Raw genomic sequence first — 288,358 nt, 5'->3', positions numbered from 1 at the left:
GAGCTCGTCAGCTCAATGACTCATGGGAGTACTATTAAACAGGAACAGGGGTGGTAGCACAACGCTTCAAATACCAGCAAGGTTCGTCCCTGGCATTGTGGTAAATGCAGTTTTAGTTACTTGCTTGCTTCAAGAGTGTTCGAGTGTTTCCCCACAGTTGGCGCAGATAGTGCTGATCTCTAGACACGTGTTTCTGGTTCTTTAACCGTCATCAGTAGAGATTACAGTCTTTCAAATCTGGGGTTTGCTGAGAAGACTGCCAACATCTTTCTCAGGTCAGGTACCTCTCACAGCCACACGGGTGCTTCATCCACGTGCTTGTCAGCTCAATGACTCACTGAGTACTATTAAACAGGAACAGGGGTGGGAGCACTCCTCTTCACCTCCCAGCAAGGTTCGCCCCTGGCATTGTGGTAAATGCAGTTTCAGTTACTTGCTTGCTTTAAGAGTGTTCTAGTGTTTTGTCACATTTGGCGCAGATAGTGCTGATCTCTAGACACGTGGTTCTGGTTCTTTAACCGTCATCAGTAGAGATTACAGTCTTTCAAATGTGGGGTTTGCTGAGTATGCTACCAACATCTTTCTCAGGTCAGGTATCTCTCACAGGCATGCGGGTGCTTCATCCACGAGCTCGTCAGCTCAATGACTCACGAGAGTACTATTAAACGGGAACAGGGGTGGGAGCACACCGCTTCACCTCCCAGCAAGGTTCGCCCCTGGCTGTGTGGTAAATGCATTTTCGGTTACTTAATTGCTTCAAGAGTGTTCGAGTGTTTCGCCACAGTTGGCGCAGATAGTGCTGATCTCTAGACACGTGTTTCTGGTTCTTTAACCGTCATCAGTAGAGATTACAGTCTTTCAAATGTGGGGTTTGCTGAGTAGGCTGACAACATCTTTCTCAGGTCAGGTACGTCATACAGGCATGCGGGTGCTTCATCCACGAGCTCGTCAGCTCAATGACTCACTGGAGTACTATTAAACAGGAACAGGGGTGGGAGCACTCCTCTTCACCTCCCAGCAAGGTTCGCCCCTGGCATTGTGGTAAATGCAGTTTCAGTTACTTGCTTGCTTTAAGAGTGTTCTAGTGTTTTGTCACATTTGGCGCAGATAGTGCTGATCTCTAGACACTTGGTTCTGGTTCTTTAACCGTCATCAGTAGAGATTACAGTCTTTCAAATGTGGGGTTTGCTGAGTATGCTGCCAACATCATTCTCAGGTCAGGTATCACTCACAGGCATGCGGGTGCTTCATCCACGACCTCGTCAGCTCAATGACTCACAAGAGTACTATTAAACAGGAACAGGTGTGGGAGCACAACGCTTCAACCTCCTAGCAAGATTCACCCCTGGCATTATGGTAAATGCAGTTTCAGTTACTTGCTTGCTTCAAGAGTGTTCGAGTGTTTCGCCACAGTTGGCGCAGATAGTGCTGATCTCTAGACACATGTTTCTGGTTCTTTAACCGTCATCAGTAGAGATTACAGTCTTTCAAATCTGGGGTTTGCTTAGTAGGCTGCCAACATCTTTCTCAGGTCAGGTACCTCTCACAGGCATGCAGGTGCTTCATGCATGAGCTCGTCAGCTCAATGACTCATGGGAGTACTATTAAACAGGAACAGGGGGGGTAGCACAACGCTTCACATACCAGCAAGGGTCGTCCCTGGCATTGTGGTAAATGCAGTTTTAGTTACTTGCTTGCTTCAAGAGTGTTCGAGTGTTTCCCCACAGTTGGCGCAGATAGTGCTGATCTCTAGACACGTGTTTCTGGTTCTTTAACCATCATCAGTAGAGATTACAGTCTTTCAAATCTGGGGTTTGCTGAGAAGACTGCCAACATCTTTCTCAGGTCTGGTACCTCTCACAGGGAAGTGGGTGCTTCATCCAAGAGCTCGTCAGCTCAATAGCTCACAGGAGTACTATTAAACAGGAACAGGGGTGGGAGCACACCGCTTCAGCTCCCAGCAAGGTTCGCCCCTGGCATTGTGGTTAATGCAGTTTCAGTTACTTGCTTGCTTCAAGAGTGTTCAAGTGTTTTGCCACAGTTGGCGCAGATAGTGCTGATCTCTAGACACGTGTTTCTGGTTCTTTAACCGTCATCAGTAGAGATTACAGTCTTTCAAATGTGGAGTTTGCTGAGTAGGCTGCGTACATCTTTCTCAGGTCAGGTACCTCTCACAGCCACGCGGGTGCTTCATCCACGTGCTTGTCAGCTCAATGACTCACTGGAGTACTATTAAACAGGAACAGGGTTGGGAGCACACCGCTTCACCTTCCAGCAAGGTTCGCCCCTGGAATTGTGGTAAATGCAGTTTCAGTTACTTGCTTGCTTCAAGAGTGTCTGAGTGTTTCGCCACAGTTGGCGCAGATAGTGCTGATCTCTATACACGTGTTTCTGGTTCTTTAACCGTCATCAGTAGAGATAACAGTTTTTCAAATGTGGGGTCTGCTGAGTAGGCTGTCAACATCTTTCTCAGGTCATGTACCTTTCACAGGCATGCGGGTGCTTCATCCACTAGTTTGTCAGCTCATTGACTCACGGGAGTACTTTTAAACAGGAACAGGGGTGGGAGCACACCACTTCACCTCCCAGCAAGGTTCACCCCTGGAATTGTGGTAAATGCAGTTTCAGTTATTTGCTTGCGTCAAGAGTGTCTGAGTGTTTCGCCACAGTTGGCGCAGATAGTGCTGATCTCTATACACGTGTTTCTGGTTCTTTAACTGTCATCAGTAGAGATTACAGTCTTTGAAATTTGGGGTTTGCTGAGTAGGCTGCCAACATCTTTCTCAGGTCAGGTACCTCTCACAGGCATGCAGGTGCTTCATCCATGAGCTCGTCAGCTCAATGACTCATGGGAGTACTATTAAACAGGAACAGGGGTGGTAGCACACCGCTTCACCTACCAGCAAGGATAGCCCTGGCATTGTGGTAAATACAGTTTAAGTTACTTGCTTGCTTCACGAGTGTTCGAGTGTTTCGCCACAGTTGGCGCAGATAGTGCTGATCTCTAGACACGTGTTTCTGGTTCTTTAACCGTCATCAGTAGAGATTACAGTCTTTGAAATCTGGGGTTTGCTGAGTAGGCTGCCAACATCTTTCTCAGGTCAGGTACCTCTCACAGGCATGCAGGTGCTTCATCCACCAGCTCGTCAGGTCAATGACTCACCGGAAAACAATTAAACAGGAACAGGGGTGGGAGCACACCGTTTCACCTCCCAGCAAGGTTCGCCCCTGGCATTGTGGTAAATGCAGTTTCGGTTACTTGCTTCCTTCAAGAGTGTTCGAGTGTTTCGCCACAGTTGGCGCAGATAGTGATGATCTCTAGACAAGTGTTTCAGGTTCTTTAACCGTCATCAGTAGAGCTTACAGTCTTTGAAATCTGGGGTTTGCTGAATAGGCTGCCAACATCTATCTCAGGTCAGGTACCTCTCAAAGGCATGCGGGTGCCTCAACCACCAGCTCGTCAGCTCAATGACTCATGGGAGTACTATTAAATAGGAACAGGGGTGGGAGCACAACGCTTCACCTCCCAGCAAGGTTCGCACCCTGGCATTCTGGTAAATGCAGTTTCAGTTACCTGCTTGCTTCAAGAGTGTTCGAGTGTTTCACCACATTTGGCGCAGATACTGCGGATCTCTAGACACGTGGTTCTGGTTCTTTAACCGTCATCAGTAGAGATTACAGACTTTCAAATGTGGGGTTTGCTGAGTATGCTGCCAACATCTTTCTCAGGTCAGGTATCTCTCACAGGCATGCGGGTGCTTCATCCATGACCTCGTCAGCTCAATGACTCACAAGAGTACTATTAAACAGGAACAGGGGTGGGAGCACAACGCTTCAACCTCCCAGCAAGATTCACCCCTGGCATTATGGTAAATGCAGTTTCAGTTACTTGCTTGCTTCAAGAGTGTTTGAGTGTTTCGCCACAGTTTGCGCAGATAGTGCTGATCTCTAGACACATGTTTCTGGTTCTTTAACCGTCATCAGTAGAGATTACAGTCTTTCAAATCTGGGGTTTGCTGAGTAGGCTGCCAACATCTTTCTCAGGTCAGGTACCTCTCACAGGCATGCAGGTGCTTCATGCATGAGCTCGTCAGCTCAATGACTCATGGGAGTACTATTAAACAGGAACAGGGGTGGTAGCACAATGCTTCACATACCAGCAAGGTTCGTCCCTGGCATTGTGGTAAATGCAGTTTTAGTTACTTGCTTGCTTCAAGAGTGTTCGAGTGTTTCCCCACAGTTGGCGCAGATAGTGCTGATCTCTAGACACGTGTTTCTGGTTCTTTAACCGTCATCAGTAGAGATTACAGTCTTTCAAATCTGGGGTTTGCTGAGAAGACTGCCAACATCTTTCTCAGGTCTGGTACCTCTCACAGGGAAGTGGGTGCTTCATCCAAGAGCTCGTCAGCTCATTGGCTCACATGAGTACTATTAAACAGGAAAAGGGGTGGGAGCACACCGCTTCACCTCCCAGCAAGGTTCGCCCCTGGCATTGTGGTAAATGCAGTTTCAGTTACTTGCTTGCTTCAAGAGTGTTCGAGTGTTTTGCCACAGTTGGCGCAGATAGTGCTGATCTCTAGACACGTGTTTCTGGTTCTTTAACCGTCATCAGTAGAGATTACAGTCTTTCAAATGTGGAGTTTGCTGAGTAGGCTGCGTACATCTTTCTCAGGTCAGGTACCTCTCACAGCCACGCGGGTGCTTCATCCACGTGCTTGTCAGCTCAATGACTCACTGGAGTACTATTAAACAGGAACAGGGTTGGGAGCACACCGCTTCACCTTCCAGCAAGGTTCGCCCCTTGAATTGTGGTAAATGCAGTTTCAGTTACTTGCTTGCTTCAAGAGTGTCTGAGTGTTTCGCCACAGTTGGCGGAGATAGTGCTGATCTCTATACACGTGTTTCTGGTTCTTTAACCGTCATCAGTAGAGATAACAGTTTTTCAAATGTGGGGTCTGCTGAGTAGGCTGTCAACATCTTTCTCAGGTCATGTACCTCTCACAGGCATGCGGGTGCTTCATCCACTAGTTCGTCAGCTCATTGACTCACGGGAGTACTTTTAAACAGGAACAGGGGTGGGAGCACGCCACTTCACCTCCCAGCAAGGTTCACCCCTGGAATTGTGGTAAATGCAGTTTCAGTTACTTGCTTGCGTCAAGAGTGTCGGAGTGTTTCGCCACAGTTGGCGCAGATAGTGCTGATCTCTATACACGTGTTTCTGGTTCTTTAACCGTCATCAGTAGAGATTACAGTCTTTGAAATTTGGGGTTTGCTGAGTAGGCTGCCAACATCTTTCTCAGGTCAGGCACCTCTCACAGGCATGCAGGTGCTTCATCCATGAGCTCGTAAGCTCAATGACTCATGGGAGTACTATTAAACAGGAACAGGGGTGGTAGCACACCGCTTCACCTACCAGCAAGGATAGCCCTGGCATTGTGGTAAATACAGTTTAAGTTACTTGCTTGCTTCACGAGTGTTCGAGTGTTTCGCCACAGTTGGCGCAGATAGTGCTGATCTCTAGACACGTGTTTCTGGTTCTTTAACCGTCATCAGTAGAGATTACAGTCTTTGAAATCTGGGGTTTGCTGAGTAGGCTGCCAACATCTTTCTCAGGTCAGGTACCTCTCACAGGCATGCAGGTGCTTCATCCACCAGCTCGTCAGGTCAATGACTCACCGGAAAACAATTAAACAGGAACAGGGGTGGGAGCACACCGTTTCACCTCCCAGCAAGGTTCACCCCTGGCATTGTGGTAAATGCAGTTTCGGTTACTTGCTTCCTTCAAGAGTGTTCGAGTGTTTCACCACAGTTGGCGCAGATAGTGCTGATCTCTAGACACGTGTTTCTGGTTCTTTAACCGTCATCAGTAGAGATTACAGTCTTTCAAATCTGGGGTTTGCTGAGAAGACTGCCAACATCTTTCTCAGGTCTGGTACCTCTCACAGGGAAGTGGGTGCTTCATCCAAGAGCTCGTCAGCTCATTGGCTCACATGAGTACTATTAAACAGGAAAAGGGGTGGGAGCACACCGCTTCACCTCCCAGCAAGGTTCGCCCCTGGCATTGTGGTAAATGCAGTTTCAGTTACTTGCTTGCTTCAAGAGTGTTCAAGTGTTTTGCCACAGTTGGCGCAGATAGTGCTGATCTCTAGACACGTGTTTCTGGTTCTTTAACCGTCATCAGTAGAGATTACAGTCTTTCAAATATGGAGTTTGCTGAGTAGGCTGCGTACATCTTTCTCAGGTCAGGTACCTCTCACAGCCACGCGGGTGCTTCATCCACATGCTTGTCAGCTCAATGACTCACTGGAGTACTATTAAACAGGAACAGGGTTGGGAGCACACCGCTTCACCTTCCAGCAAGGTTCGCCCCTTGAATTGTGGTAAATGCAGTTTCAGTTACTTGCTTGCTTCAAGAGTGTCTGAGTGTTTCGCCACAGTTGGCGCAGATAGTGCTGATCTCTATACACGTGTTTCTGGTTCTTTAACCGTCATCAGTAGAGATAACAGTTTTTCAAATGTGGGGTCTGCTGAGTAGGCTGTCAACATCTTTCTCAGGTCATGTTCTACTCACAGGCATGCGGGTGCTTCATCCACTAGTTCGTCAGCTCATTGACTCACGGGAGTACTTTTAAACAGGAACAGGGGTGGGAGCACGCCACTTCACCTCCCAGCAAGGTTCACCCCTGGAATTGTGGTAAATGCAGTTTCAGTTACTTGCTTGCGTCAAGAGTGTCGGAGTGTTTCGCCACAGTTGGCGCAGATAGTGCTGATCTCCATACACGTGTTTCTGGTTCTTTAACCGTCATCAGTAGAGATTACAGTCTTTGAAATCTGGGGTTTGCTGAGTAGGCTGCCAACAACTTTCTCAGGTCAGGTACCTCTCACAGGCATGCAGGTGCTTCATCCACCAGCTCGTCAGGTCAATGACTCACCGGAAAACAATTAAACAGGAACAGGGGTGGGAGCACACCGTTTCACCTCCCAGCAAGGTTCGCCCCTGGCATTGTGGTAAATGCAGTTTCGGTTACTTGCTTTCTTCAAGAGTGTTCGAGTGTTTCGCCACAGTTGGCGCCGATAGTGATGATCTCTAGACAAGTGTTTCAGGTTCTTTAACCGTCATCAGTAGAGCTTACAGTCTTTGAAATCTGGGGTTTGCTGAATAGGGTGCCAACATCTTTCTCAGGTCAGGTACCTCTCACAGGCATGCGGGTGCTTCATCCACCAGCTCGTCAGCTCAATGACTCATGGGAGTACTATTAAATAGGAACAGGGGTGGGAGCACAACGCTTCACCTCCCAGCAAGGGGCGCACCCTGGCATTCTGGTAAATGCAGTTTCAGTTACCTGCTTGCTTCAAGAGTGTTCGAGTGTTTCGCCACAATTGGCGCCGATAGTGCTGATCTCTAGACACGTGGTTCTGGTTCTTTAACCGTCATCAGTAGAGATTACAGTCTTTCAAATTTGGGGTCTGCTGAGTAGGCTGCCAACATCTTTCTCAGGTCTGGTACCTCTCTCAGGAATGCGGGTGCTTCATCTACCAGCTCGTCAGGTCAATGACTCACGGGAGAACAATTAAACAGGAACAGGGGTGAGCGCACACCGCTCCACCCCCCAGCAAGGTTTGCCCCTGGTATTGTGGTAAATGCAGTTTCGGTTACTTACTTGCTTCAAGAGTGTTTGAAAGTTTCGCAACAGTTGGCGCCGATAGTGCTGATCTCTAGACACGTGGTTCTGGTTCTTTAACCGTCATCAGTAGAGATTACAGTCATTCAAATTTGAGGTCTGCTGAGTAGGCTGCCAACATCTTTCTCAGGTCTGGTACCTTTCATAGGCATGCACTTGCTTCATCCACGAGGTCGTCAGCTCAATTACTCACTGGAGAACTATTAAACAGGAACAGGGGTGGGAGGACGCCGCTTCAACTCCCAGCAAGGTTCGCCCCTAGCATTGTGGTAAATGCAGTTTCAGTTACTTGCTTGCGTCAAGAGTGTTCGAGTGTTTCGCCACAGTTGGCGCCGATGGTGCTGATCTCTAGACACGTGGTTCTGGTTCTTTAACCGTCATCAGTAGAGATTACTGTCTTTCAAATGTGGAGTTTGCTAAGTAGGCTAGCAACATCTTTCTCAGGTCAGGTATCTCTTAGAGACATGCGGGTGCTTCATCCACCAGCTCGTAATCTCAATTACTCACTGGAGAACTATTAACCAGGAACAGGAGTGGGAGGACGCCGCTTCACCTCCCAGCAAGGTTCGCCCCTGGCATTGTGGTAAATGCAGTTTCGGTTACTTACTTGCTTCAAGAGTGTTTGAATGTTTTGCCACAGTTGGCGCCGATAGTGCTGATCTCTAGACACGTGGTTCTGGTTCTTTAACCGTCATCAGTAGAGATTACAGTCTTTGAAATCTGGGGTTTGCTGAGTAGGCTGCCAACACCTTTCTCAGGTCAGGTACCTCTTACAGGCATGCGGGTGCTTAATCCACCAGCTCGTCAGGTCAATGACTCACGGGAGAACAATTAAACTGGAACAGGGGTGGGAGCACACCGCTTCACCTCCCAGCAAGGTTCGCCCCTGGCATTGTGGTAAATGCAGTTTGGGTTACTTGCTTGCTTCAAGAGTGTTCTAGTGTTTCGCCACAGTTGGCGCAGATAGTGCTGATCTCTAGACACGTGGTTCTGGTTCTTTAACCATCATCAGTAGTGATTATAGTCTTTCAAATGTGGAGTTTTCTGAGAAGGCTGCCAACATCTTTCTCAGGTCAGGTACCTCTCACAGGCATGCGGGTTCTTCATCCACCAGCTCGTCAGGTCAATGACTCACGGGAGAACAATTAAACAGGAACAGGGGTGAGCGCACACCGCTTCACCCCCCAGCAAGGTTTGCCCCTGGTATTGTGGTAAATGCAGTTTCGGTTACTTACTTGCTTCAAGAGTGTTTGAATGTTTCGCCACAGTTGGCGCCGATAGTGCTGATCTCTAGACACGTTGTTCTGGTTTTTTAACCGTCATCAGTAGAGATTACAGTCTTTCAAATTTGGGGTTTGCTGAGTAGGCTGCCAACATCTTTCTCAGGTCTGGTACCTTTCATAGGCATGCACTTGCTTCATCCACGAGCTCGTCAGCTCAATTACTCACTGGAGAACTATTAAACAGGAACAGGGGTGGGAGGACGCCGCTTCACCTTCCAGCAAGGTTCGCCCCTGGCATTGTGGTAAATGCAGTTTCAGTTACTTGCTTGCTTCAAGAGTGTTCGAGTGTTTCGCCACAGTTGGCGCCGATGGTGCTGATCTCTAGACACGTGGTTCTGGTTCTTTAACCGTAATCAGTAGAGATTACAGTCTTTCAAATGTGGAGTTTGCTAAGTAGGCTGGCAACATCTTTCTCAGGTCAGGTACCTCTCACAGACATGCGGGTGCTTCATCCACGAGCTCGTAAGCTCAATATCTCAAGGGAGAACTATTAAACAGGAACAGGGGTGGGAGCACACCGCTTCACCTCCCAGCAAGGTTCGCCTCTGGCATTGTGGTAAATGCAGTTTTGGTTACTTACTTGCTTCAAGAGTGTTCAAGTGTTTCGCCACAGTTGGCGCAGACAGTGCTGATCTCTAGACACGTGGTTCTGGTTCTTTAACCGTTATCAGTAGAGATCACAGTCCTTCAAATTTGGGGTTTGCTGAGGAGGCTGCCAACATCTTTCTCAGGTCAGGTACGTCTCACAGGCATGCGGGTGCTTCATCTACGAGCTCGTCAGCTCAATGACTCACTTCAGAACTATTAAACAGGAACAGGGGTGGGAGGACTCCTCTTCACCTCCCAGCAAGGTTCGCCCCTGGCATTGTGGTAAATGCAGTTTCAGTTAATTGCTTGCTTCAAGAGTGTTCGAGTGTTTCGCCACAGTTGGCGCAGATAGTGATGATCTCTAGACAAGTGTTTCAGGTTCTTTAACCGTCATCAGTAGAGCTTACAGTCTTTGAAATCTGGGGTTTGCTGAATAGGCTGCCAACATCTTTCTCAGGTCAGGTACCTCTCACAGGCATGCGGGTGCTTCATCCACCAGCTCGTCAGCTCAATGACTCATGGGAGTACTATTAAACAGGAACAGGGGTGGGAGGACGCCGCTTCACCTTCCAGCAAGGTTCACCCCTGGCATTGTGGTAAATGCAGTTTCAGTTACTTGCTTGCTTCAAGAGTGTTCGAGTGTTTCGCCACAGTTGGCGCCGATGGTGCTGATCTCTAGACACGTGGTTCTGGTTCTTTAACCGTAATCAGTAGAGATTACAGTCTTTCAAATGTGGAGTTTGCTAAGTAGGCTGGCAACATCTTTCTCAGGTCAGGTACCTCTCACAGACATGCGGGTGCTTCATCCACGAGCTCGTAAGCTCAATAACTCAAGGGAGAACTATTAAACAGGAACAGGGGTGGGAGCACACCGCTTCACCCCCCAGCAATGTTTGCCCCTGGTATTGTGGTAAATGCAGTTTCGGTTACTTACTTGCTTCAAGAGTGTTTGAATGTTTCGCCACAGTTGGCGCCGATAGTGCTGATCTCTAGACACGTTGTTCTGGTTCTTTAACCGTCATCAGTAGAGATTACAGTCTTTCAAATTTGGGGTTTGCTGAGTAGGCTGCCAACATCTTTCTCAGGTCTGGTACCTTTCATAGGCATGCACTTGCTTCATCCACGAGCTCGTCAGCTCAATTACTCACTGGAGAACTATTAAACAGGAACAGGGGTGGGAGGACGCCGCTTCACCTTCCAGCAAGGTTCACCCCTGGCATTGTGGTAAATGCAGTTTCAGTTACTTGCTTGCTTCAAGAGTGTTCGAGTGTTTCGCCACAGTTGGCGCCGATGGTGCTGATCTCTAGACACGTGGTTCTGGTTCTTTAACCGTAATCAGTAGAGATTACAGTCTTTCAAATGTGGAGTTTGCTAAGTAGGCTGCCAACATCTTTCTCAGGTCAGGTACCTCTCACAGGCATGCGGGTGCTTCATCCACCAGCTCGTCAGCTCAATGACTCATGGGAGTACTATTAAATAGGAACAGGGGTGGGAGCACAACGCTTCACCTCCCAGCAAGGTTCGCACCCTGGCATTCTGGTAAATGCAGTTTCAGTTACCTGCTTGCTTTAAGAGTGTTCGAGTGTTTCGCCACAGTTGGCGCCGATAGTGCTGATCTCTAGACACGTGGTTCTGGTTCTTTAACCGTCATCAGTAGAGATTACAGTCTTTCAAATTTGGGGTTTGCTGAGTAGGCTGCCAACATCTTTCTCAGGTCTGGTACCTCTCACAGGAATGCGGGTGCTTCATCCACCAGCTCGTCAGGTCAATGACTCACGGGAGAACAATTAAACTGGAACAGGGGTGGGAGCACTCCGCTTCACCTCCCAGCAAGGTTCGCCCCTGGCATTGTGGTAAAATCAGTTTGGGTTACTTGCTTGCTTCAAGAGTGTTCTAGTGTTTCGCCACAGTTGGCGCAGATAGTGCTGATCTCTAGACAAGTGTTTCAGGTTCTTTAACCGTCATCAGTAGAGCTTACAGTCTTTGAAATCTGTGGTTTGCTGAATAGGCTGCCAACATCTTTCTCAGGTCAGGTACCTCTCACAGGCATGCGGGTGCTTCATCCACCAGCTCGTCAGCTCAATGACTCATGGGAGTACTATTAAATAGGAACAGGGGTGGGAGCACAAAGTTTCACCTCCCAGCAAGGTTCGCACCCTGGCATTCTGGTAAATGCAGTTTCAGGTACTTGCTTGCTTCATGAGTGTTCGAGTGTTTCACCACAATTGGTGACGATAGTGCTGATCTCTAGACACGTGGTTCTGGTTCTTTAACCATCATCAGTAGCGATTATAGCCTTTCAAATGTGGAGATTTCTGAGTAGGCTGCCAACATCTTTCTCAGGTCAGGTACACTCACAGGCATGCTGGTTCTTCATCCACCAGCTCGTCAGGTCAATGACTCACGGGAGAATAATTAAACAGGAACAGGGGTGAGCGCACACCGCTTCACCCCCCAGCAAGGTTTGCCCCTGGTATTGTGGTAAATGCAGTTTCGGTTACTTACTTGCTTCAAGAGTGTTTGAATGTTTCGCCACAGTTGGCGCCGATAGTGCTGATCTCTAGACACGTGGTTCTGGTTCTTTAACCGTCATCAGTAGAGATTACAGTCTTTCAAATTTGGGGTTTGCTGAGTAGGCTGCCAACATCTTTCTCAGGTCTGGTACCTTTCATAGGCATGCACTTGCTTCATCCACGAGGTCGTCAGCTCAATTACTCACTGGAGAACTATTAAACAGGAACAGGGGTGGGAGGACGCCGCTTCACCTCCCAGCAAGGTTCGCCCCTGGCATTGTGGTAAATGCAGTTTCAGTTACTTGCTTGCTTCAAGAGTGTTCGAGTGTTTCGCCACAGTTGGCGCCGATGGTGCTGATCTCTAGACACGTGGTTCTGGTTCTTTAACCGTCATCAGTAGAGATTACAGTCTTTCAAATCTGGAGTTTGCTAAGTAGGCTAGCAACATCTTTCTCAGGTCAGGTACCTCTCAGAGACATGCGGGTGCTTCATCCACCAGCTCGTAATCTCAATTACTCAATGGAGAACTATTAACCAGGAACAGGGGTGGGAGGACGCCGCTTCACCTCCCAGCAAGGTTCGCCTCTGGCATTGTGGTAAATGCAGTTTCGGTTACTTACTTGCTTCAAGAGTGTTTGAATGTTTCGCCACAGTTGGCGCCGATAGTGCTGATCTCTAGACACGTGGTTCTGGTTCTTTAACCGTCATCAGTAGAGATTACAGTCTTTGAAATCTGGGGTTTGCTGAGTAGGCTGCCAACATCTTTCTCAGGTCAGGTACCTCTTACAGGCATGCGGGTGCTTCATCCACCAGCTCGTCAGGTCAGTGACTCACGGGAGAACAATTAAACTGGAACAGGGGTGGGAGCACACCACTTCACCTCAAAGCAAGGTTCGCCCCTGGCATTGTGGTAAATGCAGTTTGGGTTACTTGCTTGCTTCAAGAGTGTTCTAGTGTTTCGCCACAGTTGGCGCAGATAGTGCTGATCTCTAGACAAGTGTTTCAGGTTCTTTAACCGTCATCAGTAGAGCTTACAGTCTTTGAAATCTGGGGTTTGCTGAATAGGCTGCCAACATCTTTCTCAGGTCAGGTACCTCTCACAGGCATGCGGGTGCTTCATCCACCAGCTCGTCAGCTCAATGACTCATGGGAGTACTATTAAATAGGAACAGGGGTGGGAGCACAAAGTTTCACCTCCCAGCAAGGTTCGCACCCTGGCATTCTGGTAAATGCAGTTTCAGGTACTAGCTTGCTTCATGAGTGTTTGAGTGTTTCACCACAATTGGTGACGATAGTGCTGATCTCTAGACACGTGGTTCTGGTTCTTTAACCATCATCAGTAGCGATTATAGTCTTTCAAATGTGGAGTTTTCTGAGTAGGCTGCCAACATCTTTCTCAGGTCAGGTACCTCTCACAGGCATGCGGGTACTTCATCCACCAGCTCGTCAGGTCAATGACTCACGGGAGAACAATTAAACAGGAACAGGGGTGAGCGCACACCGCTCCACCCCCCAGCAAGGTTTGCCCCTGTTTTTGTGGTAAATGCAGTTTCGGTTACTTACTTGCTTCACGAGTGTTTGAAAGTTTCGCCACAGTTGGCGCCGATAGTGCTGATCTCTAGACTTGTGGTTCTGGTTCTTTAACCGTCATCAGTAGAGATTACAGTCTTTCAAATTTGGGGTCTGCTGAGTAGGCTGCCAACATCTTTCTCAGGTCTGGTACCTTTCATAGGCATGCACTTGCTTCATCCACGAGGTCGTCAGCTCAATTACTCACTGGAGAACTATTAAACAGGAACAGGGGTGGGAGGACGCCGCTTCAACTCCCAGCAAGGTTCGCCCCTAGCATTGTGGTAAATGCAGTTTGGGTTACTTGCTTGCTTCAAGAGTGTTCTAGTGTTTCGCCACAGTTGGCGCCGATAGTGCTGATCTCTAGACACGTGGTTCTGGTTCTTTAACCATCATCAGTAGAGATTACAGTCTTTCAAATTTGGGGTTTGCTGAGTAGGCTGCCAACATCTTTCTCAGGTCTGGTACCTTTCATAGGCATGCACTTGCTTCATTCACGAGCTCGTCAGCTCAATTTCTCACTGGAGAACTATTAAACAGGAGCAGGGGTGGGAGGACGCCGCTTCACCTCCCAGCAAGGTTCGCCCATGGCATTGTGGTAAATGCAGTTTCAGTTACTTGCTTGCTTCAAGAGTGTTCGAGTGTTTCGCCACAGTTGGCGCCGATGGTGCTGATCTCTAGACACGTTTTTCTGGTTCTTTAACCGTCATCAGTAGAGATTACAGTCTTTGAAATGTGGAGTTTGCTGAATAGGGTGCCAACATCTTTCTCAGGTCAGGTACCTCTCACAGGCATGCGGGTGCTTCATCCACCAGCTCGTCAGCTCAATGACTCATGGGAGTACTATAAAATAGGAACAGGGGTGGGAGCACAACGCTTCACCTCCCAGCAAGGTTCGCACCCTGGCATTCTGGTAAATGCAGTTTCAGTTACCTGCTTGCTTCAAGAGTGTTCGAGTGTTTCGCCACAGTTGGCGCCGATAGTGCTGATCTCTAGACACGTGGTTATGAATCTTTAACCGTCATCAGTAGAGATTACAGTCTTTCAAATTTGGGGTCTGCTGAGTAGGCTGCCAACATCTTTCTGAGGTCTGGTACCTCTCACAGGAATGCGGGTGCTTCATCCACCAGCTCGTCAGGTCAATGACTCACGGGAGAACAATTAAACAGGAACAGGGGTGAGCGCACACCGCTTCACCCCCCAGCAAGGTTTGCCCCTGGTATTGTGGTAAATGCAGTTTCGGTTACTTACTTGCTTCAAGAGTGTTTGAATGTTTCGCCACAGTTGGCGCCGATAGTGCTGATCTCTAGACACGTGGTTCTGGTTCTTTAACCGTCATCAGTAGAGATTACAGTCTTTCAAATTTGGGGTCTGCTGAGTAGGCTGCCAACATCTTTCTCAGGTCTGGTACCTTTCATAGTCATGCACTTGCTTCATCAACGAGGTCGTCAGCTCAATTACTCACTGGAGAACTATTAAACAGGAACAGGGGTGGGAGGACTCCGCTTCACCTCCCAGCAAGGTTCGCCCCTGGCATTGTGGTAAATGCAGTTTCAGTTACTTGCTTGCTTCAAGAGTGTTCGAGTGTTTCGCCACAGTTGGCGCCGATGGTGCTGATCTCTAGACACGTGGTTCTGGTTCTTTAACCGTCATCAGTAGAGATTACAGTCTTTCAAATGTGGAGTTTGCTAAGTAGGCTAGCAACATCTTTCTCAGGTCAGGTATCTCTCAGAGACATGCGGGTGCTTCATCCATGAGCTCGTAAGCTCTATAACTAAAGGGAGAACTATTAAACAGGAACAGGGGTGGGAGCACACCACTTCACCTCCCAGCAAGGTTCGCCTCTAGCATTGTGGTAAATGCAGTTTTGGTTACTTACTTGCTTCAAGAGTGTTCGAGTGTTTCGCCACAGTTGGCGCAGACAGTGCTGATCTCTAGACACGTGGTTCTGGTTCTTTAACCTTTATCAGTAGAGATCACAGTCCTTCAAATTTGGGGTTTGCTGAGGAGGCTCCCAACATCTTTCTCAGGTCAGGTACGTCTCACAGGCATGCGGGTGCTTCATCTACGAGCTTGTCAGCTCAATGACTCACTGGAGAACTATTAAACAGGAACAGGGGTGGGAGGACTCCTCTTCACCTCCCAGCAAGGTTCGCACCGTGGCATTCTGGTAAATGCAGTTTCAGTTACCTGCTTGCTTCAAGAGTGTTCGAGTGTTTCGCCACAGTTGGCGCCAATAGTGCTGATCTCTAGACACGTGGTTCTGGTTCTTTAACCGTCATCAGTAGAGATTACAGTCTTTCAAATTTGGGGTCTGCTGAGTAGGCTGCCAACATCTTTCTCAGGTCTGGTACCTTTCATAGTCATGCACTTGCTTCATCCACGAGGTCGTCAGCTCAATTATTCACTGGAGAACTATTAAACAGAAACAGGGGTGGGAGGACTCCGCTTCACCTCCCAGCAAGGTTCGCCCCTGGCATTGTGGTAAATGCAGTTTCAGTTACTTGCTTGCTTCAAGAGTGTTTGAGTGTTTCGCCACAGTTGGTGCCGATGGTGCTGATCTCTAGACACGTGGTTCTGGTTCTTTAACCGTCATCAGTAGAGATTACAGTCTTTCAAATGTGGAGTTTTCTAAGTAGGCTAGCAACATCTTTCTCAGGTCAGGTATCTCTCAGAGACATGCGGGTGCTTCATCCACCAGCTCGTAAGCTCAATTACTCACTGGAGAACTATTAACCAGGAACAGGGGTGGGAGGACGCCGCTTCACCTCCCATCAAGGTTCACCCCTGGCATTGTGGTAAATGCAGTTTCGGTTACTTACTTGCTTCAAGAGTGTTTGAATGTTTCGCCACAGTTGGCGCCGATAGTGCTGATCTCTAGACACGTGGTTCTGGTTCTTTAACCGTCATCAGTAGAGATTACAGTCTTTGAAATCTGGGGTTTGCTGGGTAGGCTGCCAACATCTTTCTCAGGTCAGGTACTTCTTACAGGCATGCGGGTGCTTCATCCACCAGCTCGTCAGGTCAATGACTCACGGGAGAACAATTAAACTGGAACAGGGGTGGGAGCACACCGCTTCACCTCCCAGCAAGGTTCGCCCCTGGCATTGTGGTAAATGCAGTTTGGGTTACTTGCTTGCTTCAAGAGTGTTCTAGCGTTTCGCCACAGTTGGCGCAGATAGTGCTGATCTCTAGACAAGTGTTTCGGGTTCTTTAACCGTCATCAGTAGAGCTTACAGTCTTTGAAATCTGTGGTTTGCTGAATAGGCTGCCAACATCTTTCTCAGGTCAGGTACCTCTCACAGGCATGCGGGTGCTTCATCCACCAGCTCGTCAGCTCAATGACTCATGGGAGTACTATTAAATAGGAACAGGGGTGGGAGCACAAAGTTTCACCTCCCAGCAAGGTTCGCACCCTGGCATTCTGGTAAATGCAGTTTCAGGTACTTGCTTGCTTCATGAGTGTTCAAGTGTTTCACCACAATTGGTGACGATAGTGCTGATCTCTAGACACGTGGTTCTGGTTCTTTAACCATCATCAGTAGCGATTATAGTCTTTCAAATGTGGAGTTTTCTGAGTAGGCTGCCAACATCTTTCTCAGGTCAGGTACCTCTCACAGGCATGCGGGTTCTTCATCCACCAGCTCGTCAGGTCAATGACTCACGGGAGAACAATTAAACAGGAACAGGGGTGAGCGCACACCGCTTCACCCCCCAGCAAGGTTTGATCCTGGTATTGTGGTAAATGCAGTTTCGGTTACTTACTTGCTTCAAGAGTGTTTGAATGTTTCGCCAAAGTTGGCGCCGATAGTGCTGATCTCTAGACATGTGGTTCTGGTTCTTTAACCGTCATCAGTAGAGATTACAGTCTTTCAAATTTGGGGTTTGCTGAGTAGGCTGCCAACAACTTTCTCAGGTCTGGTACCTTTCATAGGCATGCACTTGCTTCATCCACGTGCTCGTCAGCTCAATTACTCACTGGAGAACTATTAAACAGGAACAGGGGTGGGAGGACGGCGCTTCACCTCCCAGCAAGGTTCGCCCCTGGCATTGTGGTAAATGCAGTTTCAGTTACTTGCTTGCTTCAAGAGTGTTCGAGTGTTTCGCCACAGTTGGCGCCGATAGTGCTGATCTCTAGACACGTGGTTCTGGTTCTTTAACCGTCATCAGTAGAGATTACAGTCTTTCAAATTTGGGGTCTGCTGAGTAGGCTGCCAACATCTTTCTCAGGTCAGGTACCTCTCACAGACATGCGGGTGCTTCATCCACGAGCTCGTAAGCTCAATAACTCAAGGGAGAACTATTAAACAGGAACAGGGGTGGGAGCACACTGCTTCACCTCCCAGCAAGGTTCGCCTCTGGCATTGTGGTAAATGCAGTTTTGGTTACTTACTTGCTTCAAGAGTGTTCGAGTGTTTCGCCACAGTTGGCGCAGACAGTGCTGATCTCTAGACACGTGGTTCTGGTTCTTTAACCGTTATCAGTAGAGATCACAGTCCTTCAAATTTGGGGTTTGCTGAGGAGGCTGCCAACATCTTTCTCAGGTCAGGTACGTCTCACAGGCATGCGGGTGCTTCATCTACGAGCTCGTCAGCTCAATGACTCACTGGAGAACTATTAAACAGGAACAGGGGTGGGAGGACTCCTCTTCACCTCCCAGCAAGGTTCGCCCCTGGCATTGTGGTAAATGCAGTTTCAGTTAATTGCTTGCTTCAAGAGTGTTTGAGTGTTTCGCCACAGTTGGCGCAGATAGTGATGATCTCTAGACAAGTGTTTCAGGTTCTTTAACCGTCATCAGTAGAGCTTACAGTCTTTGAAATCTGGTGTTTGCTGAATAGGCTGCCAACATCTTTCTCAGGTCAGGTACCTCTTACAGGCATGCGGGTGCTTCATCCACCAGCTCGTCAGCTCAATGACTCATGGGAGTACTATTAAATAGGAACAGGGGTGGGAGCACAACGCTTCACCTCCCAGCAAGGTTCGCACCCTGGCATTCAGGTAAATGCAGTTTCAGTTACCTGCTTGCTTCAAGAGTGTTCGAGTGTTTCGCCACAGTTGGCGCCGATAGTGCTGATCTCTAGACACGTGGTTCTGGTTCTTTAACCATCATCAGTAGAGATTACAGTCTTTCAAATTTGGGGTCTGCTGAGTAGGCTGCCAACATCTTTCTCAGGTCTGGTACCTCTCACAGGAATGCGGGTGCTTCATCCACCAGCTCGTCAGGTCAATGACTCACGGGAGAACAATTAAACAGGAACAGGGGTGAGCGCACACCGCTTCACCCCCCAGCAAGGTTTGATCCTGGTATTGTGGTAAATGCAGTTTCGGTTACTTACTTGCTTCAAGAGTGTTTGAATGTTTCGCCAAAGTTGGCGCCGATAGTGCTTATCTCTAGACAGGTGGTTCTGGTTCTTTAACCGTCATCAGTAGAGATTACAGTCTTTCAAATTTGGGGTTTGCTGAGTAGGCTGCCAACATCTTTCTCAGGTCTGGTACCTTTCATAGGCATGCACTTGCTTCATCCTCGAGCTCGTCAGCTCAATTACTCACTGGAGAACTATTAAACAGGAACAGGGGTGGGAGGACGCCGCTTCACCTCCCAGCAAGGTTCGCCCCTGGCATTGTGGTAAATGCAGTTTCAGTTACTTGCTTGCTTCAAGAGTGTTCGAGTGTTTCGCCACAGTTGGCGCCGATGGTGCTGATCTCTAGACACGTGGTTCTGGTTCTTTAACCGTCATCAGTAGAGATTACAGTCTTTCAAATGTGGAGTTTGCTAAGTAGGCTGGCAACATCTTTCTCAGGTCAGGTACCTCTCACAGACATGCGGGTGCTTCATCCACGAGCTCGTAAGCTCAATAACTCAAGGGAGAACTATTAAACAGGAACAGGGGTGGGAGCACACCGCTTCACTTCCCAGCAAGGTTCGCCTCTGGCATTGTGGTAAATGCAGTTTTGGTTACTTACTTGCTTCAAGAGTGTTCGAGTGTTTCGCCACAGTTGGCGCAGACAGTGCTGATCTCTAGATACGTGGTTCTGGTTCTTTAACCGTTATCAGTAGAGATCACAGTCCTTCAAATTTGGGGTTTGCTGAGGAGGCTGCCAACATCTTTCTCAGGTCAGGTACGTCTCACAGGCATGCGGGTGCTTCATCTACGAGCTCGTCAGCTCAATGACTCACTGGAGAACTATTAAACAGGAACAGGGGTGGGAGGACTGCTCTTCACCTCCCAGCAAGGTTCGCCCCTGGCATTGTGGTAAATGCAGTTTCAGTTAATTGCTTGCTTCAAGAGTGTTCGAGTGTTTCGCCACAGTTGGCGCAGATAGTGATGATCTCTAGACAAGTGTTTCAGGTTCTTTAACCGTCATCAGTAGAGCTTACAGTCTTTGAAATCTGGGGTTTGCTGAATAGGCTGCCAACATCTTTCTCAGGTCAGGTACCTCTTACAGGCATGCGGGTGCTTCATCCACCAGCTCGTCAGCTCAATGACTCATGGGAGTACTATTAAATAGGAACAGGTGTGGGAGCACAACGCTTCACCTCCCAGCAAGGTTCTCACCCTGGCATTCTGGTAAATGCAGTTTCAGTTACCTGCTTGCTTCAAGAGTGTTCGAGTGTTTCGCCACAGTTGGCGCCGATAGTGCTGATCTCTAGACACGTGGTTCTGGTTCTTTAACCGTCATCAGTAGAGATTACAGTCTTTCAAATTTGGGGTCTGCTGAGTAGGCTGCCAACATCTTTCTGAGGTCTGGTACCTCTCACAGGAATGCGGGTGCTTCATCCACCAGCTCGTCAGGTCAATGACTCACGGGAGAACAATTAAACAGGAACAGGGGTGAGCGCACACCGCTTCACCCCCCAGCAAGGTTTGCCCCTGGTATTGTGGTAAATGCAGTTTCGGTTACTTACTTGCTTCAAGAGTGTTTGAATGTTTCGCCACAGTTGGCGCCGATAGTGCTGATCTCTAGACACGTGGTTCTGGTTCTTTAACCGTCATCAGTAGAGATTACAGTCTTTCAAATTTGGGGTCTGCTGAGTAGGCTGCCAACATCTTTCTCAGGTCTGGTACCTTTCATAGTCATGCACTTGCTTCATCAACGAGGTCGTCAGCTCAATTACTCACTGGAGAACTATTAAACAGGAACAGGGGTGGGAGGACTCCGCTTCACCTCCCAGCAAGGTTCGCCCCTGGCATTGTGGTAAATGCAGTTTCAGTTACTTGCTTGCTTCAAGAGTGTTCGAGTGTTTCGCCACAGTTGGCGCCGATGGTGCTGATCTCTAGACACGTGGTTCTGGTTCTTTAACCGTCATCAGTAGAGATTACAGTCTTTCAAATGTGGAGTTTGCTAAGTAGGCTAGCAACATCTTTCTCAGGTCAGGTATCTCTCAGAGACATGCGGGTGCTTCATCCATGAGCTCGTAAGCTCTATAACTAAAGGGAGAACTATTAAACAGGAACAGGGGTGGGAGCACACCACTTCACCTCCCAGCAAGGTTCGCCTCTGGCATTGTGGTAAATGCAGTTTTGGTTACTTACTTGCTTCAAGAGTGTTCGAGTGTTTCGCCACAGTTGGCGCAGACAGTGCTGATCTCTAGACACGTGGTTCTGGTTCTTTAACCTTTATCAGTAGAGATCACAGTCCTTCAAATTTGGGGTTTGCTGAGGAGGCTCCCAACATCTTTCTCAGGTCAGGTACGTCTCACAGGCATGCGGGTGCTTCATCCACCAGCTCGTCAGCTCAATGACTCATGGGAGTACTATTAAATAGGAACAGGGGTGGGAGCACAACGCTTCACCTCCCAGCAAGGTTCGCACCCTGGCATTCTGGTAAATGCAGTTTCAGTTACCTGCTTGCTTCAAGAGTGTTCTAGTGTTTCGCCACAGTTGGCGCCGATAGTGCTGATCTCTAGACACGTGGTTCTGGTTCTTTAACCATCATCAGTAGAGATTACAGTCTTTCAAATTTGGGGTTTGCTGAGTAGGCTGCCAACATCTTTCTCAGGTCTGGTACCTTTCATAGGCATGCACTTGCTTCATTCACGAGCTCGTCAGCTCAATTTCTCACTGGAGAACTATTAAACAGGAGCAGGGGTGGGAGGACGCCGCTTCACCTCCCAGCAAGGTTCGCCCATGGCATTGTGGTAAATGCAGTTTCAGTTACTTGCTTGCTTCAAGAGTGTTCGAGTGTTTCGCCACAGTTGGCGCCGATGGTGCTGATCTCTAGACACGTTTTTCTGGTTCTTTAACCGTCATCAGTAGAGATTACAGTCTTTCAAATGTGGAGTTTGCTAAGTAGGCTGGCAACATCTTTCTCAGGTCAGGTACCTCTCACAGACATGCGGGTGCTTCATCCACGAGCTCGTAAGCTCAATAACTCAAGGGAGAACTATTAAACAGGAACAGGGGTGGGAGCACACCGCTTCACCTCCCAGCAAGGTTCACCTCTGGCATTGTGGTAAATGCAGTTTTGGTTACTTACTTGCTTCAAGAGTGTTCAAGTGTTTCGCCACAGTTGGCGCAGACAGTGCTGATCTCTAGACACGTGGTTCTGGTTCTTTAACCATCATCAGTAGAGATTACAGTCTTTGAAATCTGGGGTATGCTGAGTAGGCTGCCAACATCTTTCTCAGGTCAGGTACCTCTCACAGGCATGCAGGTGCTTCATCCACTAGCTCGTCAGGTCAATGACTCACCGGAAAACAATTAAACAGGAACAGGGGTGGGAGCACACCGTTTCACCTCCCAGCAAGGTTCGCCCCTGGCATTGTGGTAAATGCAGTTTCGGTTACTTGCTTTCTTCAAGAGTGTTCGAGTGTTTCGCCACAGTTGGCGCAGATAGTGATGATCTCTAGACAAGTGTTTCAGGTTCTTTAACCGGCATCAGTAGAGCTTACAGTCTTTGAAATCTGGGGTTTGCTGAATAGGGTGCCAACATCTTTCTCAGGTCAGGTACCTCTCACAGGCATGCGGGTGCTTCATCCACCAGCTCGTCAGCTCAATGACTCATGGGAGTACTATAAAATAGGAACAGGGGTGGGAGCACAACGCTTCACCTCCCAGCAAGGTTCGCACCCTGGCATTCTGGTAAATGCAGTTTCAGTTACCTGCTTGCTTCAAGAGTGTTCGAGTGTTTCGCCACAGTTGGCGCCGATAGTGCTGATCTCTAGACACGTGGTTATGAATCTTTAACCGTCATCAGTAGAGATTACAGTCTTTCAAATTTGGGGTCTGCTGAGTAGGCTGCCAACATCTTTCTGAGGTCTGGTACCTCTCACAGGAATGCGGGTGCTTCATCCACCAGCTCGTCAGGTCAATGACTCACGGGAGAACAATTAAACAGGAACAGGGGTGAGCGCACACCGCTTCACCCCCCAGCAAGGTTTTCCCCTGGTATTGTGGTAAATGCAGTTTCGGTTACTTACTTGCTTCAAGAGTGTTTGAATGTTTCGCCACAGTTGGCGCCGATAGTGCTGATCTCTAGACACGTGGTTCTGGTTCTTTAACCGTCATCAGTAGAGATTACAGTCTTTCAAATTTGGGGTCTGCTGAGTAGGCTGTCAACATCTTTCTCAGGTCTGGTACCTTTCATAGTCATGCACTTGCTTCATCAACGAGGTCGTCAGCTCAATTACTCACTGGAGAACTATTAAACAGGAACAGGGGTGGGAGGACTCCGCTTCACCTCCCAGCAAGGTTCGCCCCTGGCATTGTGGTAAATGCAGTTTCAGTTACTTGCTTGCTTCAAGAGTGTTCGAGTGTTTCGCCACAGTTGGCGCCGATGGTGCTGATCTCTAGACACGTGGTTCTGGTTCTTTAACCGTCATCAGTAGAGATTACAGTCTTTCAAATGTGGAGTTTGCTAAGTAGGCTAGCAACATCTTTCTCAGGTCAGGTATCTCTCAGAGACATGCGGGTGCTTCATCCATGAGCTCGTAAGCTCTATAACTAAAGGGAGAACTATTAAACAGGAACAGGGGTGGGAGCACACCACTTCACCTCCCAGCAAGGTTCGCCTCTAGCATTGTGGTAAATGCAGTTTTGGTTACTTACTTGCTTCAAGAGTGTTCGAGTGTTTCGCCACAGTTGGCGCAGACAGTGCTGATCTCTAGACACGTGGTTCTGGTTCTTTAACCTTTATCAGTAGAGATCACAGTCCTTCAAATTTGGGGTTTGCTGAGGAGGCTCCCAACATCTTTCTCAGGTCAGGTACGTCTCACAGGCATGCGGGTGCTTCATCTACGAGCTTGTCAGCTCAATGACTCACTGGAGAACTATTAAACAGGAACAGGGGTGGGAGGACTCCTCTTCACCTCCCAGCAAGGTTCGCACCGTGGCATTCTGGTAAATGCAGTTTCAGTTACCTGCTTGCTTCAAGAGTGTTCGAGTGTTTCGCCACAGTTGGCGCCAATAGTGCTGATCTCTAGACACGTGGTTCTGGTTCTTTAACCGTCATCAGTAGAGATTACAGTCTTTCAAATTTGGGGTCTGCTGAGTAGGCTGCCAACATCTTTCTCAGGTCTGGTACCTTTCATAGTCATGCACTTGCTTCATCCACGAGGTCGTCAGCTCAATTATTCACTGGAGAACTATTAAACAGAAACAGGGGTGGGAGGACTCCGCTTCACCTCCCAGCAAGGTTCGCCCCTGGCATTGTGGTAAATGCAGTTTCAGTTACTTGCTTGCTTCAAGAGTGTTTGAGTGTTTCGCCACAGTTGGTGCCGATGGTGCTGATCTCTAGACACGTGGTTCTGGTTCTTTAACCGTCATCAGTAGAGATTACAGTCTTTCAAATGTGGAGTTTTCTAAGTAGGCTAGCAACATCTTTCTCAGGTCAGGTATCTCTCAGAGACATGCGGGTGCTTCATCCACCAGCTCGTAAGCTCAATTACTCACTGGAGAACTATTAACCAGGAACAGGGGTGGGAGGACGCCGCTTCACCTCCCATCAAGGTTCACCCCTGGCATTGTGGTAAATGCAGTTTCGGTTACTTACTTGCTTCAAGAGTGTTTGAATGTTTCGCCACAGTTGGCGCCGATAGTGCTGATCTCTAGACACGTGGTTCTGGTTCTTTAACCGTCATCAGTAGAGATTACAGTCTTTGAAATCTGGGGTTTGCTGGGTAGGCTGCCAACATCTTTCTCAGGTCAGGTACTTCTTACAGGCATGCGGGTGCTTCATCCACCAGCTCGTCAGGTCAATGACTCACGGGAGAACAATTAAACTGGAACAGGGGTGGGAGCACACCGCTTCACCTCCCAGCAAGGTTCGCCCCTGGCATTGTGGTAAATGCAGTTTGGGTTACTTGCTTGCTTCAAGAGTGTTCTAGCGTTTCGCCACAGTTGGCGCAGATAGTGCTGATCTCTAGACAAGTGTTTCGGGTTCTTTAACCGTCATCAGTAGAGCTTACAGTCTTTGAAATCTGTGGTTTGCTGAATAGGCTGCCAACATCTTTCTCAGGTCAGGTACCTCTCACAGGCATGCGGGTGCTTCATCCACCAGCTCGTCAGCTCAATGACTCATGGGAGTACTATTAAATAGGAACAGGGGTGGGAGCACAAAGTTTCACCTCCCAGCAAGGTTCGCACCCTGGCATTCTGGTAAATGCAGTTTCAGGTACTTGCTTGCTTCATGAGTGTTCAAGTGTTTCACCACAATTGGTGACGATAGTGCTGATTTCTAGACACGTGGTTCTGGTTCTTTAACCATCATCAGTAGCGATTATAGTCTTTCAAATGTGGAGTTTTCTGAGTAGGCTGCCAACATCTTTCTCAGGTCAGGTACCTCTCACAGGCATGCGGGTTCTTCATCCACCAGCTCGTCAGGTCAATGACTCACGGGAGAACAATTAAACAGGAACAGGGGTGAGCGCACACCGCTTCACCCCCCAGCAAGGTTTGATCCTGGTATTGTGGTAAATGCAGTTTCGGTTACTTACTTGCTTCAAGAGTGTTTGAATGTTTCGCCAAAGTTGGCGCCGATAGTGCTGATCTCTAGACATGTGGTTCTGGTTCTTTAACCGTCATCAGTAGAGATTACAGTCTTTCAAATTTGGGGTTTGCTGAGTAGGCTGCCAACAACTTTCTCAGGTCTGGTACCTTTCATAGGCATGCACTTGCTTCATCCACGTGCTCGTCAGCTCAATTACTCACTGGAGAACTATTAAACAGGAACAGGGGTGGGAGGACGGCGCTTCACCTCCCAGCAAGGTTCGCCCCTGGCATTGTGGTAAATGCAGTTTCAGTTACTTGCTTGCTTCAAGAGTGTTCGAGTGTTTCGCCACAGTTGGCGCCGATAGTGCTGATCTCTAGACACGTGGTTCTGGTTCTTTAACCGTCATCAGTAGAGATTACAGTCTTTCAAATTTGGGGTCTGCTGAGTAGGCTGCCAACATCTTTCTCAGGTCAGGTACCTCTCACAGACATGCGGGTGCTTCATCCACGAGCTCGTAAGCTCAATAACTCAAGGGAGAACTATTAAACAGGAACAGGGGTGGGAGCACACTGCTTCACCTCCCAGCAAGGTTCGCCTCTGGCATTGTGGTAAATGCAGTTTTGGTTACTTACTTGCTTCAAGAGTGTTCGAGTGTTTCGCCACAGTTGGCGCAGACAGTGCTGATCTCTAGACACGTGGTTCTGGTTCTTTAACCGTTATCAGTAGAGATCACAGTCCTTCAAATTTGGGGTTTGCTGAGGAGGCTGCCAACATCTTTCTCAGGTCAGGTACGTCTCACAGGCATGCGGGTGCTTCATCTACGAGCTCGTCAGCTCAATGACTCACTGGAGAACTATTAAACAGGAACAGGGGTGGGAGGACTCCTCTTCACCTCCCAGCAAGGTTCGCCCCTGGCATTGTGGTAAATGCAGTTTCAGTTAATTGCTTGCTTCAAGAGTGTTTGAGTGTTTCGCCACAGTTGGCGCAGATAGTGATGATCTCTAGACAAGTGTTTCAGGTTCTTTAACCGTCATCAGTAGAGCTTACAGTCTTTGAAATCTGGTGTTTGCTGAATAGGCTGCCAACATCTTTCTCAGGTCAGGTACCTCTTACAGGCATGCGGGTGCTTCATCCACCAGCTCGTCAGCTCAATGACTCATGGGAGTACTATTAAATAGGAACAGGGGTGGGAGCACAACGCTTCACCTCCCAGCAAGGTTCGCACCCTGGCATTCAGGTAAATGCAGTTTCAGTTACCTGCTTGCTTCAAGAGTGTTCGAGTGTTTCGCCACAGTTGGCGCCGATAGTGCTGATCTCTAGACACGTGGTTCTGGTTCTTTAACCGTCATCAGTAGAGATTACAGTCTTTCAAATTTGGGGTCTGCTGAGTAGGCTGCCAACATCTTTCTCAGGTCTGGTACCTCTCACAGGAATGCGGGTGCTTCATCCACCAGCTCGTCAGGTCAATGACTCACGGGAGAACAATTAAACAGGAACAGGGGTGAGCGCACACCGCTTCACCCCCCAGCAAGGTTTGATCCTGGTATTGTGGTAAATGCAGTTTCGGTTACTTACTTGCTTCAAGAGTGTTTGAATGTTTCGCCAAAGTTGGCGCCGATAGTGCTTATCTCTAGACAGGTGGTTCTGGTTCTTTAACCGTCATCAGTAGAGATTACAGTCTTTCAAATTTGGGGTTTGCTGAGTAGGCTGCCAACATCTTTCTCAGGTCTGGTACCTTTCATAGGCATGCACTTGCTTCATCCTCGAGCTCGTCAGCTCAATTACTCACTGGAGAACTATTAAACAGGAACAGGGGTGGGAGGACGCCGCTTCACCTCCCAGCAAGGTTCGCCCCTGGCATTGTGGTAAATGCAGTTTCAGTTACTTGCTTGCTTCAAGAGTGTTCGAGTGTTTCGCCACAGTTGGCGCCGATGGTGCTGATCTCTAGACACGTGGTTCTGGTTCTTTAACCGTCATCAGTAGAGATTACAGTCTTTCAAATGTGGAGTTTGCTAAGTAGGCTGGCAACATCTTTCTCAGGTCAGGTACCTCTCACAGACATGCGGGTGCTTCATCCACGAGCTCGTAAGCTCAATAACTCAAGGGAGAACTATTAAACAGGAACAGGGGTGGGAGCACACCGCTTCACTTCCCAGCAAGGTTCGCCTCTGGCATTGTGGTAAATGCAGTTTTGGTTACTTACTTGCTTCAAGAGTGTTCGAGTGTTTCGCCACAGTTGGCGCAGACAGTGCTGATCTCTAGACACGTGGTTCTGGTTCTTTAACCGTTATCAGTAGAGATCACAGTCCTTCAAATTTGGGGTTTGCTGAGGAGGCTGCCAACATCTTTCTCAGGTCAGGTACGTCTCACAGGCATGCGGGTGCTTCATCTACGAGCTCGTCAGCTCAATGACTCACTGGAGAACTATTAAACAGGAACAGGGGTGGGAGGACTGCTCTTCACCTCCCAGCAAGGTTCGCCCCTGGCATTGTGGTAAATGCAGTTTCAGTTAATTGCTTGCTTCAAGAGTGTTCGAGTGTTTCGCCACAGTTGGCGCAGATAGTGATGATCTCTAGACAAGTGTTTCAGGTTCTTTAACCGTCATCAGTAGAGCTTACAGTCTTTGAAATCTGGGGTTTGCTGAATAGGCTGCCAACATCTTTCTCAGGTCAGGTACCTCTTACAGGCATGCGGGTGCTTCATCCACCAGCTCGTCAGCTCAATGACTCATGGGAGTACTATTAAATAGGAACAGGTGTGGGAGCACAACGCTTCACCTCCCAGCAAGGTTCTCACCCTGGCATTCTGGTAAATGCAGTTTCAGTTACCTGCTTGCTTCAAGAGTGTTCGAGTGTTTCGCCACAGTTGGCGCCGATAGTGCTGATCTCTAGACACGTGGTTCTGGTTCTTTAACCGTCATCAGTAGAGATTACAGTCTTTCAAATTTGGGGTCTGCTGAGTAGGCTGGCAACATCTTTCTCAGGTCAGGTACCTCTCACAGACATGCGGGTGCTTCATCCACGAGCTCGTAAGCTCAATAACTCAAGAGAGAACTATTAAACAGGAACAGGGGTGGGAGCACACCGCTTCACCTCCCAGCAAGGTTCGCCTCTGGCATTGTGGTAAATGCAGTTTTGGTTACTTACTTGCTTCAAGAGTGTTCGAGTGTTTCGCCACAGTTGGCGCAGACAGTGCTGATCTCTAGACACGTGGTTCTGGTTCTTTAACCGTTATCAGTAGAGATCACAGTCCTTCAAATTTGGGGTTTGCTGAGGAGGCTGCCAACATCTTTCTCAGGTCAGGTACGTCTCACAGGCATGCGGGTGCTTCATCTACGAGCTCGTCAGCTCAATGACTCACTGGAGAACTATTAAACAGGAACAGGGGTGCGAGGACTCCTCTTCACCTCCCAGCAAGGTTCGCCCCTGGCATTGTGGTAAATGCAGTTTCAGTTAATTGCTTGCTTCAAGAGTGTTCCAGTGTTTCGCCACAGTTGGCGCAGATAGTGATGATCTCTAGACAAGTGTTTCAGGTTCTTTAACCGTCATCAGTAGAGCTTACAGTCTTTGAAATCTGGGGTTTGCTGAATAGGCTGCCAACATCTTTCTCAGGTCAGGTACCTCTTACAGGCATGCGGGTGCTTCATCCACTAGCTCGTCAGGTCAATGACTCACCGGAAAACAATTAAACAGGAACAGGGGTGGGAGCACACCGTTTCACCTCCCAGCAAGGTTCGCCCCTGGCATTGTGGTAAAATCAGTTTGGGTTACTTGCTTGCTTCAAGAGTGTTCTAGTGTTTCGCCACAGTTGGCGCAGATAGTGCTGATCTCTAGACAAGTGTTTCAGGTTCTTTAACCGTCATCAGTAGAGCTTACAGTCTTTGAAATCTGTGGTTTGCTGAATAGGCTGCCAACATCTTTCTCAGGTCAGGTACCTCTCACAGGCATGCGGGTGCTTCATCCACCAGCTCGTCAGCTCAATGACTCATGGGAGTACTATTAAATAGGAACAGGGGTGGGAGCACAAAGTTTCACCTCCCAGCAAGGTTCGCACCCTGGCATTCTGGTAAATGCAGTTTCAGGTACTTGCTTGCTTCATGAGTGTTCGAGTGTTTCACCACAATTGGTGACGATAGTGCTGATCTCTAGACACGTGGTTCTGGTTCTTTAACCATCATCAGTAGCGATTATAGCCTTTCAAATGTGGAGATTTCTGAGTAGGCTGCCAACATCTTTCTCAGGTCAGGTACACTCACAGGCATGCTGGTTCTTCATCCACCAGCTCGTCAGGTCAATGACTCACGGGAGAATAATTAAACAGGAACAGGGGTGAGCGCACACCGCTTCACCCCCCAGCAAGGTTTGCCCCTGGTATTGTGGTAAATGCAGTTTCGGTTACTTACTTGCTTCAAGAGTGTTTGAATGTTTCGCCACAGTTGGCGCCGATAGTGCTGATCTCTAGACACGTGGTTCTGGTTCTTTAACCGTCATCAGTAGAGATTACAGTCTTTCAAATTTGGGGTTTGCTGAGTAGGCTGCCAACATCTTTCTCAGGTCTGGTACCTTTCATAGGCATGCACTTGCTTCATCCACGAGCTTGTCAGCTCAATTACTCACTGGAGAACTATTAAACAGGAACAGGGGTGGGAGGACGCCGCTTCACCTCCCAGCAAGGTTCGCCCCTGGCATTGTGGTAAATGCAGTTTCAGTTACTTGCTTGCTTCAAGAGTGTTCGAGTGTTTCGCCACAGTTGGCGCCGATGGTGCTGATCTCTAGACACGTGGTTCTTGTTCTTTAACCGTCATCAGTAGAGATTACAGTCTTTCAAATGTGGAGTTTGCTAAGTAGGCTGGCAACATCTTTCTCAGGTCAGGTACCTCTCACAGACATGCGGGTGCTTCATCCACGAGCTTGTAAGCTCAATAACTCAAGGGAGAACTATTAAACAGGAACAGGGGTGGGAGCACACCGCTTCACCTCCCAGCAAGGTTCGCCTCTGGCATTGTGGTAAATGCAGTTTTGGTTACTTACTTGCTTCAAGAGTGTTCGAGTGTTTCGCCACAGTTGGCGCAGACAGTGCTGATCTCTAGACACGTGGTTCTGGTTCTTTAACCATTATCAGTAGAGATCAAAGTCCTTCAAATGTGGGGTTTGCTGAGGAGGCTGCCAACATCTTTCTCAGGTCAGGTACGTCTCACAGGCATGCGGGTGCTTCATCTACGAGCTCGTCAGCTCAATGACTCACTGGAGAACTATTAAACAGGAACAGGGGTGGGAGGACTCCTCTTCACCTCCCAGCAAGGTTCGCCCCTGGCATTGTGGTAAGTGCAGTTTCAGTTAATTGCTTGCTTCAAGAGTGTTCGAGTGCTTCGTCACATTTGGCGCAGATAGTGCTGATCTCTAGACACGTGGTTCTGGTTCTTTAACCGTCATCAGTAGAGATTACAGTCTTTCAAATGTGGGGTTTGCTGAGTATGCTGCCAACATCTTTCTCAGGTCAGGTATCTCTCACAGGCATGCGGGTGCTTCATCCACGAGCTCGTCAGCTCAACAACTCACAAGAATCAATCAATCAATCAATCAAAGACATTTCTAGAGCGCGCTACATACCCGTAGGGTCTCAAGGCGCTGGGGGGGGGGGGGGGGTGCCGCTACTGCTCGAACAGCCAGGTCTTCAGCTTCTTCCTGAAGGAGAGGTGGTCTTGGGTCAGGCGCAGGCCGGTCGGGAGGGAGTTCCAGGTCTTGGCGGCCAGGTAGGAGAAGGACCTTCCTCCTGTGGTCGCTCTTCGGATGCGGGGGACGGCGGCGAGGGCGTGGCTGGCAGATCGGAGGTGGCGTTTGGGAGCGTAGAAGTTGACTCGGCTGTTGAGGTAGCTCGGGCCTTGGTCGTGTAGGGCTTTGTGTGCGTGGGTGAGGAGGCGGAAGGAGACTCTCTTGCTGACGGGGAGCCAGTGGAGGTCTCTCAGATGTCCGGAGATGTGGCTGGTTCGTGGGATGTCGAGGATGAGTCTGGCTGAGGCGTTTTGGATCCGCTGGAGTCTCTTCTGGAGCTTGGCGGTGGTGCCGGCGTAGAGGGCGTTGCCGTAGTCCAGTCGGCTGGTGACGAGGGCCTGGGTGACGGTCTTCCTGGTCTCTGTGGGGATCCACCAGAAGATCTTCCGTAGCATGCGTAGGATGTTGAAGCATGACGAGGAGACGGCGTTGACTTGCCTGGTCATGGAGAGGGAGGAGTCCAGGATGAAGCCCAGGTTGCGTGCATGGTCTGTCGGTTTGGGTGCGGTGCCCAGGGCGGGAGGCCACCAGGAGTCGTCCCAGGCGGAGGGTGAGGAGCCCAGGATGAGGACCTCCGTCTTGTCTGAGTTCAGCTTCAGGCGGCTGGTCGTCATCCACTCGGCTACCTCTTTCATCCCTTCTTGTAGGTTGGCTTTGGCGGCGGCGGGGTCGTTGGTCAGGGAGAGGATCAGCTGGGTGTCGTCGGCGTAGGAGATTATGCTGAGGTTGTGTTTGCGTACGATGGCCGCGAGGGGGCTCATGTAGACGTTGAAGAGGGTGGGGCTCAGAGAAGATCCTTGGGGGACGCCGCAGATGACTTCGGAGGCCTCTGACTTGTATGGTGGTAGGCGGACTCTCTGTGTTCTACCGCCGAGGAAGGAGATTATCCATTCTAGCGCCTTGTCCTGGATTCCGACGTTGCTGAGGCGCCGTACTAGGGTGCGGTGGCAGACCGTGTCGAAAGCCGCGGAGAGGTCTAGGAGGATGAGGGCCGCTGTTTCTCCATTGTCCATCAGGGCTCGGATGTCATCGGTGGCGGCGATGAGGGCGGTCTCGGTGCTGTGATTGGCTCGGAAGCCGGACTGAGAGGGGTCGAGGGATCCGTTTGTCTCGAGGAAGGCGGCCATCTGCTTGTTGACGGTCTTCTCGATGACTTTGGCTGGAAACGGGAGAAGCGAGATGGGGCGGTAATTCTTGAGGTCGGTGGGGTCCGCTGTTGGTTTCTTGAGTAGGGCGCTGAGTTCGGCGTGCTTCCAGCTCTCCGGGAAGGTGGCGGTGTTGAAGGATGTGTTGATGATGTCTCGCAGGTGGGGTGCGATGACAGCGTCGGCCTTGTTGAAGACGTGGTGAGGGCAGGGGTCAGTCGGTGATCCGGAGTGGATACTATTAAACAGGAAGAGGGGTGGTAGCACAACGCTTCACCTCCCAGCAAGATTCACCCCTGTCATTGTGGTAAATGCAGTTTAAGTTACTTGCTTGCTTCAAGAGTGTTCGAGTGTTTCGCCACAGTTGTCGCCGATAGTTCTGATCTCTAGACATGTGGTTCTGGTTCTTTAACCATCATCAGTAGAGATTACAGTCTTTCAAATGTGGAGTTTGCTAAGTAGGCTGCCAACATCTTTCTCAGGTCAGGTACCTCTCAGAGGCATGCGGGTGCTTCATCCACGAGCTCGTAAGCTCAATAACTCACGGGAGAACTATTAAACAGGAACAGGGGTGGGAGTACACCGCTTCATCTCCCAGCAAGGTTCGCCCCTGGCATTGTGGTAAATGCAGTTTCAGTTAATTGCTTGGTTCAAGAGTGTTCGAGTGTTTTGCCACAGTTGGCGCAGATAGTGCTGATCTCTAGACACGTGTTTCTGGTTCTTTAACCATCATCAGTAGAGATGACAGTTTTTCAAATGTGGAGTTTGCTGAGTAGGCTGCGTTCATCTTTCTCAGGTCAGGTACCTCTCACAGCCAGGCGGGTGCTTCATCCACGTGCTTGTCAGCTCATTGACTCACGGGAGAACTATTAAACAGGAACAGGGTAGGGAGCCCACCGCTTCACCTCCCAGCAAGGTTTGCACCCTGGCATTCTGGTAAATGCAGTTTCAGTTACTTGCTTGCTTCAAGAGTGTCTGAGTGTTTCGCCACATGTGGCGCAGATAGTGCTGATCTCTAGACACGTGTTTCTGCTTCTTTAACAGTCATCAATAGAGATTACAGTCTTTGAAATTTGGGGTTTGCTGAGTAGGCTGCCAACATCTTTCTCAGGTCAGGTACCTCTCACAGGCATGCAGGTGGTTCATCCATGAGCTCGTCAGCTCAATGACTCATGGGAGTACTATTAAACAGGAACAGGGATGGGAGCACGCCGCTTCACCTACCAGCAAGGTTCGCCCCTGGCATTGTAGTAAATGCAGTTTCAGTTACTTGCTTGCTTCAAGAGTGTTCGAGTGTTTCGCCACAGTTGGCACAGATAGTGCTGATGTCTAGACACATGGTTCTGGTTCTTGAACTGTCATAGGTAGAGATTACAGTCTTTCAAATGTGGGGTTTGCTGAGTAGGCCGCCAACATCTTTCTCTGGTCAGGTACCTCTCACAGGCATGCGGGTGCTTTATCCACGAGCTCGTCAGCTCAATGACTCATGGGAGTACTACTAAACAGGACCAGAGGTGGGAGCACACCGCTTCACCTCCCAGCAAGGTTCGCACTCTGGCATTCTGGTAAATGCAGTTTCAGTTACTTGCTTGCTTTAAGAGTGTTCGAGTGTTTCGCCACAGTTGGCGCAGATAGTGCTGATCTCTAGACGCGTGTTTCTGGTTCTTTAACCGTCATCAGTAGAGATTACAGTTTTTCAAATGTGGGGTCTGCTGAGTAGACTGTCAACTTCTTTCGCAGGTCATGTACCTCTCTCAGGCATGCGGGTGCTTCATCCACGAGATCATCAGCTCAATGACTCACGGAGTACTTTTAAACAGGAACAGGGGTGGGAGAACTCCGCTTCACCTCCCAGCAAGGTTCGCCCCTGGAATTGTGGTAAATGCAGTTTCAGTTACTTGCTTGCGTCAAGAGTGTCTGAGTGTTTCGCCACAGTTGGCGCAGATAGTGCTGATCTCTAGACACGTGTTTCTGGTTCTTTAACCGTCATCAGTAGAGATTACAGTCTTTGAAATTTGTGGTTTGCTGAGTAGGCTGCCAACATCTTTCTCAGGTCAGGTACCTCTCACAGGCATGCAAGTGCTTCATCCATGAGCTCGTCAGCTCAATGACTCATGGGAGTACTATTAAACAGGAACAGGGGTGGGAGCACACCGATTCACCTACCAGCAAGGTTCGCCCCTGGCATTGTGGTAAATGCAGTTTCAGATACTTGCTTGCTTCAAGAGTGTTCGAGTGTTTCGCTAGAGTTGGCGCAGATAGTGCTGATCTCTAGACACGTGGTTCTGGTTCTTTAACTGTCATAGGTAGAGATTACAGTCTTTCAAATGTGGGGTTTGCTGAGTAGGCTGCCAACATCTTTCTCTGGTCAGGTACCTCTCACAGGCATGCGGGTGCTTCATCCACCAGCTCGTCAGCTCAATGACTCATGGGAGTACTATTAAACAGGAACAGGGGTGGGAGCACAACGCTTCACCTCCCAGCAAGGTTCTCCCCTGGCATTGTGATAAATGCAGTTTCAGTTACTTGCTTGCTTCAAGAGTTTTCGAGTGTTTCGCCACAGTTGGCGCAGATAGTGCTGATCTCTAGACACGTGTTTCCGGTTCTTTAACCGTCATCAGTAGAGATTACAGTCTTTCAAATCTGGGGTTTGCTTAGTAGGCTATCAACATCTTTCTCAGGTCTGGTACCTCTCACAGGGAAGTGGGTGCTTCATCCAAGAGCTCGTCAGCTCAATGGCTCACAGCAGTACTATTAAACAGGAAAAGCGGTGGGTGCACACCGCTTCACTTCCCAGCATGGTTCGCCCCTGGCATTGTGGTAAATGCAGTTTCAGTTACTTGCTTGCTTCAAGAGTGTTCGAGTGTTTTGCCACAGTTGGCGCAGATAGTGCTGATCTCTAGACATGTGTTTCTGGCTCTTTAACCGTCATCAGTAGAGATGACAGTTTTTCAAATGTGGAGTTTGCTGAGTAGGCTGCCAACATCTTTCTCAGGTCTGGTACCTCTCACAGGCAATAAGGTGCTTCATTCACAAGCTCATCAGCTCAATGACTCACAGGACTACTATTAAACAGGAACAGGGGTGGGAGCACACCGCTTCACCTCCCAGCAAGGTTCGCCCTGGCATTGTGGTAAATGCAGTTTCGGTAACTTACTTGCTTCAAGAGTATTTCGCCACAGTTGGCGCAGATAGTGCTGATCTCTAGACACGTAGTTCTGGTTCTTTAACCGTCATCAGTAAAGATTACAGTCTTTCAAATGTGGGGTTTGCTGAGTATGCTGCCAACATCTTTCTCAGGTCAGGTATCTCTCACAGGCATGCGGGTGCTTCATCCAAGAGCTCGTCAGCTCAATGACTCACGAGAGTGCTATTAAATAGGAACAGGGGTGGGAGCACACCGCTTCATCTCCCAGCAAGGTTCACACACTGGCATTGTGGTAAATGCAGTTTCAGTTACTTGCTTTCTTCAAGAGTGTTCAACTGTTTCGCCACAGTTGGTGCAGATAGTGCTGATCTCTAGACACGTGTTTCTGGTTCTTTAACCGTCATCAGTAGAGATTACAGTCTTTGAAATTTGGGGTTTGCTGAGTAGGCTGCCAACATCTTTCTCTGGTCAGGTACCTCTCACAGGCATGCGGGTGCTTCATCCACCAGCTCGTCAGCTCAATGACTCATGGGAGTACTATTAAACAGGAACAGGGGTGGGAGCACAACGCTTCACCTCCCAGCAAGGTGCGGCCCTGGCATTGTGATAAATGCAGTTTCAGTTACTTGCTTGCTTCAAGAGTGTTCGAGTGTTTCGCCACAGTTGGCGCAGATAGTGCTGATCTCTAGACACGTGGTTCTGTTTCTTTAACGGTCATCAGTAGAGATTACAGTCTTTCAAATGTGGAGTTTGCTAAGTAGGCTGCCAACATCTTTCTCAGGTCAGGTACCTCTCACAGGCATGCAGGTGCTTCATCCACGGGCTCGTCAGCTCAATGACTGACGGGAGAACTATTAAACAGGAACAGGGGTGGGAGCACACCGCTTCACCTCCCAGCAATGTGCGCCCCTGGCATTGTGGTAAATGCAGTTTCGGTTACTTGCTTGCTTCAAGAGTGTTCGAGTGTTTCGCCACAGTTGGCGCAGATTTTGCTGATCTCTAGACACGTGTTTCTGGTTCTTTAACCGTCATCAGTAGAGATGACAGTCTTTGAAATCTGGGGTTTGCTGAGTAGGCTGCCAACATCTTTCTCAGGTCAGGTACCTCTCACAGGCATGCGGGTGCTTCATCCACCAGCTCGTCAGCTCAATGACTCATCGGAGTACTATTAAACAGGAACAGGGGTGGGAGCACACCGCTTCACGTCCCAGCAAGGTTCACCTCTGGCATTGTGGTAAATGCAGTTTTGGTTACTTGCTTGCTTCAAGAGTGTTGGAGTGTTTCGCCACAGTTGGCGCAGATAGTGCTGATCTCTAGACACGTGGTTCTGGTTCTTTAACCATCATCAGTAGAGATTACAGTCTTTCAAATGTGGAGTTTGCTAAGTAGGCTGCCAACATCTTTCTCAGGTCAGGTACCTCTCACAGGCATGCGGGTGCTTCATCCACGAGCTCGTAAGCTCAATAACTCACGGGAGAACTATTAAACAGAAACAGGGGTGGGAGTACACCGCTTCAATTCCCAGCAAGGTTCGCCCCTGGCATTGTGGTAAATGCAGTTTCGGTTACTTGCTTGGTTCAAGAGTTTTTGAGTGTTTCGCCACAGTTGGCGCAGATAGTGCTGATCTCTAGACACGTGTTTCCGGTTCTTTAACCGTCATCAGTAGAGATTACAGTCTTTCAAATCTGGGGTTTGCTGAGTAGGCTATCAACATCTTTCTCAGGTCTGGTACCTCTCACAGGGAAGTGGGTGCTTCATCCAAGAGCTCGTCAGCTCAATGGCTCACAGCAGTACTATTAAACAGGAAAAGCGGTGGGAGCACAACGCTTCACTTCCCAGCATGGTTCGCCCCTGGCATTGTGGTAAATGCAGTTTCAGTTACTTGCTTGCTTCAAGAGTGTTCAAGTGTTTTGCCACAGTTGGCACAGATAGTGCTGATCTCTAGACATGTGTTTCTGGTTCTTTAACCGTCATCAGTAGAGATGACAGTTTTTCAAATGTGGAGTTTGCTGAGTAGGCTGCCAACATCTTTCTCAGGTCTGGTACCTCTCACAGGCATGCGGGTGCTTCATCCACCAGCTCGTCAGCTCAATGACTCATGGGAGTACTATTAAACAGGAACAGGGGTGGGAGCACACCGCTTCACGTCCCAGCAAGGTTCACCTCTGGCATTGTGGTAAATGCAGTTTTGGTTACTTGCTTGCTTCAAGAGTGTTGGAGTGTTTCGCCACAGTTGGCGCAGATAGTGCTGATCTCTAGACACGTGGTTCTAGTTCTTTAACCATCATCAGTAGAGATTACAGTCTTTCAAATGTGGAGTTTGCTAAGTAGGCTGCCAACATCTTTCTCAGGTCAGGTACCTCTCACAGGCATGCAGGTGCTTCATCCACGGGCTCGTCAGCTCAATGACTCACGGGAGAACTATTAAACAGGAACAGGGGTGGGAGCACACCGCTTCACCTCCCAGCAAGGTTCACCTCTGGCATTGTGGTAAATGCAGTTTTGGTTACTTGCTTGCTTCAAGAGTGTTCGAGTGTTTCGCCACAGTTGGCGCAGATAGTGCTGATCTCTAGACACGTGGTTCTAGTTCTTTAACCATCATCAGTAGAGATTACAGTCTTTCAAATGTGGAGTTTGCTAAGTAGGCTGCCAACATCTTTCTCAGGTCTGGTACCTCTAACAGGCTTGCGGGTGCTTCATCCACGAGCTCGTTAGCTCAATGACTCACAAGAGTACTATTAAACAGGAACAGGGGTGGGAGCAAACCGCTTCACCTCCCAGAGTGTTCGAGTGTTTCGCCACACTTGCCGCAGATTGTGCTGATCTCTAGACATGTGTTTCTGGCTCTTTAACCGTCATCAGTAGAGATTACAGACTTTGAAATTTGGGGTTTGCTGAGTAGGTTGCCAACATCTTTCTCAGGTCTGGTACCTCTCACAGGCATGCGGGTGCTTCATACACGAGCTCGTCAGCTCAGTGACTCACAAGAGTACTATTAAACAGGAACAGGGGTGGGAGCAAACCGCTTCACCTCCCAGCAAGGTCGCCCCTGGCTTTGTGGTAAATGCAGATTCAGTTACTTGCTTGCTTCAAGAGTGTTCGATTGTTTCGCCATAGTTGGCGCAGATAGTGCTGATCTCTAGACACGTGTTTCTGGTTCTTTAACCGTCATCAGTAGAGATGACAGTCTTTGAAATCTGGGGTTTGCTGAGTAGGCTGCCAACATCTTTCTCAGGTCAGGTACCTCTCACAGGCATGCGGGTGCTTCATCCACCAGCTCGTCAGCTCAATGACTCATCGGAGTACTATTAAACAGGAACAGGGGTGGGAGCACACCGCTTCACGTCCCAGCAAGGTTCACCTCTGGCATTGTGGTAAATGCAGTTTTGGTTACTTGCTTGCTTCAAGAGTGTTGGAGTGTTTCGCCACAGTTGGCGCAGATAGTGCTGATCTCTGGACACGTGGTTCTGGTTCTTTAACCATCATCAGTAGAGATTACAGTCTTTCAAATGTGGAGTTTGCTAAGTAGGCTGCCAACATCTTTCTCAGGTCAGGTACCTCTCACAGGCATGCGGGTGCTTCATCCACGAGCTCGTAAGCTCAATAACTCACGGGAGAACTATTAAACAGAAACAGGGGTGGGAGTACACCGCTTCAATTCCCAGCAAGGTTCGCCCCTGGCATTGTGGTAAATGCAGTTTCGGTTACTTGCTTGGTTCAAGAGTTTTCGAGTGTTTCGCCACAGTTGGCGCAGATAGTGCTGATCTCTAGACACGTGTTTCCGGTTCTTTAACCGTCATCAGTAGAGATTACAGTCTTTCAAATCTGGGGTTTGCTGAGTAGGCTATCAACATCTTTCTCAGGTCTGGTACCTCTCACAGGGAAGTGGGTGCTTCATCCAAGAGCTCGTCAGCTCAATGGCTCACAGCAGTACTATTAAACAGGAAAAGCGGTGGGAGCACAACGCTTCACTTCCCAGCATGGTTCGCCCCTGGCATTGTGGTAAATGCAGTTTCAGTTACTTGCTTGCTTCAAGAGTGTTCAAGTGTTTTGCCACAGTTGGCACAGATAGTGCTGATCTCTAGACATGTGTTTCTGGTTCTTTAACCGTCATCAGTAGAGATGACAGTTTTTCAAATGTGGAGTTTGCTGAGTAGGCTGCCAACATCTTTCTCAGGTCTGGTACCTCTCACAGGCATTAAGGTGCTTCATTCACAAGCTCATCAGCTCAATGACTCACAGGACTACTATTAAACAGGAACAGGGGTGGGAGCACACCGCTTCACCTCCCAGCAAGGTTCGGCCTGGCATTGTGGTAAATGCAGTTTCGGTTACTTACTTGCTTCAAGAGTATTTCGCCACAGTTGGCGCACATAGTGCTGATCTCTAGACACGTGTTTCTGGTTCTTTAACCGTCATCAGTAGAGATTACAGTCTTTCAAATTAGGGGTTTGCTGAGTAGGCTGCCAACATCTTTCTCAGGTCTGGTACCTCTCACAGGCATTAGGGTGCTTCATTCACAAGCTCATCAGCTCAATGACTCACAGGACTACTATTAAACAGGAACAGGGGTGGGAGCACACCGCTTCACCTCCCAGCAAGGTTCGCCCTGGCATTGTGGTAAATGCAGTTTCGGCTACTTACTTGCTTTAAGAGTATTTCGCCACAGTTGGCGCAGATAGTGCTGATCTCTAGACAAGTAGTTCTGGTTCTTGAACCGTCATCAGTAGAGATTACAGTCTTTCAAATGTGGGGTTTGCTGAGTATGCTGCCAACATCTTTCTCAGGTCAGGTATCTCTCACAGGCATGCGGGTGCTTCATCCATGAGCTCGTCAGCTCAATGACTCACGAGAGTGCTATTAAACAGGAACAGGGGTGGGAGCACACCGCTTCATCTCCCAGCAAGGTTCACACACTGGCATTGTGGTAAATGCAGTTTCAGTTACTTGCTTTCTTCAAGAGTGTTCAAGTGTTTCGCCACAGTTGGCGCAGATAGTGCTGATCTCTAGACACGTGTTTCTGGTTCTTTAACCGTCATCAGTAGAGATTACAGTCTTTCAAATGAGGGGTTTGCTGAGTAGGCTGCCAACATCTTTCTCAGGTCAGGAACCTCTCACAGGCATGCGAGTGCTTCATCCACGAGTTCTTCAGCTCAATGACTCATGGGAGTACTATTAAACAGGAAAAGGGGTGGAAGCACAACGCTTCACCTCTCAGCAAGATTCGCCCCTGGCATTGTGGTAAATGCAGTTTCAGTTACTTGTTTGCTTCAAGAGTGTTTGAGAGTTTCGCCACAGTTGGCGCCGATAGTGCTGATCTCTAGACACGTGGTTCTGGTTCTTTAACCATCATCAGTAGAGATTACAGTCTTTCAAATGTGGAGTTTGCTGAGTAGGCTGCCAACATCTTTCTCAGGTCAGGTACCTCTCACAGGCATGCGGGTGCTTCATCCACGAGCTCGTGAGCTCAATAACTCACGGGAGAACTATTAAACAGGAACAGGGGTGGGAGTACAAAGCTTCACTTCCCAGCAAGTTTCGCCCCTGGCATTGTGGTAAATGCAGTTTCGGTTACTTGCTTGGTTCAAGAGTGTTCGAGTGTTTCGCCAGAGTTGGCGCAGATAGTGCTGATCTCTAGACACGTGGTTCTGGTTCTTTAACTGTCATAGGTAGAGATTACAGTCTTTCAAATGTGGGGTTTGCTGAGTAGGCTGCCAACATCTTTCTCTGGTCAGGTACCTCTCACAGGCATGCGCGTGCTTCATCCACCAGCTCGTCAGCTCAATGACTCATGGGAGTACTATTAAACAGGAACAGGGGTGGGAGCACAACGCTTCACCTCCCAGCAAGGTGCGGCCCTGGCATTGTGATAAATGCAGTTTCAGTTACTTGCTTGCTTCAAGAGTGTTCGAGTGTTTCGCCACAGTTAGCGCAGATAGTGCTGATCTCTAGACAGGTGGTTCTGGTTCTTTAACCGTCATCAGTAGAGATTACAGTCTTTGAAATTTGGGGTTTGCTGAGTAGGTTGCCAACATCTTTCTCAGGTCTGGTACCTCTCACAGGCATGCAGGTGCTTCATCCACGGGCTCGTCAGCTCAATGACTCACGGGAGAACTATTAAACAGGAACAGGGGTGGGAGCACACCGCTTCACCTCCCAGCAATGTGCGCCCCTGGCATTGTGGTAAATGCAGTTTCAGTTAATTGCTTGGTTCAAGAGTGTTCGAGTGTTTTGCCACAGTTGGCGCAGATAGTGCTGATCTCTAGACACGTGTTTCTGGTTCTTTAACCGTCATCAGTAGAGATGACAGTTTTTCAAATGTGGAGTTTGCTGAGTAGGCTGCGTTCATCTTTCTCAGGTCAGGTACCTCTCACAGCCAGGCGGGTGCTTCATCCACGTGCTTGTCAGCTCATTGACTCACGGGAGAACTATTAAACAGGAACAGGGTAGGGAGCCCACCGCTTCACCTCCCAGCAAGGTTTGCACCCTGGCATTCTGGTAAATGCAGTTTCAGTTACTTGCTTGCTTCAAGAGTGTCTGAGTGTTTCGCCACATGTGGCGCAGATAGTGCTGATCTCTAGACACGTGTTTCTGCTTCTTTAACAGTCATCAATAGAGATTACAGTCTTTGAAATTTGGGGTTTGCTGAGTAGGCTGCCAACATCTTTCTCAGGTCAGGTACCTCTCACAGGCATGCAGGTGGTTCATCCATGAGCTCGTCAGCTCAATGACTCATGGGAGTACTATTAAACAGGAACAGGGATGGGAGCACGCCGCTTCACCTACCAGCAAGGTTCGCCCCTGGCATTGTAGTAAATGCAGTTTCAGTTACTTGCTTGCTTCAAGAGTGTTCGAGTGTTTCGCCACAGTTGGCACAGATAGTGCTGATGTCTAGACACGTGGTTCTGGTTCTTTAACTGTCATAGGTAGAGATTACAGTCTTTCAAATGTGGGGTTTGCTGAGTAGGCCGCCAACATCTTTCTCTGGTCAGGTACCTCTCACAGGCATGCGGGTGCTTTATCCACGAGCTCGTCAGCTCAATGACTCATGGGAGTACTACTAAACAGGACCAGAGGTGGGAGCACACCGCTTCACCTCCCAGCAAGGTTCGCACTCTGGCATTCTGGTAAATGCAGTTTCAGTTACTTGCTTGCTTTAAGAGTGTTCGAGTGTTTCGCCACAGTTGGCGCAGATAGTGCTGATCTCTAGACGCGTGTTTCTGGTTCTTTAACCGTCATCAGTAGAGATTACAGTTTTTCAAATGTGGGGTCTGCTGAGTAGACTGTCAACTTCTTTCGCAGGTCATGTACCTCTCTCAGGCATGCGGGTGCTTCATCCACGAGATCATCAGCTCAATGACTCACGGAGTACTTTTAAACAGGAACAGGGGTGGGAGAACTCCGCTTCACCTCCCAGCAAGGTTCGCCCCTGGAATTGTGGTAAATGCAGTTTCAGTTACTTGCTTGCGTCAAGAGTGTCTGAGTGTTTCGCCACAGTTGGCGCAGATAGTGCTGATCTCTAGACACGTGTTTCTGGTTCTTTAACCGTCATCAGTAGAGATTACAGTCTTTGAAATTTGTGGTTTGCTGAGTAGGCTGCCAACATCTTTCTCAGGTCAGGTACCTCTCACAGGCATGCAAGTCCTTCATCCATGAGCTCGTCAGCTCAATGACTCATGGGAGTACTATTAAACAGGAACAGGGGTGGGAGCACACCGATTCACCTACCAGCAAGGTTCGCCCCTGGCATTGTGGTAAATGCAGTTTCAGATACTTGCTTGCTTCAAGAGTGTTCGAGTGTTTCGCTAGAGTTGGCGCAGATAGTGCTGATCTCTAGACACGTGGTTCTGGTTCTTTAACTGTCATAGGTAGAGATTACAGTCTTTCAAATGTGGGGTTTGCTGAGTAGGCTGCCAACATCTTTCTCTGGTCAGGTACCTCTCACAGGCATGCGGGTGCTTCATCCACCAGCTCGTCAGCTCAATGACTCATGGGAGTACTATTAAACAGGAACAGGGGTGGGAGCACAACGCTTCACCTCCCAGCAAGGTTCTCCCCTGGCATTGTGATAAATGCAGTTTCAGTTACTTGCTTGCTTCAAGAGTTTTCGAGTGTTTCGCCACAATTGGCGCAGATAGTGCTGATCTCTAGACACGTGTTTCCGGTTCTTTAACCGTCATCAGTAGAGATTACAGTCTTTCAAATCTGGGGTTTGCTGAGTAGGCTATCAACATCTTTCTCAGGTCTGGTACCTCTCACAGGGAAGTGGGTGCTTCATCCAAGAGCTCGTCAGCTCAATGGCTCACAGCAGTACTATTAAACAGGAAAAGCGGTGGGAGCACACCGCTTCACTTCCCAGCATGGTTCGCCCCTGGCATTGTGGTAAATGCAGTTTCAGTTACTTGCTTGCTTCAAGAGTGTTCGAGTGTTTTGCCACAGTTGGCGCAGATAGTGCTGATCTCTAGACATGTGTTTCTGGCTCTTTAACCGTCATCAGTAGAGATGACAGTTTTTCAAATGTGGAGTTTGCTGAGTAGGCTGCCAACATCTTTCTCAGGTCTGGTACCTCTCACAGGCAATAAGGTGCTTCATTCACAAGCTCATCAGCTCAATGACTCACAGGACTACTATTAAACAGGAACAGGGGTGGGAGCACACCGCTTCACCTCCCAGCAAGGTTCGCCCTGGCATTGTGGTAAATGCAGTTTCGGTAACTTACTTGCTTCAAGAGTATTTCGCCACAGTTGGCGCAGATAGTGCTGATCTCTAGACACGTAGTTCTGGTTCTTTAACCGTCATCAGTAAAGATTACAGTCTTTCAAATGTGGGGTTTGCTGAGTATGCTGCCAACATCTTTCTCAGGTCAGGTATCTCTCACAGGCATGCGGGTGCTTCATCCAAGAGCTCGTCAGCTCAATGACTCACGAGAGTGCTATTAAATAGGAACAGGGGTGGGAGCACACCGCTTCATCTCCCAGCAAGGTTCACACACTGGCATTGTGGTAAATGCAGTTTCAGTTACTTGCTTTCTTCAAGAGTGTTCAACTGTTTCGCCACAGTTGGTGCAGATAGTGCTGATCTCTAGACACGTGTTTCTGGTTCTTTAACCGTCATCAGTAGAGATTACAGTCTTTGAAATTTGGGGTTTGCTGAGTAGGCTGCCAACATCTTTCTCTGGTCAGGTACCTCTCACAGGCATGCGGGTGCTTCATCCACCAGCTCGTCAGCTCAATGACTCATGGGAGTACTATTAAACAGGAACAGGGGTGGGAGCACAACGCTTCACCTCCCAGCAAGGTGCGGCCCTGGCATTGTGATAAATGCAGTTTCAGTTACTTGCTTGCTTCAAGAGTGTTCGAGTGTTTCGCCACAGTTGGCGCAGATAGTGCTGATCTCTAGACACGTGGTTCTGTTTCTTTAACGGTCATCAGTAGAGATTACAGTCTTTCAAATGTGGAGTTTGCTAAGTAGGCTGCCAACATCTTTCTCAGGTCAGGTACCTCTCACAGGCATGCAGGTGCTTCATCCACGGGCTCGTCAGCTCAATGACTGACGGGAGAACTATTAAACAGGAACAGGGGTGGGAGCACACCGCTTCACCTCCCAGCAATGTGCGCCCCTGGCATTGTGGTAAATGCAGTTTCGGTTACTTGCTTGCTTCAAGAGTGTTCGAGTGTTTCGCCACAGTTGGCGCAGATTTTGCTGATCTCTAGACACGTGTTTCTGGTTCTTTAACCGTCATCAGTAGAGATGACAGTCTTTGAAATCTGGGGTTTGCTGAGTAGGCTGCCAACATCTTTCTCAGGTCAGGTACCTCTCACAGGCATGCGGGTGCTTCATCCACCAGCTCGTCAGCTCAATGACTCATCGGAGTACTATTAAACAGGAACAGGGGTGGGAGCACACCGCTTCACGTCCCAGCAAGGTTCACCTCTGGCATTGTGGTAAATGCAGTTTTGGTTACTTGCTTGCTTCAAGAGTGTTGGAGTGTTTCGCCACAGTTGGCGCAGATAGTGCTGATCTCTAGACACGTGGTTCTGGTTCTTTAACCATCATCAGTAGAGATTACAGTCTTTCAAATGTGGAGTTTGCTAAGTAGGCTGCCAACATCTTTCTCAGGTCAGGTACCTCTCACAGGCATGCGGGTGCTTCATCCACGAGCTCGTAAGCTCAATAACTCACGGGAGAACTATTAAACAGAAACAGGGGTGGGAGTACACCGCTTCAATTCCCAGCAAGGTTCGCCCCTGGCATTGTGGTAAATGCAGTTTCGGTTACTTGCTTGGTTCAAGAGTTTTTGAGTGTTTCGCCACAGTTGGCGCAGATAGTGCTGATCTCTAGACACGTGTTTCCGGTTCTTTAACCGTCATCAGTAGAGATTACAGTCTTTCAAATCTGGGGTTTGCTGAGTAGGCTATCAACATCTTTCTCAGGTCTGGTACCTCTCACAGGGAAGTGGGTGCTTCATCCAAGAGCTCGTCAGCTCAATGGCTCACAGCAGTACTATTAAACAGGAAAAGCGGTGGGAGCACAACGCTTCACTTCCCAGCATGGTTCGCCCCTGGCATTGTGGTAAATGCAGTTTCAGTTACTTGCTTGCTTCAAGAGTGTTCAAGTGTTTTGCCACAGTTGGCACAGATAGTGCTGATCTCTAGACATGTGTTTCTGGTTCTTTAACCGTCATCAGTAGAGATGACAGTTTTTCAAATGTGGAGTTTGCTGAGTAGGCTGCCAACATCTTTCTCAGGTCTGGTACCTCTCACAGGCATGCGGGTGCTTCATCCACCAGCTCGTCAGCTCAATGACTCATGGGAGTACTATTAAACAGGAACAGGGGTGGGAGCACAACGCTTCACCTCCCAGCAAGGTGCGCCCCTGGCATTGTGATAAATGCAGTTTCAGTTACTTGCTTGCTTCAAGAGTGTTCGAGTGTTTCGCCACAGTTAGCGCAGATAGTGCTGATCTCTAGACACGTGGTTCTGTTTCTTTAACGGTCATCAGTAGAGATTACAGTCTTTCAAATGTGGAGTTTGATAAGTAGGCTGCCAACATCTTTCTCAGGTCAGGTACCTCTCACAGGCATGCAGGTGCTTCATCCACGGGCTCGTCAGCTCAATGACTCACGGGAGAACTATTAAACAGGAACAGGGGTGGGAGCACACCGCTTCACCTCCCAGCAATGTGCGCCCCTGGCATTGTGGTAAATGCAGTTTCGGTTACTTGCTTGCTTCAAGAGTGTTCGAGTGTTTCGCCACAGTTGGCGCAGATTTTGCTGATCTCTAGACACGTGTTTCTGGTTCTTTAACCGTCATCAGTAGAGATTACAGTCTTTGAAATTTGGGGTTTGCTGAGTAGGTTGCCAACATCTTTCTCAGGTCTGGTACCTCTCACAGGCATGCGGGTGCTTCATCCACGAGCTCGTCAGCTCAGTGACTCACAAGAGTACTATTAAACAGGAACAGGGGTGGGAGCAAACCACTTCACCTCCCAGCAAGGTCGCCCCTGGCTTTGTGGTAAATGCAGATTCAGTTACTTGCTTGCTTCAAGAGTGTTCGATTGTTTCGCCATAGTTGGCGCAGATAGTGCTGATCTCTAGACACGTGTTTCTGGTTCTTTAACCGTCATCAGTAGAGATGACAGTCTTTGAAATCTGGGGTTTGCTGAGTAGGCTGCCAACATCTTTCTCAGGTCAGGTACCTCTCACAGGCATGCGGGTGCTTCATCCACCAGCTCGTCAGCTCAATGACTCATCGGAGTACTATTAAACAGGAACAGGGGTGGGAGCACACCGCTTCACGTCCCAGCAAGGTTCACCTCTGGCATTGTGGTAAATGCAGTTTTGGTTACTTGCTTGCTTCAAGAGTGTTGGAGTGTTTCGCCACAGTTGGCGCAGATAGTGCTGATCTCTAGACACGTGGTTCTAGTTCTTTAACCATCATCAGTAGAGATTACAGTCTTTCAAATGTGGAGTTTGCTAAGTAGGCTGCCAACATCTTTCTCAGGTCAGGTACCCCTCACAGGCATGCAGGTGCTTCATCCACGGGCTCGTCAGCTCAATGACTCACGGGAGAACTATTAAACAGGAACAGGGGTGGGAGCACACCGCTTCACCTCCCAGCAAGGTTCACCTCTGGCATTGTGGTAAATGCAGTTTTGGTTACTTGCTTGCTTCAAGAGTGTTCGAGTGTTTCGCCACAGTTGGCGCAGATAGTGCTGATCTCTAGACACGTGGTTCTAGTTCTTTAACCATCATCAGTAGAGATTACAGTCTTTCAAATGTGGAGTTTGCTAAGTAGGCTGCCAACATCTTTCTCAGGTCTGGTACCTCTAACAGGCTTGCGGGTGCTTCATCCACGAGCTCGTTAGCTCAATGACTCACAAGAGTACTATTAAACAGGAACAGGGGTGGGAGCAAACCGCTTCACCTCCCAGAGTGTTCGAGTGTTTCGCCACACTTGCCGCAGATTGTGCTGATCTCTAGACATGTGTTTCTGGCTCTTTAACCGTCATCAGTAGAGATTACAGACTTTGAAATTTGGGGTTTGCTGAGTAGGTTGCCAACATCTTTCTCAGGTCTGGTACCTCTCACAGGCATGCGGGTGCTTCATACACGAGCTCGTCAGCTCAGTGACTCACAAGAGTACTATTAAACAGGAACAGGGGTGGGAGCAAACCGCTTCACCTCCCAGCAAGGTCGCCCCTGGCTTTGTGGTAAATGCAGATTCAGTTACTTGCTTGCTTCAAGAGTGTTCGATTGTTTCGCCATAGTTGGCGCAGATAGTGCTGATCTCTAGACACGTGTTTCTGGTTCTTTAACCGTCATCAGTAGAGATGACAGTCTTTGAAATCTGGGGTTTGCTGAGTAGGCTGCCAACATCTTTCTCAGGTCAGGTACCTCTCACAGGCATGCGGGTGCTTCATCCACCAGCTCGTCAGCTCAATGACTCATCAGAGTACTATTAAACAGGAACAGGGGTGGGAGCACACCGCTTCACGTCCCAGCAAGGTTCACCTCTGGCATTGTGGTAAATGCAGTTTTGGTTACTTGCTTGCTTCAAGAGTGTTGGAGTGTTTCGCCACAGTTGGCGCAGATAGTGCTGATCTCTGGACACGTGGTTCTGGTTCTTTAACCATCATCAGTAGAGATTACAGTCTTTCAAATGTGGAGTTTGCTAAGTAGGCTGCCAACATCTTTCTCAGGTCAGTTACCTCTCACAGGCATGCGGGTGCTTCATCCACGAGCTCGTAAGCTCAATAACTCACGGGAGAACTATTAAACAGAAACAGGGGTGGGAGTACACCGCTTCAATTCCCAGCAAGGTTCGCCCCTGGCATTGTGGTAAATGCAGTTTCGGTTACTTGCTTGGTTCAAGAGTTTTCGAGTGTTTCGCCACAGTTGGCGCAGATAGTGCTGATCTCTAGACACGTGTTTCCGGTTCTTTAACCGTCATCAGTAGAGATTACAGTCTTTCAAATCTGGGGTTTGCTGAGTAGGCTATCAACATCTTTCTCAGGTCTGGTACCTCTCACAGGGAAGTGGGTGCTTCATCCAAGAGCTCGTCAGCTCAATGGCTCACAGCAGTACTATTAAACAGGAAAAGCGGTGGGAGCACAACGCTTCACTTCCCAGCATGGTTCGCCCCTGGCATTGTGGTAAATGCAGTTTCAGTTACTTGCTTGCTTCAAGAGTGTTCAAGTGTTTTGCCACAGTTGGCACAGATAGTGCTGATCTCTAGACATGTGTTTCTGGTTCTTTAACCGTCATCAGTAGAGATGACAGTTTTTCAAATGTGGAGTTTGCTGAGTAGGCTGCCAACATCTTTCTCAGGTCTGGTACCTCTCACAGGCATTAAGGTGCTTCATTCACAAGCTCATCAGCTCAATGACTCACAGGACTACTATTAAACAGGAACAGGGGTGGGAGCACACCGCTTCACCTCCCAGCAAGGTTCGGCCTGGCATTGTGGTAAATGCAGTTTCGGTTACTTACTTGCTTCAAGAGTATTTCGCCACAGTTGGCGCACATAGTGCTGATCTCTAGACACGTGTTTCTGGTTCTTTAACCGTCATCAGTAGAGATTACAGTCTTTCAAATTAGGGGTTTGCTGAGTAGGCTGCCAACATCTTTCTCAGGTCTGGTACCTCTCACAGGCATTAGGGTGCTTCATTCACAAGCTCATCAGCTCAATGACTCACAGGACTACTATTAAACAGGAACAGGGGTGGGAGCACACCGCTTCACCTCCCAGCAAGGTTCGCCCTGGCATTGTGGTAAATGCAGTTTCGGCTACTTACTTGCTTTAAGAGTATTTCGCCACAGTTGGCGCAGATAGTGCTGATCTCTAGACAAGTAGTTCTGGTTCTTGAACCGTCATCAGTAGAGATTACAGTCTTTCAAATGTGGGGTTTGCTGAGTATGCTGCCAACATCTTTCTCAGGTCAGGTATCTCTCACAGGCATGCGGGTGCTTCATCCATGAGCTCGTCAGCTCAATGACTCACGAGAGTGCTATTAAACAGGAACAGGGGTGGGAGCACACCGCTTCATCTCCCAGCAAGGTTCACACACTGGCATTGTGGTAAATGCAGTTTCAGTTACTTGCTTTCTTCAAGAGTGTTCAAGTGTTTCGCCACAGTTGGCGCAGATAGTGCTGATCTCTAGACACGTGTTTCTGGTTCTTTAACCGTCATCAGTAGAGATTACAGTCTTTCAAATGAGGGGTTTGCTGAGTAGGCTGCCAACATCTTTCTCAGGTCAGGAACCTCTCACAGGCATGCGAGTGCTTCATCCACGAGTTCTTCAGCTCAATGACTCATGGGAGTACTATTAAACAGGAAAAGGGGTGGAAGCACAACGCTTCACCTCTCAGCAAGATTCGCCCCTGGCATTGTGGTAAATGCAGTTTCAGTTACTTGTTTGCTTCAAGAGTGTTTGAGAGTTTCGCCACAGTTGGCGCCGATAGTGCTGATCTCTAGACACGTGGTTCTGGTTCTTTAACCATCATCAGTAGAGATTACAGTCTTTCAAATGTGGAGTTTGCTGAGTAGGCTGCCAACATCTTTCTCAGGTCAGGTACCTCTCACAGGCATGCGGGTGCTTCATCCACGAGCTCGTGAGCTCAATAACTCACGGGAGAACTATTAAACAGGAACAGGGGTGGGAGTACAAAGCTTCACTTCCCAGCAAGTTTCGCCCCTGGCATTGTGGTAAATGCAGTTTCGGTTACTTGCTTGGTTCAAGAGTGTTCGAGTGTTTCGCCAGAGTTGGCGCAGATAGTGCTGATCTCTAGACACGTGGTTCTGGTTCTTTAACTGTCATAGGTAGAGATTACAGTCTTTCAAATGTGGGGTTTGCTGAGTAGGCTGCCAACATCTTTCTCTGGTCAGGTACCTCTCACAGGCATGCGCGTGCTTCATCCACCAGCTCGTCAGCTCAATGACTCATGGGAGTACTATTAAACAGGAACAGGGGTGGGAGCACAACGCTTCACCTCCCAGCAAGGTGCGGCCCTGGCATTGTGATAAATGCAGTTTCAGTTACTTGCTTGCTTCAAGAGTGTTCGAGTGTTTCGCCACAGTTAGCGCAGATAGTGCTGATCTCTAGACACGTGGTTCTGGTTCTTTAACCGTCATCAGTAGAGATTACAGTCTTTGAAATTTGGGGTTTGCTGAGTAGGTTGCCAACATCTTTCTCAGGTCTGGTACCTCTCACAGGCATGCAGGTGCTTCATCCACGGGCTCGTCAGCTCAATGACTCACGGGAGAACTATTAAACAGGAACAGGGGTGGGAGCACACCGCTTCACCTCCCAGCAATGTGCGCCCCTGGCATTGTGGTAAATGCAGTTTCAGTTAATTGCTTGGTTCAAGAGTGTTCGAGTGTTTTGCCACAGTTGTTGCAGATAGTGCTGATCTCTAGACACGTGTTTCTGGTTCTTTAACCGTCATCAGTAGAGATGACAGTTTTTCAAATGTGGAGTTTGCTGAGTAGGCTGCGTTCATCTTTCTCAGGTCAGGTACCTCTCACAGCCAGGCGGGTGCTTCATCCACGTGCTTGTCAGCTCATTGACTCACGGGAGAACTATTAAACAGGAACAGGGTAGGGAGCCCACCGCTTCACCTCCCAGCAAGGTTTGCACCCTGGCATTCTGGTAAATGCAGTTTCAGTTACTTGCTTGCTTCAAGAGTGTCTGAGTGTTTCGCCACATGTGGCGCAGATAGTGCTGATCTCTAGACACGTGTTTCTGCTTCTTTAACAGTCATCAATAGAGATTACAGTCTTTGAAATTTGGGGTTTGCTGAGTAGGCTGCCAACATCTTTCTCAGGTCAGGTACCTCTCACAGGCATGCAGGTGGTTCATCCATGAGCTCGTCAGCTCAATGACTCATGGGAGTACTATTAAACAGGAACAGGGATGGGAGCACGCCGCTTCACCTACCAGCAAGGTTCGCCCCTGGCATTGTAGTAAATGCAGTTTCAGTAACTTGCTTGCATCAAGAGTGTTCGAGTGTTTCGCCACAGTTGGCACAGATAGTGCTGATGTCTAGACACGTGGTTCTGGTTCTTTAACTGTCATAGGTAGAGATTACAGTCTTTCAAATGTGGGGTTTGCTGAGTAGGCCGCCAACATCTTTCTCTGGTCAGGTACCTCTCACAGGCATGCGGGTGCTTTATCCACGAGCTCGTCAGCTCAATGACTCATGGGAGTACTACTAAACAGGACCAGAGGTGGGAGCACACCGCTTCACCTCCCAGCAAGGTTCGCACTCTGGCATTCTGGTAAATGCAGTTTCAGTTACTTGCTTGCTTTAAGAGTGTTCGAGTGTTTCGCCACAGTTGGCGCAGATAGTGCTGATCTCTAGACGCGTGTTTCTGGTTCTTTAACCGTCATCAGTAGAGATTACAGTTTTTCAAATGTGGGGTCTGCTGAGTAGACTGTCAACTTCTTTCTCAGGTCATGTACCTCTCTCAGGCATGCGGGTGCTTCATCCACGAGATCATCAGCTCAATGACTCACGGAGTACTTTTAAACAGGAACAGGGGTGGGAGAACACCGCTTCACCTCCCAGCAAGGTTCGCCCCTGGAATTGTGGTAAATGCAGTTTCAGTTACTTGCTTGCGTCAAGAGTGTCTGAGTGTTTCGCCACAGTTGGCGCAGATAGTGCTGATCTCTAGACACGTGTTTCTGGTTCTTTAACCGTCATCAGTAGAGATTACAGTCTTTGAAATTTGTGGTTTGCTGAGTAGGCTGCCAACATCTTTCTCAGGTCAGGTACCTCTCACAGGCATGCAAGTGCTTCATCCATGAGCTCGTCAGCTCAATGACTCATGGGAGTACTATTAAACAGGAACAGGGGTGGGAGCACACCGATTCACCTACCAGCAAGGTTCGCCCCTGGCATTGTGGTAAATGCAGTTTCAGATACTTGCTTGCTTCAAGAGTGTTCGAGTGTTTCGCTAGAGTTGGCGCAGATAGTGCTGATCTCTAGACACGTGGTTCTGGTTCTTTAACTGTCATAGGTAGAGATTACAGTCTTTCAAATGTGGGGTTTGCTGAGTAGGCTGCCAACATCTTTCTCTGGTCAGGTACCTCTCACAGGCATGCGGGTGCTTCATCCACCAGCTCGTCAGCTCAATGACTCATGGGAGTACTATTAAACAGGAACAGGGGTGGGAGCACAACGCTTCACCTCCCAGCAAGGTTCTCCCCTGGCATTGTGATAAATGCAGTTTCAGTTACTTGCTTGCTTCAAGAGTTTTCGAGTGTTTCGCCACAGTTGGCGCAGATAGTGCTGATCTCTAGACACGTGTTTCCGGTTCTTTAACCGTCATCAGTAGAGATTACAGTCTTTCAAATCTGGGGTTTGCTGAGTAGGCTGCCAACATCTTTCTCAGGTCTGGTACCTCTCACAGGCATTAAGGTGCTTCATTCACAAGCTCATCAGCTCAATGACTCACAGGACTACTATTAAACAGGAACAGGGGTGGGAGCACACCGCTTCACCTCCCAGCAAGGTTCGCCCTGGCATTGTGGTAAATGCAGTTTCGGTTACTTACTTGCTTCAAGAGTATTTCGCCACAGTTGGCGCAGATAGGGCTGATCTCTAGACACGTAGTTCTGGTTCTTTAACCGTCATCAGTAAAGATTACAGTCTTTCAAATGTGGGGTTTGCTGAGTATGCTGCCAACATCTTTCTCAGGTCAGGTATCTCTCACAGGCATGCGGGTGCTTCATCCAAGAGCTCGTCAGCTCAATGACTCACGAGAGTGCTATTAAATAGGAACAGGGGTGGGAGCACACCGCTTCATCTCCCAGCAAGGTTCACACACTGGCATTGTGGTAAATGCAGTTTCAGTTACTTGCTTTCTTCAAGAGTGTTCAACTGTTTCGCCACAGTTGGTGCAGATAGTGCTGATCTCTAGACACGTGTTTCTGGTTCTTTAACCGTCATCAGTAGAGATTACAGTCTTTGAAATTTGGGGTTTGCTGAGTAGGCTGCCAACATCTTTCTCTGGTCAGGTACCTCTCACAGGCATGCGGGTGCTTCATCCACCAGCTCGTCAGCTCAATGACTCATGGGAGTACTATTAAACAGGAACAGGGGTGGGAGCACAACGCTTCACCTCCCAGCAAGGTGCGGCCCTGGCATTGTGATAAATGCAGTTTCAGTTACTTGCTTGCTTCAAGAGTGTTCGAGTGTTTCGCCACAGTTGGCGCAGATAGTGCTGATCTCTAGACACGTGGTTCTGTTTCTTTAACGGTCATCAGTAGAGATTACAGTCTTTCAAATGTGGAGTTTGCTAAGTAGGCTGCCAACATCTTTCTCAGGTCAGGTACCTCTCACAGGCATGCAGGTGCTTCATCCACGGGCTCGTCAGCTCAATGACTGACGGGAGAACTATTAAACAGGAACAGGAGTGGGAGCACACCGCTTCACCTCCCAGCAATGTGCGCCCCTGGCATTGTGGTAAATGCAGTTTCGGTTACTTGCTTGCTTCAAGAGTGTTCGAGTGTTTCGCCACAGTTGGCGCAGATTTTGCTGATCTCTAGACACGTGTTTCTGGTTCTTTAACCGTCATCAGTAGAGATTACAGTCTTTGAAATTTGGGGTTTGCTGAGTAGGTTGCCAACATCTTTCTCAGGTCTGGTACCTCTCACAGGCATGCGGGTGCTTCATCCACGAGCTCGTCAGCTCAGTGACTCACAAGAGTACTATTAAACAGGAACAGGGGTGGGAGCAAACCGCTTCAACTCCCAGCAAGGTCGCCCCTGGCTTTGTGGTAAATGCAGATTCAGTTACTTGCTTGCTTCAAGAGTGTTCGATTGTTTCGCCATAGTTGGCGCAGATAGTGCTGATCTCTAGACACGTGTTTCTGGTTCTTTAACCGTCATCAGTAGAGATGACAGTCTTTGAAATCTGGGGTTTACTGAGTAGGCTGCCAACATCTTTCTCAGGTCAGGTACCTCTCACAGGCATGCAGGTGCTTCATCCACCAGCTCGTCAGCTCAATGACTCATCGGAGTACTATTAAACAGGAACAGGGGTGGGAGCACACCGCTTCACATCCCAGCAAGGTTCATCTCTGGCATTGTGGTAAATGCAGTTTTGGTTACTTGCTTGCTTCAAGAGTGTTGGAGTGTTTCGCCACAGTTGGCGCAGATAGTGCTGATCTCTAGACACGTGGTTCTGGTTCTTTAACCATCATCAGTAGAGATTACAGTCTTTCAAATGTGGAGTTTGCTAAGTAGGCTGCCAACATCTTTCTCAGGTCAGGTACCTCTCACAGGCATGCGGGTGCTTCATCCACGAGCTCGTAAGCTCAATAACTCATGGGAGAACTATTAAACAGAAACAGGGGTGGGAGTACACCGCTTCAACTCCCAGAAAGGTTCGCCCCTGGCATAGTGGTAAATGCAGTTTCGGTTACTTGCTTGGTTCAAGAGTTTTCGAGTGTTTCGCCACAGTTGGCGCAGATAGTGCTGATCTCTAGACACGTGTTTCCGGTTCTTTAACCGTCATCAGTAGAGATTACAGTCTTTCAAATCTGGGGTTTGCTGAGTAGGCTATCAACATCTTTCTCAGGTCTGGTACCTCTCACAGGGAAGTGGGTGCTTCATCCAAGAGCTCGTCAGCTCAATGGCTCACAGCAGTACTATTAAACAGGAAAAACGGTGGGAGCACACCGCTTCACTTCCCAGCATGGTTCGCCCCTGGCATTGTGATAAATGCAGTTTCAGTTACTTGCTTGCTTCAAGAGTGTTCGAGTGTTTTGCCACAGTTGGCGCAGATAGTGCTGATCTCTAGACATGTGTTTCTGGTTCTTTAACCGTCATCAGTAGAGATGACAGTTTTTCAAATGTGGAGTTTGCTGAGTAGGCTGCCAACATCTTTCTCAGGTCTGGTACCTCTCACAGGCATTAAGGTGCTTCATTCACAAGCTCATCAGCTCAATGACTCACAGGACTACTATTAAACAGGAACAGGGGTGGGAGCACACCGCTTCACCTCCCAGCAAGGTTCGCCCTGGCATTGTGGTAAATGCAGTTTCGGTTACTTACTTGCTTCAAGAGTATTTCGCCACAGTTGGCGCACATAGTGCTGATCTCTAGACACGTGTTTCTGGTTCTTTAACCGTCATCAGTAGAGATTACAGTCTTTCAAATTAGGGGTTTGCTGAGTAGGCTGCCAACATCTTTCTCAGGTCCGGTACCTCTCACAGGCATTAGGGTGCTTCATTCACAAGCTCATCAGCTCAATGACTCACAGGACTACTATTAAACAGGAACAGGGGTGGGAGCACACCGCTTCACCTCCCAGCAAGGTTCGCCCTGGCATTGTGGTAAATGCAGTTTCGGTTACTTACTTGCTTCAAGAGTATTTTGCCACAGTTGGCGCAGATAGTGCTGATCTCTAGACACGTAGTTCTGGTTCTTTAACCGTCATCAGTAAAGATTACAGTCTTTGAAATGTGGGGTTTGCTGAGTATGCTGCCAACATCTTTCTCAGGTCAGGTATCTCTCACAGGCATGCGGGTGCTTCATCCAAGAGCTCGTCAGCTCAATGACTCACGAGAGTGCTATTAAATAGGAACAGGGGTGGGAGCACACCGCTGCATCTCCCAGCAAGGTTCACACACTGGCATTGTGGTAAATGCAGTTTCAGTTACTTGCTTTCTTCAAGAGTGTTCAACTGTTTCGCCACAGTTGGTGCAGATAGTGCTGATCTCTAGACACGTGTTTCTGGTTCTTTAACCGTCATCAGTAGAGATTACAGTCTTTGAAATTTGGGGTTTGCTGAGTAGGCTGCCAACATCTTTCTCCGGTCAGGTACCTCTCACAGGCATGCGGGTGCTTCATCCACCAGCTCGTCAGCTCAATGACTCATGGGAGTACTATTAAACAGGAACAGGGGTGGGAGCACAACGCTTCACCTCCCAGCAAGGTGCGGCCCTGGCATTGTGATAAATGCAGTTTCAGTTACTTGCTTGCTTCAAGAGTGTTCGAGTGTTTCGCCACAGTTGGCGCAGATAGTGCTGATCTCTAGACACGTGGTTCTGTTTCTTTAACGGTCATCAGTAGAGATTACAGTCTTTCAAATGTGGAGTTTGCTAAGTAGGCTGCCAACATCTTTCTCAGGTCAGGTACCTCTCACAGGCATGCAGGTGCTTCATCCACGGGCTCGTCAGCTCAATGACTGACGGGAGAACTATTAAACAGGAACAGGGGTGGGAGCACACCGCTTCACCTCCCAGCAATGTGCGCCCCTGGCATTGTGGTAAATGCAGTTTCGGTTACTTGCTTGCTTCAAGAGTGTTCGAGTGTTTCGCCACAGTTGGCGCAGATAGTGCTGATCTCTAGACACGTGTTTCTGGTTCTTTAACCGTCATCAGTAGAGATGACAGTCTTTGAAATCTGGAGTTTGCTGAGTAGGCTGCCAACATCTTTCTCAGGTCAGGTACCTCTCACAGGCATGCGGGTGCTTCATCCACCAGCTCGTCAGCTCAATGACTCATCGGAGTACTATTAAACAGGAACAGGGGTGGGAGCACACCGCTTCACGTCCCAGCAAGGTTCACCTCTGGCATTGTGGTAAATGCAGTTTTGGTTACTTGCTTGCTTCAAGAGTGTTGGAGTGTTTCGCCACAGTTGGCGCAGATAGTGCTGATCTCTAGACACGTGGTTCTGGTTCTTTAACCATCATCAGTAGAGATTACAGTCTTTCAAATGTGGAGTTTGCTATGTAGGCTGCCAACATCTTTCTCAGGTCAGGTACCTCTCACAGGCATGCAGGTGTTTCATCCACGGGCTCGTCAGCTCAATGACTCACGGGAGAACTATTAAACAGGAACAGGGGTGGGAGCACACCGCTTCACCTCCCAGCAATGTGCGCCCCTGGCATTGTGGTAACTGCAGTTTCGGTTACTTGCTTGCTTCAAGAGTGTTCGAGTGTATCGCCACAGTTGGCGCAGATTTTGCTGTTCTCTAGACACGTGTTTCTGGTTCTTTAACCGTCATCAGTAGAGATTACAGTCTTTGAAATTTGGGGTTTGCTGAGTAGGCTGCCAACATCTTTCTCAGGTCTGGTACCTCTAATAGGCTTGCTGGTGCTTCATCCACGAGCTCGTCAGCTCAGTGACTCACAAGAGTACTATTAAACAGGAACAGGGGTGGGAGCAAACCGCTTCACCTCCCAGCAAGGTCGCCCCTGGCTTTGTGGTAAATGCAGATTCAGTTACTTGCTTGCTTCAAGAGTGTTCGATTGTTTCGCCATAGTTGGCGCAGATAGTGCTGATCTCTAGACACGTGTTTCTGGTTCTTTAACCGTCATCAGTAGAGATGACAGTCTTTGAAATCTGGGGTTTGCTGAGTAGGCTGCCAACATCTTTCTCAGGTCAGGTACCTCTCACAGGCATGCAGGTGCTTCATCCACCAGCTCGTCAGCTCAATGACTCATCGGAGTACTATTAAACAGGAACAGGGGTGGGAGCACACCGCTTCACGTCCCAGCAAGGTTCATCTCTGGCATTGTGGTAAATGCAGTTTTGGTTACTTGCTTGCTTCAAGAGTGTTGGAGTGTTTCGCCACAGTTGGCGCAGATAGTGCTGATCTCTAGACACGTGGTTCTGGTTCTTTAACCAACATCAGTAGAGATTACAGTCTTTCAAATGTGGAGTTTGCTAAGTAGGCTGCCAACATCTTTCTCAGGTCAGGTACCTCTCACAGGCATGCGGTTGCTTCATCCACGAGCTCGTAAGCTCAATAACTCATGGGAGAACTATTAAACAGAAACAGGGGTGGGAGTACACCGCTTCAACTCCCAGAAAGGTTCGCCCCTGGCATAGTGGTAAATGCAGTTTCGGTTACTTGCTTGGTTCAAGAGTTTTCGAGTGTTTCGCCACAGTTGGCGCAGATAGTGCTGATCTCTAGACACGTGTTTCCGGTTCTTTAACCGTCATCAGTAGAGATTACAGTCTTTCAAATCTGGGGTTTGCTGAGTAGGCTATCAACATCTTTCTCAGGTCTGGTACCTCTCACAGGGAAGTGGGTGCTTCATCCAAGAGCTCTTCAGCTCAATGGCTCACAGCAGTACTATTAAACAGGAAAAGCGGTGGGAGCACACCGCTTCACTTCCCAGCATGGTTCGCCCCTGGCATTGTGGTAAATGCAGTTTCAGTTATTTGCTTGCTTCAAGAGTGTTCGAGTGTTTTGCCACAGTTGGCGCAGATAGTGCTGATCTCTAGACATGTGTTTCTGGTTCTTTAACCGTCATCAGTAGAGATGACAGTTTTTCAAATGTGGAGTTTGCTGAGTAGGCTGCCAACATCTTTCTCATGTCTGGTACCTCTCACAGGCATTAAGGTGCTTCATTCACAAGCTCATCAGCTCAATGACTCACAGGACTACTATTAAACAGGAGCAGGGGTGGGAGCACACCGCTTCACCTCCCCGCAAGGTTCGCCCTGGCATTGTGGTAAATGCAGTTTCGGTTACTTACTTGCTTCAAGAGTATTTCGCCACAGTTGGCGCACATAGTGCTGATCTCTAGACACGTGTTTCTGGTTCTTTAACCGTCATCAGTAGAGATTACAGTCTTTCTAATTAGGGGTTTGCTGAGTAGGCTGCCAACATCTTTCTCAGGTCCGGTACCTCTCACAGGCATTAGGGTGCTTCATTCACAAGCTCATCAGCTCAATGACTCACAGGACTACTATTAAACAGGAACAGGGGTGGGAGCACACCGCTTCACCTCCCAGCAAGGTTCGCCCTGGCATTGTGGTAAATGCAGTTTCGGTTACTTACTTGCTTCAAGAGTATTTTGCCACAGTTGGCGCAGATAGTGCTGATCTCTAGACACGTAGTTCTGGTTCTTTAACCGTCATCAGTAAAGATTACAGTCTTTCAAATGTGGGGTTTGCTGAGTATGCTGCCAACATCTTTCTCAGGTCAGGTATCTCTCACAGGCATGCGGGTGCTTCATCCAAGAGCTCGTCAGCTCAATGACTCACGAGAGTGCTATTAAATAGGAACAGGGGTGGGAGCACACCGCTTCATCTCCCAGCAAGGTTCACACACTGGCATTGTGGTAAATGCAGTTTCAGTTACTTGCTTTCTTCAAGAGTGTTCAACTGTTTCGCCACAGTTGGCGCAGATAGTGCTGATCTCTAGACACGTGTTTCTGGTTCTTTAACCGTCATCAGTAGAGATTACAGTCTTTGAAATTTGGGGTTTGCTGAGTAGGCTGCCAACATCTTTCTCAGGTCAGGTACCTCTCACAGGCATACAGGTGCTTCATCCACGAGTTCGTCAGCTCAATGACTCATGGGAGTACTTTTAAACAGGAACAGGGGTGGGAGAACACCGCTTCACCTCCCAGCAACGTTCGCCCCTGGAATTGTGGTAAATGCAGTTTCAGTTACTTGCTTGCTTCAAGATTGTCTGAGTGTTTCGCCACAGTTGGCGCAGATAGTGCTGATCTCTAGACACGTGTTTCTGGTTCTTTAACCGTCATCAGTAGAGATAACAGTCTTTGAAATTTGGGGTTTGCTGAGTAGGCTGCCAACATCTTTCTAAGGTCAGGTACCTCTCACAGCCACGCGGGTGCTTCATCCACGTGCTTGTCAGCTCAATGACTCACTGGAGTACTATTAAACAGGAACAGGGTTGGGAGCACACCGCTTCACCTCCCAGCAAGGTTCGCACCCTGGCATTCTGGTAAATGCAGTTTCAGTTACTTGCTTGCTTTAAGAGTGTTCGAGTGTTTCGCCACAGTTGGCGCAGATAGTGCTGATCTCTAGACGTGTGTTTCTGGTTCTTTAACCGTCATCAGTAGAGATTACAGTTTTTCAAATTTTGGGTTTGCTGAGTAGGCTGCCAACATCTTTCTCAGGTCAGGTATCTCTCACAGGCATGCAGGTGCTTCATCCATGAGCTCGTCAGCTCAATGACTCATGGGAGTACTATTAAACAGGAACAGGGATGGGAGCACACCAATTCACCTACCAGTAAGGTTTGCCCCTGGCATTGTGGTAAATGCAGTTTCAGATACTTGCTTGCTTCAAGAGTGTTCGAGTGTTTCGCCAGAGTTGGCGCAGATAGTGCTGACCTCTAGACACGTGGTTCTGGTTCTTTAACTGTCATAGGTAGAGATTACAGTCTTTCAAATGTGGGGTTTGCTGAGTAGGCTGCCAACATCTTTCTCTGGTCAGGTACCTCTCACAGGCATGCGGGTGCTTCATCCACCAGCTCGTCAGCTCAATGACTCATGGGAGTACTATTAAACAGGAACAGGGGTGGGAGCACACCGCTTCACCTCCCAGCAAGGTTCGCCCCTGGCATTGGGATAAATGCAGTTTCAGTTACTTGCTTGCTTCAAGAGTGTTTGAGTGTTTCGCCACAGTTGACGCAGATAGTGCTGATCTCTAGTCACGTGTTTCTGGTTCTTTAATTGTCATCAGTAGAGATTACAGTCTTTGAAATCTGGGGTTTGCTGAGTAGGCTGCCAACATCTTTCTCAGGTCAGGTTCCTCTCACAGGCATGCAGGTGCTTCATCCACCAGCTCGTCAGCTCAATGACTCATGTGAGTACTATTAAACAGGAACAGGGGTGGGAGCACAATGCTTCACCTGCCAGCAAGGTTGGCCCCTGGCATTGTGGTAAATGCAGTTTCAGTTACTTGCTTGCTTCAAGAGTGTTCGAGTGTTTCGCCACAGTTGGCGCCGATAGTGCTGATCTCCAGACACGTGGTTCTGGTTCTTTAACCGTCATCAGTAGAGATTACAGTCTTTCAAATGTGGAGTTTGCTAAGTAGGCTGCCAACATCTTTCTCAGGTTAGGTACCTCTCACAGGCATGCGGGTGCTTCATCCATGAGCTCGTCAGCTCAATGACACTCATGGGAGAACTATTTAACAGGAACAGGGGTGGGAGCACAACGCTTCACCTCCCAGCAAGGTTCGCCCCTGGCATTGTGGTAATTACAGTTTCGGTTACTTGCTTGCTTCAAGTGTGTTCGATTGTTTCGCGACAGTTGGCGCAGATAGTGCTGATCTCTAGATACGTGTATCTGGTTCTTTAACCGTCATCAGTAGAGATTACAGTCTTTGAAATTTGGGGTTTGCTGAGTAGGCTGCCAACATCTTTCTCAGGTCAGGTACCTCTCACAGGCATGCAGGTGCTTCATCCACCAGCTCGTCAGCTCAATCACTCACAGGAGGCCAATTAAACAGGAACACGGGTGGGAGTACACCGCTTCACCTCCCAACAAGGTTCGCCCCTGGCATCGTGGTAAATGCAGTTTCGGTTACTTGCTTGCTTCAAGAGTGTTCGAGTGTTTCGCCACAGTTGGTGCAGATAGTGCTGATCTCTAGACACGTGTTTCTGGTTCTTTAACCATCATCAGTAGAGATTAAAGTCTTTCAAATTTGGGGTTTGCTGAGTAGGCTACCAACATCTTTCTCAGGTCTGGTACCTTTCACAGGCATGCACGTGCTTCATCCACGAGCTCGTCAGCTCAATTACTCACTGGAGAACTATTAAACAGGAACAGGGGTGGGAGGACGCCGCTTCACCTCCCAGCAAGGTTCGCCCCTGGCATTGTGGTAAATGCAGTTTCAGTTACTTGCTTGCTTCAAGAGTTTTCGAGTGTTTCGCCACAGTTGGCGCACATAGTGCTGATCTCTAGACATGTGTTTCTGGTTCTTTAACCGTCATCATTTGAGATTGCAGTCTTTGAAATTTGGGGTTTGCTGAGATGCAGCACTGGGTTCTCTCCTGATAACAGGTGAGTAAGTCGTAATTCGTAGTTCGGCTGATTTTAGAGGAATATTTGTAAGTTCTAAAACTCCACACTTTGAAACTTTTCTGCTGAAAACCACACAATGGATTCCTATGGAAGGAAATACAAGTTACTGGTAAGTACGCTTAGAATTACTTTTCAGGGTCAGTGCTGGGCTAAAAGATGCAGCACTGGGTTCTCTCTTGATAACAGGTGAGTAAATCGAAATTTGTAGTTCGGCTGACTTTAGAGGAATATTTGTAAGTTCCAAAACTCCACACTTTGAAACTTTTCTGCTGAAAACCACACAATGGATTCCTATGGATGGAAATACAAGTTACTGGTAAGTACGCTTAGAATTACTTTTCAGGGTCAGTGCTGGGCTAAAAGATGCAGCACTGGGTTCTCTCCTGATAACAGGTGAGTAAATCGGAATTCGTAGTTCGGCTGATTTTAGAGGAATATTTGTAAGTTCCAAAACTCCACACTTCGAAACTTTTCTGCTGAAAACCACACAATGGATTCCTATGGAATGAAATACAAGTTACTGGTAAGTACACCTAGAATTACTTTTCAGGGTCAGTGCTGGGCTGAAAGATGCAGCACTGAGTTCTCTCCTGATAACATGTGAGTAAATCGGAATTCGTAGTTCGGCTGATTTTAGAGGAATATTTGTAAGTTCCAAAACTCCACACTTAGAAGAATTTCCAAGTGAAACCAGTCAATGTTAGCCTATGGATGGAAATTCAAGTTACTGGTAAGTACGGTTAGTATTACTTTTCAGGATCAGTACTGGCCTTAAAGATTCAGCACTGAGGTCTCTCCTGATAACAGGTGAGTAAATTGGAATTTGTAGTTTGGCTGATTTTAGAGGAATATTTGTAAGTTTCAAAAACGACACTTTGAAACTTTTTCAGCAAAAAGCAGACAATGATATCCTATGGAAGGAAATTGAAGTTACTGGTAAGTACGGTTAGAATTACTTTTCAGGATCAGTACTGGGCTCAAACATGCAGCACTGAGGTCTCTCCTGATAACAGGTGAGTAAATCGGAATTCGTAGTTCAGCTGATTTTACTTCGGTCCAGTATATATAGAGCCACTTTCCTACACCATCCCCTCCCTTCACCACTGTGCGAACACGCCCTGTGGCGCATTTTAAGTTGGGGAAATGATTCCCCTTCAATCTTGAGGGTCCGTAGAGCCCAACTAGCTCATTAGGTACACCCAGTAAGTACCTCAGAGCTTCGTAACAGAGAGATGTAAAAAGGCGCACGGACTGCACCACCTCTGTGCAACGCAGCGCAGTGGCACTTCCAGGAAGCACCTGGTGGGCTACTTGGCCCCCAGGGTCCCTCAGGATTGAAGAGGAATTTTTTCCCCAACTTAAAACGCACCACTAATAGCCCTGGGGACCCCATCCCCTGGGGCCTGGCCACCTCGTTGGGGAAAGTGGGGGGGTCCCAATCCCCCCACGGTCCCAGCCGGCTCCCGCTTCCTGCGGGAGCCGGCATTGCTTTTCCCCATGGGGAGCAGCTAACATGCTGCTCCCCATGGGGAAAAGCAATCTGCTTTGCTTCATTGAAGCGAGAGCAGGTTTCCTTGCTCTCGCTTCAATGAAGCAAAGCAGTTTGCAATGGCAGAGTGGGAGCCACGAGGCTTCCCGCTCTGTCATTGCAAACTACAGTGTCCCGGGGGTGGGCACCCCAGGACACTGCAGGAGCCGGCCCTGGGGGGTGGCAGTCCCCAGGGCCATCATTGGCTCCAGGGGGGGACCGCGCGGCCCCCCTCCCTCTTAATTTAAAGCCCCGGGGGGTGGTGGTCCCCGGGGCTCGGGGGTCTGTAACGGACCCCCTATTTTAAATATTTAGTGCCCCGGGGTGGTGGCGGTCCACAGGGTGTGTGGGGGGCTCGAGCTCCCCCACACAGGTACTTTATTTATAAAGCAAGCCCCGGGGGGTGGTGGTCCACGGGGCTGCGGGGGGGCCATGAGCCCCCCGCAAGTATGTAAATAAAGCCCCGGGGGTGGCGGTCCCCGGGGCTTGGGGGGTCTTTGAGCCCCCTCACCCACTTTTTGCAATGCCCCGGGGGTGGCGGTCCCCGGGGCTGGGGGGGCTAAGAGCCCCCCCACATGTTTCACAAAAACCCTGGGGGGTGGCGGTCCCGGGGCTGGGGCCCCTCTTTACTATAAAATATTGCCCTCGGGACTTGGCCGGGGGCTAATTGTAAACGAAGCGCGGGAGCACACGCTTCGTTTTTTTTTTTCCAGGAGCGGGATGCACGGATCCTTAGCGCATCCCGTGATTTTAAAAAAACAAAATTATATGTTTTTTTTGGCCTTGGGGGTCCTTGTGGGACCCCCTGAGCAGGCCTAGGGGTCAGGGTGTTTCCACCCTGCCCCTTTTTGCGTTTTTTGCGTTTTTTTTGTGCTTGTGAGGCACAAGATGGCTGCCAACACTTCCTGATTCAGACTGTTGGCAGCCAATTAGCATAAAGCTCGTGCTCGGGAGGATCCGCGGCCCTAGATATATCTATCTTTTTACTTTTGAATATCTCAGGAACTACTGAATGGATTTACACCATTTAACCAAAAGGCACAAGTGTGAACCAAGGGCTACCTCTTTGCCAAATTTGGTGTAATGCCATTCAGCAGTTCGGGCTGTAGCTGCGTTAACAGGTCCTACGGGAAATTGCATGGGCAAAAACGCGTTTTGGGACCACCCTTTTTTCTCGGCCCCCACTTGACGAATCACCACAAAACTTTCAGGAGTGGACTGGAGCTGCCCAAAAGTTTGGAAAATTTCGCGAAGATTCGTCAACCGGCGCCAAAGTTATTCCCAATAGAATGTTGCGGATTTCCTATGGAAAATAGGTCCTAACTATAACTATCTACTGGCGACCGCCAGTAGATAATATATATATGTAAATATATATATGAAGTAAACTCCTTTTTGCAGTTGCTTTCCCTCTGCGCTCAAGAACTGAGTACGGACCATGAATGTGTGTAACTTCAAGATTTTATTCTGCTTGTACACACAACTCCATCAGCATGACGCATTTTGATCCCAAGGGTTCTTGATCACATGACGCGCTACACAGTGCGAGGTTCGTTTAAATAATTTTTTTTGTTTTTTAAAGTGACAGCAACATTAATTTTCACAATCGTCGATCGAATAGACATAGAAAAAATGCTTTCATTTTAAAAGGAGTCTAAAATCATGGCTCATACAAAATATTTGTTTAAATACATAGACAATGGGCCAGTTTCTGTCTATGATCTTTTTAATGTTTTTACCCTGCTTACTGTAACCAAATATAAACCTAAATGTCCCCTCTTTTTCATTGGTGGCTAAATCTGGCTTGATTTGATTATTGAGGAGGGTGTCCTTGCTTGTATCACTGCTTTTCCGAATGGCATTGTCAATGCATCTAGGGGAAAAACCCCGAGCTAGAAATCTATTTCTGCTAGATATTTGTGCCTGTCTAAGATCCTCTTCACTACTACATATGCGCCTCAACCACAACATCTCCTCAAAAGGTAAACTTTGTATTAAGTGTTCAGGGTGGGCACTGCTCGCATGTAGTACCGAGTTACCCGCGGTGGGTTTTCTGTGTAGTGTGGTACGTAGCTGACCATTTTTAATGTAAATCTGAACATCTACGAAGTTTACGGCTTTGGAAATGATTGACTCAGTGAACTGTAAATTCAGCTTGTTCATTCAGATTTTGAACAAATGTGTCTGCATCACTCATTGTACCATCCCAAACCCCAAATAAATCGTCAATGTATCTCAACCATTTTTTGACATTATTACTCATTCATGTCACGTATTCTTTATGGAGGACCAGCTCCTCCCACCATCCCATGTGCAGACAGGCATAGCTGGGGGAGAAGCTGGCCCCCATTGCCACTCCTCGTTGTTGATGATATCATAAATTTTCAAACATGAACACATTGTTGTTGAGACTAAACTCTACCATGTTAACCAACATTGCACTGTGTTGTTCAAAATCTGGCCCCCTAGGTGCAAGATAGTGTCTTAATGCCCTTAGTCCATCCTGGTGCTTAATGGATGTATATAAGGACATCACATCCAATGTGATAAGCAGGTAGTCGTCTTGCCATTTTATGTTTTGGAATTTAGAGAGAAAGTGCCCAGTGTCCTTAACATATAAGGGTAGCTCTTTCACATGGCTCTGGAGAAAATAGTCCACATATTGTGAAGTTTTTTCTAAAATGCCGTTGTGGGCTGATATGATTGGCCTATCGGGGTCTGAGGGGATTTTTGTGCACCTTCGGTATAAAATACATTATGGGCGTCATGGGCTTCTCATTTTTCATGAATTTATATTCAACAGTTGTCGAAAGTCCAGAATTTTTCCATGATACTAGTTTCATGCAATAACAATTGTACATGCTTTTTAGATTCTGATGGTCATAGCGATGGTCGCATTCTTTGTCCCTTAGTTGTGTCATAGCTTCTTCTATATAATCCTTTTTATTCAAAAGCACCAAATTACCCCCTTTGTCCGAATTTCAAATGATTATATCTTTATTCTCTCTTAGTTTGTTCATCAGTTGGTGGTATTGTAGCTCTTGTTTGTTGGATTTATTTTTTATTTTGGCATTCACTGCATAGTTGAGTTTTTTAATGCTGTTCGTGACCTGTTCATTAAAAATATCGATCGAGTCCCTGAGAGAAATAGGGGTAAATGTCGACCGCGGTTTGAAAGGTGTCCTGCACTTCTGGTGTTCAGATTCGCTGATCCTGCGCTCTCTTTCTTGTATTAAAACATCACTTTCTTTGGCCAACTCATGTATTGCTTGCAGAGATGGCATGTCTGTTGCTGTCAAATTAAATGGTGGGGACTGGGTCAGTTGGCTGTCCATTAAGTGTTTTTTTGGTTTGATCTTGCAAGAGAAAGTGTTTTTCGAGTTTTAATGTTCTTATGCTTCTGTACAAATCAATCCTGGTTGCCACATAGTTTAGGAAACTCTCTGGGCAGTATGATAAGCCCAGTGCCAACAGTTGCTTCTCCGCCACATTGGGTGTAACGTTGGTCAAATTGATAATAGTTTGACTATTGGTAGTTTGAATTTGATCTACCGGTTCCAATTGCGTTGCGGTTGCCCCTTCTGTTTCTGTTTTGGTTTTGGCTGCTGTGCGTTTTCGTTTGGCTTGCCGTCTTTACCTGCGCTTGACGGTTGAGTTCCTGCTTTTCTGTTTTGATTTCGTGGGCGCAGGGTGTCCCTGCGTTCGATGCATAAAAAATCCACTTTGTCCGCCAAGGAAATGTTGGCTGGAACGTGTGCCATTGCTTGGTGTCTGATCTCCATTTCCGTTTCGCTTTCTTGGGACAAATATGATATTGTGTTAAACAGCAACTTTCTGCAAAAGGGGACATTAAATATATCCATCCCCACGATATCCATGTCATGTATTGTATTTATAGTATATATTGGGGCATAATTATAACAGTCATGCACTGAAGTGCAGCAAACACAATGAACAAGAGGGAGATGAACAGCACCATATTTGCAAAGACATTAAGCATTTCTGCTCTCTTCTTGTGCTGGAGCATGTACGGCTGTCATGTGCCTCTGCTGGCACCCTTGCACCATAATGCAAGTGTCTCAGGGAGGCGCAGAATTGGTGCAAGTCACTGTCTACAATTCTTAATAGACAGGGATTTGCATCAAAACCCATGGGTGTATGGAAACCTTCATGCACCATCCAGGTAAAGCGCCTTGATGCAACGTGTGGCAAGGCAGCATTGACACACTCACCCTGCCCCGCACTCTCCATTGGCAGAAAGCGGAAAGAGAAAATGGTAATAAAATCTTTTTATTACCATTTTATTTTTACATCATTCTACAGCTGTCTAGAGGGGGGGCGCTCCTCTGCTCCCATGAAGGAACCACCGCTGTGAGGCCTTAGCACATCCAGAATCTTCGGCAAGATGCCACACAGGCGCTTTCCCACATCTTGGTAGCATGTCCAGATTCTGTCAGAAGCCCCGTTAACTATGGGCTGCCACACCACCACCGAGCTGCGAGGATGGGTAACATCGTCACTATCAACATCCTGTCTGTCAGAGCAGCGTCTGCAGACCTTCAGTACTAACAGCAGGTGGGGTTGCTTTTAAGAGATTTCCACAGAAACATCGTCGACATTGCTGTGTTCTTTGCCACTTTCTTGGGTCAGGCTCAAAGAGTGTGTCCTCCTGGAAACTACAGTGCCCAGCACGCCACTCAGGGGCTGCTCATTCTGACTGAATTCATATAACCTACACTAGCACTATTTAGTGATGGTGCCCAGACCAACCTCATCTGCTATAATAACCACACGGAGTCGCTACTAGTCTTGAATTGGGAAACTTTCCGTATCACCTTTTCCAGACCTCTCGTTGTGGTTACTTTTGTGCCCTTGACTTCCTCAACTACGCAGGGATTGTACTAGTACTTGGTCACCCACAAGGGAAAGGAGATCTCTAGTAGGTCTTGTCCTGGAAGTGTCTTCATTGGTGCATGTTCTCCGAGCATCTGACTGGTTTGGTGGACTGGGTGCTTCTTCTAACTCTGGGCAATGAACTCCGCTCTGCAGTTTGCGGAGATTTGTTACCGTTCCTCAACGTAGCGGAGTCAGCTATTAAACTGCACCCACAATGCTTTGATTAAGCAACGTACATGCTAAATGCTAAAAAGCATATAACAAATTCACAAAAGTGAACTTTAAAGATAAAAAATATCAGGCAATGAGAGAGGTGAGGATTTTGGGGTCCCTAGGGGGAGGACCATGCAGATGCCTTGAACACAAAGAGCATATCATGCTGAACGATTCAGTGGTGGTCCCATCCTCTTAGGACCACCCCAAGCACAGTTATGGGCAAAAATACAATCCCAACCAAGTATCATAGTATCCAATATCAAAATAATTCTACAAAGAGCTGCAGTTCAACTAATCATTACTAGGTGTCCCTCATGAGTCTTTTTTTCGTCCAGGTGGGTGTGACTGATTGATGCAGTGTCCCTGGGAGGCGGGCTCTGTGGCCTGAAGAAGTCTTCTGCTCCCTACCTAGGGGCACGGCACTCACGTTGATGCCCAGGGTGCGCTCGCAGGAGGCAGAGGCTGCAGTGGCTCTGGAGCGGTTGGGCACTGTGTTGCGAGCGGCCGCATTGATGTGGCTCCAGCTGAGCGCATTGTGGCCACAAGAGAGTTGCGCCACTCCTATAAGCACCAGAGCGAGTCGGAGCCAGCAGCTGGCAATGTCTGTGGCCGCAAAGACTCCCGGCCAGCAGGTTTGTGGCCGTTGCTGTTTCGGGGGTGGGCTGGCTGAGGGCCACACACACTCACGCAGCCGCAGGGGAGCAGAGGCACGGCAGCAGAGTTGCAGCAGCAGTGGCCATGGTGAGCGGGCCACACTGGAGCTGTGTGAGACGAGGGTGGAGGGGCACGCGATGGGGGTCATGACCACCTTGTTGCCAATGTGGTGTTAGTGACCCAGGCCTACCTCTTCTGCTGAAATATCCATGAGAGGTCGCTATTAGTGTTGTAGCGAGGTAAACTAAAACCACACCCGGAGCCCCAGGCTTTTTATTAACTAGCTCTGTGGTCCCATGGCATACGCCAGCCCCTACCACTTTTGTGACACACATGGGGGTCGCGGCCACTTCCCCCCTGTGTCGTCAGACGTAGTGGGCTCACCCAAACATTTGGCAACACTACACACTAAGTGTGATCTATAGGCCAATGTGCCAAAACACGCTTCTGTTCTTCCACGTTGAAATCTTTTCTGCTTTTGTAATACATCACCATGGGCCTCACTCCCCTTCTGACAGAAAAAGAGACAGATGTTATATTTTATTTTGGTGAACAGCAGCAGCCATGTCTGGCCTTCATCCTTGCTTACCACTCTTGTCAGAACATGCAACAAAAATATAATTTATGCTTGGTGGTCTAGGCACCTCTAAAACCGTGTCCACGCACAACATCTTGGCTTTTTTATCACAGAAGTATTTACCTCGGCTGTGTGAGTGTAGTTTGTGACAAAGGGGTTAGGATTCTTACTTATATGTTGTCAGTAAGAATCCTAATACCCTTTGTCACAAACAGCATTGGCCCAGCCGAAGTAGATACTACCATTATCAAAGTATAGATGATGTTACAATTGGGTACGGTTTTGGAGGGCCTTAGACCGCCAAGCTTAAAGTAAATCAGTCACAGTATAGTGTATGTGCGGCAAATGGTAACTGTAAGCGCACAATGATTAAAAGAAAACCTTGAAAAACCAGCAATGACATTGTGTTGTTTTTCATTTAGCAGTGACACACATCACAATCTGCAGTCGAGGTCAAATAATTCATGTGACTTTTTTTTCTTTATCTGCTATATTTCTTTTTCTGATGCCATGGTGGCTCAGCGTTAAATGTCAAACGTATACTGATTTATAATTATTTGTCATATTTGGGGCCATATTATGTATTGGGGTGCACTTTCCCTGTTTGCACCTGCAGCACCTTAAAATAGGTGTGCCAGGCGCAAACAGAGAAAGTGCGCCATATTACATAGAATGTGATGCCCCCAGGGCAGTCGCAAACTCGTGCGCCCCTGGTTGCAATGCCTTCAAGTGAAATACAAAGCGGCTTTAAATCAGCTGCTCCGTGTTTCATTCTGCAGGGTGCTACCCGCCTGCACTTAGAGATCCCCTTGCAAGCAGGTGCAGTTACTGACTGCATCTGGCTGAAACAGCATGTCTGAGGAGTCCATAGGACCCCCCCTTTAACTCTTGCAGAGGGCTGCTCTCAGGGAGCGTCCTGACAGTGCGCACTGTTAGTGTGCCTCCTGACAGCTCCTTTGCCACTGCACATGTGTCTGCAATACAGCAGGGGCACAGAGGCAAAGGCATACCCTCATTTGCATGGGGCACGCCCCCATTCAAATGAGGGAATGCCCCCTGCAGATAGCGCTGACGCATTATGTGCGCCAGTGCTATCGGCATCACAGGAGGGGTTGCACAAGCATCTGCAACCCCTTCTGTCAAACTAGAGTGCACCAGGGGCCGCAAAGCGACGCAAACACTCTATAATACGGCCCCTGGTGTGAAGTTTAACTGACAAACATGGAGTCTACAGGTACTGTTACCAAGTTCTCAAAAACTTCTAGGCAACCAGATCTGAAATGAAGTAAATGGAAGAAGGGGTTTGAGGCACACACGAGGGCCATTGAAGGAGACATTTGTAGAAAAACGTGAATGAGTCTTGCTAAAGCACTGCCTGGGAGCCCAAAGGGGAAGAAATATTAAAGCATTTGCATCCTCAATCGTTATATGAGGAGGAGGAGAATAATTTTAATGAATATTGCATTTATACTTTATACACAGGATTTGAGGTCAGGAGAGGCCCAAGACTGCCGAACATAAGTAAATCAGGGGTTCTCAATCACCTAGCACAATCACTTGTTTTGTTCCTCCATTGAAGTAGCTGTTTTTTGTATATTGAAAGTTGTTGTCAGCTCACTGAGCAACACTTGATTTCTTCTCTGCACCTTTCTCTGAGCTTTTGCGAGTTTGATGCAAGAAGGCTCAGTAAGTTAATGCTTGTTGCAGACATCTGCAATGATTTGCAGGTCATATTTTGGAGTCCCAGCAAAGGCAGCTGACTCTTACCTCCTTGGAGGCCAGGAAATGGAGTAGCATTATATTTGGTAACACCCCAAGTTACCAATAATGAAAGAAATCTGTGCGGTATTCAGTATTGTTATCTCAGTCTGCTATAAAGTTCTTTGGTTATACTGAATAAGCAACTACCTACGTCATTATCAAATTAAACCTCTTGATGTCATAACTACACTTTCACAATTGCTTTATTAACCATCTTGCTTTCTTAAATTTTCTTGGAAACCACTATTTTACCACTCGATTTTCAAACATTTCTCAGGGGAGAACCCCAGGAGTCGCGTTATTCGCCACACTTGCTCAACACCGGGTACTCATCCAGAACAGTAAGACCAGCTCTTTCAAATGACACCAGCCGCCACTGTGTACTCTACTTCTGGCAAATAAACATTTAATTAAAGTGTCTGTGAATCTCACTATCTGGTAAGAGCCAAACAAATATCTGGATGAAGAAATAGTGACGCACATCTAGGCCTTATTTGGCAGTAGTACCTGGTGTGGTGATGTGAATTATGTATTCTGGGAATCTTTATTTCATGTTCTTCAAACATTGGATACAAAACAAAGACTTAAGGACTAGCCCTACCCCTGGTTTGAATTTTAAAAAAATCCTTTGCTTGTGCTGCTCCATTGGCCATAGTACTCAGGGCTTTCACTTTAAGACAGTTGAAGGGTGCTAGAGAGACACACAGAGAATTCCTTCTGTTGGAACACTGCAGAGGCCACAATGAAGTGCTTCATCCTACTCCTTGCTTATGTGACTGTCACACATGGAGGTTAGAAAACAGGCATTAATCTGTGCTTTATTTATTTATAAAACATTTTCATGTAACTCTCCTGCATTAAAATTGATCAAGCTGCTTTATGAGAAACATAAGAATCAAATGCAATAGAATTCAGTAGATAAGCGGAAGAGGTAAGTATGTATATGTTTTTTCAAGGTGAGTAAAGATGTAGGCTGAGTCCTTAAGTTCAGAGAGTCTCCAAGGGTTTGTGAAAATTTGTTTTTTGCCATTCAATATTTCAACCTGCATTTATCCGTTTTTTGGGTTTTATTGCTCATTAAATTGTTATTTATTCAAAATTATTCTTGATTAAGTAGAAATAAATGAAGTTGTAACTCATCTGTTCCACATGTATTCATAGTTTAGACTATTGCCTGCGTTGCTGCATTGGCTGCGTGCTCCCAGTTGTTTCTTTTGTTTTACAAATGAACACAGAATGGAACTCAACTGATTTCTAGCTTTATGTGAATTTAATCACTAAAATCTAAAACTTGGAGAGTCACTGCATCTGTGATTAGCATCCAAACCTTATGTGCATGAAATCCATATCATGTAGAAAGAAGAATGCGTAAAATACACTTGAAAATATTTATATCGTGTTTTCAGTAAAAGGTGGTATTATGTCGATTTCTCGTTATTTTAACGATTTTTTAAAACATTTGTTTTCACTTAGTGTTTGAAGTTTCCTTTGAGCTTCTTTTTTATGTTTTCTGGGGTTTTTTTGTACCAGTGCATGCTCAAAATACTGACTCATAATAAATAACTCTACTAAAGCACTCTCAAAATATTTCTTTTTAAACTAACAATTCAAGCTATGTACAGTTTTACACATGGCTCTTTTCATCTACTGATTGCTATATTTCCAGTTTGTACGTTTAAGCACGGCAAATCAACTTGGCCCTTCAGTCGCTCAGTATATCTTGCTTAGCGTTTTACGTCATAAACACAGGACTTACAACACTGGCTACTGAAATATTGGTATCGCTAAGAACAAAGTTCACATGCCTGAAATGGAATCACCGCAAAACACAAAGAGGTGGTATTAAGTGCATGGTCCGTGTCAGAAAATATTCCTTTTTGACATGGTCACCCCCACTTTTTGGCTGGTAAGATTTGTGATTTTGCCTGAAAGTGCACAGGGTTCCTCCTATCCAGGTCCCCAGTTCCAGAGCTCTTTCCTAAAATTGTACAATTGCTTCCCCAATTGGGCAAACTTTAGCTACCACTGTAAAAAACGGTGGAGTTCAGAAGGTGAATTAGCAATAAAATGCATTCTTTTATCTTGATACATTGACTGCTCCTTCAAAGACAGAGGTTAAATGTCATGCTATGTCCTCTGACACATTGGGGCTTACTCTTAATGAGGAAATATTTTCTTTTCTTTCTCTGATTGCAAAGTGAGACGATTTTGCAATGTGAACTTTGTGACAATCTCACTAGGGTACAGGCAGGGCAACTGGTATTATGTGGCTGGAGAGGCCCAAATCATAATTATTTGGCATGGTTGAATAAATGATGTCGAAATCAAAAACACAAATTATGCGGCTTAATGCAGCACACCTGTGTGGTAGTAGTAATTCATTATTTTGCCATTTTTACACGTTAGCGCTATCTGGGCAACAGTTGCACCTCATAAGGACCAGTATTACATCCAAATACAGCTATCAGCAACTGAAAGGGGAGCATTCAACCTTTGGTAAAGACCTTCCACTGTGTAACATCACATGATGTAGTGTTTTGGTAACTTTTGATCTGATTGAGCTTGAAACTTTTTTTTTTTAATCTGCAAATTATGCCACAGATGGTGGATTATGTGGCAAGTGCAGCTAATTCATAATCATGTGGAAAACTACATGGCTTCAGAATGCCATAATTCCAGTGGCCCTGCATGCAAAAAGTGTGAAAAGAAAGACTGCAGCATGTCAATTTGTTTCTAATACACACAAAATGTAAATACCTGTAAATAAGCAATTATGAAAGCAAAAATGAAGGATATTTTGTTTTTTATTCCCAAGTGCAATGGAAACAAGGATTTCAACAAGATTAAAACAAATCTTGGTGATGCATACGTGATAAATATTGTATTATATTTTATTGCAGCATTTACATAGCACTTACAACCCCTATGTGTGGCAATGAAGTGCATAGTTACATGAGCAGCAGCCTACGGCATGTAGATTGGTGTGTGGCTGGAACGTTGTTGTCTATGTTTTAAGATTCTATGTAGGAAGTGCTTCCACTTCATGCATGATCACAACAAAGTGCGCTTATCGGGATATGCAACGTAGCCTGTAGCAATGTGGTAGATGATGAGGTGGGAGAGACACAAACACAGTTTATGGTTTTTAAGTATGTTAGCAGTTTTGAACAGCTGTGCATGTTCCTTTATGGTATTACCTATGATTATAGTCTGCTTAGATAGTTACATAATTTGGTTGTCCAATCAGACATTTTGTGTGTGGGCAGGATTGGCATGGTTGGAGGGAGAGAGAAGTGGAGAGATCTGCTGAGATGTGCATTGTTACTATCATCCTATATCTGCTTGGCATTGTGAAATATAAAGAAGCAGCCATAGTGTATTTATATCTGGAACCTGCATTGCTGAGCTAGAATAAATCCCTCTGATTGCTCCACAGTGTGTGACGGATCTTTTCAATCATGACATGCTAGTGATAGCTTGTTTATTGGCTGCACAGTACTGGTAATGGACAATCCTCATAGTAGATAGGTCTTATGTGAATATAAGATGTGTAAGTTATAGTTGGCGACTGACCAACCTCTGAGTCTGATGGTATACTAAGTGTGAGCTAGAAATGTTATATATAAAGTTTAATAACTATATATTACCTCATAGAACAATAGGTCAGCCCTCCTTACCTTACCTGCCTATAGAAAGTAGATTGATGGTTGTGTTGCTTCCAATCTGTGGATAGTAAGCTGAAGATTGGATTTTAGGTTGTGACTGTCTTTACTGGTTCAAATTGCTGGAATGTGTGGATGTAGTTTTCTTGTAAATAAGTTTGCTATCAACAGTCTTCTGAAGTATATCTGCTCCTGAATGCTTCGAATGATGGCTGATTGTGATTTCCAGACCTTGGCAGTTTTCTCTGAAAAAGCAGTGCATCCTACAGATTTCTTATACTAAGGTAGTATGGTGATGAGCGGTGCAAACCTGGAGTCTTTGAAATTAGTGTATAGGTGTAGCCGTCCTTTTCCTTGCAGACTCTGTAAAAACTGCCTCGAACATTGCAATTCTTGCTATAGAGAGCTAGTGAAGTGATTGGAAGCATGGAGCCTTGTGCTCTCTTAGGTGAAGGCAGAGAATTCTTGCAGTAGCAATTTGAATGAGTTGTATTTTGCATATGATGAATGCAGGTACGCCAAGGTATTGACTGTTGGAATAGTCAAGCTTGGAGATTACGAGTGTGAGATTAGCTTGCAGTTTCTGTAGGTATCCATGTTATGGAAGGATGCAACATAGTAGAAGGCACTCTGTTTTATATTATGAACACGTGGTATCAAATATGGATCTGAATCCATAGTTGCCCCAGGGTTTCTGACTCATTTTGATATTGTTGGTGGTGCCTCATGCTCCTTAGGCCATATGAGGGTAGGCTGGAATTTTAACCATTGTCTGCAGCTCATATTCTCGGTCGGCTGTATTTAGCTTTAGGTGGTTATTCGTCTCCATGTTTTTATGACCTGGAGGCAGTCATCAAGTTTTAAATTGTAGAGGTCTTCCAGATAATCAATTTTTTAAATGATTTGGAACAGGTGAGGTTGAATGATTTAATCAGGTTTGGTAAGCGGGTTAGGTAGAAGTTGAATAATAGATGGGAGATGATGAACCCCTATGAAACATCACAGCGATGTGTGTGAGTGGCTGATGTGAAAGCTGGTATCAACACTAGCTCACAGTCATACCTGAGAGAGCAATAATTTAATGGGCATTAGCTGAACTCGCTTCTTACCTTTCACACATGATATGTCAAACAATGATTTCCTGAGTGAAAAGATTTCACAACTGTATGGGACATTGATGTTATCATGTTGTTCTTGAGGCAACAGATTTCATGTTGTTTCCTATTCCTGATTCTTAAGGGTGTCACTTTCTAAACCTACTAGCTATTTAGATGAAATGTACAATCAGGAAATTCCAAATTCCAATATGCCATATTGCTTTGATTAGCCTGTTATGCTGGGACAGAGTCATCAAAAGTCATCAAAAGTCAGGTGTGATTTACATTTGACTGTACTTTCCCCAGCCTACACCGGCTTATTGTGAAATACAGCCTGGTGAAATAAGGTATCTGCTCTAGAAATCATTATTTTGTGTGCAGGAGCCAGCTTTTGTAGGGTAATCGACCTATTGCAGAAGGCTGAAAATACACTAATTCGCTAGTGTGAATCTGCAATTGCCTAATATAGCCTGTCATGTTTTAAAGGGCTTGTATAACAGACCATCTTTCAAAAGTAATTTAATATCTAGATAACTGGTTCAACACACTGAGGATTCATTTCTTGAACCACATATTGTGGAAGCCATGATCATGACATCTGAGGCTGAAAACATTTGTATTACAATTGACCTGTCTAGACATCTCAGAAGAACATCAACTAATATTTTCAGATGTTTATATATTGTACTTTGAAATCTGTGTAGTATGAATCTCCTTTTTGAAATTTATTGAGAACCTTCAACATTCTGCTTTATCTTTATCTAATTTATGGCCATAGCAAATACATTGCTCTTATGAGGTCCTATGTAATAATATACTGAATGCATAATACTTGGTGAACACTTGGGATAGCGTTTTTATTGGGAGAAGGGTAGGAGCCCTTCCTTCCTAGCCAGAGCCTGCAGCTTGTTTTTACAGTGATCGATCCCCACTGAAATGTATTGTGCTCCCAATACTGATTTGCACCCTGTACCCGGCTACCCTTGTGCTGCTGGTGGGTACTGTTTGTGCTGCCTTGGAACTTACCCATTGCTCACTTTAACTCCTGGAGGTTGGTCCTGTAAATCAATGTAGTGCACTTGTTTGCCGAACTTGTTCTTCCTTCCATAGGTCAACGTTGCACAGTGTCCACTTTTTAAAGTAAAAAGAAAGAATCTTTATAAAAGTACTTATCTGAATGATTTTTATCTGATGTTAAATCATATATAAAGGTACTTGCCATTTGTTTAAATTGGTGTGGATCTCCTTCTCGTGTTGTCATATATTAATCATTGTGTGTATTTACAAATGTCCTGAACTTCTCTGCATTAAGCCTAGGGTTGCTCGACCACACTATACCCTAAAAGAGCACTTTGGGATTGCATAGCAAGCTCCTGTTCACACATAAGGGAACCCCTGGACTCTTTACATGGTATATCAACCTTATGATATATCACATAAAGAGACAGTTTCCTATACTCCACCACAACACAAAGAGGTGGTAATCACTACATGATCCCCCACAACACAAAGCGTAGTCATCAGTGCATACTCCACCACAACACAAAGAGGTGGTAATCAGTGCATGCTCAATCACATCAAAAATAGGTGGTAATCAGTGCATTCTCAATCACAACAAAAACAGGTGGTAGTCCGTGCATGCTACATCTGCCTATGAATCACTGGAAAGTGTATTGAAAGCACTCAAAGACACACACCCACATCCAATGCAGGTACTACATTATGATAAAAGAAGGATTTCTGGTAAATAGGTCCACTCAGCAATGTACTTGCCTGCAGATTCCCACCAAGAGCTCCAAGGGTGGAGAGTGCCAGGTTGTCACAACAGAACAGGAAATGGGGATATAGCAAGCAGTTACTTTCTGGGGTCACAACACTCATTGTACTGGCCCTGCTGATGAGTACACAGATTTTTCTAATGCAATGTTTTATTTTTATTTTCAGGAAAACTAGTACATGGTGGAGGTAAGGAGTCCTTGCATGGATTACGTGAGGGCACACCGTGAGAACAAGTAAAGTTTACTCTAGATCATTAGTCTGTTTCTAAAACTTTGACATGTGAAACCTATTGTAATACTGACTGTAAAGACTGTAGAAAATGCCTTATGCCTTAGCTTTCCTTATAGGTGTGGTAACACTTATAACTCTCCAGGGCAGATCTACTACCTTTTGGAATATGGCGCATTACGTGCCATTACAACGCGGTTGTTAAAAATGAACTTGTTGTTAGTACGCAATGTATTATGTCACAAGTCTTTACAACGACTTCCACTGGGGGGGTGGCGCTGGACTTAGAAATAGTATTATTTACTATTTCTATTAAAGTTTGCATAACAGTAGGGAAGGTTTTGGAAATGTATTTCCAATACCTCAGCACCATCTAGTGGAATTAGTTGTAAAGTATTGTGATGTCCTTACTTCACGTTGTAAAGGTATCGCGGTGTAATGACCGCATTGTAAAGGTTGCTTCCCACCTTTTATCTCAAAACAGTGCTGCAACAAAAGTTGCTGTGTTGCGTCACAGAAAGCGATCATAACAACATAATATCTACAAATATATAGTGCTGTTTTCTCTATTCCAAAGTGGCACACATTAGGTTTCCGTGCGTCAATGCGTACACTCTTGGGCCATTGTGTAATGCTGTGTGTGTGATGTCATGTATAGGCTTTTCTACAGGAAGAATAACCTTTCCGTACTAATTACTATGCTTAGATATAGTTTAACCATTATCCTACTCCGTATGTATGCTGAACGGTTCAGCACACATATACATTTGGAAAGGTTTTCAATTCAATTCAAATGATCTTTATTCGGATATAAACAAAACATCCATAAAAGTACATACAAAATACACCAGACATTCTTATACACAGTCAAATAAGTGCAGATTCAATACGCAGATACTGCAAAAATAGTTCTAGATCAAACATGTCAGAAATTTCCAGAGAATACATCTATTAAAAAGCATAAAAAGTCATCCCAATGAGTAATAAAACATATTTTAAAAGAGCAACATGTCTAAGGTACATCAAATGTGCAAATATGCAGTGTGCAAACAGTAAAACAACCTAAGTCATTGATAAAAACTAATCTTAGAAACAGCGTATCTAATGGTACATCCAATGTACAAAAGTGCAATGAGCAAAATAATAAACAGGCTTTCAAACCAAGTTCATTAAGGTGAGTGGACAGCCAATGAACAAAACACAATAAGTTAACTTGGCAAAATGATCAACACACTTCAGGTCGTGTTCATTGAGGCACGAGAACGGACAGCAGTTTGAAGAAAGTGGTTGACTCTGTAAATTACATCGTCAGTACTTAACATCCGTAAAGCTCTGAAAGCCTCATTAAAATCCGTCAGGGCATTAGCTCTCAAATAAGGGATTAGAAAGTGTTTGGTATATTTTACATAAAAGCCACAAAACAATGTAAAGTGCAACAAACTTTGCTTTCCACCCTGGTTACATGGGCAGAATAGACTCCCCAAGTTATGAGGGTAACCTAAGGGGAAGCAGAGTAAGTTTACCACACTCCCATCCCTAAATCTAAACAGCAAACTCCGATTCCATCTGCCCAATTTCTTGCGTAGGTAGCCTTGGGGCATGTTAGATGGCTTAGTACATGATATTTGTAGTGGTATGTACCCAATGATTACTGGCTTTGTAAATTCGATTTTTTCTCTGTTCACTCGATACAAATCAAATAAGGCCCTTTTCACTATGGTCTTATGTGATGGATCGATTGTTTCGGGTGCTGAAAAGAGATGCCCCATATCTACGCTTAGAAGGCTCATCTGTACCGCGTTGAGCCAGGGAATATATTTTGCCCGCTCACTTTTTAGGCAGTCTAAGATTATGTCACGAGTCAGTGAGGCTGCTGGATTACGCCAAATTTTTAACCAAAACAGAGCAGGTCTAGATTTTATAAAGTCCTCTATATATGGGAGGTTCAATTCTCTATGGCACACGTATGATGGTGCCGAGATAACACCCCCCAGTACCCTCCTACAGAATTTATTTTCTTCTATCTGGATGTTCGTGCAGCTCGAGTATCCCCACACCTCGGCACCATAAGTTCCTGTAGGGACGCACTGGGTTTTATAAATTTGTAAAAGTGATAGAATGACTTCAGTATGCTTTGGTTGGCGTAAAGTAATTATGGAGTTGATGGCTTTACCCAGTTTATTCCTCCCTCTGGCAACATGAGGTTGCCAGGATCCGAAATCGGAAAACAACAAAACTAAATAAGGGAAAGTGCTAGTGCTGTTTAGAACATTATTCCCTGACGTAATATGGCTGATTTTATGTTTCTTTGGCCCACAAGACATTATATAAGATTTTTTAAAATTTGTGCATAAGTCAAGATCGGCCATATAGGAGACGAAGCCTGATATTAAAGTGCGAAGTGCATTAGGTGTACGGCCTAAAAGTACCGCATCGTCGGCATGAAGCAATACAGGGAGGGGTTTGCCGTTAACGAGCGGAACATCAAAAGTCAATTTATCCAAGGATGTACTTAGTTCATTTATATATAAAATAAAAAGCAGGGGAGCCAGGACACAGCCTTGTCTAACACCCCTGCTAATTAAAATCTCGCCCGAAACTTCACCATCATTGTTAATACGAACACAAGCTTTTAAATCACTGTGTAAGCGGGCCAAAAAGTGGACCAGAGATTCATCCAAACCATACCTCAGCAAGGCTGTCCATAGGCGTGATCGGTTGACAAAATCAAAGGCGGAGCTTAGATCCATAAAACCTAGGTAAAGTGGGGATTTTTTAGCTATAGTGTATTTATCTAAAACTAAGTTTAGGTTCAAGCACTGCTCAACCGTCCCTACGTTGCTTCTAAAGCCTAACTGACATGGATGTAAAATTTTGTTTTCTTCGGACCAGATGTTAATCTTATTAAAAATGACCCTGCCCAAAATCTTCAATGTATTGTCAATTAATGATATCGGGCGGTAACTCCCAGGATCAAATCTGTCCCCTTTTTTAAAAATTGGTACGATGGTGCTATTGGACCAGGAATCAGGCAGTGAAGTGTTTGATAAATTGTTAAAAACATTACACAAAAGTGGGGACCATAGATCAGGCTCTGATTTTATTAAATCAATAGATACTCCATCAGGCCCTGGCGCTTTGTTTCCAGCGCTTTGAAGAATTGCATCCTCTACTTCCGTTATTGAAATATGCGGAAACTTAAATGATTGACAATTTTCAATAGGAGGAGTCGATGCCATGTAAATATTTGTAAAATGCTTCACCCATACGTCCCCTGGTATGCTACAAGTTATGGGAGTGATATTAGAGCCAAATGATTTCAGGTTCTTGACCTCTCTCCAAAACCCGGCAATATCCTTTGTTGCTGCAGGTCTTACGAGTGATTCCCAATGGGTTTTTAAAAGCTCGTCGGATCGTGTTCTTAAAGCACGTTTGTAGCTAGACCTCAAGGTCCTCACCAAAAGCTGATCTGGTGGATCGGTCTTTAAGGCAGCTCTCAAATCTCTATTTGCTCTAGAGCAAGAGTTGTCAAACCATCTGGGGGTGATATTAGTATTGATTAAGACTGGCTTGGATATCTCCTTCTTTATAGTCTTGCACAGTTCAGTGAATGCTTCCACAATCGCATAATCAGGGTGGTCGGATGACAGGCAGGTGAAGACTAGTCCAGGATAAGATTTTATAACCTGGGCTAGTACCCCCTTATTGTTAATCCCCTTCCAAACCACCCTTAGCCTATCTGTCGACGCGACTAGGTTTTTTGCCCCTACTTCCTTCCGCTTCAACCTTTTGTGGGGAAGTTTAAGAGTGGATAGAATGGGGTAATGGTCGCTATAAATACACCTGACTACTGAGGCCTCTAATAAAAGGTCCACCAACATAGGGCTCATGAGTACATAGTCAATTGTGGAAGCACTCCCATGTCCAATATAAGTGGCCACAGGGCGGAGTTTTACCATGGTGTTTACTTTTTCCATAACATTAATTAAGTCCCTCGTGGCCAAAAGGTTGGATAATTCTTTACCTCTTTTACAGGGAGGAGTTTGACGGTGGATGTGTGCATTAAAGTCGCCTCCAACACATATCCCGTCAAGTTTACCACACATTTGTCTTTCAGTAATGTCGTCAATAAAATTAAACAGCTCTATAAAATTCATATTGGGATGTGTTTTAAAATCGTTGTTATAAAAATTTACAAAACATATTCTAACACTGCTAATATAAAGCAATGCCTGGAAATTTCTATTGTTTGTTTCCAGTGGTTCAGTTTTGACATCGGCACCCATTTTGACCCATGTTGATAATCCCCCGCTGGGTCTACCTAAAGCAGGTGTAGAAGCAGTTTGATTAAAACAACAGAAACCATCAAAAAGTAAAGGAGTGGTACACCAGGTTTCTTGAAACATTAAAATATCGAATTTAGAAACCCAGTCCACCCAGTCGCTATTTGTAACTTTAGCATTTAAACCTGCTATATTCCAATTTAGGATTGCCAGATTGTTGGTAGAAGATACCGGAGTAGAAACATAGCTATTATTCTTAGGCACCTTATCATCGTTGGCAATCACTGTATTTGAATTAATAGGAGAATCCCCTGCTGGCCTGAGTATTTTAGAATAGTTCCTAATTGCTGAGTCATACGAGATAGTTGGTGGTCAGTCCAGAGTGCCCAGGTCAGACAGGGCACTGTACCTATTATATAAGGGAAAAGGCGGGAAAGTGGGACTAAGAGGTCTATAATGGGGTCTGTAAAAGTAACCCAATGGCAAGGAGGTTATATCAGTAGGTGGAGAAAAGCATGTATTAGTACTACCAAGGATAAATTTAACTGTAGAGGGATTTCTGAAATTGATGACAATACAATCCCCTTCTATGTTCTTTGGTAGAGGCCCAACCCAGCTCACCCGTCGTGTAGTCAAAATTTCTCTCATGATATTGGGTCCTACCCCTTTGTGTTTAGATAGCCAGTCTATGCATTTGTTGTTAAGCTGCGTCCATGTCTCGCTCTGTCCCTCCCTTAACTGAGGGACGCCTGCCAGAATTATCACATACGGGCAGGCGTCGGGGGGCAAATTAAGGACAGGCCCTGAGTGCATTGTTGGCCTTGTAATAGTTATTTGGCCCTTATCAGATGCAGTGTTAGTAGGTACCTTCCTTCCTGTGGCATGGAGGGTAGGAGCATCCTTAGGCATATTAGTGGCTATAGTGTTGGGGCATATTGGTTCTATGGCTGTGGTCTGGGTGTGCTGGGGGGTTTTTGAAGTGTGATTTCTCCCGTCACTGACGCTGTTCGATACAATGTTTGCAGTAGTAACATTTCTGGGGGATTTTTGCACATCACTTAATATACCTTTGTTAACGTTTTCTAAATCTTTCAAAAAGCGCTCACCCCTTATTAGATCAAGGCTGATAGCCCCCTTCCTCTTAACATCCTCATTTTTAATCATTGTTTCAATACGGTCCAATCTTTTAAAAATAATATTAAACTGTTTGATCATTTGACATTCTAACTGTTTAAAAACGGTATCTACAATGGTTTCCAAAAAGTTAGCATTTGATTTCATTACTGGAATATTTTCGCTAACTGGCTCAGTCTGTGTGTAAGTACAGTTTATACCGTTACTGGGGGGAGTAATATCCAGAGGTCCTTCAACCAATTGCACTTCATCAGTCGTAACACCACTGCCCCCTATTGTTTTTTGCTTCCCTCTGGTCCACATACTCTGCAGTGTGGGTTGGCCCTTATTATACGGAGCTGGTTTCCTTTTGTTATTTAGGGATTTTGGGGGGCCTCTTTTCCTTTTTCCTCCAGCAGGTTTGGCTTTCGGGGATATATGAGGGATAGGGACGTATTCAGTGGTGTCAAGCTGGGATTCAAGAATAATAGTATCGCTTTCCTCCTCAAGTGTGATAGATGGTGGGTTGGGCACATTGGATTTAGACACTGTAACGGTTGGGGATAACGGTACAGTGTAAACTATGCTTGAGTCCCTGGACTCAGGGTGTACACACAAGAGTTCCAGTGACATCCGTCTCTCCGTACTCGCAATTTCATTGGCAACCATGTTAAAAGCATTGTCCAGCATACTTTCCAAAGATAATGGTATACTCGTATGTGCCGCATCTGGGCCACCGCTTTGAATAGCAGAGCGCTTCCCCCTTGTGGCCATATCGCTTCTCTCACCTTACTACAGCTTAGAAGGGTGGCCCGCCCGACCACTGTTGACCTCTGAGGGCCTTAGAGGGCCCGCCCTTTGCCCGGGCTTAGCCCGGCGTCGCCCGCGCGCGTCCCGCGTCGCGGGGGGAGTGCCTGATTTTTAAGCGCCTCCTGGCGCGGGAAACGCTGTCGGCGGGTTCCGGCCGCACAGGCAGCTGGGAATTGCAGTCCCCACCCAGCGGCCGCGTTGGTATGAGCGGCGGCGGAGGACAGCTGAGCTGCGGCAGCGGCAGCGGACCAAAGCACACGGGACACACCAGGTAGGGCGAACAGCCGTGATCAGCAACGCGCCCCCACGTCTCCAAAACGAGCAGCCCGCTCTGCCGGGGGAGTGCCTGATTTTTAAGCGCCTCCTGGTGCGGGAAACGCTGTCGGCGGCTTCCGGCCGCACAGGCAGCTGGGAATTGCAGTCCCCACCCAGCGGCCGCGTTGGTATGAGCGGCGGCGGAGGACAGCTGAGCTGCGGCAGCGGCAGTGGACCAAAGCACACGGGACACACCAGGTAGGGCGAACAGCCGTGATCAGCAACGCGCCCCCACGTCTCCAAAACGAGCAGCCCGCTCTGCCGGGGGAGTGCCTGATTTTTAAGCGCCTCCTGGCGCGGGAAACGCTGTCGGCGGGTTCCGGCCGCACAGGCAGCTGGGAATTGCAGTCCCCACCCAGCGGCCACGTTGGTATGAGCGGCGGCGGAGGACAGCTGAGCTGCGGCAGCGGCAGCGGACCAAAGCACACGGGACACACCAGGTAGGGCGAACAGCCGTGATCAGCAACGCGCCCCCACATCTCCAAAACGAGCAGGAAAGGTTTTGAGAAATGAAAACCTTTCACAGACCTTATGCCTGTCTCTAAGAGGCATTCCCTTTTGGGGTAGAGCGCTGTCTATTCTTTTGAGTATATAGGGCCTGGCGGTAAAATGCATGGGTGGTTCCATGGGATGACCCATGTACCACCCATGGAATGCCCCTTGACAAAGTAGTGCAACGGAGCACAAAAACGTAATTTGTCATGCTGTATGACTACGTTTCAACACAAATCAATTGTATCTCAATGATGTTTGAATGACACTGAATAAGAAAAAAATACCTTGTAGGTGTGCGGTCTGGGGACCATGAATGAGATAACTGAGGAAGTGGTACTTTTTTCCAGTCTGTGCTGAGCCTACAAATGTCTACACTCTTAGGAAAGAATGAGTATATAGCTGCATGTTATCCAGGTGTCTGTAGGCAGAGAACTGAAAGCTGATACTCCCTGAGCCCCACCCTCTTCAACATCTACATTGCTCTGCTTACAGCCATCGTCAGAGCCACCCACTCAACATTGTCTCCTACGCCGATGACACCCAGCTGATTTTCTCCCTCACCGACGAACCCACAGCTGCCAAGTGCAACTTCCGTGACGGGATGCAGGCAGTCGCCAGCTGAAGGAAAGACAGCTGCCTCAAGCTTAACTCAGACAAAACTGAAGTCCTCATCCAGTGCTCCACTCCCTCTGCCAGGGGCGACTCCTGGTGGCCCACAGTGATCAGAATCCTTCCCACAGCCACGGACCACACACGAAACCTCAGCATTATCCTGGACTCCTCACTCTCAATGAACTTCCAAATCAACGCTGGCACGTCCTCCTGTCTCCACACGCGCCGCTTCTTTTGTAAGAGCTTCAGTCAGCCATGCACACGTCAGCAGCAGACTAGACTACTGAAATGCACTCTGCACCGGAACCACCCAGAAACTACAAAAGGAACTGCAGACCATCCAGAACACCTCTGCCAGACTCATCCTGAACATCCCATGCCAGAACCACAACACCAGCCACCTGAGAGACCTTTACTGACTACCTGTCAACAAAGGTATCATACTCAAGTTTCTCACACACGCCTACAAAGCACCCCACATCACTGGACCTGCAAACCGCAAACACCACCTCTTCTTCCATACCCCGACAGACATCTTCGTTCCGCTAAATTGGCCTTGACCACCATCCCACAGATCCACAAAACCACGGCTGGAGGAAAATCCTTCTACCTCGCTGTGAAGACCTGGGACTCCCTGCCTCTGCACCTCAGGCAATCGCCATCCCTGCTGCAATTCAGGAAGGACCTCAAGACCTGGCTTTTCGATTGAACCACAGACACAGCCCCTACCCCCAGCACCTTGGGACCCTCAAGGGTGAGTAGTTGCACTTTATAAGTCACTGATTGATTGATTGATTGAGAATGAACCTATGCTGGTGTTGCAGAATGGTGTATTTTTGTGCCATTCTTACAGTGTATTTTTATGGAACCATGGGGAGTAAGTGTTGTAGGGTCTGTACCTTTAAGATAAAATATCACTTGTTCCCTTGTAGCATCTTCCTCTCCTCCCCACTGTGATTGGGGCTATTTAATACAGTGAAAATAGTTTATGGGACCACTGGCGTAAGGAAAATTGAGGGGGCCACCCTGCAAGGAAAGTGAAGGGGCCCCCTCCGAGCTCAATCAAGAGCTCTCTGGCAAGACTGTTGTGCTGAGGGGGCCCCCTGGAGCTTGGGGGCTGGGGCTGCGGGGGCCTCTGTTACGCCCCTGTATGGGACCCATAAAGGAGACACACTATTACATTAGTCTTGTCGCCCTCACAGGAACTAAAATAGAGACACTATTTTACTGCTATACTCAGAGTCACCATAAGTAGTCCAGTCTGCCCTCTGCTGTGTTTTATGCCAAACTAAAATGCAGTCCAGGTATAAAACACATGCAAAGGACTGTTATACTGCTTTTCTTGTTTATCTGTTTTTCTTGTCTATCTATCTACCTATCTATCTATCTATCTATCTATCTATCTATCTATCTATCTATCTATCTATCTATCTATCTATCTATCTATCTATCTATCTATCTATCTATCGATCTATCGATCTATCTATCTATCTATCTTGCAAATTGCTTACAGTTTTTCCATAACTTTGATCAATGCTTGTTGGGTCTGGGCCAGGCTCATGACGTGGCTAACAAACTCACGCTGCTACAGTGTTTGGTGCCAGGGCTGGGCTCTGCTGCTAGGCAGGCTTCATGGAGGGGAAACGACCTTAATAATGAATTTCTAACAATGATGGGGCTTAACAAGGAATTCTGAACAACGTCCTCTTTAACCACTACTTCATTTACAACGAATTTTCAGAGGTCTGTCTATTTATAAGTACACAAATATGGTAAACTGTTTCAACAGATCATATTAGTATAATTGGTTTAACTAAAGAATTAAACAATATCAAGTCAAGGCAAGTCAAGTCAAGAAGTCTTTATTGCGAATATTTCATCATAAAAGACATGCTAAAAAATCATCAATACAAGTTAAAAAACATACAGATATATATTGAACCAGTATACATAAAAAACCTATAAAAAAATTCACTATTAAAAACACCAATAATAAAAAGATATTAAATGTGCAAAGTTACAATGACTTGATATGTTTAAAACTTATTTCATAACAGACTATACGATATTAGGAGCAAAATGGTTAGGGACTAAAACTCCGATTACGTAAGAGCCATGCCCAACTTAAGTACTTGGCCACACCAATAATCACAAAACTTGAAGTATCGGATTTCAATATTCTGCTGGCAATTGATGCTGTTCTAACTCCAAGTTTGCGACAAACAGGGCGTAACCACAACCTTCTTGGGCGAATATACTCCGGGCAAACATAGAGGAAATGATCTACAGTTTCTGTCATATCCTCGCAATGGGGACAGTTATCATTACCCGGGGTAGACCAACTTTTAGTAAAGGAGCGTAATGGTAAGGTGCCTAGTCTAAATTGATGGTAGAGCTTTCTGTCCTGCAGTTTTGTGATTATATCCCAATATACCTCAAGATATGGGTCATCCTTGTTGGTCAAGTATGTTATGGTCAGAGGACCTCCAGTCATAGAGGCAAAACGCTTATCTTTGACCCACTGCCAATATGTGTCCCTAAAGATCTTTTTCTGAGGAAAAACAGCCGTCTCGGGATTAGACCACAACTCACCCATTCCCATATCAGTTAGGATAGTTTTAGTTTCAAACAACCAACTGATTCTGTGGGAACTCCCATGATTTTTAACTTCTATCAAAGCATTGGCGTAAGAGGACAACTCAGGTGTGGTCCACAGACGTCGCCAAAACGCCAGTGGCCTAAACCGCACCATGTCCTCAATAGGGTGGCAACCCAAATCAAAAAGGAGGGGTATACGTGGGGAGGATTGTGGTAACCCTACTGCAGACCTAAGGAATTTGTTTTGAGCCACTCTCAGGGAATTCAAATTACCAAACCCCCATATTTCAGCACCATACATGACCGCTGGAAGGATTTTGGACCCATAGATTTTAATCAGGGGAGCCATAGGTTTGGTTAACGAAAGCCTGTGTTCCCTAAGCAGTGCTCCACCGAATTGAATATGTTTAAGGGTATAGTGGTCAATCTGGGACTTCCAGCTAAGGTTGTCAGAAAAAGTGACCCCCAGATAGGTGAAAGTAGAAGTCTGTTCTAATGTTACTCCTCCCATTTCGACCCTGGCCCTAACCTGTAGTGGAGTTAAAATGTCAGTCTCAGAAATCCAACTCTGGATGCGGCCCAATAGGAGGCAAGCAATAATTTTTTGGGCTGCATCTATGAGGCTGATTGGGCGGTAATTGGCCGGGGCTGAGCGATCACCTTTCTTATAGATCGGCAATATCTCTGCCCCAAACCAGGTATCCGGAATCAACGCACCACCAACCAGGCCATTAGCAAGAATGGTCAGATAGGGAGTCCAGAGGTCCAGGTCCTGCTTAAAAAGATCAGCAGGAATACAATTGGGACCCGGGGCTTTACCACTTGGTAGAGATTTCAAGATTGCCTTCACCTCACTGGGGGCAAACCGTAACTCTTCCATGTCAGCATCAGACCACAAAACTCTATCTGGACTCTCACTAGACTTAAACTGATTTTCAAAAAAGGAGACCCACTGAGCAGGTTCAACATGATTTACCGGGATCATATCCTGTGGGTTCTTGCCCCATTTGAAGAGGCGCCAAAATTGACACATGTTCCTACCCTCAAAGCCTCATATAACTCCCTCCACCGATTTTCGTCCCAGTTTTTCTTAGCTTTTATTTGGGCAGATTTGTACGCGGATCTACAGCTCCTAATGCTTTCTGGTATCCTGGATTTAATAGCTAGTGAATGAGCTTTACGAGATTCTTTACTGCTTATATCAAACCAAGAGTTATCCCCCAAGGATTTATATTTACCATTGACAGGGATGCTCTTGACAAAAAGAGATTTAAGACTTGCAAATAAGTCTCTGTGAATATCCGGGATACTACACTTAACACCATCGTCGGACTCATCATGTTAACTAAAATATGACCATCTTTTTAAAAGCAAGCACTACAATTAGTGATCCATCTGTATTTATTTAAAGTATGTGACAAGGGTAGGAGGCTAAAAAGCATGTACAGTTTCATGTCCTTGAGTTTAAATCCTCTACCTACTGCAAAAACTAAAACTGGACTCATTACAGGCAGACGTTTTTTAGCAGCAAATGAACAGCACTAGCACAGTAATTTTGGCAATACTGACATCTAGTGGCTAGATGTAACTTGACACGGTACGTTTAAAATGCACACTCGCTTATTTGGACAGCACGCAATTAACAAATATCAATTAGTGACCAGCGGAAGGGATGACCCAATTTCCAAGATAAGGATTTTCGGAAAGAGGTAACACAATTAGTAATAGTCGCGGCAAAAGCATTACTGAGTTTTCTCAGAAAAGGGCTGATTTTTAGCAATACATTGCTTCAGCGTGAGTACCTGGACCAGTGGAGACACAAGATTCTTTATTTAAAATATTTTTTGTTAGAAGTGTTGTTTAATTTAATTACTTTTTTAAGGATCGTGTTTCAAACATGCGTTGTTTTGAATGTAGTGGTTGATTCGGAGTATATATCAACAGATTATTCGAGGTTCACTAAGTCGTGTTTCGGTACATAGTTGTTTGGCTTTGGTCGTTGTTTAGCCTTCGTGGTTTAGGCATTCGTTATTTAAGTGGTAGTTGTTTCATCATACATTCGCGGAGTGCAGCACCATCCCTATGAGGTATAACACCTCGGGTCATCCAACCAATACTAGATCTTGACACCGATAAAGATCTCCTCGGTCTCACATAAGCAGCGCCATGAAGATGTGGCCCTCTCAAGTGCTGGGGCACATCAGACAGCTCAACCTGCCAGCTGGAGAGAGCTCCATGTAGTATATTATTAGCTCCAATGACAGAAATGAATTTATGTATAAACTATTTATTGTTATGGTATGTTATGTAATGTTGTGTTCTGTTATGCTATGCTATGTTATGCTCTGTTATGTTCTGTTCTATTATATATTGCTAACTATCACTTCTTATGAGCACTCAAGGATTTGATTGCGGATCTCTGAACTGAAGCGGTCTTTAATGAAGCTTTCAGAGACATGTGAGGAGGTTATGAGTTTGGATGAATACCTTTTACTCAGCTGTATTGTAACCATCACCATCCTTGCTGCTCAGCAGAGTGAACTATAAAAAAAAATGGATTCATGTTGAAAAATTATTCTGTGATTGGAATATGCATCCATGCCTGAAGAAGTGGTGATTTTACTGCGAAACCTGCGTTGGATGTCCATTTCTATGACCTATGAACCTCACGAGTTATATTGTCTAATGTTTCTGATGGAGTTGGATATTTGTTTTTTATTTTGAAGTTTATTGATCATTATGGTGCACACTGTACATCATATCAATGTATTTTGTAAACGAAAACCCTTTTATTAGCATAAATAGATGAATAAATGTAATTTCTACAATTTGTGTGAAATGGTGGTTTGCATATGACACAAGATGACTCCCCACACCGTAATATTAATGCGCACTATCACTCAAGGGTCTCTGAATGCAGAGGTGACTCAGCTGAAGTAGCTAAGAAAAAACTTGGGAAATAGTCAAGTTTTCATACTCTGATGTCAGGCAGCAAAGTGAAGGCGGAAGTGAATTAATTTGGGTTAATTTGGGGTGAAATACGAGAAGCCTCACCTTCTAGACCTGGTCTAAGAACTCCTGGGGACCACAGGGGAATCCCCCTTTTTCGCCAATTAGACCGTAAATTTTAGAATTAATTATAAAAAGAAAACATTAATAATTGTTATTTTCCGCCAGGAAAGGACCTGGTCCCAAAGTACTGAGGTGTCAGAGGCAGCATTAGATGCGGGTCGAAAAGCCAATTGTACAGCCAACACAACCAGCACACTAACACCAACACTGCTGACAAACTCCAGTGCCTTCAAACATTTGCAGCTTGCTTTGAATAAATATTAAAACTCTAATATCAGGTGTACGGATTGATTGAACCTTAAATCGTCCAACAATTCAACTTCTTCATGTTTGAGGTGATTGAATTTGCTCAGCGTTGGTAAATAGCTATAAGTTATTAGGCACTAGATGCAAGCACGCCAACTTACATATGCCTCACAGTTCAAACTTTCACAAAAACACAACCAACGCACAGTACACAAGCAGCAGCCCCAAGAGACAGGAGATCAAAAGCAACACTAAAATAGGCACTGAGTTCATGCACCCCCATGGCAAAGACACTGCACAGAATTCTGCAAACACTAAAGACACAAGTCCTGATATACTTTAGTGTAAGAGCCAAAGAGAAACAAAAAAACTGTTATACATGGCTTAGTTGTAAAATATTGGATCCCGCAGTGCATGGTTTGGAGTGCTCCACAGGACAGAACGTGTACAGTGAGACATAAATTACCCAGAGGGCAGAAAACAGGGCAGTGCAACTGAAGCTCCTAAGACACAGTGGGCGCTGGTAACCCCCATGATAACAATACATACATGGTACTGAGATGAGGCAGAATGTTGCGATGGCCTGGAAGGCGTCTTTAGGAGTGTAGTCCTAGGTAAGATATCCAGGTGGAGGGAGACCACAGGGCCCTTGCAAACAGCAAATATTGCCAATGGGGCCTCATTGTTGGTGGTGCGGTGTTCCAAATATCACTGAGTCTGGTGCACAAATCATTAGACTGACTCTACAAGTGTGTATTCTATATGTCTAAGCATATGCGTCACTTTGTAAAGCCCTGCACTTCATTATACCTGTGTCAGGTATCATGTATGCAGGGTGGGCGTTCCACCACAAAAAAGGCTGGTAAAAGGGTTGCAGTGAAATCTATACGATTTCCCTGTGCCACTTTTAGCACGCCACTTGCATCAAAACCTTCCACCAGCATGTAGCAGGCGTAAGGATGACGTAGGCCCTTTCATATGGGACATTCCCCATGTGAAAGGACACAATGCTGGAGTAGTGTCTGTTTTCAGATACAACCCCGCAATGCGCTACTTTAGAGCGTACAGGTCCATCAGGAATAGTGACATATCTGTAACTCCTTGCGACATGGAGCACCGTAGAATAAATACGGCACATCCATCTTATCGCATGGAGGGCGCACTGTCACGCTGCGATGCAACACTTTCCATAAAGGGGCCCTAAATCTTTGCCTGCAATATCTGACAAGTTTGGGGATTTTCTTCGGCAAAGTAGACAAAATAGTCATTAACGAAGATTAACCTCACCCAACTGTGTCCCCCGTAGCCGGATTCACCAAGTGTGTGCCCATTCCTCACTCCTGAGTTGTGATGTTTGAATTCTGATGATATTGATTCATGGTTTGATTTTATCTGCCTCAGGTGAAGATGCTGGCCCCAAAGAGTAATCAAAAGGGCAAATAATGTTGATGAGAGCATCCCTTAAACATATTCTAGGGAACATGGGGTCTGTTGCAAGGTCATTGTTAGGAGAGTGAAGTACATGTATGTGATTACCAGTTGTGAGAAGTTGGCCTGATATATGCTGTCCACTAGTTATAGTGGGCACCCTGTATCAGTCCAAACAACCCCTTTTTGGTTATAGGTTAAAGACAACCTTTATTGAAAGCTATCCCAAAGGAAGATATGGAGAGCAGCCTTCAGGCTAAGTCTTGAAGGAATGTAAAGCAGCTTGTTTTACCAGTCTATAATCTCTTGAGTCACTAAATGAAAGATATCCACATTAGGTATATATATAAAATATATGTATTTATTACTAAACACACCCTCCTAGTCTCTTTATGAGACTACAGGTCAAAACACATAAGTAACACTTCAATATTCACAGTAAAATAGCACAAATACACGTCAGGTCCTAGAGGCGAGCCAAACAATGTACTAAAATAGTGGTATAAGAACCACGACTTAACTAGACACAAGGCCTAGAGCCTGTAGAATCGCTGGAACCCCAAGGAACCACCCTAGGTAGTGACACAGGGGACCCACGGGGGCCGTGTGCAGTGTGTGAACACAGCCGCGAGCTCCCGTTAGCTTCTATAGGGAAAGTCGCGGTTAGATTTTTAAAGATTAGGGACACTTAGAAAAGAGTCAGGACCAAACCCTTTTGGACTTAGGAAGTTCTAGGGCTAGCACCCACGAGAGCACCAGAGTACTCATGTTACCTCACCCATGGAAGCCGGGTGTATTAGTGTCTTTTGGTGTCGGGTCGCGTCGTCGATTTCAATGGGAGCTGGCGAAGAAGTGCTGCTGCCGTGAAGATGCGAAGTGTCATGGCAGGATCCTGGATCGAAGATGAGAAGAACCTGAAAGCAGAGGGGACAGAGTCTGGGTCACTTGCCAGTGACCAGGAAGGCGATGAGCAGATGCCCACCGATGTCGGGTGATTTCAGGTGAAGCAGGGGAAGCTTGGCTCCTCAGCCACGAGGTCCAGGAGGCATCGAGGATGACCAGGAGCTAGATTCAAGCTGTCCCATGAAGGATGTCGAGTGCTGGAGCGTAGCTGCCCGGATTGGACACAAAAAGCCTAGGCAACAGCAACCCATGCAGAAACGAGAAAGGTGCTTCGTTGCAGACCTGCAAGGTCTGTGGGACTCACCACTTGGATGGGAGTCAGGGCATGTATGGAGCAACAAGGAAAGCCCAAGGAAATGCAAAGCTACCACCTCAGGGACCCACCAGTCAATGGACCAGGGATCGCGAAGGGACCTCGAGACGAAACACAAAATGGCGGCCCACGGGTCACTCGGAATGACCAGGCCAACAATCTTCAGTGGATTCAGTGCTCGAGGAGGGGGCTACAAGTCAGCCCAAGCACAACTTCAACAGACGTCGAGAAGTTAATGTACTTGCAGAAATGCACGGTGGCCAGGAGTTTCGGTTCCACGCTACTCTCAAAGGCTGCGGGTCTCAGCTTTGCTGGGGATTTGGGTCGGCCTCTGAGATGTCTGGAAATCCTCTTCCTGGGCTGCAAATACTTCAGAGTCCAGCAGGAGCTTCGATGATGCAGAGCAGCAAATTGCTTTGTTGGTGCTTACCAAGCACGGGAGTCACTCCTTGACCGCGAGGTAGATTTCTTCAGTCCTCTGGTCTTGGGCAGAATGCCAAATGTCCAGGATTCAGCTACAGAGTTTCGTTCAGGTAATCTAAAGTCCTAAGGACAGGGGTGCCATACTTATACTAAGGTAGGGGGTTGGACATACTCTGGGGACCCACCTATGGGAGGGTTTGGAAAGAGGGGTGGCTACACCCATTTCCTTTGTCCAGTTTCGTGTCAGAGCAGGGGCTGGAAGCCCCTGAACCGGTTTGAGCTGGACTATGCACAGGGACACCAAATGTGGCCCCAGTGCAGGACTTCAAAGCACTCAGAGAGTGCTCCCACCCAGCCCCAATACACCATGTCTGTTGCTGCAGCATCCATTTTGTGATGCCAGGGCTCTATTAAGTTTCTACCCGGTATACCAGCGCTGTCATATCTCTCCCTCTAGAAGGGTGGGATCATACTCCCATACCAGTTGCTGGTGTGGGGGTATGATTCCAAGGTGTTTGACACCAAACACGACATGTTTCCGTACAGCCAGTCCAAAGTTAGCATTTACCGTTTGGTTATAATGCACTTAAGAGTATATGGTCAGGCTGCACTATAAACAGCATCAGAGCAGGGTCTCCGAACACTGCAGAGGGGTTCTGCTCATGCAGGGGCACCCTCTCACATAAGAACCAAGCACTCTGCTTTCATGATTGATAAGGCCTGCCATAGGAGTGACTTAGGTTTATATGTGTGTATATATATAGTGATTTAGGTAACCTATATCACAGTAACGGGTGCATGCACCACCTCACCCAGGCTGCAGTAGCAGACCTGTTGTGTCATTTTGGGTGGCTGTCCAGGGGTTGCATAAGACATGCTTCAGCCCCTGGTAGGCCTCTGGGGTACCTATTCCCTGGGTACATAGTATACCATATACAAGGGACTTATAAGGGCACCTCAGTTCCAATCTGAACTGTACCTAGAGTACATGGAATCATTTTAGAGAGGAAGCAGCTAGGCTGGGGCCCTGATTAGCAGAATCCCAGCCAGAGTAAAGTCGAAAAACAAAGTCGAAAAACAGTGAAACACCAGCAAAAAGTGGGGGTAAACATGTGAAGCAGATCCTACTCTCCTACACCTGTCATTGCATTATAAGGGTATAACTTGAAAACCACATAAAATCCTCAAGTGTGAAAAATTGTTAATGAGGAGCCTGTGGATTGTGTGTTCCCTGACTAGGTTTAAGCATATTTATCCAACATTTGTGCCAAGTTGAAGACAAATTAAGTCTTGAACCAGAATAATTGATAGGAGAAGGTTATCAAGGTTATTTTAGACGTTTTTGATGCCAATTCCAGCGTTTACTAAACTCCAATAAACAGTTATAACGTTATACATTTTTAGAATGGCTGATTAAACTGTATAGACAAAATATGTAACATTGCAGAAACAGCTTTATTGTAAACTCTAATAATTATAACATAATTTACATTAACTGGCTTGTATCAAAGCTATAACAATAAAAAAAACATAGCTTTTTCACATGCATTCTCCACCTTCTCAGGTGTATTTTTGACTAGGATCTAGAAACATAATTCGTAAATAGGGTAACAATGCATTGTGTGTATCGCTCAGAGACAGAAGTGTACATTCAAGCACCAGCATGCTGCTGAACGAGCACACAAGGCATGAGAACTGTGGCCCACATTTACAAATATTTTGTATCTTGGATGCAACACTTTTTCAGTGCCGCCAATATACAAACTTTGCGATCTACAAAGCCGTGCAAATCAGATTTGTGCGGTTTTGTGTGGGATGTTTCGCACAATGTAATGCAAGGTAGTTCAGGGTGCTGCCTTTTGTTACTTTGCTTCAGAAAGGCGATCCATGAGTGGAGCAGGGGCGTTCCCCTGCATCCACCCATGGAGTTTGATGCAATCCCAGATTTACTAAGGTACGTAAGCCTGGGATTGCACAAAAATGCTGCACCTCCTTAAACCCTGTGTAACAAGGAGAATATCTTTATGTTGCCTCACTATTTCCTCCATCCATGTGTCATGAGTTCTACAGCACTCATAAAAGAGGTCAATGCCTTTAAAGAATGTTTTTGTGCTTGAAGGTGTCATTTCCTGCACAGAATTCTACCTGCCTGTAACGCAAGCACCCATGGTGGGAGGGTGCCTGCGCTGGCGCTTGGAAGCACACACTGCGCCAGAGCTAGGAGACAGCACAAATGCTACATTTTGCAGTAGATATCGAGCATTAATGCTGTCTCCCTTTCATGCAACATTGTGCAGCAACTTTGCTCGCTGATGTACACTGTGTCAAGAATTAGGAAATGCCCCCTGATTTACTGTCATACATTATTTATTTATAAAATATTGAATAGAGTAAGGCACATAGCTCTTGAACTCTCAGAGTAGGGAGTAACAAATTTCCTAATGGCAACTCGGAAATGTTTCAAATGTGATCTCGTTATCGGGGTTAGAGTAAATATAACTGTCTAGGTTTTACCATGATGACATACTTTTCTAAATGTATTTCTGATTAAGTGTTTTTTAAATCTTTTCAGCAACCCTAATAGACAGGATTCTTAAATTGATAGCTGAAGGTAAGACTTCATTGCATGAAACATTGGTGTAAGGGAACATAGAAAGCTGTAGGTTTGTGTGTTTAAAAGAAGGAATCATCAAAATGAAAGCTTCTTCCACCATCTCCAGTGAAATTGCAAATGTTTTCTCTTCCTGAATTCAGAGAGAGTGTCGTGTGGTCACATTCAGATCGAGCGAGAACACCACCATTTTGCAGTTTCACGTTTAAACTTTTTTACTTGAATACGCAGCATTGATATTTGACACACAATTCATTGCATGACTGTGCAGGATAATATTCTCTGAAAAAGAGTTTGCTTACATTTCCAATTCATGAGCATAATATCATCTACCTTGAACATTCTGTACAAGGGCTAATTTTACTACGCAAAATGTTGTAACTTATTGTTGTCCGCTGGGGGAAAGAGCAATCACAATAGAATCAACAATAGCAGCCTGGCTGGGGCTCAGGCATAGCAGCGTTGGTGATGTTTGATACATAAACAGCATCACCTCCTTGTTTATCGGGAGGAGCATTTTGCTGACACTGCAAGGTCCCTACATGCAGATATTCAACCCAGCTAGTGGTTAATTTGTAATATAATAATTGGCAGGGCCCTCGTCAGGGGGAGGCCGCAGCTTGCTCCATCCTTTACCTCTGTCAGCACTGCCAATTACAGTACTAACACAACTACTAACCATCGCAGTCCTACAAGTGTGACACTTCAGATTATTTCGGGCTATGAGAATGGCTTGGGAGGCACCAATTAGTGATTGTTAATGCATATCAAATTCATATATAGCTGTCATTTTGCTCATTCCCAAATTTGGCAGACAGCTGTGTATCTCTTTGGGCATGAATAAATAACCAAACAAAAAGGTTTTAGATCTGTTATCACAATTTCCTTGGGGAGTAAGGGCTGTCACATTCTGTGGTTGCTCTATCCATTTGTTACTTTCTCAGGTTAGGAATACAGAGGTGCACTGCGAGCCACCAAGACTTAGCTCCACATGACCTGTGGGCATGCTAGAATCGGTTTGGCACAAATCCTCACATTTTTGTTGTCCAACAAACGCACTGTTTTACTTCGGAAAGTATAAGCTGTACGACAAAAGATTCCCAACCTTGTTTTACTTTACACGATTCTATTCCATGCTGCCAGATGGTCTGCACGAGAACTGCTTTACTTACAAAAAAGTAAATGCCGGGCCCTTCTCAGAAGTCCAATGCTGTTTGTACCACCTATTTCCCCTGCCAGCACTGCCGTTGACAGGGCCGTTTCTAGGTGTTTTGCCGCCCTCGGCGAGAATTGAAAAATGCCGCCCCCTCCCTATTACTACCATTACTTTCTCCCCCTGTCATCCAGGCTAGAAGAATTAATGCATTGGATATTCCCAAACTTATGTTTTTTGCCGCCCTCCCTCTTTTGCCGCCCTAGGCGGCCGCCTAGTCTTGCCTAATGGTAGAAACGGCCCTGGCCGTTGACAGTACCAACACAATAACTAACCCTTACACTCTGACAGGCGTGACAATTTAAATTATTTCAGGCCACACAAAGCAATAAAAATAGTATGGACCGCTGGAATTATCTATATTTAATATATATTGAATTATTCAACACAGTTCACGCTCTCACTTCAAAAGAAACAAACAGTGTCACCGGATGGTGAACTGTCATTAGTGTAGATGTTGAGAATTAAGTGCTGGTGCTGAACACCAGCTCAAATTAAGCACTGCATACAAAGAGAACTACAGCTCAGGTAGCAGGAATGCCTTCTCCATGTCTTCTCCATGTCACACAGGGCTAGCCATAACCCTGAAAATCACAAAAAAACACAATATATCTTCCTCACATCGTCCCTCGCCCAAGACCTGTCAACAGTCAAGAATGGGAAGTATGTGGTTCAGAGAGAGCGGTGTGTTTCCATCCCTTAGCTCAAGTGGGAATGTCCCCACTGTCATGAAAGGCTCCTTTTCTATTTACTTTTTAAACAAAACATTGCAATTTGGGAATTTGTCAAATTGAAAAAATGCCATGTTCCAACCTGGCACAGGCCCTCATGAAGTGACAGTTACTTTTAACAAGTAAAGGACATAGTGACTGTGTGACTGTGTACCTGTGGCTGCGGGGTACCCGTAGTCTCCCCTCTACCAAAGGAGCACAACCACTTAATTAATCAATTGAGTTTAGCTGATCCATGAAAATGCCATCTCTTCAGGCAGATGCGCTGGGAATATAAAGCTAGCAGTGGTTGCTACAGCTTATGGCCACTATTTCAATGCACATCTGCACCAGCGGTTGGATGTTACAAGCTGATGGCCACCATATCAGCAAACAATTGCACCAGCAGTTGTATGTTACCACCTTTTGGCCAATACATCAACACACAACTACATCAATTTCACTACATCAGCTGTAATTTAATCTTCAAGAGTTCACCCAGGTAATTGAGAAGCCTTCTGCTTTATGGTTGTGCTAAATTATGACCATTTGCCTCTATAGATTTTAAAACCTTTTGTCAAAATGTTGCCATTCTCATTGCAAATTGAACTCTCAAATTGATCCAGAATACACATCATTTACAAGCTCTAAAAAAGGGAGAAGGATAGCTCTTGGCTAAACATATCTTTCCCTTTAAAAACAAGTTAATTGGTACATAAAATGTTATAAAAGTTATCACATTATAAAGTTCTAACAGGTATTTTTTATAACCTTTTGGCAACCAATACCAACTATTACTAAACTCTAGCGTTGTTCTATCTTTTCAAAAAGACTTATGGGTTGCATTTAAAAATAAAATACAATTCATAAATGTTATTGCTTTCACAAAAATGGATTGTTCTTGTTAAGAGATCTAATTTGTTTCATAGTTTTTTAACATCCATTCTCCACTTTTTCAGGAGCATGTTTTACTTAGAACTGGAAAAATCATGTGGACATCAGGCTAATAAAAATATAATGTGCGGACTCCCAACCAATCAAGATGCGCAGTGTCAACATCAATATGTGCCGAGCAAGTACGTGACTCATAACATCAGGGCCGGACTGGGACCCCAGAGCAGCCTTGCCAATTCTGATGGTCCAGCCCACCAGCTGCTTTTGTTTCCGGTGGCTGATATAGCAACACCACTGCTAAAACCGGCCCCAGTAACAAAAACATCCCTCTCTGCTGCAAAATTGGTCCCCACCTGTCCAGCCTCTCAGGGAAACACCCGAGGACTGCTATTGCCAGTCTGGCCCTGCATAATATAACGTGTACTTTTTAAAGCAAACGACTCATGAAATTACTGTTACTGCCATATTTGGCTCTGTTATAAAGTATCGGCTAGAAAACTGCACAAGTGTGAGACAAGTGTGAGACGTGCCTAGCAAAAAATGAATGTGTGTCCTCATGTAACGTAACTGGTGCTATGTAAAGCGCTCTGATACCCGATTGGATTCGGGTCAAGTTTGCGCTATATAAAACTCTGCAAAAAAAAAATGCCCAACATTGATGCAGGGAGCCCTAAGGCATTAACTAAGGGTGGGCGTGCTACTTCGCGAAGCTACGCAAAGTGAAGTTTGCACTACGCGAGCTACGCGTAGCACTTCGTGAACTGCGTAGTAACATGTTCGCACTGTGCAAGATGTTGTTTTCAATGAATGCACAGTGCGGACAAGCAACCGGCACTGTGCAATCATTGAAAATGGCATCTTGCACAGTGCGAGCTGTAGTTTTCTGCTGCTCGAGTAGATTTTTACTCGAGCGGCAGCTTTCTCAACGCGAACTGGTAGTTTTTCATCGCGAGCGGTCGCGAGCATACGCGACCCCTCGCAATGAGAAACCTGACCTCCTCGCGTTGGGAATCTCGCCGGGAGGTTTATTTTCCATGCTCGCGATCGCCAACTTGATGTTGCTGATCGCGAACAAGGAAAAAGTCTCGCCGGGATGTCATTTTGCTTGCTTGCGGTCGCCAACTTGACGTTGAGGACCGCGAGCAAGCAAAAAATGACCGCAGCAAAACGCAACACTACGCTACGCGTGTTCGCACTGTGCTACGTGCAGTTCGCGTAGTGCAAAGTAGCGCGAACTTCGCAAACTACGCGAGCGTAGCGTACTGCTTCGCCCAGGCTTAGCATTAACTAGAGCCACTGCATGTCAGCACCCTTAAGACAAACATTAATGACTCTGCCCTCATCAATTGTTGAAGATGTGCTAGATAGTTTGATAAAAAATACCATAAGATCAACAGTGCTACAATGAGAGACATCTACCACAGGCACCAGCGGTAGCGGATAGCGGATAGCGGATTTCCCCTCCAAGCAGCAAGTGGTTGGGTCTGACAAAATATTGTTGCCTAGGGTGGGACAACCCATTGCATTGCCCTGCTGATAAGCCCTCTATTTGTCTTTCTGACTCAATTTTATTTTCATTTTAGATAGATTAATACCGAGCGACTTGTTGAAAGATCCTCCAGGTAGGGATTTCTTACAACAAGCACAGGGATGGGTACATGACATCTTGGTAAGTCTGAGTAATTCATAAAAAGAGTGGCCACAAGTAAGACTTGACCTGCTCTGAAGCATTGAATCGAGAATGTCTACCCTTAGTAAACACAAGTCTAGAACCCAGGAATGTAAGACCAGAAGTTGGCTGGTAGAGGACTGAGCTGGGCTGTCAAAGGCTTTATGCAATCAAGCAATCTGGATTAAAATCCCTTCCCTGCCTCATTGACAACCAGTGAAGATCTTTGTGCACATGTGAATTATTATAATTTTTCTGAAGATAATAAATAAGACTGTCTTGTGAGTTCTGTGCTCTCTAATTGTTACCTAGGGAAAATGCAGCAGGCCTAAGCTCAGACCTCTTTAGAAGTACAGTCTAAATGTTTAAAGACATATTCACAGATTTATCAACCATTTTTTCAGTTGGAAACACTCTGATTAAAAGATTTCAATAGCAAAAATGATGGACCTCATTCACATATTTTGACGGACTGTAGTGCAGCAGGCATTCCCGCTGCGCTGATCTGTGTCTAAATAAAAGGGCAGAAATGCACTGTATCTTCAAGATACAGCGCATTCCTCTCCTTATTCCCTGTGCTGGCACACAAACAGCACCCGTGCGCCAACACAGACACCCTTGCGCCATGGTGCAAGGGTGCCTGCATTGCAGGGATGATTGTTGTGGTGCAGAAAGGGATACCTTCCTGTACAAAAACAATCATTAATGGTGTTTTGCTCCTTCTATGTGTGCTGTAGAATGCAGAACACAATGGAAAGAGAAAAAAACGTTGAGAAATTGAAGTATTTCTCCTTTGTTGTGCCACTCCTATGCCTCCCCTGGAGAGGTGTAGGATTCTGACACATTACCAGATTACCAGGTTTACGACACTTTGTAAATCTGGGAATGTCTCAGGTTCCATTGATGTTGAGTGGAACACGCACAGCAACACCCAAGGTGCGCCCCTTTCATGCTGAGTAATACCTCTTCGTTGGGCTACTCCTTTGCTTCCCCTGGAGATATGTAGGATTCTGACACATTACCAGGTTTACAACACTTTGTAAATCTGGGAATGGCTCATGTTTCATTCATGTTGAGTGGAACACGCACAGCAACACCCATGGCGCGCCCCATTCATGCTGAGTAATACCTCTTTGTTGGGCCACTCCTATGCTTCACCTGGAGAGGTGTAGGATTCTGACCCATTACCAGGTTTAAGACACTTTGTAAATCTGGGAATGGCTCAGGTTCCATTGATGTTGAGTGGAACACGCACAGCAACACCCATGGCGTGCTCCTTTTATGCTCAGTAATGCCTGAAAGTGGCCCACATTACAAGGCCATGAAAAGTCATGCTGGTATCTTTACGTAGCCTTGTAAATATAGGCGGGCACTCTGCGCCACCGGCGCATCCGAAGGGGTATACTGGTGGCACAATGAGCTTGTAAAAGGCCCTAGGTTTTTAAATGTTTAATTGCTTTTTAGAAATCAGGACTCTTTTTCTGACTTTTAAATTGGGACAGCAAACCCATACCGATTTGATGTTTGGAAGAGGTGTGTTCTAGGCCCCTCTTACAAATGCTAATTCGGTATGAAATGTACAAATATTTTGCAAGCAAAATCAATTCTCAAAACATTAAAAAGTTAATGTCTCTTGAGTTGGAGTGGTAACCCATTTGGAAAAGGGAAGGGGTCCCACCAGAAGCCCTTTACTTTTGTGGATTCATAAAATTGTTAGAGAATGGACAGTGGTCCAAGAAACTCAAAAGATAAACTTTTTTGGGGGGAAATGTAGCATTAAGGAAAACAGGTTGGATTTTAAAAGTTAAAAAAAGGTTCATGGAATAGCAATCACAGACATTGTGATCTACTGCCCCTAGCAAACCATTATTTATATGTTGGCCTTCATTCAGTGTAAGCCTTTGCATCCTTCCTCATTAGTATCCATAGATTAATTCCTGGAAATTCTTTAAGGGTCTCAAAAGTAAATCAGTCACAGTATTGTGTGTCTGTGGCAAATGTTAACTGCAAGCACACAATGCCTAAAAGTACACCTTGAAAACCCAGCAATGACACTGAGTTGTGTTTCACTTAGCTGTGACACACATCGCAATCTGCAGTCAAAGTCAAATATTGAATGTGACTTTTTTTTCTTTATCTGTTATTATTATTTTTTTCTTTTAGCTGGTACCATTGTGGCTCAGAGTTAAATGTCAAAAGTATACTGATTCACAATTACTTGTCAGACCTGGGGCCATATTATGTATTGGAGTGCACTTTCCCTGTTTGCACATGCCGAACCTTGAAAAATGTGCGCCAGGCACAATCAGAGAAAGTGCTCAATATTACATAGGATGCGCTGCCCCCAGGGCAAACGTGAACTCGTGCTCCCCTGGTTGCAATGCCTTCAAGTGAAATACAGACCGGCTTTAAATCAGCCGCTCTGTGCAGGGGCTACCAGCCTGTACTTTGAAAGGGGATTAGAGATTCCCTTGTAGGCGGGTGCAGTCACTGACTGCATCTGGCTGAAAGGGGATGTCTGAGGAGTCCACAGAACCCCCTCTTTAACCCCTGCAGAGGGCTGCTCTCAGGGGGAAACCTGACAGTGCACCTCTTCTTAGGTGGCGCACTGTCAGTGCACCTCCTGACAGCTCCTTTGCCTCTGCACATGTGTCTGTGATACGGCACGGGCACAGAGGCAAAGGGATACCCTCATTTGCATTGGACACGCCCCCATTCAATTGAGGGAATGCCCCCTGCAGATAGCGCTGGCGCTTTATGTGCACCAGTGCTATCGGCATTACAGGAGGGGCTGCACAAGCATCTCTGGCCCCTTCTGTAATACCAGAGTGCAGTAGGGGGCAGCAAAGCGGGCGCAATTACTCTATAATATGGCCCCTGGTGTGAAGTATAACTGAAAAACATGGAGTGTACAGGTGCTCTTTCCAAGTTCTTAAAATCGTCTAGTCAACAAATGCTGGAATGGAGTAAATGGATGAAGGGGTTTGAGTCATACATGTGAGCCATTGAAGGTGACATATTTGTAGAAAAACGTGAATAAGTCCTGCTAAAACACTGCCTGGGAGCCCAAAGGGGGAGAAATATTAAAGCATTTTTATCCCCCATTGTTATATGATGATGAGAATTATTTGAATGAATATAGCATTTATACTTCATACATGGGATTTGGGGTCAGGATGGGCCCAAGACTGTCGAACATAAGTAAATCAGGAGTTCTCAATCACCTAGAACTATCACTTGTTTTCTTCGTCCATTTAAGTTGTTTGTATATTGGAAGTTGTTGTCAGCTTAGTGAGCAACACTTGATTTCCTCTCTGTACTTTTCTCTAAGCTTTTGCGAGTTTGAGGCAAGAAGGCTCAGTAAGTCAATGCTCGTTGCAGACATCTGCAATGATGTGCAGGTCATATGTTGGAGTCCCAGAAAAGCCAGCTTACTCTTACCTCCTTGGAGGCCAGGAGCAGGAGCAGCATTATGTTTGGTAGCACCCCAGGTTACCGATAAAGAGAGAAATCTGTGAGGTATTCAGTATTGTTATCTCAGTCTGCTATGAAGTTCAGTGGTTATACTGAATAGGCAACTACCTACGTCATTATCAAATAAAACTTCTTAATTGATGTCATAACTACGCTTTCAGAATCGCTTGATTCACCATCTTGCTTTCTCAAATTTTCGGGGAAATCACTATTTTCCCACTTGATTTTCAAACATTTCTCAGGGGAGTACCCCAGGAGTCGCGTTATTCGCCACACTTTGCTCAACACCGGGCACTCATCCAGAACTGTAAGACCACCTCTTTCAAATGACACCAGCCGCCACTGTGTACAATGCAGAGTACTCCACTTCTGGCAAATAAACGTTTAATTAAAGTGTCTGTGAATCTCACTATTCGGTAAGAGGCAAAACAAATATCTGGATGAAGAAGTAGTGACGCACATCTAGGCCTTATTTGGCAGTAGTACCTGGCGTGGTGATGTGAATTATGTATTCTGGGAATCGCCATCGTCCACAAAAACACCATCAAGATCTCAACTAACACCAACGACACCCTCAGCACCGCCGAACACAAGCATTTCCAGATCCACACAAACCCAAAGACCACCTTCTTAAGAGGCACCCTCGTCTACAGACCCCCAGGACCCCGGCCTCAATTCTGCGACTCCATCGCCGACCTCATCAGCACGCACGCGCTGACCTCCACCGACTACATCCTCCTCGGAGACCTGAACTTTCCCCTGGAGAACAACAACGACAGCAACTCCTCCACCCTGATCGACAACCTCGCCAACCTCGGACTGAAACAGCTTGTCACGACGCCGACCCACAATGCCGGCCACACGCTAGATGTCATCTTCTCCTCAAGCCCCCACGTCACCTTCAACCACAACTCCGAACTCTCCTGGACAGACCACCACTGCATCCACTTCTCCTTCCATAAACCGCCCACACACCACCGCACCCTACAGACCCCCGCCGCCGCTGGGGCAAAATCACTGAAGAACAACTACAAACAAACCTCGCACTCAACCCCCTGACGACCCCAACCAACCCAGATGAAGGGGCACTTGCCCTCGAATGCTGGATGAACGACTGCGCCAACACCGTCGCTCCACTGAAAAACCCCACCAACACAGACACCAGCAGAAGAGTCAGTTGGTTCATCCCGGAACTCCTCAACTCCAAACGCACATGCCGGAAACTAGAAAACATATGGCACAATGACAAGACGCCAGACAGCCGCACTGCCCACAGAGACGCCATCCGCAACCACCACCACCTCATCAGGACCGCCAAGAGAATCTCCTTCACAGACCGCCTTGACAACAACGCACACAACAGCAAGGAGCTCTTCACCATCGTGAAGGAACTCTCCAACCCCAGCTCCAATGCCAACGACATCCCACCATCGCAAGCCCTGTGCGACTCCCTCACCGCCTTCTTTCACCGGAAAATCCCCGATATCCATGACAGCTTCAGACCCCGGACGACCCCTGCCGACCACACTGCACCGAACCCACCGCACCCCACCGCCCACGACACCCTGACTTCCTGGGCCAAGGTAAGCATCGAGGATATAATCAAGACCATGGGAACAATCCACTCCGGATCCCCATCCGACCCTCTCCCGCACCACATCTTCAACAAAGCCAGCAAGTCCACCGCTCCCCACCTGCACAGAATCATCATCCTGTCCTTCGAGACCGCCACCTTCCCTGAGATCTGGAAGCATGCAGAGATCAACGCCTTACTGAAGAAACCCAAGGTGGACCCAAGCGACCTCAAGAACTTCAGGCCCATCTCCTTGCTTCCATTCCCAACTAAGGTCATCGAGAAGATAGTAAACACCCAGCTCACCCGGCAGCTCAAAGGCAACAACATCCTAGACCCGTCCCAATCAGGATTCCGCAGCAACCACAGCACCAAGACAGCCCTCATTGCTGCCACAGACGACATCAGGATCCTGCTGGACAAAGGCGAGACGGTTGCCCTCATCCTCCTGGGCCTCTCCGCCGCCTTTGACACCGTCTGCCAACTTACACTACACACTCGCCTTCACGACACAGGGATCCGTAACAAGGCCCTGGACTGGACCAGCTCCTTCCTCTCTGGCAGAACGCAGAGAGTCCGCCTCCCCTCGTTCCGAACAGAGGCCTCCAAGATCATCTGTGGCGACCCTCAAGGATCCTTCCTCAGCCCGACACTGTTCAACGTCTACATGGCACCACTAGCACGCATCGCCCAACAGCACAACCTCAACATTATCTCATACGCCGGCGACACTCAGCTGATCCTCTCCCTCACAAAGGACCCCCTCAACGCCAAATCCAACCTTCACCAGGGAATGAAGGCTGTCGCCGACTGGCTGGAGGACATCCGCCTCAAACTGAACACAGACAAGACGGAAATCCTCATCTTGGACCCAACCCCTCCACATGGGACGACTCCTGGTGGCCCACTTTACTGGGGTCCCCCCCGGCCCCCACCAACCATGCACGCAACGTGGGAGTATTCCTCGACTCAAAACTCTCCATGACCAGACAAGTCAACGCGGTTTCTTCCACCTGTTTCAACTCCCTCCACATGCTCTGCAAGATCTACGGATGGATTCCGACCAACACGAGGAAAACTGTCACCCAGGCCCTAGTCAGCAGCAGACTCGACTACGGAAACTCCCCCTACGCCGGAGCCCCATCCAAGCTCATCAGCAGACTACAGAGAGTCCAGAATGCCTCCGCACGCCTGATCCTCGACATCCCACACCGCGACCACATCACCCCCCACCTGAGGAACCTGCACTGGCTCCCCGTCGACAAAAGAAACTCCTTCAAACTCATGATCCACGCACACAAAGCACTCCACAAAACCGGCCCAGCCTATCTCAACAGTCGACTCTCCTTCTACGTACCCAACAGGAACCTCCGCTCCGCTGACCGCGCCCTGGCCACAGTCCCACGCATCCAGAGAACCACTTCCGGAGGCAGGTCCTTCTCCCATCGCGCCGCCAAGACCGTGAACACCCTCCCCCTCGACCTACGACAAACCGAAGACCTGCTGTCTTTCAGGAGACAACTCAAGACATGGCTCTTCGACCAGTAACAGCACCTCACCCCCTCCTCCCCCCTCCCAGCACCTTGCAACCCTCACGGGTATGTAGTGCGCTTTACAAATTATGTGATTGATTGATTGATTGAATCTTTATTTCATGTTCTTCAAACATTGGACACAAAACAAAGACTTAAGGACTAGACCTACTCCTGGTTTGAATTTCAAAAACATCCTTTGCTTGTGCTGCTCCATTGGCCATAGTACTCAGGGTTTTCACTTTAACCCCTTCGCCGCGGCACGAATTCCGCCGCGGCGCTGGGGGGGTTCGGGGTCAGCGCGGCGCTGCCATGCTCGTGACAGAACCACTCCGTCATGAGCCACGGGCGCGCTGTGCTCATGACGGAGGGGTTCCGTCACGACTCCGCCTACTTGCATTGTTCGCCCGCACAGGTGGGGAATCAGTGCCGCGTGGGCGGAGCGGCCGCCAACGGCCACAGCATGACGGAACCACTCCGTCATGAGCACACGGCGCCCGTGGCTCATGACGGAGTGGTTCCGTCATGAGCAGGCAAGGGGTTAAGACAGTTGAAGGGTGCCAGAGAGACACACAGAGAATTCCTTCTGTTGGAACACTGCAGAGGCCACAATGAAGTGCTTCATCCTACTCCTTGCTTATGTGACTGTCACACATGGAGGTTAGAAAACAGGCATTAAACTGTGCTTTATTTATTTATATAACATTTTCATGTAACTCTACTGCATTAAAATGGATCAAGCTGCTTTACGAAAAACCAAGAATCAAATGCAATAGAATTCAGTAGATAAGCGGAAGAGGTAAGCATGTATATGTTTTTTCAAGGTGAGTAAAGATGTAGGCTGAGTCTTTAAGTTCAGAGAGTATTCAAGGGTTTGTGAAAGTTTGTTTTTTGCCATTCAATATTTCAACCAGCATTTATCCGTTTTTTTGGTTTTATTGGTCATTAAATTGTTATTTATCCAAAATTATTGTTGATTAAGTGGAAATAAATGAAGTTGCAACTCATCCGTTATATATTCATAGTTTAGGGTATTGCCTGCGTTGCTGCATTGGCTGCGTGCTCCCATTTGTTTCTTTTGTTTTACAAATGAACACAGAATGGAATTCAACTGATTTCTAGATTTATCTGAATTTAATCTCTAAAGTTTAAAACTTGGAGAGTCACTGCATCTGTATTTAGCATCCAAACCTTATGTACATGATATCCATATCATGTAAAAAGACAAATGCGTAAATACACTTGAAAATATTTATATCGTGTTTACAGTAAAAGGTGGTATTATGTAGATTTCTGGTTATTTTAATTTATGTTTTCAGGTTTTTTTTTTTGGTACCAGTGCATGCTCAAAATACTAACTTCTACTAAATCACTCTACTAAGCACTCTCAATATATTTGTGTTCGAGTTAGGAACACTTTTACACTTGGCTCTTTTCATCTGCAGCTTGCTATATTTTCGGCATGTAATTTCAAGCAATGCAAAGCAACTTGGCCCTTCAGTCGCTCAGTATATCTTGCTTAGCATTTTATGTCATAAACACAGGACTTAAAACACTGGCTACTGAAATATTGGTATCGCTAAGAACAAAGTTCACATGCCTGAAATAGAATCACCACAAAACACAAAGAGGCGGTAATAAGTGCATGGTCCGTGTCAGAAAATACCCCTTTTTGACATGGTCACCCCCACTTTTTGCCTGGTAAATTATGTGATTTCAACTGAAAGTGCACAGGGTTCCTCCTATCCAGGTCTCCAGTTCCAGAGCTCTTTCCTAAAACTGTACAATTGCTTCCTCAATTGGGTTAACTTTAGCTACCACTATAAGTTCCTAGTAGATGTAATAAAAAATAGTACCCCAAGCCAGGGCTGTTGCCAAAATGGCCCATACTAATCTTTGCCCCCCACAAATACAGGAGGCAGCTGCCATAGTATTTATGAAAAACTCTGTTTAAAATCAGTTTTTTTAATGAACTGCATTCACATAAAGGAATACAGTGTAACTGGAAAAAAAACGGTGGAGTTCAGAAGGTGAATTAGCAATAAAATGCATTCTTTTATCTTGATACATTGACTGCTCATTCAAAGGCAGAGGTTAAATGTCAGGCTATGTCCTCTGAAACATTGGCGCTTACTCTTAATGTGGAAATATTTTCTTTTCTTTCTCTGATTGCAAAGTGAGAGGATTTTGCAATGTGAACTTTGTGACAATCACACTAGGGTACAGGCAGGGCAACTGGAATTATGTGGCAGGAGAGGCCTAAATTATAATTAGTTGGCATGGTTGAATAAATGATGTCGCAATCAAAAACACAAATCATGCGGCTTAATGTGTGATAGTAGTAATTCATTATTTTGCCATTTTTTACACATGTTGGCCCTATCTGGGCAACAGTTGCACCTCATTAGGACCAGTTCCACAGTCTAATACAGCTATCAGCAACTGAAAGGAGACCATTCAACCTTTGGGAAGGACCCTCCACTGTGCAACATCACATGATGTAGTGTTTTGGTAACTTTTGATCTGATTGAGCTTGAAACATTTTTCTTTTTAATCTGAAAATTATGCGAAGATGGTTGATTATGTGGCAAATTCAGCAAATTCATAATCATGTGGAAAACTACATGGCTGCAGAATGCCATAATTCCAGTGGCCCTGCATGCAAAAAGTGTGACAAGAAAGACTGCAGAATGTCAATTTGCTTCTAATACACCAAAAATGTAAATACCTGTAAATAAGCAATTATGAAAGCAGAAATGAAGGACATTTTGTTTTTTATACCCAAGTGCGATAGAACCAAAGATTTCAACAAGATTAAAACAAATCTTGGCGATGCATACGTGATAAATATTGTATTATATTTTATTGCAGCATTTATATAGCACTTACAACCCCTATGTGTGCCAATGAAGTGCATACTTACATGGGCAGCAGCCTACGCCAAATACATTGGTGTGTGGCTGGAACGTTGTTGTCTATGTTTTAAGATTCCATGTAGGAAGTGCTTGCACTTCTTGCATGATCACAGCGAAGTGCACTTATCGTGTTATGCAACGTAGCCTGTAGCAGTGTGGTGGATGATGCGGTGCAAGAGGCACATGCACAATTTATGTTTTTTAAGCATGTTGGCAGCTTTGAACATCTGTGCATGTTCCTTTATGGTATTACCTATGATTATAGTCTGCTTAGATAGTTATAGCATTTGGTTGTCCAATCAGACATTTTGTGTGTGGGCAGGATTGGCATGGTTGGAGGGAGAGAGAAGTGGAGAGATCTGCTAAGGTGGCATGGTGATGAGCGGTGCAAACCTTGAGTCTTTGGAATTAGTGTATTGGTGTAGTCGTCCTTTTCCTTGGAGACTCTGTTGACAATGAAAAGTGCCTCGAACATTGCCATTCTTGCTGTAGGTAGCTAGTGGAGTGATTGAAAGCATGAAGTCTTGCGCTCTCGTGGGTGAAGGCAGAGAAGAATTCTTGCAGCAGAAAATTGAATGAGTTATATTTTGCATATGATGAATGCAGGTGCGCCAAGGTATAGACTGTTGGCATAATCAAGCTTGGAGATTACGAGTGTGAGTATAGCTTGCAGTTTCTGTAGGTATCCATGCTATGGGAGGATACAACATAGTAGAAGCCACTCTGTTTTATATTATGAACATGTGGTATCAAATATTGAACTGAATCCATAGTTACCCTTGGGTTTCTGACTCATTTTGATATTGTTGGAGATGCCTCATGTTCCTTAGGGCAGTGGTTCCCAAACTTTTGACTCCTGAGGACCCCCTTTGAGTGACCACTGGAAGCCAGGGAGCCCCAAGCAATCTGAATGATTTAAATTTCACAACATTAAAACAGTAATTCGAAAAAAATAAACACAGGTGTGCACACAAAACAAATAGTCGGATTACTAAGGATTTTAGTATTTTATATTTAAATAATCTGCCAAAATCTTTATTGGGAAGGTTGGTGCTGCATCTCCGTGACTAACTTTTAAATGATTGTTTTTATTTCGCAGTATGAGGCTCCTGCTCCTGCCAGGGCCAGACTGGAAACCCAAAGCAGCCCTGGCAAATGTTTTCAGAACAGTCCCCATACAGCGCACACCAAGTGCAGTGAGTGAGCCTAACCACTACAAAGGGGGCTTTGGGAGGCCCTCCCCCAAGAAAATGTAGGAAACAATAGTGCATTCTACAACACATTTATCATTATATATTTAATTGTATTAGCTTTTAAAGAATGGTAAATGATGACCTTACTATGCACCTGGCTACGACAATCTTTGTTGGGGTTCTTCAATGATTCCTTTATTATGACCCACCAACAGTGCCTCCCATCTCTCCATAGTCCCTCTGTCACATGTATTTCGTTTGTTTTATAGCATCTCTCATACCATTGTAGGATGTCAGAACACTTTACAACACACACACACATATAGGGGCAGATTTACAAGCCCCTTGCGCAACCGGTGCGTCACAAAAAGTGACAACCCGGTGGAGCATTTTAGTGCCCCATATTTACAAGGACAGGAAAAGCCCCCCTGCGTGACTTTTACTGTTCTTGTAAATATGGCCCCTTTTCACGCAGCACTTTGCATGAAAGGTGCCTTCCATGGGTTTTGCTGTGAGTGTTCCCACGCAACACCCATGAAACCAGACACATTTCCAGATTTACGAGAAATTGTAAATCTGGAAATGCGTCTGAATGCTACCCCTCCCCAGGGGAGACGTAGGGAGGCGCAACAAGGAGAAATGTATTCATTTCTCCTCTTTTTTTCCTCTTTCTATGCATGCTGCATTCTGCAGCACACATAGAAAGATGAAATCCCCTCTACTGATTGTTTATGTGCAGAACGGGAACCCTACCTGCACATAAACAATTTCCCCACAACGCAGGCATCCTTGCACCATGGTGCAAGGGTGCCAGTGCCGGCGAATGGCAGCAGTTTGTGTACCAGCGCAGGGAAAGCACTGAGATACAACATATTGTTATAAATATGTTGCATCCCTGTGCTTTGAAAGTGATTAAATGTGGCACAGCCAAATGGCTTGCAGCACTCAGTGAATCACTTTCCTTGTAAATCTGCCCTATAGAGACAATGAATCATACACGTAAACCAGTGTATAGAAAATGTTACATAAGGCAAAGGCGACTTCAAGTTGTAGGATTCACATGTCATTCATACTGGTAGGCATTTTTAAAGAAAATCAGGATTTAGGACATAACACAGTGGTTAGCATTGACTTTAACACTAAAACTTTATTTCCATTCAAATAAGCCTTTTTAGCAGCATCAGGATAATGAAAGACTGGGAAAAAACGTGAGTTATTAACTTGTACCATGCAGTTTGCAAACATCTTTTTGATGCCTGTTTATAGGTCACTGCTAGATCACGATTGTCACTTATAAACTGCACAGTAACTAAAGAATCTCTGTGACAAAAGCAGTAACCCACTGACCTATGCAGATAAAATACAGTTTTTAAAAAACATGCAGGTACACGTTCTTTGCAATAGGCATAGTAACCCTCTGTACTATATTAGATAAGTCAAAGCTGCCACTGGACAAAACTCTCATCTCTTTCCAGCAGGAACATTAATCACTGGCATTACCTTGACACTTTTATTGTTGCTTCAAAACTTCCAATTATACAAGGAACTTTGCACTGCTTTTAAAACTGATGCCAGAGGACCCCCTGGGAATGTGTCACGGACCCCTAGGGGTCCGCGGACCACAGTTTTGGAAACACTGCCTTAGGCCATATGAGGGTAGGCTGGAATTTTAACCATTGTCGGCAGCTCACATTATCTGTCGGTTGTATTTAGCTTTAGGTTATTCTTCTCCATGTTTTTATGACCCGGAGGCAGTCATCAAGTTTTAAATTTTAGAAGTCTTCCAGACAAGCCATTTTTTAAATGATTTTAAATGATTTGGAACAGGTGAGGTTGAATGATTTAATCAGGTTTGGTAAGCGGGTTAGGTAGAAGTTGAATAATAGAGGGGAGAAGATGAACCCCTAAGAAATATCACAGCGATGTGTGTGAGGAGCCATGTGAAGGCTGGTATCAACTCTAGCTCACAGCCACAGCTGAGAGAGCAATAATTCAATGGGCATTAACTGAACTCCCTTCTTACCTTTCACACGTGATATGTCAAACAATGATTTGCTGCATGAAAAGATTTCACAACTGTATGGAACATTGATGATATCATGTTGTTCTTGAGGCAACACATTTCATGTTGTTTCCTATTCCTGATACTTAAGGGTGTCAATATCTAAACCTACTAGCCACTGAGGTGAAATGTGCAATCAGGAAACTCCAAATTCCAATATGCCATATTGCTTTGATCAGCCTATTGTGCTGGGACAGAGTCATCAAAAGTCATCAAAAGTCAGGTGTGACTTACATTTGATTGTCCTTTCCCCACCCTACACCGGACTGTTGTGAAATATAGCCTGGTGAAATAATGTATCTGCTCTAGAAATGATTATTTTGTGTGCAGGAGCCAGATTGTGTAGGTTAAATCACCTATTGCAGAAGACTGCAAATACCCTAACTAGCTAGTGAGAATCTGCAATTCCCTAATATAGCCTGTCATGTCTCAAAGGGCTTGTGTAACAGACTGATTTAATATCTAGATATCTGGATCAACACACTGAGGATTCATCTCTGGAACCAAATATTGTGGAAACCATGATCATGACATCTGAGGCTAAAAACATTTCTATTACAATTGACCTTTCTAGACATATTGGAAGAACATCAACTAATATTTTCTGATTTTTATATATTGTAATATGAAATCTGTGTAGTATGAATCTCCTTTTTGAAATTTATTGACACCTTTAAAATTCTGTTTTATCTTTATCTAATTTATGGCCATAGTAAAGAAATTGCTGTTATGAGGTCCTATGTAATAATATACTAAATGCATAATGCTTGGTAAACATTTGGGGTAGCATTTTTATCCTTCCTAGCCAGAGCTTGCAGCTTCTTTTTACAGTGATCGATCTCCATTGAAATACTTTGGGCTCCCAGTACTGATTTGCACCCTCTACCCGGCTGCCCTTCTGCCATTGGTGGTGTACTGTTTGTGCTGCCTTGGACCTTGCCCACCACTCACTTTAACTCCTGGAGGTTAGTCCTGTAAGTTGATGTAGAGTACCTATTTGCAGAACTTATTTTTCTTTCCATACGATAATGTTGCACAGTGTCCACTTTTTAAAGGAAAAGAAATAATCTTTATAAAAGTACTCATCTGAATGATTTTTCTCTGATGTTAAATCATCTATAAAGGTACTTGCCATTTTTTAATTAGTGTAGATCTCCTTCTCTTGTTGTCATATATTAATCATTGTGTGTATTTACAAATGTCCTGCACTTCTCTGCGTTAAGCCTAGCGATGCGCGTTCACACTATACCCTAATAGAGCACTTTGGGATTGCATAGCAAGCTGCTGCTCAAACATAAGCGAACCCCTGGACTCTTTACATGGTATATCAACGTATTGATATAGCACATAAATAGAAAGCTTCCTACACTCCACCACAACACAAAGAGGTGGTAATCAATACACGATCCACCACAACACAAAGAGGTGGTGTTGGACTTGGCCCTTTTCCCTGAGTTTTTTTTCGTTTTTTACTTCTCCCAAGATGGCTGCTACAGACTCCTACTACTGCAGAGTGGTCTTTATTAGTAGCACCCTAGCTGCCAGGAGTTGGCTGGGACCCCACAACAAAGTTGCGACACCAGCCCGCCTTTTTTGTCCCATAGGTAGAATGGGGAAGCTCCTGGAATGTGCTGGAACCTTCTAGAAGGGAGGTGTGGTTTTACTTTTGCCGCCTTGGCTAGCGGTCACCTGACCTAGGGCTACTTAAGTGAGGGAGGGAACTTTTTCTAGTTAGTTGGCCAGTGGGGTAAAGCAGAGCTGGAGAATCCATGCAGGAGTTTTAGGCGGTAGGGCCTAGCCAGGGACTTATGCCTCTGAGAGTGACAGGGCTTAGGTGCTGCCTCTTAAGTGAGTGAGGGATCCTGTAAAACTCACTGATCTTGCCCAGCAGTAGGAGGACCCAGGGAACCTCTGCCCAGCCTGACTAGGAAGGACCTAGTCGTCAACACATTCCCTACCCCCAAGGAACAGAACCCCCAAGGGCGCCAGAGTCATCGGCGCCACAAGAACTGAATACTGAAACTTCATGACAAAAGCTGAATACTGAAACTTCATGCCAAAAGCTGAATACTGAAACTTCATGCGAAGACTGATTGCCTGACTGCTGGGGATCAACCAGGTACTAGCGCTGTGTCCCCTGCGCTCCCAAACCTGGCCTGGGATCCCCCGCGTTAATCTCCCGTCAAGCACAGAGCAGGCAGAGCTCCCGCTCAATTTGTGACCCCCCCTGGCGCTAGGACCAGCAGCGCGATCACCGCCGCGGCCCGGAGGCCTCAGGGACCTGTCAGTGCTAAGTCGGGGCCCGCGGAGAAGCCGGGGCCCCTTCGCTACCGTCGCAGCGTTGAGAGGAGGAGCGAGTGGCAGTGACGTGTCCCGCGCCGTGGCGCGCATCAAGCGAAGGGCCCGGAGCGGAGCCGGACGACGAGACAGAGGTAACCCCCGGGGGCTGGGAGGTAGCGTGGCCGTGTGAAGGCCTGGGACTCGCCCCCCTGCTCCCCGGGAGGCTTGGGAAGGCCCCGGTGCGCCCCCTGCCGAGTGGGAGCAACACCGCACGTAGAGACTGTGACTTTCCCCCCTCCGCGGGAATCCTTCCTTCCCTCCGGACTTCGAATTCCCCCTCCGTGGGATTACCCTTGCCTGGGGACTGCCGCCTGCCTGACTCACAAGTGCAACGCGCTCCGTGTACGAGTAGCGCTCTATCTTCAGGTTGTGCTCCCAAGTGCCATGCGCTCTGTGTACGAGTAGCGCTCTATCTTCCAGTGGTGTTCTTTAGTGCAAAGCGCTCCGTGTACGAGTAGCGCTCTATTTTCAAGTGGTGTTCTTAAGTGCAATGCGCTCCGTGTACGAGTAGCGCTCTATCTTCAAGTTATGTTCGTAAGTGCAAGGCGCTCTATGTTCGAGTAGCGCTTTATCTTCAAGGTGTGTTCATAAGTGCAATGCGCTCTGTGTACGAGTAATGCTTTATCCTCAGGTTATGCTCAGAAGTACCCAAGGTTTTATATATAAGTGTCGCGCTTTATCCTCAAGTTAGGCTCAGGAGGGCTCAATGTGCTATGTATGCGTGTAGCGCTTTATCCTCAGGTTATGCTTGGAAGTGCTCAATGTATTAGATATACGTGTAGCGCGTTTTCCTTACGTTATGCCCAGGAGTGCCTAATCCTTGATGTAGAAGAGCAGCGCTTCAACCTCACGTTATGCGCAGGGGTGCCTAAGGTTTGATGTATACGAGGAATGCTTTACTCTCACGTTGTGCTCAAGAGGGTGCATATGCGCTATGCTCAAGGTATACGAAAAGTGCTTCATTACCAGGTTATGTTCATGCGCATTTGATTCCTTGTAGAAACCAGTAGCGCCGTGTATGCAGGCCCTGGCCCGCAGCACTAGGGAAGCCCATGCTAAAGATCTGCAGGGATTGCTGAGGTAACCGTAATGAAATGCGGTAATGCAAATGTTAATGTGTACAAGTTGAGATCTATTGCCATCTAAGAAACTGCGCGTGCTCCTTTGATTAGATAAACCTGATTAATTTGCATTCACCATACTGTGTGGCGTCCCTTATTGTGGGCGTTTACTGCTTCAGAGGATGTGTGTGTTGTATGGTCGCTTAACACATAGGCCTTTGGGTGCCCAGCCGCTCGCACCACGCTACCCCCATAGGACCTGGTGACCCCCGGTCCTACATTGGTGGCAGCGGTGGGATATTAGGACCTGTGACCATGCAGCACCCTTCCATGAAGCGGAGGGCGCCACAATTAAACGCCTATTGTTTTAAAGCTCTGAAACCATTGATTGCTGCATTTATTGATTCCACTGTCCAGGCTGAGAGTGTAAAAGAATCCTGGTGTTGCCGGTGCCACTAACCTCAGTTCCAACGAGGCTCAATCCACGGGAGCGACGATAAAGTCCCCACTCTCCTCCAACCACAGTATGTATGGGACCCTCACTTAAATCTCCACACGCATAAACTGATTTGAAGAGATGTGGGGATGAGGTATCTGGAGATGTCGAATGTAAATTCCCCAGGCGACTGTACAGATAGGGTCTTTATAACAGGAAGGGTGACAACCTATAAAAAGAAGAATAGGATAATTACAATATGTGTTCCTTCCCCTATTCCTGACTGAACAGTACTACTAAGCGTGAGGTATAGAGGTATTTGCTCTCCGAAAAATAAAAACCACACTCACCAATATAATATCTCCTGAGGAATAAAGGCAGCCTCCAGATTCAGTTGTCGAATGAAGGAAGGACATTAGAATCCAATTGTAGCATTAAAAGTCAAAACACAGGAAGGGCAACTGAAGTCCAATAAGGCAAATACCTGCCCAATGTGCCAAATGAAATGCTGGTTTCTGTCCTCCTATATTGAGCGTTACTTATCAGGGGTGAAGATTCGTAGCTCCCAAATATACAAAATCAAACAAATAATCCGCTCGGGAAGCGAACGTAGAGATACAATGTAGCACCAAAGTTCAACCAAAGCACTCGGGAAGCGTGCGTTGAGCGATACAATGTGTTTGTTGAAATTGAAACAAAACCAATGATCGCGTCTCGTACCTTGAGACGAAATTGGAAAAGGAAAAAAAAAAGAACTGTCCGTTTCCTTTGTTTTTTGGAATGATTTCTTAAACGACAAGGCTGTCGGACCAATACTGGAAACGCAGAGAATCCGGAGTTCGTTGGTCGCTTCAATAGTTCAAAAGAGCGACGCTGGTCGTATCATATGCTAATATTCCCGTGAACTTCAGAAGTGGATATTTTAAGATATGCACAGTCTCAGTACAAGGAAGTGCGAGTAGAAGGTTTCTCGTTCACGGAACTTCGCCACAATAAGAAGGTATTTGACAGCAGAGAACTCGCGTACTGGAGACACCCGGTCGAAATGCGAGTCCCGAGAATGTGGTAACGAAGATGCGGCGTTCTTCATGTACCGCTTCAAGGATTAGGGAAACAAGGCGGGAAACAAGGCAGGAGAAATTCAGGTTCAGAGCTTCAAAATAGCAGGATGTACACAACGTGACTCGAAAGCCAAGCAACGGCTTCCCCAGCTGTCGTGCCTTTTGAAGGTTAGGGAGTATCCACAAACTCCGCCTCGAGAACAACGTTCAGGGACCGTCGGAAAAGTGCAGCAATTTCTCAAAGAGCAAAACCTCTATATCGTCCTCCCTCTACACTGTATGGTGCAACATGCTTGGTGTCTAACACCTAGTTAGCTTGCAACTGTCACCCATATCCTAGGAATTTCTTCCTTAGTATCTAGGTCCCCACCTGTCACAATGGAATTCCGGTTAGCTGACCTCGAGGGGTACTCTGTAAAGCAACTGAGAGAGTTCGGGCAGGGGATGGGGTGCCTGGGGTGTGGAAGGCCAAAGGACCGGAACTCCGCACCACCATCAGGGCATGGGTAGAGGCCCACCCAGAGGGGAGAGAGGATGAGGGACAGGAGGCGCCAGATGCACCTCAGGAGGAGAGCGCACAAGAAGTACTAGACGTTCTTAATGTAGAAGAGTCTGAAGGTGTGCCACCAGGGAGACGTTCTGGGGCCAGTAGTAGGACAGGGTCTAGGAGGAGCGTGTCTCCAGAGGAATACGAGGACAGAAGGGAGGAGAGGCAGTTAAAGTGGGAGCTGGCCAAATTGGAACATGAGAGAGAGAGAGAGAAAGGGAAAACAAGAGATGGGCAATGGAGGAGAAGAGGATGGCGCACGAGCTTTGGCTGAAGGAGTTGGAGCTGCACGCCCTCCAGTTAAATGCGTCCAATAAGGACAATGGTGGCAGCGTACCAAGAGATCCCCAGAAACCAAAGTTACCCAACGATGATATCGCCAGCGTGTCTGAGGAGGCATTGGTGGGTGACCCTGAAGGAGATGGTGCAGGGATCTTCCAACCCAGCGAGGTGGGAGAGGTTGTGAATAGCCCAGCTAGGTCCCAGGGAAGAGAGAGGGTTGTAGGGCCTCACGTCCTATCCATAGGAAGGAGTGAGACGGGGAGGTGTCCCGAGGTGCCCCAACCGCAGTCTCAGGGCCTGGAGAGTTCCGCAAGGGAGCCCCAGGTTGGGAGCCTAGGCTGTCCTGATGTGCCGCTCTGTAAAGGGGAGTTTCTAGTGTCAGGAGGACCAGGAGCGACTGTAATCAGAGCTCCTGTGGTTCTGGGGTTGGCACAGTCGCAGGGATTAGATCCTGGGCTGGTATGCCAGGTTCAGGGGTTGCCTGACCTGGCGGGTGGGCACCTGTTAACACTGTCCCCCCAGAATTGACTTTCAGGGGTACTTTTCCAAGTGGGAGAGTGCGGAACTCTGGAAGGGGGTGCAGAGGGAGGAAGGTCTCGCCTCAGGCACCGGCACAGCCTAAGGGTTTAGACCCTAGGTTGGGGAACCAGTTGAAGGGTCAAGGCCCTAGACTGGGGAGAGGGTGGTGGTCTGGGGGTGCTTCGCATGGGAGGAGGGTGAGGAACCCCAGAAGGAGAGGTAGGGGGAGGAGAGCCTCGCCCCTGAGGGCTGGTCAGCCTGAGGGTGCGGACCCCAGGTGGAAGGACCAGTGGCAGTTTGGGACTGCAAGGAGGAGTAGGGGAGTGGTCAACGGGCACTCCAGGCCTGGGGCTACTGCCCCCCACTCTGCGAGACCACAAGGGCCAGAGACATCTGGATGGCCTAGGGGCCGGTCCTGGCCACAACCCGCGAGGGAGCCCAAGTGGGGTGGTTTTGTTGGTCCAGGGAGGTTTGAGAGGGAGCCATCGGGTTCCAGAGTGGAGGAGAACCCGCGGGTGCTCCTGCAGTTGCGGGCCTGCGTCCACCTTTTCTAGCCCCAAGCAGGGAAGACCATCAAGGCATTGATCGGTCTACCCTGGCTTTTGGCTGGAAGGGGGTTGTGTTGGACTTGGCCCTTTTCCCCGAGTTTTTTTTCATTTTTTACTTCTCCCAAGATGGCTGCTACAGACCCCTGCTACTGCAGAGTGGTCTTTATTAGTAGCACCCTAGCTGCCAGGAGCTGGCTGGGACCCCACAACAATGTTGCGACACCAGCCCGCCTTTTTTGTCCCATAGGTAGAATGGGGAAACTCCTGGAATGTGCTGGAACCTTCTAGAAGGGAGGTGTGGTTTTACTTTTGCCGCCTTGGCTAGAGGTCACCTGACCTAGGGCTACTTAAGTGAGGGAGGGAACTTTTTCTAGTTAGTTGGCCAGTGGGGTAAAGCAGAGCTGGAGAATCCATGCAGGAGTTTTAGGCGGTAGGGCCTAGCCAGGGACTTATGCCTCTGAGAGTGACAGGGCTTAGGTGCTGCCTCTTAAGTGAGTGAGGGATCCTGTAAAACTCACTGATCTTGCCCAGCAGTAGGAGGACCCAGGGAACCTCTGCCCAGCCTGACTAGGAAGGACCTTGTCGCCAACACATTCCCTACCCCCAAGGAACCGAACCCCCAAGGGCGCCAGAGTCTTCTGCGCCACAAGAACTGAATACTGAAACTTCATGACAAAAGCTGAATACTGAAACTTCATGCCAAAAGCTGAATACTGAAACTTCATGCGAAGACTGATTGCCTGACTGCTGGGGATCAACCAGGTACTAGCGCTGTGTCCCCTGCACTCCCAAACCTGGCCTGGGATCCCCCGCGTTAATCTCCCGTCAAGCACGGAGCAGGCAGAGCTCCCGCTTAATTTGTGACCCCCCCTGGCACTAGGACCAGCAGCGTGATCACCGCCGCGGCCCGGAGGCCTCAGGGATGTGTCAGTGCTAAGTCGGGGCCCGCGGAGAAGCCGGGGCCCCGTCGCTGCCGTCGCAGCGTTGAGAGGAGGAGCGAGTGGCCGTGACGTGTCCCGCGCCGTGGCGCGCATCAAGCGAAGGGCCCGGAGCGGAGCCGGACGACGAGACAGAGGTAACCCCCGGGGGCTGGGAGGTAGCGTGGCCGTGTGAAGGCCTGGGAGTCGCCCCCCTGCTCCCCGGGAGGCTTGGGAAGGCCCCGGTGCGCCCCCTGCCGAGTGGGAGCAACACCACACGTAGAGACTGTGACTTTCCCCCCTCCGCGGGAATCCTTCCTTCCCTCCGGACTTCGAATTCCCCCTCCGTGGGATTACCCTTGCCTGGGGACTGCCGCCTGCCTGACTCACAAGTGCAACGCGCTCCGTGTACGAGTAGCGCTCTATCTTCAGGTTGTGCTCCCAAGTGCCATGCGCTCTGTGTACGAGTAGCGCTCTATCTTCCAGTTGTGTTCTTTAGTGCAAAGCGCTCCGTGTACGAGTAGCGCTCTATTTTCAAGTGGTGTTCTTAAGTGCAATGCGCTCCGTGTACGAGTAGCGCTCTATCTTCAAGTTATGTTCGTAAGTGCAAGGCGCTCTATGTTCGAGTAGCGCTTTATCTTCAAGGTGTGTTCATAAGTGCAATGCGCTCTGTGTACGAGTAATGCTTTATCCTCAGGTTATGCTCAGAAGTACCCAAGGTTTTATATATAAGTGTCGCGCTTTATCCTCAAGTTAGGCTCAGGAGGGCTCAATGTGCTATGTATGCGTGTAGCGCTTTATCCTCAGGTTATGCTTGGAAGTGCTCAATGTATTAGATATACGTGTAGCGCGTTTTCCTTACGTTATGCCCAGGAGTGCCTAATCTTTGATGTAGACGAGCAGCGCTTCAACCTCACATTATGCGCAGGGGTGCCTAAGGTTTGATGTATACGAGGAATGCTTTACTCTCACGTTGTGCTCAAGAGGGTGCATATGCGCTATGCTCAAGGTAAACGAAAAGTGCTTCATTACCAGGTTATGTTCATGCGCATTTGATTCCTTGTAGAAACCAGTAGCGCCGTGTATGCAGGCCCTGGCCCGCAGCACTAGGGAAGCCCATGCTAAAGATCTGCAGGGATTGCTGAGGTAACCGTAATGAAATGCGGTAATGCAAATGTTAATGTGTACAAGTTGAGATCTATTGCCATCTAAGAAACTGTGCGTGCTCCTTTGATTAGATAAACCTGATTAATTTGCATTCACCATACTGTGTGGCGTCCCTTATTGTGGGCGTTCACTGCTTCAGAGGATGTGTGTGTTGTATGGTCGCTTAACACATAGGCCTTTGGGTGCCCAGCCGCTCGCACCACGCTACCCCCATAGGACCTGGTGACCCCCGGTCCTACATTGGTGGCAGCGGTGGGATATTAGGACCTGTGACCATGCAGCACCCTTCCATGAAGCGGAGGGCGCCACAATTAAACGCCTATTGTTTTAAAGCTCTGAAACCATTGATTGCTGCATTTATTGATTCCACTGTCCAGGCTGAGAGTGTAAAAGAATCCTGGTGTTGCCGATGCCACTAACCTCAGTTCCAACGAGGCTCAATCCACGGGAGCGACGATAAAGTCCCCACTCTCCTCCAACCACAGTATGTATGGGACCCTCACTTAAATCTCCACACGCATAAACTGATTTGAAGAGATGTGGGGATGAGGTATCTGGAGATGTCGAATGTAAATTCCCCAGGCGACTGTACAGATAGGGTCTTTATAACAGGAAGGGTGACAACCTATAAAAAGAAGAATAGGATAATTACAATATGTGTTCCTTCCCCTATTCCTGACTGAACAGTACTACTAAGCGTGAGGTATAGAGGTATTTGCTCTCCGAAAAATAAAAACCACACTCACCAATATAATATCTCCTGAGGAATAAAGGCAGCCTCCAGATTCAGTTGTCGAATGAAGGAAGGACAGTAGAATCCAATTGTAGCATTAAAAGTCAAAACACAGGAAGGGCAACTGAAGTCCAATAAGGCAAATACCTGCCCAATGTGCCAAATGAAATGCTGGTTTCTGTCCTCCTATATTGAGCGTTACTTATCAGGGGTGAAGATTCGTAGCTCCCAAATATACAAAATCAAACAAATAATCCGCTCGGGAAGCGAACGTAGAGATACAATGTAGCACCAAAGTTCAACCAAAGCACTCGGGAAGCGTGCGTTGAGCGATACAATGTATTTGTTGAAATTGAAACAAAACCAATGATCGCGTCTCGTACCTTGAGACGAAATTGGAAAAGGAAAAAAAAAAAAGAACTGTCCGTTTCCTTTGTTTTTTGGAATGATTTCTTAAACGACAAGGCTGTCGAACCAATACTGGAAACGCAGAGAATCCGGAGTTCGTTGGTCGCTTCAATAGTTCAAAAGAGCGACGCTGGTCGTATCATATGCTAATATTCCCGTGAACTTCAGAAGTGGATATTTTAAGATATGCACAGTCTCAGTACAAGGAAGTGCGAGTAGAAGGTTTCTCGTTCACGGAACTTCGCCACAATAGGAAGGTATTTGACAGCAGAGAACTCGCGTACTGGAGACACTCGGTAGAAATGCGAGTCCCGAGAATGTGGTAACGAAGATGTGGCATTCTTCATGTACCGCTTCAAGGATTAGGGAAACAAGGCGGGAAACAAGGCAGGAGAAATTCAGGTTCAGAGCTTCAAAATAGCAGGATGTACACGACGTGACTCGAAAGCCAAGCAACGGCTTCCCCAGCTGTCGTGCCTTTTGAAGGTTAGGGAGTATCCACAAACTCCGCCTCGAGAACAACGTTCAGGGACCGTCGGAAAAGTGCAGGAATTTCTCAAAGAGCAAAACCTCTATATCGTCCTCCCTCTACACTGTATGGTGCAACATGCTTGGTGTCTAACACCTAGTTAGCTTGCAACTGTCACCCATATCCTAGGAATTTCTTCCTTAGTATCTAGGTCCCCACCTGTCACGATGAAATTCCGGTTAGCTGACCTCGAGGGGTACTCTGTAAAGCAACTGAGAGAGTTCGAGCAGGGGATGGGGTGCCTGGGGTGCGGAAGGCCAAAGGACCGGAACTCCGCACCGCCATCAGGGCATGGGCAGAGGCCCACCCAGAGGGGAGAGAGGATGAGGGACAGGAGGCGCCAGATGCACCTCAGGAGGAGAGCGCCCAAGAAGTACTAGACGTTCTTAATGTAGAAGAGTCTGAAGGTGTGCCACCAGGGAGACGTTCTGGGGCCAGTAGTAGGAAAGGGTCTAGGAGGAGCGTGTCTCCAGAGGAATATGAGGACAGAAGGGAGGAGAGGCAGTTAAAGTGGGAGCTGGCCAAATTGGAACATGAGAGAGAGAGAGAAAGGGAAAACAAGAGATGGGCAATGGAGGAGAAGAGGATGGCGCACGAGCTTGGGCTGAAGGAGTTGGAGCTGCACGCCCTCCAGTTAAATGCGTCCAATAAGGACAATGGTGGCAGCGTACCAAGAGATCCCCAGAAACCAAAGTTACCCAACGATGATATCGCCAGCGTGTATGAGGAGGCATTGGTGGGTGACCCTGAAGGAGATGGTGCAGGGATCTTCCAACCCAGCGAGGTGGGAGAGGTTGTGAATAGCCCAGCTAGGTCCCAGGGAAGAGAGAGGGTTGTAGGGCCTCACGTCCTGTCCATAGGAAGGAGTGAGACGGGGAGGTGTCCCGAGGTGCCCCAACCGCAGTCTCAGGGCCTGGAGAGTTCCGCAAGGGAGCCCCAGGTTGGGAGCCTAGGCTGTCCTGATGTGCCGCTCAGTAAAGGGGAGTTTCTAGTGTCAGGAGGACCAGGAGCGACTGTAATCAGAGCTCCTGAGGTTCTGGGGTTGGCACAGTCGCAGGGATTAGATCCTGGGCTGGTATGCCAGGTTCAGGGGTTGCCTGACCTGGCGGGTGGGCACCTGTTAACAGTGTCCCCCCAGAATTGACTTCCAGGGGTACTTTTCCAGGTGGGAGAGTGCGGAACTCTGGAAGGGGGTGCAGAGGGAGGAAGGTCTCGCCTCGGGCACCGGCACAGCCTAAGGGTTTAGACTCTAGGTTGGGGAACCAGTTGAAGGGTCAAGGCCCTAGACTGGGGAGAGGGTGGTGGTCTGGGGGTGCTTCGCATGGGAGGAGGGTGAGGAACCCCAGAAGGAGAGGTAGGGGGAGGAGAGCCTCGCCCCTGAGGGCTGGTCAGCCTGAGGGTGCGGACCCCAGGTGGAAGGACCAGTGGCATTTTGGGACTGCAAGGAGGAGTAGGGGAGTGGTCAACGGGCACTCCAGGCCTGGGGCTACTGCCCCCCACTCTGCGAGACCACAAGGGCCAGAGACATCTGGATGGCCTAGGGGCCGGTCCTGGCCACAACCCGCGAGGGCGCCCAAGTGGGGTGGTTTCGTTGGTCCAGGGAGGTTTGAGAGGGAGCCATCGGGTTCCAGAGTGGAGGAGAACCGGCGGGTGCTCCTGCAGTTGCGGGCCTGCGTCCACCTTTTCTAGCCCCAAGCAGGGAAGACCATCAAGGCATTGATCGGTCTACCCTGGCTTTTGGCTGGAAGGGGGTTGTGTTGGACTTGGCCCTTTTCCCCGAGTTTTTTTTCATTTTTTACTTCTCCCAAGATGGCTGCTACAGACCCCTGCTACTGCAGAGTGGTCTTTATTAGAAGCACCCTAGCTGCCAGGAGCTGGCTGGGACCCCACAACAATGTTGCGACACCAGCCCGCCTTTTTTGTCCCATAGGTAGAATGGGGAAGCTCCTGGAATGTGCTGGAACCTTCTAGAAGGGAGGTGTGGTTTTACTTTTGCCGCCTTGGCTAGCGGTCACCTGACCTAGGGCTACTTAAGTGAGGGAGGGAACTTTTTCTAGTTAGTTGGCCAGTGGGGTAAAGCAGAGCTGGAGAATCCATGCAGGAGTTTTAGGCGGTAGGGCCTAGCCAGGGACTTATGCCTCTGAGAGTGACAGGGCTTAGGTGCTGCCTCTTAAGTGAGTGAGGGATCCTGTAAAACTCACTGATCTTGCCCAGCAGTAGGAGGACCCAGGGAACCTCTGCCCAGCCTGACTAGGAAGGACCTAGTCGTCAACACATTCCCTACCCCCAAGGAACAGAACCCCCAAGGGCGCCAGAGTCATCGGCGCCACAAGAACTGAATACTGAAACTTCATGACAAAAGCTGAATACTGAAACTTCATGCCAAAAGCTGAATACTGAAACTTCATGCGAAGACTGATTGCCTGACTGCTGGGGATCAACCAGGTACTAGCGCTGTGTCCCCTGCGCTCCCAAACCTGGCCTGGGATCCCCCGCGTTAATCTCCCGTCAAGCACGGAGCAGGCAGAGCTCCCGCTTAATTTGTGACCCCCCCTGGCGCTAGGACCAGCAGCGCGATCACCGCCGCGGCCCGGAGGCCTCAGGGACCTGTCAGTGCTAAGTCGGGGCCCGCGGGGAAGCCGGGGCCCCGTCGCTGCCGTCGCAGCGTTGAGAGGAGGAGCGAGTGGCCGTGACGTGTCCCGCGCCGTGGTGCGCATCAAGCGAAGGGCCCGGAGCGGAGCCGGACGACGAGACAGAGGTAACCCCCGGGGGCTGGGAGGTAGCGTGGCCGTGTGAAGGCCTGGGACTCGCCCCCCTGCTCCCCGGGAGGCTTGGGAAGGCCCCGGTGCGCCCCCTGCCGAGTGGGAGCAACACCGCACGTAGAGACTGTGACTTTCCCCCCTCCGCGGAAATCCTTCCTTCCCTCCGGACTTCGAATTCCCCCTCTGTGGGATTACCCTTGCCTGGGGACTGCCGCCTGCCTGACTCACAAGTGCAACGCGCTCCGTGTACGAGTAGCGCTCTATCTTCAGATTGTGCTCCCAAGTGCCATGCACTCTGTGTACGAGTAGCGCTCTATCTTCCAGTTGTGTTCTTTAGTGCAAAGCGCTCCGTGTACGAGTAGCGCTCTATTTTCAAGTGGTGTTCTTAAGTGCAATGCGCTCCGTGTACGAGTAGCGCTCTATCTTCAAGTTATGTTCGTAAGTGCAAGGCGCTCTATGTTCGAGTAGCGCTTTATCTTCAAGGTGTGTTCATAAGTGCAATGCGCTCTGTGTACGAGTAACGCTTTATCCTCAGGTTATGCTCAGAAGTACCCAAGGTTTTATATATACGTGTCGCGCTTTATCCTCAAGTTAGGCTCATGAGGGCTCAATGTGCTATGTATGCGTGTAGCGCTTTATCCTCAGGTTATGCTTGGAAGTGCTCAATGCATTAGATATACGTGTAGCGCGTTATCCTTACGTTATGCCCAGGAGTGCCTAATCCTTGATGTAGACGAGCAGCGCTTCAACCTCACGTTATGCGCAGGGGTGCCTAAGGTTTGATGTATACGAGGAATGCTTTACTCTCACGTTGTGCTCAAGAGGGTGCATATGCGCTATGCTCAAGGTATACGAAAAGTGCTTCATTATCAGGTTATGTTCATGCGCATTTGACTCCTTGTAGAAACCAGTAGCGCCGTGTATGCAGGCCCTGGCCCTCAGCACTGGGGAAGCCCATGCTAAAGATCTGCAGGGATTGCTGAGGTAACCGCAATGAAATGCGGTAATGCAAATGTTAATGTGTACAAGTTGAGATCTATTGCCATCTAAGAAACTGTGCGTGCTCCTTTGATTAGATAAACCTGATTAATTTGCATTCACCATACTGTGTGGCGTCCTTATTGTGTGCGTTTACTGCTTCAGAGGATGTGTGTGTTGTATGGTCGCTTAACACATAGACCTTTGGGTGCCCAGCCGCTCACGCCACGCTACCCCCATAGGGCCTGGTGACCCCCGGTCCTACAGGTGGTAATCAGTGCATGCTCAATCAAACCAAAAGAGTTGGTAATCAGTGCATGCTCAATCACAACAAAAAGAGGTGGTAATCAGTGCATGCTACATCTACCTATTAATCACTGGAAAGTGTATTGAAAGCACTCCAAGACACACACCCACATCCAATGCAGGTACTACATTATGATGCAAGAAGGATTTGAGGTACATAGGTCCCATGAGCAAGGCACATGCCTGCAAATGCCCACCAAGAGCTCCAAGGGTGAGTGCCGAAATGTCACTACACTATAGCAAAAGGGGATGTGGCAAGTAGTTACTTTCTGGGGTCACAATGCTCATTGTACTGGACCTGCTGATGAGTACACAGATTTTTCTAACGCAATGTTTTATCTTTATTTTCAGGAAAACTACTAAATGGTAGAGGTAAGGACTCCTTGCATGGATTATGTGAGAGCACTCAGTGAGAACAAGTAAAGCTTACTCTAGATCATTAGTCTGTTTCTAAAACTTTGACATGTGAAACCTATTGTAACACTGACTGTAAAGACTGTAGAAAATGCCTGATGCCTTAGCTTTCCTTATAGGGGTGGTAACACTTATAACTCTCCAGGGCAGATCTACTACCTTTTGGAAAAAGGCACATTACAACGCAAAGTAATACATTGCGTGCCATTTAGGCCTGGGCTAAAATTCTGTTCCGCTTGCGGAAATTGCGATAATTTGACATTTTCGCGTTCCGCGGAGAGCGCGAAAATGTTAAAATTTCCACAATCCGCGTTTTACCTGAAATTTTTTGCTTGCTCGCGCTGTAAAATAATACTTTCTCTCGTGCGTGCGATCGCCTTACCTGAATCCCCGCGTTCGCCGACAAGTTTTCCCGATCCGGTCGCATTCTCCACGAGATGTTGGATTGTTGGAAGCCATTTGCGCTGTCTCGCGACAGTTCGCGCCCGCAGTGACGTCATTCGTTGCGCGATCACGTCTTTCTTCTCGCGATCATGCACCGCGAGACAAGTGAAAACAAGATGGCCACGCCCGTGAGCAACCACATGTGTAAGTTGGTGAGCCGCGACCATGCAGAAAATACCACGAACGGGTGGGAAAGACACTTCAGCATCTTTGCGATATTTCCGCGTGTTTGTGGAGATTTTTAACATTTTGCTATAATTTGCGAAAGTGAATTTCGCAAATACCGCCCACCCCTAGTGCCATTACAACGCGGTTGTTACAATGACCGTGTTGTTAGTACGCGATGTATTACATCGCAAGTCTTTACAACGACTTCCACTAGGGGGCGCGCTGGACTTAGGAATAGTATTATTTACTATTCCTACTAAACTTTACGCAACAGTGGGGAAGGTGTTGGGAATTAATTTCCAATACCACAATGCCCCCCAGTGGAATTTGTTGCAAAGAATTGCGATGTCCTTACATCGCGTAGGAACAATGCGGTTGTTGTAACAACCGTGTTGTAAAGGTATCGCGGTGTAATGACTGTGTTGTAGTGGTCATTTCCCACCTTTTGTCTTAAAACAGTGCTGCAACAAAAGTTGCTGTGTTGAGTCACAGAAAGCGATCATAACAGCATAATATCTACAAATATATAGTGCTATTTTCTCTATTCCATAGTGGCACACATTAGTTTTCCATGCACCGATGCACACACTCCTGCGCCATTGTGTAATATTGTGTGTGTGATGTCATGCATAGGCTTTTCTACAGGAAGGATAACCTTTCTGTACTAATTACTATTCTTGCATATATTTTAACCATTATCCTACTCAGTATGTGTGCTGAACGGTTCAGTGCACATGTACATTTGGAAAGGTTTTGAGAAATGAAAACATTTCACAGACCTTATGCCTGTCTTTAAGAGGCATTTATTTTTGGAGTAGAGCACTGTGTATTCTTTTGAGTATATCGGGCCTTGCGGTAAAATGCTGGGTGGTTCAATGGGACCACCCATGTACCACACATGGAAAGGCCCCTTGACAAAGTAGCACAAAAAAGTAATTTGTCATGATGTATGACTACTTTTCAACAAAAATCAAGACGCATCACCTGAGGATCTTGCCAGCTACCTGTTTTGCCGATTGGTGGAGAGCACGACCTGCATGCCCCAGAACTCTGCAGGGCACAAGCACCAGCTGCGGCCACTACCCTCAATCACCGGGGGCAATTTTTACTGCTCGTGCCTCCCGCTTCGCGGGAGACGCATCGCCTGTGGATCTTGCCAGTTACCTGTTTTGCCGTTTGGTGGAGAGCACGAACTACAGGCCCCAGAACTCTGCGGGCACAAGTACCAGCTGCGGCCACTACCCTCAATCACCGGGGGCTATTTTTACTGCTCACGCCTCCCGCTTCGCGGGAGACACATCGCCTGAGGATCTTGCCAGTTACCTGTTTTGCCGTTTGGTGGAGAGCACGAACTGCAGGCCCCAGAACTCTGCGGGGCACAAGCACCAGCTGCGGCCACTACCCTCAATCACTGGGGGCTATTTTTACTGCTTGCGCCTCCCGCTTCGCGGGAGATACATCGCCTGAGGATCTTGCCAGTTACCTGTTTTGCCGTTTGGTGGACAGCACAAACTACAGGCCCCAGAACTCTGCGGGGCACAAGCACCAGCTGCGGCCACTACCCTCAATCACCGGGGCTATTTTTACTGCTCGCGCCTCCCGCTTCGCGGGAGACGCATCGCCTGAGGATCTTGCCAGTTACCTGTTTTGCCGTTTGGTGGAGAGCACGAACTACAGGCCCCAGAACTCTGCGGGGCACAAGTACCAGCTGCGGCCACTACCCTCAATCACTGGGGGCTATTTTTACTGCTCGCGCCTCCCGCTTCGCGGGAGACGCATCACCTGAGGATCTTGCCAGTTACCTGTTTTGCCGTTTAGTGGAGAGCACGAACTACAGGCCCCAGAACTCTGCGGGGCACAAGCACCAGCTGCGGTCACTACCCACAATCACGAGGTGTATAATTTGGAGGCCGGAAGCCCGCTTCGTGGACGCGCGTGGGCGGCGCCGGGCTAAGCCCGGGCAAAGGGCGGGCCATCTGTGGCCGTCAGAGGCCAAAGGAGGCCGGGCTAGGCCACGTCCCGTTCACCTGCCCATGGCCCTAGTCGCCTATTGAAAATCCCAACGTATATGCCGGGTCACTAGTGGACTTACATCCCGTGCCGCTATTCAGGTGACTCTAATATAAACTGCATATATGACTGCCCCGGTATAATGTATATTGCATTGGGGTAGATTGCCTAAAAGCTGTGGGTTTTGTGTAAAGTCGGATCTGTTTTTGGTACAGCAGTCTTTCTAGTATTTGTGCATATAAAAGGAAGTGGCCCACGATAGGGATACCTAGTACCGATTTACCTGATTATGGTCAAAACTAAGAATTCCCAGTCGAGGGTGGAGGGAGGGGTAAAAGGGACTCTTGACGCCCTTATTATAAGAGCTGAATCGCTTCTAGCACATGAGATCCAATTGACTGAGCATAGACTATCATTGGATTCTCTAATAGCTAAGAAGCGATCCTCCTTGGGAAATATAGCTTCTTGCTTAATGCCCTGTGGAGGGGTGCATTTAACCCAACCCACTCTAGCCTATGTGACTCAGCCTGACATTTCTGACGCATCGACAATAGTTGATGTTAGCCTACAGGGGTATCTCACGATAATAGGCCCTACTGGGCCGTCCACTGGCAGCCAAAATGCAGCGAATGGAATGCACAGCACAGGAGATATTCAGATGGTTACCCAACAGAGAACAGCGCAAGGGGACGACTCAAGGGAGGGGTCCAGTGCCCAATCAGTAACAAGGGATGTCGACCCCACACGGAGCCCTAGTAGAGAAGTAATTACACGCTCTAAAAGATCGCAAGTTTTAGCGGGGCTTTCAGAGTCGGGTATACCACAACGATCTACTCGTGCTAGTAAATCTAGCCGAAAAGGGCCGGTAAAGTCCACCAAAGGTACCAGTAAGAACCTTGAGAATATAGGATGCCCAACCTGTCATAGTGCAAGAGGGACGGATGGGCCCCAAGAAATCATTTTAGCGTTGGAAAAAAAAATGGAACAGCTTTTCCTTCAATATTTGGGTCCAGTAATTACTAAAATCTCCAATATGGAAAGGATAATAAGCAGCCTAGCTGATAATAATAGGGGACAACCTACTGGGAATATCCCACAGGGGAGGGAGGAGGGGACCACAGCGGTCGACCGCAGGAAAAAGGATGTAATCAATATGGAGAACGCTCAGAGTGAGTATAGAGAGCCAAACCTGGAGCCAGAAAAGACTAGTAATAAGGATCTTTGCTGCAAGGCCTCAGGTAATCTACGAATCCCACATGATGTTAGGGATAGTTGCTCGGCACAAAAGGAGCCCAAGAAGACCTCTAAGAACAATAGTGTGGACTGTACCCAGAGCACTCCAGGTCTCCAGACATTAGATTTACCTCCGGCCTCCTGTCCTTACTCAATAGTGCTAGTAGGAGTACCGGGAATAAGTAATGACAGTGAAGAATCGGTCAGTACACTGATAAATAAGGCCTCGCACAGGATTCACAATAATATACCAGTAAGGAGATTTCAGCATGAACACATCCTTATGGCTAGGAGGGTGGCTTGGATTGGGGGTAGCGAGAAAAAAATTGCAGGTGACTGTGTCATTGTAAATTTTAGACACCCGGAGTTAGTCAAAGATCTACTTGATAACCGGCATGGGGAGAGTGAGAGAGGGTCTTGCATAAGGATGCTTCCACTGTATTCTTTTTACAGGGATAGCGCCCTTGAGTTTGGGCAGAGTTTGCAACGGCCATGGATAATTAAGAAAGTCAGGGAGGATATCACTCGCTTTGCTTTAAATAGATTTGCACCTCTCTCTAGCATTTCTGCCCTGGACGAACAAGATTGACTGGGGAGAACGGGGAGCGCTGAGGTCGAGAGAGAATTAGACACCCAATGGAATTCGGGAGACACAAATCGATCAGAAGAAAATGATCAGGATTTCAAAGTTGGTACACCCGTAGGGTTGGAGAGGGATGTGGAAGACACGTCCCTGAAAGTAACTTGCTCAGAGATGAGCCTCTCTCCAAGAAAGATAAGGGGAGGGACAAGTGGCCTTGATCTAACAACCACGGAGCTGAGGCTGACTTCCTGGAATATTGCAGGACTTGCAACTAAAATCCCTAACATAGAATGGCAAGTTTTTATCAAAAGGTACAAAGTTATCTGTCTCCAGGAAACCTGGGAGACGGATAACAGTGTGTCATTCTTGGAGGGATATAAACTGTTTTTCGTCCCGGCCCGTAAATCACCAATGGGCCGAGCCAAGGGTGGCTTAATCACGTATGTGGCATTGACGCTGCAAGGGAGTTGGCAAGATTTGGGGTGGGACTCTGGTTGTCTCCAGGGCATAAGATACATTACAAAGGGCCTTAAGCTTATTTTTATAAATTTTTATAACACGGGACAATCCATGTCAAACCTGGTGGAGCTGGAGGAGAGATTGACGGGGTTATACGATACAGGGGACTCAAGTACCCAGTTGATTCTTATGGGGGATTTTAACAGTCATCAGTGTCCCTATTTGAAATGGGAAGGAGGAATCTGGGACGCTTGCCCCTCTATCAAGGGATGGCATACAGAGCACTCCAGTGAGGGCATGGCACTAGGCACAATCTTGGGTAAGTTTGCCTTAACCCATATGATGGATTTGATCGATGGTGGGTCACCTAACACAATAACTCCCTCCTTTAAGGGACGGAGATGTGATTCTATCATCGATTCTATCTTTGTCTCTAATGCACTAATTGGTAGGGTTAGCTATTTTATGATAGTTCCTAGCGCATTTAGTGACCATAATCCGTTGGAATTGACAATAAGTGTTATTGACCTTTCCACTAAAGCGGATAAAAGGATCACTGTGGGACAGTATAAGGCAAAGGACCAGGGCAGGAGAATTAAATGCAGCAAGATTGATGGGATAGCACTCCACAGAGCGCTCCTTGCAAATAGTGACAGCCAGACTTGGAGGTGTCTGGACAGCACGGTAGAGAGGAGCAATCTGATCGCAGCGTTTGAGGGTACCGCCCAGCATATTGATAGTCTTTTGAGGAGTAAAACAAACATGCAGGTTGACCTCTGCCCTAGATGGTTCGACAAGGAATGTTCTAGGGCTCTCAGGAACTTGAAGCAGGCACTCAAAACAGTCCCAAAGGATAGAGGTACGATTGTTGACTGCAGGAGTCGGTACAAAAAGGCGATCAATTCGCGGAAAATCTTCCTACAATCCCAGGCCTGGGAGTCACTAAGAGAGGCTACGGAGTGCCACGACATGAATAGCTTCTGGAGGGTAATAAATGACCCGTGTTTTCAAGCCCCAAAAAAACCACAAGTGGCGTCCCATATTTTGCCAGAAGCTTGGGTTGCGCATTTTACAAGTCTATATAACCGGGGCAATCAAGAGACGCAGCAAATTCAAGATATAGGACTTCCCGAGGGTGACTGGATGCCTTTTACGGTAGTTGAAGTAAAGTTAGGAATAGATGGCCTGGTATTGAGAAAGGCGCCAGGGCCTGATGGGATTCCCTCTGATTTATTTAAAAGTCAAGCAGACCTCTGGGCCCCAATACTGACCAGGGTATTCAAGGCAGCCAGGGAGGTGGGCATGCCAAGATCTTGGTCCACTGCTGTTATTGTGCCAATTTTTAAAAAGGGAAACAGAAATGATCCACAATGTTATCGCCCAATATCCCTTATCGATGTCATGGCGAAAGTCATGGGGAGAGTCATTTTAAATCGTTTACTGGACTGGGCCGAGGAACATAATATTATTACTGACGTCCAGTACGGGTTCCGAAATGGGCGCTCTACTATAGATCAGTGCCTCAATCTTTATCATTTGGCGGCCAAATACACCCTGGCTAGGGAAGGCACCGTGTATTTGGCATTCATGGACCTCTCAGCAGCTTTCGACTGCGTTAACAGAACAAAGTTGTGGGAAATCCTGGGAGCTATAGGTATCGACCCAGGACTGATACAAGTCTTACAAATGGTACATCACAATACAACGGCACGGGTAAGATTCACTGATGATGGTGACCTCACGAAGACTTCCGGTGCCGGGGTGGGGTACGGCAAGGCTGTATCCTAGCGCCCTTTCTGTTCACGCTTTACATAAATGGGTTAGACAAGGCGCTGGGAGCACTGGAGGCAGATTACCCCTGCATTGGAGGAGAAGTATACCAGTCCTCCTATATGCAGACGATGCGGTCCTCTTGGCACGTACAGGAAGGAGTTTACAGGTCCTTATTATTGGATTTGTCAGATTTATGCCGGATTTAGATTTAGTGCCCAACCTTTCAAAATCATATATCATGGAAGTGGGCAAAACGCCATCCAAGAACAGCAGTTTTACAATAGGAGCCCACAAACTTGAAAAAGTAAAATTTTTTTAATTATCTGGGGATTGTTTTTGATAAAGATCTTAACTTCAAGCCACTAGTAAGACAGAAATGTAGCCAACATCCTAGCGCTTTGGGGTCAATTATGAATTATACGACCAGATTGGGCCGCTGGTCACCGCATGAAATAGCACAATGATATAGTTCGGTATGCTGTGCAAAGACCCTGTATGGGAGTGAGGTGTGGGGTTTCACAGATGTGGGAAACATCCAAATGGAAGAAGATAAGTTTTTGAAAAGGCTTTTGCAAGTGCCAAAATGTATACCCCAAACCCCAAGCCCTCGTCCTACTGGATCTGTCGGCCGCGTTCGACACGGTGGATCATGACATCCTTCTCCACCGTGTCGGGCAGGCGGGCATCCAGGGCGTTGCTTTTGAGTGGGTCAGGTCCTTTCTTACGGGGAGAACACAGGCGGTCCGCCTTGGCCCCTACACTGCTAAAAAAACTCTCACATCCTGTGGTGTTCCCCAAGGCTCTTCCCTTTCCCCGCTCCTCTTTAATCTTTACCTCCGACCACTTATTCAATCACTTCTGAAATGGGACATCGTCACTTATAACTACGCTGACGATCTCCAGATCATCTTCCCCCTCAACTCACCAAATGCCATCAAAACTTTTCATGGAGCCATGACTCATATCCAACTCTGGATGAACCAGAACCAATTGAAGCTGAACCCCGGTAAAACTGAGCTCCTACTTCCTGGACTCAGTTCCACCTACTGGGGTCCACAGTTCTGGCCTCCAGAGTTCGGCTCCCCCCCCGTCCCTGCAAAAACAGTAAAAAGTCTAGGTGTCATCATTGACACCGAGCTTTCTCTCAGGGCTCAGGTGGGAGCGGTGGTTTCCTCCTGTATGTTTCAACTTCGGAGGATCCGCAAAATCCGCCACTTTCTTCCCCCGGCAGCACTCACCCAAACTGTTATCTCGCTGGTACTTTCCCGTCTGGATTTTTCCAACGCCATCTATCACGGTCTACCACAATACCTGACTCAACGCCTCCAAATCGTCCAGAACCAGGCTGCCCGCTTGATCCATGGAACACCCAGATGGCAATCAGCTAAACCTTTGCTTGTGAATTTGCACTGGCTCCCGGTCGAGCGAAGGGCTGCCTTCAAGGTGGCTTGTCTTACCTTCAAGGCACTTCACTGCCCTTCCCCTGCTTTCCTGAAATCTACCATCCACCCTTACTGTCCTACACGCCATCTTCGATCCGCCCACCTTGACTTGTTGATCATCCCCAGGGGCAAAACTAAGAGATTCGGCGGACGCCGGTTCTCCCAGTTGGCCCCTGGACTCTGGAACTCCCTCCCTCTTTCTATCAAATCCTGCTCTTCTTTTCTCAACTTTAGGAAAATGCTAAAAACTTATCTTTTCCCTACCCCCACGTAGATTATGTTACCTCTACCTCCTCCTCACTCTGTTCTGTCTACCAGCGCCAGGAAGCTTCGGTGTCAGTGCGCTTTACAAGCAACACTTAACATAACATATACCCTCCTTCATTGCTCATGAGGAGCTGGGTATTGCCTATCTCAGTGATAAGGCCGCCCTCAAACCAATTACATGTTGGATAAAAATTTGGACAAACCCTGAGGCAAGCCTAAGTAGACTTATCTTAGAGGACTGTATGAGAGGGGACAAGGGGTCCCAAATACCATGGCTCAAATATGTAAGGGACGTCTTGACTAGTCTGGGCCACACATTTTTTTTTTACGAACCCCATACACTGGTCAGCAGACACAGACAAGGGTGTCATAAAGACAGATTTCATGCAGCATTTAGTTAGGGTTAGAGAGGACAGAGAAGGGCGGAAAATTACAGTAAGGTTATATCAGCTTACCAAATCAACCCCGGGCATGGAATTTTATCTTTCCAACATGTATAACAGACAGGATAGATTTTTAATGTCTAGATTTAGACTAGCTCTCTTGCACCATATCCTGTCGGTCCCAGCGGGTTTTGTACATGATGTAAGTTTAAAAGTGTGTTGCGGCTGCGATCTTAGATCTCCGCAAGACACCCTTCATTTCATCCTAATTTGCCCCTTCTATGCTCACCCAAGGTCTCTGTTTTTAAAAATAATTTTAAGACGTTCCAATATAAGACAGGCTAAAGTGGTTCTTCTATTTCTTAAACTTGCTTCTGATCCTTTCCCCCTATTCAGCACAGTACATTTTCTACGCCTGGCAGTTAAATTAAGAAAGACCAGAGGAGAGGATTAATTAAGTTGCCTCAAACATAGGGGGAAGGATTGAAAGATTTGTATTTAGATTGGTATAGTAAATTTTGCACAGAGACTCGTGCATTTCATGATCTCTCCTTCAATGCGATGGGGGAAACCCTACATGGCTAAATGAAGAGAGCATTGTACAGAATTGTCCCGGTTTTTAACGCTTATGTTGCTGGATTTTTTATTATGATTGTTTTAATGTGAAATATGTATATTGGGTAGAACTTTTTAATGGAAGAAGGTCCGAACATAATATGTATCTTTTATGGTTATTTTTAATATCCGAATAAAGATTATTTGAATTTGAATTTGAATTGTATCTCAATGATGCTGGATCCTTGTGGTTGGGGTGATTTTACACAAAAACTGCTTGAAAGACACTGAATAAGAAAAAAGTGCCCCGTAGGTGTGCAGTCTGGGGACCACGAATGAGATAACTGAGGAAGTGTTGCTTTTTTCCAGTCTGTGCTGAGCCTACAGATTTCTACACTCTTAGGAAAGAATGAATATATAGCTGCTTGTTATCCAGGTGTCTGTAGGCAGAGAACTGAGAGCTGATACTCCCTGACCCCCACCCTCTTCAACATCTACATAGCTCTGCTCACAGCCTTCGTCAGAAGCCACAGACTCAACATTATCTCCTACGCCTACAACACCCAGCTAATTTTCTCCCTCACTGACGAACCCACAGCCGCCAAGAGCAACTTCCACAACAGGATGCAGGCAGTCACCAGCTGGAGGAAGGGGAGCTGCCTCAAGCTTAACTCAGACAAGTCTGAAGTCCTCATCGAGGACTCCACTCCCTCTGCCTGGGTCATCTCTTGGTGGCCCACAGCGATCGGAATCCTCCCCAAAGCCATGGACCGTTAGAATATGATCTATGCTTGGAGCCCACCAGAAAAGCAGATAGGCAAAATGGCCGATCCAGCATCGCACTCGCATAGCTAAAACTATCTTGCTGGTGTTGCAGAATGGCGTATTTTCGTGCCATTCTTACAGTGTATTCTTATGGAACCATGGGGAGTAAGTGCTTGAGGCCTGTACATTTAAGATAAAATATCACTTGTTCCCTCGAAGGATCTTCCTCTCCTCCCCACTGTGATTGGGGCTATTTAATACAGTGAAAATAGTTTATGGGACCTATGAAGGACACACACTATTATGTTTGTCTTGTCGCCCTTGGTGTCTCACAGTTAGGAACTAAAATAAAGACACTATTTTACTGCCATACTCAGAGTCCCCATAAGTAGTCCAGTCTGCCCTCTGCTGTGTTTTATGCCAAACTAAAATGCAGTCCAGGTATAAAACACATGTAAAGGACTGCTATACTGATTTTCTTGTTTATCTGTTTTTCTTGTCTATCTATCTATCTATCTATCTATCTATCTATCTATCTATCTATCTATCTATCTATCTATCTATCTATCTATCTATCTATCTATCTATCTATCTATCTATCTATCTATCTATCTATCTATCTATCTATCTATCTATCTATTCAGCTATCTAGCTATTCAGCTATCTAGCTATCTATAATGCAACTTGCTTACAGTTTTTCCTTAAGTTTGAGCAATGCTTGCTGGGTCTGGGCCATGCTCATGACTTGGGCAACAGACTTGTGCTGCTACAGTGTTTGTTGCCAGGCCTGGGCTCTGCTGTTAGGCTGGCTTCATGGAGCTCTCTCCAGCTGGCCGGGTCGAGCTGTCTGATTTGCCCCAGCACTTGAGAGGGCCACATCTTTATGGGGCTGCTTATGTGAGACCGAGGAGATCTTTGGTGGTGTCAAAATCTAGTATTGGATGGATGACCTGAGGTGTTATACCTCACAGGTATTTGTGCAGCACTGTGCAACTCTAACCCTGAAGTGTGATGAAACCAAAGCTGACTTTGCTGCATGGTACTGTGGTAAGCACCACCCAAACTCCTTCTGTCCCATGCTACATGCTCTTACTGCCCCTCCTCATCTCGCACCATCCCCAGCAAGACACCTGTTACATTGGACAGCTGTACTTGGAATGGAAGCTGTGATTGGCTGATTCCATTCAACTCTTTGCATCATCTGTATTAAAATGGTAAGTTGTTTAAGGAGTATTCAAACCTGTGAGGCGGGTACCTCGATTCATGCATTTCTAATGTGGAAGAGACAGAAATTGAGTTTGTTGCTCCTCTGCTATTTAACAGCTCTCCTTAGGGAGAAAGTCTGAAAATCTGTTCTGAGGATCATCTGAGCAGGAGCAGATAACATTTCTCAGGATGCTGTCAGCAAGGCAAATCAGCCTGATTAATTGTATATAGGGGCATCTGGAGTGGAGCTGGAAAACATCAATGGGAGTCTCATAAAGGAGGAATCATAAACAATTATTTGCAAATCTCTCTTGGTAGAAATCTTTGACATTTCTTCATGTTGTTCTGCATTGAGGGAAGTGCCTCAAAAATTGTGTGTGGGTGCCTCTAGGTAAGAACAAGGACACCACATTCTTGGGTGGTGAACCTGGAAAAAAATGTTTGGATCCAATCTAAGTATGAGTAGAGTTATACAGCTTAGGTGGCTCTGGATCTCAACAAGTTATTCCTCATTAGGCATAAGCTATGCTAGTGATGATATCTGAGTCACCAACATTATCAGCAACAATCAATGCTGCATAATGTAACTACTCTCATGCTCTCCCTGGGCATAGATGTGATGTGCCATCTTCCTCCATAGGGTGTGAATTTTTTTTTGGGTAAGACGACTATTAAATATGAGGCATCTTCTATGGTTTATTCAATTGGTGGTGAAGCTATTTTAAATTGTATACACTGATTTGAGGGTAATTTTGATTCTCAAACCAGAGGGGAAAGAGCGTCCCTTGGGGATGCCTGCCAGTCCTTGGTAGAGGAAACAGGACTTCTTGCTGACGCATGCATAGATTGAGCACTGCAGGGAATATTAAGCTACCCAAAGAGACAACACTATTGCCAGTATCTACTTTCCTTCTCTGTTCAGATATCAACTCTGCTTCCTATCACCACTGAAGAGCATTATTGCAGAATGTCTGCTTGTTTAAAGTGCCACCTCTCCAGCTGCAATCTCGAAGGCAACCACTCAAACCTTGGATCAGGATCGACATAAAATGTCAATGGGTATATATTGCTTATCTTCATGGCATGTGTGTATGAATCAGTCAGTAAAATGCACAGTAGATCTCATAGTAGCACTGCTACTTCTAGAACGCCAGCTGACTAATGATTCCTTACATCATATATGGATTAAGTTGTGACACCTCTACAGGCATCAGAGCAGTATTATTCTATTCTTTTCTAAATAGTTGTTTTGTAAAGCGCTCTGATACCCTCACAGGCATCCTGGCACTGACAGAAAGCATGAACATAGTAGCAAATTAGTTGTCAAATAATGATATATTTAACTCTTTATTTAAAGATAGTCTTCTGTCAACAGGAATGATGGAGGAAGCAAATTCAATATTTTTAGAGCAGCAAAAGATGAGGCCACCACATCTGATTTTAATCTTTTTTGGAAACTCTAAAAGTCATAAGGTGGCAGTTTGGAGATTGCACATTGGAATATGCTGGATAATAGTCCTACTTAAAATTCAGGACATTTGACATACACCACCTTATGTAAAATGCACAAGCTTTTAAATGTAACTCTCTTCTCACTAGATAGGTTGTTTAGCAGTATAAAGTGGTCACAGCAGATGATCTAGGAAGGACTAACAAAATTCTTGTGTCTAAATGTTTGACTAATTGTAACTGCTCTAACGTATACCTAGGCACGGCTAGATACGTCTCAAGACATAAATTACCCACAGGGCAGAAAACAGGGTCCTAAGACATGAACGACTGCACAGTGGGCGGTGGTAACACCCAGGATGCCAATACATGCATGGGACTGAGATGAGGCAGAATGTTGGGATGGCCAGAGAGTGTTCTTTAGGAATGCAGTCCAATGTAAGATATCTGGAGGGGGACCTCAGGGCCCTTGCAAACAGCAAATAGTGCCACAGGGGCCTTACTGTTGGCGATGCGTCACATATTACTGATTCTGGTGCACAAATCATTGCACTGACTCTACATATGCCTATCATATATGTTTGTCTGACTCAGTGATTTTTCCTTTTCAGATAAATCAATTTTCAGCATTTTAGATAAAGGTGAGGGCTGCAACATGAATCCCTGCTCAGAGAATATACAATGGAATATGTTTGCTTAATAGTAGAGGGGCTCTGCATTATTTATGAAGGACTGTGTCACTTTTACGCCGCCGATGATTCGCTTTTTGAGACACAGCTGCAGCTTAAATAATGCACCATGTTGCGCTACATTTACAAAGTGATGCATCTAAGCTGATGCATCACTTTGTAAAGCCCTGCACTACATTATACCTAAGTCAAGTATAATGTATGCAGGGAGGGTGTTCCCCGCAAAAAAAGACACTCTTAGGACGCCACTTGCATCAAAACTTTATGCCTACATGAAACAGGCGTAAGGGTGACGTAGGCCCTTTCACATGGGTCTTTCCCCACATTGCTGGAGTTGTGATTGTTTTCAGATACACCCCAGCAATGCGCCACTTTTGGGTTAACAGATACATCAGGAATACTGACGTATCTGTAACTCCTTGCAACATGGAGCACCGTAGAATAAATACGGCGCATCCATCTTGTCGCAAGAAGGGCTCAGTGATGTAACACCTTTCATATATGAGGCCCTAAATGTTGCCTGCAATGTCTGACAAGTTTGGGGATGTTTGGGGATGTTCATTGGCAATGTAGCCAAAATAGTTGGTCTTTGACGAAGATTAACCTCACCCAACCCTGATCCCTGAATACGGATTCACCAAGTGTGTGACCATTCCTCTTCCTCAGTTGTGATGTTTGAATTATGCTGATATTGATTCGTTGTTTGATTATATTTGCCTCAGGTGAAGATGCTGACCCCAAAGAGTAATCAAAAGGGCAAATTATTTTGATAAGAGCATCCCTTAAACATATTCTAGCGGACATGGGGTCTGTTGTGAGGTCATTTTTAGGAGAGTGAAGTACATGTCTGTGATTACCAGTCATTGTATTCCAAGGGTGTAACTTGCAAACCACATAATATCCTCAGGTGTGAAAAAGTGTTAATGAGGAGCCTGTAGATTGGTTCAGCATATTTACCCAACAATCTTGGCAAGTTCAAGACAAATTGAGGGTTGAAGCAGAATAATTGATGGTAAAAGGTTTTCAAGGTTATTTTAGAAGTTTTTGATGTCAATTCCAGCTTTTTCTAAACTACAAATACTGTTGTAACTTTATAAATCTTGATAATGGTTGATAAAACTGTATAGCCATAACATGCACTATTGCAAAAACAGCTTCATTGGAAACTCCAATAATTAAAACATCTTTTACATTAACTGGCTTCTAACAAAACTATAACAAAAACATTTTGGTAAGCTTTTTCAAATGCATTCTCAACCTTCTCAGGCGTATTTTTGACTTGGATCTGGAAACATATTTTGTAAATGGGGTTCATAACAATGCAATGTTGTTGCAGGGATTTTGCACATATACAGAACTATGCACAGGAAACCAGGACCTCGGTGTATAGTGGTGTAAAAACTACCTACCTTAGTGCCCAAAATCACAATCTGACTAGATATTGTGTCTCATTCGTTCTCCGTACTACAGCGAAGCTACCAATGATTAGACAACCCAGAACATGTAACTCTGACTCTCTCAGAAAATGCGGGAGCAAGAACACTCTTTGCTCACTCACTCATACTTGTCAACAACGTGAGTAATCAGAGACATGGTATAGTTTTAAAAGTTTATTTTAAGGAACGTGCTCTAAAATGCAGTACATGTGCTATTAGGAACAGCAGAATGCATAAACACAATATAGTGAGCATTGTTATAATTCCATAGAATATGAACAGGGATATCATTTTATAAAGCTGGTGGAAAATGGCCTACTGTGCCTTGCCACCCTCCCCGTGCTAGGAACTAGTTTATCATAAAAATAGAAGAACTCTGGGCTTTGTCAGAAGGACCCCATACCTCCAAGTCTAGATGCAAAGGGTTACATCTCCAGACAAGCACAGCTCTTCTCTCTGGAAAGGGTTTTCCCCAAGTGCCTCCAACGTGCATGCATGCAATATTAAAAGCACTCGATTTTCAGCAGTGCAGCTGTGCTTCGTGTTATGTCTAGGTGCGGGGGACTGACCAGAACGAAAACCACAGAGAACAGCAAGAAACGCGAAAGGTAGAAGGTTCTTATATGAACAGGCACAAGCAGAGTTTAGTAACAACAAAATCGTGTAGTAACGTGCGCAAAGGCAGCAGCATGGCAGTCAAGCTTGTGCTAACTTAGATATGCCTGCAGTCAATCCACCAACCTCACTACACACTCCCCTGGTAAGTCCATTGGATGTAGACATAGGACGAACAGAGTTCAAGAAGTGAGAACAGAGTTCGCGAGCGTCTATTATTTATTTGAATTTTGAAAAAAAAAAACATTGCAAATAGGGGCCTGGTAAAAAAATGTTGCTAAATAAAAAAACATACGATAAAAATCCGGCACAGAAGTGTATGGTTAACCAGCCATATAAATCCATCAGAGTGTATGTGCAATAAACCGCAACAGCTTCCAAAAGGAAATCATTGTCATTGGTAGCAAAAAGTGATGCAATCCAATTCAGTAAGCTGAATGAGCATTCATTTTCCTCACAATAGGGTACGTCCATGAGCATCGCAGGACAACTTGCGTGGTATTCGATGTAGCTGGATTGTAGGAGATTCTGAGCATCTGCACAGACATCCCATTGTGCCAACACTCCAAGTGCAGTCGCATACGCCATTAGTGCAACTCCGCAACATTCTTATTCATGAGCCACTAAGGGACCAAGCCGGCCTGGGCTGTGCAGGACCACAAGAGGAGCAGCCATTACGTAGTAGGCAAATCAATAGCAGGATTCCAGCAGCTATGGCGAGTATTAAGGGTAAACTACCAAAGACACTTGTTCATGGGCCACAAAGGGACTCATTAACAGGTCGTAATCCGGGTCTGAATATGAAGTATTAGAGTGGCAGATATCCAACGCCCATGAAAAGGAACATCAGAAACATGAGAAGACGGGTTGCACGCAAGTGTAGTACGCAAAGCGGAAAGACAATCCATAAGCCACGAAGAGTGTCGCCACTGGCAGTGTACCAAAGCATTCAAGCACAAAATTCCGAAGCCTTAGCAGCCGGCCTGGGCTGTGCAGGACCACAAGAGGAGCAGCCATTACGTAGTAGGCAAATCAATAGCAGGATTCCAGCAGCTATGGCGAGTATTAAGGGTAAGCTACCAAAGACGCTGGAAAAAATAGAATGAATAAATGCAGGTATTACACCAAATATAGTCTGAAAGGAGGTCACAAGGCCAGAGCTAACAACCTTAACGTGCTGTGAAACTGTAACAATGTACGGTATGCCAGCCAGCAAACCACAACATTCTTGGTTATTTAAAAGAAGATAACTACCGTTAGTAAGCCGGGTGAAAGTGTTTTTTTTAGCCAGGACTGGAATACCTTTTAAAACACATGCAAGGTTTGGACGGTAACACTGCAGGCCCCGTGTAATTGTATGTTTTTGCAAACAAGGGAACGACCTACTGTAGAATCAAAAGAATCTCCTGTTAGGTATACCTCCTTGTCATCCGGCAGGCATCTGTATGTGAAAGACAAGGACCACACTTCATGCAGAAAGGTGCCACCTGAGGGTTCATAGCGGCCTAGCGGGTAATGCTGCATGCAGGAGCTAAATTTAAACAAGGAGAATGGCAAAGTGATAACACCATGTAGAAGCCAGACAGCAGAGCCAGTCTCAGCCACAGGTCTATCTTTTCTATATGTAGAAGAGTGTATGTTGCATCTTTCATGGACATGAACTGCTGTTTGTCAGTCAAATTAAATGGCAAAAACAAAGCAGATGCGTTCAAATAATCCCATGGTACTTTCCCCATTTTCAGAGTCTGTAAAATCCATGCAAACTGCATAACAGAACGCAATTGATTTTGACCATAATATAACACAGACACATCATCCTGTACAATATCAACAACAACAGAAACAATATTATCCAATGTGTAAATGCAGGAAGACAGTGTGTTAATACTATTGTCAACAACAGCAAGAACCTTTTCCAGATTTGCCTGATCTATTTCCCTTAATCGTGATGCGGCTTCAATTTGTGAAAGCTTCCATATTTCATTGTAAGCTGCATAAATAAATTGTTTTGTTCCAGGACCACGAGGGTCCTTGATAAAGTCTACCAAATCAATATTATTGGATAACAACGATAAATGTTGTTTCACGGACGATAGTGTTGAGTGCTGCAACCAGTGTTGGCATAATTTACCCACTGAATAGGTGGTAAACGAATGTGTGTTTAAAAAATGTGGGTCAGGTCTTTCCTGCATGTAACCAGGGACTGTGTTATGGAAACGTAATTGGCAGCATCCGAAGACATCTTCCAAACTCACCAGCCCGCAGGATCTAAACTTGAAACATTAAATGAGTTCTTTCGAACTAAAGCTTGCAGGTCCTCAATTGAATGATTTGTATGCAAGCTCCAGTTATGATAGGCAGCCAATGCCGGAACTGCATGGGAATTAATTTGTTTTGCTGTTGCCAAACCAAAACAAGTAGTTTGGTAAATTGTATCATTTAAATATAGAATCTGTGTTGTGATGAGGCAGGCGTGATGTAAAGCTTCAGTGCCTGAACCTGCCATGATTTAGAGCCCCAAACAGATTTCAAATCAATGGTGGCCTTCCAGTGTTCGTAGCCACCAACTGTCAATTTGGTAATAAACGAATTGGAATACAATCATTTTGTCTGGGTCAACATTACCTTGTGGGCTGATGAAAGGGCAGATTTACAAGCCCCTTACCCCACTTTTGCATCACTTTTGCCATGTTAAAAGGGACGCAAAAGTGGCACAAGAGTCTTGTAAATCTGGCCCAAAGTATTTAATTTAAAATAATAGGATTCTGGTTTGGACTTATCAAAATCTGTAAAATATGTACATTTCTATAACAGAGTCTTTGAGCTCCCTTCCAATGGTGCTGGACAATGTTCCCATTGTGTGTAATTAAAAACCTGTGTAAATGTATTAGCTTTATGCAGGTAATAGTGTCCATAATGCTGGTAACAATATAAATTGGCATAATTAGCAGTATTTAGATACAAATCTTCAGCATCAAAGGCAGCATAATATTTTAAATCTCAAAACAAAGATTGTATTGCTTGCACATCCCAATCATCTGAACATATATTCTGTTTCACCACATCTCCCATGGAAACACGAAGTACATTTGGTACATTCATTATCTCCGTTGGACCATAAATTTGGAAATCCACAGCATCCCAGACGATGCCGTCAGCGACTGGAAAGGCGGTAATGTTAACAAGAGTCTGGTCTCGTTTCATGATGTGAGAAGACGAGTGCGGAGCCAAAGGTAACTGAACCAACTGAACAGCAGAGCATTCTGGCAAGTAGTGACCATTGATGAGTAAGAAAAAAACTGTCACAAACCCAATGGCCATGAACAAAAAAAGCAGGAGGAACACCAACCAGATGTATGTCCAAGGAGGAACCAAATAAGTCTGTTTAAACCAGGAGACAAAAATACCGAACTTTGTAGGGTCAAATGACGAGGTGGTGGTTGAGTCGAAAGAAAAACATGACTGGTTGAGTGTAGTTGTTGGCAAACTAGGTAATGACTCTCTTATGGGGGATAAGCATAATCAGTTTCTTCATTACTGGGGTAAGCTTGCGTTACTAGCAAGTGAGTAGTAACAGAATACATCTCGACGGCAGTGTCATTTTGCTCGGAGTTAGATGCGCCAATCACAGGATTCCTTGAAAATACTGGACATGATAAAGCAGGTGTCACACTATTCAGAATCGGCCAGATTTTGTAGCTTGACATTATCCACTGAGATGTATCTGTTGTCTTTGCGACCTGGAAGCGGTAGTAAAATGACTGTACGAGTACCATTCACGCCAAGCACTGGAACCGGTGCACGATAAGAGGGGCCAAATTATTTTTTGTTCTTCACCTTCTCTTGGACCAGAACACCAATTTTGGGTAGCCAGCCGGCTACCGTAATCAGCAGTGCTGTATCAGTGGCAGAGGGTAAGTGTTCAGTTGCAAGACTGTCATGGGTCTCTTGTAAGTCCTAAAACATAGTAGAATGATTATCTACATCAAAGGTTGCGTCAGCGGCCGCCATGTCCAGACCGTCAAGGTCTGGCACAAACATTTATATGCCAACGAGCATTTTGTATGGGGTCCGCCCCCAAGAGATCTTCTAGGGAGATTATTAAGTGCACGTTGCACGCCATACAAATGGGACAGCTAGTTCCTGCCAGTGCCTAAGACTCTAGCTGTCAAGGATTGCTTTAAGTCATGGTTTATTCGCTCCACAATTGAGTTGCCCTCAGGCCTGTATAGAGACGAAAACTGCACCAGCATCCACAAAGACTTCATTGCATCCTTGTACGCCTTAGAGGCGAACGCTGGACCTGGGTCAGAATGGAAGGTGCCACAGGCAAACATTCCCCCAAAGACACGCAAATCCCTGATGACATTTCAAGCTTCAGCACTGCGTTTTGGCCAAACCCAAATTAAACGTGTGCACGAATCAACTGCATCTAAAATGTATTTATAAGCAGTGATCAAGATATACACAGCCAAAAGGCTTATTAGAAATGCATAGCTGTGTTTGTGATTGCTTAATCTGCTGACAAATGTCACAAAACAGTACATATTGACGAGTCTGTTTATATAAACCACGCCACCAGTAACATTGCTGCAACATAGAAAGTAACACAGACACGCCAGCATGGGCCGAAGCGAAGCCTTCATGTGTGGCTGTTATCAAAGAAAGTCTGCGGTCTGCGTTGGGAATCAGCCAATCTCCAACGTCATTAATTCTTACACATGGAACCTTGTCGGGACTTTAATGATAAGAGTACTTTGAAGGAAACCCTTGTGGGTAATTACCACCCTTCTCAGTAGCAGCATTAGCTGCCAAAATTTCATTATCTATCTTAGTCTTGGATCTTGTAACGACTGCAACAAAACACATGGCTACTGCTGATTTGGCTGCTTCGATAGCCAAACTGTTACTGACAGCGTGCGCTCCCACAGGCTGGTGGCCAAGAATATGTATTACATATGCGAGGGGCAGACGTTGTTTAAGATCTGCCACTCAAACCCATAGCATTTTATGCTTAATTGCGCTGCCTTTCGAATCACGATAGTCATTCTGAGACCAAAAGAATAAGTTGTCATTGAAAGACTGAACACAGTAATAAGAATCACTCACAATGAGAGCAGTCACATTAGGATCAGCAAACTCAAGAGCAAGCACCAACGCACGCAGCTCAGCCAATTGGGCAGTACAGTCACCTAGCGCCTGAGTATGAACAACACTGGACCTGAACTCACTGTCCCCATGGTACCTGCCACATTAACACAGGCCGCCGAATAAGCATGCTTAGAGCTGGTGGCCGGTTGCGCAGAACTATCCGTGTAAATGATACAATAGTACTCCTGAAGCAGGCGCATAGACAGAGGAGGTGGATAAACAAATTCATACTGTAAGAACTCTAGAGTCTGAAGAGAGGAGTCGAAAATAAACGTGACATTCGGAGACGTCAAAGAAGTAGCCCATTGTATCCAATGGGGATGCACAACCTTAGAGTTTGGTACACTTGCCTTTGACACTGCCGCAAGTGCAGGGTATGTGTTAACATCATAATGCTTTTCCCCTGTGCCAGTGCGCGTTCCTTCAGGATCGCCATCTGAACAGCTGTCAAGACTTTTTAAACCGTGGAAAACTGCAATTCGGCAGAAGTGTACAAATGTGATTTATATGCAATAAGTACTGTGTCACCTTCATTGAACGTTAAGTAAGTAAAACCGACTGCAAGTATTTTGATTCAAGCAGATCAGATTGTAAAGATACTGAAATAGCAGAATGTTCCGGTAACCAACTGGCTTTCGAAAATGTAGGTTGTTTCAAAGCATAAAGCGGCTTGATACGCTGGGCGTCTTCGGGAATGTAAGAATGCACGAAATTCAAAAATCCCAGCACAGACTGACGTTTTTTCAGGGTTGTCGGAGGCCGCAAATGTGCACATTTCTCCAGGAAGTGAGGTGCTAAACCTCTACCTTCATTATTGATCTCATAGCCCAAAAACAACACTGTATACTCTGCGATGTGTGGTTTGGCAAAGTTACATTTTTAACCGCAGTCCGCAAACAAAATAATGATGCTGTCGACTCAGCAAAGATGCGGCCACAACTCATCGTCCATGAGATAAATATCATCAATGTACGCATCTGGGTCTATGCTGTCTAGTAAAGAGACAACACGGGCGGCGAATACCCCGGGGCTGTTTTTTTAGCCCATTGCTAAGTACCGGAATTGTTTTTGTTTTCTGCCGGCTGAGAATGCTGTGCATTGACTGAATGCAGGGGACAGATTGTGACTGAAGAAGCTGTTGGAAATGTCTAGGGTTGTTTCATATCTTTTACGAACAAGACTGTCTACAAGAGCAGAACTATGGGTAAATGCCGGTAATCCAAAACTATGCGGTACGACTCATTGGGTTTGGTAACGGTAAAAAGAGGGTTATTCATCGGTGACACACATGTCTCAATCACTCCTTGATATTCCAACTGACTTAGAATCTCAGATAGGGGACCCTTTGCTTCCTGCCAGAGGGGATATTGGGGTTGAGGCGGTGGCATAGACCGCAATGGTATCTTATGGGGTGGAGAATCTTGATTTCAGCCCACAAGAGTACGGTGCAGTGCCAGTGCAAGCACCACAACCCATTCTTCTGCAAAAGCCACTGCATACTCCTGGGGGACGTTACGTGAAAAACTCGGAAGTATGACCTCCTTCCCTTTCGGAGCGTTCAACAAAAAAGGTGGGGGCTAATCTGGGTTCGCCAACAAAATTTAATAAGAAGATGATAGATTTACCCAAAAATCCCTTTAATAACATGTTGAATGTCACCTTCAATTAGAAGAACTATATCATATGGTCTGTCTGGGGGAGCTACTCAAGTGTCAGCTGTTTCAACTGTAATGAAAGTTTCAGTTGCTGTCGCCCCCAGAAATGGACGCAGTGCCTGTATCACTATGGTAACTTCTGCTGCACTGTCGAGCAGAGTCACAGTCCATGTTAAATTCAGGAGCTGGGTTCTCACCGTCTGTGGCACATCTGGCTGTTAAAGCCACAACTTTATTTTTCTGAAACTGAGGGCGCTGACAAGGAAAGTCGTCTTGTTTTCCCTTTCCTTCAGTCTGACGAGGCTGCTCACGTACTTGTGGTGCACCCCGACCTCTAATGTGTAAATAAGGGCCCCCTGTAAATAATAGGTACTCCTGGAACAGGGAAATAGTTCATGAACGAAATGACATATCTAGGCAGTAAAAATTAATTGTGGAATTGTAAATCAACATGAAAATTCAAGTCAATTGAAACAGTGTACTCTCACATAGATAAAAATTATTTAAATCTTTTTATTTATTTTCAATACAAATCTGACAATGTGTTCAGAGAAACGATACAAACAGGGCACAAAAAACATGCACCAGACAGCATAAATTAATCATAATGACAAAGAATAATGTTTCAAATTAAATACATATTGAAAAAGATAAATAACTACATATACTGGCTTATAAAGCAATGAGAAATGATTGTTTCGGTAGAGGGATGTAATTTTCTATGCGCGTTTTGGCATTAAAACGCCTTCTTCAGGAAAAAGCCAAGATAATTCCTAAATAGAAAGACAAAGAATGGCGTACATAGACGAATATAAGCACATAAACAGAATTAATGTGATTACATTAATAAATATAAACTCGATGTCTTAAAAATGTCATGAGACCTACGTAGAGAATATAGGAGGTCATCTATATATACATCTGTATCGCATAGTGAAGTACACTGTATCAATAATAAGTATATAATGTTCACAAGCATAAGGCTGTCCCACAGAAGACAAAATAAATAAACCAATACTTACAACTCAAAAGTTAATAGAATAGAGACATAGTAATGGAGTTAAAGATGTAATGGTATACTTAAAATATGAATGAATGTCTCAAAGTGAGAGACCACCGTGCTATAAAGTGAAGAAGATGGAAAAAGACAATGTGCGTACTACTGAATAAGTGTCTAAGGGGTCCAAATCACCAGCAGAGAATTACTAGAGCATAATAAAGTATATGGATCTGACACCTACTATGTCCCTGATGGACATGGAGTGAAGGGAATTCTCAGGTTGCAATTTACAGTTGGCATGTTACAGTAAGTACTGCCAAATATCAAGGGTCCTGATGTAAACGTGAAAAAATGATCTAATAGATCTTGATGCAGTATCTTTTTGTAGTTTAGAGCAACCAGACTCAGGGTTTCTGTAAAGAATAAAACAAAAATGGTTGGACGCTAGTCCGGTTTAATTGATATATCTAATATGTTAAGAGATGTATTTACCTAGGCAATCTATTATTCCATGGTAGTGGTTAAATCAATGATGGATGGCGCTTAATCCTAAGTCACCAGAGTTACCAAAAGTTGCATCGGTTGGCCTGGGCAGTAACTAACTGCTTGAAGCTTAAGGAAAAAATTAAAATGGAGAATATAAAAAAAATAGCTAAAATTGAAGATAAAGATAGTGAGCAATGTTCGATATAAAAAAAAATATATATACATAGATGGAATTATAAGTGTGAAAAACAACTAGTAAACATAGAATCATGGTATATACAACTGTACCAGTATAATCAAAGAACAAACTGCGACTATTACCTGTATGAAAAACGATGGAAGTCTTTATGTGGGGATGAAGGAAATGAGATGATAGAAACATCAATGCAATAATCGATGCTGATAATAGATAACTGTGGAGAAATGTATAAAGAAATGAAATGTTGTGTGTGTGCCAAAGGATACACGCAAATAGTGCCGTAACATAGAAATAGACACATGAGTCACCAGACGAAAATAAACTGAAACCTAAAATCCTAGGGTATTAATAAATATAAAGGCAAAGTAGTCACGAGATTGCTAGCAGGTTGTGGGGACTACGATACGGAGTTCTACTTACTTCGATATATGTTGACGCACACCTCTCTTCTATTCAAACTGACACGGAAATGACGGATGATGACAGAATGTTTATGAAGGGAGGGACGGCCAATGAGATATCGGTATCTGCTACACGTGGTTGTCACGTAAGCGTACTGTGCGTATACAGGAAATGTCTCAAAGAGTATACGTGTGGATGTAGGTTATGTGAAGACTAGAACGCTGACCTAATGAGTATACTGTGCGGTCCCGGAAGAAAGCCTCTAAGGGAGTATACACAAATAAGAGGTAAAGTAAATGTATGGCCATTACTTTAGCTGATTAGAGCAAAACAATTGGCCACATGTTGCAAAGCATGTATATATGAAACGAGATATACATTGTATATATACCGAGATAGTCTATAGAGCTACCACCAGAAAAAAATGTAATGAATGAAAATACAAATACAGCCCGATCACAAAAGAAATATCAAGAAGCGGCTAAAATGCGCAAAAAATAAAACATGTATTGACAATGTAATGAATTATATAAAACTGGGGTCACTCCAATAATAGAGATTGGGATGATCGTGATTCTATGGCCAGATATGGGACAAATGTTCAGACAGACGGATCTAAATAATCAATGGTCTTCTAGGGGCAGGATAAGACCCTGATGTATCATGAAATGCTAAATGTAAAAAATCAGATAACCTAAGGGTTTAGTGGTAGTTATACCGGATGGCATTCTCTCATGGGATTTCGCTGTTTGATCCGTTCTTGAAAGTATCAAGGGTGAATATCCAAAAAACTTCACGTTTTTTGTGTATTTCGTCTGATCTGGATGTTCAGTATAACGAATATTGAAGGTACGAGATGTCTCTCCTACATAACCCACATTACATGGGCATATCATAAGATAAATTACATTTTTGCTTTTACAGTTAGACAAGTTGTGTGGAGTAATAAGATGTCCACGATAGTTACAAGTAGCACCAACAATAGCTGTGTCATTGGCTTTACAATTGGAACATCTTTATGTACCTTTAATAGGTCGTGAACCATCGATTGTTTTCTGGATAAACGGCGTAGTTTCAATAAACCTAGAGCATGTCATTAAGTCTTTGAGGTTTTTGTTTCTACCATGTGCAAAGAGAGGTCTGGGAAGTTTCTCTTTGATTTCAGGATCACTGTTCAGAATATGCCAGCTTCCGTTGACAATTTGTCTAACTTTGTGGTTCATAGTGGAATGTTTAATTATACAAACCAAAGGGTTTTTATTTGAGAGTGTTTTCTCTTTCAAAAGGCAATCCCGGTCATAGAACCGTACGCGTTTATAAGATTCGCAAATTAGTCTGTGGGGATACCCTCTCGCAAGGAACTTTTCTTTAAGATTAGAAGCTTGCATATCGAAATCTTGAATGTTAGTGCAATTTCGTCGTAGATGTAAGAACTGCCCAAAAGGGATACTCTGTCTTTGAACACGGGGGTGATAGCTGTTGAAGTGCAGCAATGTATTTCGTGCCGTAGGTTTCACAAATAAATCATCTTCAAGTGTATTGTTGTTGTTCCTAATGATGATATCTAGGAATTCTACATGAGTTTTACTAATATGTGATGTAAATCGAAGGTTTGTATCACATAAATTGAGCCAGAGAAGAAATTCGGATAGATTTTCTTCACAATCAGTCCATATAAAGAATATGTCATCGATGTACCGAGACCATCGAGTGACAGATTCTGAGAAAGGTGCAATTTCATTATGTATGTATTTCATTTCGAAGTGAGCCATATATATATTGGCTACCAAAGCCCCCATACTTACACCCTTGATTTGTTTGTATAAGGTGTTACCAAACTCAAAAGTGTTTTCTGTTAGGCATTGTAGGACAAAAGTTTTAGGACATCTGATGTTATATGTATCAATGAACCATGAGACAGCGTCTATGGCTTTACATTAAGGTATGATACTGTACAAAGATTCGATGTCAAGAGTAATAAGAGTATGTCTGTCTTGATTAAATGGAAGATTTTCAACTTGATTAATCATAGCTCTGGTATCCATGATATAGGATGGAATATTAATCATGTACGGTCTCAAGACATTATCACAATATTTAGAGAGTGGTTCGGTAATGGAACCAATGGTAGAGACTATTGGTCTCAGTGGAGGGTCTAATGTATCTTTATGTATTTTGGGAACACCATAAATGCAAGGCATTTTGGGTTCCTCTCGATTTAAATAGTCATATTCCTTAGAGCAAATAAGGCCGTTGTTTAAGGCATGTCTAGTGAGATGTCGAATTTTAGACATAACTTTGGAAGTTGGATTTTGATATGCTTGAGCATAGAAGTTACAATCACTGAGTAGATTTTTCATTTTGGACTCATATTGAGTGGTATCTAGTATTTATTTATTTATTCATTTATTTCTTAGAACTTATAATGCGCAACAGCTACCCGCAGTGGGTTTCCCGGCGCCAGGGATAGACTCAAGAAGAAAAGAAAACACAATACTATGTCACAAACCAACTAAAGCAGCAAATAGGGGTATGAAAAAAGCAGAGTCTTAAGTTTTTTCCGGAAACCAAACAAGTTGGCTTCCAATTTAAGGGCAATAGGTAATGTGTTCCAAAATTTGGGGCCCAAATGGGAGAAGGACCGACCACCCATTTTTACAAGTTTAAATCTTGGGACAACAAAATCGCCATTTGCCGAGGAACGCAACAAGCGGTTGGGTTTGTAGGTTTGGACAAGACTCTTTAAATATTTTGGGGCCACGCCGTGTTTAATCTTAAAAAGATAACAAAGGGCCTTAAATTTTATGCGGCTTGGGATTCTCAACCAATGCAAATCGCGAAGAGCCTGTGCTGCCGAGGATCTCCGTGGTAGATTACAGAGAAGTCGTGCCGCCGAGTTTTGCACCACCTGAAGTTTATTCAAGGTAGAGGTGTCGGCGCCAAGATAGAGAACATTACCGTAATCAAGGCGAGATATAACTAACGCCTGTACTACGGTTCTCTAAGTAGAGTGGGGAAGCATCCACAAAATTTTCTGAAGCCATCTTAAGATGGCAAAACAAATAGAGGCAACCTTGGTAGCTTGCTGTCTCATGGATAACTTATCATCTATAAGAAAGCCAAGGTTACGAACTACAGAGACCGGTTGTGGAAGGGGTCCCATATCACTTGGCCAGTGCTGAGGGCCCCATAACTCTTTATTCTTTCCCAAAATGACGACCTCAGTCTTGTCGCCATTCAACTTAAGTAGATGCATTTGCATCCACTCTGCGACACGCGATAATCCGTTCTTCAAGACAGATTCACGGTTGCCTTCACTGCTGGAAAGAGAAAAGACAATCTGGGTGTCATCGGCGTATGAAAAGATTGTCAACCCAGCGTCCTCTACGATGGTAGCCAGGGGTCTGACATAGATGTTGAATAGCAGAGGGCTGAGTATGGACCCCTGGGGAACGCCATGTGCCGATGAACAGATGGCCGAGGAGGCTTTCGCCGAAAAGACCTGTAAAGTGCGCTCACTCAAAAATGAGGCAATCCAGGCAAGTGCAGGGCCATCTACTCCTAGGGACCGGAGAGAGTTTAAAAGGATGGAATGGGACACGGTATCGAAGGCCGCACTCAAATCCAATAGGATGAGTGCAGATGTTTCCCCTCGATCAATACCGTGCCGCAACCTCTCCGTAACCCCAAGGAGAGCGGTCTCAGTAGAATAGTGTGCTCGGAAGCCGGATTGGGAAGGATGCAAAAATTCCGAACTTTCCACTAGTTGGTTTAACTGAGAGTTAACATGTCTTTCCAGCACCTTTGAAAAAAAAGGCAACAAGGATATGGGTCTAAAATTGGACAGGTTGGAAGTGTCCGCACCTGCCTTCTTTAGGAGGGGGACAACCATTGCGTGCTTCCATTCTGGTAACACATGAGACTCAGTCAGGGAAGCATTAAGAAGTCTCATGAGAACCCGCCGGGGTTCAAGATCCAGTAACTTTAGAACTCTTACTGGTATTAGATCAAGGGGAGATCCGGATCTGACGCTGTTCAAGCAGGAGAGGAAGGAGATATCATCAAACAGTTGCCAGTTGGTAACCTTCACCAAAGGGGAAGGTAATTCAGGCACAGCCGATTGCGCCAGATGAGAATCAATTGCTGTCAGGGGAAAACTCATAGAGTCATATATGCGTTCAACCTTGGCAATAAAGTACTCGGCAATGGCTTTACATTTATCTTCCTCCAAAGCTGGAGGGGTCGGGACAGTATCTGCTCCTGTTAGCTTTTTTACAACAGAAAAAAGAGTATGTGGGCAATTCTGTGCCTGCGTCACTGTACTCACAGTGTAAGCAGCCCTGGCTTTTTTACATTGGGTATGATACCCCTTCAGGGCTTCTTTGTATTCAGCCTTACAAGAAGCAGAGTAGGAATGCCTCCATTTCCTTTCAAGTGCCTTGCACTTGGCTCTTAAGATCTTCAAGTCATCCGAGAACCAAGGTGCAGGGGGATGATGTAATCTAGAGCGCTTAGGTGTTAAAGGCAGTAAAGTAGTTATAGCACTAGTAAACCAGTGAGATACTGCCATATTAAGCTCTGAAACAGAAGCATTAGTATCGGGACAGGTATTGGAGAGGTACTGGTTGAACTCTACAATATCAAGTTTTCCCCACTGATGAATAAGTTCATCCTTACCACAGCTACCCTTGACTGAACTCTTAAAAAGGGACAGGGAAAAATGAACAGCGAAGTGGTCAGACCACTCCAACGGACAAGCACTTTGAGAGCAATCAAAGTGTAAATTAGAGAGAACAGGGTCCAGCAGGTGACCAGCAGAATGAGTGGGCCCAGAGTTCCGTAATGATAGATTCAGAACTTCGAGATCATTTAAAAAATGCGTACTAAGAGTACAGCGAGGGTCTTCAAGATGTAAATTAAGGTCACCTAAAATGGTGAAATTTGCCGCTTTAAGAAGCAAGGGAGCTATAGAATCGGCGAAGGACGACGTCCATGTACTCGCGTTACCGGGGGGACGATAAATCAAAAGACCCGAAAAAGTAAATTGAGGGTTAATTGCCAGTTTAAATAAGGCAGCTTCGCAACCAGGTAGGAGAAAGGCTTCAAGCTTACACACGTAGCTAGATTTACAAATTATAGCGATGCCCCCTCCTATTCCGGAGACTCTGTCTTGCCTTACTATGACATAGTTGTCAGGGACAGCAATGGCTACATCCGGGCCAGAACTGTCCTGAAGCCACGTTTCCGTAAGAAATATTGCATCCAGCCTCTCATCAATAATAAAATCATGAATATGATATTTATGTTTCGAGAGAGACCTACAATTGATATTCCAAAATTGGAGTGGAGGACGAGTGAGTGGAGTTTTAGCAGCTCGTCGGCTCCCACGAGTTCGAGTGTGAGTCGACGCTTTACATCTAGTCATTTTACATGTGTAAAAATTACAACCAGAACATTTAAAATTATGAATCGGTAAAACGCAGGGAATACAGTTGACATGAGGAGAGGGTCGCAAGTTTTTTAAGGCCTCACCTGTATATGAGCAGATTCCTGCGAGTGCATGGCAAACTGCCATGTTTAATGTAAAATGAGTGGCCCCTGGACCCGTACAGACGTGGACGGGCGCAGACGGGCTAAACTCTGGCGTGAACTCCGACTGAAATCCGGCGTCCCGCTGCGCGTATCCGCTGCGCGTTGGTGTGGCTTCCTTTTGTAGTGGTCTCGTGTCCTTGTGACCCTAGACCGCTGCAGACACACTACAGGCACCGGACGTGAATCCCTCACCTAAGATGGCCGCCAATCTCGAGTCGGGGCAGAAGGACCCGCAAAACGCGGTGATTTGGCAATTTTACTGTGCGAGTAAGCTGAGGTGAGTGCGAGTCTGCGGGCAGCACTTTAAAAACAGGGAGAAAACAAATTAAGTAAAAAATAAAATATCTAACGGGATTTTTAAAAATAGTACAAAATGCACGAAATGCTCAACTAACATGCGTAGTCAGAGCGCTGCTAAAAGGATTTGCTGGCAGTAAGGCATAGATGCGTTTTCGAGTGACAAGACCGATTGCAAGATTTGCCTGCCTTTTATAGTGGTCTCGTGTCCTTGTGACCCTAGACCTCTGCAGACACACTACAGGTATTACTATACCCCCTCCTTTGTCGCAGCTTTTGATTGTAAGCCTCTGCCACAATCCTGGCGTTCCCGTCCACCGGCTTGTGAGCCTGATGTTTCCTGCAAAGAACGAGAAGAACGCTGATCAGGAACCTGTAACCTGTCAGGAGACCTAATTTTCGCACGGACACGCAAATCATAAGTGTGCTCAGAAGCTTCAGGTATCGGTGACACAGAATGCAAGCCTTGTTTCTGTTGTTGCTTTCCCTGTTTCTTAGTTCTCCAATTCTTTTTAGAAAAAATTGGATGCTCTTCTTTATCAGACTGAGACTTCTGTTGTGTTTGCATTTGAGGAGGTATCTTAGCAAAAGGTTTAATTCCCAAACTACTGCGGCCAATGGTTTTATAAGCCTGTGCAATAATTTTCGGTAATTCGCATAGCTTCTCATCCTCTGGGACAAGAGCCAAAGAATTAGCTACTTGAAAGTTCACCGCATCTCCCTTCACGTTTGCAAGGATTAGATCAGCAACTACCTCGAAAACTCCCACTAACCTCGTCCCCAACTCAACAGCCGCTTCAGGGCCATGCTCATCTTGAACACACTTAATCATGGAGGGGAGTACGGTCATTGAGGGAGTGCCGAAACACTTCGCATATACTGCTGCGAACACCTTACCCCAATTGTTACAATCGGTTAACTCAGAAATCAAGTCTTTCTGCAAACTTATAATCAAAATCCTGTGTTTCTTCACAGGAGAAGTATTCAGAAATACCGCCTCGAACTGGTCAAATTCAGCAAGCCAATAGGGTAAATCACCCTTATACTGAGGACGCTTGCCCGTCACATGACTGGACTGATAGTTACACCGCTAGGTCCAGCTGGTTGCGAAGCAATTCCAGGTCGTCCCACCTGAACATTGTGTGTGATGTATCGTACAACAGATCTGTGCACCCGTATCAAAGAGGTGTGCATCACGCAGAGTTTCGTTACTTGAACTGCCAGATAACGTGGGTGTGGGGTGTACCCGGCCAAAACGGGCCAAGTGGCCCCATCAATAGATAAAGAGCCTAAACGGATCAGAGTCACTGGGTGTGGTAGGGCACCAATAAACCAAATCTGGCATTGCCATGCCATTAGAGGAGCTTTAAGATTCCTATAGGGTTGATAAACATTAGGAAGGGCCGTGGCAGTGTATTCATGGAACAAATTATCGGTTCCATCTACCGCTGGAAAAGTGACCCAAGAATAAAATACCTCAAAGTGGTGAGCTGGATCAGCTTCTACCACAAAGATAAGATCAACTCCCTCATCTGGCACTCCATATGCGGTCAAATGTTGTCAGAGTGCAACGCGGCTATGCGCTGCAATATCCACCGCAGCCATGAAGACAACCACCTAATGCGTGGCAGCGCAATAAAGGGTTAAGAAATAAAAAACAACTTTTAACAACATCAAGCTTGAAAGAACCTATGAAAACATCAACACAGGAGGTTACACCGTCACAGCTGTTTCCGGAAACAGAAGTGGGGGCTATGTGGACAAGCACAAGCACTACTCAAGCGTCTCACAAATAAGAACCAGACCAAACGTTGGTGGTGCCATGTTGCAGGCATTCTGCACATATACAGAACCATGCGCAGGAAACCAGGACCTCGGTGTATAGTGGTGTACCAACTACCCACCTTTGTGCCCAAAATCCCAATCCGACTAGCTATAGTGTCTCATTCGTTCTCCGTACTACAGCGAAGCTACCAATGATTAAACAACCCAGAACATGTAACTTCGACTCTCTCAGAAATCGCGGGAGCAAGAACACTCTTTTGCTCACTCACTCATACTTGTCAACAACATGAGTAATCAGAGATAGGGTATAGTTTAAAATGTTTATTTTAACTAACGTGCTCTAAAATACAGTACACGTGCTGTTACTAACAGCAGAATGCATAAACACAATATAGTGAGCATTGTTACAATTCCATAGAATATGAACTGGGATATCATTTTATAAAGCTGGTGGAAAAGGGCCTACTGTGCCTTGCCACCCTCCCCGTGCTAGGAACTAGTTTATTATAAAAATAGAAGACCTCTGGGCTTTGTCAGGGGGGCCCCATACTTCCAAGTCTAGATGCAAATGTTTGCATCTCCGGACAAGCACAGCTCTTCTCTCTGGAAATGTTTTTCTCCAAGTGTCTCCAACATGCATGCATGCAATATTAAAAGCACTCGATTTTCAGCAGTGCAGCTGTGCTTCATGTTATGTTTAGGTGCAGGGGGCTGACCGGAGCAGAATAAAAAGGGATGTTGTTTTTCAACCTTGCACATCATGTACAGACGAAAACCACAGAGAACCGCAAGAAACGCGAAAGGTAGACAGTTCTTATGTGAACAGGCACAAGCAGAGTTTAGTGAAAACAAAGTCGTGTAGTAACGTGCGCAAAATCAGCAGCATGGCAGCCAGGCTTGTGCTAACTTAGCAATGTCTGCAGACAATCCACCAACCTCACTACAATGTGTGTACCGCTAAGACACAGAAGCGTACAGGCAAGCACCAGCATGCTGCTGAACAAGCACACAAAGCATGAGAATTGTGGCCTACATTTACAAATATTTTGCATCGTGAATGCAACACTTTTTCAGTGCAGCGAATAGACAAAATGTTATTTGCGATTTACAAAGCCAAGCAAATCAGATTTGTGCAGTTTTGTGTGAGAATTTTCTCACAAAGTAATGCAAGGCAGTTCAGGGTGCTGCCTTTTGCTACTTTGTTTCAGGAAGGCGTTCCATGAGTGGAGCAGAGACGTTACCCTGCATCCACCCATGGCGTTTGATGCAATCCCAGATTTACTAGGGTAAGTAAACATGGGATCGCACAAAAATGCTACGCCTCCTTGAACCAGGTGTAACAAGGAACATATCTTTATATCTTCTCACTATTTCCTCTTTCCATGTGTCATCAGTTTTGCAGCAGACATAAAAGAGGCCTTTAAAGAATGTTTTTATGCAGGAAGGTATAATTTCCTCCACAAAAATCAAACTGCCTGTAACGCGGGCAACCCTTTGTGTAAGGGTGCCTGCGTAGGCGCTTGACAGCACACAGTGCACTAGAGCTAGGAGACAGCAGAAATGCTAGATATTGTAGTAGATATGGAGCATTAATGCAGCAACTTTGCTTGCTGACATACATTGCGTGAAAAATTAGTAAATATCCCCCTGAATTACTGTCAATCAGAATTTATTAAAAGATATTGAATAGAGTATGGCGCATATCTCTTTCCGAGTAGGGAACATCAAATGTGCGAATGGCAACTAGGCAACTAGTAAATGTTTCAAATGTGATCTTGTTACCAGGGTTGGAGTAAATATAACTGTCTAAGGTTTACCATGATGAATAATTTTTTTATTGTATTTCTTGTTCAGTGTTTTTTAAAACTTTTCAGAAACCCTGACAGAAAGCATTCTTAAATTGTTAGCTGCAGGTAAGAATTTATTGCACGTAACATTGGTGTAAGGCAGCATAGAAAGCTGTAGGTTTGTGTGTTTAAAAGAAGGAATGGTCAAACGTAAAGCCTCTTCCACCATCTCCAGTGAAATTCCAAATGTTTTCACTTCCTGAATTCAGAGAGAGTGTCATGTGGTCACATTCGGTTCAAGCGAGAACAGCACCATTTTGCAGGTTCACATTTAAACTAGACATTTTTACTTAAACACTGAACATTGACATTTGACACACAATTCATTGCGTGTCTGTACAGGATAATATTCTCTGAAATTGCGTTTGCTTACATTTCCAATTCATGAGCATAATATCATCTACCTTGAATATTCAGTACAAGGGCTAATTTCATTATGCAAAATGTTGTCACTTATTTTTGTCTGCTCGGCGAGAGAGTTATCACAATAGAATAAACAATAGCAGCCTAACTGGGGCTTAGACATAGCAGCATTGGTGATGTTTAATATATAAACAGAATCACCTCCTTGTTTAGCGGGAGGAACATTTTGCTGACACTGAGGTCGCTACATGCTGGAATTCTAGCCCAGCCAGTGGTTAATTTGTAATAAAATAATTGGCAGGACCCTCGTCAGGAGGACACAGCAGCTTGCACCATCCATTGCCCCTGTCAGCGGTGCCAATTACAGTACCAACACAACTACTAGCCATCATAGTGTGATAATTCAGATTATTTCAGGCTATAAGCATGGCTTGGGTGACACGAATTAGTGATTGTTAATGCATATCAAATTTATAAATAGCTGTTATTGTGCTCATTCCCAAATTTGGCAGACAGCTCCACCATGTGGCAGACTGTCACAAGCACCGCTGCCAAGAATTAAGTGCCTGTGCAGAGCACTGGAAACCACCGGCTCAAATTGAGCACTGAGCCCAGCTGATTCTTGTCTACCTCTGGAGGAAGGATGCCCAGCTCTGCATATAGACCGGCACTCTGATAACACTTCCTTACAGGCAATGGGGAATTAGATCATCCTACAATGTTTGGTAGATTCACCCACCCTAGGCATACTTTGTTAGGTAGTGCTAGGTAGGAGTACAGTAAATTACAGTACTTATATCCCATCATATATTCACTGCTATAGCATAAAGGTTGAACTGTTCATTTTCTTCACTATTCGCAAAATGCTAATTACGCTATTCTGTTCCTTTCTATTGAATATTGCAGCATGTCTTTTTACAAAAATCACAATGCTTCAATAAATATTGAAACGCCTTGCTTAGCATTGCTTGTGTATCTCTTTGGGTATGCATAAGTAACCAAACAAAAAGGTTTTAGATCTGTTATCAAGATTTCCTTGGGGAGTCAGGGTTGTCATATTCTGAGGTCGCTCAATCCATTTGTTACCTTGTCAGGTTAGGAATACAGAAGGTGCACTGTGAGCTACCAAGACTTAGGCCCACATAACCTGAGGGTGTGCTATAAATCAGTTTTGACCAAATCTTGATGTTTTTGTTGTCCAACAAACTCAGGGGGATATTCTCAACATTCGGCGAAACCTAACGCTAACCGCATTTAGCGTGCTTTTTTTTATTGCTGTGTAGCACGGGAAATGATCGATGTGTTAGCGGTGTATTCACAACACGCCGCTAGCCGGCGATAGTTTCAGGGAACGGTGGTGAAAACTGCCGCTAACATCAGTGCAAAGGCGATAGGAAATCCGGCGTTAGCGGGAAAAAACTAATGTCTCTAATGCAAGAAATAGCCTATCAGTCAACATCCAATATAAACAAGAATTGGCATAGCCAATAGGTCTCGCTTTTTGGACCTTATAAGTATTTAGTTATGCAGCACAATATCCTTGGTGCAACAACATCAACTGTTGCATGGCTAAGCACTTATAAGGTCCCAAAGGCGAGACCTATTGGCTATGCCAATGTTGGATGATTCCTTTCCTTCTTTCCTGAGTCCCCTTCCCTCTAGCACTCTGAAATGGCTGCTCGAGCATTTTGCAAAAACAAAAACATATGTATGCCATTGGCGGAGTACTGTGGAGCCATTAAGCACTTTCACTTTATAGTGCTAGATAGAATATTGCTACTGGCATTATCCACTTGAATCATCAGTAGGACCCTGAACAATTAAAGCAAATATAATTCGGGTAAATTTATTTTAAAGTTTCGAAAATGCATGTAGGATGGTTGGATTGAAAGCTTAAAATGAACTAGTAAAGTCAAGCCAATGTTTAAAAATGAGATGAAGAGCTATTTTCTTCTTAGGATGAGCCTATCAAAAGGCGTGTTGTCTGCTTACTAAGAACTTACAGTTGGCTTTGAGCCTACCCATTGTTACACAGTGACCTGCAGGAAGGGTCAGAATGTTTTCACATTGGCACCGGAAACGTACCATAGTCACTCAGAAGTAATCCATTACAGCCTTTTTACTTTTATCACTCTGGAAGTGTTTCCAAATAGTAACGCACATACCTTCTGCAAATATAGTTATATAAGTAATTAAAAACTGATCTCACACGTCTTAGTAACCGGAATTAGATAATTAACTGATTAGAGATGAAGTAATTCACCCAGAATCCAAGGATGATGGAGCCTCCCACCAGATGCAAAGCCGCTTCCCCAGCTTCAGAGTCAGCCACCCTAGCCGTTAAGCCACACCCTACATGTAGAGATTGCCCGTACAATATAAGGAGTTAGACAATATTATAGTGCTCCTCTTTAACATAGAATAGTCACATAAACGATGTGCCTATTCACGGCATGGCACATCGTTTTTAAGAAATTGGCTAACCGCAGCTATATAATTGAGCAGTGAGTGCAGAGCGTAACTGCAGCTATGTCAACAGTAGCATTTTGTTTTTAAAACAACAACAGGAGGTAATAGTGGGGGAGGGCACTGCACAGAGTAGGGCACTGCACGGAGTGCAGCTCGTAGCTGCATATATGTCGAGAAAAGCATTTTTTTTAAAACAGCAACATGAGGTAATGCTGGGGGAGGGCACCGCACGGAGTAGGGCACTGCACAGCATGTAGTTGCATCTATGTCGATAGAAGCATTTTATTTTTAAAGCAGCGACATGAGGTAATGGTGGGAGAGGGCACTGCATGGAGACAGAAGGTAGCAAGGTGCAGGGGCACCAAAGACAGGAGTTGTACTTGTAGCAATGCAAACGCCAGCAGTAGGAAAAGAGTTCGTTCAACCAATAGAGATGCCCTGAAAGCGTACGGTAACTGTGCTTGGGCGGTGCTCTGCAGTGTTCAAGGTAAGTGACATATCAGCTGCAGGAACCAGTCAGGAGGCGGTAAAGAAGACGGACACTGGAATAAGTATATGGTAAGTAGCAGGCGGGAAGAAAGTCATTCTATTAATAGCTGCAGGTCTTGCAGACAGCGCATGCACGCTGATGCTCGACCTAATAATCCTGGAGACCTAACAAAAAAAACATAAAACCTTTGCAAAACTAGAACCTGACATGAATAAATCAGATGGTCATAGCTGCTCCCCACTGTCTCGGCACTACACTAAAGTGCTGGTGAGGCTTTACATGTTTCCTTCTAAAAGATTCCCTCTTGGCACCCTGTCCAGCCCTTGACAAATTGGTTACTAAAAACCGAAACACGTTGCATTTCTTTTAACAGAAAATTCTGTTATACTTGTCCTCCAGAAACTAAATCAACTTTCATCCTAGTCAAATTTAAAAAAAATTACTTGCTTCAAGACTCATGCGTCTGGCCACCCTAAAGTAACTGGAAACAATTGTGTTTGGAGGTCTAAAAAGACTACAAAGCAAAGACATTCTTCAGTTGAAAATTCGTTAATGTAAAACATTTTTAGCACTGAAGTAATGCTCCTTCCAGCTTGCATCCACGCTATGAACTTCCCCACCATCCAAACTCAGGATTCAAATCGGATCTCCTCTCCTTTGGGAAATAACAGAAAATTCATGTCTTCTAAACTCATCTAAACTAATGAGCATGTATTCCTATTTCTTTTCACACAATACATGACCTCCATTTGAATATGCAATAAGTTATTCCATCTTTAAAATGTTACACGTCTTAAGGATAATTAAAATTACGTTATGGTAACTTGTATGACACCATACCAACTGTAGACGTGAAAACGAAACTATTATAGTGCCTACACAGCAATAATGTAGACACAACCTTAATGATGGGCACTCCTGGTTTATTGTCTGCAGCTGTGGCATGATGGTGCCAAGGTATGAGTGTAAACATTAAAATATAAATTGGGTCAGAAAAGACGAGTCCAATAAAAGTGATTATATATAAAATGCATGAAAAATAATCGCCAAGACGGGAGGCACCACATCACAGTATTCCACAAGTGAATCAACAAATCAACGAAGCAAGAGATAGCCAAGATGTCTGGGTTGCATTTTTTGTGTCTTGCTGCCTCGTCACGGCGATTTGGGAGCCTGCAAGACTTTTTGGACGTTTTAGCATTTATGGTATGTAGCAGTGACTCTGCTACGTAGTGAGTGGGATTATGATTAGGATTCAGTAATAACAGCGTAATACAGGCTAATGAATGTCAGCACGTGTCAAATGTCAAAGCTTTGAAAAAGTTATTATCCACAAAACACGTGGCAGATGAAGTAAACTGGGAATCAAGAACCGAAACATAAGACTACATGCTGAAGGATAAACAAATTAAAGTAATGAATAACAAGATGTGTCATTTTTTGTGGGTTTACACGTGGAAATTCTTACTCAGTGTTGCCAAGTATTAAACATATTAATAAATTTTAACATCAGTGGGTAGCCTATGTAGGTGCCAGGGCCTTCGTTCTGTACTACACTATGCACAACATGTGTGGTAGTATAAACCAAACCTATTGCTAAAATCTAGGAGAGATACGTACTTGCCAAACCTACTACATTTGTAAATACTTGTTTTTCATGCAAATGTTTTAGCATGCACTGACTCGCCATACTAGCACTCACAAATTCAGCTGTCTACACAGGCATTACTCAATTCATTTGACCATGCACACCCAGTTAATTGAGCTGTGCACACCCTCGTTAATGAAGCGTTTACTCGTTGAACTACGCATCCATCCAGACGCCCATCCATTCACTCACCCGTTCATCCAACCTTCCAGTCATTCAACTAATCGTCGTACTTTACACTAAGACACAAATGTACTCGCTCCCCCGTTGCTGTTTTCTCGCATCCATTCACCCAATAACTCGCTACTAACTGACGATGCACTTTCAAATAAAAATAACCCTAACCTATAGGATTTTTGTGCTCCGTGTTATGTTCTTATTGCCATGAGTTGCTTGGCAACTTAGATGAATTCTGTACTAGAATAGCCCCCCTAACCATGATTACGGAGACTACCTGTATACTTACAGAGTCTGTGAGTTCACCCTCATAGCCATTGTACACTGTTACTCTTTTAACTCATATCATTTGGCAATAATGTTAGCTCGTCTGGGCAGCGTAACGACCAATCCCACGTCTGTACATATTCAGTGAATTGTCAAGGAATGCTGCTAATATGTAAGGTGTCCTAGAATTCGAGCATCGGAGGGACCTGAGCCAATCCTAGTGCCCCCGGTAGAATTCAGAGGATTTGATTGGCTGTGGATTCTACACGTGTCTCTGTCTGAACCCTAGGTGTTTCATATGGCGTCCAGCTGAAAGTGTGCGGGGTTTAGGTACGAAAGAACTAGATACTAGCCGGTTGGTGACAGCTTGTTTCAGGTTGTGTAGTCCATTCTAGAGGGACGAGGGGAGGGAGGGCAGGGCGGAGAATGGCTTTACGTGGTGACTGAGCGATGGCTGGATAGTTGGACATTAAACATATGTGTAGAGGTCCGGTCCATGCAGGTGATGGGAGAGGAAAGAAGGAAAGATAAGGCATTAGAGGGAGGGGAATGGAGAGGTGAGTTTGTGGTTTAAAAGAAACTATAGAAAAAGAGGAAGGGAACACAACGGACATTGTGCGGTCGTTTTAACATCAGTGTAGAGCATTGAAGCACAGTAGTTTAAGTGAGAAGACCAATGCAAGAGAAAAAGACAGTAGGAAAAGGAAAGAAGAAAAACAAGTTGAAAGGCACACTCTGTGGTGAGGGAGGGGAGGGAGTTGAAGCGCGAGCAAAGTGCGCTCTGTGGTGAGGGAGGGAGTTGAAGCGCGTGCAAAGCAGAGAGGCAAAGCAAAAGTGATCCCAATCAAGCGCGGCGAGCGATGCGCTTAATGAGCATGACGAGGAAAGCCATATGGCGCCTCTGCTCGTAAGCGCGCACCCGCGCACATGTACTCAAGCTCTAGGCCGGCCATGGTAGCATTTTTTGAAGCTCTTACTAAAAGCCTCGCCAGAACAGCGCATGCGCTGGGTCAGGCGAGACCTAAAAAGGTATAAAAACCGCAAAAATGCAGAATGGAGCAGCCTGGGCCAAGTGCAGCAAACATCAACAACCCTCTGGAAGCCAGCCAACATCCAGGATGACCAGGATGAGAGCCATGATGCCTTGCTAGACCTGCGTCTGGAGCCTGGATGCTTTGCTGGACCTGCTTCTGGAGCCTGGATGCCTTGCTGGACCTGAGCCTGGAGCCTAGATGACTTGCTGGATCTGCCTCTGGAGCCTGGATGCCTCTCTGGACCTGCATCTGGAGCCTGTATGCCTCATTGGACCTGCACCTAGATCCTGGATGCCTCGCTGGACCTGCGTCTGGAGCCTGGATGCCTCACTGGACCTGCGCCTTGAGCCTGGATGCCTCGCTGGACCTGCGTCGGTAGCCTGGAGTGGGTTGCAGAGGAGCTGTGGAGTCGATGAGCTGTAGATATTGAGGCAGGACAATCGCCTGTACCTGGTGGTGAAGTCTGGAAGGTCGCATGGAGACATGTTGCTGACCTGTGTGAGAAGACCGCCTTGCGCACCTTGGAGCTGTCAATATTAGAGGCACTTCAGCGCACCAACGTAGGGAGGTCTGCATCGCATACTACAATCCACCACTTCACCACTACATGTGGATGCCGCCTCTCTGCATCACAGGCCAGATGATGTTGGGCTGGCCGGACGCTGTGGAGGGTGAGGCCCCTGATCTGCGCTGAACTTGTGTGGTGGGAGCGCTGCAACTTCACACCTAAGGGGGCCCTGCTGCATCAACTGCATCAGGAGGTTCACTAGCAGATTTGGCCACGACTTCTGTACCCAGGCTTGTGAAATCCCTCCTGGCTGAGGCTCCTGCTTGCTGAGTCACAGATTTGGAGAGAGTGCAGCGGATTGTGCCATGGTGTCAATGTCCAGGTAAGGAGAAGGTGGGACACGTAGTTCAGGATGCCTGGGGGTCAAGTTCCCCCAGGCCTAGCACACATAGAAGACGCACCCCAGGTGTCGGCTCATCCGCTGTTGTGGAAGAGCATCGCCCCACTGCTTTGAAGCAGTGCAGCGGAGGAAAAAATCTCACATGATGATAACTTACTGATGTAACCGTGCTATGTTTCCCTTGCGGGTGGGAGGGTGGGTAGGACTGCTCCAAGCATGGGGCAAGGCATGGGCGGATTGGCATGCCCACTCAAGTGCGCAATGACTGTTTGGTCAGCCCACTCAGGCTGCCCAAAGCAGCCATGCACACTTTCCTGTTCATAATGAAGGCTGCATTACAGCCTGCATGGAGAACATGCCCACCCCTCCAGTCCCTGGCTGCATGCCTTGTCCTGTTGCCAATTAACAATCCCACCGCTACATAGCAGCAATGTGATTGGCTCAGGGGGGGAAGCCTGGATGCCTACTTCCTGTTCCTAGAAGCAGATGCAGGAGAGCAGGAGCAACGAAGAAACGTGTTCCGGTTTTGAGGTACATCTTCCCTAATTGCTTTTTCACAACACCTGCTCACACACACATCCCCTCGTCCATGCCCCATCCAGTGTTCTTTCCAGCGTTTGCTACCTCACAGCTGTCAATTCCCCCAAGCACTTCTCAATGGCAGCCGCTGTGCACCCATGCACAGTGGGCGTACCACCTGTGTGCCAAAGGCACATACGTGATTGCAACGCATGCCATAACATCGCATTCCATTCCCATGCATACTAATGCTAAGCACATTGCAACAGTAGAGTAGGTGTTGCATAGCGGAGACATCAATATCACTGTACCCGCATCAGTGAGTGCAACCCAAAACCTACCTTTGCACACCAAACCAAACCGAGAACCCTGGAATTCCTTTTTGAGCCCCCATAACACACCGAAAATTCATATTTGACCCAAATGCACACCCCAATTTTCATATTTTACCCCAAAACACACCCCAATTTTCAGATCTTACCCCAAAACACACCCCAATTTTCGTATTTTGCCCCCGAAACCCCTAACCACCAGAAAAACTTTAAATTACCCCATTACTGACCTCACAGTACGTTGTATTCAAATGCGATGCAAAAGGCACCTGTGTTGTCGGAGTAGCGTTGTTAACGATGTACTGCCTGTGTTGTACTGGTCAACTCCCGTGCCAAAGTCAACCCATAGGCTACGCCGTTTGCGTCCGTCTGCCCCTGGTCCATGCTCAGCACCAAGAAGCCTTCCTCTTGGACACTCCACCACTTCGGCACCTGCACCCTCCTCGCCATCAACCCTGGATGTCCCCTCGCCTGTCAGGACCAACCTCTGCTCACTGACAGCTGCAGTAACACCAGCAAGGAGCACGCTGACCATCACGGAGGAGGTATTGCCATCACCTACAGCAGCACATTCCGACTGACCACGCACTCTAATGACCCAAGGGTGACCATGGACCACCTCACCTCCCAGATCCGGACCAAGCCCAAGCACATACTCTGCAGGGGCCCTCGGGCCATGGCTCCCCATTCTCCAATACCATTGTAGACCTCATTGCACACCAGGGTCTCCCATCCACCAACGACATTCTACTTGGTGAACTCATGTTCCACCTGGACAACCCCTGTGACCAGGACTCAACCCCTTCCTGGGGAAGGTCGCCTACATCAGACGCAAGCAGCAGGTCACCTCAACAAGCCACATAGCAGAACACATGGTCGAGCACGTCACCTCCACCAGCAGGAACTTCAACTACAGCCGCAACTGTGGACTCCCCTGGACCGACAATCATTGGTAACATCACGTCTTCACCTTGGCCACCGGATGCCACCCGCCATCATTGCAACCCCTTGCAGCTGGATCAAGGCCGCCGAAGAACATCTTGTGAACTCCCTCTGCACCAACACTCCACCATTGTTTCCACGCGATGACACAGCAGGGCACAACCACCACCGATGGATTCCCAACAGCGCCGACATTCGGGCAACCCTGATAGACGACACTGCGTCAGTGCCACCTGCCTGCCTGATGGCAGGCATGAGAGTGACACAGTGCCACAGGGATGGGCTGACCCCATGCATTGCTGGAGTTGCATCATGTTTGTAACACGACTGCAGCAATGCGTGACTTTAGCACAAACAGATATGTCAGGATTCCTGATGTATCTGTCATTACTTGCGTCATGGAGCGCTGTCCAGTGAACACAGCGCATCCATGCTGTCGCAACAAGGGCGTAGTGAGAAGTGTTGCAACGCTGTCTTGTCGCAGCACTGCAACACTTTTCATTACTGGGGCCCAGGAATGCACACTATCTTATTGATGGTGCGCATTCCTGCACTGTAGTTTTGTCGCAGGGCAGCACTGCAACATTGCTTGCAGCGCTGTCCTGCCCCAAAAACCTGCTGAGATGTGGCCCCAAGTGTTATCCCCATTTTTAAGACCAGCTATTTTCTGGTCTTAAGTTACTGGCTCTAACTGCAGTCAGAGACAGTTTTTTTGGTCTTCAGAAGTTCAAGGATCCCCTTGTGAATATGGAGTAGTGTTGTTTGCGTGCGTTTTTGCACGGAAACGCCTCTCCTGCATATAATTATCAGTAACAGAAGTGGTGATCTTTAAAACAGACGCTTCTGCCTAAACACTGTTGCTAACGGCTGTTAGCGACAGCTTGAGAATAAGGCGATAAAAATATTGCCGCTTTAGAAAAGTGCCGCTAACGCAGCGATATCGCCTTGAGAATATGTCCCTCACTGTTTTACTTGGGAAAGTATAACCTGTACGACAAAAGAGTCCCGACCTTGTTTTACTTTTTTACTGAATTACTGTACTTATAAGAAAGTAAATGCCAGGACCCTTCTCAGAAGGCCAATGCTGCTAGTACCACCTATTTCTTGAGCCAGCACCGCCAATGATGGTACCAACACAACAACTAACTGTTATACTCTTACAGGTGAGACATTTAATTATTTCAGGTCACACAAACCTATAAAAATAGTATGGACCGCTGGAATTATCAATTTTTTATTTATATTGAATTATTCAACACTGATGATGTCCTCACTTCAAAATAAACAAACAGTGTCACCATGTGGTGAACTGTCATAAGTGTAGGTGTTGAGAATTAAGTGCCGGTGCTGAATACCAGCTCAAATTAAGCACTGCGTACAAAGAGAACTACAGTTCAGGCAGCAGGAATGCCTTCTCCCTGCCACTCAGGGCTAGCCATAGCTCGGAAAGCCACAATAAAACACAATATCCTCCTCACATCATCCATCGCCCAAGGACTGGCAACAGTGGGGAATGGGAAGTATGTGGTTCAGGGAGAACGGTGTGGTTCCATCCCTTAGCTCAAGGGGGAATGTCCCCGCTGTCATGTAGGGCTCCTGTTCACCAAAAAATTGCGATTTGGGAATCTGTCAAACTGCTTAATTAAAACATGCCATGTTCCATCCTGGTAAAGAACATAGTGACTGTGTGCCTGTGGCTGTGGGGTACCCTCACTCTCCCCACTACCAAAGGGGCACTAACACTTCATTAATCAGTTGATTGTAGCTTACCCATGAAAATGCCATCCCTTCAGGCAAATGCACTGGTAAAATAAAGACAGTAATGGGTGTTACCACCTGATGGCCACTATTTCAAGGCACAACTGCACCAGCAAAATACACATCATTTACAAGCTCAAAAAAGGTAGGAGAATGGCTCTTGGATAAACATAAAATGTTATAAAAGTTATTACATTATAAAGTTCTAAGAGTTATTTTTGATAACCTTACGGCAATCAATGCCAACGATTACTAAACTCTAGTGTTGTTTTATCTTTCAAAAAGCCTTATGGGTTCATGTGCGAACTCCCACCCAACCCAGATGCGCAGTGGCAGCATCAATATTTGCTGAGCAAGCACGTGACTCATAACATCAGGGCCGGACTGGGAACCCAGAGCAGCCTTGAAGAGGTGTGGCGCCGCGGCCAGGGTGACTGACGCCGGAATCTGGGTATCACGGTTCGATCCCCGGCACCGGCGGCAGATCAGCCCAGCACCATGTGATTCTAGGCAATAGCTTGCTTAATCTTCCCGACGGCCCCCAGCGCCTAGAGACCCTTACGGGTGATTGTTTGCGCTTTACAAATGTGGATTATTATTATTATTGTCAATTTTGACGGTCCTGCCCACCAGCTGCTTTTGTTTCTGGTGGCTGATATAGCAGCACTGCTGCTAAAACCGGCCCCCAGTAACAACAAGCATTAAAAGTGCAATAGGTCTCGCCTTTCATTAAGTTAAAGCCATTTGCTTTGCTATACTATACCATTAGCAAAGCAAATGGATTTAACCTAATCAAAGGCGAGACCTATTGCATTGTCAATGCTTGTTTTAAGTTGCTGCCCATTTACACTGAAAAGATTCTGGCATTTGAAAGGGCACACTTTACTCTGAATATACACCTAACCTGATTCTTCGTATGACAGACTCCTAGAGCTAATTTGCAAAATCAAAAAAAAAAAAAAGCCATTCATATTCGCATTTGTTTTGAGCAGTCCATAAATTGTGGCAAAATATGATTTTGTGCTACTGGACTGTGCGAATTATGGCTTTTTTGTTCTCACTGTTTTGTTAGTCCTTTACGGAGATCTTAGAGTTGCTAGAACCACCCATGTATCTATAGGTGGGCCTACATGCTTACTCCACTGTTTTATTTCCTCTTAAATCAACTTGATTTATATAGCTAAATGAAATTATTTGCAGGATCCTATTTTGCCAATGTAGAATTTCTCGTCTCGGGTCAAATTAGATCTTTTATGCAGGACACAATTTACCCCCTCGCTATCCTATTTGTTTTACAAGTGCATGCTGGTACCAGACCACTGCGTGGCTAAACAGGTGCTTATTGTCCGTGTTTTATTAACAGTAGTCCCTCAAGGTGCACTGATTAAGAGGTACCTTGTGCATAGTTGTTACACCTTGAAAGGCCGGTTACCTATGCGGTAGATGGATTCACCTACTACATGAAGAAGGGCCTGCACCTCTTGATAGATGAAGGAGGTGGCTGAAGGGTACGCTTTGTGGGGTGCTCGGGGTACATCAGAATGTGCCGGGAAGCAGGAATGCACCCAGTCCTGCCACGGGGTCCAAAAATGGGACCGGAAGACAAACCAACCAGTGCAGCAGACGTATGACGGATAAGAAGATCTGTCCAGACGGCAAACTTTGTAATCCGAGGCAGGGCACAGCCCACTTTGGCTGTTAGTGGACACCTCAATTGTGGCGCTGAGCTCAGACCTCTCACAGCCTGAAACAGTTCAGTGGTGAATAATTCCGAGGTTCTGCGGGGTAATTGGCAATCAATGTATAATTGGTCACAATCGTGTTGCTCAGAAAAAGTAAGAATAGCACCGGTTCACACAGATTCACCGTCCTTTGTCTGCGCTATAAAGCGTATCTGCATGAAACAAGAAGGCGTAAAGTGTTCCGGAGTAGTCGCACAGGTAGTATTGATTTTAAAATTGCATTACTGAGCCACTTGCAATGTAAAGTGGAGTGGTTGCTGAAAGACTCAAGTGCGGTCACACATTCTAACGCAAAATATCAGGCGGCCCCCACATTGCACACAGCTTAGAATTGACTGCTCCCACTGGAAAGAAGTCTCCGAGAACAGGAGTTGGCGTAACGTAGAAAATGACACCCCCACCATAATAACTGTAGTTAAATGTACGAATGATTTAGTGAATCTTTCAGCAATTGCAGTTAGTAAAAAGCAGTGATAGTTGATGCTAGGAATATGTTTGTCCAAAATGCAACATACGCTCTTTGCAGCCAAATTGGTTGGAAGATCGCTATTTACCAGTACAGTGGACACTTCCCTGGCAATCTTGTGAACCCAGCATAGGGCTTCAAAGCAGTAGGTAGTATAATTCTGTTGACAAGGCTTGGCCTTTCCAAGGATATCCATGAAGCAGTGTCTGGAAGACTGGAATCGAGTGAAAAAGACAGAAATTCTATCAATCTAATGTATCTTCTTATGTATAATAAATTTAAGTGCTGATAACTGCGATTATGGCACAGATTAAAGCTAATTAATGTGATTAAGATGATACCACGGTAGAGTAATCTGTGCAGATAAGAGCATGTGAGCAATGTTGTTGCTTCAGATTACATTCATATCCAGATTAGGATAGAAAAGGGCAGTTTAAAGTGCAAGCAGTCACCTGTCTGGCTAGAGAAGATCCAAGAGCACTTTGATACCCAAGCAGTCACTTATTACACTCTTAGAAGCACTCAGCGCTGGACGTTATTAAATGAGGACAGTATCTTGACTTTGATGGTACCATTTCACCCATCTTGCAAGTGAAAAGACCTGCTCGCAGCTCCTACCATCCAGATATTTACAAGCAGTATTTGGAGGATCTGTTGTGACTGTCTTTGAAAGAAGTGTGCGTGGACATTATCCAGGTGGACTGTATGTACAGTTAGTTGAAAGGAAATTAGTCTGCACATTAGTGCTGTTGGTTACCATTTTTACAGCTCAGTAAGTGTTTGAAAGTTCGTGAGACTATCAGTTAACGCCTAGTACAAAATCTGGTATACTTTAATGGACGGCCGTGTTTAGTTTTTACATATGTAGCTCCGTGCCCCCCAGCTGGTATATTTTTTGTTTCTACTCCAAATGAGGAACACTGACTTTTATATGGTGAATGCATTCACGAACATGAGGGCACAAACTACTGCAGTCAGACGGAAGTGTCAATTGTCGTCGACTACCAAAATCCGCTGATGAACCGGGCAGAGTGAACAGGGTTGTGGCTTAGATGTCGGATGAAGGCTCCTGTCATGCTGGAGTACATTTATGGACCTTGATGCGCACTGCTCTCGGTCACCCACGTGTCAGAAGGAAGTCTTGTTAGCCGAGCTACTGAAGATTTACAGCTGACCGACCTGTCCTGTGGTCGCCGGAAACCAGGCTGCGCACACTGGGCTCCCTTCGAGCGCACATGGGGTAGGAGCGGCGAGGGACGCGCGTAGAGAGCAGCCTCCACACGGGGCTGCCGAGATAAGACCCTGCAGACTGTAATCGCCATTGAGGTGTTGGCACCAAGGCCAAGGCATTCGATCCTGAGCACAGATGCTTCAGGCGGGCACTTGAATCCGCCCTGGGATGCGCACACTGGGCTCCCTTCGAGCACACACAGGGTGGGAGCGGCGAGGGACATGTGTAGAGAGCAGCCTCCACACGGGGCCGCCGTGACAAGACCCCTGCAGACTGTAATCGCCACTGAGGTGTTGGCATTCGATCCTGAGCACAGATGTTTCAGGCGGGCACTTGAATCCGCCCTCGGCTGCCCACACTGTGGTTACTGCGGAGCAGCTCTTCGGCTGCGTCCTGGCTGGCAGCTCGGAATGCCGTCCTATTGCTGTTGTGGTATCTCAGCTGCGGCACATGTTGGACCACTTCATTAACAAGCGCTCACCATGACGTTTTCTTTGGCTTTTTCTGGTGTTCCACTTGGACGGCCTCGCCTGCTGAAAGGTTTCTTATCTTTATGGGGCCATGTGTTTGGACCCATAAAGATAAGAAACCTTTCGCGACGCACGGAAGGCAGACGAGCCCGTCCATATGGGACGGCTCAAAAAGCCGGCCGAAAACGTCACTATCAGCTCTTTTCCAATGGCTGGCCAACATTTAGCATAAACGGTGATGCCGGCCAATGGAAAAGAGGGGCGGGGCTTAAAGCCTGTTACTGAAAATACCCCAAAACGTTAAATCTCGCCAGCGAGACTGCGCATGTGCGCAGCCTACACCAGCGAGACCTAAAAACCGACCCCTCTGCTGCAAAATCGGCCCCCACCCTTCCAGTCTCCCAGGGAAAAACCTGATGCCTGCTATGACCAGTCGGACCCTGCATAATATAACATAACATGTATTTGTAAAGCACACGACTCATGAAATTCCTGTTACTGTCATACTTGGCTCTGTTATAGTATTGGCTAGAAGACTGCACAAGATAGAAACAAGGCACGAAGTTGACACAGAGAGCCCTAGGGCATAAACTATAGCCACTGCATGCCAGCACCCCAAGACAAACATTAAATGACTGTGCCCTCACCAGTTGTTCAAGATGTGCTAGATAGTGTGACAAAAATACCCTAGGATACTCAGTCCTACACTGCGAGACGCAACCACGGCACCAGGGGAAGGAGGCAGCGGATTTCCCCTCCAAGCAGCAAGTGGTTGAGTCTGACAAAATATTGTTGCCTAGGGTGGGACAACCCATTGCATTGCCCTGCTGATGAGCCCTCCATTTGTCTTTCTGACTCAGTGTTATTTTCATTTTAGCTGGATTAACACCGCAGGACGTGGTGAAAGCTGCTCCAGGTAAGGATTCCTTACAAGAAGCACTGGGATGGGTACATGACATTTAGGTGAGTTTGACTAATTCATGAAAAGAGTGGCCACAAGTAAGACTTGACCTGCCCTGAATTATTGAATCAAGAACGTCTACCCTTAGTAAACACAAGGATGGCACCCAGGAATGTAAGGCCAGAAGTTGGCTGGTAGAGGACTGAGCTGGGCTGTCAAAGGCTTTATGCAATCAAGCAATCTGGATTAAAATCCCTTCCCTGCCTCATTGACAACCAGTGAAGATCTATGTGCACTTGTAAATTTTCATAATTTTTCTGAAGATAAAAAGACTGACTTCTGAGTTCTGTGCTCTCTAATTGTTACCTAGAGAAAATCCAGCAGGCCAATGTGCAGACCTCTTTAGAAGTACAGGCTACATTTTTAGAGACATATTGACAAATATATCAACCATTTCTTCAGTGAGAAACACTCCGATTAGAAGATTTCAATAGCAAAAATGATGGGCCTCATTTACCATATTTTGAAGGATGGCAGCACAGCAAACCTTCCTGCTGCGCTGCCCTGTGTCTAAATAAAAGGGCAGGACTGCGCTGTATATACAAGATACAGCGCAATCCTGTCCTTATCCCCTGTGCTGGCGCACAAACAGCAACCGTGCTCCAACACAGACACCCTTGCGCCATGGTGCAAGGGTGCCTGCATTGCAGGGATGATTGTTGTTGTGCAGAAAGGGGCACATTCCTGCACAAACACAATCATTAATGTTGTTTTGCTCCTACTACGTGTGCTGTAGAATGCAGCATACAATGGAAAGAGCAAAAAAACTGGAGAAATTAAAGTATTTCACCTCGTTGTGCCACTCCCACGCCTCCCCTGAATGAGAATCCAAAGCAGTTTAACATTTATAGCCCAAGCTGATGCTAGTCCTTATGAGCACCTATGTAATGTGCTAATTCCTCGTGACATGCTCCTGTTCATTCAAGCTGGCCCTAAGTCTAGTGCATCATAGGTGCTTTCTTCCCATGCCACTCCGACACCCCCATTGAAAGTCCCTGCCCCTGCCTCCACTGTCTTGAAGGTCAAAGGTTGACTTATTCTTTCCTTAGACACCCACCCCCACCATGCACAGTACTCCATACTCCACAGTTAGCTAAAGTGTTGTCCTCCTGCCTTTGAGCCATCTCCACATCTTTGTTGCTGTCGACTTGCAATTATCCTAATAATTTGGCTACCCATTGTTTCAAGAATTTCTTGATTGGCCTTCACTTAGGCCTGTGTTTCAGTTTCTCTTGCAAAGTTTAGTTGACCCTTGTAATCCATGGGAATTTTTTAGGTGTGTGCTAACAGTGCTTAGTGTTTTCTCTTGAGTATTCTGAAACAATTTCACTGGTAACCAGCATGCTTCTTCTAAGCGAATGCATTCCATACTTACCTTTTCTCCTGAGGATGTTAAACTTTGACTTAGTTAACTCACAAGTATTTTGTACACATGTACCTACTTTGCTTAGCTTTTCCTCTGCAGTGGCTCAGCACTTGAATGAGACAGGTATGAGGAATGGGACAGGTGTCTGACTTTGACTACAACATATTCAGCATAGTCCTGATTTTCAGGCACATGCCCAGCTTACACAGGACTTCACAAGCTTCATGCTTTTATTTGTTAGACACAAATTAACAATGTGAAAAACATTCTCACATCTATAGCTATGATCCTACCTATTTCTAGTCTTGTGAGCTCTTGTTACTCCATATTTATAGTTCTATTTGGGTGCACGAACATAAAAACAATGATGATTTTTCATTTTGTCATTGCCCGCCAATTTCCCACCTTTGGTTTACTTTTCTATACTGTATTATCCATTCGTCTCTTGTCATTCTTCTCACTCTGTGTCCATCCACTGCATCTTACAGTTCTTCATTTTTGCCATTTTCACACAGTTTTTGTCTATTACTCCTTTTCATTCTTCTTTGACTATTTTAATTAGGAGTTTTCACCTCTGAATGAGGACACTGGGACAAATTGTGGTTGCACACATTTAATTCGTGAAAACCAGCTCTTTTCATTTCATAATTCCAAGCACAGATGTCTTTAGAAACCATGCCAGAAGACATTGAACAATATGAATCCTTTCTAATCTCACCACCACCTGGGTCCTATTTAAAGGGCCAGATTCAAAGACATAAAATCTGCAGGCTAACCTCTTCGCATGGGTGAAGGTATCTATCTTTTACAGAATTCCCAATACACTCATTGGAGAAAATCTCCAACTATTCCTTGAGTAGGGATGGACAAGAAAAAAAGTTTGACAATCCACAAACAAGTATGCTTATAGGTTTGCTCAAACTTACGGAAAATTCACACTGTGGAACCACATTCATTCTTCGATCTCCACACCCAAAGAGGTTTGCGTCAGAAATATTTTTCAAAATATATTACTATTTGTGTGAATTTCAAAATGGTATTACACTTCTAGAAATGCTATCTCAGTGTGTGAACTGACCCTATACACAAATACTATTGTAAATTGAGTTCCAAAAGGGAGATTTTGTGGATTTTAGTCAACATCGTGCAACTCCGTTAGGCTGAGTGGAGCCACTGCCAATGTCCTAGAGTATGATTTTGCTCCAGTAAGTGTAACTTATACACAACAAATGATACTCTGTTTCTGCTAGTAATGGGGGTCTCTAGTTGGCAGGTTGTTGCGGGTTGTTACCCTGTCCAAGTCAGGACCCTTATTCAGGGTAAGAGGACACACTTCTAAAATAACCCCTACTCACACCCTTGGTAGCTTGGCACGAGCAGTCAGGCTTATCTCACAGGCAGTGTGTAAAGCATTTGCGCATAACATACAGTGAAGACACTACAAAAGGACATCACATGAGTTTTAGAAATATATCCAATATGTTATCTGTGCAAAACAAGACCAAAACTAAAAAAATCCAACATACAGTTCTAAGAAATATCAATAAGAAAAAGTAGACTTAAAATACAGTTCCTTGAAGTCGATGGCTATCACGGTGTCGTTAACAACAAATCCAAACAGCTCCTTCGTGGGTCAGCTACAGTGTTGGGATGACTCGCAAACAGTACCTTTAGAATGCAGGGCATCGGGCCTTATGGTGAGGTCCAGTAGATTGGCTTTGGCAGGCGTCAGTTCCAGAGGTCGGTGCAGGAGTCATTGTGGGTTAACTTACGTGTGATCCAAGGACAGGCAGCGATGAGTATCCTAAGCTGTCCAACCGCCTGATGAGCCAAACCGCACAGTGGCCAATTCAACTGGTGCTACCATTTTATTTGGTGAGCTTCTCTTTTAAATACCATAGACCAGCTGTCCATGATTTTACTCATGCCTCTTTAGAGGTTGAAAGTTTCAAGGCAAGCCCCCGGTTGCTAAGGCTTACAACCGCCTGATGGACTAGCAGGGCGCCACCGTTTACATTCAGGGTCCTTCCGTGAAGACTCCTGGGGTTTGGCATAAATCGTTATGCTGTGCTCCTTGAGATGGTACCACTTTGTAGCTGGAAAAACACAAAGTCACCCATGATGACGGGCAACATGCACATGAAAGCTATTTGTCAATGGCTGAGAGGAACCCTCGTGAAGACGAAAGGGGAGTCCACCCGCATAAGACCTGCTGTATCCTTTGACAAACAGACATACATCCGGCTCCAGCCCCTGTACGCTGAAATATATGGTCCTGGATTTATCCACAAATTTGCCATGTCAAATACTTGCTACCGCATGCCCCAATGGAGCTACCCCATAGAGCCTAACTGACTTGAATCATGTCCATGTGGGCATCCGAATTATGAGCCACAAGGGGTCACTGATTTCCACTTAGGGAGATCACCACAAGAGCAGGCCCTTCAGTATCTCACTAATGCAGGAAACAGCAATAAAAAGAGGCCCCGGAAAGTTGATGGTCACAAAGTTGCAGAGCACAAATGCTGCGACCCCGGACACGACCTGGAACAGAACAAGCACCTCGTCAGATCTCTGGAACACGGGCAACGTGCTGCTCACCTGTTTGCCACCCTCAACGGCTATGAGCACGTTGGCACCTGGCCCCGTAAGCCACCTCCTCAGGGAAAGAGACACAAACCACACCTCTCCCATGTTCCCCGCTGTCCTGTTATTCCGGCCGGATGAGGAAAAATATAAAAATATATATCCTGATTTGCCATACTTGGTATTGCTCTAATTCGAAACTTGATGGCAGTCGATGCCAATGCATGATCAGGCTGCCTGGACCACATGCCACACTCCAGTGCCTTTTAAACATCCCTCCCCTGTGGGTGGCAGCTGAATCTGTCTTGCAGCTGCAGTGCATTCGTAGGTATGGCCCATATGGGTTAAATCCCACAACCATGTTGGTGCTAGCATACCCAAGAGGTAGAACTGTCCAGCCGTGCTCCCCTGAAAATGCGTTAATGGCTCCCATGCATGCCCGAAATGGCAAACTACAGACGTCTCCGCTCGGGCAGTTCATTCAATACCTCATGTTAAGACCCGCTGAGCACACTACACATTTGACATAATGCCTCACAATGCTGAAGTCATCGACCCTGGTGCTCAAAAATTGTTTTCCCGAACCAACGGGCCGGATGTCGTCAACCAGGGACAGGAGCAATGACCCCTCAAGGGCCCCATACTCACCAGCTGAAACGGATGAAACACTCTGGGGCAGATTTATATCGGACTTGCGCCCCTTTTACGCCGCCGTTGCGTCACTTTTATGACGCAGCGGCGGCGTATACCCTGCGCCACTTTGCGCCCTATTTACATCGTGACGCATCTATGGAGATGCGTCACGGTGTAAAGCCCTGCGCCACATGAAACCTGCGTCAGGTTTCATGTGGGCGTTTCAACGCAGGGGGGGCGTTCCGTCGCAGGAACGCCCCTGAAAGTGACTCAGTAAAATCTATAAGATTTGACTTAGTCACTTTTCCAACGCTGATGCGTCAAAACCCTGCGCCTGCTTGAAGCAGGCGTAAGGCTTGATGCACCACGTTACAGATAGGCAGGTTGGAACAGTGCTGGAGTTGCGTTGCGCTTGCGACACAACTTCAGCACTGTGCCAACCTTACGCCGGCACATGCATCACGCATCTACTTGTCCTTGTGCCAGGATGCACCGCATTGTAAATGCGGCGCATTTGCGGTGGCGCAAGGGCAAACTTGCGTGACACATCTTCCCTGGCGCATCCATGCTGATTTGCAGGGATGCGCCAGGGAACATAAATCTGACCCCATCTATATAACCGACATGACGCAAACGAACATGAGTTCCAGGGGGGTCCAGTAGGGGAACAAGGTGGTCAACACCTGGTTGCGGCAGGTATAAGTACCTGGCCCCAGTACCCTTGGCACCGGAAAATACGCAGGGAGAGCGTTGGAAATGGGGGGACTCCTTTGGGTGGCCCCAGTGATTAAAGCGCTGTGACTGTGCCAGAATGCAGCACTAAGGGGGCCACCCTCTTACCAGGGTGCACTGTGTGCGCCTCAGGCACTCGCATAAGGCTGTACAATGCAGTAAATGAAGGTGGCTATTACAGGAAATCCTTTAACAGGAACCCAGCTGGGCACACTGGGAGAGGTGATGGCTTTGCTGTAAGTAGTGTGAGGGGAGCCTTGCACTGCAGCTTCCCTCATGGTGGTGGCCTCTCACTCTCATGTCTCAATTGCTACCAGACACCTGTGCAGCAGGTCTCCTATCACCTCCCCCTTCTAATGGAAGATGGGGGTGGGAATGTCAGCATCACCATTCATAGGGAGCCACGTGGTCCTGCATAGATACCATGCATAGCTGGTTCTGCTGGCATTGTGGGTAAGGGTTTGCAAGACGGTGGCCCAGGCTTATGACCTTGTGCTTCAGACATGTGCCGCTCCCACCCTCATGCGGGCAGTTGTAGTTTTGCCCCGGCCTTTCCCATATTAGTACCAGGCATGGTAGACTAGCCATTCCAGCGTAAAGGCGTTGCCGGTGGCTCCCAGTACCATTGCGTCCTGGCTCTATCCACCTCTCGGATATAACCAAACAATCACTTTGTTTACAGTAATTAATAAAAAAAGAAGGATTTTTTGAGGATGATTACAATCAAAGGACCACATAAAGCTTTTATTTTATTTATTTATTTTTGCTATTTTTAAAGCGCGCAAATACCTAAGCAGGTGTCTCGGCGCTGGCGTTCAGAGAACTCCTTACTCTTTAAGGGAATTTAAACAGAGGAGAAAAGCCACGTCTTGAGGCTCTTTCGGAACTTAATGAGAGTGGGGGCCGCTTTTATATGCAAAGGGAGGGTGTTCCATAATTTAGCAGTAGCTGTAGTGAAACACCTATCTCCCCAAGTGGCTTTTTTGTCCGAGGGACAGACAGCAGAAAGGTTGCAGAGGATCGAAGTGTTCTGCTGTGCTCCAATGGATGGAGAGCCTTTTTTAGGAACTTAGGCCCTGGATAGTTCAGAGTCTTGTAGGCTATACAAAGAGCCTTGAATTTTATTCGGCTCCTGATGGGTAGCCAGTGGAGCTCTTTGATGTGATGGGATATTGATGCGAATTTGGGGATAGAGAGTAAAATTCTTGCGGCCGCATTTTGAACAGTTTGAATTTTATTGAGGACTCCTTCTTGTGCATTAAGAAGCAAGGAGTTACAGTAGTCCGTTTTTGAAAACACTAAAGTACTGATAAGTGTTTTACCGGCTGACTGTGGTAGATATGGAAGAAGTTTCTTGATCTTTTTGAGTGTATGAAATGCAGATGATAAAATGGCATTTGCGTGATGGTGGAAGGTCAGTTTGTTGTCGAATAAGACTCCCAGGTTGCGGACCTTAGCCACCGGTTGGGGGGGGAGTCCCAGCACCGGTGGCCACCATTGTGGGGACCATGCTGGTTTCAAGCTCCCGAATGTCATCACTTCCGTTTTGTCGGAGTTAAGCTTGAGGCAGTTTGATGACATCCAGGAGCCTATTGCCTTCATGCCCTCCTGGAAGTTGGCTGACACGCTAGCTCCGTTATTGTACACCGACAGCACCAGTTGCGTGTCGTCGGCGTATGTAGTCAGGGCAATGCCATAGGATTTTATCACCCTCGCCAAGTCCGATACATAGATGTTAAAAAGCGTCGGACTTAGCGAGGAGCCCTGTGGAACGCCACAGGGGAGAGAGAAGGTTCGGGAGGTGAAATTGCCCATTCTGACAGTCTGCGGCCGATTGGCGAGGAACAAAGCAATCAGGTCTTTAGCTGTTCCTCCTATTCCCAGAGCTGCGACACGGTCGATCAAGGTGATATGATCGACCGTGTCGAAAGCAGCAGAGAGATCTAGGAGTATTAAGACAGCTGCTCCTCCCTTGTCCATGGTTATTCTGATTTCGTCCGCGGCTTTCAGTAATGCCGTCTCTGTCCCATGTCCCTGCCTAAAGCCAAACTGTGTGTCATCTAGCAAATTGTTGTCATTGATGTACTTTGACAGCTGCAAGTTCATGGACTTTTCAAAAATCTTAGCTGGAAATGGGAGACAAGCGATAGGTCTGTAGCTTGCTGGGAGAAGAGGGTCTAGCGTTGGTTTTTTCAGTAGTGGCCTTATGATTGCTTCTTTCCAAACTGAAGGATATATTCCTGTTGCAAACATGGCGTTGCATATGGTGGATAATGAAGGGGAGATTGCTTCCGGTATGCGGTTAAGGATGGAAGGAGGACATGGGTCAAGGGGAGATCCGGATTTAGTGATGGCTACTAGACGTTGGATATAGTCTTTGTCTACGGGGTTAAAAGCCAATAGAGTTGATGGAATGCTAGTAGTAGGAAAAATCACAGAAGGTAGGGGGGTAGTACGTGAAAAAGTCTGGAAGATGGAACTAACTTTTTCCTCAAAGAACCTGGCCAAGGCATCAGTCAGTGGTTGAGATGCCTCTAAGGGCGGCGACGGGGGGTTGGATAAGGTGGAGACTACCCTGAATAGTTCTCCTGACGAATTTTTTGCCTGATTAATCTTGGTGATGAAGTAATGGCTTTTCTCAGTTGTTATCGCTCTTTTGTAAATAGTAAGGGCATTTTTGTAGTTGAGTTTGTCTACCGGGTTATAGTTGCGACGCCATTGTCTTTCAAGGTTCCTGCAGAATTGTTTGTGCATACGTAAGGCTTCAGTGAACCATGGGGCTGAAGGTGTAGGTCTATTTTGATGTGAAGATTTAGGTGGGGCTAATTTATTACAGGCCATGTTTATGTTGGTCAGGTAATTAGAGGATGCTTTGATGGGATCAAGCTCAGTGGGGTCAAATTTATCCTGTATCATCTCTGCTAATTGAGATAAATCAGTATTTTTCCAGTCTCTGAATGTTGAACGAGCTGGTGCAACGGAATTAGATTTAATGTAGTTTATTTGTACTGTGAAACAAATAGCAGAATGGTCTGTCCAGATCAAAGGAATTATCTGGGTGATATTTATATAGGGGCTATTCGTAAATAGTCCATCTAATGTGTGCCCTGCGCGATGGGTAGGAGAATTAATAAGTTGTCTTAGGCCTACAGCTTCAAGGTCTGTAATAAGTTGCATGGAATCATGATTATTTGAAGTCTCGAGATGAAAGTTGAAATCGCCTAATAGCGTGAAATGAGGGGCATCAGCGACTATTTCGATTAGATTCCCTATGTTAGCTAGGAACTTAGCTCTTGAGCCTGGCGGGCGGTAAATCAACATTCCCTTAAAGGATGATTTTGCCGATAATCCTAGGGTGAATGAGAGAGACTCATATTCTGAGCATATGTACGATTTAGTCGTAAGTTTGAGGTGGCTTTTATAGATTATGGCAATGCCGCCACCTCTTTTTATTGGTCTGTCAAGTCTACAAACATTGTAGTTGCTGGGAGTGGCTACTGCAAAGTCGGGACCTGAGGCCTCATCACCCCATGTCTCGGTGATAAACAGTAGGTCGAGTTTTTGCGCATCTATCAAGTCGGCGATTTCTAATTTATGTTTGGGAAGGGATCTGGCATTTATTAGTGCTGCCTGTATTAAAGGTGAATTGATTAATGGAGGTTTGCCTGGACATTTAGTGCAAGTTGGACAAGATAGAGGACCTACGATGTGATTGGAGTATCTTACCTGAGGAAGTTTGTGCGGTTGATCTGCTAGGTATCTCAGTTGTTGTAGTTCATCGATGGAGTATGTTAATCTTACCATAGATGTAGGAGGTCGAGGTGCTAGAGTTGCAGGGGGGGTGGCCGTTGGCCCGTCCTCGGCGCGGACGAGCGCAGACGAGCTTGCCTTATGCGCGCCTTCGGCGCGCATTCGTCGCGCCCGCTGCGCTCGTCCGCTGCGCTTCCTGTTGCAGCACATATTTATGATGTGAGGCTGGCCCAGTGGGTGGGCGTGGTCGCGTGATTGATCACGTGAGTGGGTGGGTGTGTCCGCTGCTGAGAGCCGGCGTTGCCCTAGCAACCGGAAGCCGTGTCAGCCCTAAATCGGCTGGACGGTCTTAGTCCGGTGTGCTGGAAGCAAAGGGATTTGCAGTTTAAAAGCAGTGAAACATACAATTTAAAATAACGTGCTAACTCCCGGCTTCCGCCTCAGGAGTGGAGTTCTAGTGAACACGCGATCCAAGACAGCGCGCGCTCATATAGAGCTGATGGGCGTGGTCGCGTGATTGATCACGTGAGTGGGTGGGTGTGTCCGCTGCTGAGAGCCGGCGTTGCCCTAGCAACCGGAAGCCGTGTCAACCCTGAATCGGCTGGACGGTCTTAGTCCGGTGTGCTGGAAGCAAAGGGATTTGCAGTTTAAAAGCAGTGAAACATACAATTTAAAATAACGTGCTAACTCCCGGCTTCCGCCTCAGGAGTGGAGTTCTAGTGAACACGCGATCCAAGACAGCGCGCGCTCATATAGAGCTGATGGGCGTGGTCGCGTGATTGATCACGTGAGTGGGTGGGTGTGTCCGCTGCTGAGAGCCGGCGTTGCCCTAGCAACCGGAAGCCGTGTCAGCCCTGAATCGGCTGGACGGTCTTAGTCCGGTGTGCTGGAAGCAAAGGGATTTGCAGTTTAAAAGCAGTGAAACATACAATTTAAAATAACGTGCTAACTCCCGGCTTCCGCCTCAGGAGTGGAGTTCTAGTGAACACGCGATCCAAGACAGCGCGCGCTCATATAGAGCTGATGGGCGTGGTCGCGTGATTGATCACGTGAGTGGGTGGTTGTGTCCGCTGCTGAGAGCCGGCGTTGCCCTAGCAACCGGAAGCCGTGTCAGCCCTAAATCGGCTGGACGGTCTTAGTCCGGTGTGCTGGAAGCAAAGGGATTTGCAGTTTAAAAGCAGTGAAACATACAATTTAAAATAACGTGCTAACTCCCGGCTTCCGCCTCAGGAGTGGAGTTCTAGTGAACACGCGATCCAAGACAGCGCGCGCTCATATAGAGCTGATGGGCGTGGTCGCGTGATTGATCACGTGAGTGGGTGGGTGTGTCCGCTGCTGAGAGCCGGCGTTGCCCTAGCAACCGGAAGCCGTGTCAACCCTGAATCTGCTGGACGGTCTTAGTCCGGTGTGCTGGAAGCAAAGGGATTTGCAGTTTAAAAGCAGTGAAACATACAATTTAAGCTAACAACAAAAATACGGTATAAATCACAAAGACCTCCAATTGGCAGGGTGGAAAAATGTTCTTTTATATATAAATTACTTCATTTATATAAACACCCATAACAGTCTTCTTGCAAATTAAGGCTGCCAAAGTTATAAACATTGAGGTGAATTGGTGAACAAGTGACAAAGTGATCAAAGTGACAGGATTGATGTGCAATATATACAAAGTGAGTACAAAGATTTTTTATATACAAAATAAAAGTCGGCCAGTATTTGAAAGGGTACAATGACGCCGTTTCCCGGGGATTTCTGATTCTATGGGAAAGCGAGTCTTGGACTGGTCCTAGGTACTGTCGACATTTCGACCCTTCATGTGCGATCTTGTATCGTCACCTGGGTCTTCATCAGGACTTAAATGTTAACAGTGGCAACCTATAAAAGCAAGTAAAGCACGTATCAACAACTATTTGTACCAAAGTCACACGTATATGGTCCCGAATAGGCCAACAGAGGCCATGACTCACCTAGCCAAAAGGTCTAGGATGACCCAATATTCAAATTTAGTAGATCCGGTGTATACATCCAGCGGAGTATCTAAAAATTGATTAAAAATGACGGTCAATGGATGGAATCATCAACCCATCACCATTGAATGCAGAGCTCATCACCCAAAAGTGAGAAGTTAAATGTCAGTGTGGACTCATTTAGTCTCAGCGTGATAATTAGACCAAAAAGGATTTTAACAATAAAACTGGTCAGGCAATTGAACAGAAGGCCATTTTAGAATTAACGTTGTGGCGGTGAGGTTGACAGCTTATTAGGAATCAGTCAAGGGACCCCCCGTGAAATTTGTCTGAAAAAAGTGGTGGCACAAAACACTTGTTTATAAGCTCTAATCGCGACAGGCTTGGATATTCTAATGGCATAGAGGAAGGTATGCTCACCTGAAAATTCAATTATGAGCGGAAATGTTTAACGGTACGTCAACCGGTGATTCGGTTGGGAGCGAAGACAGTTGGGAGACTCAAACTGTCTGTTACTCTCCTCCCAAGTAAGTTATCCCAGTAACGCGACGGAATAATTTTCCTTTTCACGCTTGCCCCGCGGCAGTTTCACTAAGCTTGCCCGTGTGGCTTTCTTCGCAGACGCAGTTTGAGTCTCCCAACTGTCTTCGCTCCCAACCGAATCACCGGTTGACGTACCGTTAAACATTTCTGCTCATAATTGAATTTTCAGGTGAGCATACCTTCCTCTATGCCATTAGAATATCCAAGCCTGTCGCGATTAGAGCTTATAAACGAGTGTTTTGTGCCACCACTTTTTTCAGACAAATTTCACGGGGGGTCCCTTGACTGATTCCTAAGAAGCTGTCAACCTCACCGCCACAACGTTAATTCTAAAATGGCCTTCTGTTCAATTGCCTGACCAGTTTTATTGTTAAAATCCTTTTTGGTCTAATTATCACGCTGAGACTAAATGAGTCCACACTGACATTTAACTTCTCACTTTTGGGTGAGGAGCTCTGCATTCAATGGTGATGGGTTGATGATTCCATCCATTGACCGTCATTTTTAATCAATTTTTAGATACTCCGCTGGATGTATACACCGGATCTACTAAATTTGAATATTGGGTCATCCTAGACCTTTTGGCTAGGTGAGTCATGGCCTCTGTTGGCCTATTCGGGACCATATACGTGTGACTTTGGTACAAATAGTTGTTGATACGTGCTTTACTTGCTTTTATAGGTTGCCACTGTTAACATTTAAGTCCTGATGAAGACCCAGGTGACGATACAAGATCGCACATGAAGGGTCGAAACGTCGACAGTACCTAGGACCAGTCCAAGACTCGCTTTCCCATAGAATCAGAAATCCCCGGGAAACGGCGTCATTGTACCCTTTCAAATACTGGCCGACTTTTATTTTGTATATAAAAAATGTTTGTACTCACTTTGTATATATTGCACATCAATCCTGTCACTTTGATCACTTTGTCACTTGTTCACCAATTCACCTCAATGTTTATAACTTTGGCAGCCTTAATTTGCAAGAAGACTGTTATGGGTGTTTATATAAATGAAGTAATTTATATATAAAAGAAAATTTTTCCACCCTGCCAATTGGAGGTCTTTGTGATTTATACCGTATTTTTGTTGTTAGCTTTATGTGGTCCTTTGATTGTAATCATCCTCAAAAAAACCTTCTTTTTTTATTAATTACTGTAAACAAAGTGATTGTTTGGTTATATCCGACAGAACCATTGTCTTTCTTATCATTTATACCCAGGTTCTGAGGGACACAGGGTCACCCCATTGTCTTTATAACTCTATCCACCTCTGGCTACTCCAACCCAAGCTTCAAGATCAGATGAAAGGAAATGTACCTATCTGTAGGCGGAGTCCTATCACTCCTGCGCCTTTGCTATTCCTGCTTCTGGGGCAGTAAAAACAATATCTACGTTATCACTGCTACAACTCTCATGGGCTGCAATGTGGGTGAATACAATAGCTGCAGGACATTTACAGACCAGGGCTGCGGACTGACATCGCCCTTTTCTGTGCATGGATTGCAGAAGGTCAAATGGCAACAGGATAGTGGTGTATTGCCAGACCTAAACATCAGCTGTGCAGTATCAACAGTATTTCTTTCACTTCCTGCTTTCAGTGCCCAATGCTGGAGTGCAGCACGTGCACCGAATAAGACGCCGCTCTCAGGAGTATTTTGCTGTAATTTGGCACCAACGTCCTAGTCGTTCCTGGTTACTTATGGAAGTGCCAACTGGTCACATTTTATTTACCACAGATATCTTCATATGTGAGAATTCCTTAAATGTGCATAATCTTTGGGACTAGCCTGAAACCCGGACTGGAGTTCACTGTCTTGTGGATTGACAAACCATGAGTGCGATGAGTTATGGTTCATTTATCAGGAGGTTAATTTGCTTTTCTTTATATTTTTTGTTCGTAGAAACTACTAACAGTGGGAGTGGAGCGGCAGCAAACTGCTCAGCTGGAGAGAAAAGCTTCCTGTGCTGCACAGCGAGAGTATGCCTGGGTACCAAAGATATGTTCAGCGGCCTGCCGAGCTCCACGGACGCCGCCGCTGCAGGAGGACCATGAAGGGAACTCGGCAGCGTTTCCTGCAATGGAAACAAAAGCGCATATTTTCAGCTGAAAGCTCCTTACGTCAATGCCTTTTGCATTATTAAGTACCACCTCGCAAGAATGAACGTGCTTGGACTTCAAGAGTTAAATACCTCCCGAGATTAGAAATGATTGCAGGAGTGTCACTCGTAAAAGTACAATAAAAAGACCTTTTAAAAGTGCCCCACATGAGTTGTCTGTTTGTAAGTTTTGATTCTCATTGAATCACTGCTGAACAAAATGACTAATGATAAATGAACTAAAGAGAAATAGGTAATAAAATATTGTTTTTGATGTGTCTGTGCACACACGTGCTTGAGTAAAGACAAATAGTACTGTCAAGTTTAAATCCACATTAGAATGCTGTAATGTTCATTACAGTCCAACTTCCAACACATAATAATACATGTAGAACACTCCAGATGATTTGTGTTCATAAGTTTATAGTAGGTCACTATGCCCAGCCGACACGTGTTTCATCAAGGTCAACACCCAAGACTTCTTCAGGGCTGGAAGAATACACACTAAATGATTTCAACATCGGACAATAAAATTCATGTGACAATTGGTGATGACTATACATCCAAGTGCATCACCCTTAGTGACAGCCCAAAGAAAAAATATTTGTTTATACATCATAGAAACCAAAAAATGTGCAACAAACGATTGACCTGACCCGAGCAAAGGAAGTTCCCGGTGCCAGGTAGAGTTTCAACGTGATAATTCACTATGAATACAAGAAAGTTACCATTAAGAGAGTCAAAAGAATACATAAATTCCCCTCAATGTGCGCATTCTAGACAAATATTTTGTTAAATTCTATAGTCATGCACAACAGTTAATTAGAAAACATATCGCTTCATCTCTCACCATAAGAGCAAAATCATTGTTCTCATTATCATTAAACAGAGACTGTAATCATTAAAGATGAATGAAATCTAAGTTACAGATTTTCAAAAATGTCTGGGAGAAGAGGAAGTGAAAATATAGACGCAAGAAAAGTGTGAAGAGAATGGAAACGTGCGAAGCCCAAAACTTAATGTGAGAAAATAGACTTAAGCAAGGTCAATTTTTGATACAGATGGACTAAGGTCAAGAATAAAAGCCCTACCTTCATGGCATGAAATGCTAATTTCATGAAGGCTGTAAGGAATGCAAGTACGGGTGGTAAGTATCAATACCTGTCAATCCCATTGAAAAAGTTAGTATACCTGTGACGCACTGCAACAAAACTTACCAAAAATGCCGGTAATCCATCCAAATCTCTTCACTATTACAACTGGTCAATTCGAAATGCATATAGGAGTCCAATCAGCTGAAAATGCGTAACATAAAATGGCAAAAGTCAGGTTCACTGACACCAACCCCAAACAAGTCAAAAAATTACACCAATGGTGTTTAGAGGGTAATTGCAATTTATACGCATTGGAGTCAAGGATCCGAGATACACAGAAAATATTGGTGTCCCATGTCTATAATTCACGAGGAGAAAAGATTCTCGAAATTCAAATGTATGAGCATATTGGCCCTCCAAATTACATGTGAGTCCCCCATAGCACCGTCGCTGCACTTCTCAAGTCAAACCCGAATGAGGGGAAGCAGTAATATTTCAACACAGTGAACACTGTACGAGATTAGCAACGCTACCATAACGTCATAAACGGGATTACCTCCAATAAGACGAAAGTTCCAGTAACGTCGTGCCCCACAGGAATGATAAGCCGAATATGGCCCACCAAAACGTACTAAAAAGACAGATAAGACAAAAGTCAAAACCATGCTGGGTTGAAGTACACATCACCCGCACTGCATCCTATTTAAAAAAAAGAGTCTCACCTCTTGAAGAAAATATTGTATATCGTAGCGGTCCCGTGTGCAAATTCATTCCCCGACTCACAGTCAATAAACCGGAAGTCTCAGTGTGTGCCCCAACGGCATTATCTAGTAGGAGCCGCCATTGCGTAGCGTAATTAGAAATGATCAATCAATCAATCAATCAGTGACACTTATAGAGCGCGCTACATACCCGTAGGGTCTCAAGGCGCTGGGGGAGGAGGGGTGCCGCTACTGCTCGAACAGCCAGGTCTTCAGCTTCTTCCTGAAGGAGAGGTGGTCTTGGGTCAGGCGCAGGTCGGCCGGGAGGGAGTTCCAGGTCTTGGCGGCCAGGTAGGAGAAGGACCTTCCTCCTGTAGTCGCTCTTCGGATGCGGGGGACGGCGGCGAGGGCGTGGTTGGCTGATCGGAGGTGGCGTTTGGGAGCGTAGAAGTTGATCCGGCTGTTGAGGTAGCTCGGGCCTTGGTCGTGTAGGGCTTTGTGTGTGTGGGTGAGGAGGCGGAAGGTGATTCTTTTGTTGACGGGGAGCCAGTGAAGGTCTCTCAGATGTCCGGAGATGTGGCTGGTTCGTGGGATGTCGAGGATGAGTCTGGCTAAGGCGTTCTGGATCCGCTGGAGTCTCTTCTGGAGCTTGGCGGTGGTACCGGCGTAGAGGGCGTTGCCGTAGTCCAGTCGGCTGGTGACGAGGGCCTGGGTGATGGTCTTCCTGGTCTCGGTGGGGATCCACCGGAAGATCTTCCGTAGCATGCGTAGGATGTTGAAGCACGCCGAGGAGACGTTGTTGACTTGCCTGGTCATGGAGAGGGAGGAGTCCAGGGTGAATCCCAGGTTGCGTGCATGGTCTGTCGGTTTGGGTGCGGTGCCCAGGGCGGGAGGCCACCAGGAGTCGTCCCAGGCGGAGGGTGACGAGCCCAGGATGAGGACCTCCGTCTTGTCAGAGTTCAGTTTCAGGCGGCTGGTCGTCATCCACTCGGCTACCTCTTTCATCCCTTCGTGTAGGTTGGCTCTGGCGGTGGCGGGGTCGTTGGTCAGGGAGAGGATCAGCTGGGTGTCGTCGGCGTAGGAGATTATGCTGAGGTTGTGTTGGCGTGCGATGGCCGCGAGGGGGCTCATGTAGACGTTGAAGAGGGTGGGGCTCAGAGAGGATCCTTGAGGGACGCCGCAGATGACTTCGGAGACCTCTGACTTGTACGGTGGTAGGTGGACTCTCTGAGTTCTTCCGTCGAGGAAGGAGATGATCCATTCCAGCGCCTTGTCCTGGATTCCGATGTTGCTGAGGCGCTGTACTAGGGTGCGGTGGCAGACAGTGTCGAATGCCGCGGAGAGGTCTAGGAGGATGAGGGCCGCTGTTTCTCCGTTGTCCATCAGGGCTCGGATGTCATCGGTGGCGGCGATGAGGGCGGTCTCGGTGCTGTGATTGGCTCGGAAGCCGGACTGTGAGGGGTCGAGGGATCCATTCGTCTCGAGGAAGGCGGCCATCTGCTTGTTGACGGTCTTCTCGATGACTTGGGCTGGAAACGGGAGGAGCGAGATGGGGCGGTAGTTCTTGAGTTCGGTGGGGTCTGCTGTTGGTTTTTTGAGTAGAGCGCTGAGTTCGGCGTGCTTCCAGCTCTCAGGGAAGGTGGCGGTGTCGAAGGATGTGTTGATGATGTCTCGCAGGTGGGGTGCGATGACAGCGTCGGCCTTGTTGAAGACGTGGTGAGGGCAGGGGTCGGTTGGTGATCCGGAGTGGATGGAGTTCATCGTGCGGATGGTGTCTTCGGTGCTGATCGGGGTCCAGGCGTGGAGGGTGGTGGTGGGGGGTGGTTGTTCGGTCATGGTGTGCGTTGGTTGGTTGTTGAAGCTGTTGTGTATGTCCGCGATCTTGTTGTGGAAGTATGAAGCGAGGGAGTTGCAGAGGTCTTGCGATGGGGTGATGTCGTTGTTTCCTGCGCTGGGGTTGGATAGCTCTTTCACGATGTTGAAGAGTTCTTGCTGTTGTGTGCGTTGTTGTCCAGCCGGTCCTTGAATGCGGTTTTCTTGGCGGCGCGGATCAGCTGGTGGTGCTTCCGAGTGGCCCGCTTGAGGGTGGTCCTGTTGTCCGGTGTAGGTTCCCTTCTCCAGACTTTCTCGAGGGCTCGGCAGTTCTTCTTGGAGCTCTTGAGTTCGTCGGTGAACCACGGGGCTTTCTTGCTGCCGGGTCTGCTGGGCGGGGTCCTCAGTGGGGCGAGCTCGTCCGCGAAGTTGCTGATCCACTTCGTGAGGTGGTCGGCGGCCTGGCTGGGGTTCGCTGAGCTGGCAGGAGGGTGCTGGCTCAGGGAGGAATGACGCAATAGCATCCGTAATAAGTAAATACGAAGACTAGAACGTTAACACCATGATCGTATCCGCAAATGGAAATAAACAAATAAACAAAATAAATTCTAAATTTTTAAATAAAGTCAGTCAAACCTCAAATATCATCGAAAAAAAACAGTATAGACTAGCCATTCCAGCGTAAGGGCGTTGCCAGTGGCTCCCAGTACCATTGCCTCCTGGCTCTGTCCACCTCTGGCTACTCCAACCCAAGTTTCAAGTCCAGATGAAAGAAAAATGTACCTATCTCTAGGCGGAGTCCTATCACTCCTACGCCTTTGCTATTCCTGCTTCTGGGGCAGTAAAAACAATATATACGTTATCACTGCTACAACTCTCATGGACTGCAATGTGGGTGAGTAGTAGGTAGGGATACCACTCATCAACCGCAAACTGCTGGTCGCAAAAATGACAGGTCTGGCCGCAAACTGCTGGTCGCAAAAATGACAGGTCTGGCCGCAAACTGCTGGTCGCAAAAATGACAGCCACATGCAAAGTAAGGTAACAGTTCCTAAAGAAATATATATGCCAGTATGGTCTACTATGCAAGAGAAAAGGGGAAAAAGGGGGGGATGACAAGGTGTCTCAGACAGGATTCGAAAGTGGTAGTGTGATGGAGACTAGAGACTCCTGGATGGTACTAGAAGTGCCCTCACACACCCTTGCGGGTGCAAAGCATCATCATCGGGCTGTGCTCCTCGTGGGGGTGTCGCTGCAGTCCCTCAAGGGCCCTAGAAAGGGCTCTCTATCGGAGATCTTTTGGTGGAGTCGCCGTAGTTGTGCGTGTGGGTGTGTGGGGAGGGGGGTGGTGGTGAGACTAAAAAGACCTAATGGTGCCCTAACTATTTATTGGTGGGCCCAGGAGGTCTGCTAAAAATAACGGGGGATAATGTTATATAAACATTCTGAGTGGGGGAAAAAAGCTGTAAATACGTCCCACTGCTCTCGACCCGTAAGAGTGAGGGTTTAAAGTGAGAGAGAGGGGGTACAGGTGGTGGTCAACATGTTTCGCGCTGTTGCCGGTCCCTAATGGATCCTAGCGCTTCGTCAGGACCAAGGTGGTGATTAAAAAGAGGGGGATGGGATTCAGAAACAAGGGGGGGAGAGTATTCTGTAATCCCAGAGACACAAAAAAGTTGTGGGAGGATCACGGATTATTCGTGTCCTTGACGTCGAACCCGCAAGAAGTCAGGGTCCACGCAGTGCCGGATCTTGACCAACTGGGGCGGGGGCTACAGATCTGCCCCGGGAAATCGCCTCGACAACCTAAGGTGCCTCCAGAGTCGCAAAAATGACAGGCCTGGCCGCAAACTGCTGGCCGCAATAACGCGGGTTTTAAAAGGGGTGACAGGTAGGGCTAATCCCAAAAGTGACAGGTCTGGCAGCAAAAAACAGAGGTATGTGTGTATGTATGTGTTTAAAAGTGCATAGAAAAGTGGGTGTCTGTAGGAGGGAAATGTCTGGGAATGTTTAAAATTGGGGGGTTGCAGACAGCTGGTGGTTGAACAGCTGTGGAGCAGTCCTGAAGCCATGTGGCCGTGTTGTGTTGTAGAGGTATACGCCTCTTTTAGGGGTTGTGGTTTCTTAGAATACATATAAGCCTGTGGCAAGAGTTGTGTACAGCAAGCAGACGTTTGAATATGAAAAGGGGTCCACAGCCAAAATGAAGAGATACAACCCGTTCGTGAAAAGACCAGTGTTGGATGACTCCCAGGCCACTATCAATAGATATTACCGCAGCTTAACACCCCTGGTAATGGACGAGAATGTTCAACAAGAAACACCTAAGGATATGGGCTGTGACGTTACTGGTTTTGGTAACGACATGTGTAGGCCTCTGGAAGAACTTAGTCTCAAGGATTACGTATGCCGGATGGCCCCGATTAAGTGTGACAGCAGCGAAAGTGAGGGCTCGTGTAGTGGCAGTGTGCTTGCTGGCCTCAGTTCAGTGGACATGGAGGAAGATGAAGAAGCTGTTGCACCTCCTAACACACCCGTCTATGAAGACATGGACCTTCAGGAGAATACAGCTGCTGAGAAGGTCGTTCTGCAACAGCCTGGGACAAGCGTCGAAGATGACGGGGCCTCGCAGGTCATTAGTGATTCGCAAGATTTCAGAGCCACCGCAGAGGGCGGTGAAAATGCAGAGGTTAGTAGGAAAATGTTATGAGCAGGTAGTTACAAAAATGATGTATTTTATTTCTTCAACTAACGTATTGTCATTCTTTCGTCTTTTGAACCTAGGGAGAAACCCCAAAAAGGCATGAGGCAGAGTGGCGGTCTGCAAAAGCGAGCAATGTAATTTTCAATTGTCTGTGGTGTTCAAAACAAGCTGAAAGTTCCACATGTCAAAACCGTGATGGCTGCGATAAGTGCGTATGCGGATCTGCTGAGTGTGAAAAGGAAGAGCAAGGATTGACCTACGATGACAGGCAGGCAGTTAAGGCTTTCGCTGCGTCAGTGGTACTAAACTGTGTCAAACGTGACTATTACAGCCTTTGTCACGGTCATCAAATCAGCAACCCTCAGCAGGCGGCGCACGAATGCTTGTGTGAATCATACAGAACAAGAACAATACGATATATTTGTACTTTGTTAGACCCGTGCAAGTTGTATAAACTGCTAAGGTTTGTGTACGGGTTGTACAATGAAAAGAAATATGTCCACCATGATATGTTGAGGATCTTGACATTGGCACTCCATGAGATCCGATACGCCTTTGACCCGAGCTTAAAACTAACCGTTATGCAGGGGATGGACACTGCTTTCAATAGAAGGATGATAGAAAGACTCATAGCAAGGCCTATGTGTAATCTGTATAAAAAAAATAGACAAGCAGGGTCTTTGGCCCCCCGAAGACTGTTTTAAACAAGGTCTTATGTAACGTTACATGATAGCGTGTATTTAGAACAAACTAGTAGAATGTTAAACCATAAAGGGTGGCTCTGTGTTAAGCCGTACTTACTATGCATAATGTGAAAAGATATGAAACCCTGTTTCTATGATTTTGCTAGTATTCTTTATTTTTTAATAAAAGTTTCTTACACAAAACAAGCGTCATTCATTGCATGGTGTGTAACGGTTGATAACATGCAGGGGGTCCTGTTAATCAATAAATCAATCAATCACTGCATTTGTAAAGCGCGCTACATACCCAAGAGCGTCTCAAGGCGCTGGAGGGGGGGGTGCTACTGGTCGAAGAGCCAGGTCTTGAGGAGTCTTCTGAAGGCCAGCAGGTCCTGGGTCTGTCGTAGGATGGTGGGGAGAGTGTTCCAGGTCTTGGTGGCGAGGTAGGAGAAGGATCTGCCGCCGGCGGTGGTTTTTCGGATGCGGGGGACTGTGGCGAGTTTGGCTGAGCGGAGGCTTCGGGTGGAGGTGTGGAAGCTGAGTCGGTTGTTGAGGTAGGTGGGTCCGGTGTTGTGCAGTGCTTTGTGTGCATGGATAAGGAGCTTGAAGGTGATCCTTTTGTTGACGGGAAGCCAGTGCTGGCCTCTCAGGTGGAGTGTGATGTGGTTGCGGCAGGGGACGTCGAGGATGAGTCGGGCCGAGGCGTTCTGGATGCGTTGGAGTCGTCTCAGGAGCTTGTTTGTAGTTCCTGAGTAGAGGGCATTCCCGTAGTCGAGTCTGTTGGTGATGAGGGCCTGGGTAATGGTTTTTCTCGTGTCGAGGGGAATCCATTTGAAGATCCTGCGGAGCATACGGAGGGTGTTGAAACAGGACGCGGAGACGGCGTTGGCTCGCCTAGTCATGGAGAGAGTGGAGTCGAGGATGACCCCCAGGTTGTGTGCGTGGTCCGTCGGTTCCAGGGCTGTGCCATGTGATGTGGGCCACCAAGAGTCATCCCAGGCTGATGGAGTGGGTCTGAGAATGAGGACCTCCGTCTTGTCTGAGTTCAGCTTCAGTCTGCTGTCCTTCATCCAGTCGGCTACGGCCTTCATTCCTCTGTGGAGATTAGCTTTGGCGGTGTGGGGATCTTCGGTGAGGGATATGATCAGCTGGGTGTCGTCGGCATAGGAGATGATGTTGAGGTTGTGTTGTCGTGCAACGTGGGCGAGGGGGGCCATGTAGATATTGAACAGCGTCGGGCTGAGGGAGGATCCCTGTGGGACGCCGCAGATGATCTCGGTGGTTTTGGAGCGGAAGGGTGGGAGGCGGACGCTCTGGTTTCTGCCGGACAGGAAGGATGTGGTCCAGGCCAGGGCCTTCTCTTGGATACCGGCGTCATGGAGGCGTGCTGATAGGGTGCGGTGGCAGACAGTGTCAAAGGCTGCTGATAGGTCCAGGAGGATGAGGGCGGGTGTTTCTCCTTTGTCCATCAGGGTCCGGATGTCGTCAGTGGCGGTAATGAGGGCGGTCTCGGTGCTGTGGTTGCTGCGAAAACCGGATTGGGAAGGGTCCAGGATGTTGTTAACTTCGAGGTAGCGGGTCAGCTGTTTGTTGACAATCTTCTCGGTCACTTTTGCCGGGAAAGGGAGCAGGGAGATGGGCCGGAAGTTCTTGAGTTCCTTGGGGTCCGCCTTGGGCTTCTTCAGAAGGGCGTTGATCTCGGCGTGCTTCCAGCTTTCTGGGAAGGTTGCTGTCTCGAAGGAACAGTTGATTGTTTTCCGGAGGTGGGGCGCGATGGTTGCGCTGGCTTTGTTGAAGACGTGGTGAGGGCAGGGGTCCGATGGGGATCCGGAGTGGATGGAGTTTATGGTTTTGATGGTGTCTTCGTCGCTGACGCTGGACCAGACGGTCAGGCGACTGGTGCGAGTGGTAGTCGCAGGGGTGGTGGACTCGGTGGTGGGTGCGGGGGGGTCGGAGTTGAAGCTATTGTGGATGTCGGTGATCTTGCGGTGGAAGAAGGTGGCCAGGGAGTCGCACAGGTCTTGAGATGGCGGGATGCCGTTGGTGTTGGAGCTGGGGTTGGAGAGTTCTTTCAAGATGCTGAAGAGCTCTTTGGTGTTGTGTGCGTTGCTGTCTAGGCGGTCCTTGAAGGCGGTCTTCTTGGCGGTCCTGATGAGCTGGTGGTGTCTGCGGGTGGCGCTCTTGAGGGCTGTGTGGTTGTCTGGTGTTCGGTCGTGGAGCCATTTCTCTCCAGCTTCCGACAGGTGTGCTTGGAGATCCGGAGGTCCTCGGTGAACCAGGCGGCTTTCTTGTTGGTGTGTTTGGTTGTAGAGGTCTTGAGAGGGGCGAGGGTGCTGGTGCAGTTGTTGATCCACTGTGTGAGGTTGGTCGCGGCGGTGTCTGGGTCGGTGGGTGGTCTCAGGGCGAGGGCGGTAGTCAGTTGGTCCTCGGTGACCTTGCCCCAGCAGCGGCGTGGTAGCTGTTGGGTGCGGTGGTGTGTGGTGGGTTTTCTGAAGGTGAAGTGGACGCATCTGTGGTCGGTCCAGTGTGGTTCGTGGTGTGGTTGAAGGAGATGTGGGGGCTTGCGGAGAAGATGGGGTCGAGGCCGCAGGGGCTCAGCGGTGGGGGAAAACCCGGGGGAAAAAAACGGCAGGAAAAGACGGTGGGAGAGGGACAACAGAGCACAGGGGTACAGAAAGCAAAACACAGGGGCACAGAAACAAAGTGGCACAGAGTGCCAAGCGCAGGGGTACAGAATAAAAAAGGGAGCGAGCAGTCAGGCGGCAAAAGCGGCAACGGAGGTTCAACCCACAGGGGCTGCGTGGCGGATGGGGGGAGCGACCTGCCTGGTGACAGGGTCAAAGGTCGCTCTCTACCACCGCTTCGTGGCCTCCATATGAGGGCAGAGGGAGGGAGGAGCAGCTGGGAGGTGGGAGCGGGGCAGCCAATGGGAGTGAAGGGGGCAGGGCCGCAGGGGCTCAGCGGCGGGGGAAAACCTGGGGAAAACCCGGGGAAAAAAACAGCGGGAAAAGATGGCGGGAGAGGGACAACAGAGCACAGGGGTACAGAAAGCAAAACACAGGGGCACAGAATGAAAAAACAAAGTGGCACAGAGTGCCAAGCGCAGAGGTACAGAATAGAAAAGGGAGCGAGCAGTCAGGCGGCAAAAGCGGCAACGGATGTTCAACCCACAGGGGGCTGCGTGGCGGAAGGGGGGAGCGACCTGCCTGGTGACAGGGTTAAGAAAACGTTATTATGATACTAGGGGAGTTGGCAGCTTGGGGAGCGCCGAAGCTCTATATAGAAGGGCTGTGGATGAAAAGGAATTGGTAAGCAGAGAAGCTGTGAAGACGTGGTTATCAGGCGAGGAGGCGTATTCACTCCATAAACCGTCCAGAAGATGTTTTAAGAGACGCCCGACAATCGTTAATGCGCAAATAGATTATCAATGGCAAGCGGACATAATAAGTCTTCAAGATATAGCAAAACATAACAATTGCTCTTGTTATATATTAACCATCATAGATGTGTTGTCCAAGTACGCCTACGCAGAGGCACTGCGTAATAAAAGTGGGACTAGCGTCACAACCGCTTTTAAAACCATCTTCGATAAGGGGCGTATTCCTCAAAAACTACAAAATGACGCCGGAAAAGAATTCTTATACAAGGCATTTCAGATATTATTAAAACAGCACAATGTTCAACATTTTGTAACACACACGGAGGTAAAAGCAGCTGTCGCAGAATGGTTTAACATAACTTTAAAGTCTAAGATGTGGAGGTATTTTACGGCCCACAACACCTACAGATACGTGGATGTTCTACAGGCTTTTTTAGCTGTATATAATGCCAGTTATCATAGGACCATCAAAAGGGCACCCGAAGATGTGACACCTAGTGATTCGTTAACTGTTTGAAGAAATGTGTATGGCCGTAATTTCGGTACAAAGGTGAAGAAGCCTGTTTTTAAAAAAGATGATCACGTAAGGATTTCAAAATTGAAAGGAGTCTTCACGAAGGGGTACCAACAGACTTTTAGCGATTAAATATTTATAGTGGAAAGTGTGGAGCTTAAGGAAGGGCTGTATATTTACAGGATAAAGGACTACGATGGGGAAACGGTGTCTGGGGCTTTTTACAAGGAAGAGTTACAAAAGGTGCCCGATGATCCGAACCTTGTGTACAGGGTTGAAAAGGTTCTGAAAAGGAAAGGTAGCAGTGCTAAGAGACAGGCATATGTCTAATGGCGGGGATGGCCTGAGAAATTTAACAGTTGGGTGTTGGCCAGATCCCTGAAGGGTGTGTGAGCTTAAAGCAGCTGATACGATGGAGACAAAGCCCTTTTATATAACCTTACCATCCAACGCTTCTAAGGGCATGTTCCCCAGCAATCAGATTTCTAATTACACCGTCAAATTGGCTAAGCCTGTGGACTTGAAAGGGGACTGGGAGGTTGCCCTAACAGAAATCCAGTACCCTAGAACATGGAATACATTTACAGCGGCCGAAACCAAGTTTCACATCAAGCGTGAACAGGACACCAAGGGCATACACGTATCCTTCCCTTACGGCTACTACCCAAGCGTTGTCGAAGCCATCAACAAATCCATAGCTGCCCTAGAACCACATCCAAATATTCATCTGGTGCTAGATAACGTTAGAAGGAAGGTGTTTCTTAAAGCCATAAATCGCAACACCCTGTTTAACTGCTCCGGTAAATTAAGAAGGGTTTTAGGTACAGTACAACATGTGAAAAGTCCGGTGGAACAAAATCACACGTGCCCCGATATTAATGGGGGGTTCTACACGCTCTATGTGTATGGTGATATTGTAGAGGCTCAGAGGATCGGGGATAGTTACTCACCGCTGTTAAGATGGGTTCATGTACAGGGTGATAATAATACGATGGTCAACATACAATTTAACAAACCTGACTACGTCGCAGTTTCTAAAAAACATTTTGACACTATTTCAATTATGATCTACGATGATCAGTCTGAGCCGGTGGCCTTTAAATACGGGAAAGTTATTGTTAAGCTCCATTTAAGGCATAGACACAACAGGGGATATTAAGCAGCCGGAATGGTGGTTATGAAAACATACGGTGACCCGTCCATGTACAGGGACTATTACAGAAGTCAAGCCGGTTATGGAGGACCACCGTACTTTCAAGGTTCACCTATTATGTACTGGGCTGGATTAGGAGGATTCTTTAGGAGTCTGTTTAGAAGAGCTATGCCTTTCCTGAGAAGAGGCTATGAAATTGCAAAACCTCATGTTAAGGCAGCTGCTACGAGCATTGCCCAGGATGTGGTGGGGTCTGTTACATCGGTGGTTGCAGAGCGCATGAACAAACAACCGCAAGAAGGAGCTGGGCTGGTGTATAAGCCACGCACGAGTGTCAAAAGGAAACGTCGGTTTTCCAGACGCAGGGGCCCTCCGGTCCCCTATAAAAAAAGAAGGAGCTCTTCAAAACGCACACAGAAAAGAAGAGCTCCAAGAAGGAAGAGAGCTGCGAAGAAGCGAAACGGTTCTAAAGTAAATATTTTTTAAAGCCTCGTAAACAGCACTATGGCCTTCGTACATTGTGGATCAGGAGAGTGCGCCAAATCAGAGTTAGACTTGTTTACTCTAAAACCCACGCAGACAATCATCGAAAACAGCTTCTTCATGGAGATATCACCTTTAGCAGCATTGACGCCGTTGGCCCCCATAGAGTTTTTTGTGTCAGGGTCCACGGATATGTATTTGGATCTCAACAACACGCTGCTGCATCTTATGTGTAAAATCGTAAAAGCCGATGGGACCGACATTGAAGACGACGCTAAAGTGGCAACGATCGCTTACCCGCAAGCTACCCTGTTTAATCAAGTGGACATCACCTTGGGCGATCGACTCATCACCCAGAACGATAACATGTACGCCTACAGAGCCTACATCAAGAGCATTCTAAATTACAGTAGCGACGCCCTTGACACACAACTTTCAGCGGGTCTCTTTCACAGGGATACATACGGGCAGTTTGAAATCCCAGCTCTGGATGGAGCCAATAAGGTTTTATAAAAAGAGAGGGTCAGGCAGCAGCCAGTCGTACCTTTGACCTCCTGAGGTGCATACATTCAGACCTCTTCTTCCAAGATAAACTGCTCATCAACGGAATTGATCTTAAGCTCAAGCTCAATCACAACAAGGACTCATTCTGCCTCATCAGTGGGGATGCGGAACAGTGCAAGCTGAGCATCCTGTCCGCGAACCTGTTTGTAAAGCGAGTGAAAGTGTCCCCGAGCATCAGGTTAGTGCACGCCGAAGCATTACAAATATCCAACGCCAAGTACGCTGTGGAAAGAGTATCTCTGAAGGTATTCAGTATACCGGCAGGTACCCGCTTAACACAGCAGCAGAATTTATTTCTGGGGCAGCTACCCAAACTCATCATCATTGGCTTTGTGGACAATACAGCTTTTAGTGGCACCTATGCCTCAAACCCCTTCAATTTTGGTCCATGAGGGCAATGTGATTCCTGCAAAACCCTACACACCCAGTTTTACAACCGCCAACTACATCAGGGAATATCAAGGGCTGGTTTCGATAACCGGGAAGCATCAAAGGGACTGTGGTGTGGCAGTGTCACGAGAAAGCTATGGGAGCGGATACACGCTGTTCGCATTCGACCTAACACCCGACATGGAAGATGGCGATCACTACAACCTGGTAAAAAACGGGAATCTAAAAGCTGAAATACGTTTCGCCGAGCAGCTGAGGATGAATGTGAACATGGTCGTATTCTCGGTATTCTGATCAACCACGCCAGACAGATTTTGTTCGACTATCTTTAAAACATTTTTGAAATGGACACTGTGCAGATACGTGACTTCTTAAACAGGCATAAATACGCTAGGAATTACTTTTTAGGTGTTTTCCCTAACGATGGGTTATCAACCGAAATAGGGTCAGAAAGACCGAGCACCCTAGTCTTTAACACAGACCCTCATGACAAGGGTGGGACAAAATGGGCCACCTTGTTTATAGCTAGGGACAAGGTTACAGTGTTTGACAGTACAGCAGAGTTCCCTGAACACAGTATCTATACACAGCCAATATTCAAGTTTGTGAAAAAAGCTGCAGCTGTGGTGGACTATAACAAGCTGCGGGTGCAGGATTCCATGGCCATCACATGTGGGAAACACTGTATTTATTTTATCAGTAAAATGTCAGAAGGTGTTTCATTTAGAAATTTCTTAAATCTATATTCAAGGGATCTTGTTAACAATGACAGTATAGTTGTGAAATATGTAAAAGAAAACACAAGGGCGTCGGTCAGACCTGTGAAAACCGAATATGCAGCTTGCCAAAACTGTAAGGGTTTATAACAGTTGTGTGCTTAATGTTGAACGTGTAAAATAAAGACATTATATATTTTTTTTTAAAACATGTATTCAGACTCCGTATTTCAATATACATGCACCTTAAATGTTTTAAAAGACGACTGAGACGGATTGAAAAGTTATAACATGTGTTTATTACAAATAGGTTGGTAGGTGGGTCATTAGTTTGACAAACTTTATTGAAGAAACCTATGAAGAAAAAAACCCAGACGCGTTTATACACATAATACACACAATTATTCAAAAAGTCTGTAGAAACATCACGGCGTAATCCACGTGAGGGGTTTGGGCACTGTGTTTTTGCGAGGTGGCACCGCAGGTGCAGGGGTCAACCATGTAGAGGATAGCCTTCGAACGTCAGAACTTATAGACGATGGTAGTAGGGGGTCCTTCAAATTTTCTAGCAGTCGCCGATGTTCATTATTACCAACTAGCATGGAGGGAATATTGAATTCAGCAGCGGCTTGCAGAAACTGATCCCACCCACGCGGCGCATTTTGAGGCGTTAGGATTTTGGGGTGCGTGAGACCTTTGACTAGATCGTACATGTGCGACCCTGCAACCGGTTGTCCCTTGTAGAGAAATTCGCCTTGCTCATTCCAAGAGGTTAGGTCTTTAGAAGCTGCGAGTTTACTCATTATCATCTGCGCAGCCCCTCTGTGCCTCTGGCTTATATTTTTTAAGAGATCAACAACAAAGGTATCTGAGGATGGTGCAAGATCGGGAGGCGGCTGCAGGGGCTGTGGGGCGTTGGCTGGAGCTGTTGGTTGTTCAGAGTCTGGGGTATATAGAGTCAGCTTGTTTTTCTCTGTATTCCACTGGGTGTAGTTATGTTATGTTATGTTAAAAAGATTCATAATAGCGCACGACTACCCGGAGGTGTCTTGGCACTAGGAAGTACAGCCACGGACTCGCACCTAGTACTGAAAGAGCCAGGTTTTTAATTGCTTTCTAAAGGCCATCAGAGAACTAGCATTCCCAAGTGAAAAGATTCTGCAGAAATGAAGGGCCTAGATGATGTAAAGCTTTAAAAACAATACATAATGTCTTAAATTCAATACGCTGAGGCACCGGGAGCCAGTGCAGGTTACGAATTTCATTAGAAACTGAACTGTGTCTGGGGATGTCGAGCAAGAGGCGAGCTGCAGAGTTCTGAATCATCTGGAGTTTCTTCAGACACTGCTTCTGAGCATTAAGATATAGACCATTACTGTAGTCTAATTTAGATTGAATAAGGGAGGAAACTACTGTTTTCCTGGTATTATCAGGGATGTATGGAAAATTTTTCCTTATCTTCTTTATGAGAAAATGAGAAGCGGACACCACGGCATTGGTTTGTTGGCTGAATTTCAATCTATTATCCATCAGCACACCCAGATTTTTTACTTTAGCCACTGGATTAGGTGGTAGACCCATCTCCGCTGGCCACCACAAATTGTTCCAGGGGGGCTGCAAACTGCCAAAAATCAAAACTTCCGTTTTATTGGAGTTAAGTTTAAGGCAGTGTGCTGTCATCCACCTATTGATGGCACTCATGCAGCATCTAAACTGCGGAGCAGGGGAATTTTGGAGTTTATGTGCCGCTACCACGATCTGGGTGTCGTCAGCATATGTAGTCAGGCTGAACCCAAATTCCCGGATAAGAGGGGCCAGTTTGGAGATGTAGATATTAAACAGTGAAGGGCTCAGCGAGCTGCCCTGAGGGACGCCGCAAGGTGAAGTATAGTGGTATGAATTGAAGCCGTCAATAGATACGGTGCATTTTCGATCAGTTAGAAAGGAGGACAAAAGTGCCCGCGCCACTTCCCCTACTCCCAACTTCTCCAGACAACCTTGCAAGAGAAAGTGATCAACCGTATCAAAAGCGGCAGATAGATCAAGAATCACGAGAGCCTCCGCGCCTCCTCCATCCATCACTGCTCTGATCTCCTCTGTTGCTTTGATGAGAGCGGTCTCTGTACTATGATCTTTGCGGAAACCGAACTGGGAATGATCCAGCAAACTTTTCTTGTTGGTAAATTGCGACAATTGAGTGTTCATAATTTTGTCCATTATTTTCGCAGACAGAGGCAATCTAGCGATGGGTTGGTAGTTAGTGGGATTAGTGGCATCTAATGTAGATTTTTTTAATAGCGGCAAAATGGATGTCTCCTTCCAGCTGGTCGGAAAGACACCGGAGGTAAACATCAGATTAAAAATATCTGTGAGACCCGAACTCACAAAATCTACCAGACCTTTGAGGAATGCCGATGGACATGGGTCTAAAGGTGACCCTGACTTAGACTGATTTACGTGCTTTCTTACTTCTTCTATAGAGACCGGGAAGAACGCGAATAAGGTGTGATTAATGATGTCAGAGCCACATGAGTGCGGAAGGGGGTAAGGATCAGAGGCCTCCTTGAAGGCTTGAAAAATTTCTAAAACCTTTGATTTAAAAATGTCAGCAATGTCATTACAAAATTTCTGATTGATCTTCCTGCCTGTATTGTTGGGTGTAGCCAGTTTGTTAATCACCGCAAACAGTTCCTTGGGTGAATTAACAGCCGAATCAATCTGCTGTGAAAAATGTTTTTTCTTCTCTGAGATAAGAAGTTTTTTACAATTCAGGAGAGCTCTTTTGTAGGCTAATTTACCCGGCTCATCATAGTTTAAACGCCAACGCCGTTCTAAACGGCTGGCGCATCTGTTTTTCTATTCGAATAAGTTCAGAAAACCACGGGGCAGAAGGCGTAGTCCTATTGCCTGAAAGTCTTTTTGAGGGAACAGAGGCGTTAACTGCGCCCAAAATCTCTTAGTGTAGTTGGTAACTGCTGAGTCCACCTGGCCCTGACAAGGAGGACGAAAGGTTTCCAAGTAGGTATAAAGGGTTGGCTTGTCCACTTTATTCCAAACTTTACAGGTGGAGGCAGACCGTTTGGTGATGCAGCTCTCTTCTCTCTTAAGGAAGGGAAGGCTGAACTTGATAAGTGAATGATCGGACCATGGTAACGGGAGAATTTCCTTTACCGTAAGGCCATAAGCTGAGGAGAACACACCATCCAACGTGTGTCCAGCTATGTGTGTCGGTGACTGCACCAATTGAGTGAGTTCCAGTGATCTTAGGGTATCTAATAACCCCAATGTGTCTTTATTTTCTAACTCTTCCAGATGGAAGTTAAAGTCTCCAAGAATCGTGAAATCTGAATTAAAAAAAACTGGCTCAAGCAGAGTATCCAGATTAGTTAAAAAGGTGTTACGAGTACCTGGAGGACGATAGAGAAGAATTCCCTTAAATGTCCCTTTGGCATTGAGTGTAAACGAGAAATGAAGAGCTTCATAAGAAGGGGTGGACACCGGATAATGTGTGGCCAAAAGATGATCCCTAAAAATAATAGCTACTCCACCTCCTCGTTTGGAAGGCCTATCTACTCTAATCGCTCTGAACCCAGCGGGTGTAGCAGTGATAAAATCGGGGTCTGATGCGGCATCTGCCCAGGTTTCTGTTATGAATAGTATATCCAGACCCAGGCTTTCTATGCTGTGAGCGATTTCATATCTATGCTTACCCAGTGATCTGGCATTAATAAGGCCGCCAAAAAGCATAGTTTGTTCATGTGCGATGTCATTCGCTAAAGGCTGGGATAATTGCAGAGCCGAGATAAGTTGTGGGTGGGGGAGAGCAAATCCACAAACACAACTTGCCATGTCAACCCCAAGACTCACAACACAACAGTTTTCCCAGTTTACCCTACATTGCTTATCCAAGGCATGCAGATAGCCGCTAGTATATTTAATGGTTGGTGGGGGCCACGGTACAGAGTTGAGGGCCCTAGGCACGGACTTGGTGCGGACGGGCGCAGACGGGCTTGCCTTAGGCGCACCTTCAGCGCGCCAGCGGCGCACCCGCTGTGCGCGTCCGCTGCGCGTCCGCATCATGAGCGTTTTAAATCCCTTCCGACGGACATCTAGAGCGCGTCCTAACCGGAAGTGGATTGGCCAAAGTACTGTGAGCTAAAGGGTCCGCCCTCCGCTCAATCGGCCTGAAAGCCGTGGCGGAATGGGGCGGCCCTAAACAACCAGCAAAGACAGTGCAAAATAACACGAGGAGGAGCAGGGCAGACTTTTAAAATAGAAGTAAGTCAGTGAAAAGATATAACAAGTTCAAAAACCCCTTAGCATCAAACAGCCCTCCCCAACATAAAATGATAAGTGACAATTAAAACAAATAAACAGCTAAAAAATTATTCGGTCAGTTGTGCGAGGTGCGAGCAGGGCTAATTAAGTCCGCTGCGCATCCGCACCATGAGCGCTTTAAATCCCTTCCGACGGACGTCTAGAGCACGTCCTAACCGGATGTGGGTTGGCCAAAGTACTGTGAGCTAAAGGGTCCGCCCTCCGCTCAATCGGCACGTCAGCCATGGCGGAACGGGGCGGCCCTAAACAACCAGCAAAGACAGTGCAAAATAACGCGAGGAGGAGCAGGGCGGACTTTTAAAATAGAAGTAAGTCAGTGCAAAGATATAACAAGTTAAAAAACCCCTTAGCATCAAACAGCCCTCCCCAACATAAAATGACAAGTGACAATTAAAACAAGTAAACAGCTAAAAAATGATTCGGTCAGTTGTGCGAGGCGCTAGCAGGGCTAATTAAGTAAAATATAAGAATTTTTAGAGAGTGGCGGTGTAAAGGTTAGCCTTGTCGTAGGGATTTAGATCGGTCCTGCTCAAAATTTCTTGAATTTCAGTATCCAGGCATAGAGTCTCATTTCTACGGATATCCCAGGCGTTGTCCGAGGAAGACCCCCATATGCTTCATTTGCTGCCTAGGAACCAGATACATTTTTGTGGCATGCTCCATCACAGGCCCGAGAGGAGGCTTGTATTTATAGGTATAGCTATGCCCAGCAAGTTACCTATAAAACCCCCAGACTGTTTCACCAGTTTCTTCTTGGTGATGAGCGAGGCCCGTTTATTACTGAGCTTCCTGATAAGACCCTCTTCTTCTTCAGCACCTGTAACTGACGCTTTGATATAGGGACGTTGCCTTTTAGGGTGTTTAGGGCTATTTCTGAAATGGCAGACACTAAATCGTCAGAAGCGGTGCCCAGGATGGCCTTTCTGTGTTGGGGGCTGGCTGTAGCAAGCATTTTCAGGAGACCTAAATTGGCGTAGGTAGGCAGACATGGTCAACACTGTGTGTTATAAGGGTGGGTCTGTAAATGGTTTTAAAAGGCATCAGCGCAGCTTTTTATAGGTCCGGGTCTTGGGCATTGGGGTGTAAACTACGGGTAGCTTGGGGGGAAAAATATCAGCCCTCAGTCTATAGTCTTCAAGAGTTTCATTTTTTAAGTCTACCAACAGGTAACCGTGGCGTTTTGCTGTAGCGTTGTTAAAGGCCTCCATGAAGAAGTGTGTGTTTCTGGGGTACATCTGTTTAGCTATGACGGATATTTGCTGTTTGTCACAGGGGTTTTTAAATAGAACAAGGTATGAAGCATTGAGAGCTATAGACCGACTGTTCTTTCCCTTGTAAAACAAGTGCTGCACAATGTAGTAGGTGCTTAGATTGCAATGATGTGAATATTGAGTAAAAGCTCTCTCTAACTCCGGATGATCACCACCTTCACGCATAAGGTCATCGACAATTATCATATTTACAAGGGTCGGGGGCAGTAGCTCATCATCTTTGAGGTTATCCGGTATACCCTCTATAAATTTGATAGGGGGGAACCTCCGAGCCAAGTCTGTATAAAGAGGCTGCCAGCGTGAATAAAGCCACACAATGTTGTTAGGGGTTTGGGATAAAACAGAGCTGGCATTTTCTAGGAGCTTTTTTATAAAGTAGCGTTAACCGCAGTTTGAGGGCCCTGCTAGCACGCAGGAGAACGGATGCTGTAACCTGGTGTCCATGATATGGAGGCTGTCTCTCTAATGGGCCTAATAACCATAAGGCAGTGTTTTATAGTCAGGAGTCAGGACCCTTTTATCAAAAACAACTCGCAATGTTTTATGTAGGGGCTGGGTTGTAATTTCCCACTTCTTTTTGGATCTGACTATGCAGGGCTGGTTCACGACTATGGTTTTAGCATTCTCAGAATTGGCTGCGGTAGCGTATTCATGCACCAGATTCTTCAAACTATCAAAATAGATTTTTAGGGTGTTGCTGACATTTAATGTTATCCCTTTGGCCTTCATACACACTTTGTTCTTGTTTGTACGGTAACTGTATATCTTAGGTTCTGAGGACGTATATTCTAATATATATTCATAATCAAATTAGAATGGACCACTTGTACCTGTTATCCAGGGTTATATCGTTTTTCCAGCTATTCTTTAAAAAACCCTTATACACGTTTTAGGTGGTTCGTGCGGCGGTATATCTTGATTCTCCGCCTAAAAAACGTGACAGCATCATCATTGGGTTTAGTTTTATGCTACCTCCACCCGGAGGAAACCGCTGGATATTTGCAGTAGTGATCAGAGATAAAAATGGAAAAAGTGCTTGTGTATTGTGAATAATTGAGTTAAAAAAGGAGAAATTTCCTTGTGCAACCTAGACTATGATTTTTATTGTTGTCTGGTGCATTGGAAAATAATAAAATGTGTGCAGTGGACACATTACACGCCCACTCTGCACAACTTCCTCCCATTTTATTCTTTTCCCATGCACCAGACAACAATAAAAATCATAGTCTAGGTTGCACGAGGAAATTTCCCCTTTTTTAACACACTTATTCGCAATACACAAGCACTTTTTCCATTTTTATCTCTGATCACTACTGCAAATATCCAGTGGTTTCCTCCGGGTGGAGGTAGCATAAAACTAAACTCAATGATGATGCTGTCACGTTTTTTAGGCGGAGAATCAAGATATACCGCCGCACGAACCACCTAAAACGTGTATGAGGGTTTTTTAAAGAATAGCTGGAAAAACGGTATAACCCTGGATAACAGGTACAAGTGGTCCATTCTATTTTGATTATGAACTCTTGACTGGAAGGTGAATGGATCACTTTTCCTTCTATCTCCCTCACAATTGATTAACTATGTATTCTAATATATACTCATCCTTCTCTAGCTAGCTGGTCAGATTACCCAGATAATCCCCTAGAGGAGCATCTTCATCCCCCGTTTGCTCAGAAAAATCACAGAGTCTGTATCATGATACAAGCAGCGATCCTGGAGCTTATCCATAACCCCGTTAAGCTCTAGACGAGCGTGGGCTGTCGTGAAGCAGGCTATGAAAATGTTTATGTTGTTACTCGTTGTGGGGTACTCTTGGGTGTATTTCCAACACACAGCAGCGGTATCATCATCGATAAACTCACAGCTGGACACTTTGTAGCATGGGGCAAACGGGTACTTGAACAGTTCATCAGGATCTGTTATTAAGGTAGTATTTGACAGGTTCGTGCGCTGTGCAAATTTTCCCCATAAGGAGTTGAGACAGAGTTTGGCTAGCTGACGGTGTGCACGATTGACCTCTATCAGATGGGGGCGTAAACAGCTACCCTCGTGAGTGTAGTAGCCAGCGATGTATTTCTGTTTTGCATCCTGACTAGTACGTCATTCTGGATACCCTGAGGCCTCCTGTTTGTCTCTGAGAAACAAATTAATGTAGGGGGCAAAGATTTTTGTTGTAGTGCTCTTAAAATGCCACACTTCGTGTACTCTACCGAGCCTGTACCCTTTCTCTAAGGCAGTTTGTACCTCGATGCTACACCATGTCCCTGTGAGCATCCTTTGTTCTTCGGTGTGTCTGCAAACGTCAACCTCTTTAAACATCGCACATGTTCGACAGAGGGGGAACAGCAGCTTACCATCGACTCTGCATGGTAACACCGGAAAGTAAAGCTGCTTAGGAGGATAGATTTCGCATTTGACCAGCCCAAAGTATTCGATTAGGGGCTTAAAATCTCTATAGATGATGGCGGGGTGACCCAAGGGGTACAACTTCATTTTGTTCACAAAAGGGTACAGACTGGTGAAATCATAGTAGTGTATTTTCTCACCCTCACCAACGGCCTTGTACAGCTGTATGGCATTTGTACGACCCCCAAAAAAAGCATCGCGTGGCTCCAGAGGTTTGGGTAAATCACGAGTCTTAAGAAAAGAGTAGAGGCCAGTGTCGGTTTTTAACATGTCTAGCCACTCGTGCTCCCAAAGAACTCTCATAGCAAAGCCCCGGTTTTCAACATACGGGGCCTTTGTCAGAGTCCGTCTGTATAAGTGTTCAAATGTGGCACCCAGCATTTTGTTATATTTGTGGGGTTTGTAACACATGGGGCAGCCGTGGTAAAAACAGCTGTTGAATTCAAACGCCGTCGGCACGCCCTTAATTACAGTGTACCCGTCCAGGTGATAGGGGCCCAGGCGGTATTCACCGCCCTGTAAGGCATGCTGAATTTGTATGTCTTCCTTCTCGGAGACGTGCATGAGCCATTGTATAGAGGGGATTGAATAACGTTTCTGTTTACCGTTATAGAGGTCTGGCGGTACTAGAGCGATAGTTTCTGACCTCAAAAACATGTGCTTGTAGATGGACATACACTGGAGGCCAGAGTGACGTTTTGAAACGGGTCTATGTATTCGCCTGCTTCTAACATTTCGGGGTTTCGGATTTCACGGACAGACCCTTTTTAGCTAGGGTCTTGGATTTCAAGGCCTTGACTTTCTTAGTCAGTGTCTTAGGTTTCAAGACCATGACTTTATAAGTCATAGACACCACAACATCTCTGAAGAGGTTACAAGCTTGCCGCAGGATCATTACATCAGCCTGACAATAAGCTTTCAACTCTGTTTGAAACTGAAACTCCTTTTCACGGTTTTCAGAGTACCGTTGTAGAAAGCTCTCTTTCTCATCAGGCATCATGTATTCAACCCCGTAGCTGTCAGGAGGCAGCATGGGCCCCACATAATTCTGGTTAGCCCAGGTGTTAAAAAAGTGTGGAAAATAACCTTTACACTCTGGGAACCCAAAGGCCTTTGGCAGCTTGCTCAATTTCATGGGTAGGAAATTCAGTGTGTCTATGAACCGTATTTGTAAAGGGCATACCGTCAACAGCATCAGTTTAGAACCCTGGGTTATGAGTTCAACTTGGATCACGAATCATGTTTTGCAGAATAAAGAAGGAGTCGTAGGTTTTCGAATTGAGGGCGAGCATGGTATACCCTTGGAATTTGGTTTGAATGAAAGTGCTGAGGAAATCACCAACGCACGTTCACCCTTCAAACTCCCAGCTATCGTCGGAAGTTAGGTGGTGTGCATAAATATAGTTAGGCTGGTGTACCCCCGTCTCTTGTGTGCACTCTATATCAAACACTATATAGTCTTTGGTCTTGGTCTGGGGGAGCCCTTTAACCATATAACACTGATGGTTGGTGCCAGCCGTGAAAGACACATGGCAACGGGGGCATATCATGCCTTTGCACTTGTGATCCGTTGTCACATACCGACCACACTCGCGGCAATCCATTTTAGGGATGCAGTTAAAAGATTTCTTGTGTATGCTGAAGCAGTCTTGCGAGCGACAAAACATCCTACACGTGCCACACCTCACCTTCAGGGTAGTGTCTTCTATGCACCCATCCCTCTGACACATCTTACAATGCATTTCACACTGGTGATATGTTCTATTGTTGTATATATGGTGACAATGGGCGCACACATACTTGACCACAAAAAAACCTTTAAGGTTCAAGATTCCGTAAAAATGATTTTCATTGTGAAGGACATATACGGTCTTGTTTCTCACACGTTGCCCGGTTGTAAAGTACTGCCAGGAGCCGTTGTGATAAAGAACTTTCACCGTCACTGTGAAACAATTCTCAAAAAGACCTATGTCACCAAAGCCGACCATGGGCTTCAGCCGCTCTAGACATGATGACAGCATCAGGGGTCTTGCGATCCATCAACAGCCCCACGATGCTGGCCGCCAGACATGTATTGGCTGCATCGCTGTTAAAGTTGAGCAGCCACCGTTGTTTCTTACCAATTATCTGACTGTATAGTATGCTCTTTAAAGGTCTGGAATCACCCCCCTCATGCCCCTGTACAATGAGGGCTATGACTCTAAAAGTGCCATAGGCGACTAGTTCAGCCTTACTCTGTAAAAGCCTGGAGAGGTTTTCTAAAAATTGCACAGTGTCAAACACATCTCAGGCCTTCCTTCTGGTGAACAACGGCCTGTCAAAACCCTGCCCCTGGAAGCGGAGTTGGGAAAAGTCATTAGGACCCACATCGCATAACAACCTTTCTATGAGCTCCTGCACAGCCTGATGTATAGCTGGAACCCCATGATCAGATGATGTTATTTGGTGTAGGTTAACAAATCTAAACTCCTCATAGTGTTCTAAGGTGTTAAACCTCTCTACATTGCGACTGTAACTTCTAACACTCTCTAAAAACATGGGCTTTGAACCCTCATCATCAGGAGTGTGACTTACGACGTTGTTCTCTGGTGTGTCATTTTGTGGGATCAGGTCGTGACCTGTCTCGGGGGTCCTTGTAAACCTCTGGGTAGCGCATATTCTAGACTTCTTCAGCTTGCGTATTAAACGCCTACGGTGCTTTTCTAGGATCCAGGCCCCAGCCTCTCTGAACAGGTTGGTTTGTGGCAGTGTACGTCTTGTTCAGGGAGGCCTCCGCTACAGATCCACCCCTAGGTCCTTCTGAATGTTCAGAGGGTTGGAGTTTTAATGCTCTACCCCCTAACCCTTTCAAATGGCCGCCCCTCGGTATGTTAGCTCCTGCCCCTATGTATTGGAGGGTGTGTGGTTCTGAGTTAAGTATTTCAGGCTGTGTTTCAGGCGTTGGTCTTGAAACTATGGTACCTTGTTTGAAGGGTTCTAGGGAAACAGGGTTGTCTTGTTTGAGGGGATCCAGGGAAACAGGTGGCCGCTGCTTGAACAGTTGTAAGAAGCGTAAGGACTTTGTCAGTAACCTCTGCACCTTATGGCTATATTTTGATTTCAGGGGCACCACAGGCCATGGGACTCTTTAGGGGTTGGCGCTGCCACAGTCACGCCCTTATACCACATATGTCTGCCACAGCTGCCTGACACATCTGGATGATCACTTTTTTACACATATCAACCCTTTGCACGACCTTCTGTTGGGCCGCCCTCTTGAATATGTTACTGGTAACCCCCAGCCCCAACTTTAAGTTGGCGGCTTTCTAACCGCCATCTGCATCTCTTTTACATGCGCCCCCAAGACCGCATGTGTGTTAATAGAATCGTCTTGCGTCTGATTAGTGGGGGCCACCTTGCGCGGCCTTATAAATGGCTGTAACTCCGCAGGACCCTCTTTCCTGCTAACAACCTTAGCCCCTTTCTGTAAAGCCTGTGCCTGTAGTGTTTTAGAAATAGGGACCCATTGTGAACGCCCTGGTGTGTCCATGAGCGGATAAGTACCCCAGGGGTGTGCAATAAGCGGCAATGCCCACTGGTCCAAGGCGGTATTGTTATCCCCACATATTGCTGTGGGCAATGTGGGGCTACGCTGGACGCGGGGCTGGTAGTGTCGTATGCTCCAGGTGGGGTAATAGGGCACACAGGGTATGAGGATTGTGAGGGGCTGTCATCATAGTAATTAGGGGCCCTAGCGGAAATGTCTGTGTTATGGTGTGGTGACTGGTTACCAGGGCTCTGTAACACCCCGTTGTTCGAAGCCTCCTTGTGCCCCGCTTCTGTGGTTCTACCTACGCTGTCTACCAGGCCCACCAACGCATTGAGAACGTCGCTGCTCCCAAAATAAGGACCTCCTAAGTGTTGAGTATTATCACATTTTGAGACCCTAGGCTGGTCCTGAAAGCTTATAGTCTGCTTTGGGGTCTGAGTTTCAGGACACAGACTGGATCCTGCGGTGTAATAGGGTTGTTCAAGGGCGGTGCTATCTGTAGCTTCGGGACCCTCGGCTTCATCTTAAGATATTTTCTTGAGAGGCGCGCTGTTTTAGGGGGCTGCGGCGGCGCCAGCTCTTCTACAACCTGCGGTACAACTACCACCTCCTTGGAGATCAGGGGTGTATAGACATCATTCATGGGTTTAGCACCCCTTTTTACGGATAGGTCTAAGGGTTTAGATTGTGGCTCAGGATTCCTCGGGTTCTTCTCAGGGCTTAAGGGCCTTGCCTGGACCTCTGGGGGCACCTGCTCCTTCTTCTTGAGGTTTAAGGGGTCGGTTTGGGGGTCTGTGAATACATTGGTGGACTTCTCACGTTTTAAAGGGTAGGGGTGGTTCTCTGAGTCCCTACGTTTCTTCTTAAGGGGTGCCATGCTTGAGACACATTTCCCTTTTGATACCCTGAGAGGGCTCAGACCAGCTGTACCGTTTTTACACAGACCCTGCCCTGTGTTATCTGGGTTTGTAAACATGCCTACAGTGCTGACCCCACCCCTGTGCAGAATAGATTTTGCTATAGGATTGTTCATCGTGTTGGAAGGGGTGTAGTACGTAGAGAGTTTCTCCTGGCGTACACGCCTACTCACGCCTTTTGCAGCGGATCTGTTGTTCTGGACGGTTGCTGTTATGTCCCTTTATGGCGGGGCAGACCTCTCTTCAGCATGTTTCTGAGACGCTTCTAGAATATAAAGAGAAAAATATATATTGGAGAAAACATAAAACATCATGTACAATCACCACCATCCTAATTTTCTACACAGCCATCTTTTTATACAGGCATTGCTACAAGCCGCTGGACCCCTCTGGCTGAGAGTCTGTAACACCGCTGGTACTTCTCACACCCTTTTGTAAAAAAACACACCTGCTAGATGTCTTTTTGCAGCTCCTTTCTTTGACGCATTACTCCCTTTAGAAGTACTTTTCCCAGCTCCTTTCTTTGGCGCAGGTCCCTCTTTACACATTAAAGCTTTCGTCTTCAAAGGTCTTTCTTTTGAACGTTGCGCAGCCTCTTGTACCTCGGCGCCGTCCGTGCATAACACAGGGGCCCCTGTAAAGAAAAAATAATACCCGGACTTAGACATCTTTCTGCGGAGGCCCCCTATACACCCCTGGTCAGGCCTTTGGCCTACCCCAGCTCCCAGCGTCTTAGACAGTTTAAATAACGGTGGCCTTTTTTATTTACATGTAGGAACAGTAGTGTTTTGCACATTGTCCACAGCTCCTTGAGCATCGAGGTACACCATAAGATCTTCAAAAACTTGTTGTAGGTCGGGATCATGAGCTGTAAAATCATAAATACATGAGAACCCCATTAGAAAAAACAGAACTTCTGAGAGATTTGTGTACAAATCTACGTAGAACTACACAACTCTAAATATATATACCTGTCTGCTGGTCTGTCAATTCTCGGGCGTTGATAGTTATTTCAGGGGTGTTCAGCACCTGTGGTACATAGATAACGTCTGTTTTTGCAGGGTCTTGCATCTGTATCAAATAAAAAACAACTGTTTTAAAACACGCTTTTCTTAAACAATTGTATTACAATTTCAAACAATTCATGTAGGCATTTAAAAAGGCTGTTAGGAGGGTGCAACAACCCACATTTAAAAAAAAAGCTCTGCATGTGGTGCTCTAAAACATATATTCAAAAAAAGGCTGCCTGTGCAGCGCAGAAGCCTGTACTTTAGTAGCTTGGTCATTGGGGCTAGCCTTAGCATACAATGGCCACCACTGCCTCATGTAACGTAACGTTTGTTTTAGTGTTCTGAGTGTGCCATTTATTGCAATTATTTACCTCTATGTGTACTTTGTATGCTTTTGTAACCTGCACACGTCACTTTTTCCTTTTGTAACGTGGCGTTTGCTACCTCTTGTATTTTATTTGCTCTTGATACTTGCACAATTGTCACTATTGCCGCATGTAACGTAACGTTTGTTTTAGTGTTTTGAGTGTGCCATTTATTGCAATTTTTTACCTCTACGTGTACTTTGTATGCTTTTGCAACCTGCTCACATCACTTTTTCCTTTTGTAACGTGTCGTTTGCTACCTTCTGTATTTTGCTTGCTCTTGATACTTGCACAATTGCCTCATGTAACGTAACGTTTGCTTTTGTAACATGCTCACTTGTAACTTTTCTCCTCATGTATCATTACTGTTCCTATTGTGAAGCGCTCTGACACCTTCGGCACACACACACACACACGCACACACACACACACACACACACACGCACACGCACACACACACACACACACACACGCACACACACACACACCTGATGTGAAAGGCCCCGCCCCTTCAGTGACTGGATGGTGACATCACTGAAGGGGAGGGTCTTGCACATCAGTCCCGTAGGAGAAGCAGCCATGCCGCCGATCACGGAGCCAGCCCCCAGACACTCTCGAGCAGCACCAGCCGCAAGCGGGCTCAAGGGGCTATTTTGTTTAAAAAACAATACGGTAATCGATCCACAGAGCCCCGCCGATGACAGAGCCCACCCCCAGACACCCCCGAGCAGCGCCAGCCGCAAGCGGGCTCGGGTTATTTTGTTTTAAAAACAACACAGTAATCGATCCACAGAGCCCCGCCGATCACGGAGCCCACGCCCAGACACCTCCGAGCAGCACCAGCCGCAAGCGGGCTCGGAGGGCTTATTTTGTTTAAAAAACAACGCAGTAATCAATCCACAGAGCCCCGCCGATCACAGAGCCCACCCCCAGACACCCCCGAGGAGCGCCAGCCGCAAGCGGGCTCGGGGGGTTATTTTGTTTAAAAAAACAACGCGGTAATCGATCCACAGAGCCCCGCTGATCATGGAGCCCACCCCCTGAACTCCCCGAGCAGCGCCAGCCGCAAGCGGGCTCGGGGGTTATTTTTAAAAAAATAAAACGCGGCAACCGGGCCACAGAGTCCCGCGGACCCCTGGAGCAAGCCACTGAACCCCAGAGCAGCGCCATCCGCAAGCGGGCTCAGAGTTTTTTTTTTTTTTAAAACGCCGCAATCGGGCCCCAGAGCCCCGAGGGCACTGGGAACCCACCCCCAGACACCCCGAGCAGCGCCAGCCTCATGCGGGCTTGGGGGTTATTTATGTTTTTTTTTTAAAACAACGTGGCAATCGGGCCCCAGAGCCCCGAGGACACCGGGAGCCCGCCCCAGACACCCCGAGCAGCACCAGCCTCAAGCAGGCTCGGGTTTTTTTTTTTGTTTTTTTTTAGACGTGGCAATCGGGCCCCAGAGGCCCAAGGACACCGGGAGCCCGCCCCAGACACCCCGAGCAGCGCCAGCAGCAAGCGGGCTCTGGGGCATTACAATTTTAAAAAGGGTCATCGATCTCCATGCCATCACGGCCTCCTGAGCCCTAGAGCAGCACCTGCAGCAAGAGGTCTCTGGGGCATTTCAAATTAAAAACAGGGCATCGAGCCCCATGCCATCACGGACTCCTGAGCCCCCATGGACTTGTAGCAGCTTTTTAACCTGAAGGCTATGACTTCTGAGACAGTTCACCGGCAGGATAAACAGGGGTGGTGAGTACCAAATTGAATTATTTATTTTGAATTTGTAAACATTGTATTTTATTTAAAGGACCTCTGGTAACCTTGCCATACAAACACCTCACAACCTCTAATATTCTTGACATTAGGGAGCCGATTCCAATCCTGTAAAACCCAGGTATGATTCGTCGTATGGAGCGTAGTCTCCGTACGACTCGTACCCGGGAAATCCACCATCCAATCCAGCAAGTACGATTCGTCCAGAAAATACCATTTCCGTACGAAACGTACAAAACACCGTACGGCTAAAAAATACCAACGAGTCTGATCCGGGACAGCACGTACTCGATGTCCGTACGGAGTCAGGCAGCGTTTTATGGACCAGCAAGCACGATTTGTCCATACGTCACTCCACACAGCTTTTTTTTACGACAGCCAAAAACTCCCGGAAAACTGAGTCCGACGCGAAAACGGAGCCCCAGTATGCGACAGAGAGCCATGGACCCCATCCTAGGTGTCATCCCGGCCCTCTTAGCCTACGACCTGGTGCACCGAAACCACCGCGCACGCCGCAGAAGGTGAGAACAACACCCAGGGGCCAAGGGGGGGTGAGGGGCAGGAAACATACCCCCTACCCAAATTAAAACCTACAATATTGAGGACATACCTTACCTCCAGGGAATGGTCACTTTGGGGGGCGTGTCCACCGTCCCGCAATAACGGAAGTGGATGTGTACGCGTACCCCTACGGCAACACTACAATAGTGATACGCACCATACTCACACATCCATAGCGTGGGTACGGTCCGTTTCGCTATTGTAGTGGGGCCGAAGGAGTACGCATGGTACAGACCGTACACACGCTCTGAGAGCAAGTGCACGCGCCGTACCACTATAGTGGTGGTGCCGTAGGGGTACGCGTGTTACGGACCGTACACAGGCTCTGAGAGGGTGTGTACGGGCCGTACCATGCGTACTCCTACAGCACCACCACTATAGTGATACGGACCGTATATACACATTCATAGCGTGGGTACGGGCCGTATCTCTATTGGATAGGGGCCATAGGGGTACCTGTGTTACGGACCATACACACCCTCTGAATGCGGGGGTACGGTCCATATCACACTTACCCCTACGGCCCCAGTACATTCGGGATACAAGGCGTACACACGCCACGAAGGTTGGCTTACGGCCTGGTGCAGCATATCACCATTATATTGGTGTGTGTGGAGGCCCAGGACAGCAGTGTAATGCACCAAGGGGGTGGGTGGGTGGGTCTGTTGCTGCATAGGATTTCAAGCAGTGGACAGAGACATGGGGGTGGGTGTATATCACTACCAGCAGTGGACAGACATATGTGGGTGGGTGTATATGACTCCCAGCAGTGGCCTCCAACATGAGGGGTGGGTGCAGAGGACTCCCAGCAGTGGACAGACATGTGAGGGTGGGTGTATATGACTCCCAGCAGTGGGCTACAATATGAGGGGTGGGTGCAGAGGACTCCCAGCAGTGGACAGACATGTGAGGGGTGGGTGTATATGACTCCCAGCAGTGTCCTGCAATATGAGGGGTGGGTGCAGATGACTCCCAGCAGTGGACAGACATATGTGGGTGGGTGCACATCACTACCAGCAGTGGCCTGCAATATGAGGGGTGGGTGCAGAGGACTCCCAGCAGTGGACATACATATGTGGGTGGATGCACATTACTACCAGCAGTGGCCTGCAATATGAGGGGTGGGTGCAGAGGACTCCCAGCAGTGGAAAGGCATATGTGGGTGGGTGCACATCCCTACCAGCAGTGGACACACATATATGGGTGGGTGCAGAGGACTCCCATCAGTGGCCTGCAATATGAGGGGTGGGTGCAGAGGACTCCCAGCAGTGGACACACATGTGAGGGGTGGGTGTATCTGACTCACAGCAGTGGCCTGCAATATGAGGGGTGGGTGCAGAGGACTCCCAGCAGTGGACAGACATATGTGGGTGGGTGCACATCACTACCAGCAGTGGCCTGCAATATGAGGGGTGGGTGCAGAGGACTCCCAGCAGTGGACAGACATGTGTGGGTGGGTGCACATCCCTACCAGCAGTGGCCTGCAATATGAGGGGTGGGTGCAGAGGACTCCCAGCAGTGGACAGACATGTCAGGGGTGTGTGTATATGACTCCAAGCAGTGGGCTGCAATATGAGGGGTGGGTGCAGAGGACTCCCAGCAGTGGACAGACATGTGAGGGGTGGGTGTATATGACTCCCAGCAGTGGCCTGCAATATGAGGGTTGGGTGCAGAGGACTCCCAGCAGTGGACAGACATATGTGGGTGGGTGCACATCACTACCAGCAGTGGCCTGCAATATGAGGGGTGGGTGCAGAGGACTCCCAGCAGTGGAAAGCCATATGTGGGTGGGTGCACACCACTACCAGCAGTGGCCTGCAATATGACGGGTGGGTGCAGAGGACTCCCAGCAGTGGACAGACATATGTGGGTGGGTGCACATCACTACCAGCAGTAGCCTGCAATATGAGGGGTGGGTGCAGAGGACTCCCAGCAGTGGACAGACATGTGAGCGGTGGGTGTATATGACTCCCAGCAGTGGCCTGCAACATGAGGAGTGGGTGCAGAGGACTCCCAGCAGTGGACAGACATGTGAGGGGTGGGTGTATATGACTCCCAGCAGTGGGCTGCAATATGAGGGGTGGGTGCAGAGGACTCCCAGCAGTGGACAGACATGTGAGGGGTGGGTGTATATGACTCCCAGCAGTGTCCTGCAATATGAGGGGTGGGTGCAGAGGACTCCCAGCAGTGGACAGGCATATGTGGGTGGGTGCACATCACTAGCAGCAGTGGCTTGCAATATGAGGGGTGGGTGCAGAGGACTCCCAGCAGTGTACAGGCATATGTGGGTGGGTGCACATCACTACCAGCAGTGGACACACATATATGGGTGGGTGCAGAGGACTCCCATCAGTGGCCCGCAATATGAGGGGTGGGTGCAGAGGACTCCCAGCAGTGGACAGACATGTGAGGGGTGGGTGTATATGACTCCCAGCAGTGGCTTGCAATATGAGGGGTGGGTGCAGAGGACTCCCAGCAGTGGCTTGCAATAAGAGGGGAGGGTGCAGAGGACTCCCAGCAGTGGGCTGCAATATGAGGGGTGGGTGCAGAGAACTCCCAGCAATGGACAGACATATATGGATGGGTGCACATCACTACCAGCAGTGGCCTGCAACATGAGGGGTGGATGCAGAGGACTCCCAGCAGTGGACAGACATACGTGGGTGGGTGCACATCACTACCAGCAGTGGCCTGCAATATGAGGGGTGGGTGCAGAGGACTCGCAGCAGTGGACGGACTTATGTGGGTGGGTGCACATCACTACCAGCAGTGGCCTGCAATATGAGAGGTGGGTGCAGAGGACTCCCAGCAGTGGACAGACATATGTGGGTGGGTGCACATCACTACCAGCAGTGGCCTGCAATATGAGGGGTGGGTGCAGAGGACTCCCAGCAGTGGACAGACATGTGAGGGTGGGTGTATATGACTCCCAGCAGTGGCCTGCAACATGAGGGGTGGGTGCAGAGGACTCCCAGCAGTGGACAGACATGTGAGGGGTGGGTGTATATGACTCCCAGCAGTGGGCTGCAATATGAGGGGTGGTGCAGAGGACTCCCAGCAGTGGACAGAGACACGGGGGGTGTACATCATTATCAGATGACCACAACTCCATGAGTGTATGTACGCATTCCTAACTTTGGACTATGATGATAGTGCCATAACAACACATCACTGACAGCAGTGTCCCACTCCCAGGAGGATGGCTGTCTTTCCCCCCCTGCATGACACACCACATGTGGGTGTGAGGACAAATAACACATGCATACCCACCCCTGGCGGATGCAGCACAATACACACACTGAGATCATGCCACAAGACTGTATAGTCATGTCACTGCCTACTAAAGTAAGAGAGCCAAAGGGAACACACACTGTCACGCACATTCCAGGACTGATAGGAATGTACAGGTGCTGGCCCAGCCACCAAGATGTTGTCTCTCATGGAAGGAATAGGGTGGAGTTCCCAAAGATACAATGCCCACAATTGTGAGTCATGTGCCCAAATACCCTGCAGAACAAGTACCATATGTGTGCTAGGCTGGGATTACACACATGCATAGTGCTGAAATGAGAGAATTTCTCCATGAAGGTATTTCAACATACTCAATACACAATTACAGTGACTAGCAAGTATGGCACAGACGATGCAGCTGGAGACATTGCTGAGCAGGCATGGCCATAGTTGAAGGGATCCATCACAAACAAAGGAAATGTAGACACAGGTCAGCACAACATTTGTGCAACTCTTTGCAGGGAAGATGTCAGGTGCCACAGAGGAAGGAACACTCCTTGGGACAATGTCTCAAAACCAAAATAACACACACTACCAATGATTTTTTGAAGAGACCTTGTGATGGCACGCAGATACCATGGTCAACCTCATGACCATCAGACTAGAACATTTCTCAGAACCATAACACATTACCACAACACCAACTCCTGGAGCCTCAGCATCAACATCAATACCTGAAATGCAATAGTGTTCAAAGTAAAAATAAAATGCTTTATTCAGCATGAAAAAAATTAAGAAAGAATACTATATACAAAGGCCAATGGCCAGTCCATAATAGAAGTCCTTGGGGGGACACATGGGCACATGTCTCCCCTAGCTTGCCTGCACAGTGGAACCCTCAGGTTCGTCGACCGGGGGGGGGCATCATGTGGGGAAGGACCAGGCACCGCAGGGACAAGAGGAGGAAGGGTAGGTGTGGTGGGTGCAGGGGTGGACGTGTCCACCACAGGGGGTGGGGCAGCGCCAAAGGTGGAGGTGAGCTCGGCGCTGCACACTTCTGCCAGGGCATCCAGAGTAACCCCTTCACCGGAAGAAAACCCAGGGCCAACGGCAGGGGGGGCGGAGGGATGGGGTGCAGCGCTCTTGGGGGAGGGGGTGGACATGGGGGTGGACTCACCTCCCCTGCCTGGGAACTTCCTTGCCCGCTTGCGGGGTGGTGTCACAGTGGGGGTGAGGTCCCGCTCAGCCATGTAGACCTCTGTGGGTGACAGTGTGGCAGGGGAGCCAAGGGAGGGGAGTGCTTTTGGAGGGACTGGGTTGTGAGGCCTGCGGACTCAGACTGTGGCTGCGTGTATGGCTTTTTGCCCCAGACCCAGTGGGTGTGCCTACATCCCCCTGAGTGTGTGCGCCAGGATGTGTGTGCTTGCCCTTACTTGGTGGTGTGCTGCCTGTGTCTGGTGGGGTGCTTGATTGGGAATATCTGGGTGTGCATGGGACAGGTATGGGAGAGGGAAGTGTGGATGGGGCTAGGTTGGGGGGGACAAAGCGCTGCAGGAGAGACACTGCTGCCGTCAGGGAAGAGTCCATGGACTGCAGGAACCGGCATTGGTCAGACATCGTAGCTCACATGTCCTCCATGAACAACATCATCTGTGTCAGCAGTGTGGTGTGGCCATGGAGGACATGCAGCATCGATGACTGCCCAACCTGCAACTGCCGCTGTATGTTCACAGACTCTGCACTGAGAGCAGCAGGGGGGACAGGAGCAGTGGGTGCGGTGCCTGGCACGAAGGAGACATGGTGGTGCTCTGCACGGACAGAAGGGACTGGAGCAACTGGGAGGGCGGTGACAGGAATGGAGGAGGCGGCGACAGATGTTGGGCTGCTGCCAGGTGTTGTAGCAGCCTCCGCCCCCTCGATGAGGTCAGCCTCAGACCCGTCTGCATCGTAGTTGGTCTCGCCACCAGACAGGTCCTCCGACTGACTCCCCTCTCCCTCCGTGCCACTGGCTCCCGCAGACTCGCCAGCACTGGTGGCACTGGTGCTGGGTCCCTCCTCCAGGTCCATGCAGGTGTCTCCCTCGGCTTCCAATGATGATGCTGTGGGCAAGGTGACCATACAGAAAAACATCAGTCACCTGTATACATCTGACACATGAGTAAAAAACCAATAGGTCACAGTGCATATCAGGCAATGCATCATGAGTAACAGCTAGATTACTCCGCACATATGTAAGCCCTGTAATCCCCAGTTGGTAGACCCACCATGCCACTTGGACACAAGGAAAAATAGGACACACCAGCCCAAAACTTGAATGAGAAACATACTGAGAAGCTAGTGTCTGGGAACAGGTGAGCACAGAAATACAATGAAGTCATGCCACCTCTTGTTTACCCTGAAAGAAACAGGAGTGGTGCACCCAAGGCAAACTAACAGACCTCAATACTAAAGGTGTCCCCACACTCAGAGACCTGTAAGTACTTTGGAACACAAAACAAAAAAAAATGTTGTCCCTTGGGAGTAACAATACTTTACACAATCGACATGTTTAGAATGTGGGAATTTGCCATTTTGTGAACAGAACACACATGTGCCTGTATAAAAAATGTCTCCCAAGGAGGTGCACACAAAACTACATTTACCACGTCATTGAAGAAGCTGGCAGCCTTATTTAAAGAAGCCACTGTCCAAAAGAAATGGCATTGCAGAAAGTACATATACATGGGCCCACGGAGGTCTTGATGACTTGACACTCATAAGTTGGTATCACCAACAACAAAGGACTTACCCAAATTCCACAACACTCTGGGAACATGTATATGTATAATCTGCAAAACAGTCTTATAAGAACAGTGGCTTCTTTTAAAAAGTGCCAGCGTGTTCCCTGAAAGTGTAAAGGTGGTTTGTTGTGCACTTCCTTGGGAGACATCTGTCATGCAGGCACATTATTGTACTTAACAACAAAGCATCAAACTAAAGCAAAGAAAACATGAAGACCCGTTGACAAGTGTTGTGAGTGCCAAGGTACAATACTTTTTGACAAAAAACTTGAATTATGTCAGTTGTCACATGGCCATCCGTTACCTGATGACACACTTGGCAACACATCTGACCCACTGCCTGTCATGTGGAGCGGCACACATGTCCAAACCCAGGACAATGCATAAGCTAATGGGTTTGCAATTGTGTTGTAAAAAGGCATACCTGCACTCAGGAGACACCCTCATGGCAAGCCAGAATGTCCACACAGATGTCAGCACTCAAAGACCAAACTACTTGGCATCTGGACCACACACTGGTGCAAAAAATGTATGAGCAGGAATCATGTTTTTAAACAATTGACACATGCTGCAAAGCACAAACATTATACCCTGCACAACATGACTGGGTCACTGCACGTTGAGTCTCTATCCAGCCGATTATCACACACAGGTCAGACCTGGCAAGGAGACATAAGGTTTGGCCATGTAAGCCTCGCCAGCACAAATCCCCCATACCTGAGACAATGTGATTGAGACAGATCAAGAAGTGACACCTCTTAATCAGGGTTTACAAAAATGTGCTGCAAGAATTCACAAATGTACTCCACATCACCTCGTGAGGCTGGCAACACATATTTGTGACAAACAACCATCAACAGATAGTTGTGAATAGACACACAGGCACTGCCCAGTGTGAGTATGCACAAGCCAAATGGGGTCTCCCTATCCAGTGGACACATGTAGCACACGTTGGATAAATACAAATGAGGCCAGGGAACAATGCCACAGAGGCCAACCTATGCTGAGCACACAGAAAATGGGCACAGTGTTGGATGACACACATGATTATGAGGCAAGGGTGTCTCAGGGGACTGTAGTGGGCACACTGCTCCTTGTTCCTGGAATGATCTGACTGTAACATGAGCAACCGTCCTGGCACTATGCATATCTCCCACTAATGCACATCATGTCTGAGGCCACAACATTGGTCATGTATGCTGCAAGTGTGTCCATTTGAAATCTCACACTCCTATGTTGAGACTCATCATGAGTGCCAACAAATATGGCCCCCCAACAGAGTGAACAGGACAGGGCACAGGCAAGGTGCCAACACATGTCACAGACCACCCTCACACATGATGCATAAAGCAATGTGCACTTGGATTAACTGGCAGCCTAGATGACCATGTGCAATTGTGATCACACACAGACCAGGGGACACATGTCAAGGAGGGGAAGGGATGAATAAGAGCACCGGTTGACTTTGGGGAACAGAATATGCACTGCACATATAAACCCTGGCAGTGTATCCAGACTACGGAGCACTTCCAAAAGCTGGTGACACACAACACAACAAACAGACATGTACCTACCCCCGCCTTGCTGCTGTCCCTCCTGTAACTGCCTATCCAGGTCCGGGAAGACCACCGCCAGGACACGCATCATGTGGGGGGTCAGGCGTTGGTGCCCACCGTGGGGGCGTGGAGGTGAGAGCCCCAGCTGGACCCGGGCGATCCGCCGGGTCCAGCACCGGATGTCCTGCCACCGTTTTCTGACTTGGGCTAGGCGCCGACTGTGATCCCCCGCCGATCTAACGGCCCTGACGATCCGCTTCCAGGTGACCCCTTTCTCGTAGGCAGTTACCTGTGAGGATGACAAAGTGAGACAACATCACTACACCTGCTCCATGTCACAGAGACACACATTAGAACATCTTTGATATGTTGAACAGGGCATAGGATGCTGCCAAGGAATTGATTCTTTCTCATATGGCCATTGGCCTCTGTGGAAGACCCAACGCACTACAAGGTATTGAAAGTACACAGGTGGCAGGAGGGGTGCGACACACTCCCTGATCATGGCACACACTGTGCATCACATGCAACACCAGGCTGACGGACAGCACCTCAAAGCAGTTTCATGCCCCAGGCCACTGATGCAACCTCAGCAGAGTACACAGACACACACAGGCACAGATCAATCACCTGCCATTGGCAACAGCGAATACAAACCTCACTCTGCACATGTGCCACTTGCCTGTGGGGTGTCACAAGTGTCGGGCTAGCTCAGCAAGTCAGACACACAGCACGGCTTACTTCTCACATCATATGGGTAGAGCTGTTGCCTCCTCCCTGCAGCTGTGGTGCAACACTTCACATAGACACTCACCCACATGACAAGGAACATTCACACACATCAATGTCCAGGAGGTCGTACACAGACATCACTTGGACACTCTCACCACAGGTTACACTCAACTCATACACATCTGTGGGTACAGTCACCTGTCACCCCGGGGGGCCACTGAATCACCTCAGGACAATAGCCAAAAAATGCCACCAAGGATTTGCCCGGCTGAATGTGTCATGCACCATGTAGTGAATGTCACAGTAAGCACATTGCAAGTGAGGAGAGCACACCAGAAATACATCATGCTCTGCATGAGAGACATAAGCCTTTCCCCCCCTGGGACCCACTCTAAACAACATTGCATGTCTGTCACAACTGGACACAATGCCAGAAGTGACAGTCACAAAAAAGGTGCACAGTCAAAGTTAGTGTAGTCAGCACTCACCTGCTCCCCTGGTCTCCCATACAGGCTGGAGTACTGTGGGAGGAGCACATTCAGCAAAGCCACATTCTCCTCAAGTGTGAATGGCTGGGCCCTCTCCACAGCCCGCGACATGGTGCCAGAGGAAGCACAGACAGCAGCAGTGTGGTCGACAGGAAAGTTGTGCAGGCAAGTGCCCTATCATGGGTTCTGGCTGACTTATATCTGTCTTGCTGGGGGCTTTCATTTAAAGGAGTACAGAGTGATTGGTCAGACTCATTTGCATCCTACGTTTCCTCCAATCCCTTTAAACTTACACCAATTACACGAAATTGCATGGTTCAAATGTTGAGCATCAGAGCAAGGCAAACATGACTTTGCAACATTGTAATTTTTGGCTCAACTGACTTTTCAAGACCACATGATGGCCACATTGCAACTGAAATCTCTGTATCCATGACAACCAGCATGCATTTTGGGCCTAATACTTGTCCCCTATGTAATTTTAGAATCCAAAAAACATGTATGGTGCTTTTCACACGTACCCGTACATGTATGGCACCACTACAATAGTGATACGCACCGTACTCACACATCCATAGTGTGGGTATGGTGCATATCACTATTGTAGTGGTGCCGTAGGGGTACGCATGGTACAGACCGTACACACGCTCTGAGAGCGGGTGTCCGGTCTGTACCACGCGTACTCCTATGGCACCACTACTCTAGTGATACGGGCAGTACACCCACTCTCAGAGCGTGTGTATGGTCCGTACCACGCATACTCCTACGGCACCACTACTATAGTGGTACGGGCCGTACATCCGCTCTCAGAGCGTGTGTATGGTCCGTACCACGCGTACTCCTACGGCACCACTACTATAGTGATACGGGCCGTACACCCACTCTCAGAGCGTTTGTACGGCCCGTACCATGTGTACTCCTACGACACCACTACTCTAGTGATACAGACCGTACCCATGCAATGGATGTGTGAGTACGATGCGTATCACTATAGTAGTGGTGCTGTAGGGGTACGTGTGGTATGGACCGTACACACGCTTTGAGAGTGGGTGTACGGTCCGTACCACGCGTACTCCTACGGCACCACTACTATAGTGGTACGGGCCGCACCACTACTATAGTGGTACGGGCCGTACACCCGCTCTCAGAGCGTGTGCACGGTCCGTTCCACGCGTACTACTACAGCACCACTACTCTAGTGATACGGACCGTACCCACGCAATACATGTGTGAGTACGGTGTGTATCACTATTGTAGTGCTGCCGTAGGCGGTACGCGTGGTACGAACCGTACACACGCTCTCAGAGCGGGTGTACAGGGCATTTCACACACTTACACTGGTGATAGGAGGCGCACACGAAAGGAATGGAGGTCTCCGACTCGCACAAGGCTGTACATCAAGTCATTGTAATTGCAGACTCTCATGTGCAGGGCCTAGGTGTGTCAGGCAGTGATATTGCACATGTCTTCTCATGTAGTTGCACAGTTGATGTGTGATGACCTGTGTACACATGTCATGTGTGATGGGGCACTATGTGGCACACTTCCCCTTCACACTTTGCACATGTGTGCCTGTAGTTCAAACGTGTCAAGCACACCATCACTGGTATGGCACAGTCACCACCACCCGCAACTGTCCCCTGATGCCAGGGACAGAGACACTAACAACTGACATTTCACGATCAGCGTGCCCCGATGTGACCATGTCATGTGTTCCCATGAGCTTGCTGTTAGTGTTCAGTTAACTACATCTGCTGTTGCTGCATCCAACATGTGTCTGTGTAGAGATGGGCATGGCACACATCTACGCACACCATGCCACATGTGGATTCCCACGTACGCTGGGTCTGTATGAATCGGACATGATATTTTCACATGAGGACACATCTGCGTCGTCTCAATGTCTGTGTTTTCTGTTTTCACGTGTACCCCTTCATTGCAGTGTGTTTGATCTGTACATTTGACATTCCATGTGACCTGTGTGTCTAGCTTGCCGTCAGCTGTCTGTATGAGGTGACACCATTTAAATGCAGCTATGTGGATGTATGTCACTCCTGTGATGTCAGCCAACCTTACCTCACAACTTTTTTTTATTTTTTAATCACTTTTTTTCAAAAAAAATTCCCGACGTGCTCACCGATTTTTTTTTTTTTTAAATAAAATGTTTTTTTCACCCTTCAAGGTCCTTGAGGGACCACAACGGAAATGATCAAAGCAGAGTGAGGAGAAGTGAAAAAAAGGGAGCATGAAAGTAAATGTGTGATAAATACAGATATTTCAAACTTACCTGACCAACAAAATAACTTAATTATCAATAAATGTTTTTTTTTAATTGCTAGAAAAAAGGATTAATTTTCCTAAATTTTCTTTCTCAATCTGAAAAAAATGAAAAAAGTATTAATATTTAACAATACATTTTAGAATACTGTACACATATTTTCATATTTAAAAAAAACGATATTTTGCCCTTTTTTTGCTGTTTTCAGAATATATTTCATTTCACTGTAAATCGTGAAACCAATTGCATTCATCACTTAACAGTGGGCAAAAAAATTAACAATCTGAAAGATTGTTTAAAAAAAGCCCTGAATCTCTTCTCAGTAAAACATACCTTTATAGAAATGTAACATATTTAATAAAAATATCATCTAAGAACAATAACTATTTGCAATAAATATCGTCTGTTAATCTTGTTCCTTAAGCACATACACTAAAATAATATCTGTCAAAGAAGTCCACAATAGAAATTGTTACCTTTCCATGAGGCCAAATGGTAATTTTTAAATTCTTTTTTGATGAAATATCCAATGGTAATCCAATAAAATCGCAAAAATGATTTGTTCAGATGTTGCAATTTGTAACTAAAATTTTGGTTTCAGAAAAATTAAATAGGAATTTGGTAATTCTGCAGGCAAACGTTGCTTGAAAATCAATTGAGAATCATTACGCAGTGTCCAGCCTTTTTCACATTTAAGATAAACTGTGTAATGACCAGAAGTTATAGAAGGTCCATCATGGAAAATTATTGCAGCTGCAACAAAAGTTTTTCCAGATATTGATAATTGATGTCCTGTAAACTTCTTTATTAAAGTGTCCAATTTTGAACCATCAGCTCTACAACGTTGCATCATTAAAATTACATACTGTCCATATTTCTTTAAAAATAACGTTGAAAACATGTCTGATTTACATTTAGAACATTCCATGTTGTGATTGGCATCTTTAACTAATTTACTAAAAGTCACTGATTTACTCTCTGGTAATGTTAAATATATAAACCTTTCTGAATCAACATTAGAGCTGCATGTGTTTTCACAACTATGTTCCCATTTATAAGAGAGACCAAACATATTTTCTATTTCTACCCCTTCATCTTCCAGTACCATAAGGATATACATCAAGAATTCCTGTGCATCTTGCTGGAAATTTTGAGTAAACTGTGTACATCCTGAACATACATCTAAAAGTTTTCTAACATAAGAAGCACTTTCTATTTTAGTTTTATCAACACTCAGCTTCTCAAAAAGAAAACTCAACAGAGAACAAAATCTTTTTTCATGATTTACTATTATCTGCTCTTGCAAACTTTCAAGATAAAATACAACATTCAGCACTACATTATCGTAGCAGTTGACACCAGAGCTATTTTCAAAATGACAACCAACAACCTCTTCAACATTGTCCTTTTTCTTTTTGCTTGCAATCACATCACTCTCCTTTTGTTTTCTCTTCTGTACATCCTCATTACAGATATTCACATTTCTCCTTTTCCGAGAAACAATACGTTTTTCAAACACAGGATACTGACCTAAATGAGGAGCATAGGTTCTTGTTAATCTATTATACTCCTTTACACAATTTGCATCAGCACTAACTTTTGAGTCATCAAAGTCTATCATGAATAAACCAGATAATGTTTTCACTTGTGACAAAGCAACATATGCCATACCTTCTTTGAACACAGTAGAACCAATGTTTACAAAAGCACTATCTACAGTTAATCCTTGAGATTTGTGAATAGTTACAGCATATGCTAGAGAAAACGGAAACTGCTTCCTACGTACATATACGTCTTTTACAAGCAAAAAACGGACTGAACAACGACTAATCTCTTTAACCTCTTCAATCTGATCAAATTTTATTTTTAAAAATTCAATCCCATCTTTTTTCTGGTACTTCACAAAACCCACAACTTTACCCATAGGTCCATTACTAAACCTTTTTCTACATCCGAATTTCTTCTTAAAAATACTCGACAGTTCATACAAACATAAAGATTTTTTCCTAATCCAGCTGTTTTCGAAATGTTCTTCTCTTGAGAATCCAATTTATTTTTCAATTTGCCTGTTAATGTAATAGTAATTCCTTCAAGCTGATTTTTGTCCACTGCTTCCATTTTCTTAATCTCTTCCTTTTCCAATTTCAAAAGTTCCTCATTGAATATCGAGCATTCACGTAGTGTTGGCATTAAGCAGATTACAGTATTTTTTTCTGCAATGTTCTTGTATATTTTCTCTGCAACTATTTCTTCATTTGGAAATAAATTATGTAGCAACCGACTCTGTAATGCTTTTCTGCCAACTTCTGTGAGTAGTCCAATTCTGATATCTTTCAGAATACTTGCATAATCTTCATCATTTGCTTGCCTCATATTGGTAGTGAGTTCTTTGTACTCAAAGAATGACCAAATATTCGCATTACCAATACTTCCTAATTACTTCTTCGTGTCTTCATGTGTCACAGTATTAAACACTGGTTGTCCTTTAACTGGAGTGAGCTGCAGAAGATCCCCAAAAACTATAACATGTTTTCCACCAAATAACACGTCATAGTCTCTCTTTAGAATTTGCTGCATTCTTAAATGCACAAAGGCAAGCATTAAGTTTGATACCATGCTTACCTCATCAATAATGAGAACTTGCATCTTCTTCAACACTCTTGAAACTTCGAAGCATGCTTCTCCTGTTAGCTTGTGATGCTATTTTGTTCTCATGCTCCACTGGTAACATTAGCAAGCGATGTAAGGTAACTCCTTTTATGTTATACGCTGCTCACCCAGTTAGAGCAGTAACAACACAAGACAAAGTTGAATCTGTTTTTTGCTGTAGGTAGCTTCTGATTACTTTAATTAAGAAACTTTTTCCAGTTCCAGCTTGTCCACTCACATACATCCTGATTGGTTCAAATGATGTGCATGAGCACTCTTTATTTTCATGTAGTAATCCATGATCAATTTTTTTTCTGACTTCTTCATAAATTTGTTGTTATTCTTCATTCAGTTGTTGTTCCAAATTTGGTAAGTCTATTAAATCTTCCTGAGCTTGATTCATAGCCGTTTCCACTTCAGTCATGGCTATTGCAGCTTCATTTTCTACGATTGGTTGTCCTAGGGGATCTTGACTGAGCGTTCCAGAACTTTGACTGTCTTGAGAACTGTCTCTAGCTACTTCAGCTGCAATTGTAGCTTCCTGTTCAATTTCTTCATTTTACATTTGTACATAATTTGTGAAAGTACTGCATTCAATCGTATCTTTACATGCATTGAAGGAATCTTCATAGCTCTGAAAATCTCCAAGTAATTCATCCTCTGAATGCCATGGTTTAAACAGCTGTAAAAGTGCCAAGTAGTAAAATTCCTTTTTGTCAGTAGTGTCGCAACTCAGCTTCCTGTAATTAATCAAACTTCCTTTTGTTTGCTTCACCAAACATCCTTCCTCACCAATGACTTTATATTTTCCATTGTTGATGTCTTCTGTGGCTTTCCGTGTAAAAATGTAGTTCTGCAGCACTTCATAGAAACACATGTTCTCAAGATGACGACTTCTTTTTGGGTAATATGTGTCCAACATGTTTGATTTAAAAATATCTGTACTTTCCGGGTCGTTCTCTGACAAATATTCAATTTCTCCAACAGATTTCAGTACCCGATTTTGCATTCCTGCAAGGCCTAAACTTACCCAAATTATTCTTCTTGATTTCGAGTACAGACTTGCAGATGATAACCTATCTGAGCATTCGTAGGATCCAATTTCTCGATGCGATAACATCTTTAAACTGAAACTGTATAGCTTCTTACTGACAGTCTTCTCGTGAGAAATCTCTTCCCACATTTCCTTCAATTCCGTTTTCTCAGATTTAGTGATGTAAGATGTGACATACTGAGCAACAGCAATAGAATTGTCAGCCACATACTGAATATCCATGTTAGCATTCCACATGGATAAAATGACTGGGTTGTAGTCATTTATATATTTTGACTTTTCTTTTCTTCTTAGGTTGTACGTTTTTTTGGGAGATTTTCTTGTAATAGTATGTCGTACAGCTGACATAAAACTATTGTCTCTTCCTTTTGAAAGAACAAGTCGTGGAAATCCCAATCGACATTTTGTGTAGAATTTATCTTTACTCTTGTACTTTCGCCGACAGTATTTTCCACACCGATGACTTTGGAAACGTAAAACTTGCTCTTTTAAGTTTTTCTCTTCTGTGCTTTTAGGTATAGCACATGTTGCATATTCTTCAATGAAAGACAAAACTGCTTCATCAGCATCTGTTCCAAATTTTGGGGCATCCTTGATCCAAAACAGCATATGAATAGGAGGAGCACCTCTTGCTCGGTACTCTTTTCTCCAAAAGAAATCCACAACTTCTCCAAGAGGTGGATTTTTTTTATTGCAGATGAAGGACATCATAGCCTCAAATCTATGATTGAAATATCTGCAAACAACCGGATCCAATGAGCACAATTCCCCTGCTGTCTTGTATTGGATGTTTTCAATATTTGAATTTGCCTCTCGAAGAAAATCCAGAAGAACATCCCAAGCGTACTCAGCACAGTTTAGGGTGAGAAACCATGTAGGAGTTCCTAAATTCCGTAACATACATACATACATTTCAATTCTCCATCAATTGTGATTCCAAATGATCATCTCGCTGTTGCACTTTGTTCATAAAATCCTTTGCAGACACATTATGTAGATGTACTCCACTTTTTAAAATGTGATTTACTGCATAAGAAAGTGCAGACAAGTCAATTTCAAATAAAAGATGGAACAAATAAGGAATACTTTGATGAAATCTTAGATATTCTGCATATAATCTTGTAGTCCGATACTCAGAAGCAGGAATCTGTACTGGGCGTTCATCATATCGTCCACCATTTCCTGCAGGAAACAGCTGGGGAAAACATCGAGCTTCCAAGCTCTCCTCCCATACACTCACGGGAGTTCCTTTTGCTTTTTTCATCTGAAACAGATCAATAGTGTTTGCCATAACTTCTTTTGAATGAAGAGGATGTATGCTGAAATGTTCATAAATTTCTTCTTCTTTTGACTTGTCCACTTTTTCAATTTGCCCAGTTGGTATTTCTGTGTCTCCTAGTAAAACTTCTTCATCTTCATCCATATAAATTGATTCATACCATTTATTATTCCTTTTCAAATATAAATTTGCTCTTTGTACTTTTCGTACATCTACTAGCTCCTGCCAAATTTTCTTATTCTTTGTAGGTACACCATTAACCAGAATAACTAATGGTTCAGATTCCAAACTATCTGCATCAATCGTTTCAATATTTTTTTTCAAATCTAACGGCAAATAGACAACTCTATCTTTTAAACCTCTCTGTAAATCTAAAGGAGGTAATTTACCGGTTTTGGGCTCCATACGTACTATAGTCTGGAACGGATGAACACATTGAATGAGTATAGGCTCATACGTATTTAAATCAGAAAGTTCTGCAGGAACATCAACCAATTCTAAATTATTATGTACAGCTCTAGCTGGCATTTTATTTTCTTCTAACTTGCTATAACAATATTTACAAATACGGTGATCTTCACCCAAATCAAAACAATTTTCCAGAAACAAATATGTAGCAAAATCCTTCCACTTATAATTATCTTCTTCTTCACTTTTTTTATAGAGAACAACATTCCTTGTTTGACTTTTATAATGGCTTCTCCGGCAACAAATACAAGTAATATTTGGTCTTTCATTAGAGATGATAGTAAATTTTGTCATTTGACCTTCAAAATTTTTACTAACAGTGGGTTCTACAATCTCTTCCACATTTTCTTCAATAACTGTGTCATTACCTGCACTTTCTTGTTCCGGACCAAAGTAACAAAACTGATTTTCATCAGTAACCTTCTCTACATCTGATACAGATCCACGTAACAGAGCCCTATTCAACTAATTTAATTTTAGTGCTGGACTTTTAGCAGAATACAATCTTCTCACAAATTTTCTTATTTCAGTATGATGTACTGCCAGCATCCTACAATGGTGAAAAACACTTTGACAAACTTTTCTACAAAGACAAGCCAGAGAATGTCCTTGCAAACCAGTATTCTTTCTCACTCTGCATGGATCTAGTCTTTGAAGCACCTTAATCTTCTGTTTAACACTTTTTTTACTATATTCTCTTAGAAACTCACGTAATTTATCCTTAGATTCTTGTCGTACAGTACAAATACTACTACAATTCCAAGTGTACACTGGGCCTTTAGGATGTCTACCCAATACCTCATCAGCTATCACTTCTTCCTCATTTCTTGGAACTATTTTCTCCTTTTCCATTACACAACCATCTTTCACTTCATAAGCACGACCTCTGGTGTCAACTGCATGCAGCAAACTATTACTTTGAAGATAACTCTCTTTATTAAAAAATGGTTCAGTACTTGAACTATGCATCCATTCTCCTAAAAACACTTTACAAAAGTTATTTCTTTTCACTACTCTTTTCCTTTTGCTTTGTGACTTCATTACATTGACCATTTTATCTAATGTACGGATCCTGTTCAAAATTAAAATGAATAGTTTTCTTTTTAATTCTAAAGCCTTAGCTACAATTGATTCAATATATTTTTTTCTCTTATAAAATTTCGCTTTCTTCTTATATTTTTTCACATCCTTTAGCAAATTGGACATCACTCTTCTCTGAAACATTTTTCTACGAATGTCTTTAAATGCTGTTTTTCTTTTTAAGTCAATCTTTATTGCATTTTTAATTTATTTAACTGTTGTTCAGCAATACCTGAAAGAAACTAAAAAAAATACATTTATGTAATTTAAATATATTACTATATTTTTTTGAGCTTTTCAAATCTTATAACACTATCTACCCCTTTCCTACGAGTGAAAAACACAATAAAACCAACACTAAATAAATCTCTGAGAACAATTCCTGTGTGCACAGAGACTCATGGTGTGATTCTAGGCAGAAAACGAAATTTGATTTGCAATTTGAAAGCACATTTACTACTGTTTTTTTGCAAGTGATAATTACTGTAACAGTCTGACACATTTTCCTTATAGTTTTCATAAGCAGAAAAGAGCACATGTCCTAACAGCTAGTTGAGACTATGACCATGTGTAACCTGGGTGAGTGACTACACTACAGCAAAGGAAATGAGCCTTGGTGATGTTGAATGTATTAGCGTTACTCACTCCTATCTGAAACACCACACAGCGCTGATTAGTAAGCATGACTGTGCAGGAGAAGCTGCTGGCTGTGTGCTAAGAGTGTACTTCTGGAGACTGTTTATTGTCAGGTGCAAGAGACATCTGCATTGACGCTTGCACAACTGCCTGATCACTGGATAGATGTATGTAAGAGTACATGTGTGGTAAGGGTTAATTGGAGTTTTGAACATGTGGGAACTACATGACCCATTGCACGAGTGGAAGGAAAACTACCATGTTGATTTCAAATGTGTTAGCATTGCCCTCTCATTTGTGACATATTAATTTGGGCTCAATGCTAACCAACACAGTTCATGAAAACAAGCTTCCCCTTTCCTAAGAATGCAATTCTAAAAGAACCAGAGTAACATGAATTAAATCTCTGACAACAATTCCTGTGTGCACACAGACTCCTGCTGTGATTCTAGGCAGAAAACGAAATTTGATTGGCAAGTTGAAAGCACACTTACTACTGTGGTAGAGCAAGTGATAAATACTCTAACAGTCTGACACATTTTCATTATAGTTTTCAGAAACAGAAAAGAACACATGTCCAAACAGCTTTTTGAGACCATGAACATGTGTAACCTGGGTGACTGACTACACTCCAGCAAAGGAAATGAGCCTTGGTGATGTTGAATGTATTAGCGTTACTCACTCCTATCTGAAACACCACACATTGTTGATTAGTAAGCATGACTGTGCAGGAGAAGCTGCTGGCTGTGTGCTAAGAGTGTACTTCTGGAGACTGTTTATTGTCAGGTGCAAGAGACATCTGCATTCACGCTTGCACAACTGCCTGATCACTAGATAGATGTATGTAAGAGTACATGTGTGGTAAGGGTTAATTGGAGTTTTGAACATGTGGGAACTACATGACCCATTGCACGAGTGGAAGGAAAATCTACCATGTTGATTTCAAATGTGTTAGCATTGGCCTCTCATTTGTGAGATATTGATTTGGGCTGAACGCTAACCAAAACAGTTCATGAAAACAAGCTTCCCCTTTCCTACGAATGCAATTCTAAAAGAACCAGAATAACACAAATTAAATCTCTGACAACAATTCCTGTGTGCACACAGACTCATGGTGTGATTCTAGGCAGAAAACAAAATTTGATTTTCAATTTGAAAGCACACTTACTACTGTGGTAGAGTAAGTGATAATTACTCTAACAGTCTGACACATTTTCATTATAGTTTTCAGAAACAGAAAAGAGCACATGTCCAAACAGCTTTTGGAGACCATGAACATGTGTAACCTGGGTGACTGACTACACTCCAGCAAAGGAAATGAGCCTTGGTGATGTTGAATGTATTAGCGTTACTCACTGCTATCTGAAACACCACACAGTGCTGAATAGTAAGCATGACTGTACAGGAGAAACAGCTTGCTCTCTGCTAAGAGTGTGCTTCTGGAGACTGTCTACTGTCAGGTGCAAGAGAGATCTGCATGGACGCTTGCATAATTGCATAAACACTGGAGACATGTATGTAAGACTACATGTGTGGTAAGGGTTAATCGGAGTTTTGAACATGTAGGAACTACCTCACCCATTGCAGGAGTGGAAGGAAAATCTACCATGTTGATTTCACATGTGTTAGCATTGCCCTCTCATTTGTGACATATTAATTTGGGCTGAATCCTAACCAACACAATTCATGAAAACAAGCTTCCCCTTTCCTACGAATGCAATTCTAAAAGAACCAGAGTAACACGAATTAAATCTCTGACAACAATTCCTGTGTGCACACAGACTCATGGTGTGATTCTAGGCTGAAAACGAAATTTGATTTGCAATTTGAAAGCACACTTACTACTGTGGTAGAGCAAGTGATAATTACTCTAACATTCTGACACATTTTCATTATAGTTTTCAGAAACAGAAAATAGCACATGTCCAAACAGCTTTTTGAGACCATGAACATGTGTAACCTGGGTGACTGACTACACTCCAGCAAAGGAAATGAGCCTTGGTGATGTTGAATGTATTAGCGTTACTCACTGCTATCTGAAACACCACACAGTTGTGAATCCTAAGCATGATAGTACAGGATAAGCAGCTGGGTGTGTGCTAAGAGTCTGCTTCTGCAGACAGTGTATTTTCAGTTACAAGAGACATGTGCATGGACGCTTCCACAACAGCATAAACATTGGAGTGATGTATGTAAAATTACATGTGTGGTAAGGGTTAATTGGAGTTTTGCACATGTAGGAACAACCTCTCCCATTGCATGATTGGAAGTAAAATCTACCATATCAATTTCAAATGTGTTAGCATTTGCCTCCCATTTGTGAGATACTGTTTTATGCTGAATGCAAACCATCACAGTTCAAAAAAACAAGCTGCCCCTTTCCTACGAATGCCATTCTTACAGAACCAGACCAATACAAATTAAATCTCTGACAACAATTCCTGTGTGCACACAGACTCATGGTTTGATTCTACGCACAAAACAGTATTCCTCAGTGATACCAGTACACCTTAACTTATAGTGAAGACATACTCCATAATATCTTACAAGTTCAACGCAGTTAAATATCTCCCAAAACACAAAATGTAAAACACAACTTTAAAAGAAGAATCACAATTCTGTTATTTATATCAAAATTTACCACATACATCCCCTCTCAAACTCATAACTCACCTTTAAAATTAGTTAGTTGAGAAAAAATGTGGCACTCAAACAGCAGATTATCAGAGCCAGAATCTCTGAGCTGTACACCTCTCTCCTCTCACCAGAACCAGTAAATGGCAATGTTTCCCTCTCTTTTTTCACACTTATACATGTTAACTCCAAATCACAGTGCTTCCCACATTTTTTCAAATGGAATCACACATTTCTATAGGCTTCTGCCTCCTACCATAGCAATAGGTCATAGAACACTGTTGTGAGCAGAGAGGTCAGAAGTTCAGCACACAATGTTTCTAATCCAAAGAGCAAGAGTGCTTGACCTTTCAAACCTAACAGCAAATCCAAATTAATCTTCTGTGGGAACACATTTTTCTGAACCAATACAAAACATGCTTGTAAAAATTTAAACATACAGCCTAGTTTTAACGGTAAAATGGTTTGAATCAGCCAATGATTTATTTTTATTAAAAAAAAAGTATGTAAGCCTCCATTTTACAACTATCTTTCTTTTCATATTGCCATTCTACTGAAAGACACCATCTGAGTACATCCAGATCTCCTTGGAAGATGTTCACAGTGTGGATTGTAGGTCATAGCTATGTCTTCTGGAGTGAAAAGTATGCAGAAAAAAGAGGTAATGTGAAAGACCTTGCTTTGCCAAATGTAGACATTAAATGGATTGGTCAGAGAGGGTTAAAGTGGCACCAATTAATGCCTTTGGTGAAATCCTTTCTACATCTCCCACAGCCTAACCTTATTATTGTGCACTGTGGTGGAAATGACCTAGGCACTTTAACTGGGGTAGGTCTGGAAATGCTTGTAAAGGACACCTTTGTGCAATTGATGTCGCTTTTTCCACAAACTACCTTTGTATCTTCTAATATATTTCAAAGGCAAAAGTGGAACTGGTCCAACCAATTTTGTCCACAGATTGACAAAGCAAGAAAGCACGTCAATAAATCTGTTTCTGCTTTCCTCAGAGACTATGGTATGGGTTCTATATACCACAACAACTTGCGTTACAACATGCAAGGCATTTATAGAGGAGACGGTGTACATTTCACAGATGAAGGCAACAGAGTCTTCCTCTTGAACTTTAGACTCTGCATCGGTACTTACTTGTAGGTACCAAAAAAAACACTTCATAAACACAACGGCTCTTTTTAGAGCCACCTAACATCTAAACACTTAAATTTGATTTTAAATTATTTTTTTTAATGATTTTTTACCGCCGTACACGTACCGTACGCGCACCCCGCGATTTAAAAAAAAAAAAATGTATTTTTCACACTTCTGGGTCCTTCTTGGACCTCCTGACAAAGGCTAGGGGGTCTGCAACTCTCTACCTTGCCCCCTTTTCACGTTCTCCACCTTTGTTTTTCAGTGCGAGACACACAAAATGGCGGCCGACACTTCCTGATTTCGACCGACTGGAATGTTTACTGTCATGTAACCACCAATCAGAATTACGCTCGTGCACGGCAGCGTGCGCGTACGGTATGCATTCCGAATGCGCACGGTGCGCGGCTATAGATATGTATGTACTTTTAACTGCAATTTTCTCAGGAACTAATGAACAGATTGACTCCAGATATGCAAAAGGCACATCCCTGACCTGAGGACTACCTCTTTGCCAAATTTCAAGTAATTCTGTTCAGCCGTTTAGGCTGTACTTTGGACTAAAGGTCTCTATCGAAAATTGCATGGGAAAAACGCGTTTTGGGACCCCCCTTTCTTCTCAGCCCCCGCTTGACAAATCCCCCCGAGACTTTCAGGGTACGAGCGGAGCGGAGCGCCCCACCTATTTTGAAAATTTCGCGAGGATTCGTCAATTGGCGCCAAAGTTATTCCAAATAGAATGTTGCGGATTTCCTATGGAAACACGGTCCTAACTATAACTATCTACTGGCGACCGCCGGTAGATAATATATATGTATATATATATCTCTATATCTATTACCTACTGGCAGTCACCAGTAGGTAGTTATAGTTAGGACCTATTTTCCATAGGAAATTCTCAACATTCTATTCCCAATAACTTCGGCGCCGGTTGACGAATCTTCGCGAAATTTTCAAAACTCGTGGGGCGCTCCTGTCTGCTCCTATCATGAAAGTTTCAGGGTGATTTGTCAAGTGGGCCTGAGAAAAAAGGGGGGTCCCAAAACATGCTTTCCCCATGCAATTTCCCACAGGAAACTTTAGACACGGCTTCAGCCCGAACTGCTGAACGGAATTACACCAAATTTGGCAAAAAGGTAGCCCTTGGTTCAGAAAGATTCCTTTTTGTTATATGATGTAAATCCGTTCAGTAATTCCTGAGATCCTCAAAAAATAAAAAGTTTTGTTATCTGGGCGGAGCCTAACCCTCCAAGCACGAGCTTGGCTCTAATTGGTTCCCAACACTTCAATCCAGGAAGTTTTGGCAGCCATCTTGTGCCTCGCATGGAGTAATATAGCACTTTGGAGCCTGCTCTGCCTCTGAATTCAGCTCTCACCCCTGTCCTCTATTTATGCCTCTCCTGACCTCTTTGCAGCTGTCCTCCCACAGCCTCCTGTCGAAAATTCAGTAGTTCGCCTGGCTTTACAAATTTAATTACATAGGCGCTTGGCTTGCAGCGTCATGCTGGGTGCTGCGGGCAGTCCGTACCAGCCTTGCCGTGGCTGCCGCGTGCACTGCTATTAGCCGTTTTCTTTACCTTCCCCCCACCAAAATGTTAATACTGCTGGGCCTGAGGAAGTTGGAGAGGAGTGAGTGGGTTGTAGCAGCCACCAGAACAGAGTTTGCGGCAGCCCAGGACTCACTGGACAGCCTCCCTTAATGGTGACTAATACTAAGGTGGCCGGCCGAGGCACCTTTGCAGAAGCCTTGATCCGGATGGACTTCCAGGGTTGCTGTGCTGTGTGTCGCCATTGACTAAGAGTACTAGTGAGCGGCCCTCGGTGGCAGGCAGCATGGGCAGTGACACTGACCTGCTCCGCGATTTTGCTGTGGGTGCAACCGTAAAAGTACTTAGTTTAAGCTTATAATAGGGCTCACGCTCCAGTGCGTGCAGGTGCGTGCCCAAGTTGCAGACTGTTTAGATATACCTATAAATATTCCTTAAATGTACACCTTAGAGGCCTCACAGAGCACTTCACATTCTTGCTATTATGTGTGAAGAAATGAGCGCTGGCGCTGTGTAGCTCGGTATTGAAGGGGGGATATCGTGGTGCATTTTTGGGAGGAATCTTGACTGCACGAACCTGTGATCAGGTGTGCCAACTGCAGACAAAGTTAACCTAATCAGCGTGTGAAGCCACAGCCTTTGGACTAAGTGCTTGACATTTGTAGTGTGCATGCAGGCATCCCTGTAGTATTCCAGGATTCTGTTCTGCCCATGCTTCTTGAGAAGATGTTACGTAGGTGCCCTTTTTGTTGCTTTGGGTACCTAATTCGACAGATGTGGACTAAGTCAGATAGGAGGGAGTGCAGTTGCACTACGGGCTGGGTGTGTGCTCCAGTTGGACGACTGTGATCTGTCAGCATAAAGATCTAAAATAACACATAAGTCACTCACCTATAAGACTGTTGAGTGACCACGGGGAGACTATTGTTTGCCATATTGCGGCAAAGAAGTTAAAGGATTTAACATTCGGGCCATTGTACACATACAATGGTGACCCAGTGACATAGGAGGAAGTGTAACACATGCAGAATCACACACTTACCTGCCCTTCATGTCAGACAGGGAACTGGGTCGCTGGCCGTGCTTTGCTCCGATGCTTTCCCTAAAGCAAACCTCTCAGAAGGCCAAGTTCGTAGGTAGCCAGTGGCGAGAGGCAGGATTCAGTTCTGTTTGTGTGCTTTTGGCTTGCAGAAACAAACGTTTGGGAACAGGAAGTCAGCTACAAAAATCGTGCATATTTGAGAACGGAAAGGTGCCCATAACTTGTGTTTTGTAGACTTGTTCATTTTTCTTATTACTCTCCTCAGCGGTATTTCATTGAATGAATACTGAGCATACATGCAAATTTAGAGCACCAAGAGCAACTCTTCTGCTAGACTACACTGATAGCACACCGCACTGAACAGGATTGTCTTGAACACGCAATAGCAGGGTTCGTATCCCGGCTTTAACACAAAATTCATTTTTAAAAATAAAACATGTATTAGGCTCTTAATCTCCCTGTGCCTATGGACAGCATCTAGAGAGCCTCACAGTTGATTAGCCGTACTATACAAATACAACAGAATCCTAACTTAAGTCTGTCTTAAGTCTGTCCTAAGTCTGTCTTAAGTTTGTCTTAAGACAAACTTAAGACAAAATCCTAACTTCTGTGAATACCAAAAGTAGTAACTTTAGGATTATGTCTTAAGTTAGTTCTGTGAATCAGGCCCACAATCACCAATCTCTCCAGCCACTGAGTCCAGTCCTTTGGGTTGTCCATTTATAGTCTTCTTAATCTTGACGCTTTTCGACAATTCCCACGAACAAAATGCCCAACCAGATATTTTACTATTTTTGATAGGACACATAGGACATACTACTACTGTTGTAGAGTTTCTGCACATACAGAACTATGCACAAGAAAATAGGACGTTGGATGTTGGAGCTTCCTCACACCGTCCTCACCCACAATCCCCTGACCGACTAACTATAGTATATCATTAGCTCCCCGAACTCCCCGAAGATACCCAATGATTAGACAACCCAGAATATAACACTACACTCCTGACCTCTCACACCCTTCCGCTCACTCACTCGTTTAAGTCCACACCAAATACCACAGAGTCTATGTAAGTTCAAAATGTTTATTTTCAACTAACAAGCTCTGTACGTTGCTCCATAATGCAGTATACAAGCCAGCACCAGCATCAAAATGCATAAGATTAAAACAATAAACATTGTTACAACTACAAGTCCATACAAGAAAAAAGGGGAAATCAATCATGATGATAACTGAACAGTGGTGGAAGAACCAACCTCCCCTTGGTAGGAATATAGTTTATATAAAATTATAAATGAAGATCTCTGAGCCAATTCTGGGGGACCCCTCACCTTAGAAGAACCTAGAAGTACTGGTTACATTAAAATCTCTGCAAAGCTCTAGTTCATAGAAAGGAATCTTCAGTCTGTTATGAGAAAAATGGTGCGCGTTAGTATACTGCAAGCATTTCTCAGTCGTGTCAAAAGTGTAGCATGTTATGGCTAACCAATATGGACTGACCACCAGAACTCCATAACAAAGTGGCTTGTTTTTGCAACCTTGTACGCAGCGCTCAGACAATAGCAGTACTATAAGCTTATGTGGGCTCAAAGGCGTCTTACACAACAAGCTGTGAGGTAACGTGCTCAAAAATAAAAGACACAAAGCTAAAATGGTTGCATGGCTCAGGCTAACTTAGCAAAGACTAGAATGACCCTAGGGGCCATGATATAACACTACTAGTGTCTACTTTACTCTAGTACACGATTGGTACTAGTGATGTATGTTATATATGAATGTATCAACTTTTTTTTCAATCTTGCCAGTGAAAAAGAATAAATAGGGGGATGTGTGTGTATGGCATCTAAAAAATGTGTAATGTTTTTTCTAGGCGTACTACCGACCACCAGTGCCGGGGCCAACGGCATTGGTGACGCGGCCACAGAGGGAGCAGGAGGGGAAGGAGATGCAGCGGTTGCAAGAGCTGCAGGGGGTGAGCCAGCAGCAGTGGCGGGCGGCGGAAAGTTATATTCCTTACTTATTGACATTACACTCCCTGCAAGGGTGTACACTGTACTGTTGAGACTTAGTAAGTAAGAAGTTGTTGTAAACGGTTGGAGAAGACGCCCTTTACTTAGCATTAGCAATAGCATTAGCGGCGGGAGTGTTGAGTAATCAATGGCCTCTTCTATCTGACTTCAACTCAGCTGTGAAAGTTTTATGAAGAAGACTGAAAGTCAGATCAGATGACTTTGATGGATGGGTTGAACGAAAAGGGAAAGTAGGGTGGAAGAAGGAAGGACGTGCGAGATGTAATAGTAATGACTGGCTGAGAAGAAAAGGATACAAGCTTCCCCACCTGCAGACAATAGTAAATAAAACGAACGTGAGTCTGCGTCATAACTCGAGTATGTTTGTCTTGAGTGCAAGCTGACTGAGCTGGCATGCAGGCTACAACAAGGTTACGTTATTTCGCTAAACAAGAGAGAAGAAGAAGACTGGTGTACTGTGTAATGGAGTCCACAGTACAAGTATAATGCCTGAAACTCCCAAAAATGTTAGAGGCCAAGGAAGTGGGAGGATAGATACATACCACAAATGTTGTGTACTGTGCTTGCTAGTGCTACTGTGTCACTATGTGTTGAATTAATTTTGTGTTACTGTTTTGCGAAGAGTATTGGTTAAAACAATAGTATTTTTTTCTTTCTTAATATAGCTCCTCCTTCCCAAGCAAAACCAACCAGGAAGGCGTTGGCAGCCATGGCCCAGCGCTGGAAGCTGGAGGCCATCTGCAAAGAATACCGGCGGCTAGTGATTCTGGTGGAGGGGGAGGAGGAGGCGGTCGCAGCTACAGCCTCCTCCAATGCCCTGGGTCCCAGCTAGGCCCCTCCAGTGTTACGGCGCAGCCGTCTGGCAATCACCCGCCGCCGCACCTCTATATCATCTAGCACTGCTGCCCTCCCAGTGGATGCAATTGTCGCGCATTGAAGTGCCGCATAGCCTGCCTAGAGGAGCGAATTAAGGTCCTGGAAAGGTGATTCCGCCGGTGAGTTGTGACCCTGTTGGATTGCCCCTTTTTTATAGCTTCTTTTGGTGGGTGGGAATTGGGCGTTGGGGTTTATAATGGACATGGACAATTGGTTGGACGTTTTTGTTTCGGACATTGGTTGGGTTTAGGGAGAGGGGTGTTCCAGGTGTTGTTTTGGGGATTTTTTACATAGTTTATTTTTGTTAGGGGATTAAATTATATTTATACTTTACATACAATGTTGTTACACTGTTTCCTTGATGCTGCAGGGCCACACCCAGTGTTTGATTTAAATAATCAGCTGACTTTGTAAGACACAAACAGATAGATGCGGTACCCCTCCCTGAGTGACTTGTCCTACTAATACTGTCAGTCTCTCCTCCTAGTCTATGCATTCTGCAACTGGACTCAAGGGGTGTGTGAACCAATGAAAACATTTCCATTATTAATTATGCCTCCCCCAAACTTCTTCTCTTACCTGTGCTTGATGTTTAACCTAGGCACAGAGATGACTGCATGGTGATGATGGTGGTTTGGTTTCCCAACATGCCATGGTTGTGGTGGTAGTAGTAGACACTGGCAGTAGCATTTTCAAAAAAAGAAAATGAGACAGTCAGTCGCCTGAGAGAGTCTGTGGGAGGAGTAGTAGAAAGAAGTACAGTACAGAAATTACTGTCAAACAATAATATGCCAAAATAAAACATAATGGTGGCGGGGATAGCCTAGTACAACAAGTTACAAACTGTAATTGTGTTGAGTCACTTGACTAGGCCTACACTCAAGTGTAACCTTTCGTGCTGTGTAGGAGGATGACAAATCCAATCGATGCCGGCAATTAATGATGATGGATTAGGTTCCTTTGGAAAAAAAATGACCTTGCAAATATACTGATCTTGGGTGGGCAAGCAGAAGAAGATCCTCGCCCTGCCTTGAAATTGAATCAGTGTTGCTTTTGTCACATCTACCCCAGCAAGCGTGTGATTAATTATTGGAGTACATTTAATTTAGTCACCCCTCAATAAATCACACAGCCCGGGGGAAGAGGGTTAGGGTTTGATGAATGTTTGGGAAAGGGGGTTTGGGGAAAGGTTTGACAAAGAAAAACACTATGCATAAACAAACAACAAAACACAATTGTGGCAGATGACCATATCCATAAATCTGTTAAGGGAGAAAAATGAAATGCATGCATGATGATGATATTGATAACTTGATGGTTAATGTTAGTAGTACTTACCAACTACTACTAGATAATTAGACAGTACACGGCAGCAGTATATTATGCAATGTGGCTCTGCCTTGCCTGTCTGCCCTCAGAGAGACCAAAATTACATACAGTTTCTGTTCTGTTGTACTGGGCTCACTTTTAAAGATAACAAAGAAAATTGGAAAATAGCTGTAGGGATGAATTATAATAGGCAGAGAGCAAACATAATAACAACAACATACAGTCGTAATGATTGAAGATAAAAAATGAATCAAATTATTTAAAAGATGATGAATGTTGATACTGTTACTGTATGTTATTATCCTGGTCAAATTGGGGAGCTGAAACTCGATATTGGTCCCCCCTTCCATGGACACTCCGTCCATCAATCTTGGGTGAAGCCACTGCCTGCCTGGAGGATGTGGATTGGTAAGGTAAGTGTGAGTTTTTTCCCAGTATAGCACAGGGTAAGAGCCGGCCTGTAATTGTAGATGGAAAAACGAAAGGGATATTGAAAAATCAAGGAGAAGAAAATGCATAAATTACGGTGGAGTGCAAAAAGAACACTTTTAGTGGTGGCATGGATACATCATGTCTACTCTGTTTCCAGCATTAACCTACAACAACAGGACAGAGCAGGTCTACGACACCCATGACCAATCCTCCATTTAGCACACATTTTTTGACAGAGGCAGAAAAAGCACATATACAGCAACATAGCATTTTACAAATTAAGTGACTAAATCAATGCACCGCTGTCAGTCATACCACTACACTCGACTCGACTCCACCACTCCACAGACATGTAGGTCTGCTGTGGTTGTTGTTGACGTGTTTACCTTTTATATCACTCATGAAACACCCTGACTTATTCCATCAATCATCTCCGATCCTACTGAGTGACTGCAAAGATATTATTTCACTGTGGTCATCATCAGGTGTTGTCCAACTCAGTGTGCAGTGTACAGAGTGAGTACACATTCCATATTCAAAATGCAATGGATCGGACTGTAGAAGTACAATTTTGTTATCAAAAAAACAAGATGGAAAACATTGACTTGAGTTACTTTTAGTGTGTAGATTAAATAATAGTACACAATGAATTCACTTCATGCACAACAAACAACAACAACACAAATCACTCAGTCAGCGTCCAATGCATGCCATCATTCATTACCTGTTTCTTCTCATCTTAAGTTAATAAGGGGCAGTCTCTCTCGGCTTGGACAAGAGGATATCAATAGTAGTCATCATGTTCCACTTCTTTTGGAGGGACACAACGAGGCAACATTTTCTTTTTTCTTCTAGTCTACATCCAATCATCATCTGGCTTGAGAGAAATGGATTTAGGGCAAGTCATGAGGATGGAGGAGCAGGACTTGGAGGAGTGGACTTCAGTGAAATTCAGACAGCTGCAACTGCAATATGGCAATAAAAAGACTAGAAGACGATGGAGATGGATTTGTTGTGATTCGAAGTTTCTAACCAGAAATACAGACACACACAAATAAGTAAATAAGGGAGGAAGAAAGTAAGAAGTTCAAGCCTAGTTGGCAGGGAAGTATAGCTCGTCCTCAAACTCTGGGGTTTCAACCAGAAGTAGGTAATCATCATCTAACACACTACTTCTGTCACCTAAGTTGCTGTCCTCATCTTCCTGCGTTAATTCATTTATTGTGTAATTCGGTGGCATAAAGTGCTGATTCATTTTGATAATGGTTAACCTCTCCACGTTTTTGGGCGAAAGACTGGTCCTTTTCACTTTTACAAAGGCACCAGCAGCACTGAAAACACGTTCAGAAGAGACCCTTGCGACAGGGCAAGCCAGATAGTTTATTGCCAGCCTGCTGAGCACTGGCCATTGGTTCCTTTTCCCATACCATTACCGCAATGGGTTTTGATCAATGTAGACCTCTGTTGGGTCCTCCAGATAGGCTTGGACTATCTGCTCAATGTTCAGGGGTGCTACAGTTTGTTTGGCATCTTTAGTCTTTGCATCAGCACTGGACCTAGCAAGCCCTTGCTGTAAATACCAATCCTGTGCCAATTTTACTGGGGTTGATGATCCGGTTTTTGCTGTTGTCGATAGTGTTGGTGACCGCTCTGAGCCAAACTCACTGCCCTCAGGCTCTGAAGTGTAACTTGATGCTGGATGCCCTATTGCAGTATTTGTTGTGGGTTTGAGTAGCTGGCCCTTAATTGCCAGCCGTTCATTTTAAAAGTGAGTGGCTACCTCAGCTATCCAAATTTTGTACCGGGCAACGTCCACTTCTGAAAAAGGAATTAATGTCTTACTGTTCAGTACTGATTTGTACAGTGGATCCAGAATTGTGGCACAAATGTAATGCTTTTCTGACACAATCTTAGTTTACGCCCTTGTATTTTCAGCTAAGTGATGGGATAAGCTCTCCACCAACTGAAATGCCTCATTTTTTCCTCCACACCTATGTATGCTTCAGACACCTCCTTCAGCTGTTGCTGTAGCATGTGCAACAATGGGATGGCTTGGCCTAACGACAGTCCTCCTTGCTGACTTCACATGTGAAGACCTCGAAATATGAAGCATCTCTTTCAGGCATTTAACTAGGCACCATTGGTCCATCTGAAGGGTCATGCCTTTCACAGTAGGATCCCCTCTTTGCATGGCATATTCATTAATTTGTCTGTACTGCTCAAACAGACGGTCAAGCATGTAATAAACTGAGTTCCAACGTGTTGCCTCCTCCTGAATGAGTGCTTTGACTGCATTCTATATCCACATTGATTGATCCTCAGCTGCTTCCGGGCTTTAAAAGAATGGCTGAAATGTGTGCATATTCTTCGGCAGGTGGTCAGTAAGTTGTTGACTATGGCTTCTTTTTTCAGAAAGTCTTGAACAATAATGTTAATGCAGTGCGCCAAACACAGGACCGTGAACTAGACACCATCCTTCATGGCCTTAAGTACATTACTGCCATTATCCGTGTTAAGGCCTCTTGGGCACAGCCATTCAAAGACCTTGCTGTTAAACCCCTCCAAAATATTTGCAGCAGTATGAGATTTCTCCATGGCGAACATTGCTACAGTTGCATGTTTCCGAGTAGCATTAAAAATCTCAACAGTGTCAACAAGACCTGCTTTAGATATCTTTTCTCTAACCCCCACAAAAGAGATCCAGTGTATGTTATGTCATGTTAACGCTTTTTCTATAGCGCACGTATCACCCGGGGGCATCCCGGCGCTGTTGAGGAGCATGATAGGACGGAACCAACGAATATGCATACAGATAGGCTTTTAGTTGTTTTCTGAATTTACTGTAGATAGGAGTCTCACGGAGAGACATGGGTAACTTGTTCCAGTACATTGTTGCAAGAGAAGAGAAAGCCTTGCCCCCAGTGCAAGTTTGACGTATTCGGGGCACACACAAAAGGGCTTGGGTGCTTGATGTGAGATCTCGGGACGGCACGTAAGTAGTATGTTTCCTTTGAAGATATCGTGGGCCTTTGCCTCTCAAGGCATTATAAGAGAGGCAGCAAATTTTAAAGTAGGATCGTTTCTTCACAGGTAGCCAGTTCAGTTCCCTCAGCAGAGGTATGGAAGGGGTGCCTGCAGGAAGATTCAAGATTAATCTTGCCGCGGTGTTCTGGAACACCTATAACTTTGCAAGCAGAGTCTCACCCACTTCGGCCAGAAGAGCATTCCGATAGTCCAGTCTACTGATCACCATCACCTGTACATGGGTTCTACGGGAGTTGGTGGGGAAAAAGGGAAAGATTCTGTGCAGAAGGCGCAAGTTATAATAACAGGAACTGGTAGTAGCAGCAATATGGTCTTTTAAAGTTAAAGTATGGTCAAGTTTTATCCCTACATTTCTTACACTTTGTTTGGGCACAGGAACTGCTCTCAGTTCCAGTGGACAGTGATGCACCTGTAATCAGTGGCTTAAAAACTGGTCCACATGTCTATTTTTAGGTGGATGTTGTGAACAGCACTCTTCTGCAAAGCTTGTCATAGCAATTCCAGCACATGGTGATGTAGTGCTGGAACAGCGACTCTGGCGAAATAGGCCGGCCGGGAACCTTCCATTTAGGGCAGATGGTTGACACAAATTCATGGAAACCCACACCTTCCACAAAAGAAAAAGGGAGAAGGTCCAGCGCTAATATTTAAGCCAGCTTCACATTGTACAAATGTGCCGTTGGATGGTTGCGTTTATACTGCCCCTCCGACCTAAGTATGCTGTTAGTGTTAGGCTGGAATATTTTCCTTTGTGGTGCAGCTGTCTTCTTGAACCCAGTTAGGCTCAACGATGCACTTTTTTCATTGGAGTACTCGGTTGAGTGGTGTCTCAGTCTGAATCTGAGTATGACTCTTCTTACTACGGTGCCACTGAGATGTTGCTGAGGATGTGGGCGGTACCACTACACTGCTGGGGACAGGACTAAAAATGTCTCCCTCTTGTTCACCTTCCACCACAATCATATCTTCTTCCACTTCTTCATCCCCACCAACAGCAATTGGTGCAGTTTAACTTTTTTGTAAGCGAAGTAGGTGAGCCTCCCACTGGATGATGTGGTGTTTTTGAGATGATTTGTTTGACCTCTGGTACCATAGTTTGTACCAAGCTTACCCTGCCTAACAGTGTGTCGACAAATTGAGCATGCAGCAATGTTCTCCTCCGTGTTGCTAACCGAAAAGAAGCCCCAAACTGGGGAGGTGTACTTTCTGGTGCTGCTGGAGATTCCACTTTCAATACCAGATGAACTGGAGGGTGGGCGTGGAATTTGACTCTGAGCTTACAGTACCACTACCTACTGAGGTGGTGGTTGAGCTTGATGTAAGTCCCTGCCGGGCCTTAGCAAATGCAAATATGGAAGCTGGAGGTGGTGTTACCTGTCTTGGTGGTACCCATGCTACATCTCTCGCAGTGATTTTGGATAGGGTAATAATGTTGGACTCCCTCTCCTCTGGGCCGGGAGTGATGTTCATGATGACTGGCTCATCATCATCATCATCATCATCATCATCCCACTCTTCTACATCTACCTCCATAGCTCTAAGGCTTTCTGGAACCTTCCTTTTCACTAGCCTTGTCTTGGTGCGTGCATCACTCTCAGACTGAGCTAGTGAATTCCAAGTGGCATCTAGATCATCAGAAGCGGGGCATGAAGAAGAAGTTGATTGACTAACCCTCCTTTTCCTTGCTGGGGATCTGGAAGACAATGGATCTTCTGAAAGAGTGGCTTGCTCCTCTTTGTCTGCAGCAAGCTCGATTTCCTGAACTGCTCCTACTTCAGGAGGAACAACTACTATTGTGGGCTGTTGTTGTGGTTGTTGTTGCGGCTGTTGTTGAGGCTGTTGTTGCCCTCTTATCTGCTGAGTTTCCACCTACTTTGATTGGGTACTACTTTGCGATAATGACATTTCAACATCACTGCTTGTTAGTAGACTCGCTACCTCTGCGACACTCATGGGCTTGGGCCTAAGTTGGTGGGGCGGCCCCACTGATGCAGATGTGCTGCTCCTAGCTTGGTCCCCGGACACCGCTGCTGCAGGTGTAATTTTTTGTTTTCCCAAAAACATTGAGGGCGGCACAAAAGTTTTGGTAAGTGCCACTTCCTTCTTCTGTTCCTTTTTCTCACTGGCAACTTTATTGGTAGTGGAGGAACTGGTAACTTTCATTGGCGCCATCTTCTTCAGATGTCAGCAGGACTCTGTTGCACAAGTTGCAGAGATGTCTGTGGTCACACATCACGTGACACTGTGCGCAGCAGGACTTCTGTCTGGCAGTACAGCGGGTTATGATGACACCTCCTCCTCTGTCTTTTTGTGCACCTAAAAGCAAAGAAGCCAGGAGAAGACCATCAGTGAAATGTTGCATTTGTTGTTGTGGTTCAATTACTACTAATACAAACAAACAAATATAATATATAACTTGGTGTGTGGTGGTCACACTTGTTAGTGTTATATTAATAATTTAATTAAATCAGTTTAAGTTATAAAAAAACATAGCAGTGTAGTCATTTGTGAGACTTTGACAACAAGGGCTTTCATGGTATACTGTTTACACTCAGGAAGGATAGGAAAGAAGAAGAACAAAAACAAAAATACAAATGTAATGGACGTGGAACGTCTTTGGCAATTAAATTATTTGCTCATCACGTTATTCAGGGAGCTGCAGCTGGCAAAGGGGATGGATGGAAGCAGTAAGCCTTGAGGAACATAGGAAAGACATGCAGGCATATATGGCAAAAGCAGCACACTACTAAAGTACCACCACAAAATGGGAACCAGCCACATGGACAGTTGAACACTCACAGTCACAACACAAGCAATAAGCAGGAGGCCAGGAAAACAATGAACTGAAACAGGCCTACTACAATAGCCAGGCAAATGAGGCATGCTAAACAACACAGCTTTAATGCAATAAAATGCAAACAAGAAAATCCACAGGGCTAAATAATGTGTGCAAGGTACACAACAAACACACCACACACTACAAAGGCATTCATTTAACACACACCAAAAAAGTGAAATACCCCCCAAAAAAACATTTTGCAATTCAATCCAATGCCATCCATGCTCTAAATAATGTTTAAATTCAACAGAACACATAGAAACAGTTGTTTCATGCACCCATGACTACCTCCGAGCCTACTGGATGAAAGGCCTGTTGGCAGACTAGGCCACAAGCTTGCAAGCCTATGGCAAAAGCACATTGCCTGGCTTCAAAATGGCCACCAGCCACATGACCAGGCCCACAACAACAACAAGAAAGCGAAGACAGGTAATGCAGGCATATGGCAAAAGCACACTGCCTGGCTTCAAAATGGCCACCAGCCACATGGCCAGGCCCACAACAACAAGAAGCCTAGGCCAAAAAGGAACAAAGGAAACACATGCAGGCCTGTATGGCAAAAGCAGTACACTTATATCTACCACCACAAAATGGCCACCAGCCACATGGACACTCACATGCAACAAGCAGGAGGCCTGGAAAACAATGAACTGAAACAGGCCTACAATAATAGCCAGGCAAAGGAGGCATGCTAAACAACACAGCTTTAATGCAATAAAATGCAAAAACGAAAATCCACAGAGCTAAACAAGGTGTGCAAGGTACACAACAAACATACCACACACAACAAAGGCATTTATTTAACACACACCAAAAAGTGAAAAACCCCAAAAAAACACATTTTGCAATTCAATGCAAATCCATCCATGCTCTAAATGATGTTTAACATAAATTCAACACACTCCAAAGGAACAGTTGTTTCATCATGCACCCATGACTAGCTCTGGGCCTACTGGCTACCCACAATCATTTTTTTTTTAAATGATGAAAAATACCAAAATTGTAGTTGCAGCAACTCAAATGTCCCAATCAAACAAACAACAACACCAACTTACTTGTAAAATCTCAAATCCAAAAGTCCTCAAATCCAATGATATATGATACAGCAGACACAAAGAGTGAAAAATGAACAGGAGACGGACAAAGCACTGAGAGGAGCCTGCTGGGCAGGAACAAAAAGTTGGAGAATCTGTGGCACATCCTTCATCTCCCCAAAAAAGTTTTAAAAAAAAAGACTACTTGAACAAAAAAGTACAGCCAAATGTCAATCTGAGGAGCTTTTTCATCCAAATCATCATTTTAGAGAAGGTTTTTTGCTGCTCGAGATATTATTCTTCTCCAGATTGTAAATTTTGCGTGTTCGGCATCGCGAGCTTCACCAAACTTCTGCCGAAAGTGCGATGGCATGTCTGAATGGCGTGTTCATGATCGCATACTCTTGCAGTGTCCATTGGCACGGCGAATGATGTGTTCGCGATCACACATGCACACGGGATCGCGCGGCCAGCTACCAAAATCTTGTGGAGCACGCGAACGGATAGGAAAACTCGTCGACGAACTCGGGGATCCCGGTAAGTAGCTATCGCGAGCGCGAAAACACATTTTTAAAGCACAAACAAGGAAATAATTCCACTACGCCACGATCATGGAATTTCTGGAAATTTCGCATTCTACGCGGAACGCGGAATTGCCGAAATTCAGCAAATTCCGTGAGCGCAGCGGATTTTACCTCCCAGGGTTAGTCACCTGGGTATTGGCTTCAGGCTCGGCAGCCATCTTGGGAAATCTACCAAACTGACACATATCTGAAAATGACACACCCAGCGGAGTCCAGCAAGGTATGGTTTGCATGGGTCCCCAAAAGTTTTCCTATTCAGAATCTCCTGCAAACCTCAAATTTGAGGAGTGCAGGGGATTCTGGATAAGGAAATGTTGGGGAACCCACGCAAGTCATACCTTAATGGACTCCCCCAGGTGTCTAGTTTTCAGAGATGTGTGGGTTTAGTACGTTTCCCTAGATGGCCGCTGAGCCCGGGGTCAAAAAGTCATGGGACCCACCTTGCAAAACCAGATTGTTTTGTGATAGGTAATTTTGATTTCGCCTCAATAGGTTTTGGGCACTTGCCCATCGCGGGTACTTGACCCACAAGTGAGGTACCATTTTCCTTAGAAGAGTTTGGGGAATGCATGGTGGGTGGAATTTTGTGGATCCACGCAGATTCCAGAACTTTCCACCACAGAAATGGAAGGAAAATGTGTTTAAACATATTTTGAGTTTTGCAAGGGATTATAGGTAACAGAACCTTGTGAGAGCCAGACATTTAACCCCACCCTGCATTCCCCTGGGTGTCCAGTTTTAAAAAATGTATAGGTTTGCTAGGTTTCCCTAGGTGCCATTAGAGCTACGGTTCAGAACCAACAGCTAGGCACTTTGCAAAAAAAGGACCGTTTTCACTGTGAAAATGTGGTGCGCCCACGTTGCGTTTTGGGACGTTTCCTGCTGCGGGCACTAGGCCTAGCCACATAAGTGAGGCACGATTTTTCTCGGAAGACTTTGGGGAATGTGGGGTGGGTGGAATTTCGTTGATCCACACAGTTTTCAGAACTTTCCACCACAGAAATGTGAGTAAAATGTGTTTATTTGGACACATTTTGAGGTTTGCAAGGGATTCTAGGTAACAGAACCTGGTGAGAGCCAGACAAGTCACCCCATCCTGGATTTCCCAGGGTGTCTAGTTTTCAAAAATGTATAGGTTTGCTAGGTTTCCCTAGGTGCCGGCAGAGCTAGGGTTCAAAATCCACAGCTAGGCATTTTGCCAAAAAAGGGTCAGTTTTCACTGTAAAAATAAAGTGTGTCCATGTTGCGTTTTGAGCCATTTCCTAGCGCGGGCGCTAGGCCTACCCAAACAAGTGAGGTACCATTTTTATGGGAAGACTTAGGGTATTACAAAAGTGTAGAGAAACTGTTATTACCTATTGACTTTCGATGCATTTCTACCTTCCAAATGAAAGACAATGTGTTAAAAAGAAGTCACTTTGAAAAATGTCCTTTAATTCTCATGTTAGTATGGTACTCACAATTTCGGAAATACAGAGGTGTCTTTCATACCGATTTTTCAATGTATATATTTTCCCAAATTAATTGCTATATACCCGGTACATAATAAAAAACCATTGCAAGATGCTGATCAGTTATTGGCTCTGGGATCATCTGGTTCTTGGTGAACATGCAAGTGCTATATATCCTTACAACCAGAAAGGTCCAGCGGATGTAACGGTATATTGCTTCCAAACAGCTGTCATATTTAGAAGAAGTTACGTGTGAAAACGTTGGCACAAATGGCTGTTTTTTAAAAATAATTTTCATTTTTTTTCTATATTCAGCTGTTAGTTTCTATAAAGAAACCTTGAAGGATCTATATATATAACCCGTTGCTGAATTTAGAATTTTGTCTACTTTTCTAAAATGTATAGCTTTCCAGGAACCATTATTGCTTTCATACCAATTTCTACCATTAACTGGAAGAAGGTTGAAAGCAAAAAAAATAGCTTAAATAGGCTGTGTCCCAGTAAAATGCCAAAACTGAATAAAAAATGTTGGTTTTCCGACAAAAATCTGCCAGTCTCTAAAAGCTGGGAAAATGGTGATTTCAGCCCCTCAAACCTTTTGTTGATACCATTTGCAGGGAAAAAAAACAGATTCTTTCATTTGCAGCTCCTTTTTCCAATTTTTCCCCCAAAATCAAAATGTAGCAGAATTTTGGCTAATTTCCAAAAATCCTGGGTACCTAGGAATCCCTATGATGTTGGAAGAAAAGGACGCACATTTGGTGTGAATACCAAATGTGGTCAAAAAGTTACAGAGGACTAAGCGTGAACTACCCCAAATAGCCAAAAAAAGGTTTAGCCCATGGGGGAAAACGCCTAGCAGCGAAGCGGTTAATGCAACAGGGGGCTAATCTTACACCATCGCTTACCCTCCTAACCTCTCCAAGACTGCTGATAAAAGCTTCAAACATGCCCTCCTGAGGAGACACCTCGAAACTCTGATCTCTGACCTGTACTTCAACGCTGACAAGGGCATCATTACCAATGACCTTATTTTCTACACTAAAAAAAATCTCAATAACTCGCTGCCATATCAAACCTACTTAGTGTACAAGAATCCAGGAACATTCTGTATGGTGTCAAATTCACAATCGTGCCTTCCCTAAATTGTAGAGCTGACCTTACCATTACCTGATCTAAGCACCAGACATAGATCTTAATAAATTCGCTGACTTTGGTTTTTACAGCTCAAAGTCAACTGGTAAGGGCTTCTCTTCCAGGTCTACCAAAGCTGCTACCACTTCCCCATGCACCCCCACACTCCCGTCCAAAAGTCGGGGACGCTCGACTCTCCCTGAAGTGTTCCCCACCCAGAACAAATCCCTGGACTGTACCTGCTTTAGAGCTACTAGAGAGCTTCCCTTCACATGCCCCTAACCACCTGATTCTGCCAACAAGCCATTGCTGCCGCCCCCCTCCTTCCACCTTCGCTCATCACCATCACGCTCAAAAACTAAAACACACATCACACTCAGCTCACCTGACCCCCGTCACAACAGCTCCACAACCACCCCTCTGAGCCTCACCTGCCTTAACAGTCCCCTGACCACCCTTCTGAGCTTGCCTAGCCCTCCTCACACACTTCCTCCCAGAAACCTAGCCTTAGGGTGTTCGAGTTCCTCCACCAGGCCTCCCGCTCATCCCTTTTATTGACCACCTCATGGTAATCATTACTGCTAAGGCTTCCCCCCACTTCAATGACATTTTCATCGGTGACTTTAATCTGCACTGGAATGATCCCAAATACCCCCAGGTCAACGCCGTCAAAGTCTTCCTTGTTAACCAATCACTCAGTCAAGCCTGCACTCTACCAACTCACACGAAAGATTCCACGCTGGATTGGATCATTGCAAGGCCATCGGCGGTCAGTCCAAATGCAATTGTCCCATGCGACTGGTTAGACCCCCATGCCATTACCTTCTTGATACCTGGCCTCCTCACAGGTCAACCTGTGAAACCAAAACGCTGGCTCAGAGACATTAAGAGCCTCGACTTTGAGTAGCTGACTGCTCGCTGTGAGAATGACTTACACCCCCCTCCAAATATCTCCAATGTCAACGACCTCACAGAGCACTACAACTCGACTATGTCCAACATAATTGATGATCCTGCCCTGTTAAAGCTAAAAAGATGCCAAATCAAAGACAGAAAACCTTGGTTCAACGGACCCCTCAATTACAAAAGGGGAGCTCTCCGGCTAACAGAAAGAAACTGAAGACTGCACCCCTCAGCCTCCTAACTAAATCTTCTCCGTCTGACCAGAAACAAATATAACAGAAACATCCTCAAATCCAAAAAAGAGTTCTTTAGATCCGAACTGAAAAACGCTAAAAACAGACCCAGCAAGCTCTTTGAAATGGTCAAACTCCAATTAAACAAACTAGCCAAAACCTCCAAAGAAACTACAAAATCCCTAATAACCTGTGAGGAGTTCTCCTCCTTCTTTGCAGCCAAAATTAACTCCCTAGAAAAAGAACTTAATGCTGCCTCTAACTTCCCACCCCCTCCTGCCGGGACCCATCTCTCTCCTCATCCCCCCCAGGCAACTCCTAAAAACCAAGTTCACTGGTCCATCTTCAAAGCACATGACGACCTCTTCATCTCCCAATTCATCATTCCCATTTGGACTACAATCATCAACACCTCCCTTCTTCAAGGCTCCATACCTGACTCCCTAACAACCAGGCAAGTCACCCCCATCCTAAAAAACACACTCTGAATCCTCCTATTCCAGACAGCTTCTGAGCAATATCCAATATTCCTCTTCTTGCTAAAGAGCTGCAGAAATGTGTGCAACTTCAACTGAGCCAACACATTGCTACTTTCAATCTATTATACAAATTCTAATCCAGTTTCAGGCCAGGGCACAGGACCAAAACAACTTTTCTTCACATTGTAGAAAATGCTCCTCAAGCCCTTGACCAAGGCAAAACCTGTCTCTTAATCCTAATGGATTTATCCTTGGCATTTGACACAGTCAACCACGAGAAACTACTTGAACGCCTCAAACACAGGTTTGGAAGCGGGGGTACCGTGATCAAATGGTTTGGTTCCTTCCTCCGGAACAGCTCCCAGAGATTCTTAGTTAACAGCAACCTATCTGCTCCCTCCCCGATAACAATCGGTGTCCCTCAAGGCTCAACTCTGTACCCTACCCTCTTCAATCTCTACCTCGAATCGCTAGCTGAAACACTCCGCACTGCCAACATTTTCTTCCACATGTGCACCGACTAAACCTAGATCTACATCAAAATCTCATCTCTAGAGAAGATTACCTGTTTGAATGAGGCTCTGAAGTTAACTGTTCAATGGCTCACCAGCAACCAGCTCAAACTGAATGCACAAAAAAAAGAGTTCCTTCTCATCTCCCCCTTACAAACACTACTGACATCCTAGCCCCTTAAGTGCTTCCGTCGGCCAACGACCGTCGTGAGCACTACCTCCGTAGTGCTGTGCATGTCGTTGGCCAACGCGGCCCCGCCCATATGATTAAAACTGCTGCATTGCGGCGGAATTCGAACCGTAGTTAAGTGGCTAGAATGGACCAACTCTTTCACAGCACTTAACTGCACACCGACCATAGTTGAATCTGCCAAATATATCGGCATAACCCTGGACAGCAACTTGAATATGTGTGACCAAAACTTCCAGGCTCCACTTGAGCTGTTTGAGAAAACTAAAATCCTTCCTTGAAGCTTCCGGCGTAAAAACAGCAGTTCAATCATTAGTTATCTCCAGGATTTAACATGCTGCTCATCCCTATCAGGCCTACCTAAGACCTCCACTGCCCCTCTAAAAGCCTGACTCAACACTGCAGCAAGACTCTTAACAGGCTCAAAAGAATTTGACCACATCTCTCCGCATTTGAAGACACTGAACTGGCTCCCCTTTGAAGTCAGAGTCCAGCTCAAACTGGTTTGTATCATGCACAAAGCACTATACAGGTATTCGCCTGCATATCTCACCAAGAAACTCTTGGTATCTGGGGGAATCAGAAACTCCCGGTCCGCCAGAGACCTTGTGCTCCAGCCACTCTGCTTCCGTAAGGATAAAACCTATAACCGTGCCTTCTCTGGGGCCAGACCTAGAACATGGAACTCGCTGCCGTCCTCCATCAGAAGAATCCCTTCTCTGTCAACCTTTAAGAGAGAAGCTAAAACATTCCTAATTCCTCCCTTAATTCTCTTTCACCGGGCACTCTGCTCCACGGCAGTGCTCTGATTATAATGAAAAATCTCTGGTCTGCTTGGTTGTTCCTATTCTCTGTACTGATTCATTTTTCCTTCATATGTGATTATTGACTCTCTCTGCATATTGCTGACTTGTCACCCCACATATGTAATTGCTGGTTTTCACTGCCATTTTGCTGAATTGTCACCCCTCTGATTAATGTATATACCCTGGTTATGTCCGAATTGTAGTCACTTCACGCTATCCCTATCCATGTTTCTTTTTGCCTGTGTCAAACCAGTATACAATGTATTTTCCCTGTAAAGCGCTCTGATACCTTAAAGGGTCAAGTTCGTACTCTATAAAACCTTAAATAAATAAAAACATAATTCCTCTCTGGCAGAACGCAACGGGTCAGACTCCACCCTTTCCCCTCGGTTCCCACACCAACCACCTGCGGAGTCCCCCGACCCTGTTCAACGTCTACATGGCACCTCTCGCATCCATCATCAGATCACACGGACTCAACATTGATTCATACGCTTACGACACCCACTCATCCTCTCCCTATCCATCAAACCCAACACCACTTCCAAGAAAGAATGGAAGCAGGCATCAGATGGATGAAGAACAGCTGCGTTCAACTAAACACAGACAAAACCGAAGAACTCATCATGGACCCACACTCCAACACATTGAACAACAACTGGTGCCCCCCCCCCATTGGGAACCCCCACCCCTTCAGACCACACACACAACCTCACATTCATGCTGGACTCCGAACTCAAAATGGACCGCCAGATCTAATCGGTCACCTCTTCCTGCTTCCACACCCTGTGCCAACTCTGATAGACCTTCAACTGGATTTCCCTCAAACACAGGAAAACTGCCAGCCACACCCTAATCAGCAGCAGTTAGGACTACGGCAACGCAATCTATGCCAGGATCAACAAAAACCTCCCCAGCAAACTCCAGAATGTTCAGAAAGCTGCTGCCAGACTAGTCCTTGATCTATCGCGCCACTGCCACATCAGCCAACACCCAGGGACACTGCACTGGCTTCCCACAGAGAAGAGAGTCACCTTCAAGCTCTTCACCCACACCCACAAAGCCCTCCATAACACCAGACCGGCCTACGTGAACCACAGCCTCTCGTTCCACGCACCCCAAAGATTCCTCTGCTCAGACCAGCTCTCCCTTGCGACGGTACCATGCACCAAGGAAACGAGAACAGGAGGACGCTTCTTATCCCTCCTCGATGCCAAGACATGGAACTCCCTCCCTCTGCACCTCCATCAGACACCATCACTCCCCAAGTTCTTGAATGAACTCAAGACTTGGCTTTTCGATGAAGCACCGTGAACTGTCAAGAGATGCGTGCTCTCCTCTACCCCTTGGCTGGCCTCTTGTGCCCGCTAGAGGAGCCTAACAAGTTCAAGAGATATTAAGCATTGCGCCTGGCATCTGCTGGAATGAGTCTTAACCCCCCCAAGTGGTCACCCCAGGTCCTGAACCCTTGGAAGTGGGGCTAGAGGCACTGCTCCTGCATAACCCTAAAAGATGGGACTTAGGAAACCTTTCACCAAAAAGTGCCAGATAAATGGAAAGAAGACAGGAACCTACTGCAATGGATCTGCCATTGCATGCTGGACTGACTTTGCAGCAACTCCTGCATGTTCTTTTCCACAGCCGCAAATCTTGCTCAGTTGGACCTCTCGAGGCTTTCAATTTCAAAAACTTTTTTAAAGTCTGAAGGTAAAGATATTCATGTGGCTCAATGGAGACAGGCTGACCAATGACAGTCTCCTAGGTCTGGAAATCTGGCTTTTCCCATTCTGAGCTTTATCCTGCATCAACGGCTACACTGAGACTTTGTCCATAGGCTCCCCGGTGTCGACGGCTCCTTAGGGCACAGCCTGCTGCCTTGCCCCGCTGAACTCTACATTCTCCTGGACATTTCTTCAAGATCGTTTCTAAGTCCGAAGTTAAGCCAAGACCATCCCAGTCCACCTTGGGTATCCGAACCGACCGCCATTGTAATCAGCCTTAACTATTGACTTTGCCCTGGTCTCGTGCAACTTGATCCTTCAGATAGTAATTTCCTCAAAAATATTTTACAAATCATAATTCTGGTTCTAAGGGTTGGATTTTTTTCATTTTGGTGTAATTTCAACTATCACATTATACTCTATTTTTCCTAAAGTGGTGAGGTTTTTTTTGTGTTGCTTCATTACTTTTTTACTGTACCCCGATCAATCAATAACCCATTTTCTTACAGAGAATGTGCAGCTTCCACTGTGCCCTTCACCCCATACTTGGTCTAAGTGGCTGTCAATTGGCAGTAACAATGAAATTCATGTTTGAACAGCTAGGGTTGGTGGTTTGCGGAAGAGCTGCTGGCTTCACTGTGCTCTTGAGTGTTAAAAGTTATTGTTCCGGAAATACATCAAGGAGCCTGGAGTGTACTGCCTCACAGGAAGGGTGAAGGAGCTACTTAAATGGTAAGCTTGATCTGGCCTTGTTCAGTACCAAGGCCAAATCAAGCTGTTGATTGCCCACTTCCATATTTTTGGAGCTCCTTTTGGTAAGGAAAGAGAGCATGTTTACCCTTGCTTTCTTATAAAATATGATGGTAGTGTTGTCTGTACAAATCATTCAATGTGTGTTTTGTGCCGCCGAGAGAAAGGCTTAAAGGGCTAAACTCACAGTTCTGAGTTCCAGAAAGTTGATATGGAAAATGCGGTATGACCACAAGCCATTGCATTTCAAATCCACCATGTGCACTCCACATCCCGTTAATAAGGTGTCCATAATCAGGAATCTTTAAGGTTTCTAAGGCACTATTGGCTGTCCAGTCAACATATTGCCCCCTTTTCAAGTCACCAATCTAGAGCTTGTTTCATTAATTATGTGACTTTTATTGCATCGTCCCATGCTCCAGGTACAGGTTGACACTGAATATTCAATTGCTCTTGAAGTATCCTCATTCTCAAGCAACACTGAGGCACCAGCAGGCTACATGATCACAAGGTCTCTAGAACTGCTTTGACCATCTATACCATTTCCTTGCTTCTGATTGAAAAGGCTGCTTGCTGAAAGGGTTTCATTAATTTGCTTGTTTGGATTCTGGCACCCAAGAAATCCAGGTCTATGCTTGGGAGGAGACTGAATGTTTATCGCTAAACACAAGCTAGTAAGTTCCGATACTGTTTTTGTAGTCATACAGTGGCAGAATTGAAACGTTGACCCACTTATGAGCCCTCATCTACATAGGGATGAACTGTGCATCTTTTACTTCTCTGCTGTGCAGCAGCATGGTCCATGTATTTTGCAGAGATTCAAGGTGTCAATATTAGTACAAAAGGTAGATTTTCGAATTAGTGATGACAGCCCACAACCACGAACCACATATACTTTCTGATCTTTATGTGAACTATGAAATGAAAATATGTATCTTTGAGCTCCAGAGATGTTAGATAATCTCTGGCTTTTGAGAAAGGAAAAGATCTCTTTGAGTGTTATCATGCTGAAGCTCTGTTTCGTTGCATATTTCTTCACCTTTTTGAGATCCAAAATTAAACCATATGTAGCAATATCTATCCAAGATGACTAAGCTTTCTCTCCAGCAGGTACAATTGCTGCTGCTTTTGATATCTCCACCTCTGAGAGTTTATTGAGTAGAGCTGTTAGATCATTCAGCAACTGTCTCTCAAATCTAGTTCTCATGGCCGGCGCATTTACAATCTTCATTGCATCTGCTGCCAGTATATTGTCCATGGAGCCACACTTTCTCGCTTCTTTGGGTGCTGGTGCAGTGCAAAGTGTAAAAGGATTATGGGATTTCTGTTCTACCACTGCAGATGCTACTGACTCAATTTTTACCTGACTCAATATGCAAGGTGGCCCTGAGGGGGCAGACTTGTACTTTTACTCTATTTGGGACAGAGCAACAGATGGTGTTGCTTTATTTTGCATCATTGCCTGCCACTCTTCCCAAGTAAGGTCCAAAATGGACACAGTCACATTAATATGAATTTTCTTTAAAAGTAAAAAGAAAACAAGATGTTTCAACTGTGGAAATCAGCAAAGTAAAATGTTGAGACAAATTTCCTTCAGGCATTGAACCTTCATTTATCATCTGGTGGTGAATATCTTGGAGCTCAGGAGTGGCAGCTGGTAGTAAAATAGTTGATTCCATTATGAATTCTATGATGGTGTTACTAATTGATCTGAAAATTTACATTTTTCATCATCATCAAAAACAGGTGAATGTGAGGGTTATTTGTCATCAAATTTATTTTGAGTAGTTTTTCCCACTTGAAGTTCTTCTTCATGAGAACTAGAAATGTCTCCATCAGTACCTATAGCAAGCTTGAAAGGAGAAGACGATTTCAACTGAGTTGCACTTTTAGTCAGAACAACAACTTGAGGTGGAACTAGAGCTTAAGGTCATACTGACTCCACATGAAGAACTTCCTGTGGCCTTAAAATTGGTACTAATGAAGTTTGTGGCAGAAACACTGAGAATCAATCTTCATAATCTCCTGCAAGGAGTTTAACATCCCAAGTGGTATTTGTACTATTGGAACTTGTGGAATACTTTTATGTTTTTGTACCTTTGAGACTCCTAGTGAGGTCTGTTTTACTGATAATAGTCCTCTCCTTCATCATCATAATTTACATATTGCATGCTTAAGTCTATTGAATTAGTAGCCTATTGATAGCCTGATTGGGAAGAGGAGTTGGCCTAACGGCTAGGGAGGTCAAATCTGGGGAACTGAATTCGAGTCTTGGCAATGATGCTGGACATCCTGAGATTTTGGGCAAACCATTTAATCTCCCCCTGCCTAACAAAAAGGAATGTGTCCTAATGCAACGCAATTGGTGCTATGTAAAGTGCTCTGATACCCGATTTGTGTCAAGTTTGCGCTAAATAAAACTATAATAAATATACATATATATATATGAGCAGAGACAATTGAAGGTGTATGCAAGGTCAGAAGAGGACGCATTCACAATAAATTGGAGGGGTAAATTATAGACTGACTTTCCCACAATTCCTCTGATAACCAGAACGTTGTAGAAAATCAGAAAAGAGGGTTGCAAATTAATCCCTGTGGCAATTCTTCGGGTGTGTCAAAATTGCCTCACAGCTCTCTGTGATGTGTCGGTTCAGAGTCCATAGCAGATCCCCAGCTATTTAACGGGTGAGTGACACACTCCTCACCACCATCCACAATCCCTTCAGTTTACAACTTGGCTCATCAGGACCTAGCCTCTGAGTTTAAAAGGACATTAGAAGCAGCAAACCAATAAAATCTACAATATGAAGTGGAAACAATTCACGATATGGACAAAAAACAACATTAAATCTTTGGAGATAACACCACTTCAAATTTTGAAATACATATTAAGATTTGAAAAATCTGGTCTAAATATTACCTCTATCGTAGTTCACCTTTCTTCTTGTGGGAAAGTAGGATCTGCTTCTTGTGGTTATCCTACTTTTTGATTCATGTTATACTGTTTTTGACTAGTCTGACTGGGATCGTGCTAATCAGAACCCCAGTCTATCTGCTTTCTCCTTCAAATGTTATGACTTAGTTACACTCCAAATTGGATACGGGATACCCTTGTCAGTCCCTAATATATATTACCCACGTACCCTAGGCATAGGTACCCCAGAGGCCTCCCATGGGCTGAAGCATATATTATGCCACCCATGAGAGGCCATGCAAAACGGAGCTACAGGCCTACCATAGCAGCCTGGGAAAGATGGTGCATGCAACTTTTACCTTAGATAGAGGTTTCTTATATCTAAGGGTCACTGAACTTAAAACCTATAAGTCACCCCTGTAGCAGGCCTTATCAATCCTGAAGGCAGGGTGTGTGGTTCTAAGAGAGAGGGTTCCCCTGCATGAGCAGGACATCTTTGCAGCCTTTGGAGTCCCTTCTCCCGGGTTGTCAGTGTATCAGCCATTGATGACATATAGAGTGGCATTATGCGACCTCGTAATAACCAACTCTAAAACGGCTGAAAGTAACCCTATCGTATTTGGTATCAAACATTGTGGAATCATACCCCCACATCAGTAACTGTTGTGGGAGGTATGATTCCACTCCTCAGAAACGAGCAGTGTGAGGTCCCTGGTGTTCCCTGTACCAGCCTTCTAGTCCCAGGCACCCCAAAAGAGTTGCTGCCGACCAGAGACACATTTCTGCCCTCTTGCTGTGAGCAGGGGAAGGCAGAACAATAGGCATCCTGTCACAGGGAGGTGTGACCACCTCCGGGACAGGATTTAGTGTATGAGGCCTGGGTGGGTGCACTTGCCAGCCACTGAAAGTCTGCATGAGGGGCACATTTGGTGTCCTTGTGCAACATCCAGTTCAAACCAGTCCTGGGAGCCGTTGGCTCCTGCTATGGTGCAAAACTGGACAAAGGACATAGGAGTAACCTCCACACTGTCCTGACCCTCCCATGGGAGGGTCCCCTGAATCTGTCACACCCTCTCCTGTGGGTTCAAAAGTGCTTACCTGGCTTTAGGACCCTAGATTCGACGTGGACAAGATTCTGACCCAGAAACCACTTAACTTTGACCATCTGGACAATCTGGACTTCACTGGACTTTGTTTGGGCCCAACTTTGTCTCCCTCTTAGTCTGAAACATCGCCTGTGCCTGTACACCATACAGACACCGAGTAGGACCTGTGGAGCATCAAGAACAACCAAAGACATCTCCCTTGGAGTGAAGGAGTCTGCTGCTCCTGAGCTCTTATGGATTCCTAAGGCTCTGGTAACACAGGAGGTAGGTTTCCAAGTCCCTCATGGTCAGAGCTGCCCTCTCACAAAGTTTGAGGACAGAATCCTTCGTGGGGGCTGCAATACCTGTACCGATGTATACTCTGTTCTTTTGCAAGTGCATATGCTTGTTAGAATTTCCAATACAAGTACACTGGGCTCCAAGTATCCCCAACCTCTGGCACCATTTCCACCAAAGAACTTCGCCCTCCTCACACTGAGTGCTCCGTTGGCTGTTGCTTTGTAATTCTGCTTGAGGTCCCCTCGCGAATCCTGTGCCTCCAGCCTGTGAGTCCTCTTGAGGGTCAACACTGATTCTCTTGGGCTTCCTTGGTTGATTCAAGCCTGCCCTTACTCATCTGTGTTTGGTGAGTCTTCTGGGCCTTGCTGGTCAGTACAGCAAACTTTCTAGACCACAATCCATGGCTTGCCGCTGCCAAGGCTTGTTGGGGCTCCAGCTAGACACTGACCACTCACCTCTTGACATCGCTTGTGGGACAGATCTCTGGCTTCTGGTCATCCTCAATGTCAAGAACGCCCTCAACGTACTTTAAGCAACCAACAGCCGTAGGCATTCGTCCACTGAGCCCCTGGTCACTCTTGAGGGACCCAGACTCTTTCCCCTCTGCTTTCAGATTCTCTTCACTGATTCCACCTTTGGATTCCAACTGACACTTTTCTTCTTCCCAGCAGGGGCTCTTCCAGGAAGTCCTCCTTTGAGATCGACAGCGGTTCCTGACACTACTTCAGACCTATGCACCCGGCTTCCCTGGGATAGGTAACTCTGGTACTATGGTATCCACGGGTAAGGTGGCTCTCGAACCTCGTATGATCCAAAGGGCTTCCTCGTAATCCACTAGGAAGGGTCCTTAAACTGTAAAAGTGCAACCGCGACTCTCCCAATAATTGTACAGCACCCGCGGTCGTCCTCCATTGTTTCCCTACTTACTCACCTTGGTTGGTTCCTTGGGGTTCCAGAAATTCTACATCCTTTAGACAGTGTCTTGACTTGAGTCGTGGTTCTTATACCCCTATTTTAGTATACGGTTTGGTCTCCCCCTGGAGCCCACATGTATTAGTGCTTCTTACGGTTGTTCCTTTGCTACAGTATTGTGCGCTTTGTGTTTAGCTGTGTGTAGCAGATACTGTCAAGTATTTAGAGTGTGTTATAAAAATAAATACATCATTTTATAACTACTGGGTGGTTCTCCTTTCATTTAACCAATACAATAAGATTGCATTCTTGTAAAACAAGCTGTTTAACATTCCTTCAAGACTAAGCCTGAAGGCTGCTCTCCACAGCTACCACTTGGATAGCTTTCTAAGGTTATCTTTTTGACCTCTTAAATCACAATAAGGGATGTTTGGACAGGTGCAAGGAGCCCACTTTAATTAGTGGACAGCATATACCAGGCCAACTTCTCACACTTTTATTTAAAGATTTCTAAGAACCACAAACAGAAATTCAATGTTTTCTGGTAGAGAAATCAAATAATTTATGAGAGGCCTTTTCAGAGTTTTACCTCCTAAAATAAGATTGCTACCTGAATGAGAGCTCAGTACAATATATAGCACCTATCATGGAAAACGGAAATGAGGGTTAGCAATCTGCAAGTGGTTTCTAGCAGATCACCCTGTGAGAAAGTGCCCTCTTTCTGCATGGTTGCCCCCACTTTTCGCTGAATTGCTGATGTGCTTTACCTGAGTGTGCCCTGGGCTCCTGCTAATCAGGTACCCAGGGCCTTTGGTATTTCCCTCAAACTGGATTGAAGCCTAAACCCAATGGGCATCTCTGGCCACAGGTCAGCCCCTGGTAAATGGTACCACAGGTACCCATGGTATTATGACCAGAGAAGGCCTCTAAGGGCTGCAGCACTAATTGTGCCACCCTTAGAGGTCCTGTACCCTTACACCCATACTTTGCAGGCTGCGTGTTTAGGTACAGAACAAAGTTAAGAAACGACATGGCATGTATATCTGTGTGCCATGCCTACAAACCACTGCCCTGGCATAGATCAGTCACCCCTCTGGCGGGGTGCACCATAACAGTGGTGAGGGTACAGGTGCATGAGCCCTGTACCACTACAGTGTTTATGTCCATTCTTAGACATTGTGCAGTGCTACCATTAAGAATTTATTACAATACAGAAGAGGTAGCAGTGTTTTCTAGACGGATGCACATCAGAAATGTGTTACATCATTATTTGTTAGAGCAAGCAAAAATATAGTTGTTAGTGGTGCCACTAGGGGTAAAGGTGTACCCTACTACCTGGGGTGCACAAAAGTACAGGTACTGTGAACAGTCACTGTACAACACAATGAAAACTGAATATACCCCGGCACTCAAAACGTTAAATCTCTTCTCATGTATTGCTTTGATAGGCTTTTTCCATAGTATACTCCATCATCAATATATCATTGGTCAGACAGCATAAATACATTTCTCAATTCTTTACTCATGAAACAAGGATAATTGAATCAAAGTTACAAGCAGACTTCTATTACAAAAAACATTTTTTGGGAAGGAGAAATTTTGAACAGAAAGTTCATAGTAGTACAATTCAAAGTTGTAAATAGACCCCTATTGTAAGAAATATATTAGAAGGGGAAAGCTTGCGCCATGAGTTCTCAATTTTGTAGTTCCAATCAAAATGCACGAGAACAGCCGACACGTGTTTCGTCACATCCAGTGACTTCCTCAAGGCCGTAAAAGTAATGAAAGAGAATTTTTTTACCCCATATATACTGTTCATCCATATATTAAAAAACCTATCCAAACTGAATTTTATATAAGCAAATCCCTTGTTATACATTAAGTGAATTTAAAGAAGAGAAGAAAAAGAAACTTCCCAAAGAAAAAACTTTAGTACTCTAGTGAAAAACAATTAGGTAGTGATTTTCATAATCAAAGAGGTGATATGTCAGAGACAAGAAGCAACGTTTCTATAGAATATAAAAATATATGTTAAGAAAAGGAAAGAAAGGAAAAAGAAGCTGTGTCTATAGACCCAAAGACCTGTGAACAGAATTCACTGTAGTGAATACTTAAACAAAGTGAACACCCATGGCAATCCGTGTGACACATAATTGACCGCTAAAAACCTTATGACAACTGACCTTTCAAGATAAGCAATAATATCTGCGACTAAATCCAATCCTGCTTCTTCATTTGTGAAGTGGAAATGTAGCTCAAAAAAGGTATTCTGTAATGTATAATTAGAGTCCGTAAATACCACATCAAATTTGCATATGGTAAAGACACTTCTCTAATGAGGACCAAATGAATATCCAAAACCCAAGTCCACTACTCATTTATATTTGAAGAAGACATTGGATTGGTATATAAATCAATCACAATAACGTGAATAGAATATAAAAAAAGAAGGGCTTGCTTACTAACAAGCAAAACCTTGAATTACTGTGAAAGACACAAAAAAAAATGACATATAAAACCATCAAGTCATTCTTCTCAAATATTACAATTCGCGACTAACCCCCCCATGGAACTTACATAGTAAGTCCATGTAGATGGTGTCCAAAGAAAATGTATTTCACTAGTGGAGACCCAAATCCTTTTCACTCCAATGTATGTTTGTTACCGTAAGCTATTACGCGTCTCAGTGTGTGGTACTTGGAAATATACAAGCCACCTATTTTGGAAATAAGAAGAGAAACAGTCCCATAAGAATGAATCCCATAAAAAACCGCACGTCTCCATTTTCAATCTATTAAACCTATTTGCTAACGGAATAAAATTCACTCTCAAGTCCTGTATTTATCAAAAGTCGCATCCATATTCGGGATACCTGCTTGGGCTATATAGAGCCCCTGTATAGACAAAAAAAGAAGTAGTTAAATAATGTGAAATCACCTATCATATTTTCATTGGTTAAATATAGACCCATATTTTTAAAAGAAGACGAGTTAAAGACTGGCAATATCTAAATCCTTTAGTCAATAAAACATTGTTATACACAATTGAAAAAGTTAAAAGTTGTTAACTGTAGCGTGCATTGGTACATCATTCATTATATCTCGTATTTTGCCCCCGAAAATGGAAATATCCGTTAGTTTATGATTTAAGAGAGCCTTGGTGTCTCAATATGAATCATTTTAACCCCCGCAGGTAGAGAGAGCTATTTGCAACCACCACGAGAGACAAAAAGCTACCGGAGGTTTGGAATGTTCTACCCAACAATAAAAAATCAAGGTAATTGAAGAGGCATTACGTGTCAAGCCCCATAACTAGAGACTAAAACATATACGGCAGACTACTGGTACTCACCGATGGAATCAATAAGCGACGCGGGCCTCCACTATTCCGATCAGTAACGAAAGACGGAGAGTATTTCACCCGTCTTTTTAAGCCAGTTTCCCAAAACTCGAACCGGAAGTATACAACAAGAAAAAGGAAAGAGGCAAAGTATTATCCCCCTTTTCTCTTTCTAAATGGCACATTCTTAAGCTAGATAAAACTGTGGATAAATTCATAGCTTCTATGCAGTGCAATGGGGGCCCAGGTAACGGAGATGGAGTGGCGAATTGCAATAGCAGGGGAAGAGATATCTACTACCTTGATGAGAAACAAATCCCATGCAGCACAGTTGGTTGACATAAATTGGAAACTTGAAGAATTTGAAAATTGCCAGCGGCAAAACAATCTCTGAGTATTAGGCATTCCCGAGGGGGTCGAGGGGGGGGGGACATCCGGGAATATTTGTTGACCCTGTTTAAAGACACTCCCGGAGTTAAAAGACTGGAATTGGCACACAGAACTACAACATGTGCACCGATTTCCTATTGAACAGAAGCAATCTGGGAGGGAGGGAGCCTTCCCTAGGAAAGTCTTGGTCTATGTGGGCAACTACCTATTACGGCAGTTGATATATGAGATGGTTAGACCAGAGGCAAAAAGAGTAAGAGGAGATATCTCATATTTTGTACGCCCTGACTACTGTCACGCTACGGTTGAAAGGCGTTGGCGTCTTCGCCAGCTTATCAAATCATTTCAAGATAAGAATGCCCAGGCCTACTTGAACAACCCAGCAAGACTTAAGGTTATAGTGGGGGGTCAAACGTATTTTTTCTCATCAGAGATCAAAGCTAAGGAGTTTTTAGATAGCTTGTAGACAACTCTGCCTGATTACCGTATTTTTGGAACAATGTGAAATATTTGTCTTTATTAAGATTGTTAGAAGTGTATAGGAACTGGGTCATGCGGATGGATGGACTCTTGAATCTGTGCTCAGCGACCATCATTTACAGACCTTGTCTGTGCTTCACCAAAAGGGTGGGGGGTTGGGGGAAGGTTGGGGGGTGGGAGAGGGTGAGTGGGGTGAGGGGTCCAGGGGAGGTGGGGTTGGCAATGGGGGGGAAAAATTGTTAAAGAAAGAGCATTTTTAAGAGTACGACTCAATAAAAATAAGTTTTTGGGAAAGAAAATAAGGATGGAGGTAGTGAGGAACAGTAGTCATTCAATACAGCACATTAAATTTGGGAAGAATAGGAAAGGCAATAAGTCGGGACAATACAATGCGAAATTATGGGGAGAATAACGATTTGCACGATTAATGTAGCAGGGATGAATGACAGGGCTAAGAGAGAGCGTCTTCATAACTATATTAGATTATTCGATTATGATATAGTATGTCTTCAGGAGACACATATCCCTTGGGTTAGTAGAAATCTTATAGACATCTTGGGCTATAAGACCGTGGTTTGTTCGTCCCAGGTCTCTAAGATTAGAGGGGTGGCTATATTGATGAAATCCGCACTGGGATTGGTTAAAAGAAAGGCAGCCGACCGTATGGGTAGATGGGCTCAGGTTGAATTGGAGGCTAGGGTTACAATAGGCACTATATACGCGTCTAATCAAGACGATCCTGCAGTCTTGGAGACACTGGAAATTGAATTAGCGGGTTGGCCTACCCCTGTAATCTTATGCGGAGACTTTAATATATCTATAGATCCGGTTAAAGATTCTTTACATGGGTTAGGTAAGACAAGTTATGGGGGTAGGAAGCCCAAGGTTTTCAGTGCACTAACATATCTAAAAGAAACCCATAGCCTAGAGGACGTATGGGAAATTAAGAAACCTCAGGATGCTGGCTATACCTATTTTTCCTACCCTCATAGCAAGTATGTGAGGATTGACTATTTCTTTATCTCTAGGAACCTGGTTAGTGATGTAGTTATTAAAAAACTCCCGAAGGTAATATCTGATCATAACCCCCTGATTATTACGTTGGAGTTACAAGGCTACTTTAAAAAAACAAAGAAGCAGATGGTCGTTCTTGTTAACTCTAACTATGTTGATCACATTAGAGTATGGGCATTAGAATTTTTTCACTGTAATAGATTTAGTGCCGGTCAAAATATGGTTTGGGATACTTTTAAAGCTACACTTCGGGGGGAGACTGTTAGTTTTGTAGCAGCGGAAAGAAAAGCTCAAGCAGATAGAAAGGAGGCACTTATGTGCCAACTCATACAAGCGGAGGAAAAACATATAAGGGAGATTGCAGAAGGAAGAAGGGTGCCCGAAACACATCAGAAAATAACGACTCTAAAAGCTGAACTTAATAGCTACTTAGCTAAGGAAGCCGCAGAGAAATCTTTTTTAATAGGAAACAAAGCTTTTGAAAATGGAGAGACTAGGAAGGAGATTGGCTTTCATCACTCGGCAGAGACAGACCCAGAATTTAATAGCTAATATCAAGCAGGGAGATCATATTATTTCAGATGCAGCAGGGATTGTTAATGAATTTCAAAAATATTATCAGTCACTTTATAAGAATAAGGAGGAGGTTGAAAAACCACAAGAAGTCAAAGCACTGTTGAATAAAATAGCGGAAATAGATCTAGTGGGAAAGTTAGGGGAAAGTGAAAGAGCTGAACTTGAAAAAGAGATAACTATCGAAGAAGTAGATTTGGCATTGAATGAATTGGCAGCAGGTAAGGCCCCTGGCTCAGACAGATTACCCATGGAGATTTATAGACTGCTGAAGGAAAATATTACCCCCTTAATGTTGGATTTATTTTTGGGCATACAGTGTAATGGAGTCCCTCCGAACTCTTGGAAAGAAACGGACATTATAGTATTCCCTAAGAAGGGAAAGCCTCCTGACACCCCGTCCTCATATCGACCAATATCCTTGATAAATTCGGATAATAAAGTGTATTCTAAGATCTTGGCTAACCGATTAGGGAGGGTCATGGGTACCTTGGTCTCCCCCTGTCAGCATGGATTCGTCCCTGGAAGGGACACGACGGACCATGTTCGCAGGGCAGTTACGCTGTTTGACATCATGGCGGTAGGGGGAAGGCCGATGGCCATGATCCTCCTTGATGCGGAAAAAGCATTTGATAGGGTGTCATGGTCGTTTCTTTGGGAGGTACTTCGTTATAAAGGCCTTGGACCTAATATCATTGGAGCTATAAGAGCAATGTAGGATAAACCTACGGCACGGATTCAACTTATGGGCTTGGAGTCACGGAATATCTATGTTGCCAGAGGAACGAGGCAGGGGTGCCCCTGTTCTCCTATATTATTTGCTTTGTATCTAGAACCACTGCTGACGAAGTTGATGGCTAGTGAGAAAATTATTCCAGTTAGAACGGGGGAATATGAAAGCAAGATATTTGCATATGCGGATGACGTATCAGTAATTACGACCCATCCTACAGAAGCCATCCAAGAGATAGAACAGTTAACGGAGGAATTTGGAGCTTTATCAGGTTACGCATTGAATAAGGGGAGAACGATCTTTGTCTGTACGCAGAATCTAATATTCAACGATACCAGGAGAACTGATAGAGCAACGTATTTAGGGGTCTGTATTTGCGCCAACATTAAAGATACTATGGAACGTAATTATGAGCCCCTAATTGAGTCGATTGGAAAGGACCTCCGGCGGGTCAATAACTTACATCTAACACTTATAGGGCGTGGCAATTACATAAAAATGAATGTGCTTCCCAAGCTGCTCTATCTTTTCCGTTCTATACCATTAGCTATTGATGAATCAATTATGAGGCGGATAGAGGCTATAATATCTGGATTTATGTGGCAGTATGGAAAAATAAGGCGTTCCTTACAAAATCTGTCGCTACCCTTAGACAGAGGTGGTTTATTAGTGCCAAATATTAGGCTGTATTACTACGCTGCTTTTTTGCAACAGATGGTACCATTCTTTTCATCCTCTAGTATAAATATATCGAATATAGGTGTTAGAGTACCATCAACATTTGAGCTATCAATGGGAAAAGCATATAGGAAGCTTTGCCATTGATGGATCATGTTCACAGCTTGGCCAGGTAACCATTGTGAGTTGTTCTTTCGTGTCTGGTGTGTGGTCATGTTGTTGTGCATGTTGGTAGTGATCTTGTGACGTGTGCAGTGCCAGAGTTGTGAGTTGCATGGTTGTGGAGTTGAGGTGATTAGGGTGTCCATTTGAAACGTGCCATGGGGCTGAGCATTTTCATTGTTGCCATACTGGGTAGGCTGGTTGCTGATGGACTGTCGGAGGGTGAAGGAATTGTGCACAGTGGAAGGGTATTTGGAGGCAACATTGTTGGAGGTTCCACGGTGTTCTGTTGTTGCCTGCACACTGATGTGAGACGTGTGCTTCCTGTTGTGGTGATTGTGTGCTGTGTCACCAGGGGGCACAGGTGGGACATGTGTGCTGTGGATTGCCCCCAATTCGTGCGTGCATCCTGCTATGGTGTATGATCCTTGCTTGGTCTCCAGCGGATCCTGCTCATTGTGTTGGACATATGGGGACTGGGGTTCCAGGGCGATGGTGATGTCCAGGAAAGGTGTGAGGGACTTGGATGTGGCTGGCTGTGAGACTCCTGCGACTCTGACGGGTGTTGTTGGGGGGTGCCTGGGGCCAACAGGTGCAGCCAATCCAGCAGCTTGGTGTGGGGTGGGATGTTGGTTGTCCGCTGTGTTGGTGCCATAGGCCTGTTAGGCGATGATGGTCAGGATGCATTGAATGGTTGTCCATTTCAGCCTGTAGTGGACAGTGATATTATCAGATGTTGGGTCTGTGAGGCTGGTGTGTTTCCTGGGGGTCTGCTGTCTTTGTCTGCGCTGCCTCTGTGGTTGTCCGGGGGGGTGTTCTGGGTGTGGGGTGGGGTCCTGGGGTGGTGTTGGTGTGTATTGTGGCCCTCTTGGGAGTCCAGGCCACATGATGAGTGGCTCCTTGGCATCTCTTGCACTTCCGATGTGGCCCTGGGCTTTGCTCCCTTTTGTGGTGCTGGCTGCTGTACGACTTAATACCAGGTCAGATGTAGATTTCCTGGTGCTAACGCGCCTTATCGCCGGTTTTGTGTTTTTATCGCCGATCTCTCTGGTCATTGAGAATGGTGAGGAGTGGTGTGGTCGCGGCTTTTGGCATGGGAACGCCCACTCTGCATCTCATTAGCGATAGTTGCGGGGGTCATCTGTGGCGATGTTTTTTGCGGCTGCTATCGCGGGTAAACTGGTGCTGTGGGCTGTTAGCACCAGCTTGTGAATGGGGAGGTAAATTTATCACGACTTTGGCTGCGATAAAGTGCAGTTAATTCGGCGATAGCTCCTTGTGAATATGGCTCTGGATCTAGAGACCAGGTTGCTGGCTCTAGAAAGAGATAGAGCAGATATGGGGCTAGCACCCATCAAGAGTGGCAGCAATTTACTTAATAAGGCTAAAGAGCAATCTTATGATCCTAAAATCCCCAAAGGGATTGTCCCTAAATTTGAAGAGAGCCTTCAGGAGCAGATGCTGGGTCTTATGACCTCATGAAGAGAACTCTGATTGAGGGATTTGAACTCACAACTGAGGAATACAGAATTAGATTCAGGGGGGCTCACAAACCCAAAACCAATCCTGGATTGACTTTGTAGACTTCTTAGTTAAAACACTAGATGGTTGGTTAACTGGATACAACGTGCATGATTTTAATGAACTTTACAATCTGTTTATGAAAGAACATATTTTTAACCCCTTGGGTGCTCTGGACGAGCTGGACTCGTCATGGCACATAGTGGGCGTGTGCACATGACGAGTCCATCTCGTCATGGCACACAGCACCGGAAATCCCACTGGTGTGGGTACCAGAGGGATTACCTTTTCTTCCCAAAAGCCGCGGGAGCTGAGGAAGGACTTCCCCAGCTTCCAAGGCAGAAAGCCCACTAGATACCAAGGATGTTTTTAAAATTATAATTGGCGGTAGGGGCTGCCCAATATGGCATGCCAATGCTCCCACTCCCGATGCAAAGGTACAGTCTTTCTGCCCCTCCTGGGGGGCAGATGGGGGCTGTAGCCCCCAATCTGTCCCCCCCACAGGGGGCAGAAAGCCCACTAGACACCAGGGTTTTTTTCCCCCGATAAATTTAGGGGTGGGGTTTGCAGGGTATTCTGGGTAGGAAAACATTGGGGGATCATCGCAAGCCATACCTCATTGGACTCCCCAGGGTGTCTAGTTTTCAGAAATGTGTGGGTGTGGTAGGTTTTCCTGGAGGGCAGTGAGCCCGGTGCCAAACCCCCAGGTGCCCACCCAAAACCAGGTAGTTTTGTTATAGGTAATTTTGAAGTCTCCACAGTATGATTTGGGCCATTTCCTGTTGCAGCCACTATTCCTACCCACACAAGTGAGGTACCATTTTTATCAGGAGACCTTAGGTTTCCCTAGATGGCCACTGAGCCCAGCACCAAAAACTCATGGGACCCCCTTGCAAAACCAGGTTATTTTGTGATAGGTAATTTTGATGTTGCCTCAATAGGTTTTGGGCTCTTGCCTGTTGTGGGTACTTGACCCACCCACACGAGTGAGGTATTATTTTTATCGGGAGACATGGGGGAACACTGTGTGGTAGGAAATTTGTGGATCCACATAGATTCCAGAACTGTCCCACACAGAAATTTGAGAAAGAAGTTATTTTTTCAGCTAAATTGGAGGTTTGCAGTGCATTCTGGGTAGGAAAACGTTGGGGGATCCACGCAAGCCATACCTCGCTGGACTCCCCCGGGTTTGGACACCAACACAAGTGAGGTATCATTTTACTCGGGGGAACAAGGGCAACACTGGGTGGTAGGACATTTGTGCCGGCACGGTGATTCCACGCAAAATATGGGGAAAATATGTTTTTTTTCTGCTAAATTTGAGGGTTGCAGGGGATTCTGGGTAGGGAAACGTTGGGGATCCACGCAAGCCATACCTCATTGGACTCCCCAAGGTGTCTAGTTGTCAGAAACGTGTGCGATTGGTAGGTTTCCCTAGATGGCGACGAGCCCGGGGCCAAAAAAACAGGTGCCTCCCCCCAAAACCAGATAATTTTGTTGTCGGTAATTTTGAAGTCTCCACAATACGATTTGGGCCATTTCTTGTTTCAGCCACTATATGCCTACCCACGCGAGTGAGGTATCATTTTTATCAGGAGACCTAGGGGAAAACTGGGTGAGAGGAAATTTGTGAATCCACGCAGATTCCAGAACTTTCCCACACAGAAATTTGAGAAAAAAGTGATTTTTTCCAGCTAAATTTTAGGTTTGCAGGGCATTCTGGGTAGGAACACATTTGAAAACCCATGCAAGCCATACCTTGCTGGACTCCCCTGGGTGTCTAGTTTTCAGAAAGGTGTGGGTTTGGTAGGTTCCCAAGATGGCCGCTGAGCTCGAGTACAAAAACCCAGGTGACCCCCCTTCAAAACCAGGTTGTTTTGTGATAGATAATTCTGATGTCGCCTCAATACGTTTTGGGCCCTTGCCTGTCGTGGGTACTTGACCCACCCACGCGAGTGAGGTATAATTTTTATCGAGAGACCTTGTGGAATGGTGGGTGGGAGGAAATTTGTGTATCCACACAGATTCCAGAACTTTCCACCACAGAAATATGATGAAAATGTGGTTTTTTTGGACACATTTTTCGGTTTGCAAGGGATTCTGTGTAATAGAACCTAGTGAGAGCCAGTCAAGTCACCCCATCATGGATTCCCCTGGGTGTCTAGTTTTCAAAAATGTATAGGTTTGCTAGGTTTCCCTAGGTGCCGGCAGAGCTAGGGTTCCCCTGGGTGTCTAGTTTTCAATAAGCATTGGCATTGCCAATAGGTCTCGCTTTTGGGACCTTATAAGTATTTAGTTATGCAGCCCAATATCCTTGGTGCAACAACATCAACCGTTGCATGGCTAAACGCTTATAAGGTACAAGGTTTAGCCATGCAACAGCTGATGTTGTTGCACCAAGGATATTGTGCTGCAAAACTAAATACTTAAAAGGTCCGAAAAGCGAGACCTATTGGCTATGCCAATGCTTGTTCTCGCATGCCAGTAGGTTGGTTTGCTTTTGGCGGCGCAAGTGGAGGTGGTTTTACAGTGTCTGTGAGAAGCACCAACAGAAGGCAAAAAAAAATCCCAAAACAAGGCCAATCCTCTCAGAGGTGTGTGGTGTGTTAGAGTACATGTTTTATAATGTGTTGCACCCAAGGATACATCTAACACGTCTACATAAACGCAAGCACAGTACCAATCATATCTATTTTTTTGAACCCACGCTGTTTCTGAAGTGAAACTACACTGACCTAATTTCCTCATGACTTACTTTGGTTCGGGGTAATAAATGAAAATGCCAATTAAATAAGGCCACTGTTCCAATTAGCACATCACAAATATGTCTCTAATCAAATGTTATAAAACGCAAAAAGCAGCTCTGCTTCGGGCTTTGCAACAGAATTCTTTGGGAGTCTCATGGCTACTATCTGCAGGGAGGACAGTAGGAAGGATGCTGTGCTAACACCATGTCTCCCCCAGATTAAGGCCAATGAGGGGGGATGGGGGGACCTTAAATTCTTAGTGAAGGGCATCGGGTGGGGATACTAGTCTTGGTCAGAACACAATACAATATGTCGCAGCACCTCAAACGCTGGACAAATTGTTCTGTACAAAAAAAATATGGTGTTTGCACCCTTATACCCTCATATATGGGTCTCAGAACACTGCTATTGTCAAGGAGGAACAAACAAAAGACTTCATGTAGTGTCATATAGAGATGAGCTCATGTATTAACACCACACTTGTGCCAGGACGCTGCCATATTTTACTTAGGCCTGGACGAAATTTGTTACACCAGCGTAATTCTCGAAATTATACCAATGCTCCACATGGTGCTACCAGGCCAAATTTAAGCGTGGGAGCACAAGAACAATGCGAACAACCAAAAAGCAAGCACCTGCTGTTAGCAACACGTGCTTTTACACAATTCTTTTAAGGGCAAAAAGCTTCTTCAAGTCCGAAATGGACGCAAGGACACGTTTCTTCCTAAAATATAGCAGTAATGCCAGTCTCACATTTCATTTAATTTTTGAAAAACTTTACGTAGTTACACAAAATCAAATTACACGAATTTTGCACATTAATAACTCAAGGCGGCTGCATGTCAATGTGGATCATGACTCTCTTGCCTTGCAGAGGCTCTTACCAAAGCAAAGAGCAGGCCTTTAATCCGACCAGCTTGGTAGCACCCATGAGCCGGAGCTTGAGTTAAGGAGTGGAAGGGTGAAAAGTATATTTCAAAGGCCGCACAAACACGAAGCACCTTACATGTTCAAAAGAAAGAAGCCCTCTCGAGTTTCATTGTGGAGGGTCTTGCCAAACTCTAGCAAAAGCCATAACACACTCAATCTGACTAACCCTTACAGCTGCTGGATGCCGCAGAAGTAGAAAAGACTGGAGCAGGTGACAGGAGGTATGTCAAGAGGCTGTCGGAGACCCTTCAACGAGACAGTCAGGCCTTGCAAGTAAGGCAGGCGGTGCTTGGTTTTAATGACGACGGATAGCAGCCCTTGAGAGGTAGGGACAGTGTGCAGCAAGCAACAAAGCACAAGTCTTCGATGACAAAGATAGCCATCCAGGGGCTAACTGCCGTCCCATGCATGGATCCATGCCCCTTCCCCGCTGCCTCCCCTCCGCCTGTCACAGAACAAGCCACTTCCATTTTATTTCACAGCTGAATGAAGAGGGACAAATCAGGACGGCAGATATGAGCCATTTCAATGATCAGGACTTCAGAGTGAAGAGCAGGCCCTCAATCATTAATTCAATTAGCAGCTAGTTTGGATACATTGACTAACACGGCCTCTTAATTACATTACGCAGAGAAGCTATGGCAGATCTAAGAAGTCTCTTCCACATCACCAACAGCTTCCTGAGTGCTGCTGATGCAGGGTGAGCACGAGTGTGCAAGCGAGATGGACGAGTGTGCAACAGCTAATGATGAGCAAGTGAGCAAGAGTGGACGAGTACACGTGTATGCAAGTGAGAGTGACCGGAAGATAATGAGTGTGAAAAGTTTGTGTTGATTGCATTGGAAGAAGGAGGGAGTGTGAAGCGGGGTTGTGGCGCTACTGATAGCTCCTGTTGGTGTGGCACGGAGGACTCCCCTGATGAAATAGCATTTGAGTTTTCCGTGGTGAGGTGAAGACATCCCTGTTCATGGTTTCCATGGCAACGGTATTTGCGATGCGGAGTAAGAGATAAGAAAGTTAGATGGCGGCTGCACTTGTGCACATGAGCGTGCACGCAAGCTTCAGGCCAGGAAAAGCTTGTGGGTAGCACTTTCAAAACCCCCTTACTAAAAGTCGAGCAGCAGTGCATGCGCTGCTCTAA

The 288,358-nt window shown here is 45.9% G+C and overlaps 1 protein-coding gene across 4 annotated transcripts; it reads left to right on the top strand.

Moving 5' to 3' along the window:
• Positions 1–73,200: 73,200 nt before the first annotated feature.
• Positions 73,201–194,299, top strand: LOC146859224 (uncharacterized). Of its 4 annotated transcripts, XM_085646960.1 has the most exons (8): positions 73,201–73,354; positions 79,267–79,287; positions 98,513–98,551; positions 102,952–102,990; positions 130,732–130,752; positions 144,143–144,172; positions 180,379–180,417; positions 193,942–194,299. In XM_085646960.1, the coding sequence occupies exons 1-8, from the start codon at positions 73,306–73,308 to the stop codon at positions 194,091–194,093; spliced, it is 390 nt and encodes a 129-aa protein (XP_085503086.1). In that variant the 5' UTR covers positions 73,201–73,305; the 3' UTR covers positions 194,094–194,299. The 4 variants fall into 4 exon arrangements, with proteins under 4 accessions (XP_085503086.1, XP_085503088.1, XP_085503087.1 ...); XM_085646962.1 differs by lacking the exon at positions 102,952–102,990; XM_085646961.1 differs by lacking the exon at positions 144,143–144,172.
• Positions 194,300–288,358: the final 94,059 nt, after the last annotated feature.

This window comes from Triturus cristatus, chromosome 3_2 (genome assembly GCF_964204655.1).
Source record: "Triturus cristatus chromosome 3_2, aTriCri1.1, whole genome shotgun sequence".
Lineage (NCBI taxonomy): Eukaryota > Metazoa > Chordata > Amphibia > Caudata > Salamandridae > Triturus > Triturus cristatus.
The sequence above is the reverse complement of the archived record's forward strand: the minus strand, read 5'-3'. Positions and strand labels throughout refer to the sequence as shown.

Excerpts from the sequence above, each read along its gene's own strand:
- LOC146859224 (XM_085646960.1), top strand. The coding sequence starts at position 73,306 with ATGAAGTGCTTCATCCTACTCCTTGCTTATGTGACTGTCACACATGGA. Across the intron at positions 98,552-102,951 it reads TCTTAAATTGATAGCTGAAG|ATAGATTAATACCGAGCGAC; the intron begins GTAAGACTTCAT and ends TTTTCATTTTAG. Across the intron at positions 130,753-144,142 it reads AAAACTACTAAATGGTAGAG|ATAAATCAATTTTCAGCATT; the intron begins GTAAGGACTCCT and ends TTTCCTTTTCAG.